Source organism: Phascolarctos cinereus, unplaced genomic scaffold, assembly GCF_003287225.1.
Source record: "Phascolarctos cinereus isolate Bilbo 61053 unplaced genomic scaffold, phaCin_HiC Scaffold_4;HRSCAF=312, whole genome shotgun sequence".
Taxonomy (NCBI): domain Eukaryota; kingdom Metazoa; phylum Chordata; class Mammalia; order Diprotodontia; family Phascolarctidae; genus Phascolarctos; species Phascolarctos cinereus.
Genome location: NW_027555847.1, coordinates 590,669,073 through 590,957,430, shown reverse-complemented (window position 1 = coordinate 590,957,430; position 288,358 = coordinate 590,669,073). Strand labels below are relative to the sequence as shown.

Genomic DNA, 288,358 nt, shown 5'->3' with positions numbered 1-288,358 from the left:
ATACATTAGATGATAGAATTAGAGGCAGATAGATGGTGCAGTGGATAGAACACTGGGCCTAGAGTCAGGAAGACCTGAGTTCAAATTCACCCTCAGACACTTAACTAGCTGTGTGACCCTAGGCAAATCACTTAACCCTGTTGCCTCAGTTTCTCATCTGTAAAATGAGGAAATGGCAAATCACTCTAGTATTTCTACCATGAAAACCCCAAATGGGGTCATGGAAAGTGGGGCATTTGAACAACCACAATAGCCAGGTGGTACAGTGGATAGAGTTTTGGGCCTGGAGGCAGGAAGACCTGATTTTAAATTCAGCTTCAGACACTTACCAGCTATGCGACCCTGGGCACACTTCAGTTCCATCTGCTTTAGGTTTTTCAACTATAAAATGGGGATAATAATAGCATTTACCTCCCAGGGCTGTCATGAGGATCCAATGAGGTGATATTTGTAATAACATTTAACACAGTGCCTGGCACAGAGTAGCCACTACATAAAAGCTAGCTATTATTGTTGGTTTTTTATTATTAGAAATAGTATTGAAAAAGATGAGACTAAATCAAATAGGCACAAATACAAAGTCCTATATTTGGTTTCAAAAGCAAATGACAAGAAAGAGAAAATGTGTCTGAAAAGCATTTTATGTGAAAAAGATCTTGAGGTCCTAGTAGACTATACATTCCTTTCCCCTAGAAAACAGGACTCTTGTTTTCTCACACCCTCTTAGCCTCTTCACATCCTCTCTTGGAGCTCTCATAGGTTTTTAAATATGATTTTTATGCACATTTTCTCCCTGGTGGTCTTCATGCAGAGGCTGGATGATTTAAAGAACCAGATGAAGAATTAGATTTAGGGCTAGAAGGGTCCTATAAAGTCATCATAGTCAACCCACTCATTTTACAGAATCTGAGATACAGAGAGGTTATTACTTGCCTAAAGTCCTACCCACCGAAAATAACAGAGCCACACCATGTCCTCTCACTAGAACTCCAGGGTTATTTCCACCATAGTACCATGCCTCTGACTGGTCAGGAAAATTATAGATGAGGTTCATGCTTTTGGTGATGATCTGTGTGTAAGTTATTCTGAAATCTAAGATTCTATGATTCAGTTTTTCATATCCTAACTGTATGACTCATAGCTCTCAGAACCTCTCTGGACCAAAGTTTTCTCGTTTATTAAATGATAATAATAGCTGTCCTACCTGAGAGGTAATGTGATGGAGCTCAGAGCTGGGAGAAACACGAGTTCAAATGCTACATCTGACACTTGCTAACCATGCGATTAAGAGCAGGTCACTTCTCAGAACTTTTATCTATAAGGTGGGGATAATAACACCAGGGCAGCTAGGTGGCGCAGTGGCTGGAAATCAGGAAGACCATCTTTGTGAGTTCAAATCTGGTCTAGACACCCACTAGCTGTGTAACCCTGGGCAAGTCACTTAAACCCTGTTTGCCTCAGTTTCCTCATCTGTAAAATGGGCTGGAGAAGGAAATGGCCAACCACTCCAGAATCTTTTCCAAGAAAACCTCAAATGGTTTCATGAAGACTTGGACAAAACTGAAATGACTGAATGACAACAAAAATAATACCTGCTATACTGAGTTCAGAGAGCTGTTGTGAGGTCCAAATGAGATATTATACGTAAACCACGGCAGACAGGTGGCACAGTGAATAGAGCGCTAGGCCTGAAGTCAGGAAGACTCATCTTCATGAGTTCAAATCCGGCCTGAGACACTTAGTAGTCATGTGACCCGGACAAGTCATTTAACCCTATTTGCCAGAATTCATCGTCTGCCAAAATGAGCTGGAGAAGGAAATGGCAAACCACTCCAGTATCTTTGCCAAGAAAACCCCAAATGGGGTCAGGAAGCTTTGGACACAACTGGAATGACTGAACAACAAGAAAAAACATGCAAACCACTTTGCAAACCTTAAAGTGCTATATAAATGTCAGATATCATTACATATTTCACAGTCCTATTTTCAGATTAAATAAGATCATGTGGATGAAAATCCTTTGTAAACTGTAAATACAAATGTAAGGAATTGCCATTATTATAGTCATTAAAGTCAAACACAGCAGACATACAGTCAAATGCGAGCATTAGCTATTGTCCTGAGGGTAGAAGGAGCATTGGTATCAGTATCAAAAAAGAAGGAGAGGCTGGGAAGAAGAAGGATCAGAACCATAACTCTTGGTGAACTCAGGACCCCATTCTCACTTCAGAGGAGAAAAGCTGAGGTTATCAGAGAGTCTGACCTGATCTGACTCAAAAAGTTGGCTATAGGTACACAGGATAAAGATATTGCTAAGTGCCTCAATTCAGAAAGGACACTGAGTAGCTGCAACATGTCCATAGGAGCATAGCCAGTATGGCAAGGAGACCAGAGAACACTGCCATCCAGGAATCACTTGAAAGAAATGAGAACTTTTAGGGATTGGTTAGGTGGTGTAGTGGATAGAGCACTGGCCCTGGAGTCAGAAGGATCTGAGTTCAAATCTAGCCTCAGACACATAATATTTACTAGCTGTGTGACTTGGGGCTAGTCACTTAACCCCAATTGCCTCACCAAAAAAAAAAAATTGAAAAAAAAAAAGAAATGAGAACTTCTGATTCTAGAGAAGAAAAGATTTAGAGGGAATATAATAAAGGCCTTCAAGTTGTCCTTAAGCTACTAAAGCTTTACAACTGCACCAAGACTTTGGTGATATCAAAGGTAGGTATTTGAAAGGCTATCATATGGAAGAAGGATTATATTTATCCTGCTTGGCCCCAGGGGGCATAACTGGAAGCAATGGGTGAAAGTTAGACTATTGGGGAGATAAAAGCTTCCTAATAATTATAGCTGTCACCAAGTGGAATGAGCTGCCTCATAAGATAATGACTTTCTTGTCACCAGAGGTCTTCATACAGAGCATAGAAGACCATTTGTTGGGAATGTTGAAGGGGGGGATTCCTGTTCAGGAATGGGCTGAGGTCTCTCCCAACTCTGAGATGTAATGATCCAGTGATCTTCCTTTCATCAGATGAGTTATAGATCATATCCTTTTTCAGAGATTTACCAGTACCAGGCCCCAGCAGTAATATTAGCCCCTTGCTGGCTTCAAAGTAGAATCAACCCTTGACACTGGTCAGGTCTCAGATTTTTTTACTGTCTTTGTATTCCATAAGCCATGATTTTTTTCCTATGGCAATCTTCCATTGGTATTGTAATTGACACAGAATGCTAAAGTCCTGGAGCTGAGAGGAGCCGTGACCTCTCTTAGACCAGCTATTAAGCTTCAGACACGAATAGGTTTAAACCTTTCAAGATCAATGATTATCTATCCTTTTCCCCAGGATCTGAAAAGTTAGAAATTCCATGGCTGGTTCCAGTGGCCTGACACTCTCACCATTGTTGATTGTCTAGGAGTTCCAGACTACATAAAATACTATACCCCCAACTATGGCCAGGAACTTTTATCTGAGCTTACACATTTATTGGATTAATATTTTATGAGTATGGCCCAGACCCCACTTTGCAGGGTCAGAGCTTCTCCAAACCAAAGAATGCCACCACCTGCTACTTGATCCTCCTTGGATATAGTTGAAGATTCCGAATGGCAGTTGGGGGTGGGATAGATAAAAGACAGACACATAGATAGATTGATTGACAGGTAGGGAGAGAAAGAGAGACAGAGATGGAGGCAGACACATAGACAAGTAGATAGATGGACAGATAGATATATAGGTAGATAGGTAGGTAGAAAAAGAAAGAGATCAGAGAGAAAGAGAGAGAGAGAAATAGATATAGATGATAGATAGATGGATGGATGAATGGATAGATAGATAGATAGATAGATAGATAGATAGATAGATAGATAGATAGATAGATAGATGGATGGATGGATGGATGAATGGATGGATGGATGGATGGATGGATGGATAGATGGATAGATAGATGGATAGACATATAGGTAGATAGGTAGGTAGGTAGAGAGAGAGATAAATAGAGAGATGGATAGATAGGTAAACAAACAGGTAGGTAGATAAACAGATAGGTAGGTAGAGAGAGATAGAGAAAGAGGGAAGGAGATAGATAGATAGATAGATAGATAGATAGATAGATAGATAGGTAGATAGATAGATAGATAGAGTAAGCATTTATTAAGGGCTTACTGTGTTCTAGGCACTGTGCTAAATGCTACAGATACAAATAACAAGAAAGCAAGAGAGTTACTACTCTCAAGGAACTCAATATTCTAACAAGAGAAGATAGCCTACAAATGGGAGCAGAACATGTGGAGTAGAACAGTCCTGTTGAAAAAGGTGGAGACGTTCTTGGGAGGAAGTCAGGCCAGGAGCACAGTCAGCATGGCCAGGGCCCTTCCTGAAATAGCAGTCACGAGCAGGGTGTGCTGAAAAGTATTTAACAATTGGTTCTCCAGGTGAAAAAAAAATGTGCATATGACACATTTTTAAGTTTGCTCTGTGTTATTAGCACTTTCTCCATTACTCCCTTAAGTCTAAATAATCAAACAAAACAATAAATCAAGCCCTGATTTGTAGCATTTGCCAGATTCCTGAGGTGTAAATGATCACACTGAAAATTGAACTGAACAATCAGCTCTTGCTAGCTGATTTAAGCTAACTTCAGCATGCCCCTGAAAACACAGTAGAATTAAAGGGGTATGATTCTAGTCTAAGGCCTGGTAGGCTTCAAATAGGTAAGAAAAAAAGCAAAGTAAACAAATACAGCAAAGCATTGTCCAAGGCTTACATGAACAATTATCTATGCTGTATCTTCCCATTTGTCTGCATACCCCAACTTCCTTTCTTTTGGGGGGCGGGGAAGGTATGTTTTAAATTTTTATTGATATTTTTTGTTTTCTTAGCAACTTCGTTCTAAATACACCTGTTTCTCTGCTTTTCCCAAAGACTTCAATCCAATCCAATAAACATTTATTAAGCACCTACTTCGGTGCCAGGCACTGTGCTAAGCACTGTGAATACAATTAATAAAAAGATAGATAAAAGACAGACAGTTCTTGCCCTCAAGGAGCTCACAATCTACTGTAGAGGGTGGGGAGACAATACACAAAAGGAGTCAGGAGAGTGGGGGAAAGGTGAGGTAATCAGGGGGCGCCCAGCATCGGGGCATCTTGTTCAGCAGAGCTGAACCCAGGCAGAGCAGCAGATGCAGCAGTGTGGAGTGAGCAAAAGTGCATTTTCTACCCTCTCTAAAGAGCACATTGGGAGGAGTTTAGTATTCCAGGCTTCCAATCAAAGAAGAGAGGAGGCAGTGTCTGTCAGTCAAGGCTTGAGTTAGCAGCATGGTGGTGAGATTAGAGGTGCATCTTGTTTGGTGGAGTTGAAATGAGGCACAGCTACAGGTGCAGAGTGGAGTGAAGACTTTAAAAGAAAGAGGGAAAAAGCAGGTTAGCAAAACTAACATAGAGGCAGTGTGATTCAGTGGCTCTGAAATGAAAGACCTGGGATCAAATCTCCCCTCTGATGCCTACTATCTGTGTGACCTCAGGCAAATCACAGCCTCCCTGGGTCTCAACTTTCTCATCTGTAAAATGAGAAAGTTTGACCAGATAGTCTCCGAAGTCCCTTCTCTATCAAACAAGTCTGAGAGAATATGCACGATTCCAGAGTCTCCCACCTACGCAAAGAAGGAAGGGAGGTATATTTCCACCTTCCTTCCTTTTAACAACCTTTCCCCTTTTAGCCACACGATAGATTGTTATGCTTTGAAGTGCCTACTTTTCCCAGCTCATGGAACCCAAGATGAGCAGAAGACTGATGGAAACAGAGCATTGACCTCTAGGTACCATCAGCAAAGACTAGAAATCTAGGTCTACTGGCTTCTGGTTGTCAGTATTTCTGGCCGCAATTCTGAACCATTTTTTCTCATTCTGGCTTCTCAGAGCATCACGATCTCAGAAGAATCAAAATTGCAGATGACTCAAAGAACAATGTGACAATGCCTGCTGGGGGTGAGTAAGCTGAAGCTATGCCTTGGGAATGAGAAAATATAAAAATTTCAACAAGGAGGTGGGCTGGTCATGGAGCAAAAGGGAGAGTATCTGTCAGATAGTGAGGACCTCAGGGGCAAGAAAATTAAGTGACTTAACCAAGGTCATACAGATATTAATGACGACAACTGAAACTGATACAGTATTTTACAGTTTGCAAAGTCATTTTTTCCTACCTTCTCTCATCTGAGCCTCAACAATACTATGAGGTAGGGGTGGAGTGGAGTGGGGGAGGTCCTAGAAGTGTGTTTTCTTTAGTAGGAAATTCTCAGTGAAGAAAACCCTCAAGTCAGTTGCTATCAACAAATGTTCTGAAAGTTAGAGAACTGTCTGAGAAGTTAAATGGCTTGTCCAGGGACCTATTACTAGTAAGCACCAAGAGGTGAATATAAATTCATGTTTTTCCTTACTCCAAATTCAGCAATGATTCATTCTGATAACAGATGGACAGATGTGCTAATAACCAGAGCAATGAATTTGTAGACAGGAAGGCTTGATTTCAAATCCTACCTCAGACACTTCCTCATTGTGTGACCCTGAGCAAGTCACAAATCTCTATCAGCCTCAATTTCCTCATCTGTAAAAAAAGGAATAATACCTTCAAGGATTGTGAAGATTAGATGAGATAATAAATGTAAAGCACTTTTCAACCTTTAAAACTTTATATAAATGTTGGTTATTATTGATGATAATATTATATAACTAATCATTATAATACATAATTATTTAAAAATATGAATAGTCATTATGCTATATGTGTTTACTAACTGATTGATTATAAATACCTAATAATAGATAACTATTAATGATAGCTAGCATTTAGATAGCATTTTAAGATTTGTGAAGTGCTTTTGTATATTACTTTATTTGATCCTCACAACAACTATTGGGGGTAGGTGCTATTGCTATCCCCATTTGACAAATGGGAAGGGGTTATGTGACTTGCCCAGGGTCACACAGCTATTAAATGTCTGTGGTAGGATTTGAACTCAGAATTTCCTAACTTTAGGTCTGATGATCTACATACTGTACTGCCTAGCTGCCTATTATTAGTTCTTAGCAGAATTTTGTAGATCCTTTATAAAGTTTATGGGAGGAGATTGAAGTAAGCACATAGAGTGAGAAAGTATGGATATGTTGCTATCTATATTGGTAAAGAGAGTAACAATCAATGAAATCATAGGTCTATGAAAGGATTGACTTGCCAAAAGCATTTCTCCTTTATGAAGATAGAGAATGAGCACCTTCCTGGGTTTGAAATCTTCCTCAAATACTTTCCATCTCTGTAACCTTGGGCAAATCATTTAGCCTCCCTGGCCTCAGTTTCCTCATTTTTTGTAGCTAGACCCTGGACTCACTCTTCCAGAATGAAGCTGGCTATATTCTCACTCTCAGGGTTCTAGGGATATCCCAGAGGGCTTTAGGGCATCTTTCTCCAAAGCTATTGGCTTAAGTCCCCCTTTCTGGTGCATTTTTCCCAGCCAAGTGCCATTGATTGGTACTCCAGTTCCATTTAACCAATTAACATTGATTAGCATTTACAAAGGAATATTTGCCGTGAAAGCACAGCAAGAAGAGAAGAGGTCTATATTCAAGGGCCATATGTTGGACTTAGATGCAGAAGGGCTAAGTCTTCTCCTGCTTTAGCATGATTTCTCTGCAAGTGCAGCCATGCAGGAAAAAGCCAGGACAAAAGGGTGAACCAAGAATCTCAGTTTTACTGGTGCAGGGCAGAACCAGCTGAGTTATAGGGTGCATATGCATGCTCCAAATTCTGAAGCAGAATCCTTCCTGCACTCGTCATCAAGACTTTCTGCAAGCAGGCTCCCCAGCCTCTTCCATGTAGGGATTACGCTGAACCTGCTTTTCACCTTTACGTGTAAAATGGCGGAGTGGAATGAGATAGCCTCTGAGGCCCTTTCTAACATTAGTTCTATTATCCTTTTGATAGTTTTTCATGGAAAGTTGGAAAGATCCTTGATTTAAAGGGGGTGTGTATGTGTGTGTGTGAATAAGCATTAATTAAGCTCCTACTATGTGTCAGGCCCTGTACTTTACCAAAGACCTGTGTCCAAACTTTGTCTCTACTACATACGAGCTGTGGGACCTTAGACAAGCCTCTTCCTCTCCTGGGCCCTCAGCTTCCTCCTCTGTAAAATGCAAAGGCTGACTAAATGAGCCCTAAGATTCCTTCTAGCCCTCTATTCCTATGACCCTAAACCTCTTCCCATAACCTTCTTTTTCTTCTTGAGCCCTGTTTCCTATCCCTTTAATCATTTTAGGTGGCTGATCTCTGGACATCTTCCAACGACCAATATGAAGCTTGAAGCCAGACTCTGAGAAGGGCCCTGACCAAGGGCCGGAGTTTCCAGCTCCCTGAAGGACCTTGACTTGTTCCCGCTCAGTGGCAGAGCCAGGCCAGGGACAGTGCCAAAGGGTGTCAAGGGAGAAAAAAAAACCTAATGTCTCTCATGAAATACAGCGTGCACAAGTGGGCAGGTCCCTGAAGACCCCAGCAATGTGGCTTGTTCTGAGCCCAGTGAACAGTAACCCAGAAACATATGTGGTAAGCAGTAACAGTCATAAATTTTATGAGATTATGTGTTCCTAATGTGAGATTTCAGGCTGATCTGTTTGTTGAGACTTGCCAAGCTTCAGCATGATCCAATCAAGTTTTGCTTAATCTTCATTTATTTACTCTGGGTGCTGGTGATTCATCGAGCATGTCTCTGGTCCAGCCTGCTGAACTAATTTACCAAGTATTTTGATGGACTGGTGATTTGTTTTCTCTGAGTGCTTGGGGTTTATTTACTTATATCATCAGATGGAGTCTGGATTATATAGAACAAGAGCCTGTGACTCTGCTAAGGATTAAGCCCTCCTCGGTGATTCCATCAGTGACAGTAAACACCTTGGAGGAGGAGGCGTGTTCTCTTTTGGGACTACACTGGGCCAAGCCGGGCAAGTGTCAGGTTACCAATGAATCAGATTAGAGTCATTTCACAGGATTCAATAGCATCAGCTTACTCATCCCCAGATCACAGGAGAGGGCATTCTGGCCCTAATCATCTATATTTCTGATAGGCAGATCTGGAGGGAAAAGATAAAACAGTACTTATTGCACAAGGATGTAAAAGGCACGTGACAGTGTTGGAAGGTTGCCTCAGGCTGGAAATATCTCTGGCCACCAAGCATTGACTTTCCTGGGGATTCAGTTTTTCACAGGCCATGAGAGAGTTAGGAGCAGCTGATTTGCAGGCTGGGTCTTCTCTTTCAACTTCCAGGACCCATAGGTGAATGCACCCTGAAACTCTTAGCCGAGAGAGAGAGACAAAGACACACACACACACACACACACAGGCACAAGAGAAAGAGAGAGAGAGAGAGAGAGGCCAGTTAAGCCCTTGGCTCCTCTGAAGCCAGGGCCTTGCCTTTGAGCTAAGCTGGGAGCCTGTTTTGGTCCCTTATCCCTAAAGCTCTGGCCCAGGATCTCTTTCAGGAGATTTTGTCAAGTTGTGCTTCAAAATGAAATATTGCAGGGTTGGGGTAGGAGATCAAGAAGAGAGTGGGGTTGGGAAAGAAGATGCCTAGAGGTGTGGTAATCTGTCAGGCAGCCTAGGCAGTGCCTAGAGGAGACAAAGGGCCCTCGTCTCAAGCTATTGGATAGGATTTGTACCTGATACTGGTATTTTCTAGCTGTGTGATCCTCCAAAAATCACTTAACCTCTCTGAGTTCAAGTCATTCTTTTGTAAAATAGAGATGTAAAATAATACTTCTATGACCAAACAATAATGAGTGAAATGGCAGTAAATAGGGAATTCCCTACTCCCCCTCATCTGCTGGACCCTGGGCCACTTCCAGAGAGACATGCTCTCTGACTCTCACTGATGGATTTACACAGGAACCTCTGATTGATCACTGCGGACTTGAGCTCTAGATGGTGACAAAATCCCCATAGAGACCCCTTCACACTCCACCTCAGGGACCAAGGGACAAATGATGGGGGAAGCTTTCTCGTCAAAGCTTGAGTCAGTCATTGTTTCATCAAAACACAAAAGATTTTAGGAGTATACACTGAGCGCCGTAAGGAACCTTAGAAGCTATCTATCCTAATCCCTTCTATTTGCAGATGAGGAAACTGAGGCAAAGAGAAGTTAAATGACTTACTCAGGGTCACATAGCTAGTAAATATATGAGGCAGGGATATGTTTTTCTGGAATTGGCCGCTCATGAGAGAAAGTGGGGTGTAATGAACTTAAATGACTTGTCTGGGGTCCCATAGCTAGTAAATGTCTGAAAGACATCTCTAAGGAAGTGGTCCAAGATCCAGCAGAACAGGGGGGTTTCCCTGATTACCCTGTAACAGGGACATGATTTGTAAAACTCTAACGGTGTTCTACAAATGTAATGTTGCTATTGGTTAGTCATTTTTCAGTTGTGTCTGACTCTTTCATGACCCTGTTTGGGGTTTTCTTGCCAAACATGCTGGAGTAGTTTGCCATTTCCTTCTCTAGCTCATTTTACAGATGAGGAAACTAAGGCAAACGGGGTTAAGTGACTTGCCCAGGGCCACATAGCTAGTAAGTATCTGAGGCCCGATTTGAACTTAGGAAGAGGAGTCTTCTGACTCTAGGCCCAACACTCCATCTGTTGGGTCACCCATCTGCCCTAAATGTAATGCAGCTCTCTGTATGGAGTTTCAACTACTAAACAGAGCTATTGCTGGGGGCAATATGTTAAAGGGGGTGCACCTTAACAGAATTCTCCCCCAGGATTCAGATTTTGGTTATGCCACTAGAAGGAAGGTTTCATTTCCTTCTTTATCTGCCTAGTGGATGTAAGCATTATGGCACCAGGAACCTCATTAGAAGCTGCTTTTGGGGCAGCTAGGTGGCCAAGCTAACAAAGCTCTGGCCTTGAAGTCAGGAGGACCTGAGTTCAAATCCAGCCTCAGACACTTAACACTGAACTAGCTATGTGACCCTGGGCAAGTCACTTAACCCAGATTGCCTCACCAAAAAGAAAAAAAAAAAAGAAGCTGCTTTCAAAGTCAGACAATGTTATTGCCTCCATAAAGCCTTCCATCTTTGCCCATCAGTCACGTTCTTCCTCCTCTAAATTAAGATAGCACTTGGTCTCTAGTATTCCTGTCACATATTAATGTCAATTATAATAAATGAGCAGCTAGGAGGCACAGTGGATGGAGTATGGGGCCTGGAGTCTGGAAGACTCATCTTCCTAAATTCAAATCTGGCCTCAAACACTTACTGACTGTGTGACCCTGGTCAAGCCACTTAATTCTGTTTGTCTCAGTTTCCTCAATTGTAAAATGAGCTGGAGAAGGAAATGGCAAACCACTCCAGTGTCTCTGCCAAGAAAACCCCAAATGGGGTCATGAAGAATCAGACAAGACTGAACAACAGCTACCACAAGTTATAAGTAGTATGGTGTAGAGGATAGACAGCTATCCTTGAAGCCAGCAAGACCTAGGTTCAAGTCCCACCTGTGACATGTACTGGCTATGGGATCATTGTTGTACTTAAGCTCTCAATACCCTAGACCAGTGGTTCTCAAACTTTTTGGCCTTGGGACCTATTTACATTCTTATCTATTATTGAAGACTGCCTTTTGTTTATGTGGGTTTTATCTATAGACATTTATTATATTAAAATTAAAACATCTTACGAAAAAGGTCTCAGGGACCCCAGGGGTCTCCAGACTGCTCTTTGAGAAATGCTGCTCTAGATAATTTTCTAAGACTATGAATTGTAGAGAAGGTACCAAATTGCATGAGTAGAGGGAGTTTCCTAATCTAGGAGGTCCCCGTAATAAGGAAGTCCCAGGCCCAGTCCCCAGCCTTCCAATGTATATCACAGTTATCTGTGCATGTGTCATACAGATCTGCTCACTATGATGTAAACACCATGAGGACTGGGACTTTGTCTTATTTAAGCTTAACTCCCCGCAAAAGGTTTTCACTTAGTGCTCAAACACTCAGATCCCACAATGATCTCATCCCCATGGATGGTGGATCCAGCTTAGTACAGTACTTACAAAAGTGGTATATCTATAGTAGGAGCAACTAGAAGAAAGCATATCCCCACCTAAAAGCCTAGGGCACTCTATATGGGGAATCTAGGGGAAGAGTAAAGATAAACTGAAGCATAATGGCCATGATGCAACTCTATAGGAAAAATGTGTGGTCAAAGAGTTAAACTGGTTATTGAAAGATCTCTCTTGAGTCCATAGCTGGCATTTTTTTCTGGTTTAAGGTGCCCCATGACTTGAAACTGCTTCCTCCCTCAGGAGACTATCCTACTGTGTTCATCTGTGTCTGTGTTTATGTCCTTGGCATAACTCTCTCTGCTCCAGGCTGGATTGTGTCATCTTTTACTGATCCCTTCTTTCTAATGACACAGTTAGTGGAAGAGGGGATAAGAAAGAGTGGGAAAAGCTCTCCTCTCAAGGACTTGACTCAAATTGGAATATTCGTTTCCAAAACTGATATCTTCTACGTCTGATTTGGACTGCTCTGTGTGACTTTATACATAGGCTCAACAAACATAACTGATCCTCTCAGATAATCACATTCCTTTCTTTTTTTTAACCGTCCATTTTCTTTTTTTTAATAGGACCAAAGAGATTTGTACCTCATAAAGAGATCACATTTAAAATTTTTATCACACCTATTGATTGATTATAGTGGTGGTTAACCCTACCCTTACATACATATGAGAGAAACTGAGTAAATTGCCCAAGATCACATAGGTAGAAAGTATCAGAGATGGTATTTGAACCCAGGTCCTTCCCCAGAAGGGGAAAAGGGGAAAGGAAAGGGGAAGTGTAGAAGTGAATTAATAAAAGTGTGTGTGTGTGCTACCCTTGAGTAATTTTCAAATTCTGAGGGGGGGGGAAATGAAGGCATCTCTGGCCTCCTCAATTGCATTTAAAAGTATGTTAAGATCGGACAGGACATCTCTGTCATGGTGCTTCAGCATGTGGGTGGGCAGGACTCTTTGGGGATCTTAACCAACCTCGAGGCTGCCATCCCTTGAACCAACCTCCCAGACAAGAAGCAAAGCAACTGTAGCCTGTATCTAACCAGCTGTCTCTTTTTCCATTTCTATCTTTTTCTTCCTCTCTCCTCTTCTTCCTCCTTATGTCCCTGTCTCTCTTCCTTTCCTTCTCTCCCTCTCCCTCCCTCCCCTCTCTCTTCCTATTCTTTCATTTCCTCTCTCCCTCTCTCTTCTCTTCTATCTTTTCCTCTTTCCCTCACTCTTTCTCTTTCTTCCTCTTTTCCTTTCTTCCTTTCTTCCCTCTTCTCTCTCTTCCCAGTCTTTCCTAATGGTTCCCTCCACCACTCTCTCTGATCCAGATTTAAATACTGAAAAGGGCCAGATCATCTTCTAAATGTGCCAGCTGGGGGGTGCATTTCCCTGCCCTATATCTTGATGCCAACCAATGAGAGGCCTGCAAGGCACCTCTCAGTATGATTCTGCCTACACATCTCTATTCTTAGTTCCGTAACTACTTTCCAGGCTACCCTGGGGGCCTATCCTGAAAATGACCTCTCTGGCAACAGCTAGCTCTCCCTAAAGCTCCTCCTCAGGTGCAAACACTGGCATATGCCCAGTTCCCTTATGCTTTCCCATTTGCGAGGACCCTCCTCGGGTTGGAGGGGGGAGGGCAAAGAAGGCTATCTTTCCAGGCTCAAGGGCATCTGGTAGGTGTCCTGTGTCCTCTCACAGAGGAAACCAGCACCCCAAATGAAGCAGAAGCTGCGGCAGCAGCATGGAGAAATTGTTGGTTCCTGATTCATCACCAACAGCCCAGAGCTCGCCTTGTTGATGAGAGTGGTTTCCCTGAGTATGGAGGGAAGAAGGAATTTGTATTGGAAAAGTAATGTTCAAGGCGTCAATCTGCCCTCAAACTCCCCAACTACTACCAGGAGGGTGGCTAAGTCAAATATGAAAAATTAGGAGAAGGCACTGAGGCTGCCTAGAGCTCAGAGATATCCAGGGCATGGGGATCAGAAGTATTGACCCCACATCTTTAATTTCAGTTGATTATTTCCCATTTTAAAGTACATTTTATGATCTAGCAAATAAATTGTATGTGTAGAGATCTTTTTCCCCCTTGTGTTTCTCCAACCTCCCAGTGCTAGACTTACACCATTTCATTATATTTTCCTGACTGCTCAGGAGGTTTTTTTACCCCCCAAGCTATCATTTAATGTTAGCAGTTGGAAAAGAGAACCTGAGACCAAAGCCGAGCATTTGGAATGGAAATCCCTTTGAGGACTACTCTCTCTGTGCATCTCTATCTGTTTGACTTCCTATGTATATTTGTATTCCTTTATTTGTAGGAGAGTTGATCTTTGACCAAGGACCCCTCCCCTCTCCAATGTAATCACCAGGTGTTAATGAGGTGTTAAACTAACTGTAAAGATTCTGCTACACCCAGATCCCTTTGGGATATGTGAATAGCTCTCTGATTGAGTCTAGAAAGGAAAAACCATTGGATGAGCAATCCAGCCAGCTATGCCCCTGAGGGCTTTAAATAGTTAAACCTTGGCTGAATTTCAGAATTTTGAAAGTTTGTTGGTTGAAAGAAGTTCTAAGCCTGGAGCCAGAAGTAGAGGAAAAATCAGACCTCTGCAAGGCAATCACTCTTTCTCAGGAGGAGTGAGTTTCTCTCTCCTCTCCCCTCCTCCATGGGCCATGTTGCTTTGAAGTGGAGCCACTCACTAAATCCATCAGGACACAGAAACAGAGAAGACAGGAAGGCAGTCATTAGAGAGAGGAAGCAACTTTGAGAAATAGGACCCTTGACAGCAAAAACTGAGAAATCCATTCAAGAGAGGCACTATAGCAAAGGGAGGCTGCCTGAGACTCCACAAAGAAAGAAAGTGCTTTCAGGTCATGAAGTACCAGGAATTGTGGGTTGCCTTTACCGTGTACTTACTATCACTGAGCTCTAAATTTGAACCCACACTTCCTGTGGCCACTGTACATGTTAGTGGGAGAACATGCTCTGTGTTTATGGGTGATGTGTTTTTAACTAACATTTTTACTTTGCCATTTTAATAAATGTCTTTGCTAAGAACTAATTGTGGGCAGCTAAGTGGCACAGTGAATAGAATGTCAGGCCTGGAGTCAAGAAGACCTGATTTCAAATCCAGCCTTAGACACTTACTAGCTGTATGACCCTGGGCAAGTCATTTAACCCTGTTTGCCTCAGTTTCCTCATCTGTAAAATGAGCTGGAGAAGGAAATAGCAAACCACTCCAGTATCTTTGCCAAGAAAACCCCCACGGGGTCACAAAGAGGCAGACACGACTAAACAACAGGAACTAATGGAGTCTATTGGCTGATTGTTAATAAAAAGCATGTAAGTGGGGGCTCGTGAATTTGCAGCATTAGGAGGGCTGAGTTGCCCCTGGAGCCTGAAAGAGTAATAGCCACCTTTTGCTTAACCAATCCCACAGTTCAAATGTAAGTTGGGGAGTCATCTCACAGAGAATGCTTCACACTAGTTTATAAACATTTATTAAATGTCAACTCTGTATTCCAGGCACTGTGTGAGGTGTTGAGGGTAAAGAAACAAACAAAACGGTCCCTTTCTTCACAGAGCTTTCATTCTATTTGAGGTAAACAATGTGAATACATGTAAGTAATTATGAACCACATACACAATAAATACAAATGAAGTAGAGGAAATTGAACTAACAACTGGGAGTCTCAGGAGAGGATCCTTCCATAGGAAGAGGCACTTGAAAAGAATTCTGAAAGACGCTAAAGATTCCAAGAGGCAGAGGAGAGAAAAGTCTAGGCCAGCGTAGGGTTCAGGCTGTTCAAAGGCACACATGAAAATTATCACCACTTTCATTTAAAATGTGATTCAGTTAAGAAAGATTCCATCTGCTTACAGCTTTTCAGCAGCACTTTGAATATCCACTGTGTAAAGCATAGCATCATTGTATATCAGAAAGAACATTCAGTCTGGCATCAGAGGCCTGGGTTCAAATCCCACTTCTGGCATTTGCTAGCTATGTAATATTAGACAAGTAACATTACCTCTTTGCATCCCAGTTTTCTCTAAAATCAGGGTGTTGGACTCACTGATGTCTAAGTTCCTTCCAATTCTAAATCCTATGATCAAGGAGCATCTGTACATGGAGAATCAACTGTAGGTTTCCTGAGGACAAGGACTGTGCGTCTGAAATTCTTATTGGAAATGAAGTTTATTACTCCTTGGACAGCATAAGCCACAGGGTCATGACGAGTCAGACAAGACTGAACGACTGAACAACAAAATTCCTTGCTAAAGAGAGAGACTTGAGCAATATCTGGAATAATATACAGTGTTTCTTTTCCAGGGTCTCGAGTTGTACTGACCAGATCTCACCAAAAGCCTGAGAATGCAAATGGAGCCAGTTTTGACACACATATGTTTCTAGGACAATCATAGAAGCATGAATCAAACAAATCCCCATGGAAGACAGGCACAGAGGTGCCATATTTCAAACTCGTAAATTTTTTTTTAAATGAGGTTAGCATTTATATAGCTCTTTAATGTTCTCAAATTACTTCACAAATATTCTCTCGTTGGACCTCACAAAAACCCTTTTATTATTCCTATTTTACAGATGAGGAAACTGAGGCAGACAAGTGAAGGGTTTTGCCCAGGGTTGCACAGCTTGTAAGTTTTTGAGGACTGATTCGAACTCAGGTGTTCCTGATTCCAGGGCCAGAGCTCCATCCACTTAGATTCTCTCTAGAGTATCCTATAGGATCATAGGCTCAGGAGCTAGATGGTATTTTAGAGATCATGTAATCCCAGCCTCTTCATTTTATTGATGTAGAAACTGAAGCCTAGGACATTAAGGAATTAGAATGTTAGCTTCCTTGAGGGAAGGAGATTTCATTTTTGTCTTTGTATTCCTGGTACAAATCCTAGTACTGTCTGTGGCACATACTAGTTTCTTAATAAGTTTTTGTTGATTGATTTCCCAAGGTCACACAGTAAACACAACTATATTGTTTTCTATATTTAAAAAAGTGACAAGATTGGACTAGGTGGTCTCTAGCTGTATATAATCCTCACACTTGTATGGTGAGAGAGATTTCACAAAAAGTTGGAAAGGGATTAGACTGTTGAGGGCCTAGAGTGCCAAGCTAAATAGTTTCATTGTTATCTGTAGCAATGAAGGTTTTTAAGTAGGGAAGGTGATGAGTAAAGTGGAAGTTCACCAAGATTATTCTGACAACCATGTAGAGGATGGAATGGATGAAAAAAATGAATAAATGAATGAATGAAGAAACATTGTCACTATGTACCAAGCACTTTGCTAAGCATTGGGATATTATTACAAAAGCAGAGACAGTGCCTGAACTTTAAGAGCTTTCATTCTAATAAGAGGAGTCAATCCATATAGGGGGTGGTAGCTAGAGAGAAATATTTTTTTTGAAAGTTCCTGGAGTTGTTAGTGGAGACATTTGGGGAGTAGACTGACAGACCTTCCCCCCCCAAAAAAATAGTGGTATTGATTTGATTAAGGTTCCAGAAATTGGGGGGGGGAGAGAAGGTGGGAGTAGGAGGCTGAAAGGACAGGGCATGAGCACAGTACGAAGGTGGCCACTGGCAAGATAGTGAAAGAATAGTAAAACATGACTGGACCCTGCTTAGAAATAGCAGGCTGAAATTCCCACTGAGAAGGGTTTCCAGGAAGATGGCTGAATAAGACAGCAAATGTCAAGCTCTCTAAAATTCTCCCACAAACAAGGTAAAATATCATCTCAAAGTGAATTTTTAAAAAACTTTTATTAATTTATTTTGATTTATCAACAATCACTTCCCTATGCTTTTGAGTTTAAAATTTTTCTCCCCCTTCCTCCCCACCACCCTCCCCAAGACAGCACACAATCTCATATAGGCTATACATTTACATACCCATTAAACATACTTTCACATTAGTGAAGTTGTAAGTAAAAATTAAAACCAATAGGAGGAACCATTAGAAAGAGGAAACAAAACTCAACAGAAGAGAAAAAAAATGATAGTGATTCAACTTCCATAGTTCCTTCTTTGGATGTGGATAGCATTTTCCATCATGAGGCCTCTGGGGATGTCTTAGATACTCATATTGCTGAGAACGGTTAAGTTTATCAATATTAGTCATCGCACAACATGGCTGTTATTGTGTACAAAGTCCTCTTGGTTCTGCTCACTTCACTCAGCATCAGACCATATAAGTCTTTCCAGGTTTTTCTGAAGTCAGCCTGTTCATCATTTCTTATAGCACAATAGTATTCCATTACATTCATATACCAGAACTTGCTCAGCCATTCCCCAATTGATGGGCATCCTCTCAATTTCCAATTCTTTGCCACCAGAAAAAGAGCTGCTATGAATATTTTTGTACATGTGGGTCCTTTTCCCATTTGTTTGATCTCTTTGGGATATAGCCCTAGAAGTGCTATTGCTGGGTCAAAGGGTATGCACATTTTTGTAGCCCTTTGGGCATAGTTCCAAATTGTTCTCCAAAATGGTTGGATCAGTTCACAACTCCACCAACAATGCATTAGTGTTCCAATTTTCCCACATCTTCTCCAGAATTTATCATTTTCCTGTTTTGTCATGTTGGCCAGTCTGATAGGTGTGATGTGGCACCTCAGAGTTATTTCGATTTGCATTTCTCTAATCAATAACGATTTAGAGCATTTTTTATATGACTATAGATGGCTTCAATTTCTTCATCTGAGAACTGTCTGTTCATATCCTTTGACCATTTATCAATTGGGGAATGGCTTGTGTTCTGATAAATTTGTCTTAATTCTCTATATATTTTAGAAATGAGGCCTTTATCAGAGAGACTGGTTGTAAAAATTCTTTCCCAATTTTCTACCTTCCTTCTAATCTTAGTTGCATTGGCTTGGTTTGTGCAAAAACTTTTCAATTTAATGTAATCAAAATTATCTATTTTGCTTTTCATAATGTTCTCTATCTCCCGTTTGGTCATGAATTCTTCTGTTCTCCATAGATCTGATAGGTAAACTATTCATTTTTCTCCCAGTTTGCTTGTAGTATCAACCTTTATATCCAAATCATGAACCCATTTTGATTTTATTTTTGTATATGGTGTGAGATTTGGGTCTATGCCTAGTTTCTGCCATACTCTTTTCCAGTTTTCCCAGAAGTTTTTTTCAAAGAGTGAGTTCTTACCCTAGAAGCTGGGGTCTTTGGGTTTATCAAATAATAGACTGCTATAGTCATTGACTACTGTGTCTTGCATATTTAACCTATTCCACTGATCCACCTCCCTATTTCTTAGCCAGCACCAAGCAGTTTTGATGATTGCTGCTTTATAATACAATTTAAAATCTGGAATTGCTAGGCCACCTTCCCCTGCATTTCTTTCCATTAGTTCCTTTTGATATTCTGGACCTTTTGTTTTTCCAAATGAAATCTTGTTATTATTTTTTCTAACTCTATAAAATAATTTCTTGGTAGTTTGATTGGTATGGCACTGAATAAGTAAATTAGCTTAGGTAGGATTGTCATTTTTATTATATTAGCTCGGCCTACCCATGAGCAGCTGATGTTTTTCCAATTATTTTAGATCTGATTTTATTTGTGTGAAAAGTGTTTTGTAATTGTGTTCATAGAGTTCCTGGGTTTGTTTCAGGAGGTAGACTCCTAAATATTTTATAATGTCTACAGTAAGTTTAAATGGGATTTCTCTTTCTATCTCTTGCTGTTGGGCTTTGTTGGTAATATATAGAAATGCTGATGATTTATGTGGGTTTATTTTATAGCCTGCAACTTTGCTAAAGTTGTTGATTATTTCAAGTAGTTTTTTATTTGATTCTCTAGGATTCTCTAAGTATATCATCATGTCATCTGCAAAGAGTGATAGCTTTGTTTCTTCTTTGCCTATTCTAACACCTTCAATTTCTTTGTCTTCTCTTACTGCTAAAGGTGATGTTTCCAGTACAATATTGAATAACAGTGGTGATAATGGACATCTTTGTTTCACCTAGGGGGAGAATTCCTAACCAAATACATAATACATACATACATATATGAGATAATAGAAAACAAAATACATAATTTCAGTTATGTAAAATTAAAAAGCTTTTGCAGGAATAAAATAAATAGTAGACTTACAAGACAAACTTAGGGTATCCTAGATATGTAAGGAATTGACAATAAAATAGCACTGAGAACTATTCCCTAATACATTAGTGGTCAAAGGATATGAACTTTACAAGCAAAGAATTAGAAACTGCAAACTATTATATGAAACCATTCTCCAAATCATTAATAGTGTGAGAAATACAAATTTTACCTCACATACTCCAAATTGGTGAAAATAACAAAAATTATAACAATCAATATTAGAAATACTGTGGAAAGAGAAGAATAATGGTGCAATATGTGTAGAGCTATAAACTGGTCCAACTGGTCTACATATCAGTTTCTAATTGTCTAAGAAAAGTGGTTAAATTGTCCATACTCTTGCATCCAACAATGCCACTACTGGGTATGTACCTCCAAGGAAGATGGACAGAAACAAAAGTCCAATATATAATAAAATATTTATAAAAGCATTCTTTGTGGTAGTAAAGAACTAAAAACAAAGTGAATATCCATTGTTTGGGAATGTATTACAGAAACTGTAATATATGTAATGGAATATTATTCTGCTACAAGAAATGATAAATAAGAAGAATTCAGAATATTTGTATGATCTGATGCGGAACCAAAAGAAAAATGTATTCAATAATCATAACAATGTAAATGAAAAAGTCACTAAAAAGAACACCAAACTCTGAGTAACTGAAAAATCAGTGATGGTCCCAAAGAAGAGATAATAAAATATCTCTCTCTTTTCTTTGCAGAGAAGCCAGAGAACTACTTGGGTGGATGTTGTAAACATTGTCATATGTGTTATTGTATCAGATGTTTTTGTTTAATTGATTTATTTGTTTTAAAGGAGGCTTCAGTCTGCAGGGTAGGGGCAAAGGGGTTTTATGCCCAGAAATTATAATTATTTAAGGCAAAAGGCATTTTTACTGTGTATTTTAAACTATATGTCTGGGACTGTACTTAGAGTAGGATGGATGAGCACTAATTCATATTACTAAACCATTGTGACACTGCATTGTCTTATTTTTCTTGCCTCTCGTGTAATTGCTTTGATCTCCTTACTGGGGCTCTATTGTCTCTATCGTGGCTTGTGTACATAAGATCTAGTACTTTATCCTCTGCTTTGTACATCGATAAACTTTCTATCATCTCCCTCTCAACTATTCTCATTGCTTCAGCCATCACCTCTACATGGATGGCTCTCAGATCTATATACCCAGCCCTGAACTCTTGAGCTCCATATTTTAGTTATTTATTGGACATATACACCTCATTGTCACCTCAAATTCAAAATATGCAAAACAAAACTTGTTACTGATTCCTCTAAGTCAGCACCTCCTCTGAACTACCCTATTTTTTAGCAGGAATCCTGTTATTTCCCCAGACACTCAGTCTTAAAACTTTGCCCTTGTGCTTGACTTATTCCTCTCTCAAAGGGAGAACCTGGAAAGACCTTAGCTCAAAAGGGCCAAGGTCTCCCATTGCATCCTGGGGCATCTCCAGTCATCCTGATCTATATCCAGCCACTGGACCCAGATGGCTATGGAAGAGAAAGTGAGACTGGTGACTTTCCACAGTCCTCCCTCACTCAAATCAAAGTCAATTGCAAGTAATGTCATCATCTCCCTGATGTCATGGTCCTCTTTGAGAACAAAGGACAAACTACACAACCAAATCTTGCCAATTCTTTCATAATTTCTCATATCAATCTTCTCTCAATTTCCATTATCACCCTTCCAGCTCAATTCCTACTTGTCCCAAGGCAACACTATTACAATTATCTCCACATTTGTCTTCCTGTTACCACCAGCCTCTTCCCCTCTCCAATCATATTTCCAGTCATATACTTTATCTCTATCTCCACACCAGCCATGATGCTACCCAGACCCTTCCTTCTAGATATGTAGATACAGATATCTAGATCTAGATAGATATACACGTATGTCTGTCTGTCTGTCTATCTATCTATCTATCTATCTATCTATCTATCTATCTATCTATCTACCTATTATTCCCTCTTTAACCCAGTTCCTATGAGAATCAAGTTCCAGCATTACCAGCTCTCCACCCCCACCAGCTTCTACTAAAACGATTCTTCCATTCATGTCTCATTTGTATGAGATAATTGCTCTCCCAACCCAATTTTATTTTTCAGCATACTTAACTCAACCCCAAGTCTTTTATCTATGTATGCTCTTTCAAACTAACCATGTAATGCTTAAGAGTACAGATAACATTTTCCCATATAAGAAGGAAACAGTTTGACCTTATTGAGTCTCTTATAATTGGTCTTTAATGTTTACCTTATGTTCCTCCTGGATCTTGTATGTCTAAATTTCCATTGAGTCTTAGTCTTTTTGTCACAAATACTTGAAAGCCTTTCAATTCATTAAATATCCATTTTTTAAAAATTCAGGATTAAACTCAGCTTTGCTGGGTAAATTTTTCTTAGCTGCAAATCCAGCTTCTTTGCTCTTTGAAATATAATGTTCCAGGGCACCTAGGTAGTGCAGTGAATAGAGCACTGGCTCTGGAGTCAAGAGGACCTGAGTTCAAATTCAGTATGACACATAATACTTCCTAGCTGTGTGACTCTGGGCAAGTCACTTAACCCCAATTGCCTCATTAAAAAATAGCTAGCTACTAGATCTTTTGTTATCCTGACTGTAGCTCCACAGTATTTAAATTTTTTTTCTTGTTGCTTGTAGGGTTTTCTCCTTGACCTGGGAGCTTTGAAACTTGGCTATGATGTTTCTGTGAGTTTTCACATTGGGATTTCTTTCATGTGGTGATCGGTGGGTTTTTTAAATTTCTATTTTATTCTCTCATTCTAGAACTTTAGAATGATTTTACTTAATAATCTTGCGATATAGTATCTAGATTCTTCTTTTGATCACAACTTTCAGGTAGTGCAACAATTCTTACATTGTCTCTCCTTGATCTGTTCTCCAGACCAGTTGTTTTTCTAATAAGATGTTTCACATTCTTTTCTATTTTTTCATTCTTTAGATTTTGTTTTATTAATTCTTTGTATCTTATATTGTCATTAGCTTTGCCTTGCCCAACTCTAGTTTTTAAAGAGTTATTTTCTTCCTTAAATTTTTGGCTCTCTTTTTCCAATTGGTTGACTTACTTTCATAATTTTCTTGATTTTCTTGGATTGCTCTTATTTTTTTTCTAGTTTTTCCTCAACTCCTTTTATTTGATTTTTAAGCTCTTCTAAGAACTCTTTTTGAGCTTGTGACTCTTTAACATTTTTCTTTGATGCAGAAGTGTTTTTTTTTAAAACTTCACTATCTTCTTTTGAGTGTGAACCCATATCTTCTCTATCTCCACAGTAGCTATCTGTGGTTCTGTTCTTTCTCCTTTGCTTGCTCATATTATTTTTGTTATTTTTTTAACATCTTATTATTATAATCAAGTTCTAGTCCCAAGGTGGAGGGGGAATGATGCCTCAAGCTTCAGGTTTTTCTTACTGTTGTTTTCTGAGCTCTCTCTTGGAGTCTGATGTTGGGCACTTCTCTCCACTCCTGAGCTAGGGGTAGGGCCCCCAGCTATGCTGTCACCACAAATGGTCCTGCTTCTTGTGGTACTTCCTGTGGCTGCAAACTTCAGCTCACCCTCTATCCTGGAACCAAACCCAGGGCCTGTGCTCTCCTGCAAGTGCCCATAGCCAGCAGGGTCCCACCCCTCTGCTACCACACCCACCAGGTGTGTGCCCGACCCTCGTCACCCACAGCCACAGCTCAGGGCCATCTGGTCAGCATGACTAGGCTTGGCATCCTGTGACAACTGAGGGTCCTTCAGTTTTCCCTTGTTCAACTATCCTATCCACACACTGTCCTGAGGTGAAAATTCCTGAAGCAAAGGCTGCCACCTGATCCAGCTACCCCTGGAACTTGCTGCTTATTGATTCAGTGGAATCTGCCTGGAGGTGTTTGCACTTCATTTGGCCCAAACTTCCATCTCTGGATGTCAGGTCTTTCTTAAGGTCCTCCCAAGTTGTCTTAGGAGAACAACTGCATTATCCAGACTTTTAATTATTCTACTCCTAAAAGTCCACTTTGAGGGGAGCCAAGATGGTGGAGTGAAAAGGTAGTTGCTCTCACTCTCCCCAATCAACCTCTGAAAAACCAGAAAATATCACCTCAGAAAAAATACCCTGGAACAGTTGAACTAGAAGAAAGACAGGGAGCAGCAAATGGGTCTCCCAGTACATCAGCAAAAATAAGGGAGCAGAACTAAAGGGCCCAGGGATAAGTACCCTGCAGCATTCATCTGAAAGGAGTGAAGAAAGCAACTTAAAGCCCAGCCTTGCTGATTCCAGCCCAACACCAGGTGAGCTCTCAGAACCTCCATTGTCAACCAGGAAGAAATCCTGAAGCCCAGGTGGTAGAGCAGGCAAACACCAACACCTGGACCTCTGAGTGCCTCAGTGAGGGGGGGAACGGTGGAAACCAGCTCAGAAAACCACCAGGTGCCTCGGCACTCTACCCAAAGGAATCTCCCAGTGCATTAGCAGAACAGGGAGACAACACTGCAGGGGCCCCAGGCAGATAAAACCCTGCAGCACCCATCTAAAAGGAGCTGAAGAAAGCTAAAGGAAAGGAAAAGCAGGCAACCTAGAATTGCCTGAAAGTTCCAGCCTTGCTGATTCCAGCCCAACAGAGGTAAGCTGCCAGAAACCTACAGCCTCCAATTGCCAACATAAGAGGCCCAGCACACAAAGCCAGTGACCAAGACCTAGGCTCCCAACACAAGAAGCTTGGGTCAGTGCCCTCTGTTCCCCAGCAGGAGAGCTCAATCTCTTTAAAGGCCAGGGAATAAAGAAACACCATGAAAAAAAACATACCATAGATTCATATTATGAGAAGAGTGAAGATCAAGACAGAAATTCTGAAGAGGACAACATTGTCAACAAACCCACATCTGCAACAAAAGGGAATATGAACTGGTCTGAAGCCCAAAAAGCCTTCTTAGAAGAGCTCAAGAAGGAGTTTAATAGTCAAATGAGAGAGATAGAAGAGTCCTTCAAAAATACAATTGGCCAATTGGAAAAAAAATACACTGAAGAAAACAAGTCCCTAAAAAACACAATTGGCCAATTGAAGAAGGAAGTACAAAAACTAACAGAAGAAAACAATCTGTTAAAAACTAGAATTGGACAAATGGAAACTAATGTCTCTATGAGAGAGCAAGAATCAGTCAAACAGAAACAAAAAAATGAAAAAATAGATGAAAACATAAAATACCTCATCAGTAAAACAACGACCTGGAAAATCGTCAGGAGAGACAATTTAAAAATTATTGGACTACCTGAAAATCATGAAAAAAAGAGCCTGGACAGTATCTTTCAGGAAATCATAAAGGAAAACTGCCCTGAAGTCCTAGAACCAGAAGGAAAATAACCATAGAAAGAATCCACGCTCACCACCTGAAAGAGATCCCAAATTGACAACCAAGGAATATAATAGCAAAATTCCAAAATTACCAGATGAAAGAGAAGGTGCTGCAAGCAGCCAGAAAGAAACAATTTAAATATCATGGAACCACAGTCAGGATTACACAGGACCTTGCAGCTTCTACATTAAAAGACCACAGGGCATGGAACATGATATTCCATAAGGCAAAGGAGCTTGGAATGCAGCCAAGGATCAATTACCCAGCAAAAATGAGCATCATTTTTCAAGGGAGGAGATGGATATTCAACAAAATAGGAGACTTCCAAACTTTCCTGATAAAAAGACCAGAGCTCAACAAAAAATTTGATCTTCAAGTACAGGACTCAAGAAGGACATAAAAAGGTAAATGGGACAGAAAGATACAATATGTTGTTAATAAGGGGGGCTGTTTAAACCCCTACAAGGGAATATGACACTTGCAACCCTTGAGAACTGTATTGTTATTATACATGTTAAAGGAGTATACATAAAGAGGGTGGATATTAGTTGACTTTGATGTAATGATAAAAAAAAATCTAATCAAGTGGGTTAAATGGATCCAAATAAGTGGATCAATCTGATCTTAGAAAATGTACTGAGAAAGGAGGAGGCAGACAAGGGTAAATTACATTACAGGAAAAGACACAAAATCCTATTACAGCAGAGGGAAAGAAGGGGGGTGAGCATTGTTTGAACCTTACTCTCATCAGATTTGGCTCAAGAAGGGCATAACATAATCAGTTAGGTATAGAAATCTAACTTGCCCTATAGGCAGTAGGAGGGAAAAGGGGAAAGAAAAGGGAGGGGGAAAAGAAAAGGGGAAGAAGGAGGGAAGAAGCAGTAAGAGTAAAGGGGAAGAAAAGGGAAAGGGATAATAAAAGGGAGAGGGACTGAAGGAGGCGGTGGTCAAAAGCAAAACACTAGTGAAGGGGGAAAGGAAAAAGGAGAAAGAAAAGCATAAATGGGGGGAAAAGGATGGAGAAAAAGACACAGATAGTAATCATAACTGTGAATGTGAATGGGATGAACTCTCCCATAAAATGGAAATGGATTGCAGAATGGATTAAAAACCATAATCCTACAATATGTTGTTTACAGGAAACACATTTGAAAAAGAGTGACACATACAGGGTAAAGGTAAAAGGCTGGAGCAGAATATATTATGCTTCAGCTGAAGTAAAAAAAGCAGGGGTAGCAATCCTGATCTCAGACAAAGCAAAAGCAAAAATAGATCTAATCAAAAGAGATAAGGAAGGAAACTACATCCTGCTAAAAGGCACCATAGACAATGAAGTAATATCATTACTAAACATATATGCACCAAATGGTATAGCATCCAAATTCTTAGAGGAGAAGTTCAGGGAGTTACAGGAAGAAATAGACAGCAAAACTATACTAGTGGGGGACCTGAACCTCCCCCTCTCAGCACTAGATAAATCTAACCACAAAATAAACAAGAAAGAAGTTAAGGAGGTGAATAGAACATTAGAAAAGTTAGGTATGATAGACCTCTGGAGAAAACTGAATGGGGATAGAAAGGAATATACTTTTTTCTTGGCAGTACATGGCACATACATAAAAATTGACCATGTACTAGGGCACAAAAACCTCACAATCCAATGCAGAAAGGCAGAAATATTAAATGCATCCTTTTCAGAGCATGATGCAATAAAAATTATATAAAGGGCCATGGAAAGATAGACTAAAAATAATTGGAAACTAAATAATCTAATCCTAAAAAATGATTGGGTCAAACAACAAATCATAGAAACAATCAATTTCATTCAAGAGAATGACAATAATGAGACAACATACCAAAACTTATGGGATGCAGCGAAAGCAGTTCTTAGGGGAAGTTTTATATCTCTAAATGCTTACATAAATAAAATAGAAAAAGAGGAGATTAATGAATTGGGCATACAACTAAAAAAACTAGAAAAAGAACAAATTAAAAATCCTCAACTAAACACCAAATTAGAAATATTGAAAACCAAAGGAAAAATTAATAAAATTGAAATTAAGAAAACTATTGAACTAATAAATAAAACTAAGAGCTGGTTTTATGAAAAAACCAATAAAATAGATAAACCTTTGGTTAATTTAATTTAAAAAAAAGAAAGAAGAAAACCAAATTACTAGTATCAAGAATGAAAAGGGTGAAGCTACCACCAAGGAAGAGGAAATTAAAACAATAATTAGGAATTATTTTGCCCAACTATATGCCAACAAATTTGACAATCTTAGTGAAATGGATACATATTTACAAAAATATAAATTGCCCAGAAGAGGAAGTAAAATACTTAAATAACCCCATCTCAGAAAAAGAAATTGAACAAGCCATTGATGAACTCCCTAGGAAAAAATCTCCAGGGCCAGATGGATTTACATCAAACATTTAAAGAACAATTAATTCCAATACTATATAGACTATTTGGGAAAATAGGTGAAGAAGGAGTCTTACCAAATTCTTTTTATGATACAAATATGGTGTTGATACCTAAACCAGGAAGAGTCAAAATAGAGAAAGAAAATTATAGACCAATTTCTCTAATGAATATAGATGCAAAAATTTTAAACAAAATACTAGCAAATAGATTACAGCAACTTATCACAAGAATAATACACTATGACCAGGTAGGATTTATACCAGGAATGCAGGGTTGGTTCAATATTAGGAAAACTATCAGCATCATTGAGCATATCAACACCAAAACCAACAGAAACCACATGATCATCTCAATAGATGCAGAAAAAGCTTTTGACAAAATACAACACCCATTCCTATTAAAAACACTAGAAAGCATAGGTATAAATGGAGTCTTCCTTAAAATAATAAATAACATATCTAAAATCTTCAGCAAGCATTATATGTAATGGGGACAGGCTAGAAGCATTTCCAATAAGATCGGGGGTGAAACAAGGATGTCCATTATCACCACTGTTATTCAATATTGTACAAAACCTTTAGCATAAGAGAAGAAAAAGAAATTGAAGGCATTAGAATAGGCAAAGAAGAAACAAAGCTATCACTCTTTGCAGATGACATGATGATATACTTAGAGAATCCTAGAGAATCAAGTAAAAAACTACTTGAAATAATAAACAACTTTAGCAAAGTTGCAGGCTATAAAATAAACCCACATAAATCATCAGCATTTCTATATATTACCAACAAAGCCCAACAGCAAGAGATAGAAAGAGAAATCCCATTTAAACTTACTGTAGACATTATAAAATATTTAGGAGTCTACCTCCTGAAACAAACCCAGGAACTCTATGAACACAATTACAAAACACTTTTCACACAAATAAAATCAGATCTAAATAATTGGAAAAACATCAGTTGCTCATGGGTAGGCCGAGCTAATATAATAAAAATGACAATCCTACCTAAGCTAATTTACTTATTCAGTGCCATACCAATCAAACTACCAAAAATTATTTTATAGAGTTAGAAAAAATAATAACAAGATTCATTTGGAAAAACAAAAGGTCCAGAATATCAAAGGAACTAATGAAAAGAAATGCAGGGGAAGGTGGCCTAGCAATTCCAGATCTTAAATTGTATTATAAAGCAGCAATCATCAAAACTGCTTGGTACTGGCTAAGAAATAGGGAGGTGGATCAGTGGAATAGGTTAAATATGCAAGACACAGTAGTCAATGACTATAGTAATCTATTATTTGATAAACCCAAAGACCCCAGCTTCTGGGATAAGAACCCACTCTTTGAAAAAAACTGCTGGGAAAACTGGAAAAGAGTATGGCAGAAACTAAGCATAGACCCAAATCTCACACCATATACCAAAATAAAGTCAAAATGGGTTTGACTTAGATATAAAGGCTGATACATAAGTAAACTGGGAGAACAAGGAATAGTTTACCTATCAGATCTATGGAGAACAGAAGAATTCATGACCAAACAGGAGATAGAGAACATTATGAAAAGCAAAATGGATAATTTTGATTACATTAAATTGAAAAGTTTTTGCACAAACAAAGCCAATGCAACTAAGATTAGAAGGAAGGTAGAAAATTGGGAAAGAATTTTTACAACCAGTCTCTCTGATAAAGGCCTCATTTCTAAAATATATAGAGAATTAAGACAAATTTATAAGAACACAAGCCATTCCCCAATTGATAAATGGTCAAAGGATATGAACAGACAGTTCTCAGATGAAGAAATTAAAGCCATCTATAGTCATATAAAAAATGCTCTAAATCGTTATTGATTAGAGAAATGCAAATCAAAACAACTCTGAGGTACCACATCACACCTATCAGATTGGCCAACATGACAAAACAGGAAAATGATAAATGTTGGAGAAGATGTGGGAAAATTGGAACACTAATACATTGTTGGTGGAGTTGTGAAATGATCCAACCATTTGGAGAACAATTTGGAACTATGCCCAAAGGGCTACAAAAATGTGCATACCCTTTGACCCAGCAATAGCACTTCTAGGGCTATATCCCAAAGAGATCAAACAAATGGGAAAAGGACCCACATGTACAAAAATATTCATAGCAGCTCTTTTTCTGGTGGCAAAGAATTGGAAATTGAGAGGATGCCCATCAATTGGGGAATGGCTGAGCAAGTTCTGGTATATGAATGTAATGGAATACTATTGTGCTATAAGAAATGATGAACAGGCTGACTTCAGAAAAACCTGGAAAGACTTATATGGTCTGATGCTGAGTGAAGTGAGCAGAACCAAGAGGACTTTGTACACAATAACAGCCATGTTGTGCGATGACTAATATTGATAAACTTAACCGTTCTCAGCAATATGAGTATCTAAGACATCCCCAGAGGCCTCATGATGGAAAATGCTATCCACATCCAAAGAAGGAACTATGGAAGTTGAATCACTGTCATTTTTTTTCTCTTCTGTTGAGTTTTGTTTCCTCTTTCTAATGGTTCCTCCTATTGGTTTTAATTTTTACTTACAACTTCACTAATGTGAAAGTATGTTTAATGGGTATGTAAATGTATAGCCTATATGAGATTGTGTGCTGTCTTGGGGAGGGTGGTGGGGAGGAAGGGGGAGAAAAATTTTAAACTCAAAAGCATAGGGAAGTGATTGTTGATAAATCAAAATAAATTAATAAAATTTAAAAAAAAGAAAAGGAATTCTCCCCCTAGCCCTAGTTGTGGAAAAAAAAAATCTTCCCTCCTATTCTAACTTTGGTGTGCCTCTTTTTTTATTAGGTCAAAAACTAATTTGGGGCTTATTGTGACATATAGGATAAGATGTTGGTCTAAACTACTTTCTAATTTCCCCAGAGATTTTTGTCAAAAAGAGAGTTATTACTCTAGTAATTTGTCTTCTTAGGCTTATCAAACATTGGGCTTCTGTTTCTTGCTTATTGAGTCTATTCCATTGATCTATTTTTCTGGGCTTTTTAAACCGGTACCAAATAGTTTCAATAACTACTACTTTATAATCTAATTTGAAGTCTGACATTATCAGACTTACATTCTTCTCACTCTTTTCCTTGACATACCAGACCTTTTGTTCCTCCAAATAGATTTTGTTACTGTTTTGTTTAATTTTATAAAGCATTTCCTTAGCAATTTGATTGGAATAACATATAACTTGTAAATTAATTTAAGGTACTATCATCATTTTTTTTTGCTATATTAGCATAGACCAGCCATGAGCAGTGAATTTCTCTCCAACAGCTTAATTCTTTTTTTGTTTCTGTAAAGAGCGTTTTGCAGTTGCATTTATAGAAATCTTTCATATGACTTGGCAAATTAATTCCTAAATATTTGACACATAGGACTTTCTCTTATTATTTCTAATTGTGACATTTTATTAGTAACATACAGAAATACTGATTATTTTATTTTTTAGGAGTGTAAAGGGGTCTTCAGGCCAAAAGGTTTGAGAACTGCAGCTATAAATGTCATGTCATATCACCTTGGGGCAGAATCATGTAGAAGGACATGGGGGACTGTACCAGTTTGGACATTTCTATTTATCCAAACTAGAAATGGTTTGGCTATGGGTTAATGTTAAATTAAATTTTAAGTTTTTCTGGCAGACTTGAGCCTAAATTAGCAGATTATATTATTTTTTTTCTTCAGTACCAACATGAATAACCCCAAGTTAGAAAAGTTGGTCTCCTGAAATGTACATCCCACTATCACACACAGTTCATTGCAAGAATCATTTATCACACACCCTAAGGTAAATACCTTTGTACACTCACTTCAAAATGCATTCCGTCTCCCACTCATTGAAAGACCCAACACCTACTCTTCTCTCTCTACCTCACAACTGTCTTTACTTCTGACTCAAAGACAAGAGGGGAAATCGGAAATATATTATTTACTTTGCCTCTAGAGCTCTGACCATTCTTTTTTCTTGGCCACATGGCTCAGTCTCCCTTCTCTCTGCCGAAGAGGAATTACTCTCTATCGTATCTCCTGTTTTTATATTAGGGGCCTTCAACATACATCTTGATGTTCTCTCAAACACCCTAATCTCTTAAGAGTTCAGCACAATAGTATTCCATCATATATGTCTACCATAACTTGTTCATCCATTTCTCAACCTATGAACACCTCTTCAGATTGCCATTCTTTGCCACTTCAAAAAGAGCTAGAAATACTTTTGTGCATATTTAGAATTTGTTTTGCTTAGGACTAATCTCTCCCTTAAGCTACTCTCCCTGACTTCCCCCCTTTCACTCCTATTACATTAATGAGTGAGATGTGTATTTCGGTATGCAATTCTCCATGTGTCTGTTCTTTCTTCTTTTGATTGGTTCAAATGAGATTGAGGTTCAAGTGTCAGTCACTCCTCTGATACCCTCCTTCTTATGTGCGTACTGTCTACTGGTATACCCTGATTATGTGAGATAATTTCCCTAACCTTCTTTTCCCTTCCCTCCCAATGTATTCCTCTTCCCTTCTCTTTCCTTTTTTTTCTTAAAATCATCAAGACATAACAGAACAACTCCCAGGCCTTGTCTAATTGGAGTCCCTCTGTGAACTCTGATGATGATAGAGATCAAAGGGCACACGTATCATCTTCCTATGTTAGAAGTAAGCAGTTTGTCCTTATTTAGACCTTTATCATTGGTTATTCGTGTTTACCTTTTTATGTTTCTCTTCACTCCAGTGTTTGTACTTGAAAATGTCTCTGTAGCTTTTCTCTTTTCATCAGAAATATTTGAAAATCATCTATTGCATTAAAAGTTCATTTTCCCCCATGTAGCATTATACTCAATTTTGCTGGCAAGTTATATATGTCCATAATTCTTTGCCCTCTGGAATATAATATTCCAAGTTCTCTGTGAGGGAAATTATTTTTTGATTATATTAACAACCAATTATTGAATTAAGATTAAGGCTTTTTTTCTTTATTTCCTCATTCAGGGACCCCTGTAGGTCAGTCAGCCAGTCTCTGAAGGACATGGATAACAGATGAGATTGCCCTAATCCACAGGGAACATGCTCCTTGAAATTAGGTAGGAGCCTACCCAACTAGCAGACCTTGCTTTTGCTAAAATGTAAACAGAATCTAATCTAGGTGAATTCCTGCCCCAAACCAATGAGGCCATGCCCTTGCACCCCTCCACTGGAGTTTAGGGGGACCCAGCTCATAAAGGAGAAAGCCAACTAGAGTGGTCTGGGTGGAGATCAATTCCTCTGTCCAGATTGCTGGAGGTAGCTGAATCTCATGATCAAGCCATGTTCTGAGCAGGAGGAGCTGAAGACTTTTAGCCCACCTCCTTATTAATTGTCCACCAATTAGGACTGGTTTTACTTGTCAGGGGCACCTCCTTTTCCAAACATGTTTAAAGCATTCGGTGTCTCCACAATTTTGTCTCTGGTTACTGAAAGAAATCACTAAGCACCAGTTTATTGAGTACTAGCTAGCCCAATTAATAAATTCATTATTAATTACCCAGAAACTCTGTCTCTCAGGTTTTTCATTCATCATATCTGCTGCTTTATAGTGATAATTGCTACATTGTGTGTGGTCCTGACTGTGGCTCCTTAGTACTTGAAATCTTTCTGGCTGCTTGCAGCCATTTTTTCCTTTGACCTAAATTTGGCTATGAGGTTCCTGGGAATTTTCATTTTGGGGTATCTTCTAGGAGGTGATCAGTGTATTCTTTCTGTGTCCACTTTGCCCTCTGGTTCAAAGAGATCTGGGCAGTTTTCTTTTAAGATGAAACATAATGTCTACCTAGGCTCTTGTTTTGGTCATGATGTTCAGATAATCCAATGATTCTTAATTTTTTTTTCCTTGACCAATTTTCTATGTCAGTTGTTTTTTCTATGACACCTTATCTTTTCTTCTTTTTTTCAGCCTTTTGATTTTGTTTGAATATTTCTTGTTGCCTCATCGAGTCATTAATTTCTATTTGGTATAGTCTAATTTTTAAGGACTTTGTTGCTTGGACAAGGTTTTGTATCTCTTGTGCCAAGCTTTTAATTCCCTTTCCAATTCTTTCTTCAAGAGCTTTCATTTCTTTTCCAATATTTCTCTCCAGTGCTGTCATTCTATTTATAAAAACCTTTTAGTTTTCTTTTTTTTCAACCTCTTTCCTCATTTTTTCTAGGAATTCTAGTTGAGTTTGTGCCCAAGTGGTATTTTTCTGTGAGTCAATGTTTGTAATGTTTTGGAACCACTATTTTTTACATTTGTGTTTTGAGTGTTCCTGACATTAAAATAGCTCATTTTTGTGGAGATCTTTTTACCCCCATTCTTCTAGCCTTTTTCTTGACTTCATACTTGATATTTTCAAAAGGTCTGGTTTCTGTAGCACTTCTGGAGGGAAGGTCTGAGCTGGTCCTGCTGTTGCTTTCTTGGGATGTTGAGTGTTGTGTTATTCCAGGATCTCAGGAACAGGATAGGGACCTTCAAGCTCTCAGTGCTTCCACAATAGGAGTCCTTCACAATCTAGCTCCAACTTTTCTCATCCTATACATTGCTCCCCTTGATGCATTCTTTGGTTCAGTCAAACTTGCTTTCTTGATCCTTATGCCATACTTTGTATCAATTTTATGCACCATTCCTAGAATGTACTTCCTCTTTTCCTTTGATTCTTAGAAGTCCTAATTTCCTTCAAAGCTTAGCTCAAATACCATCTTTTACATGAAGCCTTTCCTGATCCCCCTTTTTTAGTTCCTTCCCCCCAAAAAATTACAGCATACCTAATTTGTATGTATTTGTGTATACTTACATATATATGTTTTCCTTCATTATAGACTGTAAGTTTTTGAGGTTTTTGACTTTCATTTTTGTCTTTGTATCCCCAAGCCCTTAATCTGGTACATAGTAGGTACTTGTCAAACAACTGATTAACTGAATATCACCTAAATACTGATTTACTAATAAGAGGAAACTAGCTTCCCCCTATAATATTTATTTACTTCCTCCTATTCTCCCAATTTTCCCCATATCATTTACTTTTTGGATTTTTTAACCCATGGATGCTCTCTTTGTTTTCTCAATGTCTCTCAGAAAACATGTGAAACTTTCATTGTTGTTGTTGAAAACATGAAAAAACAAACAGCATCTCCCTACCCCATTCCTCATCTTATCTCTCCATAACCACATGGAAATATTTTTTCTTAGCTTTTCGTTGTTTCAGGAAGTGTTTAATGTGCACTCTCTCTCTCTCTCTCTCTCTCTCTCTCTCTCTCTCTCTCTGTCATCTTGTATATTCAACATCTTACCTCTGGGAAGTTTTGAAAGAATGACTTGAATTCTTTCCTTTTGCTGCAAATCCAATTATTTTCTTTGAGGCATAAGTTCAGCTTTGCACACTGTGTTATTTTGGATGACAATAAATCTTTTTTCACTTTTAAAAAATATCACATTCTACTTTTTAAAAAATTCTTATAAATTATGAATAATTCTAGGCTATTCTGATTGATTCTTTGTATTATGAAAAGTTTTTTCACCCTTGCAGCATAAAAAGCTTCACGGCAAAGAAAACTTAGGATTTCTTTTTGTTGATGTTCTGCAGATTCTTCATATTTGCTATCACTTCCAGTATTTCTGGGAAATCTTCCTATTTATTTCTGAAGGATTGTTTGCCAGTATTTTTTCCACAACTTTTTTCTCTAAAGACTTATAGTCTTAAGGGCCAGCTACATGGTGCAGTGGATACAGCTCTGGCCTTGGATTCAGGAGGACCTGTGCTCAAATCTGGCCTCAGACATTTGACACTTAGTAGCTGTGTGACTTAACCTCGATTGCCTCACCAAAAAAACAAAAACAAAAACAAGACTTGTAGTCTTAAACGATCTCTTCATATCCTATCATTAAGCTCAGTTTTGTTATTTCATATAACTCTCATATGCTTTCCCAATCTTGTCTTTTGATTTTGTTCAATTAGTTTTCCTTCTGCCTCTATATTTTGCGTTACATTTCTATTGTTCTCTTTCCCAGAGAATCTACTGTTTTTATTAATGTCTCCATATTTTTTTTCTAAATTCTTGACTTTTGTCAGACTTGTTTATTTCTTCCTTAACAATTTTGTTTTCTGTCTTTATTCCTTTGATATTTTCACTGAATTCTTCTATTATTCTTCTAAACCAAGGGTTCTTAACCTTTTTTGTGCCATGGGCTACTTTGGTGGTCTGGGAGCCTATAAACCCCTTCCCAGAATAATATTTTAGATATATAAAATGAAATACATAGAATGACAAGGGAAAACAATTATATTGAAGTAGTCATCAAATGTTTTTTAAAAAAAACAAGTTTACAGACCTCAGGTTATGAACTTTTGTTCTTTTAAAAAAATGTTTTCAGTTAACAAAAATTTATTCTCTCTATTTCAGCCACCTTTCCCCCAATGGGGGGGGGAGAGAAAAATAAAACCATTGTAGCAAATACACATTGTCAAGTAGAATAAATTCCCATGTTGACTATATCCAAAAATATGTCTCATTCTATACCATTACAATAATTTCTCTGTCAGTAGAAGGGTAGCATGCTTCATCATCAGTCCTCTTAAATTACAGTTGGTCATTGTATTGATCAGAGAACAACCTCTCTTCTTAAAGCTGTTCCACTGTTATTTCAGGGAAGCCTCACAGAATTTGTTGGAATACTTTTGTCTTCCTCGGGCAATTTTGCCTTTTTCCTTTGTTGTGAAATACTCATTTATTGAGACGGTTCCTTTTTTCAATTATTTGCTGATTTCCTTAATCAGCTTTTATCTGTCTCTGTCAGTCATTCTGATGATTTTCTAATGGTAACTTTGCCATAAACATGATTCTTACCATCAATACTTTCTCTGCAGTAACCCTAGTGGTTTTTATACTCCTACTCTACCCCCAGGTAGCCTATGCCCTATTCTTTCATAGTACCAGAGCCAGATGAGATCTGTGGCCCTCAAAGGATAAGTGCGATCTGTTGGGACACTGCAGGGACAATCTGAGAGGCCACCATAATTGAACATCTTCTATAGCTTTCCTAGTGTTTCTTTCTGAACTCTAACAACTTCAGTGTTTGTGAAGGAATTGAAAGACAATCTTTGGGGACACTGTAGAGCAGAAATGCCAAGAAATCTTTGCAGTTGGGTCTCTTCATCACTTTTCTCTCATTCTTTCTACTGGCTGCCTCTTTCCTCCTGTATAGTATCAGATAGCTATAGCCAGTATTCTACTTTGGGACCACTCCTTCCCCATAATCTAGTCTCCCAGACTCTATACTACTCGATTTCATTACTCTTTAGCCTAATGATTGATCTGATTCACAGACTTCAACCCATCCTGAGAATAGGACTTCTCTAAGACATTGCCAAAGAGTTGACTCCAAGAAATTATAACTAAAATTTCAGCCTAAGTTGTCTGTCCTTCCAGAGTGGTAGTTGTCTGGGGAAGTTGTGGGTGGGAACAATAAGCTTGGAGCTGCTCTTCAGCTATTTTTTCTCTAAGAATTACCTCATGGTGTATTCTTTCAATTTTCCTCTTCTTGCCATCGCTATTTCTGCTCTATTGGGGAACATTTTTCTTGATTATCTGAGGTTATAAGGTGAGAACTATGCTCTAGACTACCTCTCAGTCTGTTATCTTGCCAGTATTTAAACTTATTGGTTTTTTAGATTCTATCTGCACCAGATCTTTCTGACCATCACTTTGTCTATTATCCTGTCTAGCTGTTGTCCCTATGTCACCAGAGTTGTGCTACATCATTTCAAGGTGTATTTCAGGGAGCTTCTAAGGAATTTCTTTGAAGATCTGATAACTGGTCATCTGTTTCTTCAGCAACCCTTGTCCTGAGTGCTTATATCTTTCCTCTTAGTTGTTGTAGCAAAGTTGGTGTCCAGAATGTCCGATCCCATTTGGACCTCGAAACCCAACCCCTTAAGAAGAGTCTGTGCTCCTGAATCTTGGAATATCCCTTTGCAAATTAGATTACTGTCCTAGAAATTCACCCACATCAGTTAGGAATAGCTTCAGTGTGTCAGGTTTCATGGCATCTCTTCCCACCTCACCCCCACCAGACCAACCATGTGGTAGGAGGCAGAAGACAAACAGAAATGGAATTAACTATCAAATTGCCTTTCAAGCTCCTGAGGAGAGAACAGTACTAGAATGTGAGTTGGGAGATATGACTGGATCCCTGATGCTCAGGGAAGAATAGGGTCCGAGGAGAGATTACAGAGGAATATCTTCCTCCATAGGTTACCCTTCTTTCTTCAGTATAGTGTAGGAAGCCACTACAGTGGCTCATACAGTACATTCCTACTGTTACACTTTCTCCATTATGCAGCATGCAAAATTCATCGGCACAGGAAGCTTTATGTTTGGATTAGAGGCTATAAATTGTGAGGCAGAATGGACATCTGAGATAGGGAGAACTGCTACTTGTCTTTCGTTTCATGCTTGAGAGTGTGACCCCTGAGACCAGAAAAGAAATGTGTCTTTTAAAAAAGAGAAGAAAATAGAGGCAGCTAGGTGGTGCAGAGGATAGAGTACCAGCCCTGAAGTCAGGAGGATCTGAGTTCAAATTTGGCCTTAGACACTTGACACTTAATAGCTATGTGACCGTGGGCAAATCACTTAACCCTGATTGCCTCATAATAATAATCATAATCATAATAATAATAATAGACACCAACAATCATAAGTAAAAGTATTGTGACTAACACATGATACTTGCATTCCAATTAGCTCAAAGAGCTTTAACATTAATTGCAGGTAGCTAAGTGCTATAATGGATGGAATGCTGGATTTGGCATTGGGAAGACCTGAGTTCAAATCTGGCCTCAGACACTTACTAGTTGTATGACCCTGAGCAAGTCACTTATCCTCTGCCTTGGTTTCCTCATCTGTAAAATGGGGATAATAACATCATATACCTCATAGGGTTTCTGTGGGGAACAATTGAGATAATTGTATAAAGAGCTTTGTAAACCTTAAAGCATTATATAAATGTCAGCCACATGCAGATGTTATTATTGTTATTACTACAGCAGTTATCTTGACCTCATCCTTTTGGCAACAGGGAAGAGAAGGTATTTTACTGAAATGCAGGAGAAATCAGACTTATTCTATTTGGCCCTAAAGGGCAGTACTAGAACCAGTATATGGAAGCCAAAGAAAGACAGAATTGGCTCAGTATAAGGGAAACTGTCCTAATAATTAGAAGAGTCCAAAAATGGAATTGGCAGTGTAGCAAGTTCACTGTCTCTGAAGGTCTTTAAAAGGAGACTTAATGACCACTTACTTGGATGATGTAGAGGGCATTACTATTCAGGTAGTGACTAGACTAGTTAAATTCTGAGATTTCTTCCAAATCCCATATTTCTATGATAAAGGAACTGCAGAGATACTAAATGAATTATCCAATAACACAGTGAGTCATTGGTGGAACCTGAAATAGAACAACAGATATCCTAACTCCAAGTCTCACGAATAGAAATCAACACTTAGCCTCTTTTCACTGTGGCCCACCCTAGATAGCCAATATGAATTGGATGTTCAACAGACATTTATTGAATGACTACTATGTGAGAGGCAGCCTGGCATAGCGGATGGATATAGTGGATAGGTCATTCTGACTCTAAGTCCAGTGGTCTGTCCACTATGCCACCTAGCTGCTAATCCATAAGAGTCTACTCATCCTTGGAGCTTTCCCTAGACATTCCCCCCACCCTGAGCCCCAGAAATGGCAACTACAGAGAGGCAGTGGCAGAAACCCCGAAGAGTTCCCAGGAGAGGATCACATGCTAGAAAAAGAGTGAGCCATATGGCCAAAGAAAGAATAAAGGGAGGTGTCGAGATTTTCTGGACTCAGGCTTCTAAGAAAAGCAGGAGTTCTCAGGTAGCCCTTCTGGAGAAAAGGGGTAATTCCTGGACATTAACTCCTGCAGAGCCGGAGGAATAACAAAACATAGAGCTATGGTATGAAGGAGCAAACTTGGACCTTGACCTCTCACTTTCATGAGTTACTTGGATGTGCCATTTCAATGGGGAAAGGGTTACCTCTTTGGGAATTCTAGTTATATTTCTGTTCTGGGGGATTCGTAGGCAAAGTGGGTGAGTCTCAGTTCCTTCTGCAGGAAGGCACGAGTCACCAGAGGGAAAAAGAAATATCTTGGCATGTTTATGGGTTTTTGTGAGTCGTGTGTGTATTGTGTGTATGTGTGTGTGTGTGTATGTGTATTTATTTAATTCTTTCTGTGGAGTGAAACGAAAGCTGTCATATATCTGGTACAAATTGTCATTATGAGTGCTTACATGGGAGCTAGGGCCCTTTTACTTACATCTATTGGGACCCAGACATGAATTATATTCTGGCATTCTCAAATGAGCCAAATCCTGAGGTTCCCAAGGGATATCCTTAGTGGAATCATGAGTCAAAGAGAGAAATTTTTGAGAAGGCTCTAAGATTGAACTTCATGTACGTAGATCCAGATCTTGAGGTTTGGGAGCACAGGCTGCATTTGTGGACTTTTCAAGAGGACAGCAATCAGCAATTTCCATCATTAAATAAGTTACCAAGAAGTCTGAACTTTTGTCTGTTCCTTTGGAGGTTCTGCTTGGGGCTGTTGTTATTCAATCACATCTGATTCCTTGTGACCCCATGGACCATACTGTCTGTGAAGTTTTGTTTTCTTTTTTTTGTAAATAGTATTTTATTTTTCCAATTACATGTAAAGATAATTTTCAACATTCATTTTTTATAAGATTTTGAGTTTCAAATTTTTTTTCCCTCTCTTCTGTCCCCTGTCCCCAAGAACAACAAGCAATCTGATATAGGTTATACATGTGCAATCATGTAAACATATTTTCTGTGGGGTTTTCTTGCTAAAGATACTGGAGTGGTTTGCTATTTTCTTCTCCAGTGGATTAAGGCAAACTAAAGTTAAGTGACTTGCTCAGGGTCATAGAGCTCTCACCCCTCTCTACCCACCATTTAATAAATTCTAGTGGCTTCCTATCACCTCCAAGATCAAATATAAAATCCTCTGTTTGGTTTTTAAAGCCCTTCATAACCTATACATTCCTACTTGTCTAGTCTTCTGGTGCCTGACACCCTCCCTCTCCCTCCCCCCATACACTCTGTGATCCAGTGGCACTACCTTCCTTGCTATCCCCTGAAGAGAATTTTCGATCTTCTGATTCCATCTGTTTTCACTAGCTGTCTTCTCCATGCTTGGAATGCCTGGAACACTTCCAGCTCACCTCCACATCCCGGTTTACCTGGCTTCCTTCAAGTCCTAGCTAAAACCCTGCCTTCCACGAGAAGCCTTTCCCAAGGCCCTTAACGCTGGTGCCTTCCTTCTGTTAAGTTTCTCCATTATCCTTGTATGTAGTTTTCATGTTGCCTCCCCCATTAGGCACGGAGCTCCTTGAGAAAAAGAGATAAGATAAATCAGTTCAAAACAATCCAACCCTTCAACCAAGTTTGACAGTAGATTCAGTGTTCCCACAGTGTCCCCACTCCCACCTCTGCAAAGAAGGGAAGGGAGGTGCATGTTTTCATCTTGGTTCCAGAACAAAGCTTAGTAATTTTAACCACACAGGACCCTTTTTGTAATTTGCTTTGTGTAGTTATTACATATATTTGCCTGGTTGTACTTGCTTCACTTTGCATCAGTTGATACAAGTCTTTCTGTGTTTCTCTGAGTTCTTCCTACTCATTTCTTATGTTTTGTTTTGTTTTTTTTTTTTTGGCTAGGCAATGGGGTTAAGTGACTTGCCCAGGGTCACACAGCTAATAAGTGTTATGTTTCTGAGGCCGGATTTGAACTGAGGTCCTCCGGCTCTATCCACTGCGCCACCTAGCTGCCCCCTCATCATTTCTTATGGCACCATAACTGCAGAGGCAGCCAGGTGGCACACTGGATAGAGCACTGGACCTGCAGTCAGGAAGATCTGAGTTCAAATCCAGATTCAGACACTTACTACCTGTGTGGCCCTGGGAAGTCATTTAATGCCTATCTGCCTTAGTTTCCTCAACTGTAAAATAGGGATAATAATAGCACCTACCTCCCAGGATTGTTGTGAGGATCAAACGAGATAAAAGTGCAGTGCCTGGCACATAGTAGGTGCTTAATACATGTGTGTTTTCTTACAAAATTGGTAGGAGGCACAATGTTCACTCCATCAGTGATTGCCTTGATTAGAGGCCAACACTAAGAGGGCTGGCTATTGAGACCTCTTAGGACCCATGAGCTTGTGGTCACTGCCTGTCATGAAAGGCCTAGGGACCGGATAACCTGGCATAACTGAGGAAAAAGAAGGCTTTAAGGTGAGAGCGTCCCCATGTGTCACAAGGCACTTTAAACAAGACCTTACAATGTTTACAGCATTTGAGAAGCTGCCCCATAGGTCACTCTGCTCAAACAGAGAAGGCCACAGAGGTATTCAAGGCATTTCAGGGGCCTGGTGTGTGTTTCTGCAGTATTCGGCTGCCTTGGAATAGGAATAATAACAGAAAGAGAAGGTTAGGGTGAACGTGATTACATTATCTAGGGCCACTGAGCCTGAAAAGAAATCTGCTAGTAATTGTTTTAAGCTAATTACTCCCTGGAGGTCACATAGTGCTTACGCATCTACTGCTGGTGTTTAAGGAAGCTATGAAAACAGATCACTTCTTTGTTCATGGGATGCCAAGTTGATTTTTGAGTTTAGCATACTTTCCTGAGTTTATTTTTCCTTTTAGGAGTTTCTGAAGCTGACAGCCCAAACCTTCCCTATAAGGGTAGGAGGCCCCTTTAGTCATTAACCCCTAAGTTCCATGGCCTACCTGAAAACTACAGCTGATCAACAGATGTTTATTACATGCCTACTGTGTGTTAGGTGCTTGAGCTACAAAGACAAAAACATTATGTCCCCATACTCAAAGAGCTTACATTCTATGGGGGACAGATGTATACACACATAGAAAATATGTGCTAAATAAATCTAAAGTAATTTTGATGTGGGAGGCACTAGTAGCTGGGGGTGGAAAGGAGGGAATGACATTTTAGGCTGAGTTTTAAAGAAAACTAGGGATTCTAAAAGGCAGGGCATGTATCCTAAAAGAGGAGGAAATATGTTCCAAGCATGGAAGATGCCTGTGCAGAGAAGGCAATAGGTGAGGAACAGCCATGAAATGGATTTGTCTAGACCACAGGATGTGTGAGCTCTATTCCCTCAGCATACCATGTACCATTACAGGTAGACCAGGATGCCTCCAGAATTCCCCCACCACCTTCTGGTCCCAGTGGCATGTAGGAGTCAATTGGCTGGGCCTACCTGGGGCTGTACCAATGCTCTTCTCGGACACTCAAATGTGTAGTGTAGGGGCAGCTTCTAAGTCAAGGCCTATGCTCTAATAGGAGTGTGGAAGCCCAGGGCTGGGGCCCAAATTCTTCTGCTTGTCTGTCTGTCCAGTGGCAGTGACTTGCCTTAAAACACAAACTCTCAAAGTTGGAAGGGAACTTGGAGTTCATCTGGCCCAATGACTCTCTGAACATGAATTCACTTAATACGAGGGCACCGGACCTGTGGTCCATCCTCCACCTGAAGGCCACCAGTGATAGGGAACTCACTAACGAAGCCAGAAGCTCAGAGTCCATCTATTTCATCTCATACCTGTATGTAAATCCTCTCTAAAACAGAATCAAGTAGTCACTTAGTCTTTAGTTGAGGACCTCTAGGAAAGAGGAACTCACTTCTTCCTGAGGCAATCTGTTGGACAGCTCTAATTATTAGGAAGTTTTTTTCATACAAAGAGATATCTTCATGCCTAAAACATCCTCCAGAGCCAAGCAGAACAAGCCTAGCCTAATTCCCTTATGATAGCCATTGAAATATTTAAAGACAGTTGCCATATATCTTCCAAGTCTTCTCTTCCCCAAGCTAATCATGCCCCATTCTTTCAATCTGATGGGGCACAGTCTTAGGTTCTATCACCATCCAGTTGGATGTGCCCCAACTTGTATATGCTCTTCAATGTGTCAAAGACTTTGCTAAAATGTGTCCAGAGCAGAATATAATACTCTTGATGTGCTTAATACAGACTTGTTATCCTTTCTCTCATCCTAGACACTGCACTTCTAGTAATACATCCTAAGATCATGTTGAGTTTGGGTTTTTTGGTTTGTTTGTTTTACTGTCATGTCAGACAGTAACAGACTCATGAGGAGCTTGTGGTCCACTAAAATTCCTAGATCTGTTTTTCATATGAACTGTTATCTAACTAAGCTTCCTCCTTGTACTTATGCCGCTAATTTTTAAAATCCAAGTGAAGTACTTTTTTTTTTTCGCAACGCTAGTATACTTTTACTTTTCCCTAATTGACACTATTGACTCCCCACAGTATCTATTTCAAATCTCTTCTCTCCTGTGCCCCCCTCCCACAAGCCACCTATATCATCTCCTATGCGCTCCCTTAACAGCAGAAGACCTTGCCTTGTACTTTACCAGCAATATTGAGACTATTCATCACAAGCTCCCTTTTCTCCCCAATTTTACACTTCATAATTCCACTCAATGTTATCCCCCATTCTCTCTTCCTTTGTTCCATTCTCTGAAGAAGACACGGTCCTTCTCCTGGCCAAGACCAACTCCCATCACTCGTGCCCTTGATTTCAACCTCTCTTGCCTCCTCTGGGAGATTTCTCCTTCAATCACATCCTCTCTCTCCCTAAATTTCAATCTCTCTTTACCCCTGCTAAAATCATGCTTTAAATCATCCTTTGAACTATTTCACTTGACCTACCATTTTCTCAAATTATTGTCTTATATCTCTCCTCTCTTTCATAGCCAAATTCCTAGAAAAAAGTTGTTTTCCTTTGTCACTTCCATTTTCTCACCTCCAATTCACTTCTTAAATCCCTTGTGATCTGTGAAATTGAATACCAACCCCACAACATGACTGAAACTCATCTGTCCAAGGTTGTCAATGATCTCTTTATTGCTAAATACAAAGGTACCTTCTCACTCCTCACTTTTCTTGATTTCTCTGCAATCTCTAATACTGTTGACCATGCCCTCCTCCTGATACTATTTCCTCCCTTGGATTTTGTGACTGTCCTTCTGTGTTTCTTTTCTACTTATTTGGTTTCTTCTTTGTCTTTGCAGGCTCTTCATTTTGCCCCCTATGCATGGATATACCCTAGAGCTCTGAGCTGAGCCCTCTTCTCTGTCCATCTGTCTCTCCCTCTGTTTCTTTCTCTTTGTCTCTATCCTCTCTTCCCCCTACACACACACACACACACACACACACACACACACATACACACACACACGAGTACATACGTATGTGTGTGTATCTCTCTCTCATCTACTGCTATAGGTTCAAGTATCATCTCTATGCAGATAATTCCCCAATCTATACACCCAGCCCTCCTGAGATCCATTCCTGCATCAATACCAACTGGACATCTAAAGCTAGATGTCTGACAGGCATCTCACACAGCATGTCTGAAATAGAACTCTTTATCTTTCCTCCTAAAAGCACCCTTCCTTTCTCCTCTATTTCTGCCAAGGGCACCACCATATTTTCACCCAGGTTTGCAGAATCTATTTTGGACTATTCTCTTTCCCTTGCCTCCCAGATCCAATGAGTTTCTGAGTCTTGTCAGTTCTCTACATCCACAACATTCCTCCAGTCTTCCCTTTCCTGTCCACTTACATGGCCATCACTCTAATACAAACCCTCATTATCTCTCTGCTAAACTCTTTGCATAGTCTCTTAATTGGTCTCTCTGCTTCTAGCCTCTCCTCTCTCCAATCTGTCATCTGCACAGCTGTCACACTTACATTTCCTAAAGCATAGGTCTGATCATGGTCATTCCTGTGCTCAAGAAACTTTGAATTACCTCTATATTTTCTACCATACATAGACCTCTGCCATCCTGTCTCTACAATTCCTCCCTCACATCTGTTTGCTTGTAATTGCTTCCTGCTTTTGCTTCCCACAAGCTCCTTTCGTGCCCAAGGTCAGAGGCATTATGCCAGAGACTTGAAGAGTCTTGGGTAAGAGCCCACCCTGGCCTTCGGATCACATACCATTGTCCCAAGTCCCTTGAGTCATTTCCCCTCTGAGTAGAGCCCAGGATAGGCTACACCAGTGTGTGACATTCTACCTTCCATTGTCCCCATGCCTGGACTTCGTGCCCCCTTACCTATGCCTCTTAGAACCCCTAGCTCCCTTCAAGACTGGGTTGCAAGAGGCACTTCTTGTTTCCTCCAGATGTTAGTGTTCCTCTGCACCTGAATGAAAATTACTTTATATTTATTTTGTATGTATTTTGTATTAATTGTCTGTGCACGTGTTGTTTCTCTCTTAATAGAATGTAAGCTCCTCAGGAGCAAGAACTGTTTCTTTCTCATCATTGCCTACCCAGCACCTAGCACATAGCAGCTTGCATATCCTAGGTGCCTAATCAAGGCTTATTGAATTTAATTGGTCACCCAATGACTAAAAGCTGCAGAACAAGGGGAATCGATTCCTCAAGCACTCTGGTGGCCCCCTAAGAATGCAGCTGCTGTGTACTTAGGAGGAGATCAAAGGATTGAGGAGGGGGTGGTCAGGGTTGTGGTTATGCTCTCTTGCAGGTGGGGAAGCAAAGTCACTGGATCTGCTGACTGAAGTCATGCCAAGGCCTGGGAACATCTGGTAAGTGTTTTGGTTGGGATAGGTTGAAAGACTGGATAAAATGTGGTGGGTCCTCTCAAATTTGCCACATTCACTGATGCCCTCCTACCACCATGCTTGTGGGAACTACCTCCTTACTCAGATAGACCCCAGGATCACATGACCATTGCACTTTCACATTGGTCCACTTTGCCTTCCTTGTGGAAAGACCATTCCTTACTAAGTTTCATTTGGAAAACACCTAAGAACCCAATGTAAAAGAAAATGGAACCTGACAGAGAAGGCTCACCCTGCATCTGACAATTCCCAGAATTCCATGGCCAGATGCCCTGCTAAATGACATCCTCTTGTACCACAGCGGTCAGTCCCCTGCCTCCAGACCATGACAACAATAATCACAGCTCTTTCATAGCGAAGCAGATCCAGGATAACTGCCTCTCCTCTGTACATATCTTTCCATCTTTATTGTCTGAGTTGGATTTTCCTTTCTGGACCCAAGCTCTGACACACCTGCTTCTACTAAATTCAGAAGACAGAGTGGTTTGCATCTATTGGCAGGCAGTTAAAAGGGTGTCACATGCTAAGTGCTCCCTCTAATAGCTTTAGGGCTTCTCTCACACCTAAACTATTTTTCTGACAACTCTGATCCCATCTTACCTTTGATTTTCTATGTTTTCTAAATCCTGCTTATATCTGTTTACTTCAGCTTCTGGCTCAGCTTTAGACATTAAAGACTGACTTCATCTCACCCTCTGATTTTAGTTTTACTGGTTTTGACCATAGCTTAGCAGTCTACAACTTCCCCTTTTTTCGTACCAAGAGTTCTAGTGCCTTGTTAAAAAATCCATAAGAAGAACAGTAGCTCCAATCTCTATCAATCAAGTGTTCCCACAGCAGATCATCTCAGCCCTTTTCTTCATGCTAATGGTGAAGCCCCATATAGGAAAGGGCCCAGAATGTGAGCTATTACCTTGGAGAGGAAGGACTGTTCATCTTGTTTTTGTTTCATATCCCAAGCACTTAGCACAGTGTCTTTCAGGTGTTGAACAATTGCTTGTTAAATTGAATTTGAATTGAACTGAGAATTGAGCCCGGAGACCAAGGAGATATTTTCAGAATGATGATGGTAGGGAGGGGCATTCTCTCTCTCTCTCTCACACACACACACACACACACACACACACACACACTCCTTATTACAATCAAGAAAAAAAGAGGGAATTTTCTACAGACACTGTGATGGATGCATGGGGAACTCATGGGCCAGGTAGATTTTAAACATATAAAAGATGGAAGCAAGATGGAGGATTAACCCAAAGAATGCTTTGGGATTCTAAGAACACTGTTAGGATCCCTAAAGCTTACAATAAAAAGTTTTAAAATGTGTAGGGATAAGAGGGTGATCAAAGAAGGGGTAAGACTGCTGATAAGTGGATGAGAAAATAACAATTGGGGGGGGCAGCTAGGTGGCACAGTGGATAGAGCACTAGCCCGGAAGTCGGGAGGATCTGAGTTCAAATCTGGCCTCAGACCAAACACTTGACACGTACTAGCTGTGTGACCTTGGGCAAGTCACTTAACCCCATTGCCTCACTAAAAAAAAAAATTAAGAAAATAACAATGGAGAACAGAGAGAAGGGAGAATGACTTGATTTTTGTTTAGCTCTTGTTTTTTTCTGCTGACGAGGATGACCTTTGGACTGAGAAAGATAGATACAATTAAAAAAGCCCTAAAATCCAAAATAAATGAAGAGGTGGTAAGGGAGCACCTAATTGCCCTTAATGAGTTCAAGTCACAGGGCTCAGATGAGCTACATCTACTAGAGTCCAATGAGTTGTTGATTCTTTTTTTTTTTTTGGCAAGGCAATCAGGGTTAAGTGACTTCCCCAGGGTCACACAGCTAGTAAGTGTCAAGTGTCTGAAGCTGGATTTGAACTCAGGTCCTCTTGGTTCCAGGGCCAGTGCTCTATCCATTGTGCCACCTAGCTTCTCCAAGCTTATTGGTTCTTGAAAACAATTTACCATATATTAAAAGGGTGGTTTATTTCTGGGCCTTTGGTGATTACTAAAAGTCATGGTTTTGTTAAAAACAGGTTATTCCCAAGATTGGCCTATGGAGAAGAGACAAGAAGATGAGCCTCCATTTTTTCTTTTCAGAGGTGGGAGACCATGGGTTTGAAACACTGCATATCCTGTCAGATTCAGCTGATGTATTGGTTAGTCTTGTTAAAACAGTTTTTTTTTCTTTCTTTTTTATTATTTGGTAAAGGGAAATCTGGTTGGGTAGATGAGTGGAGAAGGACATAGTTGGAAATTAGGGTGACATAAAAACAAAATGTTTCAATAATAATATAATACATTTTTTTAAAAAAATGAATCATGCCAGCCTAACTTCATTTTCTTTTTTGATGGGAGTGCTAGACTAGTCTCTGACACATATTGGTTGTGTGACTCTGGACCAGTTGCTAAACCTTTCAATGTTCTAGGCAGCTCTTCGAGACTATAAGTTGCAGAGAAAGTGCTGAGTTAAATTGAAAGGAGTTTGTCAAGAGACTCTTCCTATGCCAATGAAACCACAAGTTCAATCCCTAACCCTACTAGACTGGCAGGTCAGGAGAATGCTGAAGACCTGGATTTAAGGAAGAAATTTGCAGGGCATTGTGCTATTCTTGTGGATGACATTTCAGAAACATGTGGCCAAATGATTGTACAATTAAGGGGACTCAGAACTGAGCCAAAGTAACCAGTCCCAAAGGTTAGTAATTTATGACTTGATGTCACTTTGAAGGAGAGCCCTAGGGATCTGTCCTTTGTCCTCATCATAGTCAGCAAAGACACGGATGAAGGAATATATGGAATATTTATTAAATTTTCAGATGAAACAAAGCTGGAAGGAATAGATAACACAATGGATGAAAGTTTCAGGACACAAAGGACCTCAAGAGGCCCTAATAATGGGGCAAATATAATAAAAATAAAATTTAACAATACCTACATTTAAGTTTAAGGAATTAATTGCTCAAGTACAAGATGCAGAGACATGGCTAGAAAACAATTGATGTGACAAAGATCTGGAGAGGTGGTCAAGGTTTACTGCCCTGCAAGCTTTGTATGAGTCAACATGATGACATGTTAGCTGAAAAGGCTCATGATAAGTTAGACTGCTTTGAGTGGCATAATGGCCACATGGAAGGAGGTGATGGTTCCTGTGCATTTTGCCCTAGTCAGACTGAATTTAGATTATTGTGTTCCGTTCTGGGTTGCACATTTTAGGAAGCACAGTGACAAAGGCAAGCATGCCCAGAGGAAGGCAGCGAGGGTGGAGAGAAAAGCAAAGATCCGTTTAAGACTGGAGGGACATTTTGAATGGAGAAGAGTTAGGGAACATATGATAATTGTTGTCTTCATTAGAAAAGATAAAATGTGGCAGGGGGATTAGGTCAGAGCTATGAGCAATAAGTAGCAATGACAGAGGTAGATTGAGACTTGATATAAGGAAAACCTTGGGCTTTATATAAAGAAAAAAAGGAGTAACTCAAAGTGGAATAGGCTACCTCAAAAGATGATTGGTTCCTCTTCCCTTGGCTTGAAACAACTCCTCACACTGAACTACCACTGCTAGGCACAGGTCCCCTCCTCAGACTGCCCTGGCTCTGCAGTCTGGAACTAGGTAGTAGGCAACAGAGTTATCAGGTAGTACCTTTACAAGGTCAGACCCCTCTAGGTGGGTCTAGAAACTCCTCTTGCCCTGGGGTATCACACTGATCCCTGCACTCAGTGTTCAGCATTGCACACTACTGGCCAGACCCCACACTCAGTGTCCACAGACTTCTCTGTCTTCCTGTGCAACTTGGACTGGGAAAATGTTTTTTTCTCTTCAGTGAAGTTTTTCTCAGATTTGCTGATCAGGACACCGTCTGGTGCATTTTCTAGATCTTTGTGGAGGAGCTGCTAAAGAGAGCTTGGCAGTACTTCTGCCTACTACTCTGCCATTTGGGCTCCCCAAATGTGTTCTCTGTGTGGACACCCTTCCACATATTTGCCCTGCCCATGTTTGTTTGCTAGTTGTATGTTCTCTGGTCACAGGTGTTTCTCTTCCCATTGATGGTGCATGTATTTATGAAAGATTGTGCCTGAGGTTTACTTTTCTATGTCATTTCACTGCGTGCTTTTGGTTTTGTCTTCTCTCTTACACTGATAATAATCATACTAGTGGTTCCTGAGCTATGTATTTTAAGCGGATGTTGACTCATAGAGTACCTTGAACCTGAAACAATTTTTTAGGGGGGAAGGGGGAATCTCACATAAGACAGTGGTCCAGGTACTACACTAGAAAAAAGAAATTCAGAGCCAAGACTGATGGTCAGCTTATAGTGGAAAAAGAAACTGTCCTTGTAGTCAGGCAGAGTTATAGCTAGCATGAGGTTAATGGGCTTTGCCCCAGATGCCAACATCTTCTCCAGGTGAGCAGACTTCCTGCCTTCAGCAGTCTCTATCTCCACATCTTACCTATTGGTCTACCAGTGACATCCAGTACAACTACCCCATGCCATTCTCCACCCCTTTACCCTCCCTACCCCAGAATCCTATCACTATAGCATCCTCTTCCAGGGCCCACATTCCCCTAATCAAGTGAATTTGCCCCAGGCACAGCTCTTGCAAGTTATAGCTTTAAAGTGAGGTGACCTGAATCTCAATCCCTACCCCAACACTTACTAGCTCTTTGACCTTTGCCTCCTCTGGGGGCTCTTTTTCCTCTTCTGAAAAGTGGAGATGATAAGACTTGCACCACCTACCTCACGAGGTTTTTTGTTTTTCAAGGACAAAGTGATCTAATCCTGACTGGGAGGCCTGCCATCTCAGGGCGCCTGACTTTAGGGGTTCAACTTCACAGACCCAGTGTTAGTGTAAAAGACCATGGCCTGCAGGCTAAGGTTCTTTCTATGGAGACAGGAGAATTTCGAAAGGCTTTTAAACCAAGCAGAGTTGTAAAGAATTCTGAAGCTAATGCAGCCCTGGAGTCTTCATGCATGCTGAGGTCAGTGCTTACTTAAGATATTTGAGTTTCCAGAGAGCTGACGGTGTTTTTTCCAGGGCTGGCTGTGAAAGCCAAACAGGGCCCCTTGACCCTTCTCATGCCCTTTCTAATGCTAATTTGCTTCTTCTCCTGGCTATTTAATAACAAATTCAAAGCAGAGAAAGCCTAAGGCAAAACTATGACACATAATGTCCCCAGCTCTTCATTTCTGTGCCCTTTCCCCTTCTCAGGTTCCCAGAACCCTCGTGATCTGCACCCCTTCTTTCAATTAAAACCTGCTTACAGGAGAGGACCTGGCCCAGCGACTCTGGAGTCAGAATTCTTAGGCTCAAATCCCAAGAGGGAGAATGGCATAGCAATATTGTACTTAGACTCAGGAAGACAAGGGTTCAAATCCTGACACAGATATTTATTAGCTATGTGACTATGGGCAGCCATTTAACCTCCCTTGGCCTCATGCCTCTTCTGTAAAACGAGAGAGAATTAGATTGAATGGCTTCTGAGGTCCCCTCTAATTATAGGACCTGATTGTTGTTCAGTCATTTTTCGGTAATGTCTGACCCTTTCTGACTCCATTTGGGGTTTTCTTGGCAAAGATAAGAGAGTGATTTCCTTGCAATTTCCTTCTCCAGTTCATTTTATAAATGAGGAAACTGAGGCAAACAGGGTTAAGTGACTTGCCCAGGGTCACACAACTAGTAAGTATCTAAGGCCAGATTTGAACTCAGGAAGAAGAATCTTCCTGACTCCAGGTCTGGCGCCACCGATCTGCCCTTTAGGACCTGATAAACTCATTTACACTCAAGTGGAAAAAGGCCACAGAAAGGGCCAAGACCTCTGAAAATTCACAGAATCATAGAACTTCAGAGTAGAAAGGGATCTCAGCCATTATCTGAAAGTCATAATGGGACTGGATTCCACTAGGATGTGGAATTATTCTGAATCCCTCGTGGGTTTAAATTCTGCAATCAAACTATCTGGTTACTTAATGTCTCAGAGTCATACTTTTGTCATCTGTCAAATAATACTTATATTTCTTAATTCACAGGATGATTGTGAGGAAAGCACTTCCTAAGATAAAGTACTATGTAAATGTGCATTTTTATGTAGTCCAATCCTTACCTGAAGAGTAATTCCCTCCACAACATCCCTAGCATTCACTTGGAAGACTTGCAGTAAAAGGAAATTAACCACTAAGGCAGTCCATTCTCTTTTGGAAAGCCCTAATTAGTTGGAAGTTTTTCTTACAGCAAGCCTGAATCTGCCTCTTTGCAGCTTCTTCACTTTGCCTATTGCCCTAGCTCTGTCCTTTGGAGCCAAGCAGAATCCTCTCATACAAGATAGCCCTTTAAATACTCCCCAAAAGCCATGACGTCCTCCATTAAATCTTCTCTTCTATAGCCTATTCTCAGCTCTTTCAATCTATCTTCACATGATTTGGTCTAGGTGGAGCAGTGGATAGAGCACTGAGCTTGGAATCATGAAGATTCATCTTTATGAGTTCAAATCCAGACACTTACTAGCTGTGTGATCCTAGGCAAGTCATTTAACCCTGTTTGCCTCAGTTTCTTCATTTGTAAAATGAGCTGGAGAAGGAAATGGCAACCCATTCTCATATCTTTGCCAAGAAAACCCCAAGATGGGGTCATAAAGAGTCAGACATAATGAAAACAACTGAAAAAAAGCAACAGCAACCAGTTCCTTCACCATCCTGAGCACGCTTCTGGACATGCTCTAGTTTGTCAATCTCCTTCCTAACATGGGATACCTAAACACAAGACTCCAGAACTGGTCTGAATGTGTTTTCTCCCTCATCAAACTGTCTTAGAGTACTTTGTCTGATTCTCCCTTGCTCTCAACACATGGACCCTTATATTATACTTACCTGTATATCTTTCACCAACCTTCTTATTGTTCAATCGTTTCAGTCATGTCCAATTCTTTATGACCCCATTTGGGGTTTTCTTGGCAAAGATACTGGAATGTTTTTGCCATTTCCTTCTCCAGCTCATTTTACAGAAGAGGAAACTGAAGCAAATAGGATTAAGTGACTTTCCAGGGTTACACAGCTAGTCAGTGTCTGAAGCTGGATTTGAACTTGTCTTCTTGATTCCAGGTGCAGTGTTTCTCCACTAAGCCACCAGCTGCCTCCTTCACCAATCTATCCCTAAAGAAAAATGTAATGTCCTTGAGGGCAGGTTTTCTGTCATGTCACACTGTTGACATATTGAGCAAAGTGTCTAGCCATGCCTTCCTCATCTCATTTTTGTGCAGTTGATTTTTTTCTTTTTTTAAAAAATTTTATTAATTTATTTTGATTTATGCTTTTGAGTTTAAAATTTTTCTCTCCCTTCCTCCCCATCACCCTCCCCAAGATGGCGCACAATCTGATACAGGCTATACATTTACATTCCTATTAAACATATTTTCACAGTAGTGATGTTATAAGTAAAAATTAAAACCAATAGGAGGAACCATCAGAAAGAGGAAACAAAACTCAACGGAAGAGAAAAAAAATGATAGTGATTCAACTTCCATAGCTCTTTCTTTTGGATGTGGATAGCATTTTCCATCACGAGGCCTCTGGAGATGTCTCAGATTCTTGTATTGCTGAGAAGGGCTAAGTTTATCAATATTACTCATCACACAACATGGCTGTTATTGTGTACAACATTCTCTTGGATCTGCTCACTTCACTCAGCATCAGATCATACAAGTCTTTCCAGGTTTTTCTGAAGTCAACCTGTTCATCATTTCTTATAGCATAATAGTATTCCATTACATTCATATACCACAACTTGCTCAGCCACTCCCCAATTGATGGGCATCCTCTCAATTTCCAATTCTTTGCCACCAGAAAAATAGCTGCTATGAATATTTTTGTACATGTGGGTCCTTTTCCCATTTGTATGATCTCTTTGGGATATAGCCCTAGAAGTGCTATTGCTGGGTCAAAGGGTATGCACATTTTTATAACCCTTTGGGCACAGTTCCAAATTGTTCTCCAAAATGATTAGATCATTTCACAACTCCACCAACAATGCATTAGTGTTCCAGTTTTCCCACATCTTCTCCAACATTTATCATTTTCCTGTTTTATCATGTTGGCATATCTAATAGGTGTGATGTGGTATCTCAGAGTTGTTTTGATTTGCATTTCTCTAATCAATAATGATTTACAGCATTTTTTCATATGACTATAGATGGCTTTAATTTGTTCTTCTGACAACTGTTCATATCCTTTGACCATTTATCAATTGGGGAATGGCTTGTTTTCTTATAAATTTGTCTTAATTCTCTATATATTTTAGAAATGAGGCCTTTATCAGAGAGACTGGTTGTAAAAATTCTTTCCCAATTTGCTACCTTCCTTCTAATCTTAGTCGCATTGGCTTTGTGCAAAAACTTTTCAATTTAATGTAATCAAAATTATCCATTTTGCTTTTCATAATGTTCTCTATCTCCTGTTTGGTCATGAATTCTTCTGTTCTCTTTAGATCTGATAGGTAAACTATTCCTTGTTCTCCCAGTTTGCTTATAGTATCAGCCTTTATATCTAAATCATGAACCCATTTTGACTTTATTTTGGTATATGGTGTGAGATTTGGGTCTATGCCTAGTTTCTGCCATACTCTTTTCCAGTTTTCCCAGCAGTTTTTTTCAAAGAGTGGGTTCTTATCCCAGAAGCTGGGGTCTTTGGGTTTATCAAATAATAGATTGCTATAGTCATTGACTACTGTGTCTTCAATATTTAACCTATTCCATTGATCCACCACTCTATTTCTTAGCCAGTGCCAAGCAGTTTTGATGATTGCTGCTTTATAATACCATTTAAGATCTGGAATTGCTAGGCCACATTCCTTGTGCAGTTGATTTTTTGAATCATAGAGTAGGATTTACATTTGTTCCTATTAAATTTCATTTTATTAGATCTGGCCCATTTTTTCCCCCAATGTGTTAAAATCTTTTTGGATATTGACTCAATTCTCCAATATGTTATCCATCCATCTCAGTATTGCATCATCTGAAAATCTAACCACCATGTCATCTGTGCCTTCATCCAAGTCCAAATAAGCCTAAATTTTACAACTTTGTCTCCTTAGGCATTCCTGATATCCTATCATAGCTTGCCTTTCACACTTCAGACAAAGACAGTTTCCAAAGCAGCCTGAGAATTAACATGGTGGGAGAGGGGGAAGGACCTTGTCCCCTTGGAATTGACAATATAATCTCAAAGCTATCTGTACTGTTTCCTAATTTTCCCCACTTCCTTCCTCAAAGAGATTAGGGAGGCCAGGAGGCCTGGCCTCTCAGGTATATGGAACAGTCAGTCCCGGTTATTGGAAATGGCCTGCCCGTTCAGAATCGGTAGTATTCAGAGAAATCTCGTTAACAATAAGTGGCTGTAAGGAGTGATATAAGCCAGGCAGCTGGGTCTCTGGGTTGCCAAGTATGGTAGATTGTGGACATATTCATATTTCTCCCTAAGTACCTCAGATTGATTACTCTCTTCCTTTCAGGACCTAACAAATTGTAATGTTGGGCTCAGGGCAACAGAGCTGAATAGGAAGCTTCCAAGTTAAACAAGGGGAGAAAAAAGCACCTTCCCTTCTGCTTTTGCTGTTCTTGGTAATCCTGACCTCTCTTGAGTATACTGTGGCCCAGGCATAGCTGTCAATGACATAACACAGATGTGGGGCCCCAAGTCAAAGGCAGCCAGGGAAGTGATCATGCAGTTATGCTGCTTTTGAAATAAAACCAACATGGAAATATATATAGATGTTTTCTTTTCCTACGGAAATGTCAATTAGCAAGGAAATTTTAAGTGACCATAATCCCCCAGCAAACAGCTAGTCTGCCTCCTGTAACTGGCCTTTCAAGAAAATCAGCTACCATCATCAATGTGGTTTCCATTAACCAGAATGGTTCCTACTATCACTGACAGATTGTGGCAAGAAGGAAGCAGCTGCCATCTTCTCTCAGCCAGAGGATACATGAGGTTGTTTTGCTGTAACAGTGGGAACCACCGTCATTTCCATCACCGAATAGCATTAACCACCAGGTGGCATCACTGGCCACTAACCTGATCCTAGTCACCAAAAAAAAAAAAAAAGTGTTATACTCTGGCAAGTCTTACAATTACTCTGGCAATTAGGTAGGTAATCCATCCTGTTGAGGGGGCATTCTGGGGAAGTGCCAAGCCCAGAGAGTGAATGGCCTCTCTGAGAGGCCATGCTCAATTCAATCAAAGGGGTGTGATTTGTATGGATTTGCCAAACCAGAACAGCTCTGAGTCCCCATCTATTGAAAAACCCCTGAATTTTTATATTTCACAGAATCTTTGTCATGTGACTTTGGCGTAATGAAATCATCCCCTAATGACAAGAATGTTTGGATATTGTTTTAGTATTTTTTCCAGAGAATTGATTAAAAAAAAGAATATATAATACACAATAGAATGTCTTCTGAATGGCAACATGCCAATCACTTCCTCTTTCTCAACCAGCTTGTTGGTATAAACCAAGGAATTCTAAGATAGACATAATTCAGTTATTTTAGCCATACCATGACTGCTTCTACTATGAGAAGGCAAAAGGAATGTGAGAAATACAAATACAAATATTCCCTTCATTTTCCACCAGGCTGCTTTCCTTTATACTTCTCTAAATGCCTCTAGCTATGTGGTTACTTAATGTCTCAGAGTTATCCTTTTGTCATCTGTCAAATAATTACTTATACTTCCTAATTTACAAGATGGTTATGAGGAAAGAGCTTCATATAATAAAATACTATATAAATGTGCATTATTATGTAGTCCAATCCTTACCTGAACAGTAATTAACTCCTCAATCCGCTCAACATTCACTTGAGGGAGGAGGTACCTCTCCCCATCCTCTTTCATATTCTTTTTGAGAGTTGTCTTCAACTATTAGATTGTAAGCTCCTTGAGGGCAGGGACTATCTTTCTTTTTTTTTTTTGTATTTGTATTCTCAGCACTTAGCACAATACCTGCTATATACCTGGCACTTAATAAATGTCTGTTGACTGATTGACTGAAAGATTAAATTAACAGCCCTGGGGTGGGGAGAGGGAGCAAAGTTAATGTCTGAATCAGAAGGAGAAGGACGCAGAGCCAGCTCTGAATGCTGTTGCTTCTGTATTCACAGTTCTGTCATTGTCAGGGAACTCCAATACTGTATCTACCTACTTTCTGTCTTAATGTTCATTGGCTAACCTGGCTCCAGTTGTTCCTCCTGGCTTGTTCATTGCTGGTGGAACTGCAGTGTATAAGAAAGGGCATGCCAGTTGAAGAAGGAGCCTCTTCCCTTCCTGGTCACCATCTCGCCTTGTCTGTCCCCACTATGTCCTGGAACTTCCTCGCCTCTCCTTCTGGCTGATGGAGAAATATGGCACTTCCTTCAGGGTGTCTTGTAATCAGCATCTAAACTTGGCCACTCCCCAAAGAGCAAGAGGGCTAATACACAACTAACAGAGCTGAGCTCCTCTACACCAAGAAGTCCAGAAAGATTCCTTCTCTCCATAAATGGGACTGGTTGTAGGTGACAGATTGAGGCAGTAGTTGCCATTTCAGAATGAGGTTTCTTTTAGTAAACTTTGAGTAACCCTCTGAATCTCTCCCATTTTCCAGCCTGGCATTCTGTATACTGAGAGAGCCATGCGTGGAAATGAGGAGATTACTCAACTGGGTATTAGTTCTAATTCTGCTACTAACTGGCTGTGTGACTTTGGACAAACTGCTTCATATCTCTGGGTCTCAGTTTCCTCATCTGTAAAATGAGGAGGTTGAACTGTTTGCTCACTAAGCTCCCTTCAAACTGTAAGTTTCTGAGGGCAGGGACTGTCTTTTGCCTTTTTTTTTTGTATCCTTAGTGCTTACTTAGCACAGTGCTTGGAACATAGTAGGTGCTTAATAAACGGGTTTATTGACTGAGTGATTCCTTAGATAGAATTCAAGACGAATATATCTTGGGCACAAGGTTATTCCTACATCTGACACTTATTAGCTGTGTCCCCACGAACTCATCACATAGCCTCTCTGAGATTCCATTTCGTCCTCTGTAGATGTAATAATTAAAGGGCTGACCTTGGAGTCAAGCAGACATGGGTTTAAATACCACCTCTGATACTTACTAGACATAAAACCAGAGGCAAGTCTCTTAAAGTCTTTGAGATTCAATTTCCTTATCTTTAAAATGGATCTAATATCCATATTTTGGGCAGCTAGGTGGCACAGTGGATAGAGTGCCAGGCCTGGAATCAAGAAGAATCATCTTCCTGAGTTCAAATCTGGCCTCAGACACTTATTAGCTGTGTGACCCTGGGCAAGCCATTTAGCCCTGTTTGCCTCAGTTTCCTCATCTGTAAAATGAACTAGAGAAGGAAATGGTAAACCATTCCTGTATCTTTGCCAGGAAACCCCACATGGGGTCATGTAGAGTCAGACAGAACTGAAAACAATTGAACAGCAACACTATCCACGTCTATTTCATAGAGTTGGGTTTCTTTTGAGGATCAATTGAGATAATTGTATTTCTATGAGTGTGGCTAACCCTAAGGTGCTATATAAATGCCAAATATTATTGCTGCTACTATAATTACTTCATGTTGAACAGTATTATGGGATGTTCCGTTTATCTGTAAGCTCCTTAAATATCTTTGCAGTCCTTACGCAGTGTGTGCTCAGCAAATTGCGTTGATGGTAGCTGGCTATCTGTTGAACTGAATAGATCCTAATGCCTCCCATAAAAGTCATGATATAACCTGCAGGGTCCCTGGATCATCCTTTGGGAAAGAATTTGCCTTGTCCTTTGATGTAGTACAGTGCCTAGCATATAGTAAGAGTAGGAATAAGGGGTAGACATGGGATTTCGTTGGCATAGGGAACCCCTACACTAGGAAATTCCCTATACTGATGCAAAACAATACCTTCTCTGCTGTTTATATTGGTGCCCAGAGTACCAATTTGGGGATAGAATTTGAACTCAGGCCTTCCTGGCCCCAAGGTGAGCTCTCTATCCAATATCTGGCCTTCCCAGAATATAGTAAATCCTAAATAAATGCTTGTGGATTGATTGCCAAATAAAAAGGTAAGCCCCAAACCCCATGGGAATGGTATGGTTTGATAGAAATGAAAAGAATAACATTGCCTGACAGGTGTGTCTGGCCTAAGGTGTGCCTTGGGGAAGTAGGGAAGCTTCTTGATACTTACCCTAAGTCCCCAAGCCTGATCTTGCCTGAACCTGTAAAGTGCCAAAGGTTTATAGGAAGGAGAACTCACTAGAGTTGGAGGGATCATGGAGTAGATGACCTTGACCTTGAAAGATAAATCAGAGTTGGCTGGGCAGAGAAGAAGAAAGCAATTCTAGGCAGGGAGAACAGTGCAAGCAAAGCCAAAAGGGTAGGGATAAGCACATCATTTTCAGGGAATAAGATATAGATCAGCCAGACCAAAGTGATAAATTCATGAAGCGAAACAGACTTACTGAGTTTTGAAAGATGTGTTGAGACCAGACTGTGAAGGGCATTATATGTCTGACAAAGAGGGTGGAATTGTGTTCTCTTGGCAATTGAGAGCTATTGAGAATTTTGGGGGGGCCAAAGCAGATGTCCATTGCTTGGGGAATGTGGTCCATGAATGTAATGGGATATGACTGTGCTGTAAGAAATGATATGTGTGATAGACACAGAGAAGTTTGGCAAGATCTACATGAACAGATGCAGAGTGAAGTATACAGACCCAAGAAATCAACATACACAGTAACTATAACAATGTAAGTGGAAAGAACAACCATACACCAAGAATTCCAAAAGTAGATGTAAAAAAATTACAAAGATCAAGCAGACTTCAAATGAGGAGATATAAGAGTACACCCCGACCCACCCTTTCGTGGAGGTGGGAAGTCCGCAGATATCACACAATGCACATTTTCAGACTTTTTCCAAGGTATTGATCAGTTATACTGATTTTTTTTCTTCTCTAAAAAATACTTTTTGTCAAATGGAATGACTCTCTGAGACGGGGAAAGAGAGGGATACTTGGGATAACTCTTATGATGTAAGAAACAGAGACATCTGTAAAAACTTATTTAGAAAAAAAATTGGGGGCAGCGGACTGACAATGAAAGGAATAATTTACTAAGATTAATCTGGCCCTTGAGTGCAGGATTGATTGGTTGGGGAAGGTATGTTGGTGTCAGAAATGTCAGTGAGGAAATTGAACGTAGTCCCTAAATATCTCTAAAGACCTAGGAATTATGTGCCACATTGAGAATGGAGTCCATCCTGCCCCGCATTTAGATAGAGCATTTATGAAGTGTTTATTGTATGCCAGGAACTGGGCTATAGGATACAAATGTAAGTGAGGCAGTTCCTGTCTTCAGGATGAGGAAAGCCATCGGATCAAGTAAAACTGAAAAGTGGGGGTGTGGGAATAAGATCATAGACTGAGAGTGGGAAGGGATCTCAGAGGCCATCTAGTCTAAGACTTTCATTTTACAGATGGCAAAAGTGAGGCCCAGGGAAGTTAAGTAACTTGCCCCAACTCACCCAAATAGTAAACATCAGATATCAGGTTTGAACCCAGATCCTCTGACTCCAGGATCAGTGTTCTTTCTCCTTTACTACAGTTTCTCCTATCCTTTTCAGTAAGGAGTTAAAAACTGAGAGCCATAGCCCTAAATCACAGTAACAGTTTTATAGCCATTCATGAATTCTGTCCATTGGAAATGCTAGAGAAATGACATGTCTTTCTGGGTTCAAGGGAGTCTTTTTCCCCGTAGCAGCCTGAGGAAGAAATATCACTTCCCAGAGGTTTTCTAGGCACCATGACATTAAAAGCAAGCAGCCCAGCTGGTTATTGGTAAGAATATCATGGAAATGTACATCTCTTTTTTTTAAAATCCAAACCCACAGTTAGTGAAATAATGAAATTAAAACTAGAGGGAGGCAGTTATAAAATGAATAAGCAATTGCTACACAGCTGGTCCGGGAAGATAAAAGGAGAGCCCATCAATCTAGTCTATAATACTCAAGGGATCTCTGAAGAATGGTTATGAATAGAGCAGGGAAGGGACAAGGAAAGTAAGAGCTCTGAAAACTAGGCTACTGCAGAAGCCCTTGGGAGAGGCAGCTTTCTGGGTCTATCTCCTGATTTGGGTAGCCATGTGAGAGGCGTGAAAGGTGGGGCTGACTCCCAAGAGGAATTCAACATGGTAACAGGTAGGGGCTGGTATGGCCAGAGAGAGCAAACTGCATCTGCTCCTTCAAACCTCTAAATGGGAACTTTGTAGAGAGCAGTGGGAGCTGATCCCACAGATGCCTGAGTGAGCAAGCTGATGATGGAAAACAGGTGGGAGAGAGTGAAGGGCTGGGTGTGGAGAGAAAGAGAAACAGAGACAGCCAGGGAGACAGAGAAATGGAAAGACAGAGTCAGAAGCAGAAAGAGACATAGAAAGAGGAAAAAATTAAAGAGAGGAGAGAATGAGAGAGAGAGAGAGAGAGAGAGAGAGAGAGAGAGAGAGAGAGAGAGAGAGAGAGAGAGAGAGAGAGAAGAGAAAGGAGGGAAGGAGGGAAGAAAAGAGAGAAAGAGAAAAAGAGAAGAGAGAGAAAAACACTTGTATGTCCCACCCCTCTTCTCCCAACTCCCGGGCATTCACAGAGCAGTTGCCCTGGCCTTTGGTTGCCACTTAACCTAAAGCTATAAAAGGGTCAATTGACTTATGATGGTGTCCACTGCAATGCTGAAGTCAGTTGCAGTTGGGCTCTAATATTTCTAGTGGTCAGATGCTGAGTGAGCTAGGAATCAAAGCCTTAGACCTCCAACAGAGACTGGGGTCGTTCTCCAGGGGCCACCTTCCCTGCGCATGGTTGGGTGGGAGCATCAGACTCCTCCGCTCCCAGGATTGTCTTTCTTGGGGTGGGAGTCTTCCCACTTGCCCTGACTGAATCAGAGAGAATAGTCTCAACCCAGATCTGACCAGGCCCAAACCTGGCTCTACCTCTCAGACCACCAGCTGTTCTTATTTCCTTATGAGTCTGCTTCAGAATTTTAAGAGACATAATTATTTATCTACATGGGTAGTAGAAAGAAAGCAGGGGGCTCCCCTGGGGGCTCCACTATTCTCTGGCACTGACAGTCCCTGTTGCTCTTCTCCCCCATCCTCTTGAGGGCCTGAGTCAGGATAGCCAGAATCTCAAAGGTCCCTTTCCCACTCTTGGACTTCGTCTACAATCGTAGAACTTTCTCTTGGGAAGTGACCTCAGATGGATCCCCTTCTTTTATATGTTAACATGCCTGGGCCAGGAGCTCTCTGTTTTACCCAACTAACTGAGCCCCAGAACAGCCAGACTTGCCCAAGGTCACACAACCTGGGCCTAGTAGTGGTAGAGGGGAAAGAGCTCTGACCGGAATCAGAGTTCAAATTCTGCCTCTGATGCCACTATCTCTGTGACCTTGGGCAAATCCCTTAATTTCCCTGGGCCTCAGTTTCTTTACTGTAAGGTTAATGAGTTGGATCCAGTCAGTCTAGAACCCAAGTTTTTAGGACTCTTTCTACAACACCCAGCTGTTTTCTTCTTATTTCTTAATTGGTGTGATTGGGCAAGCATTTCCAGGATGCATTTGGCCCCATAACATCCCCCATCACCTCAACCCTGAAGGGTACAGATGGATTCTTCCCAGCACAGAGCTGGGTGCCATAGGGAGCTCTGAACCCAGCACTTTTTAGAAAAAAACAAAAATGTGTTCTGCAGAGAAAGGCTCCCTGGGGGACATTTTAGCTGCATGACTCACTGGGCCTGCACAGACCCTGCACCACTTACGGGTGATCTATTTACAAGCCTGGGTAGGTTTTAGGATTTTACAATGGTTTGTGAGAAGGGAAGGAAATTGATATAGAAGATGAGAGCCTTTTCCTGGAATGTGCACAAGGCAAGTGTGTGTGAGTGTGTTTGTAAACGACTGGAGGTGTTGCTTTAGAAATGGGGTTTGTCAAAGAACTGTGTCATTCCCCCCTACAATTATTCCTGGACCCTGAGCTTGCCTGCCTTGCCTGCTGCCCTTCCCAGGGCTCCATTTTGGACTGCTGGCATTTCCTGGGCTTGTGGTCCCAGAAGGGGAGCTGTCCATTTTCCCCAGACCATATGGCCAGTGGAGGGGACCAAGCTAGCTTGCCCTGATACTAACTCAGACCAGACAGCCAAGGTTACTGCCTTCCAGCCCCCACTTCTCATACTCATTTCCAGCAAACTCTCCAGGGGCAGGAAGGGTTGACACTCACCCTCCTGTAGGCAGCCTTCATTCTGGGCCTGTGAAATCTGACCAGCTCCATGGAGCTGGGCTGGAAGCCCAGGGCTTTTATTTTAAGCTGTTTTATCCAAATCCAGGTTTAGATGGATGCAGATTTGCCCCCAGGGAGAAATGTGACAAACCCCTCTTCCCTCCAACCCTTCCCTTATTACTTTGGTCCCTCCAAAGCCTGTCAAAAACCTCTGAAGGAGCATTCTTTGAACAGAGGCATAAGAACAGGGATAGGGTGGGAGAAGAGGGTGGGTAGAGGAGGTTGGTTTGCAATCCATCATCTTGGCAATAGCCTGGGACCAGGCACAAAGCTTGTTTCCTAACTTAGATCTAGTACCCAACCTTGAAAGAAGTGACCCAGTTGGGGAAGGAAGCAAGGGGCAGTAGAAAGGCCCATTAAAAACTAGGGTGGCTGGATGGGCTGATAAGGAGGGGGTAAGACTTAGTCTGGAGAGTCACTGTTTGGAGAAAAGTAGCACTGCTTATACATAGAAAAAAATAGCTAGTAATCCTGCTGAACAGACATTTCTATTGTTTCCCAGGTGACCTTGTGACAAGTTCTTATGTTCTCAGACTAAGTTGAAAACATGTCTAGGCGCTGGGTGGTTCATTCTCAGGCCTTCCATTCTTTCATGTCCCATGGGGTTGACTGTCTCCAAACATTAGCCATGGCAAATCAACGACAATTGGCAATGACAGTGACATCAATGACAACTCCTTATATCTATGAAGGAGCAAATATGGCTTGGGACAGAGCCCTAGACTGTGTTTGAATCCCGACTTTGCTGCTTAGCTGTGAAGTCTTGAGAAAATCATTTCAATTTTCAGTGCCTCAGTTGCTCATCTGTAAAATCTAGGGGTTGACCTAAATAAAATAGAAGGTCCTTTTTCAAAGTATTTTCACATGCATTTTCTCCCAAGATCTTTCTAGGGACAGACAAGAAAGACTGTAATCTAAGGTGCAGGATATTGAGGAACAAGGTTGTTATTTGTCCTTCGTTCTTGAAGAGGAGCATGACATCAGGGAGGTGATGCCATGACATGCAAGTGAATTGGATTTAAGTGAGGGAGGGCTGTGCAAAGTCACCATCCTCACTCTTTCCTCCAGAGCCATCTGGGTTCAGTGGCCAGATATAGATCAGGATGACTGGAGGTGGCCCTGGATACAGTGGGAGACCTTGACTTTTTTAAGCTAAAGTCTTTAACAGATCTCAGTTTGACTGAGGCAAGGCCCATTCAGTGACTAAGGTTAGGTAAGAAATGAAGCAGAGAATGGCCTCTTTTACCTAGTCAAAAATAATAATAATAATAATAATAATAATAATAATAATAATAATCTGGGAGGGGAAGACCCTCAGGGTTTCTGGCCAAAACAGAAACAACTGCTATTTATGTTCACTCTGATTGAGCAATCAGGGGCCCAAGCAATGACTGAGTGGGGCTTGGCCTCACCTATTGTTGGCCAATCAATGAGAACCAGAGTGATTTGGGTTTAAGGCACAGTCCTTAAGAAAGAAATCTAGCCTGTAAACTCCAAGATATCTTTCAAGAAATAAGGAATACTTTTTCATATCCCTTTTTTATAAATATACACAGTTTTAAAGCCTGAAAATGTCACTCTGGGGCAATGGACTTAATGTCAGAAGACTTGGATTCAAATCCCAGCTCTACCACTTCAGACACCTGCATGACTTGGTCACTTGATCTCCTAGCAGTTAGGTAATACTGGAGCCCTCAACCTGGAGTCAAGAAAGACAGTTCAAATCCCACCTCAGCCGCTAGCTAGCAAGTTACGTAACCCCTCTCTGCCTCAATTTCCTCAAGTGTAAAATGGAGATAATAATAGCACCTAACTCCCAAGGTTGTTGTGAGAACCAGTTAAGATATCTATAAAATGCTAAGCACATTGCCTGACACATAATAGGCACTAAACAAATCCTTATTCTCTTCCTTCCACGGTCTCAGTTTCCCCATATGCAAAATGAGAGGCTTGGACTAGAAGTCTTCTAAGGTGCCTTCCAGCTCATAATCCAAGACCCTGACATCCTTTGTAACTATTTATTTTGTGCTCTCACATTCTCTCTGCTGAGGACTTGTTCTGATGCCAATTTGTGCTATGGATGTGACTCAGTTCTCTATGGCTATGCCAGCCAAGCACAAGTTCTGACAGCTGGAGAGGCTTTGAGGCTAATCCCAGCAATGGACTGTCTATCTCCTGTCCAGGGACTAGTCTAGCTAAGTTTGGAGACTCATCACCAGGGCAGCTGCAGGGGGGATGAATTTTTCTACCACAACAACTCTCAGAAATCATCTACTGTGGTAAATTACAGACAGATTACGACCTCGGTCAGTTCGAGGAGTGACTTCACAGAAGTGTTGAAATAAATGCCATTAGAGGCAGAGTAGGACAGTGGATAGAATACTGAACTTGTCAAACTCCCTTCCAACACATACTAGATATGCGATCCTGGCCAAGTCACTTAACCTCAGTTTCCCCATCTGTAAAATGAGAGGATTGGACTAGGTAACCTCTGAGAGCCTGCTCTAAATCAATGAACCTCTGATAAAGCTCAAAGTCTCCTAAGGAGACTTTGATAATACACAAAGGGGGCAAATTTTAAGATTTGTTTGGAGCACATAAATGCCTTACCTTGCCTCTAATTCTCTCAACTGGGTCAAGCTAGTTCAACAAGTGTCTAAGCACCTCCTCTGCAGCATACTCTGAGCTGAGGAGAAAAGGGTAAAATGACAGCCTTTGCCTTCAGGAAGCTTACAGTCTATGTTTATGATGAGGCAGCTGATCATTTTCTTCCTTTGATAGATGACAAAACTGTTGGCCCAAGGTCACTTGCCTCTTAGGGAGAAGAGAGAGGATCAGAACCCTGATCTCCTGACTCTTAGTTTCATGCTCTTATCTTCCACACTGCACTGCCCCTCCAGTAGGACACGTAAGTGGGAGGGCCAACTTTATGAACAAGTGAAAGAAAATTTATAATTAATTTCTATAGGACCTTAACGATCACAAAAATAGCACAATGTGTATTTCCATCATTTTAAGAGATAAGGAGACTGAGCTTCAGAGGATTAGACTATTGGATTTGGAGTCAAAGGACCTGGGTTTGAATCCTAACCTGGCCCCCTGCTACCACTGTGACCCTGGGCAAGCTCAGTTTCCTCACCTATAAAATGAAGGATTTAGACTAAGTGGCTTCTGGGTCCCTCCCTTCTGGCTCTGGAACTATAATCCTATGATCCTTTGAAGTGATTTGGTTCAGATCATGAGGCTAGAAGTATTCTCTTTCCACTACATAGTGAGAGAGGCTTTATGGTGTGATTTTAGGGGATACTGGAAAGACTCACCCACAGCAAAAAGATATCCCCTACCCATCCTGGTGATATCAGAAATTCCCCCACTAATGATGCATTTGGGCTATTTAAAGCTTTTCCATAGCCAAAATGAAAACGTACTTAGCTGAAACATCACACACTCTTATCAGTGAGATAGTCTATTCTCCATAACAATGCATTGATCAGGGAGTAGAGTTTTTGGTGATTTAAAAAAAAAAACTATCTTTTTCTTCCTCTAAATTTTTATTATTTAGAACAGGAAAGAGTGGATTGATCTGATGTTTTCCTGAGATTAGGGTTCTCAAACATAAATTTAGAGCTGGAAGAGACTTTAGAGGTCTTCTAGAACATCCTTTTCATTTTACAGATGGGGAAACTGAGCCCCACTTTTCAGGTTTTTGACAGGAGATCAAGAAGACAATGTGTAGGGCGGAGGATGCATTACACTCAAGGAATGGCCCCATGTCCCTCTCCAACTTTCTCTCTACTTGAATATAGGAAAAAGACAGGCAGCTGATGATAAAGCAGTCCTCACTGGACAGAATGGAGCTATTCAATTTGTCAATAGTCAAATGGGCTTCCTCCCTGGCTTCCACTGCTCCTTGCCCATAAATACCCTGAAGACTCACAAGGAACTTTCAAGCATGTGAAGGTGTGAGTGCATACCAGTTCCAATCCCTGACTGTGGGTAGAAAGAAGTGCGAAAATTCCTTTTCTCCATGGTCTTGCCTCTGGCTGTTGACTTCAAAATAAGCCAAAGAAGGCTTGCTCAGAATCTCTCTGAAAACCCCTCCAAGAAGTCTGTTCATTATTCTGAGTTTTCTTTAATCCTCCTCAAACCACCATTATTTGGTTTCTTTTCAGTGAACCAGAAAGGTCCTTCTCTCCTAGAAAGCAGATAGGACTGGCTAGAGCAATAGAAGCTGGCTTCCAATCTAGACTCTCCCATTGACTACCTTTCAGACCTTGTGCAAGAGTCTTTACCTCTATGGAACTCTGTTGTTGTTGTCATCACTCAGTTGTTTCAGTTGTGTCCTTATTTGAGATTTTCTTGGCAAAGATACTGAAGTTGTTTGCCATTTCCTTCTCTAGCTCATTTTCTGGATAAGGAAACTGAGGCACACAGGGTTAACTGACTTGACCAGGGTCACATAGCTAGTAAGTGTCTAAAGCCGGATTTGAACTCAAAAAATGAGTCTTCCTGACTGACTCTATCCACTGCACCACCTTGCTGCCCATAGCCTCTGTTTCCTTATCTGTAAACTGAAGAGGTTAGACCAGATGGCCCCTAAGGTCCCTTCCAGGTCCAAAACTATGATCCTCTTTGAGCCGGCATCAAATAGCACAAGAAAATTCCCTCCAGGCAAAGGAACCTTTTTAGATACACTTGGGAAGAACCTAACTCTAGTTTAAATAGGACCACTGAATACAGAAACAACTTGGAAATGTCTCTACCACTTACCAGCTGGGTAGCTTTAGGCAAATTCTTTAATCTTTTTTTTTTAATTTATTTTTATTTTATTTTCTCAATTACATGTGAACAAAAATTTTTAACAGTTGCTATTTAAAATTTTGAGTTCCAAAACCTCTCCTTCCCTCTCTCCTTCTCCTCCCCATTTCTTAAGAAGGCAAGCAATTTGATATAGACTATACATGTGCAGTAATGCAAAACATTTCCATATTAACCATGTTGCAAAAAAAAAGTGCAGAACCCCCCCCCCCAAATAAAGGAAGTTTTAAAAAGTATGCTTCAATGCGTTCAGATTCCATCAGTTCTTTCTCTGGAAATTGATAGCAGTTTTCATCATGAGTCCCTTGGGAATTGTCTTGGATTTTTGAATCATTCACAGCTGATCATCCTTGCAATATTGCTATTACTCTGTACATTGGTTCTGCTCATTTCACTTTGCATCAGTTTGTATAAGGCTTTCCTGGTTTTTCTGAAAGCATTCTCCTCGTCATTTCTTGTAGTACAATAGTATTCCATCACAACCATATACCACAACTTGTTCAGCCACTCCCCAATTCATGTGTGCCCTTAATTTCCAATTCTTTGTCACCAAAAAAGAACTGCTATAAACATTTTTGCACATATAGGTCCTTTTCCTTTTTCTTTGATCTCTTTGGGATAAGATCTAGTGGTATTGGTGGGTCAAACGGTATATGCAGTTTAAGAGCCCTTTGGGCATAGCACCAAATTGTTCTCCGGAAATAGTTGGATCAGTTCACAACTCCACCCACAGTGCACTAGTGTCCCTATTTTTCCACATTCCCTCCAACATTTGTCATTTTTATTTTCTATCATATTAGCCTATCTCATAGGTGTGAAACAGTACCTCAGAGTTGTTTTAATTTGCATTTCTCTAATCAATAGTTATTTATAGCATTTTTCATATGACTGTAGATAGCTTTGACTTCTTCTGAAAACTTCCTGTTCATATCTTTTGACCATTTATCAATTGGGGAATTCTTAGATATTTGACTCCATTCTCTATATATTTGAGAACTGAGGCCTTTAACAGATAAACTTGCTATAAAATTTTTTCTCAGTTTCCTGCTTTCATTTCTAATATTGGCTACATTGATTTTGTTTGCGCAAAACCTTCCTAATGTGATATTGTTAAAACTATCCATTTTAAGTCTTGTAATGCTCTCTGTCTCTTGTTTGATCATAAATTCTTCCCTTATCCATAGATCTTACAGGTAAAATATTCCACGCTCCCCTAATTTGCTCATGATATCACCCTTTATGTCTAAATGATGTACCCATTTTGATGTTACCTTGGTATATAGTGTGAGATGTTGCTCTATACCTAGTTTCTGCCAAACTGCTTTCCAGTTTTCCCACCAATTTTTGTCAAATGATTTCTTGTCTCCATATCTTGTATCTTTGGGTTTCTCAAACATTAGATTACTACAGTTATTTACTACTATGTACTGTGTACCTAGTCTATTCCACTGATCTACCATTCTATTTCTTAGCCACTACCAGATTATTTTGATGATTATCACTTTGTAATGCAGTTTGAGATCTGATACGGGTAAGCTAACTTCCTTCAAATTGTTTTCATTGATTCCCTTGATATTCTTGACCTTTTGTTCTTCCAGATGAACTTTTTAATTATTTTTTCTAGCTCTAAAAAAAATTTTTTTGTAATTAATTGGTGTGCCATTAAGTAAATTAATTTAAGTAGAATTGTTATTTTTATTATATAAGTTCAGCCTACCCATGAGCAATCAATATTTCTCTAATAGTTTAGATCTCACTTCATTTGTGTGAAAAGTGTTTTATATTGTCTGTAGTTATTTTAAATGGAATCTCTTTTTTTCCCTCTTCCTGCTGGACTTTGTTGGTAATACATACAAAGGCTAATGATTTACGTGGGTTTATTTTATATCCCACAACTTTGCTGAAGTTGTTAATTATTTCAACTAGTTTTTTAGTTGGTTTTCTAGGATTCTCTAAGGATACCATAATACCATTTGCAAAGAGTGATAGTTTTGTTTCCTCGTTGCCTATTCTAATTCCTTCAATTTCTTTTTCTTGTCTTATTGCTAAAGCTAGCACTTCTAGAATAATATTGAATAATAGTGGTGGTAGACATTCTTGCTTTGCCTCTGATCTTATTGGAAAGGCTTCTAGTTTTATCCGCATTGTAAATAATGTTTGCTGATGGTTTTAGATAGATAAAACTATCTTACTTTTCTGAGCCTTATTTTCTTGCCTGAAAAATTATCTGAACATGTGAAATCACAGGTCTTTCCTGTAAAAATGAGAATAATAATACTTGTTTTCATCAGTTGGGGGAAGCTAGGTGGTTCAGCAGATAGACTCCTGGGATTAGAATCAGGAAAACCTGATCTCAAAACTGGCCTCTGACACTTACTGGCTGTGTGACTCAGGTCAAGTCCCTTAACCTAAGTCTAGATAATGTAGATGGTAATCTGAATTATAGGATACAGAAGAGCACAATAAGGAATACTTTTTCATGTCACATTTTATAAATGTACACATTTTTGTGTATGTTGTACAGTTTTCTGATCTGTAAAATGTGGTTAATAATAGCATTTATCTTCCAGGGCAGTTATGAGAATAAAATGAGATTAATGTTTGTAAAGTGCTATCGCACAGTGCCTGGCACATAGTAGGCACTTAATAAATGCTTGCTAAAAGTTTGTTTGGTTTTTTTTAAGCACTGTGATAAGTGCTGGCGATACAAAGAATAGCAAAAAACACTCCCTGCTGTCAAGGAGCTCGTGCTGTAATGGGGGAGACAATATACAAATAATTATAAATGAAATCTATGCAGAGCAAATCGGAGATAATCCACAGAAAGAAGACACTCTACCTATTTCAAATGCCATAAAGTCTATTCTCCCCCTGACCTTTCCTTCACTCTCTCTCCCTCTCCCCTCCCCATATATGTGTGTATATGATGAATATATATATTTTAATTGAATTCATTTTTTTAATTTATAAAAATCTACTTTCTCTTCTTCCTTTCTCCAACATTGAAAAAAGAAAACAAAACCTTCATAACAAATACACATAGTAAAGCAAGATACATCCCCACATTGTCCATGTCCAACAATTATGTGTGTGTGGGGGGGTGTCTAAATATTAATTTATATAATCCATGAACTGAAGCATCAGTGGACTAATCTCATCAATGGCTGGATTGGTGAGTGACCTTCCTGTCTAAATAAACGCCACTCACAAAGGACCCCTCCTGGTTCTGCCTTCTCCTTTGGCCAAATAAAGACGGTGAAGAAAATGCTGCTTCTGGCTGATTTCTAAAACTAAGCTCTTCATTGTCCAAGGTAACTCCATCATATTCCTCCTTGCTATTGATAATTGACCCAGAATTCACAGCCCACAGCCCACTAGTTCCTGTGTAGAAGAATGTGTATTCACAGGCACCTAGCCCTGGAGAGTCCCTCAGGTGAAGGTGTTCATGAATATTCATTGAAACTAGGGAGCAAACTTGGTGTTATCCAGTGTCAGGAGGCTGGTTTATCTAATATTCTGGTTATAGACCAGAATTGGCAGGACATCACTTTTTCAAGAATTGGACTATTAAAAAAAATTCATCTAACATTTATCTTACTATAATCCTTTTTTTTTTTGGATGATTCAAAAGGCACTTCAGCACCAAGAGCCCTTCTCCCTCCAATTTCTCAAGCTGCTCTGTTCATTTAATTGTTTTCTAATTTGTATTCTAGTTATTTGTAGACATCTTTATTAGACTGTAAACTCAATAAGCATAGGAATCTTCATGTCCCTACCACTTCATTTATAGGCAGGTAGGTGTCAGTGGTTGGAGTGCTGGATCTGGGGTCAGGAAGACCCGACTTCAGAATCTTTCCTCAGATCCTTATTGGACTTCCTCATGACCCTGGGCAAATCACTTCTATCTCTGTTTCCTCCTCTGTAAAATGGGGGTATCAGTACACCTACCTCCAAAGGGTTATTGTGAGGAGAGAATGAAATAACAAATACAAAGCTTTTGCAAATCTGAAAACACTCCATAAATGCAGACCATTTTTACCCAGTGGGCACCTAAATAAATGCCTGTTGATTTGAACTTAATCATACCAATGACCTGAGTCTGACCTTATCAATAACTATTATCCTATAGAATGAGAAATAGAAGAGTAGGTTGAACCTTTACTTGTCCTCATGACACATACTTTGAAGTGATTTAAAAACAGAAATACATCCTGGATATCAGTTTACGTGTAATTTCTCAGCTTTGCATAAAAATAGAATTCAGAAGATGTGACAGTATAACCTTTGTCCAAGGTGACAGTTAAGATTTTTAGTTAAAGTAATTCCAGACATGCTGATTCTCACTGACTTGCTGCAAGATGGCTATGTGATTTAGTGTGGCAGCTAAGTGGCCCGGGCTGGGCCTGGAATCAGGAAGTTATTATTGTTCAATTGTTTTAGTTCATCTACTCTTTGGGACCCCTTATGGGATTACCTTGGCAGAGATACTGGAGTGGTTTGCCATTTCCTTCTCCAACTCATTTTACAGATGAGGAAACTGAGATAAAAAGTCACTTGTCCAGATTTGAAATCAGGTGTTTCTGATTCTAGGCCCTGTGTACTATCCACTGTCACCTAGATGGATTCAAATGTAGTCTCAGACACTTACTAGCTATGTGACTCTGGGCTAGTCACTTAACTGCTGTTTACACATCTGTAAAGTGGGGATGATAGTAGCACCTACCTCCCAGGGTTGTTGTGAGGATCAAATGAGATACTATTTGTAAAGTGCTCTACAAACCTTAAAGTGCTATATTGGTCCTCAAGTCAGAAGCCCTGGGTTCAAACTCTGACTTTGCAACTTACTATGGGGTCTCAGTTTTTGCACTTGTAAAATAAGGCAGTTGGGATAGGTGATTTCTGATTCTAAATCCTGTTGCCAAAATCTGTTAGCATTTTGTTTTCACCTCTCTTATGATCAGAAATTTAGATCTAGAAAGATCATTTAATCCAATCAGTTGTAGAAATTAGGCCAATAGTGTTTCATTGACTTGCCCAAGGTTGGACAGGTTAGCTGGGATTCCAGCCTACCTCTTCCAAATCCAAAACCAATTCTCTTTCCACTATGTGTCTCTTAACAGGACTTAGGACCATAGGACCACAGTCAGAAAGAACCTCAGAAATCATCTAATCCAATGTCCTCCATTTTACAGATGAGAAAACTGAGGCTCAGGGAGATTAAGGGACTTGCCAATGACCACATAGCTAGTAAGCATCAGTGGTGGGATTTGAAACCATGTCCTCTGACTCTGAGGCCAGTGATTTATCTAGGTGATGTCTGTATACCACTATGGATTTCATGGAATTGATCATGCTGTATTTTATACTATGGCTATCTGTGACTATGTCCTATCTCTCCTACAAGATTATGAACACTTCAAGATTAAGGACGATATTTTATACATTTTTATCTCCCTCCCACCTATCACAGTGGTCTGCAAAACAAGAAACCAATAAATGTTTAATGAATGAATATGAATGGATTGATTATAGTAATAAGAGCTCATATTTATATAACACTTACTATGTGCCAGGCACTGTGCTAAGCACTTTACGAATATTATCTCATTTGATATTCACAACAACAACAACAACCACAGTCCTAAGAGGTAGGTGCTATTATTATCCATTATTATCCTGATTTTACAGTTGAGGAAACTGAGGCAGACAGGGGTTAGGTGATTTACCCAAAGTGACACAGCTACTAAATGTCAGAGGCTGGATTCAGACTGAGGTCTTCCTGACTCCAGGTCCAGTGATCCATCCACTTCCCCATCTAGCTGCCATTGATTGAACAATGTTCTTCCTCCTTCAAGAGCTCCAAACTGCCTGGGATTAAAAAAAAAAAGAATACAGCTGCCTACTTTCTGTTTGGTAGAAATTAAATGCTTAAGGAAGAGGGTCTACATTCTAGAGACCAGAAATAGCTATCTCCTACCTCTTGCTTAACGTTCTATTTCCTGTCACCTGACAGCCTGTGGTTACCTGAGGCTGCAAAATTAATTCCCGTCTTTTGGGTTCCCTATGCCTTCCAATGAGCTCTGACAAGGAGTTTGATTTTCAGTTTTTCATGTTCACAGGGAAGCATTCATTAAGGCCCTGCTGCTACACGGTTCTGGATAAAGTAAGTTAACTAGACATGGGCCAGCAGAGCTTACGTTACTTCATCAGAATGTCGTGCCTTTAACTGTTCCCACAGCATAAGAGGGAGGGAAGTCCATTTTCCTCAGTTCTTCAGAGGAGACATTTGCTGTTTGTCCTCTGGGTGATGATGGTATCTGGACAGTGTTTGAATCCTGGGAGACGTGTTATAATGCAGCTCAAAGGGAGTTTGCAATTCTGTTTTTCTTTATTCTCTGGGTTCTAGGAGGCTTGAATGTGCTGTCCTAACTGATACTTATCTCCAGATCCTTTCTCAGTATTTCCTGCCCATTAACTTTCTAACAGCACAATTTTCTTTGCCAAGATGCTTGTTTAAAGGGTTGGAGTACCACTGAATCATAAAAATGATACTATCTGAGTCCTTCTCTCCCCCAAATCCGCCCCTCCACATTTCCCCCACCTCCCATTCCTCCTCCCTCCCATTCCACACACACACACACACACACACACACACACACACACACACACACACACACACACACACACACACACACACAGCCTGGAAAATGCCTCAAAGGAGAAGTTCCTGAGCTGAAAACCCTCACTCTGTGTCTGGAAAGTGTTCTGTGGGTGGGTTTTGAAAAGGGAATCTGAAACCACAGGAAACAAAATGGGTCCTCTTATCAATCCTTCTAGAGAGGACTCAGCAAGTGAGATGAGACGGCTCTGTTCAAGGCAACACTGAAAATAAGGGGGCGGACGGGTGGGGCTGTTGAGTGAAGTTCATTGTTCATCGGCAGCATCTTTGTTTCAAAGGGCCACACTTGTTTCCTTTGGAAATGAGCTTGTCAGGTGAATAGGCTACCGGCCAGGTTCAGAGGCAGCGATTCAAACCAAGGGAAGATCTCCCCCCTCTGGTGGGCAGGCCCACTGCTCCTTAGTCCAAATGCCTGATGTATAACTACTTCTCTGAAATAAGTCATAGGAGCTTACATCTAGAGCTGGAAGGAGTCTGGGGTCCATCTTTTGGGGGTTGATGAATAAATTGAGGCTTAAATAGCTTGTCCAAGGTCATTCAGGTAGTAAACATCAGAGCAGGAATTTGAACCTAGGTCTTCCAATTCCAGGTGTTGTTGTTCAGTTGACCTGGTCATGTTCAACTCTCTGTAACCCATTTGGGGTTTTCTTGGCAGAGATACTGGAGTGCTTTGCCATTTCTTTCTCCAGCTCATTTTACAGATGAGGAAACTGAGGCAAACAGGGTTAAGTGACTTGTCCAATGTCATACCGCTAATAAATGTATGAGGCTGGATTTGAACTCAGGTCTTTCGACTCCAGGCTGAGGGCTCTACCCACTGTACAGCCTAGCACAGGATTAGTGCTTTTTTCCCTCACTAGAAATTTAGAAAAAAAATTGAATCACATATTAAAGACTTGTAAGGATGGAAGTCAGGAAGTCAGAAAGTCAGACTCACTTTTAAGAGAAGCATCAAATCTTTGGCCAAAGTTGTTTTTTTTTAATCCTTTTGTAGTGGGAATAATTCCACATACCCATTCTATGATTCAAGGTTTCTTAACTTTTTTGTGTGTCATAGTCTCCTTTCTTACTCTTGTGAAGTCTAAGGACCTCTCTCAGAGTAATATTTTTACATATTTGAAGGAATTTTAATTTTTGAATTAAATATTTGGAGAAATAAATTTCAGTTGGAGGTTAGTGAAAACCAAGATTTTTTTTCCCCATCCAAGTTCACAGATCCATTGAAATCTGGGGTCTTTTAGGGATTTATAGATCCCAGGTTAAGAATCCCTTTTTGTAATTTAGGTAGAGTGAAAAAAGGGTTGGATTTAAAGGTTGAGTTTGAATCATTGCTCTGTCCCTTCCTATCTATGACTTTGGATAAGTTACTTAAGTTTTCTGGGCCTCAGTTTCCCCATCTATAAAATCAGGTGATTGGACTAAATGTCTCTTCCAGTGCTACATGTATGAGCCTACAATATATCTATGTAGATTTTAAGGGATTGACCAGGGCTCAACGATATTGCCTATGAACTCCGCACAAAGGCTAAGTGAGAAGCACAAGTCTGTTTCTGTCATGTGCTTCTATTGAAATTCTATTATTATCCAAAGTGCTACCATTTCTTGGGTTGGGCAAGTCTACCATCAAGTATCCAGTCTCTGGTGCATGGTAAGAAAGCTGTAGGCAGGCATACGCAGTGCTCACATGCTTCTGCTCCAAGGCCACCATTATAGGGTTCTAAGGGAAAGAAGCCTATGCATGCACAGTCCTTCCCCCACTTCTCAATATCTCATAACACAGGTTTACTATGCTGTTCCTAACTTGTCTTCAGCACTGGGAAAAGGCATAAAGGAAAGGCCAAATAGGTCTGTCGGCTCATTTTTATAGGCCAGTGGAGAAGTGTTTCCCTCAACCAGAGTCTATCCTCCTGAGTCAAACCCCCTTGAGGATAGCCTTCGTCACTGAAAATCAGCCTTCTTAATGACAAAGGCATGCCTACAACCTCCATGGGGAGGAGCTTTCCTGACTCTAGACCAAGATCTATGCCCTTATCACACTGATCAGAGGACTCCCCTAAGGAGTACCTCTCTTGTACTAGACAGAAGGCTCCTGGATTTTGATCTCTGACATAGATCGGTAACTGCTCCTCCAGGTTTCAGACAGCAGCTGCTCACAAGGTGATTCCCAAATTATCTGACCATGAGCAACCCAGCAAGAGGCTTCTTGAAGTTCCTTTGAACCTCTTAGTACCTCTTCCCAACCATGAAAACATCTCCAAAAGGGTAGCCTCCTCCAGGAACTTCAAGCCGTCTCCACTGGCAGATTCAACTCAACCAATGCACGTTTTTGGAAACTGATCAGTTCCTTCTGTGGGCCTTGACACACTCAGCAGCCCCAGTGAGGAATGGTACAGGGGTGGGTTTGAGGAGAGAAGGAAAGGAAATATGACCACCACCACTCCTCCAAATTAGAGAAGTAGGTACCAACAATACTACCCAAAGGGATCATGCCTGTCTCTATTAGTTTTATCCTCCCTGCTTCCCAGATGTTGTGTGTTACAGAATCCTTTGTTGGTAAACACACACATGGCAGCCTATACAGAAGACCATGCCAACTGCAAGCCTGGGACAATGGGACCAGGACAGTGATTGCAATTGGGCATGAAGTCCATTGTGCCATGCAGTTAAGTCAGCTTTCTTTCTATAACTGTATTCCCCTTTCCCATGTGGATTCACTAAAATGCAGAGACCGTAAGCTGTTTGTCATTTGACACAAGGATGCCTGCATTAGGGAAGGGAACTTCAGGCTGGGAATAAGAGAGATGGGATTTGGTTTCCATTTTGGACTGTCTGGTGGGATGAATCCATGCAATAAAGCAAGACCCCTAAGGGGCTCCTAACAAATTCTGTATAACCCATTTTCCAAAAGAGAAGACCTGTACCAGTGAGCCCCCAGAAGCCAGACTATCCCTGGTCTTCTGATCCTGTTTGTCATTGTTTGAGGGGAAGGCAGGATGTCTGAGAGAGGCCCTGTTTGTTGTACATTTTTTCAGTACCTACTCCCGGAGGTATGTCTCCTCTCCTTACTGATTCTCATACCGTATAGGTGTGGGGGGCAAGGGCAAGAGATCTCTGCCAATGAACTTGTTCCTCGTTGGTTTTCAGAGGTGGCATTTGCCAAGGCATCCATCCTTCCGTGGAGATCTCCGTTTCAATAAGCAGTCTAGGAATGGCCAAGAATCACTGGACTTAAAAATCTCATGCATTGTGCTCTGAGTGGGGGGTCATGGAGGGAAACGCAAGATGGAAAGCCCAAAGGTGAAAGCAAGTGGCTTCACTTCAGTGGAGGGGGCAGGCAGGCTATGTTCGTTTTCAAGTGCTTATGAATACCAGACCAGCTCACTACAATTTAGGAGGTCTTATGTGTAATCTGCCCAGTCCCAGATATTTTAATTCTATGTTGCAGAAATGTATGTGCCAGCTGGCCTCAAACTAAGTATACGCAGGGTTCAGTTCTAAACAGTAATGTTTGGGGAAAGCACAATCTAAAACAGACAGCTCTGGATGTGTTTAGATTTTGCTTTCTTTCCACTTTTAAATATTAAAAATTGACTCCAGCTGTGGGGTAGAAAGTAACGCCTAACCTATAAAAACATTGACAAATAAATCACAATGCAATTTGCCCCGCATTTTTGTGAGGTCTAAACACCAGTTCTTGAAAGGAATTTTCCATTATTACATCTTGGGAAGATAACTTCTTCATGAAAAATTCATTTGACTTTTATATTTCATAAAATCATCACATACCATTCCCACATTGGGGATCTCATTGTGCTTTGCAGCAATGCCACTGGGCTCAGAGTTTCCAGTGAGGCTTTACAGTTCTCTTACATGGCATTGTGTGTTAAATTGAATGGGGGCCAGGTGGATGGAAGAATAACTCTCTCCAGTTTGACTTTACATTGCCTACCCAGACCTTCGGTTCCAATGTCCTTCTGAGGAAAGAATTGAGTGAGACCAATTCCTCTCATAGCCTCTAGCCTAGGCCCTTTCTGTGAGTTAGAAGGTCATTGTGCCCCCTTCCCCAAACTCTGTCTTTGAGACGCACAGTACTGTGTTCCTGCCTAGCCAAAGCAATGGCTCCCAATTCTTTCTTGATGGGGGGAAAGGATGTTATGGTGGCAGCTAGGTAGGACAGTGCATAAAAAACTGGATTTGGAACCAGAAAGATGCTGGTTATTTAATTCTGATCCACCTAGCTGCCCCTAATATAATTTATATAGCAGCTTAATGTTGACAAAGCACTGTAAATGTTATCTCATTAGATCCTCACAACAACCCTGGGAGATACTGAGGCACAGAGAGCTTGAGTGCAAATTTCTCCACAGATACTTTGCTAACTATGAATAAGTCACAAAACCTTTCAACCTCAGTTTCCTCATCTATAAAATGGAGATAATAATTATGCTTACCTCACAAGGTTGCAGATAGAGAGTCAGACAAACTTAGTTTCAAATCCTACCTCAGACTCTTATGAGCTATGTGACCCTGGGCAAGTCACTTAACCTCTCTGTGCCTCAGTTTCCTCATTTGTAAAATGGATGATAGTCCCTACCTCAACAACATTGTTTAGGGATCAACATCTGATATAACTTACACGGTGCTATCTAGAGATAAACTATCATCACTATTTGGGAAGTGGGCATGCCTTTGAGGGAGTTCACATGCACCCTGACAGCCTAAAGAGTGTGCCAAGAATAAGACCCCTTTTTAGAGAATGTGAGGGCTCTGTGCTAAAGTACACTGCCCACCTACCCAGCATCATTTTTGTCCCTGCAAAATCAGGTGAAAACTAAGTCCCAGGGAGAACCCCGGAAGGTGAAAGAAGTCGCAAAACACACAACCCAGAGGATGTTTTGGAGAAGTGTCAGGGGAAGAATTTTTGGTCTTTTAGTTAAGAGAGTACTGGACTTGGAGTCAGAAAGACCTGAGTTTGAATCCTGCCTCAGATTCTTATTAGCTATGTGACCCTGGGCAAGTACTTAACATTTCTCAATCTCAGTTTCCTCATCTGTAAAATGAGGGGGTTGAACTAGATGACCTCTAAGAACCCTTCTGGCTCCAAATCGGTGATCTGCTTGGCTGACTGCACATGTGTACATGTCCTTCAAGTTATTTATTAAGTATCTCACCCTCTGAAGTCACTACAGCAGACAGGGGACATGAAAAAAGGAAACAAGCACCTACTATGTGCCAGGCACTATTCTGAGTACTTTACAAATATTATCTCATTTGATCTTCACAATAACCCTGGGAGGTAGGTACTATTATTATCCCCATTTTACATTGTTACATTTGAGGAAACTAAGGCAGGCAGAGGTCAAGAGACTTGCCCAGGGTCACACAGCTAGTAAGTGTCTGAGACAGGATTTGAACTCATCTTCCTGACTCCATGCCCAGTGCTGTATCTACTGAGCCACCCAGCTGCCTCTGGTAGAGTCCAAAAGGAAAGGAGCTGCTGCCCCCCAGGGACAGCTCTGTCTCACTCAATAGCACAACAGTACAAACACCAAAGACATTATCTGGTTTCTTTTCTCCAGCTCTGAGAACTCCAGGAAGGGTATATCTTCTAACTACTCAGGAAATGACAGCTGTCTTAATAAAAAAAAAAAAAGATACTGCAGAATTTCAGTCAGAAGCAAAAAGGTTTGTTTGTTTTTAACTGCAAGCTTGAAGCTTTATTCAATTTAGCCCAGCATGCACTGATTAAGTGCCTACTAAGTGCCAGGCTCTGAAAAAGCAAAACTCCAAACCAAACAGGCCCTGCCCTCAAAATATTTCTAGGGGCAGCTAGGTGGTCCAGTGGATAGAGCACTGGCCCTGAAGTCAGGAGGACCTGAGTTCAAATCCAGCCTCAGACACATGATCTTCACTAGCTGTGTGACCTTGGGCAAGTCACAACCCAAATTGCCTATAAATAATAAATGAATGAATAAATGAATAAAGAAAGAAAGAAGGGGAAAAAAGTGGAGGCAGGGGGCCCAAACCAGGAGGCCATCACAAGAGCTCAAGAAAAAGGTGATGGGTGCCTAAACTAGCGTGGTATCCACATGCGTGGAAAGGAGTTGGGTCCAAGAAACATTGTAGAAGTAGAATCAAGGAGCCTGGATTATATACTTTGGATGCTGAGGAAGAAACTGAGGCCCATGGACTTGCCCAAGATCATACAAGCTTATGTGTCAGAGGCAGAATTTGAATCCAGGCCCTCTAGCTCCATACCATCCTGCCTTTGAACTACTATGCCTTTCTCCTGTCCTGCTCTGCCTCCTTATTCAAAAGTGAGTAAGGGAGAGATTGGGTCCTGCCTCATGGATAATCTTCAAGCAGAGAATACTAGATAACTACTTGACAGGTATGTTATCATGGTGATTATTTTTGTCAGATGTGGATTGGTCTAGATCAGGGGTGAGTAACCTGTGGCCTTCTAGGTCCTCGAGTGTGGCCTTTTGACTGAGTCCAGGTTTTACAGAACAGATCCTTTTATTAAGGGGATTTGTTCTGTGAAGTTTGGATTTAGTCCAAGGGCCACACTTGAGGATTTAGAGGGCCACATGTGGCCTTGAGGTTATAGGTTCCTCACCCCTGGTCTAGATGGTATCTGAGGCTCCTTCCATCTCAAAAATTTGGTGATCCTGTGATCTTTTTCATTCTTTTCTCTTGCTTTCCTTGGCTCAGTGATGAAGAAAGACCTGCTAGTGACCTCCCCCAGACGGCCAAGTTGGTGGTGCTGAAGAACATCTGTAGTTCTGGGGTTTTGTCCTTACAGCCCTATGGTGACCATCTGGATGGGAAAAGAGCAGTCTGAGTGGGCAGTAGACCATAGGAATTGTTTTGAGGGAAAACAAAAAAAGCACACTCCTACCACCCACCCCCTAAAAGAATCTTTCCCTTGTACCTAGAACAGTCTCTGAAACTCCTCTTTCCAAATTTATTTCTTAGAATTGGAAGGCAATATGGTGTGGTGACTTGATTGACTTGAAATCAGTAAGACCTGGGTTTGAATCCCACTTCAGACACTTAATGGCTGTGTGACACTGAGTAAGTCATTGACCTCTTTAAAAAATTGTGGAACAAATGAGGTGATATAAGTGTACTCCTTAAAGGACTATATAAATGTGATCCACTACTGAGGATATAAGTTCAAGGGACTATCTTACTTTTTCATTTTTATCCCAAGTTACTCCATTAGTCAACACAAATTTATTAAGTCCTTACATGTGTCAAACTCTGTGCTAAGCACTAGGGATACAAATATAAGCAAAAAGAAATATATTTCCTGACCTCGAGGAGCTTACATTCTAATGGGGAAGATAATACATAAAAGGGAAAATAAAAAGGGATAAGGAAGGCAGGTGGTGACATAGTGGCTAAATCAGAGAATCAGGGATGGCTGGTGACCTTCCCCAAAGGAGGTTTGGGGAAGAATCCACCAATGGGAGAAGGGGCCCACAGTAGAAGAAACAGGAGGCCACTGAAGTAAGTACAGTGCCCAGAACATTGTAGGCACCATTGAGAATCAGAGAATAGAGGGAAACTAAAAGAGGGAGTGCACCTATAGTATTTCTAGGTCCAGCCTACCAAAGACTTGTACTTTGATTTCAGGGCCTGGGGAAGATGTTATTTCCTACAATTCCATCATTCTAAAAACCTTTGTATCCTTTCAGGGTCACTGATCAAAATATCCAAAAAAGGATAAGACCCTTGGAGATTTTTCATTTCATAGCAAGGCCCCCCACGAGAATGGGGCAGGACAAGCACCTGGGAGGGAGCAGGGAAAGGGATGAAGGAAAAGGAGAGGGGGAGAAGAAAAGAAAACTTCTTCCTCTCCAGGACCTTTAAAGTGCGAAGCAGAGAACCTGCTTAGAGCCAGACTTTTTGAAAGTTTACTAAGGCCAATATCAAAAGCAGAAAAAGGGACATGTGAAATTATTCCCCACCACACTCCCTAAAAAATAAAATGAGAATTGAAATTTAGAAGGCAGCGGAGTTGCCTGGGAGGGCATGAGACTGGTTGAGAGGGTCGTTTTCCTTGCTTCATCTCCATGGACTAGGGGGCTCAGCAGGGACTTGGGTGTTGTGCCACACATAAGTTCTATGTGGGCTGAGTGAAAGAATGTTTATCCAAACCACTCATCGTCCCCTCAGGTCTCAGGAGAACAAAAGGACGGCGTCAGCCCTAGGCAAAAGTCTGTCCTTGGCACCATCCCATCTCCTCTTCTGAAGCCTTTCCCATCATTCAGGGTCCCTTCCCCCCCAGATCCTAAGGGGGCCTTCCAGTCATGGAGGAAATATGAAACATAATGGGAATGTTCTCATTAAGATCCCCATTTTAAAAGGCAGAATGACTTTTAGCATTTCTTTGCCTCTTAAAATGGTGACCGCCTTATTGTATTTCCCGAATGTTTTCCTCTAGGGTTCAGAATCCCCATCTGTAAAATGGTGATCCCTACGGTCCCTCCCAGCTTTAAAATTCTATTTTTCTAATGAGCTAAATGAAACATCTTACAGGTCTTTTATTTTATAGAGCACCGGGCATGGAATAAGAAACACCTGAGTTCAAATCTAGCCTCAAACACAGAGCAAGTGACTTAACTTCGGCCTGCAGTAGTTTCCTCTACCATAAAATAGGCATAATAGCACCCATCTCTCAGAGCTGTAGTGAGAATCAAAGGAGATAATATTTATAAAAACACTTAGCACAGTGCTGGCACATAGTAGGCACTATGTAAATGCTAATTCCCTTCCTCCCTCTCCCCTAGAGTGGGAATAACCAAACCACAGAGGGAATGGAAGTTAAGAGCATGGTTGGTGCACATGTGAGGACCCTAGCTGAACTGTTACCTACCTAAAAACTTTTGAAAATGATTTGCAAGACAAGCATATTTTCTTGGGCATTCATGGAATTATAGAATCTTAGAGTTAGTAGGTGCCTTATGCTGGAGCATCTTTGACAATTGGTCATTCAGTTTCAATTCAACATGCATTTATTAAGCACCTTCTATGTGCCAGGTGCCTAGTGCCTGGCACATAGTAGGTGCTTAATAAATGCTTTCTTCCTTCCAACAAAGACAACAATGAAAAATAGTCCTCTTCTGCCTGAATGCTTCCTGTGATGGGAATTTTACTCTGACATTAATAGAGTGGTTTCCTCACAACAACCCTATAAAGTAGGTAGGATAAGGATAGGGATAGGTACTAAATCTGTGAAAGTATTGCTATATGGAACTCCTGGATGAAGAAACTGCTTCTGTCAATGGAGTTCAATACCTTTTATGCAACTTAGAGTCTTGGAAAGTTGACTAATAACACAACTACAAGTAACATCAACCCTACTTTACAGTTAAAAAAGCCAAGACTAAAAGATTAAGTGACTTGCCCATTATCACAGAGAAAGTATTTGATGTTGGATTTGAACTCAAGACTCCTGACTCCTGACCAATACTTGATCAATTATGTCATGCTACCTTCCAAAGCATTCTAAAATCAAATTAGCTGCTTTGGCTGCTGTGTTACATAGTTGAGTGATATTGAACTTTTAGTTCACGAAACACCGGGAGGGGGCCCTCCCCCAGTTTTTTTTCACACAAATTATTGCCTGGCCACATTTTCCCCATCTTGTACTTAGGCCATTTTTTTTAACTTAAGTGTAGCATTTTGTATTTCTCCCTATTAAATTTCATATTCTAAGATTCCACCTATTTTTCCAGCCTATTGGGATTTTTTTCAGATCCCAATTCTGTCATGCAACATATTAGCTCTCTTGGGCGTGGGCATGGACTGAAACACCTCTAAAGCTTCTTCCAACTCTGATTCTATGAGTCATTCCAGCTATTGCTCCAAGCTTTTTGTCATCTGCATAGCTAATGAGCACGCTCTTAGAGATGAGCCTCACTCGAGCTTGTCCTCCTCACTCCATTCAATGTTAGAATCAAATGAAGCACTTGTAAGTCAGGTCGATGAACGAAAAACAAATGAACAAAAAGGCTCACTTAACCCTAACATAGAAAGGATATTCAACAAGGATTCAGTGGCACTTAGCTCAGGTAGATGTTTCCCCTATTCCCAGTCTCCACACGAAAACCATCTGGTTTGCTGTGGTGACTCAGGCAGTCTTAGAACAGCCAGATCCCACTGTGGGTGGGCCTTTTATGCCCTTAGGTGACCAGGAAGCCATCTTTAATACAGCCAGAGTCTACCAGGAGGCTGCATCTAGAGGGGGCAACCTGAGCCTTGGCCCATCAAGTCCTGGGGGTAGTTAGCCTTGTCACCTTTTAGAGAAAAACTACCCTAACTTATGTTTTGGGGGAGGGGAAAACCTTAGTCTATCAAATATGCCATCTATGATATCACTGAAGTCACCAATAAAAATACTGTGCAGAGCAAGGTCAGGCACGTGGTCCCCTTGTCCAGCAAGACAATGTTAAGTAGAACAATGTTCATATGGGATGCTTTATTTTAAATTGATGAAGGAAAATATCTTCAGGTTATCCTCTGTAAGTATCCTAAGTTGGGCTTAGTCTAGCAGGATAGGAGGTGGCACAGTGGTTAAAGTACTAGGACTGGAGGCAGAAGGACTTGAGCTCAAATTCTGCCTCAGATCCTTACTAGTCACTTAACTGCTGTCTGCCTCAGCTTCCTAAGCTGTAAAATGGGGATAATGATAGCACCTACCTCCCAGGGTTGTTGTGAGGATCAAATGATATAAAAATATTGGCTTGACGCATAGTAGGAGTAGGAACTTAAATAAATGCTTATTTCCTTCCATCTTTCTGCTTCTGCCTATAAGAATCCTGTCATCCTTCAGGGCCCAACTTAAATGCTACCCCTTTCCTGAAGCCTCTTCAGACCATCCTGGTGGAACAATCTCTCCCTTCCCTGAACTGTCATAACAATTCATTTGTACCTTTCCTATATACATAGATGTTATGCATTCAGTATAAGCTCCTTATTTAACACATTTGCGGCTTGGAAAGCACTTAATAAATGTGTATCAAATTTGGTTGGATGAGTAGGGATCAATTTATTCAAATAAGCCATTAGCAAGTCACCCAGCAGAGAGCTACACCCTGAGGGAATGGGATCATTTTTAATGAAGGCTGGAAAGGGTGTGATTTGGACTGATGAAGGGTCTAGGGGAGGGCCCCTAGGTTTCCACAAAGCAATGTTATGAGGATTTCGGTCACCTAGAGGAGAGTGATAGAAAGGTAGGTTGTTGTTTGTTGAGTCATTTTTCAGTTGTGTCTGACTCTTCATGACCCCATTTGGAGTTTTCTTGGCAAAGATACTGGAGTGATTTGCCATTTCCTTCTCCAGCTCATTTTGCAGATGAGGAAACTGAAGCAAATGGGATTAAATGACTTGCCCAAGGACACACAGCCAGTAAGTATCTGAGGCTCAAGAAGATGACTCTTCCTGACTCCAGGTCCAGTATCTGTTTCAGTGCAGGGGTCTTGGGAACCCTGCAATGCAAGAGCAAAGGGCTGGGTCTGCCTCCAGAGAATTTAACTGCTCAGGACTTCTTTCAGTCAAAGTTTATTGTGTCACCAATAGAAACAGGCTAGATTTTAAGAATCTGAGCAATTTAATGGTGGCAAGATGGACACTTTTATACTGTGGGAAGATCTGGATGGGATTAAGGAGTGGCTAGTAGCCTGGGGTGGGGCCAGGTGTAGACAATGAGGGCTACAATGAAAGGGCAGTTAAAAGGATTATTGACTGAGATGGGCCAGGTGCCTCTGGCTAGCCAGAGATCTGGGTTCAGGGGTTTTGGAGTCCACATCCCAAAGACATAGTCTTTTCCTTTTAGTGGTCCAGCACAAATCCCATCCCCCATCATATCCACTGTACCTCGCTGCCCAGAAAGGCAGGCAGGGATTGCCAAAGTCAAACTTCAGAACCTGAGTTCAACTCCTCCACTTAGGAGTACGTGACCTTGAACAAGTCCCTTAACTCCTCAGCATCTCCTTTTCTTCATCTGAAAATGAGGGGAGATTGAAGTAGGTGATCTCTAATGTTCTTTTAGCTCCAAACCTCCAAACCCTATAATCTCACCTCATGATTTTGTCTATATCCCTGCTGATAGATTCTGGTATCTATTTGATTGGCCTGGGGAAAAGAGCCAGTTAACTGTGTCTTGATGGCTGCGATTCTAGGGGAAAGAGTGCCAAAAGGCTTTTTCTTTAGACTAGGACTGAGTCATCAGCAAGAAGAGTCCAGTATTCTCTCCATCCTCCACACAACTACCAAAATAATTTTCCTAAAGTACAGGTCAGATCCTTCTGTTTAAAAACTGATTCCCTAATGTCCTTAGGATAAACTACAAACTGCTCAGTTTGACATTGAAAGCCCTCACAATCTGGCTCCAGACTCTATTACCAGACTTATTTCACATTAGTCCCCTTCACACACAATCTCTTTGTTCCAGCAAGGACATTACTTGTTCTTCCTGATACTCAGAATTCCACTTACCACCTCCATGCCTTTGTATTCCCATGCCTGGAATGTATTCCCTCCTCGCCTCCAGCTCTTAGAATACAGATGGCTCGACTAACTCGCAGGAGGTTAAGTGATTTGCCCAAAGCCACAACTAGTGAACACTGGAGCCAAGATCTGAACTTAAGTCTTTTCCAACCCTGAAGTTAAAATCAGTGGGTCTTGGGGGGGAAGGGAATGAACCCCTGTAGGCAGACAGACAACTGAGCCACCATCCACGTTAGGTGGTACAAACCTACCTTCAATGGCTTCATCTTCAGGCTGGCTGCTCCCAGCTCAAATAGCTTGACCCAGCAGGTATTCCTGTCTAAGCTCTAAGTGGCCCTAAACTTCCTGCAACTCTGGTCCTTTAGCCAGCCCCAGTACCCTCCAATCCTTCCCACAGCTGCTCACCACCTAGAGCTGATGAGCTGAGCATCTTGGAGCTTTGCCTCTACCTCCACGCCCCATGACACTTGCCCAATGCCTGGACGTTTCAGAGAAAGGATTCCTGGTTTTTGGAATGAGTGCATACAGGAAGAAGGCAACCCATTATTTTTCTAAAAGTAGATTTTTATTGCTATCTTTTACTTTTATATCACTTAGCTCTGCCTGTATATGCATCCCTCTTTCCCCTCCCAGAGAGTCGTCCCTTATAGCAAACAATTAAAAGAAAAAGGAAGTGGAAAAAAGGGCGAGGGTGGGGGGAATCAGTAAAAACTGACTGACAGCTTTGAAAAACATCCAGTGTTTCGGGCAATGTTCCACAGCCACGGACCTCAACCTCTGCAAAGGAGATGTCTTCTCATATCTCATCTTTCAAGCCAAGCTTGGCTTTTACAATTTCCCAACATTCAGTTTCAATTGTTTCTTAATTGTTGCACTTGCCATTTACATTGTTGCCATCATTACTTGTATCATTTTCCCTAGTTCTGCTTTTACTTCACTTTGTATCAGTTCATGGAAGTCTTCTCAAGTGTCTGTTTCTGTATTCATCATGTTCATTGTTTCTTACAGCTCAGTAATACTCCATTACAATCATGTAGCACACTTTGTTTAACCATCCCCAGTCATTAGGCATCTACCTTGTTTCCAGTTCTTTGCCATCACAAAAAGTGTGGGTTTCAATGAAGGCTTTCTTTTTGCTTATGACCTCCTTATGCTGTGTGCCAAACAGTCTTCCTTTGGCTTTTAAGAAAGGGACAAATTCCTTTCCTTTCACATCCCTTTAACAAGGATCCAGAACCAAGTAAGTAACTGTGTGGAAGAGCATCTGGGGAGAGGGGGTCAGACTCTCATTGGCAGCATTTGCTGCTCCCCAGCTCTGAGCTCAGAAGGCAGCCACCCCACAAAGCAGAATTATCTGTTTGTTCCCTGCTGTCTGCCAGCTGTTGGACAGGAATGAAACAGCCGTCTGAGGCTGTGATGAAACATTTTTAAAGGGGGAATGTGGCTGAAGGATGGAAGAGCAGAACGTGACCCCCACATTTTTCCGGCTTAGGTTAGAGTCTGTCTTCTGTATCTGTGGAGTTCCTTTTACTCTTCTGGTACGTATGTCAAACCGTGAAATTAATGCCTGCCAAGTGAGTAGGTCGTCCCAGTCCATGTCTGAACCTTAGAGGCATTTGTAAAAGAGCCAGACAGGCCACTGATGAGAAAAGCAACAGGCCTTTATTATGGGTATATGTTTTACCTCACTCAAGAGAAGGAAATCTTGGAATTTAGAGGACACCATGGATAAAAACATAAAAAGAAGGTAGGCACAACACAACCACCAAGGAAAGGTATAGTTAATTTTCAGGCTATGGCAGGAGGAAGGTGGTTTGATGAGGGTGCTATACTGAAACTGCTTCTTAATACACCCAGATTCAGCTCTCCAGTCCCTCCTCCCAATCAGTGTGACGTATAGCTGAAGATCCATCTCCTACATCAGAGTAGCAACTGACCTTCCACGTTAGACTTGCAAACCAATGGCACCCCCTATCCCCACAAGGCCATTCCACATACTCTGACTGACAGACCACATACTAAAACACCTCTGGTCAGGTCACTTCTTAAAACTAAGGGAGGCCAAAGCCACATAAAGAAGGGTAGGGTCTTGTTTGTGCTATCATAGGCAGAGAAACGTCCATTAGTAAGACTTCATGGGAGCTGGAAGTTTCTAGCATGGAGGGTACGAGCAGTGCCAGGCAGAAGAGACCATGTCTAGAGCCAAGAGAGTCTGTTACAAGACAGTCTCAGCCCCCCAAGCTTAAGAGGATTTTTTTTCATACTACAACACAAGTGAAAACCAAGGCAGAGATTTCCAGGAAGAAAGAAAGATGGGGGGGGGGGAGAGGAAGTAGATGGACTTATTTAGGTGATGTTCTCAGCTATTTAAACAAGTAAAATTCTTCTACAAATTGCCCTGAAGGGGAGGTGGTGGGAAGTCTTTAAGAGTTATTTTACATTGTTCTTTGTCACTGAGAAATGAAAAATTACAGATGAGACAGGCTTAAAAAATTTTTTTTAACCTTTTTTTCCTGGAAATTTTTCTAAAATACATCACACACTTCCTTGCCTTAGTAAACAGAATATATTAAACATAATTTAAGCTTTTTGATGACTTGGGTTCACCATTATGAACATCAGTTATACCATTGAGCTGTTAAACATGGCCTCAGGCATATAGAATTGTTTGCCCCTATACTGATAGCGAGTATTTTGTCTGGTACTAGCTGTTGGTCTGCACTTCCCAGGAGGCCTTTGAGTAGGATCACTCACTCTCCTCCATTTGTAATCTTCTGTCTCATTTGGAAACAAGGTAAATGCAACCTAGAAAAAAATAGACCAGATAACCAATTCAACATATAGTCAGGAAACAAGTATTAAGCACCTTCTACATGCAAAGCACCATGGTAGGTGCTAGAGGAGATACAGTACGAAGTGTAAATAAGACACAGTCCATGACCTCATGAGGCATGCAGTCTCAGCAGCCTTGATTTTCTGCATATCTTTACTGCCCTCTTACAAGACCAAGGGTTTTATAATAGTTTTTCTCACTAATTCAGAAACTTATGGGGGAGGAGGTGGGGGAGAAGAGAAGTATCTGCTTCCTATCTGTGATCCTATAGGATTAAGGTTTCTGGAAGTTGATTGCCATATCATCAATCAATTGTAACAATAGCTCTCTTTGCCCCCATTACCAAAAGCCAGGCATGTTGTAGTTCACCTTTCTCCTTGGGTTCTCTGGTATCCTTAATAAGAGGCTTTCTCTGCTGATGGCTCCAGCTCCCACCAATGATGTTTGTAATACTTGAGCTCCATGTAACTAGTAACAATCAGAGTAGCTTCTACAAAAGAATAATTACTTCAAAAGCATAATAACAAATATACAGACATACTCCTCCAACACATAGGGCTTAATTCCCTCACCTCCATACCACATCAATCCCTGAGGAGGGTAGAACAGGGGATTAAGTTTACAACTTTGCCCATTCTCTATAGAGCCCAGTCCCATGTTCCAAGTCCAAAACTCCCTTTGGACTTAAGTTCCAGGAACCCTGGCTTTTCTGGGCTTCTCTGACAGCCTGGCAGGCTACAACATCCCAAATACAATCCTGGCTTCAAGGTCACCATGGCTCAAACTCCTACATCCGATGGGAATCACCCCCTGGGACCTGTAACTGGGAAGAACAAATGACACAGAACAGAAAAAGCCACCCCCAGGCCAAGAGAAACTTTGGAGTCACTACCAATGCAGTTCACGGTGCCTGTGATGTACATGAACTGTGATCTTCAACCTCTGATGCAGCAGGAAAGAGAAGGCAGGAAAAATGAGAAGGAAAGGAAGGAAGGAAGGAAGGAAGGAAGGAAGGAAGGAAGGAAGGAAGGAAGGAAGGAAGGAAGGAAGGAAGGAGGGAGGGAAGGAAGGAAGGAAGGAAAGGAGAGAGGGAGGGAGGCAGAGAGAGAGAAAGAGAAAGAGAGAGAGAGAGGAAGGAAGGAAGGAAGGAAGGAAGGAAGGAGGGAGGGAGGGAAGGAGAAAAGGAAGGAGGAAGGAAAGAAAGAAGAAAGAGAGTGAAAGAGAGAAAGAAAGCTAGCAGTCTTGGAATTTATATTCTACTTGAAGCAACTAAGTGGTGCAGTGGATAGAACACTAGACCTGGAGTCTGGAAAATTAATGTTCAAATCCTGCCTCAGATACTAGCTTTGTGACCCTGGTCAAGTCCCTTAACTTTTTTTTTAAACCTGTTTCCTTCTTTGTAATATAGGGATAGTAGTAAGACTTACCTCCAAGGGGTTTTTGCAAGAACCAAATGATACCGTATTTGCAAAGCCCTTTGCAAACCTTGAAGCATTATATAAATGCTATTTTTATTATCATTTGGGGAGACAGTATGCACACAGCTAAGCACATACAAAACAAATGAAAGACATGGAGAGAGGACACTAGCAATTGAGAGGATGAAGAAACATTTCCCATTGAAGGTGGAGCTTTGACTTTTGGAAAGAGAAAAATCCTATGAGGTGAAGGTAAGGAAGGAGTACATTTCAGACCAGAGGCACGGCCTTGTTCAAAGGCACAGGAACAGGAGATTGAATATCATGTATGAGGAAAAGCAAAGTAGTCCAGTTTGGCTAAAGCCCTGAGTGTGTGAGAAGTAATGTGAAATCAGTCTGGATATAACAGGATGTCCTTTGGAAAAAGAGTGCCTTTTGATATCTTGAGTATGGAAATGTTTTGATTATTAACTTGCCTGAGGAGACCAAGTTGTACTTCATGTTTTCTTTGGCAGGCTTTCTCTGCCCTGAAGGGAGGGCCGAGGAAATCAAGTGAAGACAAAGCATTGTAAGGCAAGGTGTATTTTCAGTAGGGAAAAGGAAACTGAGAGAAACAGGGAACTTTAGACCCCAAAACATGGAGGCCTGGAGTCTATCCCTTTCTTTGAAAAAACAGAACGGTTCCTGAGGTATTGAATCCCTGAGAGAAGCTCTGTTGAACACATTGGGATCAGAGGTGGTGAATTCCTTGTCCTTCCTCTTCGGGAAGGATTGAAGCTGGACCAGAACCAAAACAGAACCTCAGCTTCCAAAGGCCAACGTGGTTTTCTGGTGGCCACGAGTTGGCTCCATGGATGGCTGTGACTCAAGCATCAGAGAAGCAGCTTTCTCTGTGATGGAAGCAAGAATGAATGGCTCCTTCCAAGAACAGATGAGCCTGATGATTTTTAATGCTAAAATTAACTTTTAAATATGCTCATCCTCCCCCTCTCCCCCTTTGGAATTTCTTCTTTAAAAAAGAAAAAGAAATAAACAAGGGAACAAAAAAAATACCCTCTCATTTATGTCATTGTTTTTCTATTTTCTTTGCTTTTGAATATAACGGAGAAAGAGACAATATCATGCAAAGGCTGCTACAGATTAGCAGTAAAAACTCCAAGCGTGCAGAGGCACTCCTTACCTCTGCTCACAGGAGCTCTCCCAGTTCCACCCCCTGGAACAGCTGATGGAATGCATTCATCTTAACTCGCTAATTGCCCTCACCCAATTGCAGTTAGCTTTTGGTTATTTTAAACACAGTGAACATAACGTTTGATCTTGCAGTAAGGGTATCCCTGCCCATATTGTTTTGCTTTCCCCTTCGAGGGTCAGGTTGCCTCTGTCAGTAACAAGGGCTCAGGTCTCCATGGGCCCCAAATTACACTTCCTTGTTGAATAGAAAATACCACCATTGCTTTGAGATTTTTATTCCACATGACTCCTCTAATGCCTCAAATGAGGCTGAGAAGCTCTTGGAAAAGAAACGCTTCCCCTTCCATCCGGCTCAGTAAACAAAGAAGAATAAAAACAATTTCAAGGTCTCAAGGTCTCTTTGGCTTGCTGTACAATCAGCAGTGGGGTCTGTGGATCATAGGACTGTTGGTCTAGAGTGGGAAGGGAATTCAGAGGTCATCCAGTATAGCCCCTTACTTCACACATAGGGGAAGTGAGGTCCAAGGCATTTAAGAGACTTGCCCAAGGTCACACAGGTAGTGAGAGGGGGCATCTAGGTGGCACAATGGCTAGAGGGCAGCGCCAGAAATCAGGAAGACCTGAATTCAAATCAGGCTTCAGACTCTTACTAGTGTGTAACACTGGGCAAATCATTTAACCTTATCTGCCTCAGTTTCCTCATCTGGAAAATGAGCTGGAGAAGGAAATGGCAAACCACTCTAATATCTTTGCCAAGAAAACTCCAAATGAGGTCACAAAGAGTTGAACGCAGCTGAAACACTGAACAACAACTAGATGAAAACTGGGGATCTGCCCCTCCTAACAGAAAGGTGAAATAAAGACCCAAAGTGTAGGATAAGACATACCTTTTTAGACAGGGCCAATGTGGAAATTTGTTTTGCTTGACTATGCACATTTTTTCCACAAGAGTTTTCTTTCTCTTTTTTTTTTTCCTGTGGGAATGGGAGACAGAGAAGGAGGGGAGGGGTGTTGGGGTGGGGAGAGATGGGTGGGGATGGGGTTGCCAAAAACAAAAGAAAGAGGGTCACTGAAGCATTTTGAGATGCAGGAAGTAGAAGGAAAGCCAGAAGGAACCACTGATAAGTGGGACAGCTTTGAAAGTTCCATGTTAAAATTATTATATACCTTCAAAGAAAATAAACTATACGTAATAGAAATTCACAATGTCATATACTATCTTTTTTTTTACTACCATGCATAGGGAAATCCTTGTTTCATTTGGTATTTGTTAAGTTCTGAATTTTTAGAAATAAAATAATGACAACAGAACACTGGGGATCTGAAGTGGGGCCTTTCCATTTATTTCACTAACAGGCAGAAAAACTGTCCTGTCATCCTGACAAGCTGTAGCAAAACCCAAAACCCAAAAACCAAAACCCCCCTCCTCCCCCCCAACAATTTGCTACAGCTGGTCTTATCCTCTGTTCTCTTGCTGACAAAGATCTAAATGTAACTGAAGGTTGGGGCTATTCTAATGTTTCTTTTGCTGCGTAAGAATGGATTAAAAGAATTTTTTTTTTTGAGAAAAAACAGCAGAGGGGCAGCTAGGTGGCACAGTGGATAGAGTACCAGGCCTGGAGTCAGGAGGACCTGAGTTCAAATATGACCTCAGACACTTACTAGCTGTGTGATCCTGGGCAAGTCACTCAACACTGCCAAGAAAGAAAGAAAGAAAGAAAGAGAGAGAGAGAGAGAGAGAGAGAGAGAGAGAGAGAGAGAGAGAGAGAGAGAGAGGGAGGGAGGGAGGGAGGGGGGGAGGGAGGGAGGGAGGAAGGAGGAAGGAAGGAAGGAAGGAAGGAAGGAAGGAAGGAAGGAAGGAAGGAAGGAAGGAAGGAAGGAAGGAAGGAAGAAGAAAATTAACCTGGCATAGTGAATAGAGGGCCAGACTTCCAGTCAGGAGCACCTGGGCTCGAATTCTGCCTGTGACAAGTACAGGCTATGCAATCCTACACAAGTCGCTTAACCTTTCCATTGGCCCAAGGAAGACTCCTTACCTTGAAGGCTGAAGAACTGAAGCCACATTTATTGGCAAAGGAAGATTCATCACCAGAGTTCCTTACACCAATGAAATCACAGAAAATAACAGGAAGCTTGAATGTGTGGGCTAAGGCCACAAGATATGGAGTCAGAGCTAAAAAGGAGAGTAGGGGTAATTCCTTCCAACCTTCTTGCTTTACAGATGAGGAAACTGAGGCCCAGAGAGGTTAGGTCACTTGCCCAAGTTCATGCAAATAATAAGTAGTAGAGGCAGGAGCTAAAATACCATCTTCTGCAAGAAGCCTTTGATGGTCCGGTCCCTGTCAATGCTAGCACCTTCCCTCGGGAGGTTACTACTCATTTGACCTGTATGCATCTTATATGTACTTGTTTCCGTGTTATTTCCCTCATTAGGATCTGAGCTCCTTAAGGACTGGGACTGCTCTGATCCATCTTTGTTTCCCCTGGACTTAGCCCAATGCCCCGCTTGCTGACTTGCCCCAACTTGATCATACTTGAACCCATATCCTCTGATTTCAAATCTAACATTCTTTCCATCATATAGTGCTTTCTCTTAAACTTAGCTAATTGGATGGGAAAAGGAAAGTAAAACTAGAAAAAGAGGACAGAGAACCCAGTGAATGAGTTAATGAAAGCTGAAGGCCAATTCAGGGGAACAGCCATTTTAAAGAAGGCTTTAAAGCAGTGACCAGCTACAGAAGAGCATTTGTCCAGACAGACAGAAAGAGAAAGAGGAAATGAGATTCCTTTCATGTATGGGTTGAACTAGACTGGGGTTGGGGGTGGGGGTGGGGAGGAAGGGCAGCATGGTGGGGAGGTGTCCTACAATTCTCAAATTCAGTGATTCTATGGTCCCAACACTTAAGTCTTTCCTTTTGAAGCCCTGAGTCCATTCTTTCTCTCTAGGCTGAAACTGTTCTTCCCTCAGTTATTCCAAACATGATTTGGGTTCTAAGCTCCCCTGGATTCTGCCCAGTCCTTAGAAGTGTAGAGAGGAGAATGTCTCCTCAAGGGCAGCAGCACAGAAAATAACCAGCTTCTCTGCTACAGCATATGGCTCTTGAGAAGGAAGAATATGGAGGAAAATTTGTGTGTTGTAAAACAAAAGATATAAATAACAATTTAGAAAGGGAGGGAGGGAAGAAGGAAGGAAAAGAAGAAGGAAAAAGAGAGGGAAGGAGGAAGGGAGGGAGGAAGGGAGGAAGAAAGGAAGAAAAAAGGAAAGGAAGAAAGAAAGAAAAGGAACAAAGAAAGAAAGAAAGAAAGAAAGGAAGGAAGGAAGGAAGGAAGGAAGGAAGGAAGGAAGGAAGTTAGCAACAAGGAAATCCCAGAAATCTTTGATTGTCTAGAGGCTACCCAGAACCTTTCTGTCACAAAACCATATCTCCCCATATTTTTTTAACACCTTCTTTTCCCCTTTTCTTGCCTTTGGAATCTCATATGCAGCCTTGATGCTAAGGCCCTAGTCTGAGGTGTCAGGGGAATGTCTTCTGATGTCACTATTTTCTAAATGTCCTGCAGAATATCACCTGTAATAATAAAAAAATGTTTCCAAAACAAAATAATCCAATCTTCCCTGTCTCTCCTTGTTGGAGGCACAAGATGTGACTGTTACAACTTCAGATGTGAGGATGTGATTACAAAAAATAATAGAGCTCATATGTTGAGGATGTTTGGCAGATACTAAACCCTTCTGTCTGATGAGGTGAACTATGTTTAATTCAGACAGGGAGCACTAAAGGTGCAAACCTTCACAAAAGAAACTCCATCGAGGTCGCTGGGCTGCCAGGATATGTCATTTTTGTTACATAGTGTGTTCAGGTTTTACTTAGCCTTCCTGAGACCAAGATGTAATAATAGACTCATCTGGAACTTATATACCCCTTTAAAATTTGCAAAGCATTCCACATATATTATCTCATTTGAGCTTCTCACAACCATTCTGGGAGGTAGGTGGTACAATAGATGGAGCGCAGAGACTTGGAGTCAAGAAGCCTGAGTTCCAATCTGACTTCAGATACTTACTAGTTATGGGAAAATAGGATCATGATACGCTTAACCTCTCTGGACCTCAGTTTCCTCACCTGTAAAATGGGAATACTGATAGCACTTGCCTCCCAGGATCATTGTAAAGATCAAATTACTTAATATATATAAAGCTCTCTCCAATCTTTAAAGCACTATGTAGATGAGAATAATGATAACCCCCTACCTTCCTGGGTTGTCCTGAGGATCAGATGAGTTAACATATTAAAGTGCTTTACAAACCTATAAAAGCACTATAAAAATGCTACCTATCATTGTCATTTCATAATGCTCTTATTATCCCCATTTTACAGATAAGGAAATTGAGGCTCTAAAATGATAAATAATTTGCCCAGATTCAGTTGTTGGTTATTATTGTTTCTTTTCTGCATGCAAAAACTTATTTATTTAAAATTGACAGGAAACAGCATGATACAGTGGAAAGACTGCTGCCTGTACAGTCAGAGGACGTAGGTTCAAGTCACATTTCTGGCACTTACTACCTTTGTGACGTTAAGCAAGTCACTTAACCCCAACAAAGTGCAGTTTTCTCCTTTCTTTCTTTCTTTCTTTCTTTCTTTCTTTCTTTCTTTCTTTCTTTCTTTCTTTCTTTCTTTCTTTCTTTCTGTCTGTCTGTCTGTCTTTCTCTCTGTCTTTCAGCAATTGGAGTCTTGCCCAGGGTAACATAGCTAATTAAGTGTCTGAAGCTGTATTTGAAGTCAGGTCCTCCTGCCTCCGAGGCCTATGCTCTATCCACTGTGCCATCTAGCTTATTTTCTTATTTTTAAAATAAAGGGATTGGACTCCATGGTCCTCCATTCTAGCTGTACATTATGATCCTATGATAAAACAAGTCAGCCATTAGCCTTGGACCCTTCTCTTCATTTGTGACTTTCTCTTACAGAACCTTCCTGGAGATCCTTGCGAGCAACTGTGGCCCTGCAGAAATCTAACATACGTTTGATGCAAGGAGAGGGATTCTGGCCCTCATTTGGGGTTATTGGCAGTGGAAGGAGAAGACAGACCAAAGAAAGACTCCCTCCTGCACAGAATATGCTCAGAGTCAAAATGAGAGTCTGTGTTTCCACTCTGTGAGAGCAGCTGGACTTTTTATGAGACCAACTTCAACATTATGGCTGGCCAAAGCACTGAATGTCCCCCACAGGAGAGGCTGGCTGGCAATCACCTTGACCAAGATGGCCTCTTAAATTCAATGAACTTCCCCAGCGGGCAGCATAGAAATCAGTAGAACTTGTACAATTCTATGAATTCACATACCCTAAAAATCCCTCATCTGAACATGAATTCAGGGCACCCAGAATCAAAATGGCATGAGCTGAGTCTGAAGAATTTCCTCTAGAATTGCTAGGCACTTACTTTGAGCCATCTTCAAGAGACTGAGTTCCCTGTGAGCCTCTGAAGACTCAATTACACTGGTTACAGCGAAGAGCATTATTTACCCAAAACATCTGTGATCCATCGGAAAGGAACTTGGGCCACTGATTTTATTGGTACTGGGAACTTCCAGGTAAGGAAACTCCCTCTACCAGTGCAGGTCAACACTTTTCCACAGTTTATAGTCTTAGAGAGTCTAAAGCACTAAGAGGTTCAATGGTGTGTCTTAGATCATGTAACCAGTATATGTCAGAAGGAGGACTTGAACTCACATCTTCTTGACTTCAAGTCAGCTCTTTTTTAACTATGCCATGATGCCTATCAATTTTTTTTTAAAGAGCTGGAAATTACTTTAGGGATCATTTGGTTGACACACACACATTCCATTTTACAGATGAGGAAACCAAGACTCTGTTGGGTTACAGGTTAAATAACTTTGCCCAAAGTCACAGAGCTGGTGTTGGTGATAGGATATAGTTTATAAGTAGTACAGAAACTGTCTCCAACATTCAGGCAAAAACAAAGCTAACTGAATCATAGGGATTATAAAGCTAGAGCTGGGAGGGACTTCTGCGGCCATCAAGTTTAAACCTCTCATTTTAGAGATAAGGAAATGAGACCCAGAGATGCTCAGGGTGACTTGCTCTGGGTTACACAGGTTATGTTAATGGACTCCAGAATCATCAGTGTGGTATTAGTGAAATGAGGCAGTCAAATCTTATCTCTGTGCTGTCATGGGCAAGTGATTTGCCTTATCTGGTCTTCAGTTTCTTCACATAGGAAAAGCAGATTTTAGACAACACAAGTTTTTCCTACAAGTTGTTCCTGAAGAGGACCACAACATCAGGAAGGTAATGCCATAACTTGCAAGTGAATTGGATTTAAGTGAGGGAGGACTGTGCAAAGTTACCGGCTTCACTGTCTCCTCCAGAGCTATCTGGGTCCAGTGGCATGACATAGCTCAGGGCGACTGGAGACGGCCCTAGATATAGTGGGAGACTTTGGCCTTTTTAAGTTAAGGTCTTTTTCAGGTCTCAGTTTGACTGAGGCTACACCCGCTCAGTGATTAAGGCTAGGTAAGTCTTCCTAAAGTAGAACTCTATTGAAAAGTATTACCTGTCCCCACCCTAAGCTGCACAAAACATGACCAAGGTAAGCAGCATGAAATGTGCGCTCAAGTCAACTTTTTAAAACAAATTCAGTTGAGGATGAAAGGGAAGGCAGTAACCTCAGGACACAGCAGGGCTGTTCCACCTGGCAGTGGGTAGGAAGAGTTTCATTTGGGGTAGGGTAGCAAGGATGAAGAAGATGCATCATCTGGTAGCTTCTAATTTTAACTCATCCGGCTTGCTAATGCTACTAAGCTGAAATATTTCTAAACTGCTGAAAAAGCATAAGTGTTGTTAGTATAAATGCCCACTAAATTTCAGTGCCCTGGACCAAAGCTCTGATCATCCTGCCCTGGTTACAGCTCTGCCTTCCAGCTCCAAAACTCAAGGACTCTAAGATGATAAGAGCTTTAGTTCTCATAGCATTTCACTTTAGTGCAATCTGTTTAAGAATCTTGTACATCTCATTGTCTTGTGGCAGTTTTACATAGGCAGATAGCCTCCTGTGGTGGAGACAGCACTGATCTTTCATTCAGAATGCTTTTTCTGGGTTCAGTTCTAGTTCTTACCTTTAAAAGCTGTGAGGCTGGGGCAAGTAATTTAACTTTTCTGGGCTTCACATTCCTAGTCTTCATACTAGGAATAATAATCCCTGCATGCCTACCTCACTGGGTTGTTATGAGGAGTTTACCTCAATATGCTATAGCAATATGAGCTGCTATTATTATTATAAGCAATTATTGCATACAATTCAGTCACAGAATCAGTGTGATACAGGGAAAAGAATATTGGGCTTTGAGTCAGAAGACCAGGATTCAAATCCTGATTCTCCCACTTGGCTGCACGACCTTAAGGCAATTTACCTGAGGAAAGTGAACCTTAGGTTGTCATTGTTTTGTTTTTTTGTAATCTGTAAAATGAATCCCTGAATCAAAGAATCGTAGACTTGGCAGTAACCTCAGAGGTCCCCCAGTATGGGATAATTGAAACATGAGTTAATATCCCAAACAGTCTTCCAGCACTACATTACCTACCTAGGCATCTCCTCGGCTCTTAGGTTTCCAGCATAACATCAATGTCTGTAGTTTTTCTGTTCCTTTTATGTTTGATTCCCAAAGGCTGGAAGCCTTATTTTCTCTGTGCTACCCTTGCCACATTTTTTCTTTTTCTTTTCTTCTTATGCACTTCATATTTGGAGAAGAATGGATAAAAGAAGTTCCATAGACTGACATGCAGCCTGTTTGCTCATTGCACTCAGAGGATTCAGAGTCCTTCACATTATGGAAAGATTTCAGCCAAAAAATACCAAGGATATTTCTGTGGCCAAAATTAGGAGGGACTGGGCATTGACTGGACCTCTGACTTCTCTGTGCATGTTGGTCCCTAAGTTTTCTCAACAGAGTAATAGGAGCATTTCTCTAAATAAGGAGTTCTAAATCTTTTTGGGGTGTCCCGGATACTTTTTGCAATGTGATGAAGTCTGAGGAACCCTACTCAGGACAATGTTTTTAAATATGTTATAAAATACATAGAGTTCTAAAAGAAACCAATTATATTGAAATGTAGTTATCAAAATATAAAAAAAAATCTACAAACCCTGAAATCTATATACAGACTCTATGGGGATCCATGGGCCATAGGTTAGGAACCCTACTCTAAATCTTCATGACTCATGGAAATTCATAGATGTCTTCACAGTAAAGTGACATTTATAATTAAGTTAAGAAGCTGAGCTAATGGCATTAATCAAGAATAATAACAAATGAAAATTCTTTTTAGAATCATAAAATGTTACAGATAAAAGGGACACCTATTAATGCATTGACTTTGTATTGTTGTATATTACCATTATCATCTAAATCCAAATTAGTTGTATTAAACACTAGATTTCCTCCTGATATATGTACTCTTGGATAAATAACTTCTCTCTACTTTATTTTCCCCAATTCTGATATATAGATAATACTTGTCTTCTGTATCAAAGACAGATTTCTTATTTAAGGATTCTTTAGTTAACAAGGTTGAGTGCCTCAAATGAAGATATTACAAAACTACATGAAATTATTTCATTAGCCTTTCAGCAATGAAGATTTCCCAGTGCTTATCTCTAATTTTAGAAATGCATTTTGTGATATGAATAAATAGGACTTGTCAATAACTGACAAGCATTTATTAAGCACTTGCTCTGTGCTAAGCACTGTGCTAAGTAACAAGAGGCAAACAGTCCCTGTTCTCAAGAAGCTTACATTCTAATGGTAGAGACAACATAACCAATGCCATATTGTATTATTCACCTATTAGCTTGAAGCAGGCCACATCTAGTGGTTTTTTTTAAATGACATAATTGCATAGATCCAAATAAAAATGTTCCTTTGGGTTTAGTTTCATTAACAATTAATCAATTACTGAGATTAAAAATCCACTAGCATCATCACCCTCAGCCTCATCATTTAATATCTGCTTGAGCTATCTCGGACTGTTCCTGTAGGAATTATGCGTGTCTGTAATTTGAAGTTGTTGCCAGAGAAAGTCATAAATGTTGTGATCTCAGTTAAGATTCTGTCACAAGAAAAATTCAAAGATGCATTTTCTCAACTAAAGTTAAAAGGGTCTGCATGTTTTTGCATTGAAAGCACAGGTAGTTTGGTGGATTTTTCTTCCTCCTTTATTCTCCTTCAGTTTGACCCCAGAGAGCAGAACTTAAAGTAAATGACAGAAATTACTAAGCAGCAAATTCAGACTTAATGTTACGGAAAACTTCCTAATCATTACAGCTGTCTAAGAGTGCAATAGACAGATTGCCTCTGAAGGGAACAGATTCCCCACCCCTGGAGGTCTTTGAGCAAAGCTTGTGTGAATTGGTTGGGCATTTGTGTTCAGAATTGGCGCCCAGAAGATCTTCCAACTTGAGATTCTGAAAAAATACTAAAGCAATAAAATTGCTCTTCTGTAAAAGAAATACTTTTTTGCAAAGGCAACATGTTGTAGTTTGAGAAGCCGGGTGGCACAATGGATAGAACAACAGGCCTGGAGTCAGGAAGATTCATCTTCTTGAATTCAAATTTAGCCTTAAGCACTTATTAGCTGTGTGACCCTTGACAAGTTACTTAATCCTGTTTGCCTCAGTTTCCTCATCTGTAAAAGGAGCTGGAGGAGAAAATGGTCAACTGCTCCAGTATCTTTGCCAAGAAAACCCCAAACTGGGTCATGAAGAGTTGAACATGATTGAAACAACTCAACAACAACATGTTTTAGTTTAGCAGATTCTTATTCGTGTATATGTGTGTGTGTGTGTGTGTGTGTGTGTGTGTGTGTGTGTGTGTGTGTGTGTATGATGTCAGTCTGGTGAAGCCCATAAACCCTTTCACAGAATCATGTTTTTAAATGCATAAAATAAAATACATAGGACTAAAATGGAAACAAATTATATTGAAATATAGTTGAACGTAGTGATAAAAACCAATGGCTTTGGAATCAGACGACCTGGATTCAGGTTCTGGTTCTGCCATGACCTGTGTGATTTGGTTTGTTGTTCAGATATTTTGGTCATGTCCAACCCTTTGTGACTCCATTTTGGGGTTTTCTTGGCAAAGATACTAGAGTGGTTTGCCATTTCTTTCTCCAGCTCCATTTACAGATGAGGAAACTGAGGCAAAAAGAGTTAAGTGACTTGCCCAGGGTCACACAGCTAGTAAAGTGTCTAAGGCCATATTTGAACTCAGGAAGATGACTCTTCCCGACTCCAGGCCTACTGCTCTATGAATTGTGCCACCTAGCTACCCACAGTTCACACAGGGGCAGAGTCAGGATTTGATTCTAAATCCAATTGGTTTTCCATTTCATGAAAATTGCTTCCATTGTTTGTTTTACATATTTATTCTTTTAGAGCCATAAATAGATTTTTGCCACTAATGGCCAAAATAAATTTTCCCAATTAATCAGAAAAATTGTGCAATTCCTGAAAGGAGCCACAGATTGAAATAAAAAAGATATTTACAATTCTTTCTCATTAAGTTTTCTGTTTTTCAGTACAAACCCTTCCTGATATTAAGTGCCCCTCCTTTGGTTCACCCACTTTCTTGTCTCTGAAAAAGAGAATAGCATTCTGTGGAAGACTGACCTCTCAGAAGTCCTCTCATCAGTCAATGGGCTCAACAGACAAAAGAAAGGGAAACGTGGCACGCCATGGGTCATGGACGATTCAATATAATGCGGGGTAGCATGTTCAGAATAAGCTTCAAGAATACTTCTGCCTATGATCAATGTCGTGACCCCTATGGATAAGGAAGAAATATACTTGCATAGAAACCAAAGGCCATCTACCAGATAAAAATAGCAAAACAGAGGATATATAGTCCCCCAAGGACCCTTCATTATCGGGCCACTGCATCATTTTCTTTAGCTGAAAACTGGTTTTATGACTCTAGAAGGTTCCAAGTACCTCATATGTTAATCATATAGCATATAGTGACATCTGGTGGTATTGAGTAGCCAAGCGCTTACAAATGAATGATGTCCATGAACAACAAAAACAATAATAAATGGAATGATCTTCTGAATCATCAGAACTGTTCCTCAGTTCTTCTAACTTGTGCTTTAAAAAAAGACTTTGATTTTTCTTTCCAGTATCATTCTCCAACTGCATCAGTGAATAAGCATTTCTTTGTTTAAACCTCTCAGAGAAGCTGCATTTCCACTGAAAGTAAGTATTAGGTCCAGGTTTTGTTAGGTTAAGTGAGCTGTTAACTAATTTGGGGGTCTAATTTAATTATCAAGTTTTAGAGATAACAGTTTTTCAGTATTTTAGGTAAGATGTTTTGTTTTGTTGCGAGGTTACTTTTTTTTTAAGTCCAGTCTTTTAGGTCTGTCAGTGTGAGAAACTTCCAGTGTGGAAATTTCCTTTATCAGATAAAGCACACAATCAACTAATAAGCATTTATTAGGCATTGTGCTCAACATTAGTAGGTATACACAGCCAAGAATGAAGCAGTTCTTGTCCTCAAGTAGCTTACATTCTATCAGGGAACCAGCAAAGGGATTCTAGCATCAGACTACAATGGAGATCAGAAGACCTGAGTTCAAATCCCACCTTTACCACTTGTGCGACCTTGGGTACATCATTTAACTTGTTCGACCCTGCTTTCTCAATCATAAATAAGGAGTTGGACTGATGTCCCTTCCAGATGCACATGAATGATTCGATGATCATAAATCAGCATATGCAAAGTAAATACTACATAACTTTGGTGGCAATATGGTGCTTACCACTGGGGAAGATAAAGATGTATCTCATGTAGATGGCAAGATCAGAATAGCAACTCAGCTGCAACTTATCATTCTAGAGACTTAGCAGGGGTCATTGAGAGGTTAAGTGATTTGCCCAACTAACAAGCATGTATTACATACCATGTTCTAGAACTCAGGATAAAAAGACAAAAATTAAATAGTCCCTACCCTCAAGGAGCTTACAATCTATCTTCCAGGGTCATGTAGGACTTGTCAGAGACAAGACCTGAAGCAAAACTTCCTGATTCAATGTCTAGTCTTCTAGCTCCTGAGCCAAGTTATGGTTTTTTGAAAATGAATAAATATGATTCTTCTAATTTCTTTGCGGAGTAGCCAAGACTACATAAATGGAATGTGGTATATTTACATATTCAGTACTATCGTGTTACTAAGTTATTTGACCTCTTAAAATATATTTGGTTTAATATAGCACAGAATTAGTACAAGAAGCCCTGTGATAAGGTGAAAAAACAGGATAAGATAGTAGACAGAGGATTGGATTGGAAATTAGGAATCCTGGGTCAACCACCTATCTAGCTGTATGACATTAGACAGGCCAAGTGCCCTCTCTTATCCTGGTGGTGGTGGTGGTGGTAGTGTTGCTGCTGCTTTTGGTGAATGGAGAGTATGAAAATAGATCATCCCTAAAATCCCCTCTAGCACTAACATTCCGAGGATCTAGGTACAGTCTCCTAATCAGCCTCATTTATCTTCAGAGCATCTGTGCATCAGATAAAGTAAAGGATGAGGCTTTTTTGAGCCTCAGTTTTGTCATTTATAAAGTAATGCGGATGGAATAGGGGACCTCTACACCTCTAACGTTCTACGATGCTAACATTTTAAACCCCATTTTTTGAAGGGAGAAACCAAGGCAGAGAGATTTCATCAAACTTGTCAAAAGTCAGTGTTGAGTCCATGAATGCTGTGGGAATTTCTGGCTTGAGTCTTTGCCACCTCTTTTTTTTTTTTTGTATGTTTCCATTTAAGATGAGTGACATGCAGTCAGTTGTCATGGTTTTCAAAAGATCTCTTATAAGTCTGGTTTTTGCCTCAAATTTTGGAATAAAATCATGTTTAAATTTTGTTTCCTCTCATCTTCTCCTGGTTTTGATTATTTCTAAAAGTAGTTGATGGTCTTATGACATGAGCCCGGCATTTTGTATTTTGTGTACCATGTTTTGAATTTTATGTGAAATTGTGGGTTTGATCTTTGACCTCTGTTTACTAGAATACTGATTTGCCACTAATTTGATAGCAAGCCATAGGGATCTATCATAAACAAGCTGCTCACTTTACATAGCCATGTTTTGCTCTTAAGTGATGGAGTATGTACTGGGTATAATTGAGAATCTCTTGCAGAAGTAATAAAAACCACATAACTCTGTAACTTCCCAGGTAGCATTGAAACTAATCTAATCACCATCAATGACAGAGTGACAAGACTAGCAGATTGAGAGGAAGGAATAGATATAAATGTGGACAACCTGGGATTTTATTTTATCTCTCTTAGGGAAGGGATGTTGTGGTACAGTAGAACAAGAGACAGGTTTGCAGTCAGGAGACTTGGGCTTATAATTCTTCCTCGGTCCCTTCTTGCTTCCTAGACTTTGGACAAATTACTTTAAGCTCTCTGGACCTCAGTTTCCACATCTATAAAATGAGAAGGTTTGACTAGATGACCTCTAAAGTTCCTTCTTGTCCTGAATCCAAGATTCAACAAAGTTGCCCATCCACTGGGAAAATAACAGTATAAACCCCTCTACTATTCATGAAGCCGAGCGAGCACTATGATATTAGTGTATCAAGAAGAAATCATCCTCTAGGCCAGGTTTGTTTCTTTTTCTTTTCTTTTAACATTTTTTTTGTCAACTGTTTGGCTAGCAGGATCAAGAAATAGCACAGAGACCAGTGAATGGTAGTGCATCTTGGGAAGAAATCCAATAGTAGAAATCTTTCCCCACTTCAATCTAGCTTCCACTCAGCTGTCAAACTGATCTTCCTAAAGAGACTATGGCATCCCCCTACTCAGCAGACTCCTAATACCTCCCTATTACCTCTGAAGTCTGATAGAAAATACTGTTTGGCTTTTAAGGACCTCTAAAACTTGGATCTCCCTTGAGAGCAGGGATGGTCTTTTGCCTTTCTTTGTATCCCCAGCATTTAACACAGTGCCGGGAACATAAGACGTGTTTAATTAATGCTTGCTGACTGTCTCTACCTCTCCAACTCTTCTGTAGTCCAGTGACTTTGGAGATTTTCTTGAAGTCTGTCAAACATGATTCTCCTTCTCCCTTTATCCTTGCTATTCTTTATGCTTGGAATGTTCTGCTTCCTGGTCTCTCTCACGTCCTTCAAGTTTCACTTCATGTCTTACCTTCTATGAGAGGCCTTTCTGAAACCCCATCCTCAAGCCCCTCCTGTTGGTGCCTTCCTTCTAAGATTAGAGTCTATCCATTCTATGTGTACCTTGTATGTAGGGCAGCTAGCCAGCTGGTGTGGTGGATAGAGCACCAAACTTACAGTCAGAAACTCATCTTTGTGAGTTCAAATTTGACCTCAGGCACTCACTTGCTGTGTGACCTTGGGCAAGTTATTTAACAGTTTGCCACAGTTTCCTCCTTTGTATGATGAGCTGAAGGAGGGAATGGCAAACCACTGTAGTATCTTTGCCAAGAAAACCCCAGATGGAGTCATGAAGAGTCAGACATGACTGAACAACATCTTGTATGTACACAGTTGTTTGCACGTTGTCTCCCCCATTAGATTGTGAGCTCCTTGAGATCTGGGATTAGTTTTGTTGTTGTTTTACTTTTCTTTGTAGCCTTAGCTCTTAGCACAGTGCCTGGTACATGTAAGTGTTTAATAGAATGGGTGGTGAGGAGGATGAGGATGATGATGATGATGACAATGAAGATGACAAAGGTGAGAAGGCATTCTAGCAAAGTGCAGATGGGGCTGGGAGAAAAAAGATCTAAGTGTCATAATGCATAAGCACAGGACAGGAGGGAAATAAGCACTTAAGTGCCTACTATGTGCTAGGTACTGTGCTAAGTGCTTTGCAAATGTTATGTCATTTAATCCTCACAACAACTCTGGGAGATAGGTGTTATTATCTCTGCTTTAGTTGAGGAAATTGAGGCAGACAGAAGTTAAATGACTTGCCTAGGGTCACATAGCAATTTGAAATCAAGTTTTCCTGACTCCAGTCTCATCACTCTGTCCACTCCACCTCCAACTGCCTCTAGCCCAGAAATGCAGCCCTCTCATTAAGTAGACAAACCCTGTAGAGGGAAGGGTACAGCCACACACACATAGCAGTGTAGCAGAAAAACTATGATGGAAATAGCTGGCTGCATCAATCTTTAAGCCTCCTCAGAGAGGAAAGCTGGGTGGGGGAAGGGACCTGGGGCTGCCCTCCTCCAAAATGAGGCATCTGGCTGCCTTTACTCTGCCCTGCCTGACCCATGGTCCCTGAGAACACTGCCAGAGCGGCAGTTACCAGTCATGGCTTTGTGCTTAGTCAAATTTAGAAAGTTTTTACTGAATAGCCACTATGTACACTGAATTATGCTAAGAGCTGTGAGGATACAAAGCAGAAAAAGGAATAATCCCTTTCCATCAAATAATTCATATATAGTTGGGAGCAGGAGAGAGAGAGAGGCAGAGAGAGAGAGAGAGAGAGAGAGAGAGAGAGAGAGAGAGAGAGAGAGAGAGAGGAGAGATGGATGGAATAGATAGCTATAAAGATGATAGAAAGATAGATGATTGATGGATAGGTGAAAGATAGATAGAGGAATGAGAGACTGGTCCTGTGATTTCACAGTACAGAGAACTCCTGGATAAATAAATTCTCTATACCTATGTCACCTTCTCTGAAAATTATATTTTTAGCAATTCCCCTAAAGCACTAAGAGATTCAGGGACTTACTTAGGATTACAGAGCCAGTGGGTATCTACTTCTTCAAGTAGAACTTGAACCCAGGTCTTCCTGGTTCCAACAGCATCTCTCCATCCACACGTCTATACACAAAAAAATTAAATAACATAAGCAGGTTAAGTAAGAATTCCAGCCCAAGAGTATTGGCTACCAGGGGAAGATGTTGATTAAAGTAAAGACATTGACAGGGAAGGAAACTGAGAGCAACATTGACTCCTCCCAGACAAAATGGAATGGATCAAAGAGCAAATGGGATTTCTCCATGGCAGCAGCTATGACACACCCATGATAAAGGTTAGAAAGACAGCTGCTGATTACAAGACCTTCAATCCTCCCTTTTGCAGTGACTTCTCCTGGGAGAGGTGCCTTTGGGCAGTGATGGACCTCTCTTCTCCTGCTTCATCCCCCCAGACATCACTCATAATATACCCTTCCACTTTATGGGACAACATAGCTGCCATGTCCTCCCCAGGACAGATGCCTATGTGCTTCTGCTGCTGGGAGGTGTCTGGGAAGTGAGGAACAAGCTAGTTATTGGGTTTAATTTGTGGTCTCACCTTCTTCATGGCTGTGCCCTGGTTGATAATAAAGATGTTTGTTTCGTAGCCCAAATAAATACATTAAATAATGCCAGAGGTATCACAAAGCAGTTCATGACCAAATACCAAGTAAGTGGCCTAAAAGGTAAGCCAGATGAGGTCAGTGGAGACAGAGAGGTGTTTCCCCTCTTCCTCCCTCCACTATAATGCATCCTTATCTACAGCATACATTCAGCCTCTGCTCGGACTCTCAAATAATCGGCCACATTGTTCGAATGCCAAGCATACGCTCGCCGAAAAAGACTATTTTATGGAGAATTCAGACAAGGCAAGCACTCATATCATGGTCAGAAGAAGAGATACGAGGACACTCTCAAGGCTTCTCTTAAGAACTTTGGAATTGATTGTGTGACATGGGAGACACTGGCACAGGATGGCCCAGCACGGTGTGCCCACATCAGAGAAGGTGCTGTGCCCTATAAGCAAAGCAGAATTGAAGCAGCTCACAAGAAACTCAAGATGTACAAATTTAGAGAATCCACCCTAAATGTTCACATGGATTATTTGTGCCCAACCTGTGGTAGAACATCCTGAGCTCAATTGGTCTGATCAGCTGCACTAGGACACACTGTAACCTGACTCTAGCATGGTGATATCATAGTGATGTCATAGTTCTCTTTGAGAATGAAGGACAGCAACCATAAACCCATTACCTACCAGAGATGCCAATTCAATTTTTAAATAGTTCTCCTTTTTAGAAGGTTTCTTCTTCTATAGAGCCTATATCTGCAAGTAGAGATCTCTTCATTCTTTATACTTGTATCCCCATCACTAGCACAGTAAAATAAAAGTAGCTAAGATTGTTGAGGGAGAATAGAAAATTGTAAGAGATGAAATTTTTAGAGGGCAGCTAGGTGGCACAGTAAATAGAGCACCGGCCCTGGAGTCCAGAGGCCCTGAGTTCAAATCTGGCCTCAGATACTAGCTGTTGACCCTGGGCAAGTCACTTAACCCTAATTGCCTAAAAACGAAAACATTTTTAAAAAGAGAAATCAAAATTTTACTTGAAACAGATTTTTAAATAATTTTAATTTTGATAAGTAATAAAAATAATAAAACATTTTCATGTCTAATTGCTCAACATTAAAATAATTAAAAATAGACACCTGTTGATGGATTGATTGATTCTCAATTTCCACTGTGCTCCAAGTTCTGCCCAAGATAGTTGAGTAGAACAGATTTAATTCCTTTTCCAGCACAACCCTTACTTGAAGACCACTATCATGTTCCCTAAGTCTTCTCTTTTCCAGGTTAAACAAGCCCCATTCCTTCAACTCATGTTCATACATTTATATAGCATGAACTTGATACCTTCATCATCTTGCTTGCCTTCCTCTGGACACTCTCCAGTTTATAAAGGTCATTCCTATACTGTAGTGCCCAGAACTGAACACAATATTCCACTGTGCCTCTCTTAAGATCCCCCAAAATCACGTTACCTTTTTTTGGCTGCCACTAAACCCCCTAAATCCTTTTTTAGACAAACAGCTATAGAAACATTGAGGTGGTACAGTGGATAGAATGGTGGACCTTGAGCCAGGAATCCTTGAAATCAAATCTGTCCTCAGACACTTACTAGTTGGGTAGCCCTGCGAAAGTCACTGAATATCTGTCTGCCTTAGTTTCTTCATCTATAAAATGAGGATAATAATAACACTACCTCCCAAGGTTGTTGTGAAGATCAAATGAGATAATATCTGTAAAGTACTTTGTGAGCTTTTTAAAGAACTATATAAATGCTATTATTAAAGTTATTTGTTGAACACAGCTATAAGACTTAATTTTTATGCTAATCAATTCAGTCAAATATGCTAACCTATTAAGATCTTTGCTGGATCCCGGCTCTGCCATTCATTGTGTTACTTATCCCTCCCAGGTTTGTGTGATCATGCATGTCATTTAAAGAAAGCTACCATATTCTCCCTAAATCTACTCTTCTCCTGGCTAAACCTCTCTAGTTTCTTTGATCACTGCTCATATGGCATGAAGTCAAGACCTTTTTCCATCCTAGTCTTCTCCTTGGTACTCTTTTCTGTTTCTCTAGTTTTCATGACCTACTCACCCCTGGTTTCTCTACTTACCTGTCTAACCACTATTAGTCATTTTTTAGGATTGTGTAGTTTCTTTTATTTATAATGTATAAGTATTCTAGTTTCCAAAGGGCTTATTACTCAGCTTTTGTCTAGGTCGTGCTAGATGAGGATCCCCTAAGGCTATGCCCTGGGCCCTCTCTACTGTTTTGTTTGGTGATCTTATCAGCTCCTATGAACTCAATTATCATCTCTATGTAGAAGATTCTTATATCTATTTATCTTACTCTAACCTCTCTCCTGACCTCCAATCTTGAATCTCCAACTGCCCATTGGATATCTCAAACTGCATGTCCCATGAACAGCTTAAACTCTGCATTACAAAAATGGAGCTCACGATCTTCCTTCTAAACCCTCCCCTCTTCCTAACTTCCCTATTCCTATGCAAGGTACAAGGATCCTGTTAGTTACCCAGACTTGCAGCCTAAGTGTCCTCCTCAACTTTTCGTTTTCTTGCATCACTCTCATTTCTCTTTCCAGTTTTTCCTCTGCTTCCCTTACTTGCTTCTCAAAATCCCTTTTGAGCTCTTCCAAGGCCTGGGACTGATTCATATTTTTCTTGGAGGCTTTGGATGTAGGGGGCTTTGACTTTGTTGTCTTCTTCTGGTTGTGTATTTTGATCTTCTTTGTCACCAAAGTAAGATAATATAGTCGGACTCTTTTTGCGCTGCTTGCTCATGATTCTGGCCAATTACTTGAGTTTTAAACACTTCATTAAGGTAAGAGTCTGCTTCCAATGTGGAGAATGTACTGTCCCAAGCTTCAGGGGTTTGTACAGCTGTTTTCAGAGATGCTTGTAGGTATCTGTAACTTTTCAGTTCTTCCAAGGTGCGAGGTGTTTACTCCTTTCCTAGCCTGTGACCATAAGTATTCCTTTCTGTCCTGCAACTGTGAGGAGGGGTTCTTCTCCACAGCCACTACAAGCTCCACCATGCCAGTGTTCCTCCTCACCCCAGCACCGCCACCCAGAACTGTGACCCAGATCCAAACACGGGCAAAATGCGGGCAAAGCAAGACATTCCTGCCTCAGCACGGCAAAGAGATCCCTGCAATCCCTCTCTGATCAGCCACTGGATTCCACCTCAGTCTGTGGGCCGGAAGCTCAAGAAGCAGCTCCCCCCGCCCAGGACCACGCTCTTGGGGAATGGAGCTGAGACCCCGCCTTCCTCTCTGAGCACCGACAGAAACAGACTTTTCCCACTGACCTTCTAAGTTGTCTTTGGCATTAGTGGGTTGAGGAGTCTGGAAACCTCCACAGCTGCCCAAATATTCAGCCCTCTGAGGCCTGCTCCAGGTTCACTGCGGCCTGTGCTCCCACACTGCACTGCGCTCCCAGCCTGGCGCAATACACCTTTCTGATCAATCATCCAGGTTGTCCTGGGCTGGAAATTTGTTTCACTCTGTCTTTTTGTGGGTTCTGCTGCTTGAGGATTTGTCTAGAGCCATTTTTTATGAGTATTTGGAGGGGTTTAGGGAACAGCTTAAGCAAGTCACTGCTTTCACTCTGCCATCTTGGCTCCACCCTCAACTTTTCATTTTCTTCCATTACACCCTGCCGCCATATCCAATATGTTGCCACCTTCTGTTGACTCTATGTATGGAACATCTGTTGTATATGGTTCTCTTCTCTCCTCTGATATTGCCACCTCACTGGTGCAGGTGTTCAACACCTCCCATATGAACTATTACAGCAGCCTTCTGGTTGGCCTTCCTGTCTCAGGGCTTGCCCCATTCTGATCTATTCTCCACTTAGTTATCAAAGTGATTTTCCTAAAATGCAGATTTAACCATGTGACTCCCCTCTTTATTGACGGCAGTGGCTCCCTATCACCTCCAGGTTCAAATATAAAATCCTCTGTTTGACTTTTAAAGTCCTCCATAATCTGGCCCCTTCCTACCTTCTCAGTCTTCTTAAACCTTAGTTCCCTCTATGTACTGTGTGATTCATTAACTCTGGTCTACTTACTGTTGTTCTCACAGGATACCCCATCTCCTGATTCCATACATTTTCACTGGCTTCCCTGGAATTCCTTCCTTTTTCACGTCCATCTCCTAGCTTCCCTGGCTTCCTTCAGGTCTTAGCTAAAATCCCATCTTCTGCAAGAAGCATTTCTAGTTCTCTTTAATGTTAGTGCCTTCCCGGTGAGATTATCTCCCCGTTTATGTCTTATACACATAGTTGTTTGTATGCTGTCTAGCGTCATTAGATTGTGAGCTCCTTGTGAACAGGGACTTTTTTTTAAACTTTCTTTTATATCCCCAGTATTTAAAACAGTGCTTGACACATAGTAGGTACTTAATAAATTCTTGTTGACTTGATTTAACTTGAGAGCACATAGGTCTCTTTTTTCTCCTCATTAGAATTTTTTCTCTTTTTGTAGTTAGAATTTGATTTGGGGGGGCTAGGCAATAGGGTTAAGTGACTTGCCCAGGGTCACACAGCTAGTACGCATTATGTGTCTGAGGCTAGATTTGAACTCAGGTCCTCCTGAATTCAGGGCCAGTGCTCTATCCACTGCACCACCTAGCTGCCCCTTAGAATTTGATTCTTGAGAGCTTCCCATCTGTCTTGGGCTGAGTTCTCTACCATACTTTAGTCCATTTTATTGTGTCAATACTTCTTCTGGTCTTCCCATTGCCCATCCACCACGCCCAGCCTGCACTCCCTCCTTACCTTTACCTCTACCTCATAGAGTCTACTCTTCCTTTAAGATGCTACTCGAGCATCATCTTCTGGACAAAGCTTTTCCTGATTCCAGGGGATTCCACCCAATATATCCTATCAGGTCTGAGATACCTAGGAGGTCAAATTGCTTCATGTATTAGGACCTGTAGTTTATCTTGCATATCCACTTTGTGCATTTGCAGGTAGATCTCTGGGGTGGAAGGCTTTATAATTTTTTACTTTCTTGGATTTTTCTTCCCCTACTAGATAGCTGAAGGGCTTTCTATTTCATATCTGTTGTCTATGATAGGTAGCTTGGTGAATATACACAGGAAGTTTTGTCATTCTGCCCTTCCTTTTTCCATGAAAAGCCATTCAGATAAGATATGTAAGGCCTCACACAATTACACTCTTCCTGGCCTTTATTATATGAAGTGTGTCATTGGCCAGTAGCTCATCATTCCTAAATTTTAATCCATCATCCAGAAGTCCAAATCCCACTCTCAGATATCGTGTTCTTACCCTGCTGCTCGCCTCCAAAATCACCTTTTTCTGTATCTCTTGCCTTTCCTGGCCAATGGTGATGAAACAAGAACAACACCCATGCTTATTGTGTCTTCAATTTCTTGTGCGAGACTTTATAACCCTTGGCAATGCCTTCTAGATTCTTTCTGGCAGTCTCATTTGTACCATGTGCATCACCACAAAAGGAAAGTGATTAAGTTATCTGACATGTCTTATGGAGATCTCTGTCATGCTCTGCATTTGTGTCCTGGGAAGACAGCAGACTTCTCTGTTGTTGTTATCACCTCAAAAAACAGCAGCCTCAATATCCTTAAGTGAGAGTCAGTCATCAACCACCATTACTTATCCCTTCTAACTCTCACTCTATGTTAATAAGATTTCATTTCATGTAGCAAATGCAGTTTATAAATCTTGTAAATCTTCATGCCTTAGGAGACTGACAGCTGGTATCTCTTCTGGACATCCAATTCCTTCTTCTTTTGGGGAGGACTTTATAACTGTTCCTCAGTTCCAAGTGCCCAGTGGTCCTTTTTCATCCCTTTCTCTTCTCTGTGACAGTCTTCTACCTTTTAACCTCTTGACACAGGAGGGGATTCTCCTATGTTTCTGCATGTCTTTTTTCTTCTTTTTCATAGTGGGGTGTGTGTGTGTGTGTGTGTGTGTGTGTGTGTGTGTGCGCGTGTGTGTGTGTCTTTTTAAGAAGCATTTCGTTTTTCCTGATAACATGGAGAGTAGAGAGGTATTTCTATCTAACCCTAATGTCTCATCAGAATATCAGTCTCTAATTGTCGATTACCTGCTAGACATTTTGATCTCCTGTTTCTTCTGCATATTAAATTCAACATGTCCTGAATGGAATATATGGTCTCCCTGACAAATCTGTCCCTTGTCCAAACTTTGCTCTTTCTGTTGATGGTGCCACCCTCCTCCCAGTCATCCAGGTTTGAAGCCTCCAACTCATTCCATCTTTCTCATTCTTCCCCATAGTTAATCAGTTGCCGAGCCCTGCTGATTCTTCCTCTCCAATATCTTTCACATTTGTCCATTTACATGGCCATCATCCAAGTTCAGATGTACATCCACTCCCATCTACAATAATTACAATAATCTCCTGAATGGTTTCTCTGCCTTTAGTCTCTACCCTGTCCAATCTTTCATCCACACAGCTTCCAAATTGATACATTCCTAAGACAGAGATCTGGTCACATCCCTCCCCTACTCACAGACTTATTGACTCTATAATTAAACACACCATTTGGCTCTAATCTACCTTTATCACCTTATTTCATATTACTTTCCTCTATGTTCCAGCCCAACTGGACTACTGGCTGTCCCCCAAACTCACCATGACATGGCCCGTGCCTGAAATTACTCTCTCCTCGATTCCACGTCTGTCTCTTTATCTTTCTTGAGAAAGCTACGTGATATGTATAATAGCTTGCTGGCTTGGAGTCAGGAAGAGTTGGGTTTAAAATCCTACCTCTGCCATTTACTACCTATTTGACCATGAGCATGTTTCTAAAGTCCTCTGAGCCTCAGTTTCCTCATCTGTAAAATGAAAGAGTTGGACCAGATGGCCTCTGAGATGATTTCCAACTGAAGAGATATGATGAGGTGCTACTTCCCTCATGAGGCCCTCCTTGATTCCCTCTGAACTATTATCAGTGTTCCCTCTCTCCCCAAATGACCTTGTTTTTACTCATGGGTCCATATTGAACCTCCACCCCTTCAACCCAGCAGGAGAATATAAGCCCTTCAAGGACAGATGCTGCTTTTTTGGTCCTTGTTTCTCCAGTGCCTAGCACAGTGTCTGGCCCGTTGTAAGTCAGGACTCAGTGAATGTTGGTTAAATTGAATCACCATGAGTTGGAATGGTCAGGGGAAGCTTTTTGGAGGAGGTGGGTCAGGCCTTAAAAAAACGGATCCATGTGGAACAATTAAGAGAGAAAGAGGAGTTGAATAAATAAATAGGAAGGCATTCCAGGAAGGGGGAACAGCACAACCAAAGGCACAAAGGTGGGAATGCTTATGATTTGTTTAATGCAATAAATAGTTCAGCCTGGCTGGAATGAAGGGTTTAGGTTAAGGGAAAGTGAGCAGAAAAGTAACAAGAGGGAGATTGTAGAAATTATTGAATGCCAGACTAATGGGCTCTACTTTTTTCCCCCTGTGGTAAATGAAAGATATGAAAGAATAGGGGAATGACATGATAAACAAGGTGTAATGAACCCAATTGTCTTCTGGAACCTCTTCCTTCCCACCCCCACACCCCTTAGTATCCCTTTCCTGCTGACAGTTCCCCTTGATAGCAGTTCAATCTCTTCTGTATGAAACGGAATGAAAATGAGATGAAAATCAGGCTAAGGACTCATGAAAGGTTATGAGATTCCTGAAAAAAAAAATCACAAGTAAATCAAAGTGCTATCATTGCTGCTCAGTCCTCCCCCGCCCTTTGGCATATCTTTTCTTTTGGGAATTTCTTCCCGTTTCTTCCCATTTCAAGATGCTCCATGCTGCGTACAGACCTTACTTGAGGCCGGGTCTCCAGAGTGCTCAAGAGATGATTGCCTCCTTGTTTTATGATGTGTTGGTTTTGGATAAGCAGCTGAAAAGATCAGTAGCATTTTTTTTTCTGCTTTGCAACCTTTCTGAATTGCAAGCACACATCTAATTCCCCTGCAACCTTTGAATTCTGTTCACTTCTTCTTGATGGATAGTTTATTTGCCTTCTTGGTGCTTGTTTCCGAGTCTTTTTCACACTATGTGCTATACTTTCTTCAGCGTGTATGTAATAGTACTGTAACTGTAAAAGTCAGCCTCTAGCCAGGTTAAATGGTAACTTGGTCAATAGTTTCTGCAACAATTTGGATGGTGCTCTAGTCTCCCAGATTTCACCAAACATAGTCAATCCTTTTTAACATGCTGGCTAGTTGAGTGTTTCCTTCCTTTGATGGAAGAGTTTATAATTTAATACGTTTATAATTACCTGCATAACTGAAATTGAAGATCAAAGGGCAGTTAAAAAAAGCGTATGTTGGCCATGAGCAGGCATGTGTTGGTCATGATATAATTTATAACACACGAATTACACAGTAGTATAAGCATAAAGGACGTCAACAAAGAGAAGTACAAGCTGGAAAAGATGGGCTGGTCACAGAGAGTGCAAGAGACAGTTGATGGGTTGTCCATGTGTCCATTGGTATCTTTGAGTGGTCAAGAAATCAAGAAAGTCGGGTAGTACATTAGAGGGACCTTCTGTGGTGAAGTTATGGGAGGACATGGACAAGAGTTCCAAAGGGTGGGACAGGCACAGAGGAGCTGCAATCTGTATATTCGAGAGAATGCCATACGTTGATGCAATCACAGATCTATTTGATTGTTTAATATCAAAACCACTAAATCCAGTAAGCTGCGTTCATTTCATCATTCTTTTAGGTCTGCCAATAACTATGCCCCCAAACTGTTGATTTAAACAGAGAGACTGGGATAAGTCATACCTTGTGGTGAGGAATTTGTTCCAAAGATGAAAACTTTGACCAGCTGAGGCCAGACTATTTTGAAGCTAGAAAACCATCAAAGCCATCATATGTATTTCCAGAAATTTCAGAGCTCCATAGTGTTGCACTGTAATTCTGGCAGGCCTCAATTTTTATAAGCCACCTATCTAGAAGATGGCTCATGAAGCAAATCAGAGAGCATACCAGCTGTGATGCCTACACGTTTTTGCAACTTAAGCTAAGGATATAAACTGAATTTACATAACTCAAATTCATTCAAATAGAACAATCAGCTTTTTGGTCTATAAAAGTATTCTATTGTAACTATTATTATTAAAAAGAAGGTCTTAATAATAAAAGCTTCATCATACATAAAATGTCCCATTGTTTTAGAAAAACATCAGTGAATACTTCATAAACTTTGATCCAAACTTTTTTTTCAAAAGCCTGTTGAAAGCTACTCAGCAAAGCAACTGAGAGGATAGAAAAGAAGATTTTTCCATATAGAAAGTGAGAGAAAGCATGGGCCCCACCCTGAGCAAAGGCATTTCACATACAAAGGAAAGACATCAAAATTATAAACAGATGGGCAATCACATGGCAACCAATTAAAATATATCAGGTGAGGTCTTGTTCCAAATTTAAATTCCATTCTCGTTGGCTAACCGAACAGTTTCCTTAACAGCAGGACAAGCTGCTACGTGGAACTCCAACCTCAAAACCCTGTCTATCCTTCCACCCCTGGATGGTAAGGGTTCAGCTTACCCAATAAGCCAAGAACTTGGCATTGGGAAAGCCATGCAACACTCCATCAAGGAGTGATGGATTACAGAATGAACTACAGCCTTTCTTGGCTAGTGGGGGAGTTTCCATTTAGTGTTCTTTTATTATTTAACTCAACACTAATACTTTTTTTATTTTATTTTATTATCCTTGTTATTTTCCCTGAACAGCATGCTGCTGCCTGGCTTAGCACACGAATGCAGGCCTTCATGAAACACGTACTCACACACACACTCACATACACACACATACAAGCTTGAACTTTCAGATGTTGCCATTGATGCTAGAAAGAGCCCTGGGTTTGCCTTTGGAAGATCTAAGTTTGAATCCTGGCTCTGTTATTTACTATATATATCAACTGGAATAATTTATTTTTCCTCTATGGGCCTCAGTTTCCTCCTCAGTAAAATGAGAGGGGGCAGGCAGACCTCAGGTCTCAAGGTTGCAAAAAGAGAATACAATCTGATAATTCTTAAAATCCTTTTATAATCATTAGTGATACAAAGCAGTTCTAAATGTGTTTCAAATGATGCCAGACTTTAATGTGTGTATAATTAAGAAATGATTTTTATATTTTCATTTGGCCAATATAAACTAACTTGTAAGAGCCTAATAATACAGCACTCCTATGTATGTCCCAATCCTCTCAAAACACTATGAACCCCTTCCCAATGATGACATATTTAGTACTCCCTGGTTTTTGTTTTTAAAATCTGCTAATCTTCAACTTGTCTTCACTATCATTAAGCATGTAATGGAACAGTTATCTCACTGATTTCATTAAAAACAAGGTGGACCAAACCTAAGCCACTTAGGAAGCTTCTCATGACGGCTAACTGGCAACTCTCTGCAAGGGATTAACATTAACCACCACCAGAAGATAGTAAAGAAAAAAAGGGGGGTGAAGTTGTCATTTTTTCCTGATTTTGCATAAGAAATACAGACTGTAGTATTCTGGTATAGATTCTTGGATGATTACATGGCTGCTGGGTTTTCCCCAGGGATAAGAACAAACGAAAGAAAGAGTTGAATAACAACAATCCCTTTGGGATCTTTTTTTTTTCCAAATGAACCAGCCCCCCTTATCAGAGGACTCCTTTTTTTCCTGAGGCAATAGAATATTTATTTATGTTCTTCTACAAAGACAGGAAAGAGCACCCTTTTTCTTGTGCTCCATCAGTTCCACCTAACTGAACCAATTGCATCTGACCCTATGGTGCAATAAAGGCTTTTATATGAACTCCAGTGCCCACTGCTTCCAGACTTCTGTTGTAAGTTTCTCTACTTAGTTTCTCCTTGGTCCCCTGAATTAATGTGATACCTTCTGTTCACTTTGTATTTATCAGTGTACATTCTGATTTATATTGATTGTCTACCCCATTAGAATGTAAGCTCCTTGAGAACAGGGAGTGTTTTTGCTTTTTCTTTGTATTTGTGCCTGGCATATAATAAGTGCTTAATAAGAGCTTGTTGATTCATTTAATCAGTCATTGAATCTTCTACCTTATATGAATGCATTTAAAAATGGACACACAGCTTCCTTGGTATGGTACCAGGCAACCTATTTAGCAACACATGCATGAAAGTAACCCAGCTTAATCTTTGTGACTAGGGATAGCTTGCTTGGGGAGAAGAACAGAAAGGGAAGATGTATTAAAAAGTTAAGGTGACGTGAAAACAAAACATAATAAAATGAGATTTTTAAAAAGTAACCTATTCTCTGTATTAAAAAGTCTAAAATATAAGAAAATAAAATTCACTCAGTCTGAAGAGAGGCTTCTCATTAATAAGAAGCAACCCCCAAATATATTTTTCATGTTTATGTTTTTTTCCTCTTCATCATTTATCAAATCATAGTAGTAAGAACCTTAGTGAACAAGATGTCAAGTGGAGTATTTGACCAAAATGAGGAGGGAAGAGATACAAGACTCTTATACTTAAAGAATAAGTATCTTCAACTTTTTCTTCTTCAGGAGTAGGGCCACTATTTTTTTAGCCATCTATCCTTCTTCCTATTAGTCATTCCAAAGACCCTCCAAGGCCTAACTAGTTCCTTCTCCCCTATTATGCCATTTCTGATTATTCCAACCATTAACAATCTTAACTCCTTGTGCATTTGCCAGGATAAAACATTTAATTATTTTCTAATTAGTTTATGTGCAGACATTTTGTCTTCCCAACTAGATTGTATTACCTCATTCACAGAGTTATTACAAAAAAGGTACTTTGTAAAAAAAAATGGTATGAATATGTGTGTATGTATATATACATATGTGTCTGCATATGCACATACATACATGCATATATATATATATATATATATATATATATATTCATATACACACAGACTATGGCTGAATGTGGAAGAAAGGAAATATAGTCTCCATTTAAGCTCCCATCCAGCACAGACACACAGACAAGGCAGATAAATAGGAATCATATAATAAAACATTTAAATTGAAGTATAGAAGCAAAACCTAGCTAGCTAGAAAACCAAAGCAATAAAATTGTTCTTAATTCTATGTACACCAATGGAAAACAATCTTTCCTCCTTTCTCTTCCCTCCTCTCACCTCTAGATTCCCAGGCAAGTAGGGAAAAGGAACACATTTTTTTTTATGTTGGGGGATGACACCTTCTCCTACTTCAAAAATACTGGAAGGAAAGTGTTTTATAATGCTATTTTGCCCCTAGGGATCCCAGAGAGGAGGCTACCTTGAATAACTACTGGAATAGCCCTCCCAGAGGCAGCTTACCTGGCTGTCACTGAACAAAGCTCTGCCTCCACTACTATTCATCACAGGAAGCTCCACCTCTGCCACTGTCAATCACAAGCCAGATCTGCCTCTATCAAGCTGTCTACCTGCCATCAATTAGCCAAAGTTCCACCTCTGTAATGCTCTCTTTGGCTCAAAACTCTTTCTGCCATCAGCACCTCCTCAGACTCCCTTTCTTTTATCTGGAGAAGTCTCTTGCTACTTCTTTCTGGAACTTCAGATTAAAGTTCTTTTAACTTCAGACATCTCAGTCTACACATCTAGTTGGGATTGTTCATGTTCTTCAAGAAATAGCTCTTTCAGAAGCCACCCATTCACACATGAGAACCTTTCATGACATCCTTTGGTTAGTTTTTTTTCCACCTTATTCTTAGTTCCACTAGTCGATACCCCAAAAAACTCTTTAGGAAGTTGCTGTGAGATCTTTCACCCCTCTAGCTGACTCCTCTCTGGCTTAGGTGGAATCATTTTCCTCTAACTCTTTGCACTTTGGGGGTAGGAAGCATGACTTTCCACAGTCCAAAATTCCCACCTTGTTTTGTTTTGTTTTTTCAAGGCTAGGGGTATACAAACTCCTGTCTGTTGGTCATTAAGCTTCCAGAATACTCTGCCTTGTTAATGTTGTTGAAGTTCTAATAAGCCTCAGAGAAGCAAAAATAAATAAATAAACAAATAAAGGAATAAGTAAATAAATAAATAATAAATAAAAATAAGTACTGATGTGGGGAGGAGGTAGGGGAAGACATAAACAATCTGTCCTTTTCTGGCATTTCAAGGACCATCGTGTGGAAGGGTCAGACTTGTTCTGATTAGCCCCAAAGGGAATCATGGATAGAAGCTGCAAAAAGTCAAATTTAGCCTTGACATAAGGAAAATGTTCCTGATAATGATGTCATAAAGATGACCCCAGACTCAGTTCCAAAAAATGGTGTCTCAAAGACTTTTTATTTAAGAGGTTGAAGTGCATCCTTCTGATTCTCGAAAGAAGCGGGCACACCTCCTTGGAAGGGGAGAATTGCATGCATGAAAGAAGCCAGAGCAAGCTTTATAGTTAGTAATTGCCTAACTCCTCCCTTCTAGATCAGAATTGGTCCTAATCCTTCTGGTTACAGTCTTCCTTATATGCCCCACCCTTAACATACATTACGTGCCTAGAATTGTGTTATCACTCCTCCCTATCCCCCTCCGCAGAGAAGTTAGCCTGTCTGTGCCGATTTCTTATTTATTTATGTGAAAACGTAACTCTTTCATTTCTCACAATTCCTACTTTTTTTTTTAAGTAAAGATTTGGTTTCCACACCTTCCCATTTCCTTATCCTGTAATCTCCTTAACATGATTTCACATTCTCCATCACTAGGGAAAGTCTCATTGCTACTTTTAATCATCATCCTTATATTGCCAGAGCCTGCCCTCTGAACTCCCACTGTGGGTCCTACTGGGATAATCTTTAGTGAGGGATATCTCTATCAATTGTTGTACCAGTCCCCTAGTGTGTGGAACTACACATCTTACAGCAGTTAATACTCCTGAATGGATACAGCCATTTCTTTCCATTTGCCAAACCAGGATTCTAACTATCCCTTTAATCAGTTATCTATCCAAGAATTCTCTGCTAACTCCTCAGCTAAAGTGGTTAAACCTTTCAATGCCTTAGTGATGGTTCTATCTGGTGCTGTACTTCTGGGCAACATTTCATCAAGGGATTTGGGGGGCTTAAAACAATATGGAAGAAGGAAGGGAGGAATTGACCTATGCATAGACAATTTATCCTTACTTTTGGGTCTCTGTATCTGTACCCCTAGCAAATTGAGGTAGTGGAACTATCCAGGAAAAACTTTTCCTACTGAAGGAAAAGGGGAGGAAAAACTTCGGAACCCATTTGAAGGGGACCATGGGACAAAATGAATTTCTTTTGTCCATTTAAAGCTCCAGAAGTCTCTTCTCATACAGCTGTCAGACACTCTGGACATAATCTGGCAAAGTCCTCTGGTCCAAGTGCTGTTCAAACAGTGTCCAGCAGACTCTCTTCTTGTAAAGATCCTCCTTCTTGTGTCCACTCTCCTACAAGATTGATCTCAACACAATTTTTAAATTACCTTGCCAAAAAACCAGGGCAAATAATGAAAGTTAACTCAACCCCCATGTCTCCACTATTACAAGGTCAAAATTGGAAACTTGGCCACTTGTCATATTTTAAGAAACTCAAATTAGAAAAATTAGAATCTAGCCTTACACTCTGCATTACTTCTAGTTTTATATCTTGCATTAATTCAGTATTCATTCCTATTCATATTCTTCCATCAGGAGGATGAGACTCTACTAAGGAATTAATAACAGACTCCAATACATAGTAGTTAGTTTAAAACCAGTACGTATCAAATACTAAAACAATCCCAACTTCTAGTCATGGAAAAATAAATAATCCTTAATTAAAATGGATGCTTCTTTCAAGCCACTTACAATATGTTACAAGCTATTCTTCTTTTAACGTTAATTAATTGTATCAAACTGAGACAACTTACAACTTTAACATTAACTAAGTAACAGAATAATATCCTAGGGGTATCTCCGGAAGGGGTTCCTCCAGTCCCTTCCCCAGCGCCTTTTCCTTTGAATTCTTCCCTCCCATCTCTAAGTCAGGTCTATTTACTAACACTTAGTTAACCCAGACAAAATGACTTCCAGAGATAAGGTTCTCTAAGTCATGTCTATTAACCAAAGCTTAGTTAACCCAGACAAAATGACTCCTCCCTTCTGGATCAGGATTGGTCCTAATCCTTCTGGGTTACAATCTTCCTTATATGCCCCACCTTAACATACATTATGTGCCTAGAATTGTGTTATCATTCCCCTCCCTGGATGGAGAAGTTAGCCTGTCTGTGCTGATTTCTTATCTATTCATGCTGAAATGTAACTCTTTCACTTCTCACAATGAGAAGTATCTGGAGGTGGAATGCGCTCCCTTAGAATTAGAGAGGTAGTATGTTTGTCCTTCCTAGAGTTGTTCAAGCAAAGATTGGATGACCATTTGTTGGTTACTTTATAGAAGAGATTCTTATTCAGGCATGGGTTAGACTAGATGACCTCTGAGAACCATTACAACTCTGAAATTCTATGAGTCTGGCTTTTCCCCCCTTTTTTGTGTTTATGAAATGATTTAACCTCTTAGAAAAAGCATGGTAGATTCACTTTTCTCTATCAATCATGCATGGAGGCAAATGACATAAAGAATATTCTCCATATCAGAGCTAAAAGTATTGTGGCAACCTGAAGCCATCCCAACGGGAATAATTGTGGTGGTTATGAGGTGAAGTGCATGAAAACATGCATGTGTTTAAGAGAGAGAGAGATCCTATTAGTTAGAGCTAAGAGAGCTCTTTTTGTTTGGAGTATTACCAGTGTTTTCCCAAACTGTTAAGAAGTTGGTGGGATTTATAGAGGACAAACTGCCAAAGTAACTGGAATGGTATTGGTAATGTATATCTCTTCCTACTTTGATGGCACAAAAATTTAAGTACTTCCTTCTTTCCCATCCTGTATAAGAGGTTAATACTAGGCCAAATTTTATTTCAGGCTTAAACCAGGTTTTTGATTCACACTGTGGGTACAATTTGGCTCTGGACCCAAAACACATTCATTGGAATTCTAAAGAATTCCATATAATGAGCTTTAAGCATTTACGTTGGATTTTAACTGAGCACTTCCAAGATTCTAAGATCAGCTTCTTTTGTGTGAGTGTGGGTATATGAGAGGGGAGATGAGGGATTGGTAGTTATTGGATGCGGGCAAGGTGGGTCACTGAAAATGAACAAATTTGTTAACAAGAAGAAGGTGTCATATGATCCCTTTTGAGAGCATTCAAGTGCTATGGATCCATGTTTCATTACTATAAATTTATAAGTTCTAATTTCAATTTAAAAAAAGGTCTGTATCAACTTAAAAGTTAAAATGTAAGGGCCAAAGTTCTACTTTCTTCTACTCCATTTTGGCATTTGCAATCAGCTGCACGTAGCATAGTAATGATTTCCCAGGGTCAGCATGATGAAAAAAATCAATGCAGAATTAAATGGGATGCAAACCTGATGGCCAGGAACATACTAAATGACCTTTGTCTTTCCACTGGATTCCGATGACCCTGGAGGAGAAAGTGAGGCTCATGACTTTGTGCTGCTCTGCCTCACTCAAATCCAATTCACACTCAAGTCAAGACACTACTTTTGTGGTATCGTTAGTCCTCTTAGATAACAAAGGATGAACAACAGATATCTAAGATTGTTAACGAGGACCTCAATTACTAGGCCATGATTCTTAGCAAAATCTTCATTATGTAGGGTTTTTTTGTGTGATAGAAAGGGCAATGGTTATAGAATCACAAGACCTGGGTTCAAATTTTGGCTCTGCCACATTTTACCTTAAGCAACTCACTTAATCTCTCTGGGACTCAGTTTTCTCATCTCTAGAAAGAGAAGACTGTACTAATTTTTAATTAATTGGAAGAAATGCTAAATTTAATTTAGAGATTAGTGAAACTCAAGATATATATATATATATATTTTTTTTTTCTATGAAAGTTTACAGATTTCCTGAAATCTATCCAAGCATGCCTTGAAGGGTCTGTGGACCATAGTTCAGGAACTAGCTGGACTAATGAAAAAAGCATTTATAAAGTATTTTCTATGTGCCAAGTACTGAGCTAAATGCTAGGAAAACAAAATACAACAGCAAGCAGTACTTGTTCTCCAGGAGCTCACATTCTAATTGGATTAGATAACACGTACATACTGACAAGATCATAGATTCTTAGGTCCCTTCTACTTCCAAGTCTATGCTCTTCTGGTTTTATTCACCTTAAGCAGAAAGAAAAGGACAATGTGGTTTAAATGTCACTAGCACAGTCCTCTAAGTACTTACAAGAGACTTTAAGCATCTCAGATCCAACCGGTATTTCAAGCCATACTAGAAAGGTTTCATCCTTTAAACAAAGTGTCTCTCATTTGACATTTCTTCTAAATGATCTGGTGGTGAATCAGAGAAAGACTAAATAATCAGCCCTTAAACACGGCAGGGGACAAATAACTTTTTACTGAATCACTCCAGTAACAACAAAACAACTAACATTTATTGTTATTTAAAACCCTTCATATCAGAACCTAGAAGCATTAAAAGGAACTCCCAAAGTATTAAGATCCTCATTTTTACTGATGGAGAAACTGGGCCTTAGTGACTTTTCTGTGAACACACAGGTAGTAAAATGTCTGAGGTAGGAATAGGGGATGGTGAATTTAGAGCCGGAACGGCACTCAGACGCCATCTCATCCAGCTCCCTCATTTTCCACTTGATGAAGCTGAGGCCTAGAGAAGTTAAGCGAATTAATAAAGTCACACAGGTAGTAAGTGGCAAAACCAAGATTTAAGTACAGGTCTTCCCGACTCAAATTCCAGCACTCCATCGGCTATACCACTCTTGTTATAAAATTAAACCATATTTACTTAGGGAGATTATTTTTCCTGATTAAACAATCTAAAAATATACACACAAAATCAAATTGCAACTCTTTGCTTTGCTTTTCCTAGGACTGAATACTTATTTTAAAAGGGTACTTAGCGAGTCTTTCCTCCATGTCACTAATTGACTATTCTACAGTCAGTCCATAAGTCTGATTATTCTCCCACAAAATGGGAAAAGCATTAATGGTCTGTCTCAAATGCTACCTGATCTAACCTCTGTTTCTACCACTTGATTGCCAACCTAGTCCAACCAATGAATCATTATTTGTTAAATTCCTATTGTGTGCTAGGCACTGGGGATATAAGCACAAAGAATGAAACTTTTAAAGAACTTACACTCCAGTAGGAGGGACAAGTGCATACTTAAAATATATATCCATGTGAGTATAAAGTAAATACAAATGTATACAAAGTAGTTCAATAAAAGGTAATTTGAGAGGGAAGGTACTAGCATTTTGGGGTATCACAAAAGGATTCATGCAACAAATCTCACTGGTGGGGATATATTCCAGGCATGGAAATGGCCAGTGTAAAGGCATCGAGAGTGTCACATGTTTGGCGTATCTTTGGAGTCAGAGAATCTGGATTCAAATCTTACCTGTGATGTGTAGAATAGGACATATGACTTGGAGGATGGCTTAGATGACCTCTGAAATCTGTCCTATGGGGCACCTAGGTGGCTAGAACAGAGCGCTGGGCCTGGAGTCAGGAAGACTCATCTTCCTGAGTTCAAATCTGACCTCAGACATTTACCAGCTATGTGACCCTAGGCAAGTCACTTAACCCTGTTTGCCTTAGTCTCCTCCTCTGTAAAAGGACCTGGAAAAGGAAATGTCAAACTAATCCAGTATCTTTGCCAAGAAAACCCCAAATGGGATCACAAAGAGCAGGACACAACGAAAAAACTACTGAACAACAATGATGAAGGAATTCCTTCCAGCTCTAACTCTACGAGCTATGAGAGGCAACATGACACAGTGGGTAGCAAATTGTTGACTTGGTTTCAGGTCTTGCCTCTTATGCATCTTGGCTGTGTAACTCTGGGCAGGTCACTTAATCCCTCAGTGCCCCAGCCAGTTCTCTCAGACTATAAGAGTAGTTGGTGGTTGACATCAGTAGAAGTCATTTCCTTGCTGGGAGTAGCTTGCCCTGATGAAATCACAGGCCTGAACAAGAAAGACAAAATGAATTCCACCTAAAGCAAAGCTCAGTTAATAGGCTTGAGCTATGGGAAATGGTTTTACACCAACAGAAATTCTCCCTGGGTATAAAAACTACTTCTGTAAAGGTATATTGGGGGTGGAATGAGTGAGTGAGTGTTTGGTAAACTCAAACATTTAGCTGACCATTTCACTCTTTTGAAACATGAACTTTATGGTTCAGATAGTGACAAATTTAATCATGAAATATTCACCATTAGTTACTGAACTGACAAACTGGGTATCTTCTGCACTCGTGGAAAACAATTGAAGAGACCTCCCCTTCCAAAAAGACCACCATAATGCTAACCTGATACATGAAACCTCTTATTCAGCACACAGCATATTCTCCTGCATTTACACATCCATCAGAAAGCCCCCATCTCAGGAAGAATCCGTTGCTTGCAATTGAAGTTCGTGTGAGATCAATCTGAATTAATTAGATTCATCACACTTCTAGACCCAATTCTGTGCCAAAGATACACAGTATTTGCAACTTATTTTTTGCAAACATTAACTAATTAATATGTACAACATCCCTAAGAAGCAAGTCATAATGATATATGAGCTGGCAATCTAATTATCCCTAATTATTCACAAGGTTTCCTTTTCCAAGTGTCTTTTATTGCCAGTTCAGACATGTATGCTTGCTTCATCTGATCTCAGGATGCAGGTAGCTAATGAATCCTCTGCTGTTCAAGAGTCTCTTGTTTCAAGACACCCACATTTCCCCCCAGGAACAGTTCAACCTGTACTCTCCTACACTAGGACAGAGAGTATATTCTCTGGGGAGTATGTTCTCTTACCCTCTGCTCCTGACTTGAAGTCTTTCTTCCTGCCTGGCAGTTCTATGGGCAGCTGCTTCTTTGGTCCCTCCCCCATATCCTCCTCAGAGATGTGGAGCTGGAAGGGACCTCAGAGGTTGCTCTAATTGTTTTGACTTTACTTCTTCAGTTTCTCTTCTAATGCATTTCCCTCCTTCGGCTTTAAAATGCTCCTGCAGACAGACTATTCCCTTGGCCTCATTTTTCAAGTTCAATAATTACAGAAGTACAAGGATGTGCATCCCATCAACTGGTTTTTGATAACACTGCCCAGCTTTAATTCTGTGGCTACCTCACCTCTCCAGGGGGCTCTAGATGGGGATGAGAGCTTCCCATCACTATAACGGGCAGAATCAAAATCCATTCTTTTTGACTCTTACATAGGTCCCCTACCCAACTCTCCCTTGTGTTCCCCTATTTTTTGACCTATTCCTCCACTCATTCTAGAAAAAAAAAATGTTTCATCTGATAATCCTACCTCACATTTAAAATTGTTCTAGTTCCTTAACTGGGGGTTCAGGGATAGATTTCAGGGAGTACATGAACTTAGATGGGGGAAAATAATTACATCTTTATTTTTACTAACTTTTGTTTTCCTTTGCAATCAATTTTTTATCTTTTGCATTTAAATGCATAAGTAATTTTATGCATTTAAATGCATAATTTTATCACATATTTTATTTTTATAATTTTAAAATTAGTTTCATTTATTCATAATTTTATATTGTTATAATAAATGCATAATTTCAGTGCTTATTTTATCTTATGCATTTAAAAACATCACTCTGAGAAGGTGTCCATCAGACTGAAGAAAGGGTCCATAACACACAAAAAAAGTTAAAATTCCTGTTCTAGCAGGATGTAACTTGTGCCCAGGAAATGAAGAATCAACAGAGAACTATGCCATGATGAGGACAGCCTATCAAGGGATAACAGATCAGCAATTTTCCTACAAATGCTTATCGAGTGCCCTGTACCAAGGAATGCTTGGTGCCAAGGAAGGCAGAAATGAGAGGCGGCATGAAAGAACGGGTAAGACATTAGCGATGGAGTCAGGAAGACCTGTGTTCAAATCGTACTTCAGACACTTCCATGCTAGCTGTGTAACCCTAATGAAAGTCACTCAACCTCTGTGAGCCTCAGTTTCCTTCTCTGTAAAATGAGAATAATGCCTTTAAACCTCTACCTCATAGGGTTATGAGATAATGTATGTAAAGCATTCTGAAATCTTAAAACACTATGTAAATTTCAATTGTTATTAATGTACTGGGGGGGGCTGTTAAGAATACATAGTAGAAGGGGTAGCTAGGTGGTACAGTGGATAGAGCTCCCCCCTTTGAGTCAGGAGGGCTTGAGTTAAATCTGGCCTCAGACATTTGACACTTACTAGCTGTGTGACCCTGGGAAAGTCACTTAACCACAATTACCTTACCCCCCCCCCAAAAAAAGAATATATAATAGCTTTCACTTATGCAGTCCCCATATGAAAGAGGTGCTGTCTGGGGAGGAGAAGGTGTTTCCAGAAAAGTATGATGGTATGTGATGACAGTGTTCTCCCTAATATGCAGAATACACAGATATTTGGTAACTGGTTCTGGTCTGCTAACCATGTGATGAAGAAGCAGACTGTTGATTGACTACATAGCCAGAACTGGGGTCTCATCGAAGGCAACAACAAACAAACTGAGGTGGCGGATGCCATTTCTTGCCTGGGCGTGGAAAGACAAGAACCGATGAAAATTCCTTGAGGGAGAGAGGGCTGTAGGCCTTTATCCCCTCATTGGGCCACTTTATGTGGCCTCTGAACACGCAGCCCAGTTGTTGTTTCTGTCTCTGTTTTGTCTCTGATTTCCTGTGATAGATAAATTGGAAATGGCTGTGAACCTGTGAGCTTTAAAAGATAAAAAGCCAGGAGAATGAGCCTCCAGAATTCTGGGAGCTGGAACCCATGCTAGGATTTGCTGGAAGCCAGTTGGTGAAGAGCAAAGTATTAACTCACCTACTTGACCCAGCCCAGCAGTAGATGGACTTAGCCAGCAGGTGTTTGCTGGGGAACTAAATGGGAACAACATCACGTACAAACTTGTTGCCTTGACCAACAGGGACCAAGGTAGCTTAAGGGAGAATGTGTATGGGGGAAGGGGGATGTTTGTACTTCTGGTCTGGCTGTGTCTTTATGGTAAATATCCCTTTGGAAAGGCTAACTGATGATGGAGAGATGACTTGCAAAGAGTAGTTCTCAAACTTTGTTTTTTTCAGTCCAGGCAAAATATTCTTTGTCATGAGGAATCAGGACCCACTGAATGTTGAAGTTGGTTATAAATAAGGGCTCCTGAGCAAAGGCTTGCCTCTGGATCCATTACCCAGACCTCTCCTTTCCCTCCCCAATTTCCTCACTGTGTTATTTCCTTATTTCCTCTATACTGGCATCTCAACAAATAGAGTCGCTCTTGTGACCTTTCCCCCAGAACCAAAGCCAGAAGACCAGGAAACATATGGTGGCTGGGCCAAGGAGGGCCAAGGAATGTGCCAAGCTATGGACAGGAGGAAAGTAGGGATGAGGGCTGAGATGACGCTTTGAAACAGACAAAAAGTTGGTGACTTCTTGCTTTTCATGAGGACAAAACTCAGCATACTTTTTGAGAATCACTGCTATCATAAATATTAGACTGAGTGTCCAAGAAAGACAGAAATTCTATTCAGTTAAACAAATGTTTGTTAAATGCCTACTATGTGAGAGGAGCAAGAGGAGAAGATACAAAACTTACGTAAGACAGTGTCCCCAATATTATGCATTTTATAACCTAGAATAGAAATTAATTAGTAGGGAGAGAAGGCAGTCTGGGGTAGTAGCAGGAGGACTGGATTGAGTAAGAGGACCTAGGGTTGAATCTTGGCTCTGTTACTTATTACTGATTTGATCCTTCTCTGGGTCTCAGTTTCCACCTAAAATGGTCAAAAATATTTATGATGTTTCAAGAACTGGAGATACAAAAAGAGGCAAAAGACAATCCCTGTCCTCAAGGAGCTCACAAGATAAGGGGTAAGTCACTTAACCGCTGACTGCCTCAGTTTCCTCATCTTTAAAATGGAGATAATAATACCACCTACCTCCCAGGGTTGTTGTGAAGATCAAATGAGATCACACTTGTAAAGCACTTTGCAAACCTAAAGTGGGCAAATGGGTGGCACAGTGGTACAGTGCCAGGCTTGGAGTCTGGAAGACTCATCTTCCTGAGTTCAAATCTGACACTAGCTGTGTGACTCTGGCCAAGTCACTTCCTCACAGTTTCCACATCTGTAAAATGAGTTGGAGAAGGAAATGACAAACTGCTCTAGTATCTTTGCTAAGAAAACTCCACATAAAGTCACGAAGGACCAGACACAACTGAACAACTATTATTATCATTATTTTAATTATAATAGTAATAATATAAAACCCGATTCTCATGGAAATCAGTGTACTAGGAGCAAAATGATTCCAGACTTTGGAGGAGGTAGAGAATCCTTTTGGTTGATGAAGAGGATCAGGTAGGGTTTCATGGAATAGATGGTACTGAGTCAGGCTTTGAAAGCAAAAGAAGGTAGAAAAACAGAGGACGTGTTTAGGAAACAGAAAAGCACATAGTTTGGCTGAAGTTTAGAAAAGATGAGAAAGAAGCAAAAAGAGTAGATTAGCCACAGATTGTGCAGGGTCTTGGATGTCAGCTAAAGAGTTTGGACTTGATTCTTATGGTAATGGGGAGCCATTGAAAGATTTTGAGGGGTAGCTAGGTGATGCAGTGGATAGAGCTATGGCCTTGGAGTCAGGAGGACCTGAGTTCAAATCCAGTCTCAGACACTTGGCACTTACTAGCTGTATCACTTAACCCTGATTGCCAAACCAAAAAACCAAAAACAAAACAAAAAAAAAAGAATATAAATTTGGGGCAGTTAGGTGGTGCAGTCGATAGAGCACTGGCACTGGAGTCAGCAGGACCTGAGTCCAAATATGGCCTCAGACCAAACACTTGACACGTACTAGCTGTGTGACCCTGGGCAAGTCACTTAACCCCAATTGCCTCGTGCCAAAAAAAAAAAAGAAAAGAAAAGAAAAAGAAAAAGAAAGATTTTGAGCCTTAGAATCTGAAGCCCCATGTTGTGCAAATATAAGTTACCATTCTATTTCTGTAGCCAGGTAATTAAAAAGTAGTTACTAGATAAAAGAGAAGATAGCTAGCTGACATAAATGTTTACCAAGAATGGCCAGCTAGGTTGTATAGTGGATAGGGCTGGGAATTAGGAAGATCTGAGTTCAAATCCAGCCTTAGACACTTAATAGCTGTGTGACCCAGGCCAAGTTATTTGACCTCAGTATCCTCAACTGTAAAATGGACATAATAATAGCACCCACCTCCCAGGGTTGTTGAAAGGATCAACTGAGATAATACTTGTAAAGTGCTTTAGCATAGTGCCTAGCAAAAAGTAAGTGCTATGTAAATGTTAGCTATTATTTCACCACTATGAAAATCCATTACCTTGTATAATTTTTTAAGAATACATTTTACCTGGTTCCTTTATATCCTTATGCATGAAACAAACATCAATGAATGTCTCCCATTTGCAAAGCATTATGCTAGGTACAGCAGAGATAAAACATGAATGAGACAATATCTCTGCCCTCATGCTAAATTCAAGACAGGTGCGAAAGAAGTACGTGGCAAGATCCGAGGGAGTAATGATGGATAATCCTTTCCAAGGGGATCAAAGCGAATGGAAGCTTCACTAACTGAAATAAGGACGTCAGAAGAACTAGCACCAGAGATGTGCTAGAGCCAGAGGGTAAGAGCTGATTGTTAAATTTTCAGTGTGAGCGTTTATTTTTTTATTTATTTATTGGTGAGGCAATTGGAGTTAAGTGACTCACCCACAGTCACACAGCTGGTGAGTGTTATGTGTCTGAGGCCAGATTTGAACTCAGGTCCTCTTGACTCCAGTGCTGGTGCTCTATCCACTTTGCCACCTAGCTGCCCCCATTTATTTTTGTGCCTTGGAAATCAGCAAATCCTACAAATCAGGGCTTATTTTATTGTCTGTACTTTAGAAAATGATGGAGGAAATGTTAACTGTGAACATTTCCCCTATCATTTTGTTGTATTATTAGATGTTAATAATGCACATTAAATTTAAAAGTACGTCATCTTTACATTATTTTTTTTCTGAGAGAGCCAGTTATTAAATATTTACTAGGATACCTCTGGCCAGCGGGTTTTAGGGGAAAGATAGGTTTGATTTTGGACAAGTGGAGTTTGAAGTACTGGTAGAAATGTCCTGTGTGTCACTAGAACTTGGAAGAAAGGTCAAGGCTGGAGAAAAAGATTCAGCAATCAGCATAAAGAAGCCACGAGAGCAATGAGATTGTGAATGGAAAGAATGAAGAGGGAGAAGTGAAATCATGTAAATTGGTTAGCTTCCCCAAGTCCCCCTGCAAGAGGGGAGGGGAAAAAAAGCTATAACAATAGAACCCAACTTTTAAAAAAGAAATACTTATCTCTGAAAAACTGAAGTCCATTGGTTCAGTTGGTTGTTACCAATCATTTATTAAGTACCTACTATGTGCCAGTCATTGTGCTAAGTGCTGGGGATTCAAAGAAAGGCAAAAAATACCTGCCCTTAAGAGAGTCATAGTCTAATGAAGGAGAAAACTGTTTAAGCAAGATAATATGCAGAGCAAATGGAAGGTGGTAATCTCTTGGGTAGGTGGCACAATGGATAGACTTCTGGGTCTGGAATCAGAAGGACCTGAGTTCAAAATCCAGCCTCAGACATTTTATTAGCTGTGTGACCCTGGCTAAGTCATTTAATCCTGTTTGCCTCAGTTTCCACATCTGTAAAATGAGCTGGAGAAGGAAATGGCAAACCACTCTAGTATCTTTGTCAAGAAAACCCCAAATGGGGTCACACAGAGTCTGGAACAACTCAACAACAATAGTCTCAGGGTGACTTGGTTTGCCTAAATATCTTTCTGTCAGGTATAATTTATTTTGTTTGCCAGTATCAAATCGGAATCAACTAATGTTTTTTATACTGCATCAGATTTTGAAATAGGAAAATAATTTCAAGAATCCAAAAGAGCTTCAAGTCTTTTTTATTAAGAAAAATAAATATGTACAATTCTAAAAGTTATGTTTCTGTGTTTGCTTCTGTCATTCTTCTATGCAGTTAGAAGCCTGCTACACAGTATTCCTCCAAAGTCAGCGGGTTTATTACCTGCAGAAGCCTTCAGAATGAGGCTGGTATTTATTTACTTGCATCACTCCCTTTCCATACAAGCCCTGCCCTGGATAAATTACCTGGATATTGACTTACCCTAAAATAAATGCTATACACTGTACACTGCTTAAACCTGCCCTTGGTTAGTTAGCCTGTTTATTACTTCATAATGATTCAGTTATTCATCCTAACCACACCCTGACAAGCCAGACACGGAAAATTTCTCACAGAGAAGAATAATAACCACATTTACATTTAGTCTTACAGAAAGAAAGGGAAAGACTTGTCTTTTCCTTGCCAAAGTCTGTCATGTTTTTAACAAAATATGCTAATATGACAATAATAATTAATAATATGTATATGTAAAAGTAACCGTCTCTGGGCCTAGGCTGAGTCATTTGCCCTTTCTCAATTCACTGAAGGCCCCTTTACTTCTGGACCTACACATGGGGACCAAGTTCAGTTCTGGGGAAGCCTTGTCCCTAAAGACAGGGATCAGACTCTTTCTTGAATATTCTCTGGATCTGGAACTGCAGGGGAGAAATGTCTTAAAGCTTAGGTTTCACTCATATCTAGGGTCTCCCCAAAAGGGGAGAGTAATCCAGTTCAGGTATGGGAAAGTCATTTATTTCCCTTAAACAAAGGAAATTCTAAACACGAAAGACTCAAAGGTTTTCATTGCTTAGACTTAAGCATTAGCTATGACTTACAACTACTATTATCATGGGGTGATGCTGTTTAAAACGTCAAAACTTGAAGCATTTTGTGGGACTGGTGAATTGGCATTTCACCTTTACCTTCACTCTGGACTGTCCAAACAAGTCCCTCCAGGGCCACAGCCATAGGCAAGCCAAGCCAAGGTTTAGGATCCCTTCCTGCCAGTGGTCGTCTCCAAGAACCACTGGAGTAGGAGACCTCTGGAAGCATAGCTGGCACCAACTGAGGAGCCAATCAAATGTAACCTCACAAGATGATCCTCTGACTTTAGTGCTTTCCCTCTGAGATGATCTTTAATTTATTCTGTACATATCCTGTTTTTACATCGTGTTTAAATGTTGTCTCCCTTGTTAGGCTGTGAGTTCCTTAAGAACAGTTCAGTGCCCAGTATATATTAGATGTTTAATAAATGATTGCCTATCTGACCCACTGAGACATCCATCCAATGGATCACTGCTCAGTCACCTATATGGAGGAAAGAAAATGAAAGCAGAAGTGGTAGCTAGAGCTTTGAGAGTCAGTTTCAGGCTTGCCTTAGTCAACACATGTACTTCAGTGGCTCAGTGCTCCTAGACACCATGAGAATCTTCCTCTGTGCCTCCAGGTAGAAACTCAAACAGTTCTGATACACCTGGCAGATGAGAAACAAGAGAAAGCCAGAGCATGAAGTCATCTCTTCAAGGTTCACTGAGAGGGCCATTGCTCCTGGCTTAGTGGCCAATCCTTCTGGTATAGACATCTCTTGCCAACATCATAGGATAAAGGGACTAAATCCTAAAAGGGAATTGCTTAGTCAACCCAAATCACTCAAATCTTTCAGCAATGAGCCACATGTGAACATGGTAGCTCACCAGGTACTGCATGCAACATACTGTAAACTTAGAGCTCTTTAATTATTATAATTATATGTAATATAAATATTATAATATTAATAAGGAGCTCTTAACTCACTATCAATGGACTCCTAATGGTTCCATAGGTTTGATGGAGTCTATGAATTTGGATGGGAAAAGCGACCTCTTTATTTTCACTGACCTTCAACTGAATTTTGTCATTTTCTTCAATTATTTAAAAACATTGTTTTGAAAAGAGGTCCATGGGCTTCACCAAACTGCCAAAAGAATCCAAAACCAAAAAAATGGTAAGAACCCAACCCAGACACAGATACACACACACACACACACACACACACACACACACACACACACACTGAATTTGCTGATATGATGCAACCTACCCTGTTTCTATCAACGAGTATTTGTTCAACCTAGAATTATTTCAAGCATCAATGAGGAGGAGGTGGTATGTGTCACACAAGTTCCAAATCTTAAAGATAGAAGGGAGCTTAGTCCAACCCAATGCTGAATAGCAGCTGACAGGTGTTCACCTGGCTTCTGCAGGAAGGTCTTCAAGGACAGGGAATTCACTACCTTTAGAGACTACCCATTTCCCTTTGCCAGAGTTGTGTTAGGAAGTTTCCTTACATGAAGCTTAAATCTGCTAGATAACCCAGAAACCAAAGAGAGTTAAAAGCAAAAGTAGCACTTACTGGGGGAGCTCCCTCTCCTACTGGTATAATCAAGGGTACTGAAAGTTTGCCTGGGTTCACAAATTCTAGTTTACTGATAAAGCAGACAAGGGATGAAGGGGTGAGGACCTCTACATTCACCAGAGGTCTTGAGTACAGTGCCCATCTGCCATAAAATGATATCTTCCTCAATACTGAAAAGCATTGGGGACAAACTTGGGCAGTGAACTGGCAAGAGCAGAGAAGGTCCTAATTACTGACAACCTACCTTCCTTCCTGTGCAAAGAGTACTTAAAGCTTTACATCCTCACTGAAAAGTGTGGCAGTGTGTGGCATTGCACAAGAGGTTGTCAGGGACTGTATTTGGTTTTCTATTTATTTCCCCAGTGCTTAGCTTAGTGCTTGGCACATAGTAGGCATTTAATAAGTGCTCTCTCATCCTTTCATTCATACACTCATAGTTTGAATTATGATTTGTATATAGATGAATCTCTATTCTATCTTCACTTCAGACCACCTGTCAGCTCCAGTATTTCTTGTTACATATAGGATGTTTTCACTTAAAGATGGAATCTAGAATTTGTCCTGAGGTCATCTAAAACCAAATCTTCCATTTCTAAAACTAGGGTCATTACCTTTACCCACTTTTATCCAATTTCCCCATTACCAAAAATAAAACCACTATCTTCCTTTTTTAGGACCAGCCTTAAAAACATTTGGAATAGGTAGTCACTTAAATGATGTAATTTGAGGGACATTGAAAGGTCCTCAGTCCCTAAACATACCCTCCACAGGCCTTCCCACAGTGTTTGAGTTTCTCATTATCAGAAAAACATTCCTCTAAGTTAAGGCATCAGCTCTCAAAGTGTGATCTGGGAATCTTTGGGAGTCCCTGAGACCCTTTCAGGGAGTCCAAGAAACCAAAACTCTTTTTCCTAATAATACTAAAGCATTTCAGTTTCTAATAGCTATGACCCACATAAACGAAAGCTTTTGGGATGTCCTCAATAATTTTAAAGAACTTTAAAGGGGTCCTGAGACCAGAAAGTTTGAGAAACACAGAGCTAAGGTACTATGTCCCAAGAAATTTTTTGTTAAAATGTAAATACAGAACTCTCGAGATCAATAATCACTACCTTACTAACACAAAGTTAATCCTTTAGCATGGATTAGTTTGCCTTAGAAAGGCTTGTTGTTGTTCAGTTGTGTATGATTCTTCGTGACCCCATTTGGGGTGTTTTTGGCAAAGATACTGAGTGGTTTACCATTTCTTTCTCCAGTTCATTTTTATAGATGAGAGACTGAGGTAAGCAGGGTGAAGTGACTTGCCCAGGGTCACACAGTTAGTAAGTGTCTGAGGCCAGATTCGAGCACATGAAGATGAGTCTTCCTGATTCCAAGCCCAGGACTCTATCCACTGCACCACCTAGCAGGCCCTGTTCTCATGTACAGTTAAACTGGAAATGTTTTCTCTCTTTACTCATTATGGCTACCTATCAAAAGCCAGGAATGTGGCTAGGCAGATAAAAAATAAAAAAGAAAGAAAATGATATTGTAATCTAGGCTTAGCTTTTTCTCTAGTCTTTTCCTTGCCTACTCATCTACATGGAAGCATAGAAGAGATTTGGAACTGAAAAAACTGGGGAACCCTGAACCCCAGAGGTATGTGATAGTTATTGGGCAAATAGCCCCAACTATGGAGGATGACCACTTTAATTAGCCTGTAGAGATTAAAATCTAGAGATCTATGGGATGTACACCATGAGTAAGAGTGAGTGCCCAGAGAGAGACTCTAACAGACCAGGAAATTTAGTCCAAAGCAAAAAGAGTTAAGCCTGAAGATACTGGCTACTTGGCTCTGAGTGTGCCAGCTCTTTACTCTGAAAACTTGATGTCTGGGGCTGTCCATCTTTAAAGAGAAGATAAGAGCCCTCACAGCCTGCTGAGTCCTTCAAAATGGCCTTTCTGATTCAACAAACTGTAATATCAACAACAGTAGAAAATGTCCCAGTCTGATTTCCTACGATGAGGACTAGCATAGCTCCCCTTAATAAAAGTCTAAATGTTTTTTGGGGAATAGTTTTTATCATAGGGTTAGAGCTGGAAGGGACCTTGCAGTCATGCAGTATAAACCTATTTTTACAGCTGACGAAACTGAGGTCTAGAAAGGTTAAGCGACTTGCCCAAGTCACATTGGTAGGTACTAAATAATGGCAAAGCCTAGATTTGAACCAGGTCATCTGACTACAAATCCAGAATTCTTTCCAAACACTATTGTCTTTACCCCACTTGGTACAGCACTGGACACAAAGCAAGCCACTTAATGTTTGCCTTCTTCATATTTGCCTTCTTCTTTATAGGAACTCTGTGGGAAAGAATAATAACCATGAATTTGTCATTTCAGTCATATGCACACACTTGGATAGCAACACAAACAGTAGTGTCATCCTGAAATATGGAAAACATATTACAAAGGATAAAATCAGCTGTCACCTATTAAATATGGGGCTTGCTTCTTCTGAAATAAGTGCAAAAGGCAAAAAGAAAAAAACAACTGTAAAGGGACAGCAAGTCCAAGACTCAAAAGGCAGGAACTGAATATATTCAGCTCTGTATCAGGAATAATAATTTCTGTTCTCTTCCTGGCTTCACTCTTGAATCACTATAATCCAATTAAGCCTCTCTTCTCTCCCATAAAATAAGGACCAGAGATTTGTAAAATGTTAGAGCTGGAAGAGGATACTACCAATGTGGCTGGCAGGATGATTATGAAAAATCATTAATAAAAATAGACTGAACAAGCAATAATTGCCATTTAAAATATCCAGATGTGGAAGTGAACTACACAGTGACTGAGTTGGTGATTACTCCATGCCATATTAAAAGACATTTTTTTTTCAATTCTATCATACTTTGGGACTGAGAAGGTTTCTCGGCAGTAAGCAAAGTCAATATTGCCTTTTGCAATGTCACTGCAAAAAAAAAAATTAGAACCAGTTCCAATCATAAAGTCCCAGTGATCATTTTCTGCTGATGCAATTTTCAAAGAATTTAGAGCCCAAAGGTACCTCAGAGGCCATCTAGTGCAACCCCCTTATTTTACAGAGAGGAAATTAATGCTCAGAGAGGGGATGGGATTTGCCCGGTCACACAAGAAGTAAGTGTGTAGCATGGCTGTCATGTGAACCCTAGTCCTCAGGCTCCAATTGCAGGGGTCTTACCATTCCCCACCTAGTGTTTCAACCAAGAAACTGTAGTATCTCTGAGATCACTTTTCATCCTTAAGGTGGCTGCTGCCTGCTTTCTACACACACACACACACACACACACACACACACACACACATACACACAGAGTTCACAGTTCCCGGAAAAGGAAATACTTGTTCTTCCTCCCTCCTCCCAAACCCTTTACTACTTTGGGGCAGTCCCTGTGGTGGAAGGATGCTAAGTGGAAAAGTATTGGGAACTTGGAGTCAGCACATCTTTTGTCTAGTCCTGACTCTGCCACTAACTACCTGTGTGCCTTGGGGCAAATCACTTGCCCTCCTTTCACCTCAGTTTCCTTATCTATAAAATGAGAGGCTTGGAAATGATGACCTTCTAGAGTCCTTCGGGCTCTTTCTGTAAAAGCTATTCATTAATTCAGAGGCAGCTGGTGATGCAATGGGTCTGGAGTCAGGAAGACCTGAGTTCAAATCCAGCCTCAGACACTTACTGGCTGTGTGACCCTGACCAAGTCACTTAACTGATTTTTGGTTCAGTTTTCTCAACTGTAAAATGGGGGTAATAACAGCACCTACCTCCCAGACTGAGGATAAAATGAGATAGTAGTAAAGAGCTTAGCACAGGGCCTTAGCCTATGAATGCTTATTTCCCTTCCTTTCCCCTTTTACAAGTGTCTGTATTGTATAATCAACCAAAAACAGTGTATGGAAACACAGAATTTTAAAGATGGAATGGAAGGGCCATTGAGATCAGCTGCTATGAAACAGCAAAGCTCTGATACAGATGCAGACAAAATTTGGGCAGATCCCTTTGTCTACTATGCCTGTGCTGGTTTCCTGGCAACAGTTACAGCTCATCCTAAATCCCCTTCTCCAAAAGGTGACGGGAAAGGCATGGACAAAGGAAGGCAGTTTCTTTACCTTCCAGGTCTCTTCCTACTTGGAATCCTCTTCCTCTTCACTTCTGCCTCTAAGAATCCCTGGCCTTTTTCAAGACTAAACTCAAACACAGGTTTTCCCAGTCCCTCTCTCCTCCCCCACTCCCAATCTTAGAGCTTTCTTCTCCAAGATTACCTCTATTCCTAATCTGTCTTCAATGTACCAAATTATTTACATATTGTCTCCCACACTAGAATGGAAGCTCCTTGAGGGCAAGAACTTGTTTGTTTGTTTTTTTGTTTGTTTTGTTTTGTTTTTAGCACAAACCTTTGCAAATAGTGGGCCCTTAATAAATGCTTGTTGATTAAGTGCCCGGTATTTCATTCCAGAAGCACTTACTGAGGGTTCCCAATTCATTCTAGGTGATGTGTTGGGATTAAATAACAACAACAACAACAATAATAATTCCTGCAGTTAAAATGTATACGTCAGTTCTGTTCCTGGAAGTGCAGAAGGGGGAATGAATGCTTTTCACACTTGAAATGCAATTAGAAACCACACCACAGTTTACGTACAAATAAAATTGCAGGGTAATGATTGTTTTGTTTTCCATTGGTATCTTTGTAGAAACAAAGATTTGGAAGCCTTCTTTAGGGCTACTCAAGGGCTGCTATGTGGATGAGATATGTGTTGAAGCACTTTGTAAACTTTAAAATAATTCGGCTATAATCATTATTAAGAATTCAGCAGGGAATCCCGCAGCTCTTCCCCCCATTTCCCCAGCCAAGTTCCTTCAGGCTGCCTACTCGGTACCCACTAGAGACAGCCCTTTCTCCCCTACGGCTCACACTTGGAACTAGAAGGTTCAAGTGCCATCTAATCCAAACCCTTCATTTTAGAGATGAGGAAACTGAGGTCCAAAGTGGAGCTAGGGGGCTTGTGTAAGGCTACACCTCTCATTAATAACAGGTCAGGGACCAGAACCTAGGTCTCCAGAATCTCGGTCCAAAGCTTTATTGGTCCGAGGTCCAGGTGAAAGCCTCCCAGGCCCCTTCCCCACTTCTTGATGGTGGTGCGGGAGGCAAGGGGGTTAGGATGCCGCCTCTCACCCCCAGGACCGTCTCCCACCTCTGCGTGAGGTGACTGCATGATAGTAAGGTGGCTTTCCCGCCCCACCCCAAAGGTGCCAGTGCCAGACCAGGAAGTGTGCGCGCAGCCTCTGCCCTGCTCTCCCCAAGGGCAGCGCCGCCTCCTCCGTGCCGCACCCCACCCCCTCCAGCGGCCCCTGAAGGTGCTGGAGGGCTCGCTCCCGACACGGCGGCCAGGCTGGGTGAAGCGAGAGGATAAAGACTAGCAGACTGAGAGGAGGTGGCGGCGGGGTTTTCGCCCTCGGGGCGCTCCTCGCCTCCCCACGCGGGCAACTAATGGAGTCCTTGCAGTCTGAGGGCTCGGGGGACGTGGGTTTCTCCGAGACCCTGGACGAGCTGGCATGGAACTTCACCTACGGGGCTCAGGGTGCGGGCAACGGCTCCCTCTCCGGCTTTTGGTACAATAGGAATCAGGTAAGGAGCCGAGGCCACGCTGATCCCCACCTGGGCAGTTCCCCACCTGCGCCGCTGTCACCTGGGAATCCCCCCCCTCCACCTGCCCTTTGTCATCTGGGCAGTCCGCTCCTCAACCTGCTCTGCTCTTGCCACTGTATTCCCTCTCCGGTATCTCTCTCACCTGCGCAGCTCCCTCCTACGCCACTCTCACCTGTGTAGTCCCCCAGCAGGGCTGTCACCTGGCCAGTCGTTTCCTAACCCCTGCCGCACACCTGCGCGGCTCTTGCCAGTGTTTTCCTTCCCCTGCATCTCCCTCACCTCCGTCCCTCTCATCTGTGAAGGTCCCACCCGTGGTGCTCTCACCTGGCCAGTTAGTTCCCTCACCTGAGCTGCCTCTGCGCTGCACCCTTCCCACTGGCTAGCCTAAACCTGTGCCCACCCTCACCTGTTCCCCCCCACCCTCAGGAGGGAGCCTTCAGAGAAGCCCCACCCCCAACACTCAACAGTCCACCCTTAAGCATCTAACATCCTATGGAGAATGAGCCAGCTACCTCATTGGTCAATCAATAAGTATTAATTATTATCATTAGTAAGTGCTTATTTTTACCACTTAGTAGGTACTTAATGTTTATTGACCAACTGGAAAAGGGAATAAGCATTTCCCAGTCAGTCAAGGAGTATTTATTAAGCACCTATTATATGCCAGAAAATGTGGTGAGCGCTGAAGATTGGAAGAAAAGCAAAAGACAGTCCCTGCCCACAAGGAGCTCACAATTTAATGTGTGTGGGGGGGGTGGGGATGGAAAGAGAGAGAGAGAGAGAGAGAGAGAGAGAGAGAGAGAGAGAGAGAGAGAGAGAGAGAGAGAGAGAGAGAGAGAATAAGCAGACAAATATATACAAACAAGCTATGTACAGGATAAATAGGAAATAATTAATGGAGGAAAGGCACTAAAAGAAAAATAAAAGTAATCATTTGGAAGACTGAGTGTTGAGAAAGGTCTTTCTCTCTTGCATCTTATGGGGGATGTTTAACCAGTTATTACTTCTGAAATGTAACTGACATGTGGAAGTTCTTCACCCATTTTCCCCATGGTCTTGACTTTCCTTGCAAACCCAAGGGCAATTCCAAACCCAACCAGAACTTGGGTCTAAACAACCAATCAAGCTTCTTTCCACCTTTCAAGCAGGCAGGAGGCAAGTAGGACTGTTTTTGTGAATCATCCCCATTTCTAGAATGTTAGCACTTGAATGGGGTTCTAAGAGATCAACCAGTCCACTTCTTTACATATCAGAAATAAGAACACTGAAGTTCAGAGAAATGAAATAAAGTTACATGTGACCAGGAATATGCTGGAAATGTTGAGGTCCAAGAGATTTCAACCCATCAAGGACCTGAATATAAGATGAGGTCCTTTGGAATGAATTCACAAACTCAAGCAGTCTTTAAGTCAAGTTGGCAAAAGTTTATTGTTACGCCTTTCATCGAGAAAGGATTCTTAAGGAACCTGCAACCTAACAAGAATGATGCTAAAGCTTACATGGGAAAAGTAGTAGATTATGTGCCAAGTATACTAATTAAATGATAACATACAACTACATCATTCACTACTGGAAACTGGGGAGGGAATTCCTAAGGGGTGTATTTTTGGTCTGTTGATGTTGCATGTTGATGTGTTGATAATGCAGATTAAACTTAAAAATTTAGTACCTTTAATGCATTTTTTTCCTAGAGAGATGGTTGTTAAATATTTGCAAATAAAACCCCTGCATGTGAGCAAAGTGGGGAGGGGGGGAGGGAGGGAAGCCTGACTTTTTATAGGATCATATATCTAGAGGTAGAAGGGACCTTAGAGGTTATCCAGTTTAACATCTTCATTTTACAGATGAAAACATTGAAGCCCAGAAAGTTAAGAACTGGGTTTCTGTATCAGGTTCTTGACTCCCGATTCTACCGTTCTTTCACGTTGACAGCCCCATGTGAAAGTGCTGTTACTAATGTGGCATTTTCCTACGTTATCTCCCAGCACATTACTTCCTTCTCTCTAAATGGAAACCTTCTCCTCTAGAATAGCAGTGAGGCACCTCTTTCAGGCTTTGTCCCAGTCTTTCCTTTGGAAAACATCATCAGCTTTAACAACCCTAGTTTAAGCAGGAGCTAAGTACCTTTTTGGAAGAGAAGGGCTTAGAGATTCCCATTTACTCTTGGACTCAGAATGGTGACAAGCCTTGTTTATATGGCAGTTCTTAACTCTGCCAAAAGGAGTCACAGAGAATAGGATCATGGTTTTGGAACTGGAAAGTATCTTAGAGGACTTTTAGTCCAGCATCCTCATTTGACAATTGAGGAAGCTAACCAAGCGAACAAGCATTTATTAGGTGCCTACTATGTGCCAGGCACTGTGACCAAACCAGCAAGCATTTATTAAGTGCTTGCTATGTGTCTATTTGCTATTCACTGTGTTGTTTACATTACTTGCCCATGTTAACACAGCTAGTAAGTGTAAGAGGCAGGATTTGAACCCAAGTCCTCCTGATTCTAAGTCCACTATGGCACACTCAGGTGATCTTGATGCTTTCTTCTGGACTTCTTACTTCACCCAAAGAATAAGAACTGCAAAAGACAATAATGGTTATTAAAGTTTGCAAAGCACTTTACAAATATTATCTCATTTTACTCTCACAACAGTCCTGGGAAGTAGATACTATTTATTATCTCCATTTTACAGATAAGGAAACTGAGGTACAGAGAAGTTAAGTGACTTACCCAGGGTCCCTCAGCTGATTCACTACCTGAGTCAGGATTTGAACTCAAGACTTCCTAACCCCCAAGTTCAACACTATCTACTAGATGTGTTTCCCAGTACATTCTTCCACTGCTCTGTGAAGTTGTAACAAAAGAATATATAATTCTCTCCTTTTTTTAGTTCAGAGTCCTCAACCAGAGAAAGTTCTGCTCTGGCAGAATGCTTTAGCCTTAAATTTCTCTCTTACCCCTCCCCTCATTTGCCTCCTCCCAACAATATTCCCAAGAAGCAGGACAAGCAAATGCCTGTACAAAACAAAGTTAATATCTAAAACAAATAAAAAAGAAAGGCAGACAGACTTTCTCTGTGACCTGAAGGAAAAGGCTTGGAGCTTCTGTAGCTAAGGGGAGAAAAGCAATACATAATGATGTTGAGATCTATAGTCTAGGATGACCACAACAGCACAGTAGCACAGACACTTCATGCCTAATAGGGCCACCCAATCTTGGTCCTTGAGTCTTTGGTCACTGGTCCTTACAGTGGCCGCCCCTGCTAACATTTCTGCTCTTGAAGCTCCATGTGGCTCCGGGCAGTCTTCCCTTCCCCAGCTGAGAGCATTTTCTACACGTCTCATCAAAAGCTGGGTTTGTCCTAACCGCCTACCTCCAGAATTGTCCCATTGTCTTTATGGTTTGCCTATGAGATGACCAATAATTAGCTTCTCGAGTGGTATTGTTCCTTTTTTAATTTTCCTACTTTGTGGAAGGGATTGCTCTGAGAAGGAATTCTTTCCCAAACAGCAATTCTTGGGACCATTTAGCAAGTGGCTGATAATTTCTGTAAGGAATTGGTTTGTATTTCATAAAAAGATCACCATGCCTGGTTGTGTTTTTTTTACAGTTAGTTTAATACTTCATTCTAGGTCCCCTTACATTCTGTGATTAAGTCCTAGTCTTTCCCAGATGTTTTTGTAGGTAAGGCTCACAGAATCACAGAGTTGGAAAGGCCATTAAGAGATTACCTATGACAACTTGTACCTGGAAAAGAATCCTCTCTCCATCCTACCTGACAAATGGCCATCCAACCCTTGCTTGAAGAAAGATGGCCAGTGAGGGAGAACTCACTACCTTGCAAGGCCAGCCCATTCTGCTTCTCATTGATAAAAAGTTTTAGAATAAAGACTAAATTCAATACTTTTCAGCTTTACCCATGGGCCTCCATGTCTGCATGGTATCACCTTCCTGATGCCATAGTCCTCCTTGAAAAAGAAGGACAAACAACAACAACAACATGGGGGCTAATAGGAAAAACTAGAATCCCTCATTAATATATTAACTGTTCAAACACATGAAGATAGAAGGATAGGTTATTGTTCAGTTGTGTCAGACTCTTCATGACCCCATGGACAGGTTGTGTCAGACTCTTCATGACCCCATGGACAGGTTTCTTGGCAAAGATACTTTGGAGTGGCTTGCCATTTCCTTCTCCAGTGGACTGAGGCAAACAGGCTAAGTGACTTGCCCAGGGTTACACAGCTCATAAGTGTCTAAGGCCAGATTTGAACTCAGGTGTTACTGACGCCAGGCTCAGCATTCTATCTACTAAGCCACGTGGTTGTACACCAATCTAATCCTGGAAACTATACCTCTTCTAATGCAACCTGAGGTTGTATTAGCCTTTTTTGGCTGTTATATTGATTCAAGTTAACCATGTAGTCCACTAAAAACCCTAGATCTTCTTGTGCCTCTCCCATACTGTACCTGTGAGGATTTATTTTTAAGTCACTTCTATCCTTACTAAATTTCATGGCAACCAATTCAGCACGATGTTCTTGTGTGATATTTTTGGATCCTTCATCTGTCGTCTGTGAGGCAGCCTGGTATGCTAAGAGAAAGAAAGAGAAAGAGAGAGAGACATACTGGCTGAATGACCTTGGGCAAGTCACTTAACCTCTAAAGTGCCCCAAGTAACTCTCTGAGACTATAAATTGCAGAGAAGCTTCAGATCTTCATTGATAAAGACAATTTCTTGACCAGGAGGTTCCCTAGACCAGTGAAATTACAGGATAAGACCCAAACTCCAAAACTGTCATTATACTGTAATCTGTGTCTTCCAATAACCACAAGCACTTAGGTCATCTGACAATTTGAGAAGCATGCTATCTGTGCTTTTATCCAAGTCACTGACAAAAATATTAAACTATTCAGGACCAAGCATAAATGTCAGGGGAATCCATTACTACCTGTATCTGATTGTCAGTCACTATTCTTTGGGTCCAGCTATTCATTTGCAGAGGATAAAAAATTAGAGATCATAGACCATAGATTTAGGGCTAGGAGGTGTCTTAGAGATCATCTAATCCAACCCTGCAATTCCCATTGTCTACAGGGAACTTGACTGAATGCTCCAAGATAGTTAAATATGTATTCTGATACTTGGTGGTTTCAATTGGATAGAATGGAAGCTTCTTGAGGGCAGGAACTGTTTTTCAGTTCACTTTCATATCCCCAGCACCTAGAACAATATCTTATACATAGTAGGTACTTAATAAACTTTTATTGGCTTGGCTTAGGTTGGACAGCAGGCTCAGAGTGAGCCCATATACAATTGTGGATAGGATGCTGGACTTCACAACAGGAAGACCTGAGTTCCAATCCAGCCTCAAGCAGCCTGTGTGGTCTTAGACAAGTCATTTAGCCTTTGTCTACCTCAGTTTCCTCAACTATACAATTGGGAATGTAATACACCTGCCTCACAGATTTGTTGGTGAGAATAAAATGAGATGATATTTGTAAAGTACTTAGCTAAGTGCCCAGAACAGAGTAGGTGCTTGATAAATGCTTATGTCCTTATTCCTTTATAAGAAAATTTGGATTAAGGAATAAAAAAAGCTTTTAGTCTACACAAACCTGTATATTCTGTGTATCAGAGGATAGAAAAGAACTTAGTAATCAATTACCCAGCCTTATCATCTGGCCAGGGAGAAAACTGGGACCTAAGGAAGAAAATTGACTTGCCCAAGATCACCCATGTAATAAACAACAGAACTGGGGCTGCAACCCAGGTCTCCTGACCCCAAATTCAGTGGTATTTCTAGACTACTGCCTAAAAGACTTTCTTCAAGAAGAGAGAAGGGTCAATTGCAGAAGACTTGTGATGAAAAATGCTATCCACCTCCCAAAAAGAGAGTTGATGAGCTCTGAGCGCAAATTGATGTATCATTTTTTCACTTTCTATATTTTTATTACATTTTTTGCAAACATGGCTGATATAGAAATATGTTTCACATGATTTCGCATGTATAATCGCTGTTACTTGCACTTTCAATGGGTTGGGGAGGGGCTCGAGGAAAGGAGAGAATTTGGAAGTCAAACTTTTAAAAATGAATGTTAATAAATAGTAAATTGAAAAATAAAAAAAGAAGAGAAGAGGGTGATTATTGGCAAGACAGTGGAGTGAGAGGTCATGTCAGTTAATAAACATCTATTAAGTGCCTACTATATACATCAAACTCTGGGTATACAAAGAAAGGTAAAAGATAATCCCTGACTCAAAAACCTCCCTCAGAAATGGCAACTCATATGACAAAATAAAAAAAAAAACTAAAAAAAAGTGTAAGTCACCATCTAGAGAGAGAGAGGAGAACTTTTTTTTTTTTGCATGGAAACATTGGTAGAGTTGGGGTGGGCTGTCATTTGTTTTCCTGACTCTTTCCTGGCATTCTTCATTATCTTTGAGTTTGTTGTTTTGTTTTGTTTTGTTTTTTACATAGACAGAGATACTATGCTATCAATGCCACTCCCACATTCTTTGCCAGTAGGTTATGAATATTGTTCTGAAAAGGGATTGCTTTGCAGACAGCAATTCTTAGCACCTGTTAGCAAGTGGCTGATAGGATGTTGTGTTAAGCCACATCTCATCAGGAAAACAGACTGACTCTCTACCAGTCTGTTAACAAGACAGGGGCATAGTTGAAGGAATGAATTAAAAAGCATTTATTAGATGCCTACAGCATGCCTTGCACTATGCTGTGTTGAGAATATAATACACAAAAGTAAGACAGTTCCTGCCCTCAAGAAACTTACATTCTCATAAGGGAAAACATAACGCATAGAAGAATGGTGGCCAGGGAAGCAAGTTTTTGTGTGGAGGATCATGAGGTTGATGAGTAGAGCCATATGACAGTTAATTGTTAGGATCTTTTTAGAAAAGGAGGATGTATATGGATCAGGGTAGGAAGTGAGGGCAAGGGAGGCTATCTGGGATGAATCGATGTAAAACTCATCTAGGGAAGGCTTAATAAAGTGGATTAAGTGAGCTGATACTCCCTTGCCAGTCAAGACAGGTCAATCCCAGGGCAGAGTTTAAAAAACTGCATAGATGAGTGGATCCCTGTAGTGGTAGGGGGAGGAGATGGCGTGATGTTCAGGGTGGATAGATGTGAAAAATGGTCTAGATCTGGTTAGCAATAGTGGGATAGGTAAATTTGTACTCACCAACTAGGACAGCTCAGCCCTAGGCAGGGCAGAGTTCCAAAGCTGAGTAGATTAACTAAGGGATTAACTATTTAATAAAAACCTGGACTTGGGATAAAATTTCTAGTTCAATTTGAGCATGAAATCTAAGAAGTGACATATGTCATATGTCAATTAAAAATAAAATTTTTAACAGTAACCTCGCTATTGAATTCCAAAGTAGGAGTGAATTACTCTTCATCTGGCAGGAAGATGGAAGAGGAAAAGAAGGATTGGGGTTACATATTGATCAGAATAGAATGATCCCAGGTCAGAATTTCCAGAGTGCAGTGACTTAGTTCTTCCAGGGCATAGTCTCTGGAAGTCATAGGATCATAGATTTAGAGATGGAAAGGATTGTTGAGCACATGGATTCCAACCACCTCATTTTGAAAATAAAGAAACAAAGTAAGAGGATGGTTAAGAGACTTACCCAGTGTCTGCAGTAGGCATTGAACCCAGATCTTCTTGATTCCAAGTCCAAATCCTAAGGGTGTAGCTACTAATGCCTTCCCCTCTTTGATTACCTTCCATCTACTCTGTATTTATCTTTTATGGAGCTAATTATTTGCTTGTAGTCTCCTCCATCAGAGACTACATTTTCATCATTTTTGGTATCCTCAGAGCTTAGCACGATGCCTGGTTTACATAAACACTTAATAAATGCTTGTTGACTGACTGACAGCAGCTAGCCACATGACATGACATGACAAGATTCCTTTTGTGGATTTCTAAAGTATTACTGGTTTGGGAATACCATACATATATCAACTGTACTCAGTATTGTACAAATTTGAACCACACTTAAACATGTTTTCATTTTTCCATTAATATCTCCAGTACCTATGCAAGTTGAAGAGGTTGGTTTTTTGTTTGCTTTTTGATTGTTGTAGCTAATAAAAATTTAGCTTTTCCTAGTTAGAGAATACCTGAACATAGACTTCTATAGATGGGATTGACTCTAGAAAATATCGTGACTTGGTTGAAACTTATTTGTTGCATCTTTCTCCTAAGTGGGCAGCCTGACACCAGCAGGACCTGGTGCTTCAGAAATCCCCCTGGATGCCTTCCCCTCCTCTGCCTCAGCCCCTGTCAGCTGCCAGGATTCCGGCAGGTTTCTGAGTGGCTCCAGGCACAGAATGTTGGGAGCCTTTCTCCTACTGTACCTCAATGCTCATTGCCCCGTTCCTATCAGACACTAATTGTGTCTTGCTAGCCCCACTCTGACCTCCTAATCTCCTTAGTTAAACAGTCTGTTCAGCAGGTATGATGAATCTTTTAGTGTTGGGACACCTGATTCTGAAGGGCCCAGCCTACATGGGGGTAAATCTTTTATGCCCTTAAGGAATTAGGAAGTCATGCCTATGTGGCCAGAAGCTACCAGGAAGCTGTGAGGGTGGCCCCTGGGCTAATCAAGCCCTGGAATCACCTTTCTGGGAAAAAATGGGGGAGGGGGAGGGAAAGGAGAGGAAGAATACCTAACTCTTGGGGGGGGGAGAAGAAAGGAAGAGTACCAGTGGTTGTTTCATAGATTATATTTGGTCTTGTTTTTGTATCTTGGGTACTTTGCAGCCCCATTCCTTGTCTATATGCAGTTGGTACTTAATAACTCTTGTTGGATTGGAATATTGGATTATAATAAAAACCCATGCACAGCAAGGGTGAAGGAAGAGAATTTTCAAAGAGTTTGAATTTTTTAAAACAAACGAAAAATGGTACCAGCCTTTTAGAAGTTAGAGTGCACCAAAATGGAGGCTTGAAATCTATGTCCTACTTAGGTTAAACAAGGTCAGCTTATAAATCCAATATATACTCAGGCTACTTATTATTAGTTAAAATATTTACTTTCTGTGGATTTCTGTCTGCTATAGTCAGGTCTTCTGGAATAACAGAAATGAATAATTTCCCAAAGCAGAAAAAATGACTGTGGTAACATCTTCTTTCACAAGAACATGCAAATAGAGGAATGGAGAGAGGATGATGTCTGGTTCTTCAGCAAAAGCCATTTTTAGAGACCAATTTTTTTTGCATTGATTTTGCATTGTCTATGTCAAGTTTGGCATTTTCCTTTAACCAATTCCCCCACCCCCCAAGATTTCTAAATACGCTCTAGGGCAACGAGGAAAAGAAAATAAAAGATTATGTAGAAGCAACTGAATCCAAGCTTCTGTTGATCATTAGAATCCCACGATACTTGTTACAGGAATACAGCAGGCAGCCTCCAGTGAATTGGCCGGATTCCAGACTAGAATTCTTATTTCTGCCTACCTGTTAGTCTTCTTTGTAGTGTGGTGCAGGTTTCTTTACCTTGCATTCTAACTAGCTTCTCTGTAGCCCTGCTTATGTGCTGAATTCCAATGCTGGATAATAGTGGTATTTTTATATCATTTAGTTTCCTTATGAAATATCAACTCTTAATTGCTTCTTAAAATGCCATGGGCTCTCTTTGTAAGGAGCTTGTCTCCTGAAATCAGAATATGGTTTGTTGGGAGATATAGGTGAAGGAAGAAAGGCCCAAACAAATCATCACAGAATTGTCAAATCTTTGAGCAGAATGGGAACCTCCGGAGCCATGTAGACCAGCCGGTTCTTGGCAGCTGAATCAGAAAAGTCAAAGAATTTCAGAAAACCAGGGGATTTTGGAGATTACCCAGTCTAGTTCTCTTATTATACAAAGAAAATAGCTCCACCAAGGTGAAGTCACTTGCCCAAAGTCTACACAGTTCATTAGCAGCAAAACCAGAAGTGGGCCTCAATGATCACAACACTCAGACCAGTGCTCATTGTTTTACATTATAACAGTCAATCAATCAGCAGACATGTATAATGTACCTACTATGTACCCAACACTGTGCTTGGCACTAGAAGCCCTGTGCTAGGTGCTTTAAAAAGGATACATTAGGAATTAGGAGTTCTCAATGATATTCTTGTCTCTACCATTAATTCTACTCCTACTAAAACTTTGTCATTTTACCTCAATGCTGCAAAATAGGTTTTTGGTAGAATGCCTTTTAGATCCTCCTTCCAGTGCTGCAGAGACCACCATGATGGTAATAAAATATATTCTTATTCAAGACAGTAGAGCAGAATGAGGTAGAAGATGCAAGGCTGGCTTTGGAGTCAGAAAGTCTTGGGTTACGTGGATGAATGGATGAATGAATAGATGGATGGATGGATGGATAAATGAAAAACCATTTATTAAGTGCTAATTGTGTGATACGTACCGTGCTACATGCTGGGAATACAATTACAAAAAACAATGTAGTCCCTGCTCTCAAGCAGCTCATACTCTTATTGAGGGAGACAACACGGTGAGGTCTGATGGTGTTCCATCTCGTCAAAAAGAATGTGAGTAGTCATGAAGCCTAGGCAAAGGGGCAAAGGGAAAAAAGGGGAATGCCCCTGATGGTGGTGGCTCTGCCTAGCTGTTCCCACATGTTTGGGGACAGACTCAAGAGAGGGGAGTAGAAGAGGCGGGGTAGGATGCCCCCATACACACACATACTAGCTTCGTGACCCTGGGCAAGATGTTTAACCTTTCAGTGCCCTAGGCAACACTTTTTAAACTACATATGGCAAAGAAATTGCCTATCTTTATCAGTAAAGAAATTTTCCACACTGGGAGGGAACTCCCTATGCTAATAAAATGGCAAGTATGGGCTAAAATAAAAGAAAAACATTTTTAAAAATTTTCCAAAATCAATATGGAAACTAAAGTAATCTAGCTAGTACTGAAAATGCTTTCTTTAAAGCAGAGCTGCATTTCAACAGAGTTGGATGTAAACGTCTTTCTGTAAAACAAATCTCATCTTCCCAGTGACTTCTATTACAAAATCATAGTTGTGTTTCATGGAGAAAAAAAAAAGGTTTGTCAATATTCTGATTTGGAACTTTTGATGAGGAAGGGGATCACGTTGCTAGCCTGAGGCATTCTGGGCATTATGGTAACCTAACAATGCCATGGCTGCTGAAAATTTTTTGTTACATGTCATTTTTCCCTTTCCTTCTATTTCTTTCTCCACAAAAGTCCTACCTTGATGCCTTATAAAGGTTTAGATGACTTTCCATTTGCACAGTATACATTCTATATGTACAACTAGTTACTTACGTGTTGTGTCTGCACCAGAATGTGAGCTCCTTGGGGGCAGGGACTGCATAGAATAGTGTTTGGCACATGGTGTTTTATTTTGGCTAACTGATAGTGACTAAAGTAATCTAACTAGTCCTGAAAACGCTTTCTCTAGAGTAGAGCTCAGTAAACTGTATTGTGTGGGAGTGGCTTCCTCATCCCTCTTGGATAAAATGTAAGCTTCTCTGTTTGGCTTTCAAAGCCCTCCAGCCTACCTTTCTAGCCTTGCTATGCTGAGTTATTCCACAAACCTGCCTTATCACTGTTCTTCATACATTGCATTTCTGTCTTTGCACTGGTGTCCTCTGTGCCTGGAATATACTCCCTCTTTACATCTGCCTTCAAGATATAACTCAAACACCTTCTGGTACATATTTCCTAATCTTTCCTACATTTAGAACACCCCCTCCCTCCCTAACTCCCTTGTATTTAACTAGAACTTATTTAATATTTTCCTGTATGTATTTACATATGTATATGTGTATATGTGTGTGTTTATATACATATACACATATATGTGTATATATACACATATTTGTGTATGTATGCATGTATACGTATGTGTACACACACACACACACACACACACACACACACACACACACACACCCTTCCTCCCTCCCCCCAACAGAACATAAACTCTTTGAGAACAAGGCTTGTTTTACTTTTTTCTATCTGTATCCCCAGTGGCTTATGTCTACTACCTAACGCATAGTAGGCATTTTAAAAAATGCTTGATGATCAGCTAAAGAGATTCATAACCACATGAAAGAGTTTGATCTAACTATCCACAAAAGAAACAATTTCATGAAAAATGCCTATTGTCCAAATTATAGCGCATAATTGGAAGGATAACTTAGAGAGCTTGTCTATTTGTCTATATATATATTAAAAAACATAGCATATGCATATATTGTTTTATGCATATACACCACGGTATATACAATATCATATGTACATATGATATATAGCATGTATATGACACACATATATGTTGTTTCATATGTATGTGATAGATAGTACAAATGAATGATGAGTTGGGCCCAGAATTAAACAGAAACAACTAGGTTTATTTATTCTGTTTGGCCCCAAAGGACTAAGCTAGGAATAGTAGGCAGAAATTGCAGAGGCAAGGTTGATGTCAGACAAAATTTCTTGCCTCAAGAGGTGGTAAATTCCCCGTTGTTGGAAGTCTTCAAGCAGAGGCTGGTAACCACTGGTTGGGTCAGTTACAATGTGGATGGATTCTTTTGGTATGGGGGTTCAGGACCAGATGGCTGCTGAGGTTCCTCTAAGATTTGATGGTTCTTTGAAGGGAGTGGACTGAACTGTCCTCAGGAAATTGCAGCATGATTTTTTTTCTTTCATTCTTTTTTTTTTTAGTGATCCCAAACTTTTCCTAGAAACATCAGCCCAACTTTGATGCCAATATCCTACCACTGTTGTTATATGGCTACAATACACGGAACACAACAGTCTGTGGAAAATTTAGAATGAGAATCACACAGAGGCCAAGACAGAAGCTCATGGTAGGCATGAGCAGGTTGAAATACACAACAAATTAAATACTTCCAAGAAGAACAGAAGGAAAGAAGGTTATCTTTATGATTGGCTAGTCAAATAGGGAAGGTAAGAGTTAAAAGGGAGATGGTCCAAGTACTCCGCTGGCATTTTTGTGATGTCAAGAGAGAATAAAGAAGGCTTCCAGCACATCAAGTGGACCTCCCCTCCCCTCCCCCATAGCAGACTTTTGATGAGGACACGAACAAGAGTCTTTCAGAGCGGGCAGGCAAGGATGGGTTGTAATTCGCATCATTGGATAGAATATCCACACTATTGAGATCACAGCTCATTTTAATCTTTGCTTGTGGTAGCAGCTCAGCATTATTGTTGAGAGGTACTCATGAATCAGTCATTCAACCAACATTTATAGAGCGCCTACCATGTTCCACCTGCCTTATATCAGGCACTTGCTCAAAGATGATGAGATTCTCCATTGGATTTTTCGATACAACTGGACAAGCATATGTCAGACATATAGTGGGGATTCATTTTGTGTATGGGTTGGAATAGATAGTCTTAGACTAGGTCCTTCTCAGGCTCTTTGATCTTGTAATAACCACACAGTAATTAATAGAGGGAAAGCTAGTAAAGGACATGATATTTCTCTTATAACATAAATACTTTTGACAAAATATAATGGGAAAAATCCATATGAGTAGAAAAGGAACCTAGCCAATTGTACTCTAGATTTCAAATGGGAAAGATAACCTTTCTAAAGACTATCCTTTAAAAATGAAAAAAGACATGGTTAGTGGCTCAATTGCTTATTAACCTATGTTTTAGGCAGTGTATCAGATGTGAGGGATATTAGAAATAGGATCTAAAAAGTCTTCCATTCCTGGATTTCCAGTCTTATCTCACATTACTCTCCTCTACATGGTCATGTCATACTTGACACTGTTCCTTCTGGACAGAGAACCCATTTGAGCTCCAGAGGTGAAGTTTGGGGGTTGGGGGTGTGGTGCTGCATCTGGCATCAGGACCTAGAAGGAGTTTTCCTACAGAAACAGGGGGGTAGAGGCAGAAAAATTGCAATACAGAGACATGAGTCCAAATCACTTGAGCTTAACTGATGCCTCCAGAATGTAAGAACAGCCTGTCCCTTTGGTTCACAGAGAGTCTTTTAGTGAAGAAATACTCATGAGGGTTTAAACTAAGTCTCTATCCAAGCACAAGGTCAATGATATGAAGATGCACAGAAAAGGATCACAAAACCAGGGCTTGCTTGAGGGTGGTGGCCAAGGGTGCTGGAATGTTTTCATGACCTTGGACGTGAGCACCTATCTCCCTAAAGAGCAAGGAATGGTTTTGAAGATGTCAAGAAAAAAGTTGTTTCTAACCTTGTGACAGATTCAACCTGCCAAACCCCCTCTGTGCTCATTGTGCCCAAACTTGATGGACAAAAGCATGGCTTAGCTCACAGGCTCCGCAGTGATCCACAAGGGATCACATAGAGAAGCGTACAGCCACATGAGAAAAACTGCCTGCAGTAGGGATGATAGACCTATCAGACTGCATCACTGTAATGTGAGGAGGTCTACTTGTCTTGGTATCTGTGCCTCCTTCCAAGAGAATCAGCTCTAACCTACAATAGAGCAGATTGGTCTAACAAACACAAGGCAAAGTTCTCTACTTATTCCTTATCTGTTTCCTTCAGACTTTGTATCTTCCCTCCTACCCCACTCACCAAAGCACCCAATATAACTAAAGAAAAGGAGAGCTAGGTCTGTGATATACTGGTTAATAGAATTCACAGTCTTTGACTATTGGGACTCTATGATCTCTTTCAAACATACCCAAGAATGGGTCAGAAGAATATTGTCAGGGACATGGCTGTTTCTGGCCATGTGACCTTATGTTCCATCTTTTCAAGACATCAGGCATTATTGCACAGCCCAGCACAGCACATAAGACCTTTCTAGGGACACACACAAAACACAGGAGAACACAAGCACGTTGGGAAATCACCTAGGAATAACAGGCCCCCCAAAATCATCGTTTTCACCACACAGAGATCTTGCCATCTGGCCCTCCTTTCAAAAGAATCGATGGCAGCTGGGCAGCTATAGAATGGACCAGCCTCACAAATACCAGCTCAGACAGTCTTTGCTTCTCCCTGAAGAGAGTGAATGTCCTCAAGAGATATTGCTCTCAGCTGTTTGCTTTCCCCCTGGCTCTGCTGCCCTGGATTTCTTACTGTAGTAAAAAGTACTATGCTGCACTCATCTTCTGACTGGCCAGTTATCCTTTTGATGAGCCATTGCTATTATTGCAAGTGTTGGTAGATGTGTGCCATGCTCCAGCCAAACTAGACAAATGTGCCAGCCCTTGTAAATGTCTGAGGAATTCCTGGATCCATGCCTTTGCTCAGTCTGTTGTTTATCTCTGGAACATCTCTTCCTCATTCTTTCCCTCCCCTTCGCCCCTCTGCTGACCAATATTGGTCTTTTAAAATTCCGTCCACCTTTTGAAGTCCATATAAAAGTGTTACTTTTCCATTAAGTCTTAAGGGATTTACCCATTCTCTACCATTAGAAATTTTCCTTTCTTTCCTTTAGTCTTACAGAGCACTTTGTCCCTCTCTTATGTTCCATGCTATAGTTATTGAAACTTATTTTATATTTCTTATGTAGTGTTCTACTACACAAAAATTTTTTGCCTGGTGTCTCACTGTGCCTTGGCAATCATCTTGGAATCTTGGAGGCGTTAGCATAACTTCTGATAGATCCTACCAAGATCAAAAGTCTTTAATAGAGACCAGTGATGGACTGTGTCTGCTGTCTAAGGACCAATCTCCCTAAGCTCAGAGAGGCTTATCACAAGATTGGCCACAGCGTCTTTTGGCCTCCGCGGCTCTCAAAGGTCATCTCTTAAGTCATAAAGGAGTTGTGATCTGTCCAGTGGAGGGACAAAATCATAGATATTTGAAGTTTTGAAGTGTGGCATATGTATGTAGAGTTGTGTACTCTCCCTGCTAGATGGTAATCCAAGAGGGCAGGGACTATAGGATCATCATAGAGTAAAGGCTGTGAAGGGACCTAAGAGGTCAAATATAACTCTCTACCCTGGGAGAGATAACTTAAACTCTTCACTGGAGCGAGTTCTGGTGCAAATCTGAATTGACTTGGCTTGGGAAAAGTAACTCATATGCCTCACCCCTCTGTCACTAGGTTGATCTCAGTGATCCCTGCATTGACCACCAAGCAGAGCAAAGGACTAGACATCTGTTTTCCTGCCTCTGTGAATCTTACCCAACCACCACCATTTTCACCCCTCTTACAGGGATCAGTGACCAAATCAACTTTACCGCTCCTTATGTGAAGGGCATAACAATGATGGCTTCACTCAGCAGCCCTGAATGCTTGAAGTGAATAGGGAACATTTTTGCAGAGAGGCTTCAGCAGCATACCTAAACAGCTATCATAGAGTCATACTTTTCTAAAGAATTCCTGGATATACAGGTGATATACAAGGAGACTTTTTGCCTAGAAAAGAACACTAGGCTCTAGTCATATTGTGTTACATTGTAGTTTACATTGATAATGCATTTGTATTTTTGCTTTTTGGTGAGGTCATCGGGGTTAAGTGACTTGCCCAGGGTCACACAGCTAGTAAGTGTCAAGTGTCTGAGACCATAGTTGAACTCAGATCTTCCTGACTCCAGGTCCAGAGCTCTGTCCACTGCACCACCTAGCTGCCCCTGGTAAATGCATTTTTAAAGCTTGTAACAATAACAAATTTTGCTTTGATCTAAATTTAGGCCATCTCCTTAAAATGAGAATTTACATGGGCATTAGTGCATTGTTGGTAGATCTATGAATTGGTACAACCGTTTTGGAAAACAATTTGGAATTATGCAAGAAAATATGATTAAAATGTTTATACCTTTTCACCAGAGACTCCAACACTAGGTTTGTACCCCAAAAGAAGAAAGCTCCATCAACTACAAAATATTTGTAGCAGCACTTTTTGTGATAGAAAAGAATTGGAAACAAGGTAGATGCCCATTAATTGGGAAATGGCTGAACAAACTGTCATACAGTAATGCAGTGGAATAGTGACTGTGCTATAAGAACTGATGAATGTAATGAATATAGAGAAACATAAAAAGACCTATACAAACTGATGCTGAGTGAAGTAAGCAGGGTGCAAGAAAACGATATACACAATGATTACAACAATCCAAACAAATAACAATCAAAAAAATCAAAAGTGAATGTTGCAAAATTATAAAAAAAATTAAGCCTGGCTCAAAAGAAGAGATATGAAAAGACACTCCAACCCCTTTACAGAGATGGAATGTCCATAGGTGTTGTACATTGCACATATTTTTAGGCTATTTTTGTTGTATTCATTGGTTATACTGATTTTCCCCTTCTTTTTTGTTTTCTTCTTTTGTCTTTAAAAGTACTATTTCTTATATGGGATTGCTGTCGGGAGGGAGAAGGAGAAGGATGCTGAGAAAAATTAGAGTAATATAAAAAAAAATTTAGTGTATTTGAACCCAAAAAAATTCAACCAGAATGAATATATGTAAGAATATTAGAAATTTCTAAGTGAACTGAAAATTGCTATCTAGCTGGTACATTGACTAGAGTGCTAGACCCAGAGTCAGAAAGACCTGAATTCAAATCTGATTTCAGACACTTACTAGCTTTGTGACCTTGAGTAAGTCACTTAACCTCTGCCTACCTCCATTTCCTCTTCTGTAGAGTGGGGATAATAATAACACCCACCTCCCAGGGTTTTTATAAGGATAAAATGATTTAATATTTGTAAGATGCTGTGTAAACTTTAAAGCGATGTATAACTGCTAGCTATTGTTACTATTATTGTCTGGATCTGTGATATCTTTGGTTTAGGGAACTTCTGTGCAGATGGGCAGTTCCTTTACAACTGAGAAGTGCCTAGGCGACTGAAAGATTAAATACTTTGCCTAGGGTCACCCAGTCAGTATGTGTCAAAGGCAGGAAGTAAACCCAGGGCTCCCTGAGTCTAAGGTTAGCTCTCTACCCACCACATCACCCTACCTCTCTCTCCCCTGGACATGAAAATTGCTACTTCAATATTTTAACTCTGTGCATGCTCCTCTGCCACCCATGAGGATTGTAAATGCTGATTCCTTTTATGTCTTAAGGTAGTGGGTTTGATGTGGCTGAAAAAAAAATTGTCTGGTAGTCGAGCCTTGGGTGATGAGCGTCTCTGAAAGCTCCTAAGCTGGTCTGTGGACAACTCACACATCATCCACTGCTATGCCATACTCAGAACCTTTCTATCTTGGAAGATGCCTGAGCTTGCATTCTGTGGAACAAACTTTCAAGAACCTTGGGCATTTCAAAATCACACTAAGGCAACAGACAAAATTGCTGTAGTCAAAACGCTGGCTTACTTTGAAGACACTGTTTTTTCCTAAAGTAAATATATAGCTTCTGTGACATAGAAAGGTAAGGCATCATGGCAGATTGGATGGGATGCAGGGAAATGGGCACATTTGTGATCGTTAGCCAATAGAGGAAGTTCTGTCCTTGACCTTCTCATTGTCTTCCCCTCAAAACTTGAACCTCCTCCTAATTTCTCTAATTCTTTTAATGTCACTGCCATGTTCTCAGGCAGACTCAAGGCCTCAAAGACATCTTGGACCCTTTCCTCTTCCTCACCACTCATCTTCAACCAATAACCAATCAGCAGGCATGTATTAAACACTTACCGGGGACTAGGCACCGTGCTAAGAACGCTTGGGGTACAGTGAAGCAGATCCTGCCCTCAAGGGGTTCACATACAAGTACGAACATAAAGCATGCGCAGTGAATATAGGTAAGGAGGAAATTTGGGGAGGGAGTGAACTAGCAGTTGGGAGGAACCAGGAAAAGCTTCATGCAGAAGGTGATTCAGTCAGTTTCCAAGTCTGCCAGTTCTGCCTCCTCTTAATTTATAACAACCTCCCCTTCTCAGCTCCCACTTCGGTCACCTTGCTCAGACCCTCACCTTTTCTCATCGAGATTATTATTAACAATTAACCTGATTGTTCACCTGATCTCCCTGCCTCCAGTCTCTGCCATCTCCGGTTCATCCTTAACTGTTGAGCAGACCATTTTCCTCATGCACTGTTCGGATTGTATCATTATTCAAAAAACTTTTAGTGACTATTTTTTACACACTAAATAAAATTTAAAGTATTGATATTATGATCCAAAAGATGCACTTTGCACCTAATAGATGCTGAATAAATGTTTGTTTGATTGGATTGGATTCAAGTTCCTTCCTGATCTGACTCTAACCTACCATTCCATTTCACATAACAATGTTCCAGCCAAACTGGATTATTCTCTGTCTCCTGTTATCCTCTCTTATTCCCCTCTGAGTTTTTGCTCATATATTTCCCCAACTCTGGAAGAGAAACCACTGTCCAATAAACTCTTCATCCCCATCTGTTTTAATTCATCCTTTAATTAAGCAGCTCTTCCTTCTTTTCTGTCTCTAGTTATCAACTTCTTATCTACCTCAGTAGCAGTTTTAGCCTTTCTTTGAGAGACAGCCAGGTGGTGGAGTGGACAGAACACTTGACCTGGAGTCAGGAAGACCTGAGTTCAAATCCTGCCTCAGACACTTAAGAGCTGTACGACCCTGGGCAAGTCACTTAACCTCTCTCTCAGTTCAGTTTCCTCATTTGTAAATCAGGACTTATAATAGCACCTCTTTCACAGGGTTGTTGTAATTGAGATAACTTATATAAAGTACTTTGCCAAACCTTAAGGCACTAGATAAATTCTAGCTGCTATTATTATTATTTAGTTAAGATCTTAGTTATTTCAAACAAAAAAACCCAACTTATTTCTGGAAACAAAAGCAAGAATCAGACTGTTGCAAAGAATTTACATGGGTACCAGTACAAAGCAATTATGCTCCAAATCCACTGCCATTATTATCAATTGTCCACCATCATTGGAGTAAGGGTATGGAGCCGAATCTGGCCAGGGAATATAGGGGGTCAAAGGACAGGTCTCTGTAGCTGTCAGATAACGTCCTTCTCCTCTTTTGCCACCATGTACTAGGTTGTAAAAGAGTGGACTGAATGAAAGAAGGGGCATCAGGTGCCTTGTAACTGCCCCCTGTGTCCTTTATGTATTACACACACACATACACACACACACACACACACACACACACACACATCCCATAGGTACCTAATGTGCTTGAAATAAACTATTTAAAATTAAAGCTGGTCTTTACATATGCATGAAGTGAATGGGTAACCAGATAAGATGCCTTTGGGTCTAGAACTTAGGGGTCTCTATAAATTACACTATTTTATCCTTCTGTTCCACTGAATGTGAACTATGGTGAGCTATAGACTAGATAAAAATTATGCATGCATTTTATTCTTTCTTTCAACATTTTTGAGCCCCCATTATGATGAAAGCACTGTGGAGGATAGAAAGATACATAGGACACTATTCCTGTTTTCAAGATTCTTATGATAATAAGATGAGAAATAAGATAATAGCAAATGTAAAATATGGCATCTTCCAGGAAAACAGTTTAAGCTTCCTATGGTTCTGCTTAGATTTAAACCTATCATCATCACCCCTTAATGAAAATGACTATTACTTTCAAGTCAAAGAAATTGACGCGCCAAGTTATACGGCTCCACCAAAAAACAGATTAAAAAGCTACCTCATCTTGTGAAAACTTTGGGCATTGATATCAAAATATCATCAGGACTTTGTAAGTATAAAATTCTTATGTGTGTCCAGGAGGAATAGAAACTAAAGATTCTGAGTTTGAATCTGGAAAACAATCTGAACCAATGGATGAAGACCATACTTACAAATACCTTGGTCTTATCTAGGCAGGTCTATCAAGCAGAATGCTGAAGCTATGTACATGGACATTAATCAACTGACTGACTTCCTGAAGCCAAAACTTATTAAGAAGAATACTTTAAGATCAATTAACACCTACAGTACCATTCTTAATGTGAGCTTTTAGTATGGTAAAATGGATGCTAATAGATCTATAGGGCAGCTAGATGGTGAAGTGGATAGAGCCCTGGGCTTGGAATCAGGAAGACTCATCTTCATGAGCTCAAATCTGGCCTCAGACACTTACTAGCTGTGTGACCCTGGGCAAGTCACTTCACCTGGTTTGCCTCAATTTCCTCATCTGTAAAATGAGCTGGAGAAGGAAATGGCAAACTATTCCAGTATCTTTGTCAAGAAAACCCCAAATGGATCATGAAGAGTTGGAAACGATTGAACAACTGAAAGTGATTTATCTCCAGGAGGAGTCTGTGAAACCTTTACGATACAAAAGGAGAATTGTAAGGTTCTCCATGAGTGGCATCCACATGAACTCAACCAACTGCACATTGACAAAGAAGCATTACACAAGGTTGAGTCAAGCAGATTTCTTCATAGAAATGAATAGGTTTACAATAGTGATTCAAACTCAGGTTGTTGTCACTTAAAATGCATAAAGGGTATCCTTAAGGAGCTTGTATTTATTGATTAATATATATTATGCCATGAAATGGGGGAAACTATGCAACACATCACTACAGATTGCAAAAAATTTAGAACCCACTAGTTATTTCTTCTAACATACACTTGGAACTTAGACTAACATCTTATACCATGCTCCACAATAATTCTCAACTTAACATTAAAGATCATACCCATAAAAATCAGAAGATAAACAGCTCATAAACCTCTCGCAGCTATGGGGGGGAGATATATTCTTAACCAAACAAAATGAGGACATTTCAAAAGATAAAATAGATACCTTCGGTTGCTTGAAACTGAAAAGCTTCTGTACAGACAACATTAATGCATTTTGTTGTTGTTGTTGTTGTTGTTTTGTCCTTTGTTTTTGAAAAAGACCAGTGACATCATGGGGTGATGTCTTGACTTTCATGTGAATTGGATTTAAGTAAGGTAGAGCTGTAAAGTCCCCCAGCCTCATTCTCTCCTCTGGAGTCATCGAAGTCCAGTGGCAAGACAAAAGTCATGACAACTGGTGATGTCAATTCTTTATAAACCAACAGACCCCATGTACTACAAATACAAATGTCAAAATATCCTTGAAAATTCAACAAATAAATCAGGGTATTATCTGAGACAAAACTGTTGCCCAGAATTGGCCAAATATGACATTGACCCATAAAAAATTCAAGAACAATGTTTTTAATAGATGTCACTGTACCGAATACTCATGACGTCCAAACTATACAGAACGAAAGGCATTCAAAGTACACTTAACAGAGTCAATTAAAACCATGTGGGAACAGGACAAGGTACATATTATCTCCATTATCTTATCTGCTTCTGGAATTATCCCAAAGGTAATTTCACTGAGTCTTCAAAAGATGAGTTTATATCCCAATGCTCTCATTTAATTACAAAAAGCAGGCATTTTATCTACCTGTGCAACAGTCTACCAACATTAAATATCAAAGAAAAATAGCAGAGCCTTGTCCTCAGACTTCCTGTATGAAATCTTCCCCAAAAGGAGGAAAATAGGATAACAGTGATTTTAAAAAAAAACAAACCAGGATGATTACCATCAGAAGAAATTTACCACCTACAGTATGCCTAGAAAGACACAATTAAGTGGCCAGAATTATGCACTAGAAGCTTGCTATCCTTCACAAACTAATAGGAAACAAACTCCATATTACAAATATAGACTCCCAACTATCCTTAAGAATTCAACAAATAAACTCTCTTGGAACAAGCACATCATCACAGACAAAACTGTTGCTCACAATTGTCTGGACATATCATTGATCCATAACAATTTAAGAATAATGTTTTTAATAAATGCTGCCGTTCCAAATGCTCGTAAAATCCAAACTATGAGGGATGAGAAGCTGTCAGAATATAGAGACCTAGAGGAAGAAATCAAAACCATGTGGGAACAGAATGATATAATTCCTGTCATCACGTCTGCTAATTGCAGTTGTCCCTAGATGCTTTTTCAGGGAGCCTTCAGAAGATGAGTCTACATCCCAACCTTTTTTTTTTATCCAATTAAAAAATCATTTTATTAATGTGCACAATATTTTGACATGATACTATTAAGTGTAAAAAAAAATTGCAGGATAGTGACTTGTCCCAGAACCATTCCTAATTGAATTTTATCAAATATGTGAGAAGAATGAGAAAAAAATTAGAGAATAATAATAGCAATCGTCTATATCGCCCTTTAAAGTTTGTAAAGTCCTTTATATATACATTTTGGTTGTATGATACAACAGAATATGAGCAGTCCAAACAAAATACCATTAAGCAAAGGGAAACATCAAAAATGTTACCATTAATCATTGCTAATTATCCTGTGCCAGTCATTGATAAAATGAATCCTCTATGTGCAGATTAATTGTATTCTCTGGAGATCTCTAGAGTTATTTCTATTCATGGGTTTCCTGATTGGAGCAGTTAGGATCTTAGATTACTTTCCTAGTGTGTCCTGGCTCCCAGCCACTTAACTGAAGTTTGGTAGAGAAACTGGATGGGAGTAATATTGGAGCAGCTAGCAGAAGTAATGGTGTGATTATCTCTCCTACATGTATATACACAGAGAGACAGAGACAGACAGAGGCAGAGAGAGAGAGAGAGAGAGAGAGAGAGACAGAGACAGACAGAGGCAGAGAGAGAGAGAGAGAGAGAGAGAGAGAGAGAGACAGAGACAGACAGAGGCAGAGAGAGAGAGAGACAGAGAGACAGAGACAGACAAAGAGAGCAGAGAGAGAGAGAGGGAGAGAAGGAGGGCGAGAGAGAGAGAGATACTATGCTTGTTCTACAAAGGAAATATACCACCTTGGAGGAAACGCTTTAGGGATCATAAGATCCTACGTTTAGTTCTGACCTTAGAGACCATGTAATTCAACCTCCTCATTTTACCATGGAGAAAGTGAGGCTCAGAGGTGAGCCACTTATACTTACTAGTCACATAACTAGTAAATGTCAGAGGTTCCTCCTTCCTTACCTGGTAGAACCAACATCTGGATTATCAAGGCAAGTCAACAAGGATTTATTTTTTTTAATATATGTTCATTAATTTCATTAAATATTTCCCAGTCACATTTAAAAAATTTAATATCTATTTTTTAAAAATTGAGGTTCAAATTCTCTCCTTCTCCTGCCCCTCCCCCACCCTTTGAGAAGGTAAGCAATATGATATTGATTCTACATGTGAAGTCTTACAAAATATATTTCCATATTAGACTTCAACAAGCACTTATTAAACATTTACTATGTGCCAGGCACTGTGCTAAGTTCTGGGAATACAAATAACAAGCAGAATAACCACCTCTGCACTCAAGGAACTTATATTCTCTTGGGGGAAAGCACGTAGAAGGAAGCTGAAAAGAGGGTGAAAGAGAAGAAAGTGGGAGTACTCGTTTGGGACCATGGTAATAAAAGTCACTGAGAAGTAAAGACTTCACTGGCGGCCTAGAGATTTATTTTGTTTTTATGTCAGATTGATAAAGGGTGTCATGTATCAGTGTGATTACTTAAGCTGGAGTTTGGCCAGGAAATGACTTGAATTGTTATTTACATCTTGCGTTGTTACTTGACTCTTAATGTGTTTATGTTTTGTCTCTCTAAGCTAGACTATATGCACCACAAGGTCAGGGATCCTGTCTCATACTTCTTTACTATTCCATAGCACCTACCGCACAGTGCTTTACACACAGTAGGCTAGTAGACATTCAATTTATATTAATTTGATTAAGGTAATGAGCAGTTTCCTGGCACAAAAAAAAAAAGCTCCTTGACAAAGGAATTGTAAGTGGCACATCTCTCGAGACTTTGATCCTTATGTTTCTAGGTCTCATGAGTTTGGTTTTTAAAAGCTGACTTTCCTTGGTGTGATAAAGATAAAATAGTTGTTGTTTCATTTTTTTTTTAAACATGTCAGCTGATTATTTGGAACTATAACAAGAAGACACCAACCACATTCCATGATGGGGAAAGGGATGAACGGGACTTAAGGACTCTCTATAGCCTTCTCAGGGACTATAAATCAGGGCTATGTTAAAAGATACTAAGAATGCTAAGAGACAGAGGGACTTAGTGGATTGATAGCTAGCCTTGGAGTCAGAAGACCTGAATTCAAGCCCCTCCTCTGACACTTCCTATCTATGTGATCTAGTACAGTATCACAGACAGTTCCCTAACAGGGGTAGGCCTTGTGGCCTTCTAGGTCATTGGGTGTAACCTTTTGACTGAATCGAAGTTTTACAGAACAAACCCTTTTATTAAGGGATTTGTTCTATGACGTTTGGATTCAGTCCAAGAGCTGCACTCGAAGACCTAGAAGTTCTGCCTAAGACACATTGGTAAAGGGAGTTCTTTATGTAGCTTTGAGCAGGAATATGAAGAATCCAGAAGTTAAGTTCATATTCAAGACTAATCTATTTAATAGGGTCATAGCTCTAGAGCTGGAAGGGACCTTAGAGGTCATTGAGTCCATCACCTCTCTTTTTACAGCTCAGGCAACTGAGGCTTAAAGAGGATAGATGACTTGTCCAGGGTCACACGGCCAGTAAGTATGAGAGGTGGGGTTTGAACCTGGGCTTTTCTGACTCTAAGTTATACATACATATCTAAAAAAGTTTTAGGAACACCTGGGAAACAACATTCATGTAAAGGGGCTCAGGTCAGGCTTGCTGATATACATGGTCCACTGAGAATTCACTTACAGAAAACAGATGATTAAAGGTAGACCTGAGTATAGCTGTTTGTTGCATGGTGAGGCATTGAAAAATACTGCAGCCTAACCAGTGGCATAGAGAGACCACCCCAACACATGGCGTTCAAGAGCTGTCATAATTCTTTGTGATCAAAGATACTGTGTAAAGTTTGAATTAAACAGGCAGGAGTTACAGTTGTCACAACCTTAAAACAGAGGACAGTGTTATGCAATACCCGCGAGTCACATATTTGTGCACTCAACTGAGATGATTGTCATTGATCATAATCTGGAAACAAGGGCCAACATCAGACAAAAGAATGGCAGATGTATGTATGTGTATATATGTGTAGGTATATAAATATTATACATAAGGTGACTGTTTCATCCTCACTGTTGTCTCTATGTGTCAATCAACCAACAAGCTTTTATTAAATGCTTGCTATGTTCCAGGCCCTGGGCTTCATACTGAAGATTCAAAGACAAAAACATAATAGTATTTGCCCTCAAGAAGCTTACATTCTTATTAAATAAGTATTTACTTGAGGTAGCTAGATAGCTCAGTGGATGGGGCACTGGGCCTGGAATCAGGAAGACCTGAGTTCAAATCCAACCTCAGATACTTGCTATCTTTGTGATTCTGGGTAAGTCATTTAACCTCTATTTGCCTTGGAGGCAGCTAAAGGGTTCAGTGGATGGAGTGCTGGGCCTGGAGTTAGGAAGACCTGAGTTCAAATCTGGCCTCAGATGCTCACTAGCTATATGACCCTGGGCAAATCACTTCACCTCTTTTTGCCTTAATCCACTGGAGAAGGAAATGGAAAACCACTCCAGTCTCTTTGCCAAGAAAACCCCATGGACAGTATGGTCCACAGGGTCACAAAGAGTCAGACATAACTGAACAACAAAAGTATTGACTTATGGGCTTACAATTACAGATATAAATATTCATAAAATGTACATGTTGCCTTTCTCCTACAAACTCAGTTTATCTGGTCCAAACACCAGTCATTCTGTTGGTCTGTTTATCTATTTAACTTTTATTTTCTTCATATGGGAAACTCCTAGCAGGTAAACTCCTTCCACTGATTGAGAATGGCAATTAGTCATTCTTAGAGAGGGTGCCATCTCCAGTCATCCTGATCTATATCTGGGCACTGGAGCCAGATGGCTCTGGAGGAGAAAGTGAGGCTGGTGACTTTGTACAGCCCTCCCTCACTTAAATCCAATTCACTTGCAAGTCATGGCATCACCTCCCTGATGTCATGGTCCTCTTCTATAAGGAAGGACAAACCACAATAGTCTCAGAGAGCAGTCTGGGCACTGGGAGGTTAAGTATACTATCCGTGGTTACATAGTCAGCATATGGCAAAGGCAGACCTTAGGTTATCTGGACTCTAAGACAAGCCCTTTGTCTACTCTGCCACACTGCCCCTCACTGACCTTCCATAGTAGATGCCTGTTGAATGGGATATGCTTATGCAAAATATAGAATGAAAAAATGTAAAGCAATAATGTAATGCTATATTTAGAGCTCATCTAAGCCAGCTGTCTGATTGTACCACTCATAAAATCAGAGAATTCAGAGGTTGTCTATTCCTGCACCACTTATAGAGGCAGAAATTGAGGCCTCAGAAAGTTAAGGGATTTGGCCAAAGGGACATAGGAATCAGGGTTTGAACCCAAGGCCTTTGACATCAAATCCAGTGCTTTTTATTCCTCACTAGGCTTTTATCAGGTCAGATAATGCCAATGACCCAAAGAATAGCCCTACTTTCTATTGCAACTGGATACCATGCCAGATTTCAAGCCCTTGTAGAGGATCGACTTGCTTCATGACAGAAGAAGGGTTCATAAAGACTTCCTTGACTGGAACCTCTCTATTTTTCTTGGCTGTGGCTCTTCTCCTGTCTTTTAATAATACTTAAGAACAAAATTAAAAGCCACAAAGTGTCTGTTCCATGATTTATCCTTATTTCCCAAATTTAGTGTGCTGAAACATAATGTTTCAAAATCAAATCTGTGGTGGCTGTTTAGTGAAAGCAAATCCTTGATGGATTTCACATTTTTTTGAATAAAAATAGAACATGTATACAAATGTGACCCTTAGGAAAGGACAACATTTGGCAGCCGTTGCTTGTGTGGGTAGGTCATATGTTGGGGGAAAATGAGGTGGTTTTTTTTTCTGCCTAAGCTCTAAGGTTGATTAAAAACTGGCGAGACCTCTTTGTGGAGTAATAATGATGTATTATATAACTGTGACTTTTTGCTTGAAACTACCTGAATTGCATCTATGTCCCAAGACATTAGAATCATGGAATGTAATAGCTGACGGAGACCTTGGAATTCATTTAGTCCAACTCCCCTCAGTTCTTAGTGGTGAACATGTAGTATATAGTAACTCAGATAACAAAACCTTTCTGATTTTTTTTTCCTCTCTTGTTTCTCATATACATGAGACTATAGTTCTTCTAGCGTATAATGCCATCACTGTCAATTCTGTTAGCTAGACAAATGAAGGGGACTATTGGGATGGAGAACTAAGACAGAAAATAGTCGTGTGTGTGTGTGTGTGTGTGTGTGTGTGTGTGTGTGTGTGTGTGTGTGGTGTGAGTGTGACTCTCTTTATCTTGTCCAGGGTAAAAGTCCAGCAGGCACTTAGGGGCATGATCCCACCACCGAACACCCTGGTCACTTTGACTTGCTCTATTTGGGGTCAGTTTACACCTCCTCAGATAGTCCAGTGACCTCACTCCCTGGGGTTCACCATATTAGCACCAAACTTTAGTGCAGGCACCTTACTGGGCTAACAGCTCAGAACTCCCAAGCTCAAACAGTCCACTATCCTCAGCTACCCTCCCTAATACAGATTGTAAGTGTCCCCCACCATGCTCATCCAACAGCAAATAACCTAAACAATTTTAACATTTATTGTTCAGTCATTTTTTTGGTCATGTCTGACTCTTCGTGACTCCTTTGGGGTTTTCTTGACAAAGATTCTGGAGTGGTTTGCTGTTTTCTTTTCCAGCTCATTTTACAGATGAGGAAACTGAGGCAAACAGGGTTAAGTGACTTACCCAGAGTCACACCCTGTTAAGTGTTTGAGGCCAGATTTGAATTTAGGAAGATGAGTCTTCCTGATTCCAAGCCCAGTGTTATATCCACTCTGTCATCTAGCTGCCCCAATTTTAATATAAGAAACCCCAAACTGTTGTGGTTGTTTCATATATCACTCCACCTTGATTAATGGTTACACAGGCTTCGAGTTTGGAAAGAGTTATACATACAGTACATTATCTTTTGGAGCCTTGTATTAATCCTGTGAGGGAGGAACCAGAGGATTATTATCCCCATTTTACAGATGAAGAAACTGAAGCTCAAAGACTTTGAAAGACTTGCTCTTGGTTACACAGGGTCAGGGCTAATGTTAGAACCCAGGTCTTCCTGACTGTAAATCCAGTAGGGTGCTGTGCCACTCTGTCTAAACAACAGTGATCCAGGTAAAATGAGTTCCCCTACTGACAAAGACAAGTCTGTGGGCAGTCAGGATGTTCTGTTAGCAAAATGAAGGGAGGAATATTTTGAAGCTCCTTTTTGAAAGTCCCTGTTAATGAACTGGTAACTGTTTTTATGGTTTTCAGTAAAGTGTGATGTCCAATCGGTAACTCAGACCATCTGCTTTCTCCTACTTCTATCCCCGGGCTATCCAGCCTAGCTGGAGAAAGTCATAAAATTACAGTAATTGGTTCCTCTCTGAATTCTTCTAATCCAGCTGCATGTGGGCCCTCAGAGCTGTATACTGAACAGTCCTTTTGTGATGCCTTGTTGAATCCCTGGGGCATTTCCTCCCTGCAGCTGTTCCGAACCTTTCCCAACATTCTCAATTCCCCACCCCAAGCTGACCCACTCCATCCTCCTCACTTCTGGCAGATGACCTTCCTCCCAGCTGTGCAACAGGCCTTCCAAAAACTTCCCTCTTCTCCACCATAAGAAAATGTCCCTTTCTCTTCACCCATCCTCTAAGAAGGCAAATGAAATTCTTGTTCTTTAAACATTTGAAGTGTACTAAGGGGATATTCATTTTCATTTAAGATTCAATAGAGTTGTAGTTTTATGAGCTTCCTGTACTTATGTTTGAGTCTCCAGCATAATAAATGTGTACAGGATCTTTATGCCTATCTTACAGGTTTTGAAGCATCTTTTATTATTTCAAATTAATTGTGGACTTATAGTTCATTCATGATCTTATGACATTGTCAGTCACATCTGTGTTATATGTGATGTCAAGTCTTTGGTTAGAGGCACAGTCTGTAATTGTGTGTTTTTTTTCTATGGAAAAATATAATCAATTTCATGATGCAGTTTAGTGGAATGAGTTGTGGTTTAAAAAAATATTGGGGACTGCCTGTACGGTAAGAACTCTGCCCTCTTGCACTTTGTTAACAAAACTCCACACCAGCATTTCATGGGGTTGTAGATTTAGAGCTGGGAGGGACCTTACAGGTCACTGAAAATCCCAAAATCTTCTCATATAAATCTTTTTAGTCCCAAATCTTTCTAGGGGTGAACTATTAGACTTCTTGACCTAAATCAAATGTGCTTACATATGTACACACTGGAAGAAGCCTGGGGTGAGCTAGTATAGTAAAAGAGTTGTTATTTACTGTTCCTGGTGGGTTTGGTTTTTGGTGGACTGAGGTGAGAGGGCAGAAAGTAGATGCCTGGCCCTTGGGGCTTTCACTTAACAATGGTCTTCCTATGTGTAATTCACTGCTCTTTGATTATTTAAAAGTTTTAGGGGAGCCAAGAAAGTAATAAAGTGAGAATGGAGAGGGGGAAATAAAATTTACTTTTAATTGAGTGTTATTTCCCCCACCCCCATCCCCTATTGCTTTGGGAGGTATGGGTCTCTGAAATCCTGGAAATTCACAACACTTGAAATAAACAAATCAAACTTCATTTTAAAGATCCATATACTTTCCCCACCTTGCTCTCCTGCTATTTATTCATTCCTTGCCAGGAATATAATATCTATTTATCTTGATCAGGGGTTCTTAACCTGAGGTCAGTGAACTTATTTAAAAATAGATATATGTTGACAACTATACTCCAATATAATTGGTTTTCTTTGTAATCATATGTATTTTATTTTATGCATTTAAAAACATTATTCTGGAAAGGGGTGCTTAGGCTTCTCTGAGGGCCAAAGGGGTCCATGACACACAAAAAAGAAAAGAACTCCTGATCTAGATTTATATCTGCCATAAAAAAATTAAATATGTTACATGTAATGTGTTACCTTAGTATATGTCTATATCTGTATCAAAATAGATATAGATGCACATTGAGGGAATATACATATGTATACGTATATATATATATATATATATATATATATATATATATATACAGTATATATATGTATATATGTATACATTTTTATACACACTTGTATTTCATTTTTATAGCACCTCTCAAATTGACTCAAAGGAACACTGAGTTTGTAGCCCTCCCTGGGATAGGAAAGTAATTAACTCGATGGTTCACACCTTCCCTGGAGCAGGGAGGTAATTATTTGAGTCTTAAAAGCCCTCTCCTTATGCTCCTATGGGGCTGTTTATCCCATTTAAATGGATTCTGTTTATAAAAATTTCAAAGAAGAATTTAAAGTGGAGAATGGCCTCTGATATAGCTGTAAAGTCAATGATTGGCAGATAGGCAATAGAGAAGGGGCTAATTAATTTGTCCTGTTAATTGTAATAGACCAGAACCTTTTAAATTTCATCTGGTACCTTCTGAAAAACTTCTGCAGGGACACATAGGTAAAAAAAAACTTCCCAGTGTGGAAAAAGGCATTTGTAATGTATTAATAATCAAATCCAGGCTGTTGTAGCTTTTGATGGTGAGACATTTCATTGCCCTTTACTGTTCCCTCCTACCTCTGGTTGTTTTGTGCTTCGATCCCAAGCACCCCTCTGTGTTGTCAGCCACAAGCCTTAATAAATGCAGCTCACCCTATGCCTCCTCATTGAGTCCTCTGCTTACTCCTCTAGGCTGACTTCAGGGTAAAGTGAATTAGAATGTTGGAGGGGCCCTGAGAGGTCACCTTGTCTAATATTTATACCATATAAGAATCTTACATCCCTGACAAGTGGCCCGCCATCCTTGTGTTCTCTCCTGCATCCAATTATTTTTCATACTCAGAGTATTTTGTGTCCCTCTGGTCTAATGCAAGCTCCTTGTTTTCAGTTTGGGCTTCTCTGGCAAATGTTGACAGTCCCTTGTACTTAATGAATGTGGGTTGAATTGAATTGAACTTAAAGCATATTGATCACATTTATTCCCAGAGTAGCACTGGACAGTGGAATATTTTTTCTGGAGCTAATAGGAATCTATTCAGACCCTGTGGTAGAGTGAAGTGACTTTGATGCAGAGTAAACACCAACATTGCTTGGAGTGGGGTGGGGAGGGGTGGAGTTGCAGAGAGAAGGGGAGATACATCTCCCCTGGCCTTCCTTAGCAGCCTTTCAATATCCTGTGGTCTTTATTTCCTATGCTGATGAGTCAGTCCAAAGAAGGTCTCTCACCAAATGTCCTGACTCACCCCCTCCACCCATTGCTGCTTGCCCAGCGTGTAATAATTTAAACCAAGTAGGCCAAAGTTGACCTATGCTAAGTGTAATCTATGAAGAAATGGATATTTGCGATAGTAATGTAAGCAATTACAGATTTAGTCACTGATTTAAATAACCAATTTTATTTGTGTTATTGTTGGCTTTTGTTTTTTGAATCATAATCATTTCTCAATATACCCCCTTTTTATTCCACATATAATAAAGAAAAAGCAAAATCAATGAACAAGTCCATCAAGTAGACTTTGCCAGATGGCATAGTGAATAGAGTGCTGGGCCTCGAGGGAGAAAGACCTGAGTTCAAATCCAGTCCCAGACACTTATTAGCTGTGTGACCCTGGGCAAGCAACTTTATTTCCTACAGTTTCTTCATCTTTAAAATGGAGATGAGAATAATAGCACTACCGTTGTAGGTGAGAAAATATTTGTGGATTGTTTAGTGTTTTTTTTTATTTTTTGCAATCATGTAAAACATTTTTATGTTAGTCATTTTGTGCAGGAAAACTAAAACAAGAAAGAAGAAGAAAGGAAGGAAGGAAGGAAGGAAGGAAGGAAGGAAGGAAGGAAGGAAGGAAGGAAGGAAGGAAGGAAGGAAGGAATGGAGGAAGGAAGGAAGGAGAAAGGAAGAAAGAAAGAAAGAAAGAAAAGAAAGAAAGAAAGAAAGAAAAAAGAAAGAAAGAAAGAAAGAAAAAGAAAGAAAGAGAAAGAAAGAAAGAAAGAAAGAAAGAAAGAAAGAAAGAAAGAAAGAAAGAAAGAAAGAAAGAAAGAAAGAAAGAAAGAAAGAAAGAAAGAAAGAAAGAAAGAAAAGAGAAAATAGTATACTTTGGTCTGTATTTTGACATCATCAGTTCTTTCTCTGGATGCAGATAGCATTTTTTCCATCATGAGTCCTTTGGAATTGTCTTAGGTCATGTATTGCTAAGTATAGCTGACATTCACAGTTGTTTATCATACAGTATTGCTGTTACTGTGTACAATGTTCTCCTGGTTCTGCTCACTTCACTCTGTATCAGTTCACATAAGTTTTTGAGATATTTGTTAAGCGTTTTGACAACCGTAAAGCACCATATTATTATGTATGAAACCTCCCCCATGTGGGGTTGAAGACTGAAAGTTCCCCACCTCTCTGTTGAGAGAGGGAAAGTTATTTAACCTTAAGTTGTTTAAATTGTTAAAGAACAAACTAGTTTTAGGTAAATAAAGATAAAGCCCATTCATTGTAATTTAAGATGAAATTGCTAGTTAGAATAATGTTTACCTATTCAATAAAGTAGGATACCTTTATTAAATATTGAACACACACTCAGGGAGGTTAGGAATACCATAATCTAGTTCAGGGAAAGGCAAGAATCTTCCTTATTTGCCATTTTTATTTCCAGAGGAAAAGCCTCCAGGGGCATCAGGTTGGGGACAAAGCCCTTAGTCACAGCCTGAGTGTTGAGGAGGAGAGAAAGGGAGGCCCTGGCCCTGACTTCTATATTCCCTGAGCTAACAATTTGGGGTGTCAGCAGAGCAGCCAAATTACTAGTCACAGTGTTGGGCAATGGCTGATGCCTCTAAGGAATGAAGTGTCCTGTCTGGGAGGCAGAGAACCACCTGACAAAAAGTATCAGAAGACAGCCAGAAAGAGAAAGTAAAATCCAAAGGACAAGGCAGGCAGTTTGTTTGTTTGTTTGTTTGTTTTTAAGAGCTCTTATCTGGATCAAACAGGACCAGGTATTATGGGCAGGGATTAAAGCGCTGGGACCTAGGGTATAGGTCAAGATTCAAGACTGGTGCTGATTCTCACTGGAGGGAATTCAGGGGAAAATTAGCAACTTAATGATATTCCGACTTTGTCCAGAAAAGAGGGCCTCTGCTGTTACTACAAGTCTTACAGAGTGAGTATGGACAGTTTTGAGCTTCTCTGAGGCTTCTTCATTTAGTGGTCATGCAGGCCACTGTCCTTACACTGCCTAGCAGGATCTTTGGGGGAAACTTTTTTGCTGTTAGTTATTTTACTGTATATCCTTAAAAGCAATGAGATTGTATTTCTTTCAAAATTGTCTAGAATTCAGACTTTTCATTGATTCAGGCTGGCTTTCTAAACCATTACTCTGAATTAATTAGGTTTTGCTGTATTTTTTTTAAAGGGATATAAAAGTTAAATGGCGACTCAGATGTGTTAGATTAATTTGATTGGTTCATGAGATCAATTTAGAAGCATTAGATAAAAAATTCCAGAAACAGTGAAGAATAAGATATGCCAGCCTACACTAGATGTCACAAGGAAACTCCTACACCTATCTTATGTACATTTATTTTTCATTGTTCTATTACAAGAAGAATGCATTTCATTTTAAAAGTCAATGTGAATAGTCTACCCTTCAATAGGCGACTGTGAAACTGTTACTTTGAAATCCACATTCCAGTTTTAGCTTTCAGTCTTTTTACCTCATTTTGTTTTGTTGGTTGCTGAGTTTTTTTGTTTTTATTGATACATTTGTTTTTATAGCACCTGCCTTTCTAAATATATCCCTCCTCATTCTTTTGCCCCAGAGATCTATTCCTCATAACAAAGAATAAGAAAGAAAGTTAAAAAAAAATCAATTAGGCAAAACTAACCAACCTATCACCCAGGTCTAACAATATATGCATCATTCCCTCCACTTCTGCAAACAAGGGGGGTTTTAGCTTTCAGTCTTGAAAGTCAGCTTGATCTATTCCAAGTCCCAGTGGCTTGTAATAAAGTATTAATCCCTTTAGGAGTATTCCTGTGACCAAGAATCACAATTTACCATCATGAAGCACTTCTAAAAATCAGGGTGATAACAAATGATGCATATCTATCCATGGTGCCTAGCTAATTGATCAATCATGGATATCTAGATATCACCCCCTTGGTATCCTGCTTTATTGAACGTTTTTGTGCATTCCTCATATAGTTCAGTAGACTGGCAGATGCCTGATGACTGCTAGTTTGATGTTAGAACTAGGACCTGATTTGGGCTTCTCTCTCTTCAGTAACCAACAAACTCTGAGCTCCGTATGGTACTTTAATTAAATTCAATAAGCATTTATTAAGTGATTGCTAGGTGCCAGGTCCTGGGCTATAATGACCAAAATGCCCTTGTCCTCAGGGAGCTTATATTCTACTAAATAGAAGAGTCTCCAGTGAGGTTCATACTTCTTCACGATTCTTCATAGCCCCGAGTATGGGACAGGTATTTATTTCATTCACACAAAGGAAATATTAATACAAAAAAACTTGCAAGCATGAATCAGCAGGAAGGCTTAAAACAGGGTGCAGTAACTTATAACCATTGTTCTATTCTCCCAGGAAATTGAGACTTAAACCTCTTAAGAACAAAATGTTGTGTATTACATTTCCCCTTATATACCCTAAAATTCCATTTCTGCTGGCCTGTCAGGCTGGGACTTGGGTTCCTCTTTTTTTTTTTTAAAGACAATTGGGGTTAAGTGACTTGCCCAGGGTCACACAGCTAGTAAGTATCAAGTGTTTGATCTGAGGCTGTATTTGAACTCGGGTCCTCCTGACTTCAGGTCCAAGGCTCTATGCCACCTAGCTGCCCCTTGGGTGCCTCTTATTGCAAGTAGTCATCTTCTCCAATACATAGACTTCTTTTGCTGCCAATAATCTCCACCCAAATGACCTCTCAAACTTGCAAGCCTGGACAGGTCTATCCTGAAATTAATATTCCCTCATCTGTACTCAGGAAATACAAAACAGACAAGACAGCCAGAGGCCCCAGCCCAATTTCTCCTGGTTGACTGTTCTGTTTTTAACTAACTCAAGAGAGCAGTCCCTATGTATGGCTAACATACAGTTGTTGGAAGGTCGACTCAGACGGTACTCATATGCCCTGCAACTGGGAAGAGACAGAGACAGCTGAGGGTGGGTCATTCCCTTTTAAAGATCCACTGAGTCTTATGTTCTTTTTGCCCCGTGGCCAATAAAGGGTTGTTTTGTTATACCCCAAAGCTGCAGAGGCCTTCAATACTGAGTCATACATGACTAGCTAGAAGCAGCCAGGGGCTTCATCATCCCTATGATATACCCAAGCTCTGAGCTAGCACACATGGTGCTCTGTAAATGATCTGTGCATCCACTAGTTCAGATAAGCACCATGCCATCAACCCGTCAATTGTGATTTAGGGAGAGGTCTAATCTGCCACTGGTTTTCAGAATCTACACCTCTAGAATGGATTTGTTTTCTGCTTTTGTGATATGTATGTCAGCATAGGTCTGCCTTCATCTGCCTCTTGGCCAGCAAAGTAAATTTCAAATTCCCCTGTTACTAACACACACACACACACACACACACACACACACACACACACACACACACACACAAATAGTGAAGAATCTCCCCAGACAGTAATATATTAAAGCTGCGTGGTATTTTAGATAGAGAGGTTGGTAGAACTGAGTTCAAGTGACCCTGGGCAAATTCCTTATTGTCTCAGTGCCCGAGGTAAGTTTCTAAGTCTCTAAGTTTCAGAGAAGGTGCTAACCTGAATTGGCAGAGGGAATTCCTTGGCGTGGGAGTTTCCCCATACCAATGAAATCACAGGTGTAATCACTATGCAAATCATTTTGTGTCCTTATGCAAACAATGACTAAATCTGAAAGCCTTCATTAAGTGCCTGCCAGGTCCCATACAATGTTACAATGCTTAAACTAGATTGGATTTTTAATAATTTTTAATAATATGTAGGCATAGATTTAGAACTAGAAGAGACTTTAGAGATCATCTAATCCAAAGGCCATTTTATAGATGGGGAAACTGAGGCCCTGAGAAGAAAAGTAATTTTCTGGGGTCACACAGGCGGTGTGTAGCAGAGCTGGGATTTGAACTCAGGTCCTTGGACTCCAAAACCATCCATCTCCCATTGTACCAATGCTGCTTACTAAATATAAAATCTCCTCTTGTCTCCTAATTTTAAACATACTTAATTGTACCTGTTTCATTTTAAAATCATACTGGGATAATTATAAGTCTTCAGTTTAGTTGAAACTTGTAGAATTTAACGCAGCCGATCATTTGAAAAACTTAATTGCACTGGATGAAAGTTTAATTCCACACTTTCAAAGTCTAACTGAGCATCACCAAATAGAAGGCCTTTGGGGACTGTAACATTGGAAGGATTGTGGAGCTGTAGGTAGCATCCCAGGAAAAGGAAGATGGGAACAGAGTCCAGAAAACCTTCAAAAGTAGTAATAGGAAGAAGATATAGCAGAAGTGGCCCTCTACATAGAAATATACAAAGAAAAGACGAGGACAGGAGAGCAACATGGGTCAAGAACAAGATGGCACCAGATCAAGGACAGGGCCTTCTCAACCAGCTGAATCAGAGTAAAGACAGAAAGCATAGATAGTCCTAGGGAGAAAAGTTGGTGGAGAGGCAGGATTTCCTAAGGCTAGAACAAGTTATTGTAGAAATACTTTTGTGACTTGATAAAGTTAGTGCAGTTTCAACCAGGAGTAGCTACAAAATTCAAATAGAAAAGAGCTTTTTCTTCTCCAGAGACCACAAGGGCCATTAAGAAGGAAGCTGAATCCAGATTAGCAGGGGGTTAGAAAGAAGAAAACAGATTAATTTAGAGCAGGGTTTCTTAACCTTGTTTTGGATCACAGGTCCCTTTGGGAGTTTGGTGTAACCCTAAGGATTCCCTCCATGGTAAGGTTTTTAAATGAATAAAATAAAATATAAAGGGTTACAACAAAAATCAAAGCTTAGTGAAAATAAATATCTAGTATTTTCCCCCCATCCAAGTTCACAAACTCCCTAAAATCTATTCACAGAGCCCAGGTTAAGAACTCCTGGTTTATTGGAAGTGTTCTCAGGAACTCTCAGCGTTCAGGCTCCCAATGGCTTCTAGCTGTTGGGTTTGGTTGTTTATAAGGGCAGCTTCCAGAGACAGTGTCAAAGGAGTACAGTTCCGTGTGATATCCAGAAGGTTATAAAGACTGGGATATTTATTTTATGGATCTGTGCAGTTTCTGCTATTTATCTTCCTGCTAGAGACAAATATGTGGGTTGTAAATGGAAGATCATCTTCCTTCCTGAGAGGAAAGTGAAAAAGCTTGGGGAATGTGGTTTTTATGTTCTGGATTATTAAAGAATTATTATGTTCTAGATTATTAAAGATTTATTATGTTCTGGATTATTAAAGAATTATTATGTTCTGGATTATAAAAGGAAGAAAAAAGGAGGATCAAAGAAGGCATTGAACTGCTGCTAGGGTAGATGAGAAGATAATAATTGGAGGCAGAAAGATAGGAGAGTGCTTAATTCTTGTTTTGCTTAATGATAATAATAATAATAATAATAATAATAATAATAAATAATAACATGCCTACTTTGTGCCAGGCACTGTGCTAAATATTTTACAAATATTAGCTCATCTGATCCTCACAGAAGTCCTGAGGGTTAGGTGCTATTATTATACCCATTTTACAGATGAGAAAACTGAAAAAGCTGAGGTTAAAAGACTTGCTCAGGGTCACATATTTAGTAAATGCCTGAGATCACATTTGAATTCAGGTCTTCTTACCTCCCAGTACCCTGAGCTGCTACACCACCAAGCTGCCCCTGTTTTTTGCTTCTGTTTGCTCTGCTGAGGGAAAAGATGTCTAGACAGAAGGGACTCTCTGGATGACAGAGAGTTGATACCCAAGATAAATATTAAGAGAGCACCTAATTGCCCAGATTAACTGAACCATTGAACTAAAAGAACTGACTGATGTGATTGCTGTGCCTTTATTGGTGATATTTGATATCTCATGAAGAAATAGGATAGCAACTGCAGGACTGGAGAAGAGCAAATGTCCTAATTTTTTTAAAAGGGAATGGAGGGGCAGCTAGGTGGTGCAGTGGATAGAGCACCAGCCCTAGAGTCAGGAGGCCCTGACTTCAAATCCTGCCTCAGACACTTACTAGCTGTGTGACCTTGGGCAAGTCACTCAACCCAAATTGCTTCCCCTCACACTTCCATTCCCCAAAAAAGAAGAGAATGCAATCTATGAAGTATTAGCTAATGAGCTTAACTTCCATAATGATAGTTGGCAATTCTTTGTTCAGGCATCTTACGTAGCTCTCAAAAGACTACTTGGGAGGTATGTCATTTTCTCAGAGTATTTATCTGTGATGTGACTGAAAACCTGCCAAGACTTATCAAATCACTAACTACTACCCACTTCCACTGATTCATACAGGAACCAATGATGCTGGCTAAAAAAAAATCTAGAATCTATCTTTAGTGACTCGGAAGACCTAGGTGGAAACTAGGTTGACCTGGGAACACAGGTAGCATTTTTATTTCTCCTTGCTGTTGAAGGTCATGAATTTCAAGGATAAAGAAGATGATGGGATATGAAGAGCTAACTGTGTAGATGGTATCAGAGAACAGAGCTATGGAAAGACACGGTGAAGGTGGCATAGGAATGAATGACTGGACTTAGAGTCAGGAAGACCCTATATGACCCTAGACAAGTCCCTTAACCTCTCTGTGTATCAATTTCCTCGTTTATAAGATGAGTCATAACTTCCAAGGCCTCTTTCAACTTTAAATCTATGAACTTATGAGTGAAATCCCAATATGAGTTGTGTCTATGAACAGAGTGCCTTTCATCAGTACTGCAAAGAATGTGTTTGACTAAAAATTTGTTGGGCTGTCCAAGAAGGCATTGAACTGAAAATGATGGGGAATGAAAAAAAAAAAACCAGATACCACAACAGATACATTTTATATGGAAGATATCAGATACAGCAGACTAGGAGTAGAAAACATGTCTATTTCATTGACAGGAGTAGATAACTTGGAAAAAGAATTTAGAACAACAGCTATGGCGAAAAATTCTAATGACAAGAAAAATACGCTGTAGGATAGTGGGAAAAAACGGGATTTGGAGTCAGGCAACATGAGTTCAAATCTCATTTCTGTTGCTTACTACCTGTGTGACTTTGAGCAAGTCATGTAATGTCTCTTGGCCTCCTTCATTCTGTCATGTGGAAAATTAGGGAGCTGAATTCAATGTCCTTTAAGATTCTTCCCACCCTGAGTCTATGGTCTTTCATCCTAAGCTCTGCTAAAGGCAAGAAATGGAACAAGGAAAAGAGAGACTCACTGCTGGGGCATGTTGAGTCACATTAATGGGGAACAGAGAGAAAACAGAGCTATTCAATGGATATTTTGTTCCCAGCTTCTCTATCAAGGAATGATCTTCAGATTGTGAGGATAGAACCATCATGGAATTAGTCAAAAGATGGTAAAGAAACAGGTGCCAGAAGAACTATCATTAGACCCTAGTGATTTTTGATGAGTTGTGAAAGAAGTAGGAACTTCATGGAAATTGGAGATGGGCAGATATCCCCATATTTTTATAAGATGAAAAAAGGTAGATTCTGCAAACTGCACATATGCAAGTCAAGGAGAGAAAGGAAGATGTACACCAATAACTGCAAAAAAAATAGAACATGGTAAATGCATATAGAGGTACAAAAGACATTGTGGTGTAGTAGATAGTTGATGGACTTGAAGTCAGAAAGACCTAGGTTCAAATTCTGCCTTCTACACTTACTAGCTGTGTGCCCCTGAGCAAGCCACTTAACTTCTGGGTGCCTCAGTTTCCTCATCTGAAAAATGAAGGTATTACCCAATGGCCTCTAAGGTCCCTTCCAGATCTAGATCTATGATTCTGTGATCTTAAGACACTTGATCACTCTGAGCCTATTTCTTCATCTGTAATAATAAAAATAATAATAACTAGCATTTACATATAGCACTTTAAGGTATGCAGAGCACTTTGTAAATAGTGCCTCATTTTATCTTCACAACAACTCTGGGAAGTAGGTGCTATTATTATATTCATTTTACAGATGAGGAAACTAAGGCTGTGAGAGGTTAAATGATGGGCCCAGGTTCACACAGCTAATAAGTCTGATGTGAGATTTGAACTCAGGTCTTCTTGATTCTAGGACCAGCACTCCCTTTCAACTGTACCAATATAAATTAAGATAGTAGCATGTTGGTAGGTTGCAAAAAGGCTGTTCTGAAAGTTATCTGGTATAAGTCAGGAAACCTAGTTTGACACTTATTTCATTTGTCCAACAGCAACTGTGCAGTGGAGAGAGAACTGGAGTTGGAATCAGGAAAACCTGAGTTCAAATCCTGTCTCAGAGACTTATTAGCTGTATGACCCTGTGCAAGTCATTTAAGTCACCTGTTTGCCTCAGTTTCCTCAACTATAAGATGAGGATAATAATAGCACCTCCCTCCCAGATGGAGTGGTGAGGATCAAGAGAGATGACACATACAATGTTTTACAAACCTTACAGTGCTACATAAATGCTAGCTATAATACAATCACATTATTATTATTTTTTTTCAGGTTGGCACTTTGATGGGACAGTGGGTAGAAAGTATTTTGCAAAATTTAAAGTGATACGTAAAAGGCAGCAGTTATTGTAATTGTTATTTTTTTACTTTGGCCAATGATACAGTTTCCAGTTCTTCTGTACTTTGTCCTGTGCCATTCTTGTCCCATAAATCCTCCATACAAGATTTACCCCAAAGGGGTTTCTTCTGTGAAGTTTGGAAACAGTCAAAGATCTGCACTTGAAGACTAGAGGGCCACATGTGGCCTTGTGGTTGCAGGTTCCCCACTCCTGATTTAAAAAATACAAACTTCAGAACAGCTACATGGCACAATGGATAGATCATAGGCCCTAAAGTCAGGAGGACCTGAGTTCAAATCTGACCTCAGACCAAACACTTGACATTTACTAGCTGTGTGACCCTGGGCAAGTCACTTAACCCCAATTGCCTTAAGAAAGGGGGGGAGGGCAGCTAGGTGGTGCAGTGGATAGAGCACCAGCCCTGAAGTCAGGAGAACCTGAATTCAAATCCGGCCTCAGACACATAACACTCACTAGCTGTGTGACTCTGGGCAAGTCGCTTAGCCCCAGTTGCCTCACCAAAAACAAAATAAAACAAAAATGTAAACTGTAAGACTGCTACTATATTTTTCCCCACTAGCTCCTGGGATTGAATTGTAATATGATTTCATTAGTTACAATAGAAGATTGAATTAGCTTTTTGTTTGTTTTTAATAAATAAAATAAACAACTCTAGATTATGGTGGTTATTTTCTAACTGGAGAGGTGTCATAGACTGGTATAACTCTTCTTTGCCTGCTCTGGGTCTAGGTTTTCTGGTGGGTCCTCTTTTCTCTTGCTTATGGGCTCTGACTATTTGTACAGTTCTGAGGTGGATGAGGTGACTTACTGTAATTTCTCATTGGATTTCTTGAGCATTAGTTTGTGTTTCTATTTTTGGCTTTTTGCTGGAGTAGGTGTAGTAGCAGCTGATGGCGTAGTGGATAGAGCTCTGGAGCTGGAGTCAGGAAGACCTGAGTTCAAATCCAGCCTCAGACACTTACTAGTTGTGTGACCCTGGGCAAGTCCCTTAACCTCTGTTTGCCTCCGTTCCTTAAACTGCAAAATGAGGATATTAATAGCATCTAATTTGTAGGACTGCTATGAGTTTCCTCATCTATAAAATGAAAGAGTTGGACCTGATGGCATCTAAGGTCCCTTTTAGATCTAAATCTATGATTCTGAGACATTTAACCTTTCTGAACCTGTTTCCTTATCTGTAATAATAATTGCTAGTATTTGTATAGCCTTTTAAGCTTGTAAAGGAAATTTAATTTAAATGCAATGAGATTTGTAAGACAAAACATAACAAAACACCACTTAACATAGTGCCTGGCATATATATGTAGGCATATATATAGTAGGCACTGTATAAATGCTTATTCCCTTCCCTAGGTAAGCAGGAACTGGAATGCCAGCCTCTGTTGGAGTCTGAAGTCTGAATCATGTCCTAGGGTTTTTTTTATTTTTTTTTTTTTTTTTATAAATAGGAGACAGCAAAGTCTACCAACTTACGGCCAGTGAATCTGACCTTAACTCTTAGAAAAAAATATCAAAGGCAAGGTTACTAAAGATTTATAAATGAGATCAATGATTGCAGAGAGAAAGGTTATGCCAGATCAATCTTATTTCTTTTATGACTAGATATGTCACTAGATTGAATAGATCAAGGGAATGCTATATAGTTCATAAAGATTTTAGCAAAGTGTTTGTCAAAGCAGAAGACTGGTGTGGGTGCACAGGGAGTATGCCCACCAAATTAGATTTTTTTAATGTATAGAAAAGATGGAAAGGCCAGGTAACAAAGGATGAATATGGGAGTATGGATGCCATAATCCTATATAAATAGGGTCAAGAATGTTAAAGCTCAGACTGAGCTGGGAATGCCAAGGGGAAACTAAGGACCACAAAAAGAATTTCTTAAACTATATTGAGATAAGGAGGATCAAAGAAGGGACAGGACATATGTTTGGGATAGATGGGACATTGATAACTGACAACACAGAGAAGGTAGAGGTACTTATTCCTCTTCTGTTTCTCCTTTCTCTGCAAAGGAGCATGAACTTGATACTGGAAATGGTAGAATAAAAATGACTAGTGGAATTTATAATGAAGATCAATAAGGAGGTAATATTGACAAATTTGTCGTTCCCCCTTTATTTTCAAAGAGGACCACTGACATTATGGGGGGATGTCTTGACTTGTCCATGAATTGGATTTAAGTGAGGCAGAGCTAGCAAAGTCATCAGCCTCACTCTTTCCAGAGTCATCAAAGTCCAGCGGCAAGACAAAAGTCAAGATGACTGGCAATGACCCAGGATGCAGTGGATGACCTTGGTATCTTTAATGTCTGATTAAGCTGTACGATCTCTACAGCACCTTCTTTAGCCTTCTTCATGGCCATTGGAACAAATTGTTCTCTGCCAGTGCCACTGGGGGAAGTCTTCACATGCTTGGGGTGGACATCCCTCTAACTCACTGATAGGTTTGAGATCTTTTAGTTACCCTCAACCTGGTTTAGCCAGTCTGCCAAGATGGTTTAACCAGGGTGTGGCTTCTGTGCATGCTACAGCTTCTTGGAGCCACAGGTAAGCCAAGGTTACATAGTGCATTAATGGAATTGCCTAGACTAAAATCCAAGTGATTGGTAAAAGAAGAGGTTAAAGTAGGCCCCGAAAAAAACCTGTAAAGTCCTTTTTAAAATAATCACTGATAACAATTTAAGTCTTGAGTTGCTTATTAATCTGTTAGCTAGTAAAATAAATTAAATCAACTCTAGGCTGAATTATTAAGTATATAGTTAAAGGAGCCCTGGGTTTAGAGTCAAAGGATCTGGGTTCAAAAGTAAGTTCTCCTACTTACTACCTAAGTAACTTTGGGCAAGACATTTAATGTCTGTAGGCCTCAGTTTCTTCATCTATAAATGACCTTTATGGTACTTTAGGTCACTGAACTAGGTGGTAATATTGAAAAGATCATGGAAATTGGGAGAGATACCACAGGATTAGAGAAACAAATGGCCTGATTTTCAAAAAAGGAAATAATAACAGAGTCTGCTAACCATAGGGTCAGTGAGATGACTTTGATTCTTGGGAAAATTCTAGAATAGATTATTGAGAGATGGTTGTTAAATATCTAGAAAGGGAAGCAGAGATCACAAAGAGCCATCATGGCTTCACAAGAAAAGATTATGCCAGACAAACCTCATTTCCTTTCTTTGACAGGATTACTAAAGAAGTAGATGAGGAGAATGCTATAGATATAGTTTATCTAGATTTTAGGAGAGTGTTCAATAAATTATCTCATACTATTCCTATAGAAAAGGTAGAGAAGTATTGATTAGACAACAATACAACCAGAGAGATTCAGAATTCAATAGAGAACCAGACTCAAAGACAAGTCTCTAATGTTTCGTGTGTGTGTGTGTGTGTGTGTGTGTGTGTGTGTGTGTGTGTGTGGCAATTGGGGTTAAGTGACTTGCCCAGAGTCACACAGCTAGTGAGTGTTACGTGTCTGAGGTCGAATTTGAACTCAGATCCTCCTGACTCCAGGGCTGGTGTTCTGTCCACTGTGCTACCTAGATGCCCCCTAAGTCTCTAATGTTTCAATGTAAATGGGCAGGGAGTCTCCAGTGGAGCACTCCAGGGTTCTGTGTTTGCTGGCTCTGGGACAGTTAATATTTTTTATCAATTATTTGAAAGAAGACATGTTTGCCTAGTGAATGATAGAGTCAGGATCCAAAAAACTTTTATAGGCTAGAAGATTGGGTTGAATCTAACAAGATGAAATTTTATAGGGATAAAGTTGCATTTAAATACAAAAAAACCCCAAACCAAAACAACAACAAACAACTCTCACAAGCATATGATGAGAGGGGCCTGGTGAAAAAGGAGTTGTTCTGAAAAAAAGCTAAGGTTGTTTTAGGGACTGAGAGCTCAATTTGAGTCATCAGTGTGATGTATCAGCCAAAAAAACAAACCCAATATTTGGCTGCATTTAAAGAGACAGAACTTCTAAGAATAGGGAGGCAAATGTCCTCTTGTGTTCTACCCTCAACAGACTTCACATGGAGTATTATGTCCAATTCTGGGTGCCATGATTTAATAAGGACATTGATAAGTTAAACAGTGTCCAGAGGAGGGCAAGAAGGATCACCAAGGACCTTGAGCCCATGACTTATGAAGTTTAGGTCAAGGAACCTAGCAAGTTTGACCAGCAGACAAGGAGACTCAGGAGGGTATCATGGCTGTCTTCAAGTTTGAAGGCCTGTCATATGGAGGTGGGATAAAATTTGTTCTGTTTGGCTCCTGCAAGCCAAACCTGCAACAGTGGGTAGAAGTTGCAAAGAGGCTAATTTGATGTCAGGAAAGTCTTTTTAAAAATTTGAGCAATTCCAAAAGTGGAATGGCCTGCCTTGAGAGGTTGTGGGCTGATGCTCCTTGAAGGTCCCTAAACAGAGGCTGTAGGGCCACTTGTCAGGTATGTGATAGTGGAGACTTCTTTTGTATGTGGGTTAGACTAGATGGCAGCTTCTGACTCTCTGAAGCCTATCATATGATTCTAGTAGAAATTATGGAGAAATATGAGCTGAGTGACAGCCTAATTAAGTGGTTTTATACAAGGCAGAATGCTGGACACAATGGTAGTCATTAATTATTCAATGTCATCTTGGAAAGAGGTACCTTGTAGAGAACTTCACAGATCTGTGTTTTGAGCTTGTGCTGTTTATTATTATTATTAGTGACTTCCAGAGAAAGATCTGATAAATAGAAATATGTATAGAATAATTTTATATATCTATACCTATTTGTGTCTAATGGTTGCCATCTCTAGGGTAAGGGAGAAGGGAAAAAAAGAAATTTACATGATAACTTTATTACATATTTAAAAGGATAGCAAGTTGTACATAAGAGATTTGCAGTTTCATGTGCAATCACCTCTTTTGTTACACTATGTTATGGAAATGCTTGTTTTACTTATATTATTTATTATTTAACTATTATTAGTTATAACTATAAATAATTATATAATTATGATTAATTACTTCGATTTTTTTAAAATTAAATTTAAAAATGTTCAGGGGGCATGCCCATCAAATTTGCAGATGGTATAAAGCTAGGAGGGGATAATACAGAGGAGAGCAGAACCAGTATCCAAAAAAAACTGAATAGGCTAGAATATTAAACTGAATCTAGTAAGATGACAGGAAACAGCTAGGTGGCTCAGTAGATAGAGTACTAAGCCTGGAGTCAGAAAGACATGAGTTCAAATCCAGCCTCAGAGTTACTAGCTGTCTGACCCTGGGCAAGTCATTTAACCTCTGTTTGCCTTAATATACTGGAGAAGGAAATGGAAAACCACTCCAGTATCTTTGCCAAGACAACCCCATGGCCAATATTGGCATGCTTTGACTCACAGGGTCCCAAAGAGAGACCACAACTGAATGACAACAATTAATAAGATATTTAATAGAGAAAATGCAAATTACATTTGGATCCAAAAAATCAACTTCACAAGTGTAGGATAAGACATGTCTTGGTAATAATTTATCCAAAAGAAATGAGGACTTTTAGTGGATTGCAAACTTAACATAAGTCCACAGAAACAGCAGCCTAAAAAGCTAAAGTCAGAGAAAACTAAGACCTAGGATTAGGGAGGTAGTAGTTCTGCTGGTTAGAAACACAGCCAGAGTATTATTTTCAGTTCTGGGTATATTTCAGGGAGAATATTACTAAACTGGACAGTGTCCAGAGGAGAGAAACTAAGATGGTGAAGGGTCTTGAGACCATGCTATATGAGGACCAATTGAAGATATTGGGAGTGTTTTGCACAGGGAAGAAAAACATGCAGGCAGAGTGGATATGACAGGTGTGTAAAAGTATTTGAAAAGTTGTCTTATGGAAAATGTGTTCTGATTGGCTCTCAAGGGCAACAATATATAGAAATTGCGGTGATATGGATTTAAGTTGGGTATAAGTAAAAAAACTGCTCAATATTTAAAGCTATAAGTAAGTACAATGAATTGGGGAGGGAGTGGATTCCCTCTCATAAGAGGTCAGAGCAAAGATTAAGATATTGTAGTGGTGATTCTTATTCAGATAGGCTTGGACTTGATAGCTACTGAGATCCCTTCCATCTGTGTGGATCTGTGTTCACAAGTATGCTACCTTTGGAATCAAAGCCTTCTTGAGTAGGAGACTGGACACTTAAGGTCCTTTCCTAATCCTAATTATGAGCATGAAGATTTTGATTAGAAGTTAATGACACTTTGAAGTTGAACATGATCAAAGAAGCCATTTCTGTGAAGAACAAATAGAGTCATCATTCCCTAATTAGCCTAGCAAATTGCTTAAGTGTTTATAATTATCTGGTATTATATTAAGCAGAACAGGAACTCAAATGCAACTCAAATACTCAAATGGATCTATGATCTCAGTGACTTGGATGTTTCCTCCAGTGACAGATCACAACCTATCCCAATTTCCCCATTCTCTGCAACTCTTGTGTATGTCGTCTCTTACCCATAAATTTGACACCACCTAAGATCTACCAGTGTGTTGTATATTTTCCATTTTCTCTTAGCATAGCTAAGGATGCCAATGGGGCACTTGACTATCCACTAGAAGAATGTTACTTTTATTCTATTGTGTTAAATCAAGGCTGTCCTATATTCAATGTCATCTTAGCCTGAATGCTTGTATGGGAACTGGAAGTTCTCTTCCTCTTCTGCAGAGATCCAGGCATGTGCCAAATTTTGATGTTTCCAAAGGAAGCCCTGGGTGAAAGCCAAGCAAGCCAGATTCTGATATTCCCAGAAGAAAGCTGGGTGGGAGCAGAAGTCAAACAGATTTGTGAAAGGTGCCTCCAAGATCAAGCAGTATGCATGTGAGTCCAAAGCTTCTGCTTTAGGCCAACTATTATAGCAATTTAAAAATATACCCTCTGATTCAGCGATACAGTTTGTGGCAACACCCACTACTGTTCATTGTTTTAGAGTATTCAGAACCTTTACTACAGGATGGTCTCCCTTTTGCAGTTTCTTATAGATTTAAAATTACACACCCATGTGATTTTGACAACAATGGGCTAATTGTGGGTAAGAATTTGTGTGTAACTTTAAATCTGCATATTTTGGCCTAATGTGGGTACCTAGGAAAAATAAATTATTTATATTTAATTCTGACTTCAGAAAAGACTAATTAAATGACTGGCATAGTAGAAAGAACATTAGGCTTAGAAGACCTATGTTCAGGTCTTGACTCCACCCCCTATCATATGGCCAATATAGCTTGGTACCATGGAAAAAAGCTATGGATTCTGTGGTCCAGGAGACCTGCTTGCAGTCCCAAGTTTGCTACTGACTAGCTGTATGACCACAGGCAAATCTCTTAACCTTTCTGGGTCTCAGTTTCTTTTAAAAATTAGTAAAGATAAAATAATAATAAAATAGGATAATAATGCCTCTACTCCTTGCCTTACAGGATTGTTTTAAGGAAAATGTTTGTAAGCTGTATAATGGTACTATATACACTATGTGACTCTGTGTGTGTGTGTGTGTACACTATATAAGTGTCAGCTGCTGGATATCAGGAAAAGTTTTTTTAGTAATCAGAGTAAATCATGTAGGAGGATAATAGGTAAGCAGAGGCTATGATAAAATTAGGATAGAGATTAGAACTGTGTGCTCATTATAGGGAGCTCCCATGTGAAGAACTTCCTCTACCAATGTAAGTCGGTACCTTCTCTGCAAAGTTGCCTAGACTGAAGTACTTCTTAAACTGTGGGTCTCAATCTCATCTGGGGTTGCAAAAAATTTGGCAACATGCAATGACCAAAAATAAATTAAAAATCAAACACATAATGAATCCGAGGTGTTTTTGGCAGCACTTACCGCTGTTGGATCTCAACTTCACTGCAGCCTTGATTCTGAACACAAAGCAAGCACACTTTGCATGGTGCATGTCCTCAGTCCATGCAGCACCAAGCTGCTGGGGTAGAAAAAGTGTAAGAAGCCCTGGCCTAGAGTACCAAGAGGTTAATCAACTTGCTCAGGATCTGTACACGGCCAGCATATTTTCATAGGTAGGATTTGAACCCGAGACTTCCTGGCCAGCTATCAGCAATGCCACATAGTGACATTAAAAGGAAGTCAACTTTTGACAGTATCCCTTTGATGTTACTGATTTACAAGTCCCAGATAGCCTTCTCTACACTCACACGCACCAATATTGAAGTAGCTCCCTGAGTAAGAAAAGTGATGAAATGGCAAAGAATTACATCTGTCATCCTACAAGAATATTCTTTCCATCTTTTTTTGGTTATAATATGTAAATTCCAAGATTATCACTCTTGGAATCTGAAAAGTATAAAAGGGATTCCCCACCCACCCACCCCAATATATTTTTATGAAGTACAAAACAATCTGGCACCACTTTACCTATGAGGAGGGAAGGGAAGTAATGCTTGCAGCCATATGTCATGGGGTCGAGCATACAGGAGGCCAAGCAGGCATTTCAGTAATTCAGTGGAAAAAAAGACAGTGAGACCAGTTGTTTGATACTGTCCTGTCAACACTAGTTAATAAGAATCCTTAGATATTTGAAACAGTTGCTCTATCATTTCCACCCGGCCAAGGTCTGTTGAAACTCTTTTTCTTTTTCTTTTTCTTTTTTTCAGTTCTTATATATTTAGAGAAAGATTCAGCCCTTGACAACATAGTGAAATTGTGATTATCTTCAGGGACATGCTCTGTGTCTCTTTGTCCCCTTTCATTCTTTCATCCTCTCCCCTAGCCACTGACCCTCTTTGTTGTGTTGTTCATTTGTTTCAGTTGTATTAGACTCTTTGAGACTCCATTTGGGGTTTTCTTGGCAAAGACATTGGAGTGGTTTGCCATTTCCTTCTCCAGCTCATTTTATAGATGAAGAACTGAGGCAAGCAGGGTTAAGTGACTTGCCCAGGATCACATAGCTAGTAAGTGTCTGAGGCTGGATTTGAACTCAGGAAGATGAGTCTTCATGACTCCAGGCCAAGCACTCTATCCACTGCATCACCTAGCTGCCCATATGGGCCCCCCAGGTAGAATCATAATTGGCTGTTTTATACCTCAGAGCAAAAGCAAAAAAATGCACCCTCAAATCCACCTTTTAAGGTAAATTGGGCAGTAGGTGGAGCCAGCTGAGGAGGAGATCCTGCCGGATGTGACTGCTAGGCCTAACTAGCTACTGTGTAGCTGAAATGCTAGGGCTGCTAGCAGGTGCAGTGCATAGAGTACAGGGCCTGAAGTCAGGAAAAGGAAGACTCTTCCTGAGTTCAAATTCAGCCTCAGACACTTACTAGCTGTGTGACCCTGGGCAAGTCACCTAACCCTGTTTGCCTCAGTTTCCTCATCTGTCAAATGAGCTGGAGGAGATGGCAAACCACCCCAGTTTCCTTGCCAAGAAAACCCTGAATGGGGTTACTAAGAGTCAGGCACGACTGAACAACAAAAAAGCTGAAACACTCCAAATGCTATCAGCCCCCTCTAAATTTGGGTGCCATTATATAGGCATTCATCTTGATTTATGGCTTTGCTTCTGGCATCCCAACACACTAATTCACATTAAGGTGACTTTGAATTCAGGGCTGGAGGAGGTCTTTGTGATTATCTGCATAATGTTCTCATTTTGCCCGTGGGAATACTCAGGCCCACAGAATCTAATTGGCTGATTCAAGGTCTCATAGGGAATCATCAGTGGAGCTGACTAGACCCAAGATTTCCTGACTGACTCACAGGGCAGTGCCCTTCCATTACTCAGGACTGCTAATTCAATGTGTCATCCCCCTCCAAGAGTGTCTATCTGTGGTTTCAAAGAAGACCTATGGAGAGGATACTATTCAGCTCAAAAGAATGAATCTCTAATGCTAAAAAACATCATGTCCCACAGCATCTGGGTATGGAGATACTTGGGAGTAAGAAGACATTCTGTTTCATCTTCAAATCACAGAGTTGACTACCCCCTCCATCTATCAAGTAAGGCCAGCCCTGCCTAATACCATTTCAACTGCTTGATGAGTGAGTTAAGGGATTTTTAAAGTAAATTTTTTCCACTCATCATTTTAATTTTATAATTATATAAGATCTCCATAATTATCTATTCAATATTATGTACTTTGTGTTCAATACAAATCCCTTCATCACTGGGGCCTTAATTTAAAAAAAAAATATTTCTGGCAAATGTACTGGGCTGGAAATAGAAAACATGCAAATAGCATATGCAAATTATATTTTAGTCTGCAATGTTGTCTGATATAATAGTACCCAGTGAGAAATAAAATAGTGAAAATTAATGCCAAGAACCTCCATTAGGAGAAGGAATTTTCAGCTGAACAAAGACCGTAGGTATTATATATCTACTAACAAAGGGGTCCTCATTTTTCTACTCTGCCCCATTTTTAATATCTATGTAACAAAGCCCTAAAATCTTCCAAGATGTGCTGCATCGTGGAAAGAATTTGCTGTAGTTATAATCCACCTTTGAAACTCAACGAGCTCTTAAATATTTCAAGGAAATATGTTCTGTAGAAGGGAGAAAACAGAAAGATTATATCCATGGGCATTTATACAAGTAGAATATTGATTCAGTCTCCCAGTGTTTCTATCACAGAGTCATCAGGTACAGCAACAAATATGCCCTTATGAGATACAAAGAATACATAACTCCCTCTGAATGTGTTGTCTGTTATTCAGTCTGTGGGTAATATGTAAGTTATTTTTAAAGACTTTCTCCCTTCAGAGCATCCGAATTGTGCATCTATTTTTTCTCTAGCACCATAGGGGGATACAGATGAGTAAATGACCTTGGCACTGCCTTTAAAGAGCTTCAATCAAGATAAGGAAACACTAATGGTGATCTAATGGTAGCCATCTCTAGGGTGGGGGAGAGGAGGGAGGGGAAAGGAAGAAAAAAAAAAGAAATTTGCATGATAACTTCATTATGTATTTAAAAGGAATAGCAAGTTGTGCAATTATTTTTTTTATTATACTGTGTCATGGACATGCTTGTTTTATTCCATAAGTTAAAAATAAAATAAATAAATTTTTTAAAAAGTTAAAAAAGATAAGGAAACACCAATAAAATGTATCAATAAGAGACAGCGCAAGGCAAGAATGCATTTTGGTACTGGGAGGTGAGGTAGGAATAATAATATTCAATAATAATAGCTAACATTTATATAGCACTTATTATGTCCCAGGCCCTGTGCTAAGAGATTTACAATTATTATCTCGTTTGGTCCTCAACAATCCTGAGAGGTAGATGCTATTATGATCCCCATTTTATAGATGAGGAAATTGAGGCCAACAGAGGTTAAGTACCTTGCCCAGGGTCACACAGCAAGTGTCTGATGCTGGATTTGAATTCAGATATTCCTGACTACAGGCTTATTACTCAGAAATGATAACTGTTGGGACACCTAGGTGGTACAATACATAGAACATCCTGCCCTGGAGTCAGGAGGACCTGAGTTCAAATCCAGCCTCAAATATTTACTAGCTGTGTAACCCTGGGCAAGTAACTTAACCTGGATTGCTGCCAAAAAAAAAAGATAAGAAAATTATAACTGTTTTCATGTGTTTAAAGAGTCATCATACAGAAGAGGAATTAGACTTGTTCTTCTTAGCCCCAAAGGGCAGAATCAGAATCAAAGGGTAGAAGCTGAATAGAGGCAAAATTTGGAGTGAATGGAAGAAAAAACTTCCTAAACAACAACAACCCAACTGCAGGAAGTGGTAGATTTCCCCTTCCTTGGAAGTCTTCAAAGCAGAGTCCAGAAAGCCATTTTTTTGGCATGGTGTAGAAGCAACTGTTCATGGAAAGGTTGGCCTAGGTAGCTGGAGAGGTCCCTTACACATCTGAAATTCTTTGATTCATCAGGAGCAAATGGGAATGGACACTAGTCTTGGAGTCAGGAAGACTGAGTTCAAACCCAGCCTCCAGCACTACTGAATACTCCCAGACACATTGTTTAAACTCTCTAAAAGCATCATGAGCTAAGTCTTGAAGGAAACTAAGGATTCTCAGAGGGAGAGGTGAGGAGAGAAAACTTCTCAGGCATATGAGACAATGGGCATGGAGATGTGAACTTCAGTGCTATATAACATAGGACAGGGGTGGGAACCTGCGGCCCTGAGGTCACATGTGGCCCTCTAGGTCCTCAAGTGCGGTCCTTTGGATTCAGGCTAAGGGCTGCACTTGAGGACCTAAAGGGCCACATGTGGCCTCAAGGCCGAAGGTTCCCCACCCTCGAATAAGATATAGAATGGAGCCTGGAAGCTTGTTTTATGGTTTCAGTAAATGAGACATAAATAGCTAGAAACTTCAATGTAGGATTTGGTTAATCCTATTCTTTTAACTAAATGATGATAGCAGAACTTACATTCATATTTGAAGCCTGAATTGATTAACCTTTTTCGGGAGAACTCTTACAAGGATTATTCTTTTTTTAAACTGTTTTACAGACTCACCTCTTTGGTGTATTGCTGGCAGTTACAGGAAACTTAATCATCAGCATTTCACTCAACATACAGGTATGAAAAATATTCTTGTAATCTAATGGTTTTATTTCCTTAAAGTTTATTGCTTCAGTTTCCTTCCCAGCTCTTCCTTCTGGGAGTTTATGCAGGGTATGAAGATTCTTTGGAAAGCATTCATTTGCAGACCAAATGGGTTTACATTTTCCTTTTTTTTTCTTTAACACTTAAGAAAACTAGGCTAGAACCATATGGATTTCCCTCTTTTTTAAGAGAAACCTATGGAAGGGAAAGCAGGGACTTAAATCAAACCATGAACCGGTTTCTGCTTTGAGATCTTGGGCAAGTGAATTGACCTCCAGGAGGTCAATTTCCTCAGTTTCCTCCTCTGTAAAGAGAGAGGCTTGGACAGGGGGATCTTTAAGGTTCCTTCTGGCTCCAACGTTGTATCCTTCCTGGGACCACAGAATGAACTATTCTCATTTGCTTAATCTTGAACTAAATATAAATAACTTTTTTCTTACAGACCCACGAACCAAACTCTAGCATTATTATGATGTATTCACATAATGTGCCAGGGTGAACTTGAACCATTCAGTCAATCAAGAAACATTTTACGAAGTGCTTACTATGTGCTAGGCATCTGCTATGGGATGCAAGGAGGGGGAGGGAACATGTATTTACAAAGTGCCTACTGTGTGCCAGGAACTGTGCTAAGCACTTTACAAATATTATCTCATTTTGTATCAAAGAGTATACAAAGACCAAAAAAAAGAAAAAGCCCCAAACAATCCCTGCTCACAAGGAATTTACATTCAACTGGGGAGACAACAAGTAATAGAATCATGGCATAGCAAATAGGGCGCCAGACTTGGGCTCAGGAAGATTTAGGTTCGGCTGCTAGCTCAGATATTTACTTGCTGTGTGATGCTGGCCAGGTCATTTAACCTTTCTGTGTCTCAGGTTCCACAGCTATAAAATGAGTGGATCTCTAATGCCCTTTCCAGCTCTAAATCTATGATCCAGTGATCCTTTCTACACATATACATATCTATAGAATAAACACACAATCCATAGGAGACAATTAATTAGAAGATAGTTAGGAATGGGAGGGGAGAGACCTCCTGGAGAAGGTGGAGCTTGGGCTTGAAGGAGATTGCATGAGATGACAGCAGCTGTGGACTGGTAAATGTTTAACAACCAGCTCTCTTGAATATGTTTAAGTTTCATCTGTATTATTAACATTTTCTCCATCACTTTCTTAAGCCTAGACGCTGGACAAAACAACAAACCAAGCCCTGATTTGTAGCACTGGCCAATTTCCAAGGTGGAAATGCTCACACTGAAAATTTAGCTATTGGCTCTCAGACAGTTCGAGCTGGCTCCAGCACACCCTTGGGCATAGATGAGGAGTGTCTGCAATCCAGGCATGGGATATGGACACTACAAAGCTACAGAAACAGTAGCTGAGAGGGCCATATGTGCAGAATACAGAGAAAGCCAATTTGGTCCAACTGTTTCTCCCCTTCCTCACCTCCACTTCTTGGTCTCTGCCTTCCTTCAGGATGGTGCCTTGTGCAGATAGCACTTTATCCTCCCAGTTGTTTCAGTTATGTCTTGCTCTTCATGACCCCATTTGGAGGTATTCTTGGCAAAGATACTGGAGTAGTCTGCCATTTCCTTTTTCAGCTCATTTTACAGATGAGGAGACTGAGGCCAACAGGGTTAAGTGACTTGTCCAGGGTCACACAGTTACTAAGTATCTGAGGCTGGATTTGATTCATGAAGATGAGCCTTCTTGGCTCCAGGTCTGGTGCTCTCATCCACTGCCCCACCTAGCTGACCCATATAGCTGTCAGATACTTCACCTTCCTTCTACACTCTATGTATCATAAAAGTATGTATTTTTTTACATGATGTCCCCACCATTCAAATCTAAGCATCTTGAGGGCAGGGACTATTTTTGTCTCTCTTCATGCCCCTAGTGTTTGGTGACATATAGTAAGCACTTAATATGTGATTGTTAACCGACTGGCCATAGAGTGAAGAAAGGGGAGTAATTTATACTGAGGGTGGAAAGGTGGGTTGCAAAAGGGCTTTAAAAGTCAAGTAAAAGAGTTTAAATTTATTGAGTTTGGTGGTGACATAGATATATTCTTTAGGAAGATCATTTTTGGTAGAAATGTGGAGAATGGATTGGAGTAGGGAGAGACTTGAGGTGGGGATATTAGTTATGAGACCATTGCTAGTTGAGAAGGATTGAGGGTCTAGCAGAATGAGCCCTGGACCTGGAGTCAGGAAAGACCTGGGCTCTAACCCTACTTCTCCTCCTAGCTGAGTGATCATGGGAAAGGAATCCCCTGTCAGAGCCTTGGTTCCTTCATCTGTAAAATGATACCCATCTCATAGGGCTATTGTGAGGTAAGTACTCTGAAATCCCTAAACAGCTTGAGAAATATCATTTGTTGTCTTTCAAGAAGTAGGAAACATATAAAGCCCCTTTTTTTTCATAATCTGCACCTAAGTCACCTTTTAAAAATTAATGTAAGATGCTTTCTCTTTGTGAAAAATGTTTTTATTTATATTCCTAATTCTGTCCAGAAATATTCTCACCTTAAATCGGCACATCAAGGAAGCCAAAAGCCCTACTTCCGAAGTATCTTGTGGTGGTGTGGGAGCCTTCTGATGGCAATTGGGGAGACAGGAAACTTTGCAGCCTATGGACTGGCACCCATTACTCTCATTGCACCTTTGGGTTGCATGTCTGTTGCAGGTAAGACATTTTTCTATATTTTGAAACAAAGATGTTCCCCAGTATACTCAAAACACAAGAGAAATGATCCCTGCACAATAGGATCACAGCCTCTGATTTCTGAGTTCATGACATAGCCACCATTGAATTGACTAATTATATTGAGTTACGGCTTCACGTTGCGTGATCAGTCATAAGTGAATTTATTTCTCATAGAATCCCAGAGTCAACTTAGTAGGGACCTTCAGGGTCATCTAGCTGAAAAGAATTTAATCTAACCCCCTTATTTTCTAGATGAAGAAATGAAACCTAGAAAAGTGAGCAACTTTTTCGTGGTTATCCAGGAAGTGTCAGAGGCAGGATTTGAACCCATGACCTCTGACTCAAAATCTAGCATGAAATTTTCTCCATAGCACTCATGACAACCAGATAGACCTCCAACCTAAACTCAAACACCTCCAGTGTTACAGAGCTGATGCCTTATGAAGTAGCCTGCTCTATTGGAGGTAGCTAGGTGGCTCAGTGGATAGCAATCCTGAGCCTGGAGCCAGGAAGACCTGAGTTCAAATCCAGCCTCAAACACTAGCTACGTGGCTTTGGGTAAGTCAAATAACCTGTTTGCCTCAATTTCCTCAACTATAAAATGAGAATAATATTAGTACCTACTTCCCAGAGTTACTGTGAGGATCGCATAGTTTAATATTTGTAAAGCACAATGCCTGGCACGTAGTAGGTACTATATAAATGTTAGCTATTATTATTGTTATGGCAGCTAGGTGGTGCAGTAGATAAGAGTACCAGGTCTGGAGTCAGAAAGACTCATATTTCCGAGTTCAAATCTGGCCTCAGACACTTAGTAGCTGTGTGACCTGGGCAAGTCACCTAACTCTGTTTGCCTCAGTTCCTCATCTGTAAAGTGAACTGAAGAAGGAAATGGCAAACCGCTCCAGTATCTTTGCCAAGAAAACCCCAGATGAGGTCACAAAGAGCCAGACACAACTGAAACAATTGAACAAAAACAGCAATGGTTATTATTGGAGTCACTCAGGTTTATTAGAACATTCTTCCTTATATTGAGTCTGCTTTCCTGTACCTGGGGGAGTACAGGAGCTAATTAGGATAAATTTAATATCTCTTCCAAATGACAGCCCTTTATTTTTTAAATTAAATGTTTTATTTAAAAATTAACATTGAACATCAATGTAATCAATACTGTTGGAGGAACAGCATGGTGCCATAAAAAGAGTACTGAACACAGAGTCATAGGATGTCGTCTCAAACCTGGCTCTGCCAGGTGATACAGTGGTTAGAATGCCAGGCCTGGAGTTGGGAAGACCTGAGTTCAAATGCAGCCTTAGAAACTTACTAGATATGTGACCTGAGCAAGTCACTTAACTCTCTTTGCCTCAGTTTCCTCATCTGTAAAATGAGCTGGAGAAAGAAATGGCAAACTGCTCTAGTATCTGCCAAGAATCACTTTGGGCAAATCACTTAAGCTTTCTAGGCCTCAGTTTTTTCATCTGTAAATAAGGAGGTTGGACTAGATAATCTCTAACAGTCATTTCAAGGTCCAAATTTATGATAGCTTTTGAACAAAACTTGCTTAATAACTATTTACATTTAGATTAATTTCAACAGGGAAAGGATCATAACAACTTTGCAGTCTCTCCCTCTAAATCCTCATCAGGATTCTTTGATTTCTTTCACTTTTCCTCTCTCAGGGAATAATATCCCTTGACGTATTGAAAGACTGTTGTCAAGGCTACCCTTCTTTCCCCTTGCCCCATCCCAAGTCTTTATAAGATCATAGCCTTAGAGATAGAAGGAATTTCAGAGGTCATCTGATCCAACTCCCTCATTTCACACATAACGAAACTAGCGAAACTAAGGTTATGCAGGTAGAAAGGGGAAGGGCCAGGATTTGAACATCAGACCTCTGACTCAGAAGCCAAAAGATGTCTCTACTGCTCCAGAGATAACCTGGGAAGAAGAAGGTAGAAAAAGGCAGGCTATAAACATCTCTGGTTCCTAAAGCTGCTGAGGTTTCAAGTCTCCTTACCATTGTTCATTTTCATAGTCACCCTTCCTACCTGTCATTATTCATGAAACTTCATAGAATTTTTAATTGGGCTTTCTGGTGTTACTTCTAAAATGCAAATTTAATTTTTTCCATCCTTTATACTCCTGGTTTACTTTTTGTCAGTGAAACTAAATAGGTTGGTTTCATGGTCTGATTTTCAGTTTCTGATTCTTGGAAATTAACATCAGCGTCATTCGTGAAATAGTTACAAAAAATCCCCTGCATTGGAATTAAGCAATTATTTTACTTCACGTTAGGTTTTGTTAAACCAGGTTTAAATTTTAAACATATTGGAACCGTACTGCTTGAACATTCAAAAACTCTTCCTCCCTACGTATATCTTGATGTCGCTTTTTATTAGGTCAAGAAATTTTGAAATTGACCATGTTGTGATGGTTATAGTCTAGTTTCTAAATCCTTTTCTTTCAAAGAGTTTCATCTGTGCTCATTTGAAGTGATTTCCCAAGCACCCTAATAAGGGGAAATGAAATGTCTCTAAATGTCAAAAGGGAAAATTCATTCCCTAAGCCCACTTCAAGTCAACAACTTCTTCTGAGGTTTCTCTGCATCTGCTGCCATGGAAACGTTGTATTTCTAAATCTCTGTAAAATTTAGAGCCTTCTTTGATATGGTAACAAACCAAGAGAGAAGGCTTCTGCCTTCTGTTAACAGAGACAAAAAAAACGTGGCGATGTGTCTGGATTTTAAGGTCTCTGAAATGTTTCTTACATATTTTTGTATTGCTGGCAAAGAGGATTTTATTCGACTCCCTAAAACAAAACACAATCCAGACTTGAGTGACTTGGATAAATACACAGGTTATCTAATAAGTTATTATTTATGAGCATTCCGATTGAATGAATAAATTAGGGCACTTCTCACTTGTTCTATTCTTTAGCTCCTAGGCAACCAAATACCCTTGATATTTTTTTTTCATTCAAAGAACCCTAGAAATGAGAAATGAAAAAATGTTTTATTGTCAACCTTGGTACTTCTCCAAACTCCATCTATTCTTGAAATGCTTTGTGGGGGCTTTCTATGATAGAATTCTGTTTGCTCGTTAAGGCAGCTTATTGTGGTGAAGCGCCAGCCTCAGAACTAAGAAAATATGAGCTCTGGTTCTACATGAGTCATCCTAGCTGGGTTACCCTGGACAACTTATTGGACCTCTCAGGCTTCCAGGAAACTCTCTAAGACTAAATGAGTTGGGGCAGGTAGGTGGGCAGTGGATAGGTAGCCCTGGAGTCAGGAGGACCTGAGTTCAAATTTGACCTGAAACACTTGACACTTACTAGCTGTGTGACCCTGCCCAAGTCATTTAACCCCATTGCCTAGCCAAAAAAAAAAAGACCAAATGAGTGATGGACAAGGTGTGAGACTACGTTGGCAGAAGTTTCCTCAAATATATGTGTGTATATATTACATATATATATATATATATATATATATTACATATATATATATATATATATATATATATATATACACACACACACACACACACACATATATATATATAAAACATATAAAGATATACATACATACATATATGGGCAGCTAGGTGGCACAATGGATAGAGTGCCAGACCTGGAATCAGGAAGACCCATCATCCTGAGTTCAAATCTGACCTCAGATATTTACTCTGTGACCCTGGGTAAGTCATTTCACCCTGTTCACCTCAGTTTCCTCATCTGTAAAATGAGCTAGAGAAGGAAATGGCAAACTACTCCAGTATCTTTGCCAAGAAAACCTCAAATGGGGTCATGGAGAATCAGATAGGAATGAAAATGACTGAACAACAAAACATACATACATACATATGTATGTGTGCGTAAATGTTTATATATACTAGTTTAACTTAATATATGATTTCCCTATACTTAATGTGAAGAGGAAGTATGTTGTGGTGGAGAAAGCATCAGATTTAAAGTTGGAGAATCTAGATTTAAATCTTAGATCTTTACCTACTGTAACCCATATGCCCCTGGACAGGTAATTTAACCTCTCTGAGACTTTCTTAGTTTCCTCTGTCTAAAGAAAAGGGGTTGGATGACTGGAGGAGAGGTGTCAAATGCCTTCAAGGCTTTTTGCCACCTACACCACTCCCTAGGGCTACCTGAACCAGATTAAAATATAATTGGGAAGTATTTCACAAAATAAACAAAAATACAATGAAACTTAAATCACATTAAAAAAAAAGTCACTATGCCCTCTGTGAGGATTGTTAAGTACAGCTTAGTGTCCTCCATTTTTATTTGAGTTTGATACCACTGAACTAGATTATATCATATACTCAGTGTTTTAACTAATTTTGGTTTGCCTCAGTAGGATATTTGTGACCAAGGTCATAGGTTTTGATAAGCCAAGGATAGTACTACAAAAAGAGGTAGAATCAAAGAATGTTACAACTGAAAGGGATGTTAGAGATTATGTAGTTGGACCTCTACATTTTACAGATGAGAAAACTGAGGCCTAGAGAAGGGAAATGACTTGTCCAAAGTCACAATGGCAAAGACAGGACTAGAATAGGTAGCACTAAAACCCAACTGTCTTAACTACTAGTCTACTGGGATTCTTCTACTAGTCCCCAGTTTCTAATATTCACAAAGTATCAATAGACATTGGAATTCTATAGTTGATATTGATTTGTTTTGGGAGGCTATTTGTGGTCCATGGGAATGATTAGAAATTAGAGTTCTCCAAAAGTAGGATCGATTTCCTCGAGAGATAGAGTGTTCCTCATTTTGCAAAGGCTGGATGACAGATTGTCGGGAATATTGCGGAAGGGGGTTTTGGTCAGCCATTGGTCCGAAGAGATGGCCTCTGAGGTCCCTTCTAGGTCTCAGATTCTGTGATTATCACAACATTAAGAGGACTATTTCAGAGTGAAGGGGCAGGTCTTTCCAAAGAGGGATACCTCATTTCTCTGGGAGCTTTGCATTGTTGAGATAGGAGGGTTATGTGGAGAAAAGAAAATTGTAGCTCAACATGAGAAAGCAGAACAAATGGTAGTAGTTGTGTCTGTCTGGTGTGTTGTGTTGGGGGCAAGTAAAAAAGAGGAAATTAAGGACCATGAGGCAGCTAGTTGGCACAGTGGATGGTTGTGGATTGTTTTTTGTCGTTTTGTGGAGGGTTTTTGACACATATCTTTTAATTTGTCATCATATAACCACTTACATTATCAAATTGGATGTTAAGTGTATCTTTAATGAAAAGTATATTTTTTCAAAGTCTAGCCATAATCATTACCCATAGACTTTCTCTTTATTTAATTAATTAAAAAAAACATTTAATTTTCATTTTCAGTTCCTAAATTTTCTCTCTCCCTCCTATCCCTTTTCCACTCATTGAGAAGGAAAGAAATACAATACCTATTATACATATGAAGTTACACAAAACATATTTAGTGGACAGTTCTAGGCCTGGAGTCAGAAAGACCTAAATTCAAATCCCACCTGAGATATTTCCTAGCTGTGTCACCCTAGGCAAGTCAATTAACCTCTATCTGCCTCAGTCTCCTTATATGTAAAATAGATAAAAATAGAACTTACCTCACAGGCTTGTTGTTAAGATCAAACGAGATATATTATATAAAGCACTTAGCACAGTGACTGACACATAGTATGTATTTAGTAAGTGAATGTTTTCTTCCCTTCCCACCCCATGAACCAAGATTCTGGGAACTGGTTTCCTAGGAAAGGGTGTATTTCAAGAAGAATTAGGTTGTTCCAACATTGATAAAGTATTTAAACTACCGTCAAAGAGATGCTGCCCCACAAATGTAAACAGTCCCTAGATATAATGGACAAAGTCCAGTTGGGATTCTAGAGACATATACCTTAAGCTAGAGACATATCATAAGCTAGGTAAAATAAGCATAGAGATAAGACATAAAATTGGAGGGGAGATAACTTTTCTCTTTATAAGCTGTATATGCGTGTAAGAGCATATTATGCCCTTATTCTTCATGGATTTGTTCAGAAAAGACATGACCATCAATGAAAATCTAAGTAATAGGACAGAAAGACTTTGAATAAAGACTTTGGGTATTATATTTCTTGCCTTCTCAATGACTGGAGGAGGAACAGGAGGGAGAGAGAAGTACAGCGTCAAATAATGAAGTTCTTCAGATGGAGAGAGAAAGAAGGGAGAAATATGGAGTACTGATGGTAAAATCCTTAAAAAGAGAAGGCCCTCAGCTTCTTACAGGCTGTACTAAATCCCCTCTAGAGAACCACATTACATCTGTCAAGGCAATTCCAGTCGTCCATGTTGGCCATCTCAGACTCATCCTTTCACTCCCCCCACATGTCCATTCATTTGCTGAGTTTTTGCTATTCCTTCCTCTTCCATCCCAATCAGATCCACCGCCTTCTCTCCTCTCATACCACAACCACCCTCATTCAGGTCCCATCACCTTACCCTTCATTATCTCAGTAGCCCTGCCTCCAGTCTCTTCCCTTTCTGATCCATCCTTTGCACAGATGCCAAATGACATTCCCAAAGCATAGATCTGACCATGTCATTTTTTTTCTTCCTGTAGTCCCAGTGTCCCCAGGATGAAATGCCCTATGCAGCATTTAAAAACCTTCACAATCTGGCTTCAACCTACCTTTCCAAGACTGTTATTCATTATTCCCCTCCACACACTCTATGATCCAGCTTTAGAGGCCTGTTTGCTGTTTTTCACAAACAACATTCTGTCTCTCCCATCTCTTTGCTTTCATATGGACTCCTCCCCCTACCACCTCCCCTCAATCTGAAATAGACTCACTCCTTACTTCACTAATTGGGATCCCTGGCCTTCTTCAAAACTTAGCTTAAGCACCATCTCCTACATCAGGCCTCTCCTGTTCCATCTATTTGTATCTTCTTCTGCCCAAATGAGCTTGAATCAACTTCGTATGTATACATGTATGTATGTGTATATGCACATGTGTATATAGTTTTGTTATTCAGTTGTTTCAATTATGTCCAACCTTTCATGACCCCATTTGGGGTTTTCTTGGCAGAGATACTGGAGTGGTTTGCCATTTCCTTCTCCAGCTCATTTTATAGAGGAGGAAACAAGGTAAAGTGACTTGCCCAGGGTCGCATAGCTAGTAAGTATCTGAGGCCAGATTTGAACTCAAGTCTTCCTGATTCTAGGCTGGGCACTCTATCCACTGTGCCTTCTACCTGCCCATGAATATATATACTTGTATATAAATACACATATGATTTTCTTATACAAGATGTCCCAAAAGTCTGAGTGCGGTGTTAAGTTTTAATAGATTCAGTAGCTTGAAGCTGAACTCAGACTCTTGGGATGCACTGTGTGTGAGTGTGTGAGTGAGTGTGTGTGTGTGTGTGTGTGTGTGTGTGTGTGTGTGTGTTGCTCCTGCTGATAGAATGTATGGGAAGATGCCATTGTACAAACACCCTCCAGAGCTGCAGTTCAGCAACTTGTCTGTACTTCATGTTAGAGAGTTAACCTGAGGTACTGAGTGTTTTAATGCCTTGCTCATGTTCACACAGCTTAATATAGATCAGAGGTCAGACCTGAACTCAGGTCTTCCTGACTCTAAGGTCACCACTCTATCCATTATGCCACACTGACTCCCAGTGGAAATAATAATAATAATAACCAACACTGACATGATGCTTTAAAGTTTGCAAGACACTTAATAAACATTTTCTTACTGAAGCCTTACAACAACCCTACAAGGTCGGTGCTGTTATCCCAATTTTACAGAGGAGGAAACTGAGGCTTAGAGAGGGTCAGTGACCTGCCTGTTGTTACATAGCTAATTAAGTCTCAGAGGAGGCATTTGAACCCAGGTTTTCCTGATTCCTCATCTAACATGCCATTCACTGGGCTACACTACCCCTCTGTTTAAAAAAAAAAACCTTCTACCAATTGCTAGGTCACCTTTTAGAGATAATCTAGACTATACAATTTAATCCTGAGAGATTTTGGTTTAAGACTCATAAAAATTCACTTGAAATGTTTTGTTTGATTAGACTATTTTTCCAGAGGCTGAATTATTTTCTTGAAACAAAACCCTATTCTCATTCATCATAATAGCTCGTAGTCTATTTATTATTAATTATTATTAATACTGAGAATCAAATGTATTTTAGATTCTAAATAGCACCTACCTCCCAGAGCTGTCGTGAGAATCAAACGAGATAACATTTCTAAAGTGTACAGTCTCTGGCACATAGCAGGCACTATTATGAATGCTCACTCCCTTCTCTTTCTTCCCCTATATTGCTATTAAAATAAGAAGGAAGTATAATATAGTAGAGGCAGGCAGTGGCTCAATGGATAGAGCACTGGGCCTGGAGTCTGTAAGACTTGAGTTCAAATTCAGCCTCAAACACTTCCTAGCTATGTGACCCTGGGCAAGTCACTTAACTTCTGATTGCCTGACAAAATGGATCTACTAGAGAAGGAAATGGCAAATCACTCCAGTATCTTTGCCAAGAAAACCCCAATTGGGGACACAAAGGGTTGGTCTCAACTGAAACGACTAAACAACAAAACACTATATAGTGGACAAAGCACCAGTATTGGAGTCAGGAATCCTGGGTTCAAGTTTGGCCATGGCATTTAACAGCTGTGTTATTTACTAAGTGAGTGATTCTACTTATCCCAGTCTTGCTTTCCTCATCTTTAAAATGAAGGTAATAATACTATCTACCTCACAAGGTTTTTGGGCCAAATGAGATTGAATACATGAAAGCACTTTGCAATCCTAAAGCCCTGCTTACATTTAAGCTATTATTAATGAGAAAGCACCTGTGTTATCATGGGAAATCCCATTCTAACCACCTCCCCAGAGGCAGCCACATTCTTTCTTTGTGGCAGAATTCTGTTATAAAGTAACTGGACTGATTTGGAATACGGTCGGATTGAGTTAAACATAAAGGAATGGGCCACTTCGACAAGGAGATGAGAAGGGACAGATGCCTACCAGGTCTTTTCCATCTCTCATTTCTACAGCACCATGGTTTTTGCCCAAATTGGAAATCGCAATGTGGAATATATGTTGTTTTATGTATTTCTCCTAGTTGGTTGTTTCATGATGGAGCCATAAACTAAAATGGGCCTGTAATCCATTAGATGATGGTCACAGGACAGCCAAAAAGCCCTTGTGAAGCCAGTTCAGAATTCCAGAGACGCCATCTCAAGCAGAAACTTTCTTCTCCAAGATTTTTATTAGAAACAAATGAAAACAAAAATAAACAGACCAATGAATGGGTGACCTGTAAAGTTACATGATCCTGGATGCAGGCTAATTATCCACGTCCTTTGAGAATACCATGTTTGGTTCCAGCCTGGATGCCTTCTTTAGAGCCCTAAAAACCTCACCGGATGCTTGTTCCAGAGACACTTGACATGGAAGCTTAATTTAATGTTGGAAATATGCAATTCCCCTCCCTTTCCTCGGTGGTTTGCCATGCTGTCTGGTTTAGCACATTTGTCCCCAAACCAGCTTAAGCTAAATGTCCAGGATAAAATTTTTATTCTGCAGTTAATCACGCACACCCAGCATGAGGCATTCTTTAGTTGTGGAGTTAGTTGCCGAAAATAGCCGTGCAACAGAACTTCTGAAAAGCTTTATCTAGGACTCCATACTTTGGCTATTTTTTAAAAACTCTTGAGAAGTACTTTCTATAAAGTTATGATGAATAAATAGCATCCAGTTAATGTAGTGGAATGGTGAAAGGGACTTGGCTCTTTACTTTTTTTTTTCAAGATAAAAGATGAATTGTTTGCAAAGCAGGTACAGAAAAGTGTCTAAGTATATAGTCCATGTCATAGAGGGAACAGTGAAGGGACTGGAAATGCTTAACCTGGAGGAGAAAAGACTCAGAGGAAATATGAGAGTCATGTGGAAGAGGGATTGGGCTTGTTCCATTGGGTCCCAGAAGGCAGAACTGGGAACAGTGGATAGAACAATAGAGTAGCAAATTTAAGGTTGATCACCCTTTATCCTACTGCCTTCCCGTGTTGATTATTTACAATTTATCCTGTATATGTCATAGTGTATTTAGATTTCTTCATGTTATCTCACTCATCAGACTGGGAGCTCCTCGAGAAGGGACTTTGCATTACTTTTCTGTGTAGCCCCAGCACTTAACCCAGTGCTTGGCACACAGTAGGCATTTAACAAGTGTTTTTTGACTGACTGACTGACTGACTGATACAAGGAAAAACTTTCAAGCAATCAGAGCTGTCCAAAATCAGAACACCTCAAGCCTTAGACAAGATTGTTGTTTGTCCTTTTTTTTTAAGAGGACCAATGACATCACAGGGTGGTGTTTTGACTTGCTCATGAATTGGATTTAAGTGAGGCAGAGTTGCACAAAGTTGTTGACTTCACTCTCTCTTCCAGAGTCATCAGAGTTCAATGGGAAGATAAAAGTCAGGACAACTGGGGTGAAGTGCATGACCATGGTGTCTTTGATGCTTGATCAAGCTCTAAGCATTCCACAGTGCCTGCTTCCGCCACCTTCATGGCCATTGGAAGAAATCGTTCTCATTGTAGTGGGATTTCTTTTTTCGTAGATGGGTTGGAAAAGATGACGATTGAATCCCTTCCAACTCTGAAATTCTGTGATTCGGTATAGGAGGTCATATTTTATTTTGATAGGTAAATTACCAAAGAACATTGGTAAATCTCAGCCCACTTTAGTGAATGATTAGTAGTCCTATTTTTCCATGAATTTTTGCCATGAATTCCATGGCGTTTTCATTTCTGCCCATTTGGGTGGCACAGGCAATCTCTGTGTATGCATGACTACATTTTCTAAAGCTGCATTACGCCCCAAAAACCTTAACTTGATTAAAATGTATTCTCATTTTAGAATGCATTTTAATTGACTTCATTTCTTCCTAAAGGCCTAAATTTGAAACAAGGGAATGAATGATATTTATGGAGCAGTACATAAATAAAATTAAAGTTGATTGGGCCTGTAAGTATGTTCAGTGTGCTAGAGTATTTGAAGTTTGATTGTGGTTGACATGAAAGTGTTTCGTGGTTTACTTCTCAGCAGCACACTGAAGTCCCTATTATAAGTGGTCAGAAACCACAAGTGAGATATTTACATGCAGGAGCTATTTGTAGCATCATTACATAAATATGTTCTTTTCGTTTCGTATTTTTTTAAAAGAAGATTTCTTTGGCTTTCACAATTCAGCTTTGTTTTTTGCTTTCTCAGATTCTAAACAATGAGCTAAAATAGCAGTGAATGAAAATTAATGAGATTTTTATCAAAACTCTAATAAAATGGACTCTAATTTTGAGAGGCTCTCTTGTTTCTGAACATTCTTTAATACGTTTAATATTTGAGTTAAAAATGGATGAATGTGTTTAAAATTTAGGGAAAATTTTCACTTCTAAAGAGACCTGCACCAAATGCATGGAAACAGTTGCTAAAGTCGCATTATAGATGGGATGGTTAGATAGATAATAGTGAATCTCTTGATTCTTAAAAGGGATATCTGGAATTAGAGATGCATGTGTTAACGCCTAGTCACCAGGAAGTAAAGCTACCCCAGATTCAAGTGGACCGTTAAGATAGCAAGGCAGTCCTTTTATATCTCTCCAATCGATTCTCTATTCCACTTGTCACAGTGGCTGTTCCAAAACTTCTTTTCTATCCTCACATTTTCCATGGCAGTCTTAACTCCAACCATTTCAGCTGAGGACTTTGTCTCACCCTTCACCAAAAAAAATTGAGGCTGTTTATTGATGGTAGCTCCTTCTCCCTTTCTCTTTATCTCACATCACTCTAATATCATCCCCCACTATCTCCTCCTTTGTTCCAATCTCTCATTAGGACTAGGTGATCCTTCTGCTTGCCAAAGTTGACCACTCTATATATATCCTTGACCCCATCTTCTCCTGTCTTTCCCAGCAAATTACCCCTATCATCTTCTCTCTGTGTCTCTCTCTTTCTTTGTCTCTCTGTCTCTCTCTGTCTCTGTCTCTCTCTCTCTGCGACCTACAAGTACATCTTTGTCTCTCCCATTGTAAAACAAACAAACAAACAAAACCCTTCACTTCATCTGACCTTCCCCATTGGTCGTCATCCTTTATCTCTCACCCCTCCTCAGCTAAACTTCTTGAAAAAGCCATCTTTACATAGTGCCTCCTCTTCCCCTCCTTTCACTCTCCTCTAAACACTCTTCAGTCTAGCTTATCTACTTATCCAATAGAACTGCTCTCTCCAAAGTTACCTAGGATATCTTAATGAATTGTCTAATCTAATGGCCTCTTCGCAATCCTTATCTTTTTTTTAAAATATTTTTTCTCAATTACCTGTAAAAACAATTTTAACATTAGTTTTAATTTTGAGCTCCAAATTCTCTCTCTCCCTCCCCTCTCCTCCCCTCTTTGAGAAAGCTAGCAATTTGCTATAGATTATACATGTGCAGTCATGCAAAACATATTTCCATATTAGCCATGTTGCAAAAGAAAACAGGAAAAAATAGGGTAAAAAAAGTATGCTTTGATCTGAATTTCAGATTCCATCAGTTCTTTCTCTGGAGGTGGATCACATTTTTTATCATAAATCCTTCAGAATTGTCTTGGATCATCGTGCTGCTGAGAATTGCTAAGAATCCTTATCTTTCTTAACCTCTCTGTAGCATTTGACACTGTAGATCACCTTCAGGTTGGGCTCTATACTTACTATACAAAGCTTACTTTCTGCCGACCTAGGCTTTGGGATCCCAACGTCACCTCCATGCTAGGATGAAATATTGGAGTAGCACTGAAATGGGTAATATTTACATAGAGGAGCAAGCTAATCAAGCAGCTGTTTCCTTCGTGTCCAAGGCCCTTCAGATGTTTCTGATCATGTCCTCAACAGGTGTGTCAGAGGAGAGGTTAGGTATATTCAGTACAAACTTAGGGGAGTAAGCTGGAGATAAACCACTACTACAGGAAAAAACATTATTTCAGAAGACCAAGGATGATGTATGAATTCAAGGATGAGACATTTTTTAGAGTAGGGAATTTATTTTACTTGACTATAGTATTTGTTACAAGTTTTCTTTTCTTTTTTTTTGTTTGTTTAATGGGGAAAGGGAAGGAAAAGGAATAAGCATTTACATAGCACCTGCTCTGTCCATAGTTAATATACATTTATTAAGCACCTGTTATGTGCCAGACAATGTGCTAAGTGCTGGGAATACAAATACAGAAAAAGAAAGACAGTTCCTGGGGGCAGCTCGGTAGTTCAGTGAATAGAGGATAGGCCCTGGAGTCAGGAGGATCTGAGTTCAAATCCAGCCTCAGACACATAACACTCACTAGCTGTGTGACTCTGGGCAAGTCACTTAACCTCAACTGCCTTACTTAAAAAAAGAAAGACAGTTCCTGCCCTCAAGGAGCTTACAGTCTAATGAGGGAAGACAAAACACAAAAGGAAAAGAGGAGAGGAAGTACCCAACAGGAGGGCATGATAGAAAATTCAGTCAGAGAAGTATGGAGGTAGTAGAGGCAGGTGAGAAATAAGGAAATGTCTGAGCTGAGGTCTCTCCTTAAGTGGAGATTTGGAGTTCATGGCTCCACTCTCCAATCAGAGAGGCCAAAGATAGTGATGAGGTAGAATGCCAGAGCAAGACTGATGAGATCTTGGTTATCGCAATAATGAGCCATAGGAAACTTTAGCATTAGGAAGCTAGGACAGGACACACTGAGAAGACTAGAGCCAGCTCCCTTTTATGCATCCGGATTTGGGTTGCTATTGCTTGAAAATCTGACTTCTGATACAAGAGGCTTTTTTTTTTTTTGGCTAGGCAATGGGGTTAAGTGACTTGCCCAGTGTCACACAGCTAGTGAGTGTTAAGTGCCTGAGGCCAAATTTGAACTCAGGTCCCTACAAGAGGCTTTTTAGTGTTAACAGCTGTAGGTCTTGATCTCTGTCCCAGGCTGCTAACAGGAGCTCATTGAGGGAAGAAGCCATACCATTTTTGTCTTTGAATCCTTGGTACTATCCACCCAGCACCAAGTCTTTATGCACTTGGATGAATGAATGAATGATTCAGTGAAGTACCTCCTAAAAGTGAATACTTGACTAAGGGGAAAAGATTCCTTCCTCATAGGATCTAATTACATTACATTAATATACATATATACATATACATACACATATAATAATAATACATGTAATATAATGTAATCTGCCTATGAAATGCACTAACTTGGGGTAGCTGAATCCCATTCAATAAATAACTCCTTGGGAGTCCAGCTTTGCCCTGGAGAAAATAGCAGAGGATTGTTGTTCGTTGATGCTGTTTTGCCTCCTTTCTTTAAGGAGATTAGCAGCACATTCCTTCCCTTTCCTTGTGGTGTGGTACGATGGAACAAGCTGTGGGTCTGTAAAGGATCTCTTGTAATAAATCTCCTTTGGGCACCTAAGTCTTTAGGCATGGTTTTCCTTTTCCATTCCTTGGTGCAGAGGCAGAATTACTATGTAATCCCTCGTTTGGAGATGCATTTGTCACCAAATGAAGGATCGTGGTGGACCAGGAAAACAAACTCAGGCTTTTCCTCATTTTTGAACTCCTTACATTCAAGGACACTCATTCCAGGTGCTACTGCGAATGGCCCTCATTTAGGTGATGAAGTAAAGGGCTGTGTAAATGAAAGCTGTTCCTTCTTAGTATAGGACAGTTATTTCTTAAATTAATTTGCTCACACAACAATTTTAGGCTGAAAATATTTCGGCATACCATAAATAGTGGTCTGAGATGGCAGGGGTGTAAAATTCTCTACGGACAAAGAGAAGTCAGAAAAATGGGAGGGGTGTGCAAAATATAGGTTTTCGTATGGAAAAACCACAATACTTGTCCAAAACTAAATTCATTATCTTTCCTGTTAAATCCTCCCCGCTTCCTACCTTCCTCATTATTGTAGAGGGCAACACCATCCTCCCAGTCTCCCGGGTTCACAATCTAGGACTCATACTGGGCTCCTCACTGTCTCTCAGCCCTCATATCCAAGCTGTTGCCAATGCCTATTGATTTCACCTTTGCAATATCTCTCCAATATGCCGCCCTCTCTCCTTTGACACTGCCAGCACTCTGGTGTAGGCTCTTCTCACCTCACACCTAGATTATTGCAACAGCCCTGCTGATAGTTTGGCCTACCTCAAGTCTCTCTTCACTCCAGTCCATCCTTCTTTCAGCCACTAAAGTGATTTTCCTAAAGAGTAAATCTGACGAGGTCTGACCCCCCATCCCCCTCCTCAATAAACTCCAATGGCTTCCTGTTGCCTCTAGGATGAAATGCAAAATGTTCTGTTTGATATTCAAAGCCCTTCATGCCCCAGCACCATTCTCCATCTCCAGGCTTCTTACACCTTATTACCTGAAATATACTCTTCAATCCAGTGGCACTGGTGTCCTGGCTATTCCATGAACAAGATGCTCTGTCTTTCAGCTCCAGGCATTTTCTCTGGCTGTCCTCCATCCCTCAAGTGTTTCCTGCCCCTCATCTCCCCTCACTGGCTTCCCTGGCATCCTTTGAGTCCCAACTAAAATCCTATCTTCTATGGGGAGATTTTCTCCACAACCACTCCTAATTCCAGCACCTTCCCTCTCTTATTTACTTCCTATCTATCCTATATGTAGATTGTTTGTACATATTTGTTTGCTTGTTGTCTCCACCATTAGACTGTGAGCTCCTCAAGGGGCAAAAACTGTCTTTGGCCTCTTTTGTACCCCCAGTGCTTAGCACAGTGCCTGGCACATACTAGGTGTTTAATAAATGTGTATTAACTGACTGACAATGAGTAATTTTTTATCTAAACAACTTCATTATTAATATTTTAGAGAGGAAAGTATTATCAACATCAACATTTTCTCAGATAATCCCCTGTTCATGTCTCATGAAACATCAGGATTTCGTGGGAGGTGTCAGGTGATCAGTTCAAAAAGACCATCCTTTTTGTAGTGGTTCTATATTACTTTTCATATAAAAGCTTACTTTTCCCCCCATCACTTCAGTACTCTGCATTAATAACCCTACTGAATTTCTTCTAGCACCTAATCTTCTACCTACTTCCTTTTTTTCTCCTAGAAAAATATCTCTCTGCCTCCTTTGTTCAATTCTCCCACCTTAGACTCTAGGGCTACCCAGTATTTAGCACATAGTAGGCACTTAATATTTACTGACTGTAACTGCCTCTAACCTGTTTCAGAGGCTGAAAGAATCATTGACATTACAGGCATAAAGAAAACAAAGCTTGTAGGTTTTTCATTCTGTATCCACTATGTATTATTTTTCTCAAAACCAACCCTATGAAGGCTTGTTCCTTTAGGTGTCATCCCTGGAAAGCTCACAAAAAAGCAATTACATACAAATGATGTGCATATATTATATGGCACACACGTGTGTAAATATATATGTTTGTGCAGCAGAAGGATTGATCAGTTGATTTCTATCACCACCATCCCACTAACCCAGCCTAGTTGAAATCACAGAAGGGACAGGTTAGAGAAACACAGGGTGTTAATGTGTTAAATAAAATGCAAAGAAGGGATAATACTTTGTTGCCTCTTTATGAGGTTGTGAAGAAGTTGTTTTTTTTTTTGGTGGAACTGAGGGGAAGGCAGCTTTCCGTTAGCCGATTGAAGAGCAATCAAAGCTCTGGTGGCCCATAAAAAGGCAGAAAGCAGCTATAAGGGAAGTGTGACTCCTGACAGTCTAGAAGAGAGCCAGCATGTAAAGAAGAACACAGCTCTTGAGAAGCAATTGGTCATTACCTTTTTCCTTGTGCATCTACCAGAGATTATGGAGATTTCTCCCTACCCAGTCTCCCTTTCCTTCTCCCATCCCCACCGAGGGTCAGACATAGTGTATTACAGAGAAGCTCCACTTCCATTAGCAGAGATTTCACCCAGGGGAACAGCAGTAATTTTGTGGCAGAGCTAGGCCTAAGTCTCAAGTCTCCTGATTCCCAGACCTACCATCTGTGTATTGCATAAAGCCACCTAATTAAGGGGTGCACTTACTTACGATACAAAAGTATTCTTTGTAATAGCATGCCTTAGTGACTAGAGAACTAACCTCAGAGCCTGCTTTAAGTCCTGCCTCTGACACATACTGAATACTGACCTTCAGTAAGTCACTTAACCTCTTAGTATCCCAGCCATCTCTCTAAGACTAGGTTTCAAAGCAGGTGCTGGTCTGCATTAGTAGAGAAAGTTTCTCATAAAGAACTGCCTACACTAATAAAATAAATCACAGATTTGGCCTCCCCCCCCAAAAAAGAGGGATTCTTTTCTTTTAAAGATTTATTCAACCCTTCACTTAAATGATATGTAGCAATCTCCATAAGCCAATTTAAAAAGAATTTGGATTTTTAGTTGTTTGGCTTATCAGAAAATTTAAAATTAATTATGGATTTTAAGATTAACACTGTATAAATGTACCCTGCTTTTAGGAGCCAGATGATTAAAGGTACTGAATTATAATTCTAGAGTTTATGAGATTGTTTCAAAAAATTCATTAAATGACTTTTAAACCCATCAAAACACTTGAATGCACTTGACTAGGTAGATTAAGTGGTAGCTGTATATTTGTGCAGGTGTGGACAAAACAACCAAAATGTTAAGTGTTAAAGCTCCATGTGAAAATTTTTTAATTAGCTTTTTTTCCCCTCTAAAAGGTTGTGTATCTTGTTAAATAAAGTTGAAGAGGAAAGAGAGTCAAAGGTAGAGAGAGACAAAGACAGAGAGACAGAGGAAAGGCCATATGAATTCTCAAGCATTTCGTTTTTTGGCATTTATGCCCCACATTTTGAGAAGAGAATAAAGGAAAATATTTTCCCTGAGTAATTTCTCCATGTACACACATGGCTTCCTCCCTCCCCTTCCCCTTCCCTCCCCCCCCCCCAAAAAAAGCTCTTCTTTGAAAACTATCTTTCAGTTTCCTCCAACTGGACTGGTTTTTGTCTCTTCTGAGCAGATCAGTTTAAATTGAAGGGGAAGCCAGATGGCTGGGTTGCAAGGCCCAGAGCATGTCTTAGGCTTCATTCCTTTTGTCCAGCCTTGTCCAGCCCCTTCCCACAACCTTTCGTTTTGATCTGTTTTCCCTTCTGCTTCTCCTGGGTTAGAAATGCAGGCTGTGGATTCCTCTGAGAACCTTCAGATAACCTATCAAGGAGAGAGAGATGAGCACTTATAGATGGGGCTGTAACAGTACGCTTTCCTCCAAAGCCAAACTTTCCATTTACATCTCTTGCATAAAAAACAGGAAACATAAATCTAAAACTGGAAGGAATCCTTGGACGCCAATCAGTCCAACCTTTGCATTTTATGTATGAATAAACTGATGCCCAGAGAGGTGACTTATCTAAGGTCAAACAAGTAGAAAGTGAGAGGCAAGGTTTGAACCCAGATCTTTTCACTCCAAAGCCAGTGCCCTTCCCACTCTAACGTTCAGCTTGAATTAAGCCTTGATTAAAGTCATTAATGAAGGAAGGAGAGTAAAATTTTAAGGAAATTAGAATCCAATTACATTCACAAAGGGTGCTACTTTAAAAGTCTGACATCTACAAAACCTTCCCTGACTACCCATCCTTCACACACACACACACACACACACACACACACACACACACACACACATACAAACACACCCCTGAAAACTAGATGCTACCAAGCTTTGGGTACTTAGCCAGGGTTTCCTCCCTGGTATTGTTACACTTTTATGTGTTTAGTTCAGTCTCCTGTAGGTTTCCCTTGGCTAGCACACCTAAGATAATGACTTATTCCTAGTAGGTATTTATACAGGGCGTCCCAAAAGTCTTAGTGTGGTTTCAAGTTTTTAATAGCTTAATACTGCGCTGAGACTTTTGGGACACCCTATATATGTTTGTTGAATTTACTTAACCAGGTCTTTTACCTCATTGTGTAACTAACACCTATAGAGACCTAGCAGCCGTTTGGTAATGATGATTGCTAGGTCACTCAGGATGTTCATCATTGTTCTTTAGTACAATAGTAACGATTGATATTTATGAAGTGTTTTAAATTTGTCAAAGTTCTTTATGTTCATTATCTCATTGGAGCCTGCTAACAACTCACAAGAAAGGCAATATGGAGTCATACATAGAGAGCTGGTCTTAAAGCCTTAGTAGTCAATGAGTCAGTTGGTGAACATTTATTAAGTGCCTGCTGTGAGCTAAGCACTATGCTAAGCATAGGAAAACTAGGCATGAAGACTTGGGCTTAAGTCCTGACCCTGACACATGCTGGCTGACACCCTGGACAAGTCACAACTTTTCAGTGCTCTAAATAACTCTCTTAGGCTCTTGAGTTGCAGAAAAGGTGCCTGTCTACATTGGTGGGAGAGAGTTTCCTATGCTAATGAGATCCTTATCCTTGACAGGTAGTTACTAAAGTGCTAATGTCTCCATTTTACAAATGAGGAAACTGAGGCAGAGCAGTTAAGTGACTTGGCCAGCATCACATAACTAATTAAGTATCAGAGGCAGATCTGAACCCAGACTTTCTCAACCCCAAGTATACTGTCTCTCATTAATATGAAGGAATAAGAATTTCAAGGTAAAGGCTCTTCTTGGTAAGGGTTCTTAACTTGCAGTCTGTGAACTTGTTTTATTCAATAGAAGGTGTCCTAATATAAGTCTTAAGTGTAGTTTTCCACTGTTAAAGCCTGAATACTGTGCATAAGGTCACATACCTTGGTAGTATACTTTCCACATAGATGATGAGGTAGATGCACACATTGCCAGAGCCTAGCTTAGTGTTTGGGAGGTTTTGAAGGAAACCATGGGAGAGAAGAGGTATTAAGCTGCTACCAGACTGAAGGTCTACAAACTATTGTGCTGACCTCATTGTTTCATGCCTGTGACACCTGGACAGTATACCGGCACCGATGCCAGGAGACTGAATTGCTTCCATTTGAATTGTCTTAGGAAGAATCTGAAGATCACCTGCAAGATAAGATACCAGACACTGAGGTCCTTTTTCAAGCTGAACTGCCAAGCATCCAAACTGTATTGCAGACAGCACAATTCCAATGGACTGGCAATGTTGTTCAAATGCCAAACATATGTTTGCCTAAAATGCTGTGTTATGGAGAACTCATACAAGGCAAGTCCTCATGAAGGTCAGAAGAAGCAATACAAGGACACTTTCAAGGTATCTCTAAAGAACTTTGGACTCAATTGTGAGACATAGAAGACACTGGCATAGGACCATCTGGCATGGTGTACCCTCGTCAAAGAAGTCTCTGTGCTCTACGAGCAAAGCAGAATCACAGGAGCTCAAAAGAAACACGAGATGCACCAGTTTAGAGCCATCTCCATTCCAGATGTTCATGTGGACTTTTTGTGCTTGATCTTGTGATAGAGCCTTCCAAGCCCATATTGGTCTGATCAGCCACACTGGGACACACTGCAGCTTCACTCCAACACAGTGATATCATTTTGGTCCTCTTCCAAACTAAGGGCAACAGCCAACCAACCAGCTTTGAACTGCACTAAGACTTTTGGCATATCCTATGTTTTGATCATTCAATTTCAATAGAATCGGTTTCTTTGCATTCCTATGTATTTTAGTTTATTTTATACATTTAAAAACAGTATTCTGAGGAGTCCATGGGCTTCACCAGACTGCCAAAGGGAACCACCACACACACACACACACACACACACACACACACACACTAGGACCCCGTAGACTAAAAGCTTACCTAGTCTCTCTGATTCCTGCCATGCTTAAACATGAAAATAACAAGAAAGAAATAGAAATATATCACTAAAGTAAATATGGTAATCTCTCTTTATCATACCTTTAACTAAACAAAGAGGGTGGGGACAGAAAAAAAAAACCCAGAGAGAAGTTGCTAGTGAGTCACTGCCAATGAGCAATTAATCACAAATGAAGATAGTATATCTGAGAAATCATGAGGTCAGAGAATGGGGCCAATGGGATTTGATTGACAAGAACTGGCTCGCCAGGCTGCTTTTCAGAAGGGGCCATGTTCAGGAAGTAGTCACTTTGATTTGGCTTGTCCACAGGACAAGGAAGCTAGTTCTCTGGTTGTTCTTGTTGTTGATGATGATGATGATGATGATATTTTGCTGCATTTCACAGTTAGAATACTTCACGTGCAGTATTTCCCCCACTGCCCTGTGAGGAGGCATTTTCATAGGAAATAAAATGCTTGATAAGAAAAATTCAGCTCCTGTGATTTCCAGGGTTCAGAACATATTACCTCCTAGATGGCCAGAGTCTCTGGGCATAACCTAAGTACAATTACAGAGCCAAAATATTATGGCTGTGTTATTGGGATGGGAGGGGAGAAATGACATTTACTTATTTATAAATTGACATCTATTATTTATAACAAGATAAGATGTTTAAGGAAGCTGAGTTTTTGCCAAACTGCTTAAGGTTTCCCATATAAGCAAGAACAAGAAAGGCTTCTTCTTATGAGGCAGGGGAACTACTTTCCATCCACCAGGAGAAAAAAAAAGGTGGAGGGGAGGAGATAAGAAATGGCTTGATTTGCTCTGTACACAAAGAAGCAGTGCTTCCTTTCTGGCGGCTTTTTAAGAGGAGGCAACATGGTGGAAAGAGCACTAAATTTGGAGCTAGAGAACCTGGATTCAAATTCTGGTTCTGCTATCTTTTACTTCCTGTGAAATCCTGGGCAGGTCACTTAACTTTTCTGGGCCTCTGTAAAATGAGACGCCTGGATTAGATGATTTCTAAGCTTCTTTCCAACCCTAGGTACTGTACTAGGAAGAGGACTCTGGAATGAGATAAGAAGCTCTTCTGGAGTTACTAGGGCAGCTAGATGGTGCAGTAGATAGAGTGCTGGGCCTGGAGTCAGGAAGACCTGAATTCCAGTCTGATCTCAGACACTTAATAGTTGTGTGACCCTTACACTTAACACTTAACCCTGTTTGCCTCAATTCCTTATATGTAAAATAAGCTAGAGATGGAAATGGCAAACCACTCCAGTATCTCTGCCAAGAAAACCGCAAATGGAGTCACAGATAGTTGGACATGACTGAAACAATTTAACAACAACAACAACCTGAAGTTACTTGCGGGCAGAGGTTTTTAACCTTTTGGGAATTAAGACCCCTTTGGCAATCTGATGAAATCTATGGACCCCTTCTCAAAAAATTTTTTTAAATGTAATAAAATAAAATAAAATATATAGAATTACCAAAGAAACATCTTTTGAAATAAAGATGTAATTTCTCCCCATCCAAGTTCATAGATCTGGCCACACTTATATTCTATATAGGATGTAAGCAGTTGTTTCAGAATATAAAACATAGATTTAGATTATTCAATACATACTTTTATTATTATAGACTTCAATTGCAAAATGTCAAGCAGAAACTATATCATGAATTTGAAGACCATCTGTCAATCATTTATTTTTTGGTTGAAATAATAAGTAGTATATGAAACAAGATTTCCACAGTCCATGAAATCCCAGGATGTAATAACAAGATGATGAAATGTTTTCGCTTAAGAATAATGAGGTATTAATATGTTAACAATGTGCTGTTGTGTTAGCTGTTTAGAAAGTGTGATTGGATTAGAAAAACAGCTCCCATTGGCTGATAGAAGATGGTCACACTCATAAATAACTCTTAAAAGACACTATCATTTCCAAAGAGTTCTGGTAGGAACCTGAATTCAAGAAAGAATCTAGCTCTTCATCTGTTGGGTAGGGGGGAGAGGATATTCACTCCTTCCTACCCCCACTACTAATAAGTCATGGCTAACAAGAACTATTCACCTAGAAGAAGACAATCCCATTCTGCAGTTAGAAAGTTAATTGGAGATAGTTCAAAATACAATTGATGGAGCAGAAACATACAATGCATAAATAAATGTAAATACAGAGAGGTAGTCACCTGAGGTTGAAAGCACCATCAAGGAATATGATCCCTGGAAGCAGAGAAAAAAGACATCTATGGACTTGAGAAACAGCTGGTCTTGGCCATTTGGAATTGAACTTTCGAGAGGAGAGGACCCTGGAAGCCCAGTTGAATAACCTATTGAGCAGATATCTTATACCCACTGGAGAGCTTTAAAAGGGCTCCACTGGAAAAAAAAAAAAAAGGACATTGAGGACATGCAGTGATGTAGTTGTGAGTTCCTTGGCCACATGTATTTCCTACATATATGCCTCATCACCATTGTACTCTATGCCCACTCTTCCCATTGAGATGTGTTTTAGATGGATAATATATCCCAGGCTTATAGGGAGAATGTTTTGTAGCTGCTTTTATTTCTATGTTTTCTTAGTAAATGCCTTTACCAAGAGTTAATTGTATGGGGGCTCATTTGCCATACAGTAATCAGAGTGGTTATCCATGAGATTACCCACTTGATCCTGAGCTCAGTCATCTTTCGGAAGACTCCCCCTTGCAAACCTCAAAGTACAATTTGAGAAAATAGGCCAGAGAGGATACTACAGTAAGTTTGTTTCATTCAGCAAGTGCAGTAGTATTTAGCAGTAGTAGTAATGAGCATTGCGCTTGTTCAATAGAATAAACAAAATGGGCTAAGTATTTCTGTCCCTTTACCTTCTTACTGCCATCACACCAATTCAGGCTGGGACCAGATTGAGTAGAATCACTGCAACAGCCTCCTGTCTAGTGTTCCGATGTCTAGTTTCTTGCCCACTTTAATATTTAATCCATTCTATACATTGTGGTTAGATGTCTTCTTAAAATGCTTCTCTTATCTTATCCCCCGATACTCAAGACCTCTTAGTAGTTCCCGATTGCCCACATCAATGCAGAATGGAAGCTCATCCATAAACTCTTTAAGGAAAGGAACTGTTTCACTGTTCTATCTGTTTTCAGGGCTGTGCTGGAGCCAGCTCACCCAGGCTCTTGAGAAACAATTATTAACAATTATTAAATTTTCAGTATGAGCATTTACGCTTCAGAAAAGGATGCTACAAATCAGGGCTTGATTTATCGCTTTGAGAACTTTGAGCAACTCTGCCTCACTTAAACTCAATTCGTGCTCAAGTCAGGACATATCCGCAATGCCATCAGTCCTCTTCAATTGTCTAGATTTCAGAAAGTGATAGAGAAAATGGTAATAATGCAAATTAAATTTAAAAGTGTATTGTGTATATGTCTTTTTTTTTCCAGGAAAGGCATAGTTAAACATTTATGAGCACATTTCTGTTTGCATCCCTAGTGCCTGGCATATAGTGGGCACTTAACAAATGCTGCTGCTGAACTGATAATAGCAATGTTTCCCAACCCAAGGACCACAGACAGCTAGAGCTGGGGAGGGCACAAGCCTGTTGTAAAGGATCCATAAATGGTCACAGAATCCCAGATTTAGACTCATAAAGCACTTGGAGTTTATCTAGTATTGCTGTTCAGATTTCTGGTTGTGTTTTTTTTGTTGTTGTTTAGTCATTTCAGTTGTATACAACTCTTCCTGATCCCATTTGGGGTTTTCTTGGTAGACACTAGAGCAGTTTGCCATTTCCTTCCCCAGCTCATTTTGCAGATGAGGAAACTGAGGCAAACAGGGTTGAGGGCCTTGCACAGGATCACACAGCTAATAAATATCTGAGGCCAGATTTGAACTTAGGAACATGAATCCTCCCAACTCCAGGGCCTAGCACTCTATTCACTGCACCACCTAGCTGCTCTTTCATCTAGCACAACCTCTTTATTTTAGAGATGAGGAAACTGAGGCCTAGAGAAATTAAACATCTTGTCCAAGGTTATGCAAGTAAAAAGCAGAAGTACTGAGATTTAAGCCCATGTCTCTATACAGATAATTATACCCTTTGCTTTTCTGCTTGTCCAAATCCCTCTCACTCTTTTTAAAACCCAACTCTTCCATGAAGCCTTCTCAGACTGGTAGTGACAGCAGTGAAATCTCCTGCCAATTTTCTTTGTCAATTAACTAAATACTGCAGTTAGTCAGAAATCGTTGCCGACTTCTGTTTTTTAGCACTGCATTTAGGTCTCAAACTAAATTACAAACTGCTTGGAGCCTAGACAGTATCTTATGCTTTCTCCCCCACAGTACTTAAACATAGAGGGTCTCAAGAGATACTTGTGGGTTGATTACTTAAAGCATTTGTTAACCTGATAGGCAGTATGGAGAAACCAAGAAAAGTGTGGATCACAGTCATTATTTACAAAAGGTTTACAATCTAGTTAGAAAGATAAGGCATTATATGCTGAAGATAGATAGATAGATAGATAGATAGATAGATAGATAGATAGATAGATAGATAGATAGATAGAGAAAAGAGAGAGAGAGATGGATAAATAGATGGATAGCTAGATGGATAAATGGATAGAAAGATAGATAAATGGATGGATGGATAGATATATAGACAGACAGATAGATGGGTAAATGGATAGATAGATAAGTAGATGAATAAATGGATAGGTAGATAGATAGATAGATAGATAGATAGATAGATAGATAGATAGATAGATAGATAGAAGATAGATAATCAGATCATTTACTAAGTCCTTACTATGCCAGGCACCATGCTAAACTCTGGATATGCAAATATGAACAATAAAAACCTCCCTGTCCTTCTAGCAATGAGCTCTGTCTCACTGCATACCCAATTATATTTGTCTTTAAAGGTTAATTTGAGGCCATGGGAGCTTGTTTTGCAGAGTTTGCCCTGGGTGTCAAGATTGCTAGCTATAGCAATGGCTAAAAGGGACCTCTCAGGCTAACCCCTTCATTTTACAGATGAACAAAGTGATTTAACATTCCTCAAATAAGAGAGGCGAGGGCTCCCCATCTAAATGGAAAAACATAGGTGGCATTCCATTCTTCTAGAAATTTAACAGCCAAGGAAAAATATTTTGGACTGTTGTATGGATTTTACATGCAAGTTCCTTGAGGGTGCCTGTCTTGGGCTCTTAGCAGACCTTAAAAATTGCAAATGTCTAAGTAATGTTGAATAGCTATAATTGTCCTGTAATAATAATAGCCAGTATAAATTCCTTTCAGTTTTAACACTATTTTTAATACTAAACTCTTGATATTTAACACCATTTCCCAGCTACTTTTTTAAAAGAATTAAGTTGTATTATAGAATTCTAGAGGCACAATGATCATTTTCCCCTTCTAGCTGTTTATTAGTCAGTAGTTATTCGTTGTTATAGCAACTGCCTAGCTAGGTGGCCTAGTGAAATTTAATAGATCTTTGATTGCAGACATTCAAGGTAAGACATTATCTTATGAATCTCTTCCTCGTTGTTTTCAAATTTACTACTCAGCTCTGATATTTGATTTCATTAGATGTTGGTCAGAATACCCCCCCCTTTTTTTTTTTTGCTCAGCAGACCTGTCATCTTAACCTTCTTACATGAGCTAAACAACCACCTTACACAAGATAAACTTAATTAGAAGTAACTTTCAGAAACATTTCCTTAAAAAAAAATCTCTTGTCTAGCTAGATTAAACTTTAGTAACTTACTCTTATTCCAAGAATTTTGAGAAAAAGTATTATATTCTCCTAACAAAACTGAATCAGTTCCTCAACGTATACAGTAGCAACATTGTGAAGAAAAAACTCTTAGACTTTAAAACTCTCATCAAAGCAATGACCCATCATGATTACAGAAAATAGTAAGGAATCATGCTACTCACCTCTAACGCAGAGGTGACAGATTCAAGGCAAAGATGAGACATCCATTTTCAGACACTGCCAATGTGGGAATTTGTTTTGCTTAGCTATGCAATAGTTGTTATAAATGTTTAATGTTTCCTTTTCCTTTCGTGTGTGTGTGTGCATGTGCATGTACGTGTGTGTGTGTGTGTGTGTGTGTGTGTGTGTGTGTGTGTTTAACTAGCAATGGAAGGGGGAGGGGAGAAAACAAGAGAATTCTTAAAGCATTTTTTAAATGCATAAATGAGATCACAAAGAGAGCCAAAAGGAAGCATAGTCATGAAGCACAGCTTTGAAAGTTCCATGTTGAAATTGTTAAATACTTAAAAGGAAAAGCAAGCTATCTTCAAGAAAGATTCAAGATTTCTTGAACATTCCTAAACTTCTTTTTCTCTCTTTTCTATTTTGTATGTGCAAATATTTATTTTATTTAATATTTGTTAAATTCAGAATAAAAAATACAGTTTTTAACAAACAAGATATTGGTTTCTTCCTTCTATTTGAAACAGCCAATGTTAGATGACCTTCCCTCACCTTCCCCCAGCTCATCTACTGCTCGGATCCTGCTGGGTGAGAGAAGACCCAGCAAAGGCAGTCTCTATGGGGGAACACTTCCCTCCCAACCTTCTTGCCAGTGATCCTTTCCTCTTTCTTCCTTCTGACTGGATGCTGACCCTTGCCTCATTCCAACCTTGCTCTAACCCTCAGGCCCACTTCCCCCTTCCCAAATGTTAGTGACATGGCTTTTAACCCACTTCACCATTTTAAGGGAGACATGGCCATCTGACACCACTGAAGGGGTCACAAACTACAATCCTTTTGGTAAGATGGAAGCCACTAGGCTTTCCCATCCAATCTAAGGACCATTAATTCTTGTCATCCATCCTTGCCATCTGTCCTGGATCTATGCCCTTAGTACCACAAGGCCTTAATACATAGCATGCAATTATACCCTCAAGACGCCTGGGCGTTTCCATCCGCCCTGTTGCTGTATCCGATAGTTCACTAGAATTTTTCCATTTGCCCCACTCCTAAACCCTAATGACCACCAGGCCTTTGCCTACTCTTCAGCTAGATCCTCCTATGTATTGTCTATGTGAGCACCTTGAGAGTACAGACTGTATTCCTAGCACTTAGCACAGGGTTTTATACACAGTTAGGGTTTCATAAATGCTTTTTAAAAATTCATTTATATATTCTGTCAGTTTCTTTTCACAGCCTGGCCCTAATGCCTAAAGTATGCTTTCTCCTTATCTCTACCCTTTAGAATTCCTATTTTCCATCAAGGCTCAGCTCAAAACCATGCCCATCACAAAGCTTTTCCTGATTTCTCAGTTGTTAGTGCATTCTCTATGCCAATTACCTTGTATTTACTTTGTAAATATGCATATATATATATATGTATATATATATATATAATACATACATATATATTTGTACACACACACACACATACACACACACTCATATGTATACACACTCTCCCTCATAAAATATAAACTTCTTGAAGGGAAAGGCTATTTCATTTTTGTTTTTGTATCCCCAACACTTTGCATAGAGCCTGATACATAGTGAGTGCTTAATAAATACTAGTTGGTTGATTAATTGATTGATTCAATTAGTGGAAACTTTAGATGGGGTGCTAATTTTTTTCCCTAAGCTCTGATAGTTTGTATCTTAGTCAGTAATGTGCTGGTGAATGTTTAACAACTGGCTTTCAGGGGCAGGAGGGAGGGAGAAGTACAGCAAGATGCCATAATTTTTAATTTAATCTGCATTATTAACATTTTCTCCATCACTTTCTTACTTCTAGATTATTAAAAAATATTAAATTAGTCCTTGATTTCTAGCATTTGCCCATTTCTGAGGTATAAATGCTCATACTGAAATTTTATTTTTAAATAACATTTTATTTTTCTCAATTGCATGTAAAAACAATTTTAACATTCATTTTAAATTTTTTTTAGTTCCAGATTCTCTTCCTCCCTCACCTGCCGCCTCTGTAAGACAGTAAGCAATTTGATATAGGTTATATATCACACTGAAAATTTAACAATCAGTTCTCACCTGGCTCCCACATACTCTTGAATCCTTAAGTAAATGTTAGTTGATATTAAACTGTCATATTTTATGCTTGTGACACTGTTTGATTATGTCCTTTTTACTTTGTCTCTACTTTTAAAACATTCTCTCTTCTTTCTGCAATTAAATTTTTATTTCTTCTACTCAAAAGAGCACTGGACTAGGAAACCTAGAACCATGGATTCTAGTCCTGGCCTTGCTATTAATGTGACCTTTAGGAAATCAGTTAACCCATTTGAGACTCAGTTTCCTCATATGTAAAATAAAAGGAACAAATGTGGTGATTTCCAATGTCCCTTCTGATTCTAAAATTATGTGAATACAACGTCGTCCTTCTTGTTGGGATTTGTTATTTTGTACATGTTAACAGAGGGGAGGACATACTGGGACTCTAAGTTTCTTCCAAATCTATGACTCTGATGCTATTGTTTCTTTCAAATTGGGGAATGTTTATGAACCCGAGTCCATAAGCATCTTGTCTCTTGAATGAGAAGACTCTGTGCCCTCCATCCTCCAGGGATAGGCATGAGCTATCCACAGAAGAGGGGTAAGGCTTGTTCTTCCTGGGACCAATGGGTAGATGTTGGAAAGTGGCAAATTCAGGTTCAGTCTTGGAGAACAGATCATAGAACCCTAACTTTAGAGCCACAAGAGCTCTCAGAGTTGGTCAGTCTGACCCCTTCATTCTACCAATGAAAAAAAAACTTGCTAGTGATGAACACTATCCAGAAGCAAAATGGCCACCTTTAGAAGAAGAGAGACTTAATTCCTTCACCATTTGCTGATTCTGTTGTAGAGTATCACTTGGAAGATGACTCTGAAAGTCTATAATTTTGGATAGTGAGTAGTAAAGGAGATCTTTACTAGAGGTTTTTACTTCTAACCATTGGAAATAGTAGCATTAAATTAGATCTTAAGTTCTGTTTGGAGCATATGGGGAAGAGGGAGGAGAAATAGATAGAGATACAGAGAAGGAAGAGATACAGAAAAAGAGAGAGAGAAGGGAGAGAGAGACAGGAGAAAGAGAGAGACAGAGTAAGGGAAGAGATGGAGAAGAAAAAGACAGAAGAAAGGCACAGGAGGAAGAGAGAGACAGAAGAGGAAGAGAGGCACAAGAGGAAGAGAGAGACAGAGAAGGGAGGAGAGATAGAGAAGGAAGAGAGAAACAGAAAAGGAAGAGAAAGAAGGACAGAAGGAAGAAAGAGTCAGAGGAAGAAGAGAGAGAGATAGAGGAGTGACAGAGAAAGAAGAGAGAAACAACAGGAAGAAAGAGACATAAGGGAGACACAGAGAAGAGGAAGAGACAGAGAGAGGGGAGAGAGACAGAGAAGAGAAGAGAGACAAAGAAGGGAAGAAAGACAGAGGAAGGGGAGGAGAGAAGAGAGAGAAGGAAGAGAGAGACAGAGAATCAAGAGAGAACCTTAGTGTTTTAATTTATACCTGATCCAAGCTGGCCGAGAGGATTTCTAAATTCCCTTCCAACTCTAACAATCTATGAACTATGAGGTTCTTAATTTAACAAGAAAGTTTGCCACAAGTCAGCTTGTCCATAGCCAATCTCATTTTCAAGTTTGACAGTTAACACCTCCTCCAATTAAAACCTGCCTTTGTTGACATCTCTCACTCCCCATGTTTATTTTACTTTGTTAGAGACCTATTTCTAAGGGAGCCTGTTGTAGGGAAGGTTTATAAGAGGACAGCTCTGCTTATCTCAATGTTTAAAATGGAGTTGAAACGTGGGCAAAATAAAAGAAAACTGGACAGGTTCCCAGCTTCTTTTGAATCAGAGCTTTGCAAAGTTCATTATTCTGCTCAAATGGAATTCCCAGCACACCTGATGTATCCATATTCAAATGAATGGTTGTTTAGTCATTTTCAGCCCTGTCTGACTTTTCATGACCCCATTTGGGGTTTTCTTGGCACAGATACTGGAATAGTTTGCCATTGCTTTCTCCAGCTCATTTTACAAATGAGGAACTGAGGCAAACAGGGTAAAATGACTTGCCCAGGGACACACAGTTAGTAAGAGTATGAGACCAGATTTGAACTCAGAAAGATGAGTCTTCCTGACTCCAGACCTGGCACTCTATCCACTATATCACCTAGCTGCCCATTCAAATGGAAACACAAAAACAAATTCCAAAATTAAGTACAATTTTTAAAAATTACCTACCATTTTAGGTTGTCCATATCTCTGCTTCTCTCTTGTAGGAAAAATCACTGGATTTGTTGGGCATGTATTAGTATAGGTAGTATCCAAATAATAACAAAAGTTACAGTAATTCAGTAGTTAGGAATTTGGAGCACATTTTCCTATAAAAATAGTGTCCTAGATGGTATTTGAGTCCCTGACCAATCCACAAAGCCCCACTGAACCCACAATATAGCTGAAATGTAGTACCTATGGTACTATGGAACATAACCCCATTTGGAATACTGATTTTATGGGGAAACTCATTCCAAGTTTTGGCTTGGGACACCAGGAATATGTCTTCCCCTATTCTTTTTTATACTTGGTCATATGATCAGAAATGAGATGGCCGAGTGTGGCATGAAAGTAGGAAAAGGAATAGGTTCTGTGCATTACTAGCATCAGCAGGGTAAGTAGAGGTAGGGATCTTAGGCTTCCCCAGCGTCATAAGGCAAAGAACAGGATTCCAGGGTATTCCTATTAGGGGCAGGAAGAGAAAGAAAGTTCTAGAAGTCTCAGAGGTGAGTCCCTAGCTAAACATAGCAGTTATAACTAGGAATTTTTGCACGTGGGGAAAGAGAAGGAGGAGAAGGGAGTAGGGGGAATCGATGGGAAACTTGCAGCTGTTTAGCGTGAAAGGAAGTATGCCCTACACACCAAAGTTTCTACATTGTTGAAGGACTATGTCCTTTGGGAGTGGGAAGGTAGGGGTCCCAGATGGAAGGGATGCCCACCAGAAAGAGGAGAATTGTCCCAGGATGGGACTAAATTTAACCAATCTAGGGAAAGCTCAGATCACCCTACCCTAGTTATAGCTAATTTTATCTATAAGGAAATTTCATAAATTGGGCCTTTCTAAGTTGGAAACTGCCTGTACTTCTTTTGGCAAATGATTTTGGTAGAATAAATGTCATAAGGTTTGCCATTAACGATCATTTTCTTTTTTAGGTAGTTCTGTTATGTCTGTTACATTTCTGAAAGAAAATGTAAGATCCTCAGACTTACTTGGTGAGTATTTATTTAGCGCCCATAGTATGCGTATCACTTAATCCAAGGTTATTGAGACTGTGAAGTAAAAAGAAAATTTGTAAGGAAGCAGCTTTAGAAATTGAGAACAAATGACAAAAATTGGCATTATCTCATTTAGGGATGAAAAATGAGTAGTGGTGTGAAGTTATTTAATCTTGGAGCTGTCAAGGGGCATTTCACATTTAATGGTGAATCTGTCATTTTTGACCACTGCCCGTGCTTCTGGCTGTGGAAAAATACTCTTTTACAATATTACTTTTATGAATGTTATGAAAGTTTTATGAGCATAATAAAATTCAATGAAAACAGCTGTGTAACCTAATAGACCACTCCACATAAAAGCATGTATTTGTGTTAGATTGCCACACAAAAATGAGAACCACAAAGCAATTAGACACACCAACTAACTACCTAATTTGTAATACTTTAGGCCTTTCAAAAGAGTAACAGAGAGAGTGCATCTTCAAGGTTTTATTTGGAAAGATGGCAGCTCATGGAATGTTTAACGGTAGCTTTTCTGGCTTCTTGAGAGACCTCTGCTGTGCATCAAAGCCATCTTTCTCCCAGTGGATTGTTGATGTTCTTAATATAAGGGTCTTTGCCCTTGTTAGAGGTAAAGCAGGGCAAGAGGGCAAATTTTCTTCCTTTTGAGAATTATCTCTGCTTCTTTTCTGAAGCAGGAGGACAAAATATGATTATCTGTTCAGTTTAAATAAAGCAGGGCTCCTAAGAATGAGCGTGTGATCCGAGGGCCAGAGTCAGAAAACCTGCTGGTCCACATCTCACCTCTGATTCTTAATCCCTATGGGACACTGAGTCACCTTATCTCCCTGGGCCTCAGTTTCCTCATCTGTAAAATGAGAGGGTTGTATTGGGTAGCCTTTGAGCAGTTCTATGTCTATGTTCCATTCTCTAGAGAACTCAATTCTTTAAAAATTGAGTTTTACAGTCAATGGGCTTCAGAGTTCATTTTTGTTCAGTCATTTTTCAGTCCTGTCTGACACTGTGACTCCATTTGGGATTTTCTTGGCAAAGATACTGAAGTGGTTTTCCATTTCCTTCTCCGGCTCATTTTACAGGTGAGGAAACTGAGGAAAACAGGGTTAAGTGTTAAGTGAAGCCCAGGATCACACAGCTACTAAGTATCTGAAACCAGATTTGAACTCAAGAAAATGAGTCTTCCTAACTCCAGGCTCAGTGCTCTATCCACTGTACCACCTACCTGCCCCAGAGTTAGTTTACTTTCCTTAATAACTGTTTTCTTAAGTGTGGTATTTTGGAAAGTATTTTCCCCTTTCCCCCCAAATTATTTTTATTTATGTATTTTATATATATTTATATACATGCATGTCTCCCCTTATAGAATATAAGCCACTTGAGGTTACAAATGTTGGAAATTTTTTTTTGTCTTTTGTCCCCCTTAGTTTGATTCTCCTCATAGGGCTGTTTTTAAAAATAGTCTGGCTAAATTCTACATTGGTATCTATGGTGTTTTTCTAAATAGGTAGGATCATAGAATTTATAGATTAAATGGACCTTAAAGTTCATCTAGTCCAATTTCCGTCATTTGACTAATGAAGAAACTGAGACCTTCAGGGGAAGTAATTTGTCCAGGGCCACAATATAGTAAATAAGTAGATAGACATGGATCTTAGCCTAGGTACTCTGCCTACAAGTACAGTTTACGTTCCACTGTGTCATTTCTGCCTCTTATAAATGTGTGGACTCTTTTTTTCTGAATAAGCTCAATTTTTCTTTATCCTTTCATGTATTATGGTCCATAAACCTGTGTGATACAATTGTGCTATGTCATAGCAACATTGGGAATGGCCTCTGCATTCAATTGTTTTTTTTATATTTAAAGTTCAAGTCTTCCACTCGGTTTTTTTTTCCAATTTGGCAGATGTTACCAAGGCAACTCAAAAATGGATTGATTGATGAATAGGTTTTTCCCAGTATCTTTCTTCTTATGGAATTAACAGCTGGTTTCTATTATATCTAAATAAATTTACAGTACAAACAAATAGATTGAGGGAGGAGGGGTGTGGTGACTATCCAGAATGCAGTAATTCCCAAGTCAGTAAGGGATGAGAGGTTCAGAGAGAGAAAGAGAGAGAGAGAGAACTAATTGGATAGATGGAGAGAGATGGCTATAGATGGACAGATAGATGGATAGAAATAGATAGATAGAGATGGATGGATGGATGGATAGATAGATAGATAGATAGATAGATAGATAGATAGATAGATAGATAGATGGATGGATGGATGGATAGATAGAGAGATTCTATACTCAAGTAGTGGTAGCTAATAAAACTAGGATATCATTTACAATGTTCTATCCTTGTTCTGGGGAAATTGCAATGACCAGAAAACTGAACTCTTATCTTCTAGAAATTACTGACTTTAGTTACTAAAATTGGAAAACACTAGATTTGCAGGTACTAGCTATAGCTGCAAAAATAAAGCCTTCAACAAAGGCTAGAATGACACTTAGGCAATATAAAATGCTTGCCTAGATTATGCATTTTTTAGTAGAAAGAAATGAACTCGAGCTAAATTTGCCATTAGCAGGGACTTAGGGAAGGATAACCAAAGCTCATGTCAAAATAACTTTATAAAATCCATCAGGAGTCACAAAATAAAAAGAAGAACTCACATTTATCCAGGGCTTTAAAGTTTGCAGAGTATTTTCCATATATTATCTCACTGCATGCTCACAACAACCCTGTAAGGTAAACACTACAGGTATGATTATTCCCATTTTACAGATCAGGAAACCAAAGATCCAAGAAGCTGAAAGTGATTGGCCAGTTTATGGTCCCCACGCTAGTGTACTGAGTTGCCTTGGCAATATCTGCCAAAAAAAAAAATTCAGCCAATCAACAAGTATTTATTCAGGGTCTACCATATGTCTGGCAAAAGAGACTGCCAGAGCTGACCTTAGAGCCGAGAACTGGGTTCAAGTTCTACCTTTGACCCATATTGGTTGTGTGATTCAGGGCAAGTCCTTTAACCTCTCCATGGATTAGGCAACTCTTTTAAGTCTATAAGTTGCAGAGTAGGTGCTGACCTGTGTTGGTAGAAGGTATCCACTCGTCTGATCATTCCTTTCACCAGTGAAATGAGAGGTCCCTATACCTGTCTTCTGATGGTTAGAGTATAATGTCTCTGAAGGTTGCCTTCCTGTCCTATTTGGTCTACCATTGGAGATTTCAGGACTTTTTCTTTTCCCTAATAACACCAAATAGGATTAGACAGTAACTTCCAGAGACAGGATACAACTTCTGGAGCTGACAGAGAGTAGGGACTGCTAGTCTGTCTCATCTACCAGGCACTGTGCTACGTGCAGAAATAATCCCTGCTCACAAGAAGCTTACATTCTAATGGGGGAGACAATTCCATATAAATATGTACAGAATAAATCTAAAGAGAGTACAAAGGAGTTAAATACAAAATAGTTCAGGGGGTACTCTTTGGCCACAGAGGAAAGATTAGGAAAGGCTTCATTTAGAAGGTGGTGTTTAGGCTGCCTCCTGAAGGAAAAGAGGGATTTTCTGAGTCCAAGGTGAGAAGGGAGTGCATTCCAGGCATGAGAGTCAGAGGGAAGGCATGGAGATGGAGAGTCTTCTGTGAGCAATAGAGAGAAGTCTGGATCACTTCATATGAGAAGAAGAGTAATATACAATGAAGCTGGAAAGATAAATTGGGGACAGGTTTTGAAGGGCTTTAAAGACTAAACAGGAGAGTTTGTGTTTGATTTTAAATGGAATAGGGAGCCTCTGGAAGCTATTGAGTAGGGGCTGACATAATCAGATCTGTGCTTAAGGAAAATCATTTTGGCTGCAGGGTATAGGATTGGCAAGAGTGGGGAGACTAGGTGAAGGGAAATTTGAGCTTTAATCAAATAAAACAATTGAATGTAGAGGCCAGTTCCTAAGCTGCTATTCCACAGCATAATCAGAAGCAGGATTTGAACCCAAATCTTTCCAATTCCATGTCCAGCACTTGAACCACTACACACACACACACACACACACACACACACACACACACACACACACACACACACACACACACACACCCCTCAGGTGCTATGACAATCGGGTATCCATTCTGCATTAACTAGAAAATTGAGAAGAATGATCTGTCACTATAGTGCTAGGTCTGACTGACAGAGAAGAGGCACAGGTCACATTGTATCTTCCCTATCCAGACTTTGAGACAGTATATATGGTATACAGAGTGTAACTTCTACAAGGGCATGAAAGTTGGCATCAATCAACAAACATTTATTGAGCACCCCCCTCCATGTGCCAGACACTGTGCTAAGTGCTGAGGGCACAAAAGAGGCAACCTCAGGGCAGCCCAAGGAGCCCAGGAGCTTTCAGATATAGCTGCCATGGCTCTTCCCAAATGATGGCTCCATAGTACAAAAGTCAGGGCAGGAGTGAGAATGTATTATAATGTTCCTCTTTGCAAACCAGGGAACCCCATCATAAACAAAGAGAACAAGAAAAAAATGATTTATTGGGGGAAACGGTATAAGCATCTAGATAGCACCTTCTATCTCATTGATCCTTGTAGCAACCCTGTGTTATTATCCCCCTTTTACAGTAGAGGAAACTGAGGCAGATGGTGGTTAAGTGACTTGCCCAGAGTCACACAGCTAGTAAGTACTCGAGGCAGTACTTGAATTCAATTCTTTCTGACTCCAGGTCTGACTCCACTGCCCCACGTAGCTGCCCCAATCTATTCTTGGAGATTTCACAAAAAGAGATTTTCACAGCCTTTTCTTTGCCCTCATAAAACCAACCAGAACTAAAAGGTAACTTTCAGTGACACAATATTCCAGCCTCCAGAATGATAGCTATGGCTATAAATTCATTTTTATTAATAACCACTCTTTTGCTGGATCTGTGATTTCCTCAATGTAGGGAGCTCCTGTTGAGAGGCTTCCTTTGCCAATGTTTATTGGAACCCTCTGTGCAACTTCCAGTCTTAGGACACTGAGAGGTTAAGGAATTTACCTAAGGTCCAACATCCAGGAGGTTTGAGGCAGGATCTGAAGCTAGATTTTTCTGACTGATCCAGATCTTTCTGACTACAAGGCCAGCTCTCTATCATCATTCTGCTTCCCCACTAACATTTATGTTCCACCTTAAAATTTGTAAAATATTTTACATGTATTTGAGCCTCATCCCAACCTGGGAGGTAGGTAGTCCAGGTATTAACATACCCATTTTGCATATGAGGAAAATGAGTATCAAATAGGTTAAGTTGATCACCCAAAGCTAGGCAAGATTTGAACCTAGGTCTTCCTGATTATGTGGGGCAGATAGGTGGCACAGTGGATACAAATCTGGGCCTGGAGTCAAGAAGACTTGTCTTCCTGAGTTCAAATCTGGTCTCAGATACTTACTAGCTATATGACCCTGGGCAAGTCATTTAACCCTGTTTGCCTCAGTTTCCTCACCTGTGAAATGAACTGGAAAAGGAAATGGCAAATTACTCCAGTATCCCTGCCAAGAAAGCCCAAAAGAGTCACAAAGAGTCTGAAACAACTGAACAACTTCCTGATTATATTTCCACCACTCTTATACTCTATGCCATACCATTTATCTGAGTAATTATTTAGGCTCTCCATCTATTTCCCAATAAGCCAAAGGAAAATTAGATGCTCAAGCAAGCATTTATTAAATCGCACAATTGAGTGCCAGGCACTGACCTTGGTGCTGAAGATACAAAACCAAAATGATATAGTCTCTGCCCTCAAGGAGATTACATTCTATCAGAGGAGACAAGATGAACACATAGAAGTAGATGCAAGATACATTCAAATGAAAGCAGAACAATGAGGGAAAGGAATACTAACAGCTGGGAGATACAGAAAGGCTTCATGAAGAAAGTGCTGTAGCGGAAAAAGAACTGGGAGACAGGTGCTACTATTATCTCCGTTTTTCAGTTGAGGAAACTGAGGCAGAAAGAGGTGAAGCGACTTGCCCAGAATCACATAGCTGGTAAGTATCTGAGGCTAGATTTTAACTCAGGTCTTCCTGACTTCAGGTCCATTCTAGGTTTAGATGGAGTCAGAGGACCAGAATTCAAATCCTACCACTAATGCCTATTTGCATGCATGAACTCGGGCAAGACACTTAACTTGTCCATCTGTAAAAGTACTAGAGTTAAGAGGCCTAAATTCAGATCCTGGGTTAGACTCTAACTAGCTCTGTGACTCTGGGCAAGTCAGTTCACAGCTTAGAGTCTCAGTTTTCTCATTTGTAAAATTGGAATAATAAAACATGTTTGACCTATATTAAATAATGATGATTTTTTTGTACTTGCAGTTTACAGGTCTTTGTAAAGATCGTTCTTCTTCTCCCCTTAGGATCCAACCCATAGGAATCGATAGCAGATGAATCATATTTATTTATTTTATGATATCTAATTAAAAGCCACATATTTAGCCTTATTCATAGGATCATACATCTAAGATTGGAAGGAACCTCAGAGGTGCCATCCTTTTATATGTAGGCCAGGTATGTGTCTTGGCCAAGGTCACACAGTGGTAGAATTTGAACTCCAATCTTCTGGCTATATTCAGACCCAGTATTCATTCCACTGTACCATGCTCTGCCTCTAGAGTTATAAGAATAGATTTTATCAAGTATTCCATTTAGGTGGCACGGTGAATGGGTCTGGAGTCAAGATCCGAGTTCAAATCTGGACTCTGGTACTTCCTAGCTGTGTATTCCCAAGCAATCATTTAACCTCTGTTTACCTCAGCTTCCTCAAGGAAGGGGGAAGGAAAGAAAGTTAAGAAAGAAGGAGGGAAGAAAGGGAGGGAGGAAGGAAGGAAGGAAAGAAGGAAGGAAGGAAGGAAGGAAGGAAGGAAGGAAGGAAGGAAGGAAGGAAGGAAGGAAGGAAGGAAGGAAGGAAGGAAGGAAAGAAGGAAGGAAGGAAGGAAGGAAAGAAAGAAGATAACAATAGGGGCTAATAATAGCACCTACCTTCCATATTGTAAGAATCAAAGGAGATATTTTTAAAGTTCTTAGCACAGTGCTTGGCACATAGTAGGCACTTAATAAATGCTTGTTTCCTTCCATCTTACTTCTAACCAGCAGTATTATATGTCAATTGAATTCAATTCAACAAATGTTTACTAGACCCCTTCTACAAGAGACTTTCCTCTCCACCCTCAGCCCTATGTCCTTGAGGAAATGTAGTTTTTTTCTTCCTCGAAGCACCTCTTTTTCCCAGAAGCTGAAATGAAAAAATGAATTATATTTGTACATGTGGGTACATGAACAATTAAATTGGCAAAATGTACAAGGGAATAGTGTGGTTTTTCCTTTGTCATGCAAGCAGAGAGGTTTCTTTTCTTTTTCACAATGAAGAAAATGAAAGTTTCTCCACCTTGTTGAAACAAGCTGGATTCACTTACAGCCCAGTGTTGCTTTGCGGCTATTGAGCTTTTTCTTGCAAATCTCAAAAATGACCCCACAGAAGTTGACTAAAAAGTGTATCCAGCTGTTATTAGCTCAGTGGCAGTTTGGAGGCCTTACTTTGATTTTCAATGAATTGATGGTTAAAATGATTTCTCTTTCTTTAAAAAAAAAACAAACAACCTAAAATATCAAAGCTCCCCACCTCCTTCTCTCATGTCAGCCACCAGCACATCATTTTTTCTCCCTTCTCCCCATTTCACCAAAAGTACTAGTTGTGAGATTCTCAGAGATCTTATTTGATTTAAGCCCACATGTTTCCATCAGGGGAATCACAATTACCGTCAGTTCGTTGACACTTTCCAGGGGCTGGTAACGTAATTATACTGAGGTCTTGATAAATAATTGGCTAGATGAGAACCATGAGCTAACTTTGGCTTGAAGGCCAAGAGGAAAATGGGGAGGTGAAGAACATCTTCTGCCTTTGTGGCTGTGCCCAGGGGCCATTTTGATTCGGGGCCAAATGTCAGCAATGCAAATCAAGACCAGCTGCAAATGATTCCTGGTTGAGAGAATTGATGGGACAGTTTGAGTCTGGAGCTGCCCGGAGAATTTGAGACCTTTCTAAGGCTCTGACTCATTTCAGTCCTGAAACTGTCCAACCTAGGCCTCCCTCAAGGGCTTGGATTGTCATCAGTGACCTGAAAGTATCTGTACTCTGAAGGATCCTAGGGAAATTCAGCTGATTCTAGGGCTCCTCCAAGAGTTCGAATTAGAGGATCGAGTTCATTTCAGAGCTCCCTGTATCATCCCAAGACAGGCCATACTGAGCAAGAACATGGATTTATAAACTAGAAGATCATCCAGTCCAACCTCCTCCTTTGAAGAGGTGGAAACAGGTCCAGAAAGCTCAAGAATAGTCACTCAATCAAATAATCAACAAACATTTACTGAGTATATACTATGTACCAGGCAGTTGGGCACGGTACTGGTGCTGGACCCTGTGCTGAATGCTACGGGAACATAAACAAAGACAAAAGGTAGTCCTTCCTCTCAAGGAGCTCAAAGTCTCATGGACGTGGGGTGGGGGGAGTCACCAGGCACAAAACTATGTACAAACTTAATATATATAGGACAAATACATACAAACATATGCACATGTATGTATACACACACAGAGAAACAGAGAGATGGAAAGAAAGAGAGAAACAGAGAGCAAGAGAGACAGAGAAAGAGACAGAGGGAGAGAGAGGAAGAGAGACAGAGAGAGAGAAAAACAGAGAAATTCATCTGGAACAGTGAAGGAAAACCAATTCTGCCCCCTTTAAAGGGAGACCAAAGGATGCCAGGCCAGCATGGGAGGGGTAGTTTGGGGAAACCTATACAGCTGCTACTCAAATATTTTATATTCTACTACTTAAAGGATCTATCATTAAGAGGCAGTGTGATATGGTATAGAATAGTGACTGTTTGAGGGCAGGAACTGCTTGATTTGTGTCTTTTTATGCACAGTACCTGGTACATAATAGGTGTTTCATAAATGCTTGTTAATTGATTGATAATGGAAAAATACTGGAAACAGTCAGCAGAGAGCAGGGTTCCAATTCCTCCTCTTGACTCTTGTTAGTTGAATCACCAAGGGAAAATCACTCTCTCTCTCCCAAGGTCTCATCTTATCTGAAAAAGGAGCAGGATCATAACTATGGTACTTAGCTCCCAGGGTTGTTGTGAGGACCCAGTGAGATAATGTATATAAAGTGCTCTATAAGGGTCAGGTATTATTTGATGCTGATGTGAGTACTCCCTCCACCAATGCAGATTGCCATTCATAGATACTACAGATGTGTTAGACCAGTCAGTCAGTGAGTCAACTAGCATTTGTTAAGCACCTACTATATACCAAGCACTGTTCTAAGTGCTTGGGATACAAAGAAAGGCGAAAAAAAAAACAGTCTGCTTTCAAGAAGCTCATAGTCCAACAGGCAAACATCTATATACAAACAAGATATACACAGGATCACTTGGGGGCAATCTCAGAGGAAAGGAATTAAAATAAGGAAGACTAGGAAAGGCTTCATGAAGAAAATGGTCTTTGAAAGTTGCTGTGGCCTAAAAATTCATCCCTCTGTGGCCAAGGTGGTAGTGAACTTCTCTGAATTCAACTAGACTAGTTCTTAGACGGTGGACATTATGATCTGGCCCCTAGGCCAGATTAGATTATATTTAGAATATTATCTCAAATGAGATTATATTTGTAAAATACTTAGCACAGTGCCCAGCTGGCATATAGTAGGTGTTTAATAAATGCTTGTTCTCCATTCCCACCCCACCCCCACCCCAGCCCATCCTCACCTTTCTAGCTTGGTAGAGCCTGCCTAAGGCTGTGCCTTCCAGGCCTAGCTTTTGAGAACCTTGGGTGTCTTCCATGTCATGAGGAGATATTGGAGTTGGGCCTTTAGTGAAGGACATAGGGTCATAGTTTTACAGCTGGAGGGGACCTTGCAGGTTATGTGGTCTAACCCCTCTATTTCACAGAAAAGGAAACTGAGACCTACAAAGATGAAGTGACTTGCCCAAGGTCATGCAGGTGGTGAGTGGCAGAGCCAGGATTTGAACTCAGTTCCTCTAACTTCAAACCTAGTATTCTTTCCACTGCACCTCACTGACTTGCTGCTAGAGTGAAAATAATGACAGCTTACATTTATATAGCACTTTGCAGTTAAAAAGTATATCTCCTTTAATTGCGAATAAGAATAACTATATATGTATAATGTATGTGTCTATATGTACATATATGTATGACACATATATACACATACACATGCACATATCTCTAACATCTGAAAAGAGTTTTACATATGTTGTCTCACTTGGCCCTTACAATAACCTGGTGGGGTAGGTAGTATTATCCCCATTTTAAAGATGAAGAAAATGAGTCAAAAAAAAAGAGAGAGGTTAAGTGACCTGCCTATGGTCACACTAAGGAAGAATTTGAACTCACGCCTTCCTGATTCCAAGTCTAGTGTTCCATCCACTGTTCCACCTAACATCCTTGATCCCACATTTTACAAACATGGACAAAGGCCAAGACTCGCTGAATAAATGGCTTATCTATAATCATACTGCTGGTAAATAGTGGCCCAGACCTCAAGCTTCAGCTCTTTTGATCTCACATCCGATGTTTTTTGCATTCGTACTGCTCTGTTTGTCACTTAGAAAAGTCCCGTTATTCAGATGCTCTATTTGGAAGAATTAATTGAGCAGTGGCATTTGTACTGATGAATGGACCTCAGTATGCATCTCTTTTATTTTATTTTAAAACTTGTCTTCCTTTTTTTGTTGTTCTTTTTACATAAAGGTGTGACATTGGCATTTTCAGGAACATATTTATTGGTGGCTTTTGCTCCAAACATAACTCAGGATATCACAGCAAGAAAAGTACAGTATTACTTTGTCGGCTGGCAGTTCCTGGCCTATGTGGTAAGAGATCTGTGTTTGCTATTTCTGACTAGATATAATAATAACCACTACAGTACATAGACATTAAAAACTTAGTAGCTCTGTCCATCTCACTTGCCACTCATTTCTGATCAGGCTTGCTTTTCGGTTTCTATCCCCAGTGCTTAGCACAGTGTTTTGTTTTGTTTTTTAATTTATGGAATAAAACAAGCATTTTCATAACAGTACAATAAAAAAAGGTGATTGCACATGAAACTACAAATCTGCTATGCACAACTTGCTATTCCTTTGAAATATACAATAAAATCATGTAAATTTCTTTTTTTTTCTTCTTTACCCCCTCCCACCCTAGAGATGGCTGCCATTAGACACAAATAGGTATATATATGTAAAAATTATTCTATACATACTTCTATTTGTCAGTGTTAAAACATAGCTCATGCTTAATAAATGCTTTTTGATTCATTCATCAAAATGTAGATGAACTTATTTGACTAATGTCAAAAGTGGGTTCACCTTCTAAAGCAGCACAGTGCCCAGCTGGCACACAGTAGGTGTTTAGCAAATATTTGTTCCCCATCCTGCCCCACCTCACCCCCACCCTCTCCTTATTTTTTAAGCTTGGTAGGTCCATTCTAGTCTTCCAAGAGAGAAAGAATATCTTGGAATTGAGGTAGTTCCCCCAACTTTAGGCCCACTGAAGTCTACATCATATGGTCCAAATCAAATTAGAACAAATCCTAATCTTCAGGGGCAGGAATTGACTCCTTGGCATTATTTCCTTCCCTTACCTCCCAGGATGGATACTCTCAAATAGGTAGGCCCAGTGAGAAGCCTATCCAAAGGACAACAAGCAAAGTGACTCCAATGGAGCAGAGCAAGGAGGCAGTTGGTTGATCATGAAGAAACCGGGACATGTACATTGTTAGTGAAGCTGACAGAACTATATAGGAAGACCTGTAAAATTGTTCATACCCTTTGACCTAGTGATTTCAAATAATATCCAGGACCACACACCTGGTTAAGTATCTGAGGGAGTGTTTTGAACTCAGGTCTTCACAGCACCACAGTACCATCTGATAACTGTGATCTTGAGAGCAGGCATATTGACTCTGAAGAACGAGGAGGAGAAGGAGGAGGAGGAGGATGATGATGATGATGATGATGATGATGATGATACGTATATGATCTCATTGGATACTCACAGTAACCTCCTTAGGTAGGCACTATAGCCATTATTATACCCATTTTAGAGATGAGAAAATCGAGGCTGAGAGAGATTATGTAACTTGTTCCATGATCACACAACTAGTAAGTATCAGAGGCAGAATATGAACCCAAATTTGATTCCACGTTCAATGCTCTGTCCACTGTGCCATGGTCCAGAACATATGACACAATTGAGATCCCGGAGCTGAGATGGACCTCAAAGGCCACCCAGTCCAAACTTCTCACTTTACAGGAAGTTATTTCCCTTGCCAAAAGTTACTTAGTAGTAAGTATCAATGGCAGGATTTGAACACAACTCCTTTGATTCCAGACCTTTCCATGGCATCACAAGATCTCCATAAAGTTCGATAAGGTTACAGAACCAGAAATGGAAAAAGATTAAAAACTGAAAGAGACCTCAGAGGCCATCTGCACCACCCTTTTCATTTTACAGACAGGGAAACTGAGTCTCAGAAATGTTAAGTATCTTTCCCAAGGTCGCACTTGTAGTAAGCACCAGAAACAGGATCTGAACCCAGAGTCAGGAAGGCCTGAGTTTAAAAACATCCTCAGACACTTCCTAGCTGTGAGCAAGCCACTTAAGCTGTTTGCCTCAGTTTCCTTAACTGTAAAATGGGTATAATAATGGAACCTACCTGGCAAAGTTGTTGTAAGGATCAAATAAGATTTTATTTGCAAAGCACTTAGCACAGTGGCTGGCACATACTAAGTGCTGTATAAAGGCTTATTCTCTCCTTTTCCCCTGCCAATTCAGAGCCCACTGTACTACAGGACCTTCATGGCACCAGACAGAATTATAGAACCAGAGAGAGAGAGAGAGAGCTCACCTATTCACAGTGGTCTTTAGGGTTCTATTTCTGCTTATCCCTATACATGGTCTACTTTAACTCCATCCATGTTCTTCTGTCCCCAAGGAATTAGTTCTGTCTGTCTGTGCCCTGAGAGAATGAATATCCCCTGTTTGGGGCCTTATTTCACATTGTCTGTCAATTGACAGTGAAGGCCAAGGCCCCAACCTTGGAAGGGTTACTCTGAAGCTTTCCTTCTCCTTCATATAGAGCAGCAGTTCTCAAACTCTTCAATATCAGGACCTGTTACAAATCTTAAAATTATTGAGCTTTTGAAATCCATGTGGGCTGTATCTAGTGATATTTACCACATTAAAATAAAAAAAAGCCTAATTTTATCATGAAAATAGCCTTGGTCTAGCAGGCTCTCAGAAGGGGTCTTAGAGGTGTTCAGGGATCTCCAGACCACACTTTGAGTACCAAGAATAATCAGGAGGTGAGTCCTTGACACCTTAAGAGAAAATTATTCATTTGAGCATTGAAACCACAAAAGAAACCTGTTCCTCAACCCCCCCCCCAAAATATTTAAGACTAGTGTCTGGCATTTCATCCCAGTGACCTATTGATTTAATGAACTTGTAAGGCCTTCTGAGAGGCAATGTGATAGAGTATATAGAAGAACAGCCTTGGAGCCAGAGACGCCTAAGTTCTACCTCTGACAGTATTATTAGTTATGTGACCATGGGCAAGTCACTTAACCTTGAAATGTCCCCAAAAACTTTCTAATACTATGATAGAGACAAAGATTTTGTCTGGGCCTTAGGATCCCAAAACAAGATTTTGCATTTCCTATCACGCTAAAACATGTTTCCATGTTCCTGTTACCTTATTGGCATGAAGTTGAGTTGTGTGTGTATGTTTTTAAGTTAAGTTTGTGTGTTTAAAAAACAAAGAGTGCCTTGCTTAGGTTTACTAGAAGAATGCTTATATTTATTCATTCCTTAATAAATATTTATAAATGCCATTTGCTAAGGATCCTGAAAGGGCAACTAGGTGGCACAGTGGATAGAGTGCCAGCCCTGGAGTGAGGAGGACCTGAGTTCAAATTCAGCCTCAAACATATATTAACTGTGTGACCCTGGACAAGTCATTTGACCTTAGTTGCCTCAGTTTCCTCACCTGTGAAATGAGCTGGAGAAGGAAATGGCAAACCACACCAGCATCTTTGTCAAGAAAGCCCCAAACAGGGTCACGACTGAAAATGACTAAACAAAAACAACCATAGAAGAAGAATCCAGTATAAATGGAAAGTAATCTCAGAGGAAAGGTAGGATTTGAGCTGAGTCTTGAAGTCAGAGAAACTTAAGAGGCAGAGGTGAAGGAAGCTAAGGCAGAAGTGAGGAGGAAGGGCATTCCAGGTATAAGGAGACCTTTGCAGAAAACAGAATGTCAAGTTTGGGGAATAGAGAATAGGCCAATTTATCTGAAAAGCAGAATGTATGAAAGGGACCTATGCACAACAAGCCTGGAAAGATAGATTACAGCCAGACCAGGAAGGGCTTTCCTTACCAAGCCTGTCATCTGAAAAGAACTGGATTCTGACCATTATTCAGAGTCAACTCTATTACAAGGTCCATCTGTGCCAATAAGGCATGGCAAATGCCTATGAAGACAATGAGAGCAAATGGAATTGAGTTCAATTCAGTTCTACAAGGCTTTATTGAATGGAAGGACATACTGTGCCATAATATCAAAAGTAATTAGATCTCAGACACAGGTAAGAGGGAATGAGCTAGAGCTGAGACGTGATAGATCACTTTAGAAAAGGTGATTGATGGTAGATTACTATCAATCTATGATAGTCACTGGAATAACTGACATTTCTACGGTACTTTATGGTTTACGAAAGAGTTTTAGATTGCAGTTAATCTTCACAACAGCACTGTGAAGGCAGCTGTATATTTACCCCCATTTTACAGACAAGAAACAGAGGCCCTGAGAGACAAGTGTCACCCAGGTAGTACCTAAAGCAGGATTTGAACCCGAGGGTTCCTTCTCAGGTCCAGCACCCTCTCCACTTTACCCTACTGGCTCTCTGACACTGGGCATAAACTTATCTCAGTGATCTTCATTTGGTGCTTTAATGCCTGTTCTAAAATGAAATTCCCAACTTCAGAACATATAAATTATAGATTAAGCTCCTGGACCGAAATTTAGATTCAGCCTTCACATGAATCTATTAATGATGTGAATAATTAATATTTAATCCCTGGTCATGGCAGAAGCCTCACTTTTTTCCATGCAGTCTGAATGCAAAGAGCATAATTACTGTCACTGAGATTGTTCATTGAAGTGAGCAGGCAGTATGTGTGTTCTTTGAACCACATGCATGGAAAGTGCTGAGTTAAATACAGTATAGCAGCTTTCTTACCTCTGGAGCCTTTTCCAGCAATAAAGCAGAAGAAAAGACTTAGAAGTCTGGGGTTACTTCTAAGTTTAAATTTTAAAGTGATATTTTAAATATGTCCTTTAGTGTGGCTGCTCTCGTTTGGGGATCATCTGGACTTTTAATGGCCTGATGATTTTGAAGCAGAGAGGTTCTTAACCTTTGTTGTATCATGCATCCCCTTGGCAGTCTGATGAAGCCTACAGACCTCTTTTCAGAATGTTTTTAAATCTATAAAAATAAGAGTCAGTTAGGTAGCACAGTGGGTAAAGCCCTGGGTGTGGAGTCAAGAAGACCTGAGTTCAAATTCAGCCTCTGACACAATGTGACTCTGGGAAACTCACTTGCCCTCAGTTTCCTCATGTGTAAAATGGGACTAATAATAGTGTTGAGGTTTAGAGGTGCTGAGACCCTTAAATAGCTGCATGCGTGTACTGCTCAAATATATTCGACCTGGGGCAGCTAGGTGGCACAGTGGATAGAGCACCGGCCCTGAAGTCAGGAGGACCTGAGTTCAAATTTGGCCTCAGACCAAACACTTGACACTAGCTATGTGACCCTGGACAAGTCACTTAGCCCCAATTGCCTTAAAAAAAAATTAATTCCATCCAAGCCTTCTTTCAGCCAAAGACATGAGCTTTATTAAAACACTGATAGAGAGTGGGCATGATTCTAACAATCCACCATATTGGCCAAACTCTTAAGGAATCTAAGCATTGGCTAGACTCTTAAGGAATCTGTGCACTTTAATGGAGGCAAGATGGGTCTTATATTCAGAAAGTGGACAAGTAGTCTGGGGTGACTGGAGGAGAGGTCTAGGGAAGATCTTGATGGGAGGGGCCAGTAGGCCTGAGTGATTGGGAGGTAGAATGGGGTCTAGATAGGATCAAGGATGGGAAGTACTGAGAATTGGGAGATTAGGCACAGGCAACAATAAAAGGGCAGTTGAGAGGATTATAGCCTCAGGTGAATTCCAGAGACTTGACCATGTGGGAAAGTCCAGGGCTTTTCCTTTTTGGGGTCCAGAGCCCAAAGACATGGTCTTTTCCTTTTAGGGGTTCAGATCCCATCCCCATCAATAGCATCTATTTCCCAGGGTTATTGTGAGGGTCAAACGAGATAATAATTGTAAAGCGCTTAGTACGATGCTGGGCACATAGTAGGTGCTATATAAATGTTGGCTATTATCACTAGCCATGTGAACTTGGGCAAATCTCTTAGCCTCAGTTTTCTCATCTGTAAAATGAGGGTTATAAAAGCACTACCTCCCAGGGTTTTTGTGAGGATCAAATGAGATAATTGTAAAGTACTTAGTACAGTGCATAGCACACAGTAGGTACTATATAAATATTGGTTATTATTATTATTATTATTATTATTATTACTAGTTGTGTGCCCCTGGGCAACTCTCTTAGCCTCGATTTCCTCATCAGTGAAATAGAGATATGACACCTTCCTCTCAGGGCTGTTGTGAGATAATATATATATATATATATAAAGTGCTTGGAAAAAGTTAAAGTGCCATACAAATGCTAGCTATTACTATTATTATTATAAAATAAATAAGATTACAAAGGAAACCAATTATGTTGAAATACATTTATCAAAATACATTTTTTTAAAAGTTCGTGGGTCCTTAGTTAAGAACCTGTTTTTAGAGGTAACCCAGAGAATTTAAATGCGTGGGCTACGTACCATACACAAGTATGTAAAGGGCCATTTGTCATTTTAGGGAAACTCCCTCCACCAAAGAAATCTCCACAACCATTTATATTTTTTGGTCTTAGAAAATTGCCTGCAGCTCAGAGAGGCTATGATTTGTTCATGGTCACACAGGTATAAATAGTAGAGACAGAATTTGAATTTGGATCTTCCTGATATCAACTGGCTCTATCACCATATCTACTATACCAAACTGTTGTTGTTTAATTGTTCTCATTTGTGCCTGACTCTTCATGACCCCTTTTGGGGTTTTCTTGGCAAAGATACTGGAGTAGTTTGCCATTTCCTTCTCCAGTTCATTTTATAGATGAGGAAACTGAGGCAAACAGGGTTAAGTGATTTGCCCAGGGTCACACAGTTAGTAAGGCCTGAGTTGAACTCAGGTCTTCCTTACTCCAAGCTTTCACTCTATCCACTGCACCATCTAGCTGCCCACTATACTAAACTACTGTCTACCTATTTATGCTATATTATATTGTTATACTATACTATATACTCCATGTTATGCTATATGTAGTATGCTATATACTATATGTGTGAGATATATAGATAGATAGATAGATAGATAGATAGATAGATAGATAGATAGATAGATGAAAATGATTTTGTAATTACATCTGATTTTTCCATCACTAGGATTTAAGTTGAGTTAGAATTGAGTATCAACATGTTTTTGCTCCAACTTTTTAGGGATCTTGGTAACAGTTACTGCTGACATAGGAGAAAGAAAATGTCTTTTTTTCTTATTCAGTAAAATCTCAAGTCTTCTTTCATGTTCTGTTACAAGCCTGTTGAAGGTTAGATTAAATTTACCTCAGATTTTTCAAAATCAGTAGAAATCATCCTGGACCAGCTCTACTGACAGGTGAAGCATTGTGTCCGGGGTCACATGGCTAGTATGGGTAGGACACAGTACCTGAGCCCGGGTCTGTTTGCCACCAAAGCCTGCTCTCTCTTCAGTAGGCACACTGCTACTCATCAGAACCACTCAAGTGAAATCTCTGTTACTGCAGTGCAGCCAGGAAACCCACAAGAAGCCCTTCTCCAGCATCTTGTAGTGAATGACACAGAGAGACACTCTAGGTTCTTGGAAGGCAGGAGTGCAAATTCTGCTGGGAAAAGCTTCCAGTACAGCCAAAAACAGACTACTCAACTGACTGCCTCTATGGACTGGCCAGCAAAGTTGGAGAAGCTCACCTCTATGTTGGCTAAGGGATGAGCTCTTTTCAAAATGAGACAATATTTCCAAGTGCTTTGTAAACTTTAAAGCACTCTTAAGTATTATTATTAAAAAATTTTTTTTTCCAGTGGTGCTAACTCACTTATAAAAGTGTTTCTCAGAGCACCTATTAAAGTTCCACTCTCCAATATATAAATAATGGCTAGGGGCTAAGGACATACTAAATTGTCAGAGAAGAACTTGGAACTGGGAGCTGTAATGAGCTCCATTTATTAAGTCTGTAAGATACTGAAATGGTTTATCAAGAAAGGATTAAGGAACATCTTCTCTGGACATCTTAAAGACTAGAGGGAGAATGCTTCTCTCTCAAGTAGTTTAGGCTACCTGGGCACCCCTCAATATCTCATAGGATCATAGATTTAGAGCCGGAAGGGACCTCAGACACCGGCAAGCACAACCCCTCTCATTTAACAGCTGACAGAAACTTCTGTTTTAACACAAAGAGATTAAATATTGCAGGGTTGCATAGCTAGTAAGTATCTGAGGCAGAATTTGAATGCAGGTCTTCCTGACTACAAGTCTAGCACTCTATGCCTCTACAACACCTAGATGCCTATGATTCTGCTTATTTAGGGAGGGGGAGGGGGAAAAGGTGGAGTAGAAAAGAAATGGAATGCTACAAATAGAAGCATGGTAGCAAAAACTTCATTCTTTCACTAAACATTTATTAAGGACCATTTAATAAATTGGGGCAGCTAGGCGGCACAGTAGATAGAACATTGGGCCCTGGAGTCAGGAAAACCTGAGTTCAATTCCAGCTTCAGATACTTACTAGCTGTGTGACCCTGGGCAAGTCATTTAACCTTATTTGCCTCAAATTCCTCATCTGTAAAATGAGTTAGAGAAAGAAATGGCAAACCACTCCAGTATCTTTGCCAAGAAAACCCCAAACGAGGTCACAAAGAGTAGGACATTACTGAAACAACTAAACAACAACAATTTAACAAATTAAACATTTATTGATGTACTTATAGCATCAGTCTTAGGTGCTGGTAGAGATATAGAGATTTATCTTACGTGTGAGTAGTAGAATGGAGGGTAATTAAGGGAATCCCTGACTTGTTGAAAGGGGGCAGAGTGTATGTCCAGCGCTATGGGAGGTGCCAGGCCAGCAAATCAGAACTTTCCCTGATTATCTCCCACTAAATGAGGATTCTGACCTCAGGGACCTTACAGTTGAGTAAAGGATATGATACATACATAGACAACTATGATAAAAAATTAAATTGGTGAGTGTAAGCAAACCTGAGCAGGCAAAGGCCATTAGTGACTGGTTGCATTAGAAAAGGCTCTTCAGCTGGGCTTTAAAGGATGGATAGGATTTCAACTGACAAAAATGGGAGAGGAAGTCATTCCAAGGAGTCATCTTAGCAGAGGTACATAAGAAAAGGAAAGCATCGTATTTGTGTAGGCAATAGCAAATAGTCCTGTTGACCCTTGGCATGGAGTAGTAATTTGACAAAGCTAGGAAGGTGAATATGTAAATATGCTTGACTTATAGGCTAAGACTTTGAACTCTATTCAGTGTCTAAGTAATAGGGAGCCATTGAAGATTCTTTAGCAGAGAATAGTTCTATGCATAAAGGAGTCAAATTGGCCAATGGGGAAGGAGAGAAAAATTTCTTAGGAGGCTATTTCAATTGTTCTAGCTATTTATATAGTAAAGGCCTCAAAATAGAAAGGGAAGAATATGAGACTTATCACAGAGGTAGAAATTATTGGATCTGATAACTGGTGCAGTGCATACAACGCTGGTTTTTGAGGCAGAGGACCTGGGAGGCTCTGATATTTCCTGTCTCTGTGACATTGGGAAAGTCACTTAACCCTCTGGGGCTCAGTTACCCCAACTGTAAAATGAAGAGCTGGACTAAAAGACTTGTAAGGTCCCTTCCAACTCTAAATCTGCATTCAGACTCTTAAATAAAAGTGATGGGGGAGAGGGAAGAGTCATAGATAATTCCAGGGTTTTGAACTCAGAACATTGAGTCAATAGTAATGCCCTTGTTAGGAATGGGAAACTCAGGGGAAGGAGCCAATGAGTCCAGCTTGGGACATGTAAAGTAAATGGCTATTTTTGTTGTTTTTCAATTGACTACTGGCATCTGAATCTAACAAACTGCTAGTTTTAAAGTTCACTAAAAATTGCTTTTCTTTTTTCTTTCTGCAAAAGAATGTTATGGGTCCCTGCTTTATTATCAGACTGAATCCATATTCAGTCAACAAATAATAAGCACCTACTAAGCACGAGGCACTGTGCCAGATGCTAAGTATGTAAGGCCAAAATAAGGGAAACAGAGAAAGAGGGCAGACAGGAGAGGAGAGGAGAGGAGAGGAGAGGAGAGGAGAGAGAGGAGAGGGAGGAGAGGAGAGGAGAGAGAGGAAGGAGAGGAGAGGAGAGGAGAGGAGAGGAGAGAAGAAGAGGAGGAGAGGAGAAGGAAGAAGAAGAAGAAGAAGAAGAAGAAGAAGAAGAAGAAGAAGAAGAAGAAGAAGAAGAAGAAGAAGAAAAAAGAAGAAGAAGAAGAAAAAGAAGAAGAAGGAAGAAAGAGGAGAAGAAGGAGAAGAAGGAAGAAGGAGGAGAAGAAGGAGAAGGAGGAGGAGGAGAAGAAGAAGAAGAAGAAGAAGAGAAGAAGAGAAGAAGAAGAAGAAGAAGAAGAAGAAGAAGAAGAAGAAGAAGAAGAAGAAGAAGAGGAAGAAGAAGAAGAAGAAGGAGGAGGAGGAGGAAGGGGAGGAGGGAGAGGAGGAGGAGGAGGAAGAAAAAAGGAGGGGGAGGAAGAGGAAAAGAGAAAGAGGAGGAGAGGAGAGACACAGAGAGAGAGAGGAGAGAAGAGAAGAGAGGAAAAGGAGACATAGAAACGAGAGAGAGAGTTCAGTAGGCAGTAGGAGCAGAGGGAGAATGTTCCAAGGAATAATGTGAGCAAAGACAAAGGGGAAGGGGAAAGTACAATGTTTGTACAAGAAGTGGTGACTAGTCCAACTTGGATGCAACATAGAATATGTGAACGGTGGTAGAAAGACTAGAAGTCTCACTTTAGAGTAGGAACTGCTAATTGGTGGACTATGGTCCAGACTTGGACCTTAGGAAGAAACTATGCATTCTCTTTTCTTTCTATTCTCTATTCATTCTCTATTCTGGCCATTAGACTGGGAAGCTACATCAAAACATAGCATCATCAAAGACTTTGGGAGGAAAGAGCATCTATGAATGTAGGCTTACCGAAGAGCAGGGTCTGCAATATCCAACCTTACCTCCCTAGCACTTTGCTCAATTCCTTAGAATAGACACTTAGTAAATGTTGGTTGTGGTTGATATAATTACTGGTTTTCCTTTTAAATTTCCAAGATGGAGCACAGAAATCCATCACGTAATATTTTAAAAAAAAATTCTGTCCTTAGAAACTACAAAATCCAGTGCCTCTTTGATATTGACATTTTTAAAGAAAAAAAAATCTTATCCTTAGCAGTGGGGATTGTGGGGGAGACCCATTGGCATTATTAGTCATGCTTAGAGTCAGCTGCTTCCAGAAGCCTTTTTGCCGAGAGCTATATGACCTCATGTCTTATAAGGCAGTGTCTAACCAAGTTCCAGTGCTCACAGGCAACTTGAATAATTCTTCAAATTATAGGAATTCGTGTTTTATTTATATGAAACCACAGTGGGGACACAGCAGGACAAGTTGATGAATGGAGAGTTGATAACAACTACCCTCCAGAAAAAAAAGGAAAAAAAAATTCCATCACAGGAAGTACTTACTAATCTGCATGCCAGATTCACTCATCTGTCACCCCCTCAGTGAAGATGTAAAGGGAGTTGGTCTCAGAACTGTATGCAACGGTGCATGACTGATGCCTGTGGCTGTCCTGTGGGGCCGGTGCCTGAGTGACGCTTGTTTGCAGCTTCAGTGCTAGAGAAGTGGAAAGCCAGCATATTATGGAAAATGAGGACACAAGTTAAAAGGAGTTTTATATTAATGATTGATGAGCTATAGGGAGATGGGGACACCTAATGTTTTCATGACAGCATGAGCTGAAAGGCAAAGAGGTTGGAGGTTAACTAATGGTTTCCTGTTGCTCTGTTCTATTACATTAAATTAAAGGATTACAAAGTAAGCCTTATAAGGAAAAGTTAAAAGAGTTGGGGTCATTTAGTTGGGAGAAAGGAAGATTCAAACATAATCTGATAGCTGTCTTCAACATCCCATACTCACATAAAAGGTTTTGAATGAGAGAGATTGACCTATTGTTTTCCATGCCCATGAATAACCAAGCAAAAGGAAAGAAACAAATTAAACCAGAATGATTTAGGATGAATCTAAAAAGAGCAAGACCAGGGTGAAAAAACATTGCAGGTCGATGTACTTTTTTAAGCTAGAAGAGTGTGATCATTTCTACTAGGTGGTTTAGACATCTTGTATAAAGAGAGCTAGATTTGGAGTCAAAAGACCTAGGCTCAAATACTGGCACTGCCATTTGGGCAAGTGACTTGTGGGCCCTTGCTGGGCCTCCATTTCTCATTTGTAAAATGATCAGATCAGAAAGTCTTAATCTGAGATTTCAGGGATAGGAAAAAATTTACACCTTTATTTTCATTAACCTCTAAGTGAAATTTAGCATTTCCTTCAATTATTTAAAAATGGTATTCTGAGAAAAGACCCATAGGCTTCACTAGACTGCCAAAAGGAGTCCATGACTCAAAAAATGTTAAGGATCCACAGATTAAGTGATCTGTAAGGTTGCTTCCTGCTGGAAACTCTATAATCCTAGGATGGAGATCCCCTAAAGTTCTATTTTTCTAAGCATCTAAACCCTGATCACTCTATCCAATGGGCCTTACAGTTGATAATTTTCCCCCCAAGGTTAGCAGCATCTCTTTCCTCCCCCCTTCCCCCAAAGAATGAAATAAGTTGTTTTCATTTTTAAAGGCCTATAATTGGGGGGGAGGAGGTTAAAGTAAAAAAAAAATACAAATGAAGAGAGAAACATTTCACAAAGGTGAGAAAATGTATGGTAATAGTTATTGAACAGTTTGATTTATTAGGGAATGAGTTAATTTTTCTTTTCACTCAAAAGATCCTCAATAAATCAATCACTTCCACTTTGGACTGAAGTAGCGGGAGATGACAAGTGTTACATAACCCAAAAAGAGAGATGTGACATTTCAAAGACTTCGAGTGAAACACACATTCTACTCTTGAATGGCATAACCTTTCCCTTTCATTTCCAGATCTTAGAAATATTAATATTCTGCATCCTGCTGTATTTCTATAAAAGAAAGGATATGAAACACATTGTCATTTTGTTGACACTTGTGGCGCTTCTGGGTAAGAACTTTTCATTCATTTTCTTATTCTGTCTTCCAATCCTTCTGTGAAGTCACATACTTGGTTTTATTGCTGTTTTTGTAGAATATGCCTTAAGGGAAATTCTCAGTCATGCTACAGTGTTTCAAATCATTCCATTTTTTACTGTTTTAAGATAATTCCAAAGTTTATCTATTACTGTAACTGATTAATTTTTTAAAAAAGATTCTTGTACGTTATTTCTGATTGTATTTGGGTAATTCGTGGTCTTTTGCTTTTTTGGAATATTAAATCCTTTTTTTAAGATACTATATCTTCTTAATAGCAAGTGGTATAATTGAAACTTTACATGGCAAGAAAAGTTATTTACAACAAGAAAGGAGCTATGAATTGGTCCAACCATTCTGGATAATGGTTTGGAATTGTAGAAAGAACCAGACAATCCCACCAGTGGGCAACAAGAAAGTCAAAGAGAAATAAAGGCCCCATATGCTGAAATATTCATAGCAGCACTTTTTGTGCTAGGAATTTTTTTCTTAAGTATCCATCAAAATAAAAGGTATCAGGGCAAGGTGGCACAGTGGATAGAGCACCGGCCCTGAAGTCAGGAGGACCTGAGTTCAAATCCAGCCTCAGAGCAAACACTTGACACTTACTAGCTGTGTGACCCTGGGCAAATCACTTAACCCCAACTGCCTAAAAGCAAAAAAAAAAAAAAGTATCCATCAACTGGAAGCTCTTTTAAATTAGGGTTTGCTTCATTCTTTGTATTTGTATCACTGGTGCCTACCACAGCATCTGTCACTTAGTAGACACTTAATAAATGTTTATAATTGAATGAAAAAATAACAGAACAAACAGTGGCATATGAATGTAATGCAATAGTATTGTGAGAGTAAGAAATAATGAATATAAAGAATTTAGAGAAACATGGGGAGATTGACAAGAACTGATACAGAATGAAACAAGCAGAACCAGAACATGTACATAAGGATTTCATCCCTATGCATAAAATGCTTAGCACGGTGCCTGGCACAGAGCAGGTATTTAATAAATGCTTGATAAATTCCTTTCCCTTCCTTCCCCCTGACCACCTTTTCCCTTCATGTGTTATATCCCCTTGTTAAAATGTAGGCTCCTCAAAGGCAGGAAATGTTTTACTTTCTGTATTTGAATTCCAAGCATTTAGCATGTCTGCCACATAAGGGGGCAGTCGAGAGGACCAAAGTTCAAATCTGGCCTCAGACACTTACTAGCCATATGACCCTGGGCAAGTCACATAACCCTGTTTGCCTCAGTTTCCTCATCTGTGAAATGAGCTAGAGAAGGATGTGGCAAACCACTCCAGTATTTTTGCCATGAAAACCCCAAATGGGGAGAATGGAACATGACTGGAAAATGACTCAACAACAACAAGCCTTCTGTTGGGACCTTGAACAAATAGCAGCCCTTCAGATAAAGAGCCCAGTTATTGTCTCCTATTTGTGTTGGTTGCTATGGAAACAATTGAGTGGAATTGTTTTCAGCACTACACCCAGCTAAGCTAGTAATCAGGAGGGAGAGGAAGAAATTTAGAACAATTTCCTTCCCAAAAGAAAAAAAAAATGCAAAGATGAGAAAACTGATTGGTGGCCAAATGGTTAGATTGTTGGACCTTGAATCAAGATAGACCTGAGTTCAAACCCAGCCTCAGCCACATAATAACTGTGTAGCCTTGGACAAGTCACTTAACCTCTGTCTGCCTCAGTTTCTTCAACTGTAAAATGAGGATAATAATAGCACCTGCTGGGGGCAGAGCCAAGATGGCAGAATGAAAGTAGCGACTTGCTTGAGCTCTCCCCCAAACCACTCCAAATACTCATAAAAAATGGCTCTAAACAAATTCTGAAGCAGCAGAACCCACAAAAAGACAGAGTGAAACAAATTTTTAGCCCAAGACAACCTGGATGATTGATCAGAAAGGTATATCGTGCAGGGCTGTGAGTGGAGCGCAGCACAGCATGGGCACGCAGGCCGCAGCAAATCTGGAGCAGGCCTCAGAGGACTGAATCGCGGGCAGCTGTGGTGGTTTCCAGACTCCTCAATCCACTAATGCCAAAGACAACTTAGAAGGTCAATGGGAAAAGTCTTTTCTGTTGTGCTGAGAGAGGAAGGGGGTTCAGCTCCATTCCCCAAGAGCGTGGCCCTGGGGGGGGGCAGCTGCTTCCGAGCTTCCCACAGACTGAGGGGGAATCCAGTGGCTGATCAGAGAGGGATTGCAGGGATCTCTTTGCCAGTGCTGAGGCAGGAATCTCTTGCTTTGCCTGTGTGGATCTGGGTCACAGTTCTGGGCGTGCTGGGGTGAGGAGGATGCTATGGGTGGAGCTTGTAGTGGCTGTGGAGAGAACCCTCCTCACAGTTACAGGACAGAAAGGAATACTTGTGGTCACAGGCCAGGAAAGGAGTAAACACCTCGCCCTTATCATACCTTGGAAGAACTGAAAATTTACAGGTCCCTACAAGTATCTCTGAAAACAGCTGTACAAACCCCTGAAGCTTGGACAGTACATTCTCCACATTGGAAGCAGACTCTTACCTTAAAAAGAGTTTAAAACTCAAGTAATTGGCGGATCATGAGCAAGCAGCACAAAAAGAGTCAGACTATATTATCTTACTTTGGTGAAAAAGAAGATCAAAATACAACAGAAGAAAACAAAGTCAAAGCTCCTATCAGTCCAGGCCTTGGAAGAGCTCAAAAGGGATTTTGAGAAGCAAGTAAGGGAAGTAGAGGAAAAACTGGGAAGAGAAATGAGAGTGATGCAAGAAAATCATGAAAACAAGTCAACAGCTTGCTAAAGGAGACCCAAAAAAATACTGAAGAAACACCTTAAAAAATAGCCTAACCCAAATGGCAAAAGAGGTCCAAAAAGCCAATGAGGAGAAAAATAAAAAGAAAATTGGCCAAATGGAAAAGGAAGTCCAAAAGATTACTGAAGAAAATACTTCCTTAAAAATTAGAATAGAGCAATTGGAAGACAGTGACTTTATGAGAAATCAAGACACTGTAAACAAATCCAAAAGAATGAAAAATTAGAAAACAATGTGAAATATCTCATTGGAAAAAAACTGACCTGGAAAATAGATCCAGGAGAGAGAATTTAAAAATTATTGGACTATCTGAAAGCCATGATCAAAAAAGAGCCTAGACATCATCTTTCAAGAAATTATCAAGGAAAACTGCCCTGATATATTAGAACAGAGGGCAAAATAGAAATTGAAAGAATCCACAGATCTCCTCCTGAAAGAGATCCCAAAGGAAAACTCCTAGGAATATTGTAGCCAAATTCCAGAGTTCCCAGGTCAAGGAGAAAATATTACAAGCTGCCAGAAGAAACAATTCAAGTACTGTGGAAACACAATCAGGATAACACAAGATTTAGCAGCTTCTATTAAAGGACAGGGCATGGAATATAATATTCCAGAGGGCAAAGGAGATAGGATTACAACCAAGAATCACCTACCCAGCAAAACTGAGTATAATCCTTCAGGGGAAAAAATGGTCATTCAGTGAAATAGAGGACTTTCAAGCATTCTGATGAAAAGACCAGAGCTGAATAGAAAATTTGACTTTCAAATACAGGACTCAAGTGGAACATGAAGAGGTAAACAGGAAAGAGAAATCATAAGAGACTTATTAAGATTGAACTGTTTACATTCCTGCATGGAAAGATGATATTTATAACTCATGAGATTTGTCAGTATTAGGGTAGTTGGAGGAAAAAATTATATGTATGTATATATATAGATAGATAGATAGAGGGCACAGGGTGAGTTGAAGATTAAGGGGTCATATCTGGAGAATAAAATTAAGGGATGAGAGAGGATTATACTCGAGAAGAAGAAAGGGAGAGGTAGAATGGGGTAAATTATCTCACAAAAAAACAGAAAAGAAAATCTCTTACAGTGGAGGGGAAATGGGGGAAGGTGAGAGGGAATGAGTGAATCTTATTCTCATAGGATTTGGCTTAAGGAGGGAATAATACACATTCAATTGGGTATGGAAATCTGTCTTACCCTACAGGAAAATAGGGGGAAGGGGACAAGAGAGCAGGGGGATAGAGAGGAGGGCAGATTGGGAAAGGGTAATCAGAAGTAAATACTTCTGAGGAGGGACAGGGTCAAAAGAAAGAATAGAATAAATGGGAGGGAGGATAGGATTAAGGGAATAGAGTTAGTTTTTCACAACATGTCTACTATGGATGTGTTTTGCCTAACTGCACATGTACAACCTATATTGAGTTGCTTGCCTTTTCAGTGAGGGAGGGAGGAAGAAAGAAAATCTGAAACCTAAAGTTTTAAAAACATATGTTTAAAAAAATGTTTTCACACGCCACTGGGAAGTAAGAAATACAGGAAATGGGGTACAGAAGTCTATGATGCCCTACAGGAAAATAGAAGGGGAAGGGGATAAGAGAAGGGGGGGAAGAGATAGAAGAGAGGACAGACTAGGGGAAGGGATATTCAGAATGCATGCATAGGGGTGGGGGAGGGGTGAGATGGGGTGAAAATTTGGAACTCAAAAACTTGTGGAAGTGAATGTTGAAAACTAAAAATAAATAAATTTATATTAAAAAAAAATAACACCTGCTTCCCAGGATTGTTGTGAGGATCAAAAGAGATAACATTTATAAAGTGCTTTCCAAGCACTATATAAATACTGGAAATCATTGTTATTGTTATTACTAGTAGGGTGAAAGAACTAAGTATAACCATTATTCTGCTTTAAGATGAGGTGAGGGTGGGTACAGAGAATGAGAAACGGGGGCTTTATGTCTAATCAAAATTCTAGAAAGACCCACAAAATAGCCTTCTCATTAACTCAAATACTCTAAATCTAATGAGATGGAGTAAAGTCACTGGCAAGTGAGAATAGTATCTGAAACAGCTTTTTTACGCCAAATTGTTTCAAAGCCCTAAAGAGAGAGACAAATACAGAGGGCCTAATGCCAAGAACAGTTATGAGTTAATTGGGGGGGGGAGATCGGAGCATGGGGGGAATGTGTTCTACTGCAGCTGAGGGGAAAATGAGGCTACATAAAACTGTGATTGCTACTGTCAAGGATCAGTGAGAAAAATTCAACCAATATTTATTAAAACTTGCCACACACAGGGTACTATGTCAGATGCTGGGATTACAAAGACAAAAATGAAACTATCATTGCCACAAGGAGTTTACATTCTCCTGAGGATGGGGAGAAATTGGTTCTCCTCTCGACCAGTTCAGTTGTTATACTTACAGAAAGTAAGAGGGGGATAATGGTTAATGACTGGAGGAACAAAAGACCTAGCATATCAAGAGAAATAATAAAAAAAGGTAGGAATGTAGGAGGGATTGCACTTCCAGACCTCAAATATATTATAAGGCAGCAATCATCAAAACCATTTGGTTCTAGTTTAAAAGAAAGAAAAGTAGATCAGCAGTGCAGACAAGACATGGAAGAATCTGAAATAATTGAACTCAGTAACTCCAGCGTTCGATAAACCTAAAAACATAAATTACCTAGGAAAGAACTTCTTATTTGATAAAAACTACTGGGAAAACTGGAAAGCATTCTGGCAGAATATAGGCCTAGACAAACATCTTACAACATATTCTACAATAAATTCAAATGGAAACGTGACCTGAATATTAAAGACCATACCAGAAAAGAGAGAAAGAGAAGCATATCGTATCTCTTTCACAGCTCTGGAGAGAGGATGAATTTTTAGCCAAACAAAGAATGGGGACAATTACAGAAGAGAAAATAGATAATTTTGATTACATGAGATTGTCCTGCCTTGGACACTTATTAGCTATGTGACCCTGGGCAAATCAACACAGTTCTGGGCTTCAGTTTCCTCATCTGTAAAATGAGGGGGTTGGACTGAGTAACCATTAACACTAGAAAGTTCCTTCCAACTCTACACCTTTGACCCTAATAAAGAAGAGAAAAAGCCCAATCTGGAAGTCACTAGAACAAAATGCTGCAATTTTTCCCTTACACAAAAGGATTTCTCTTTTGGAGAACTGACCTAATTCATATATGAATCACTGTGCCCATCTAAGTAGAACGTGTTGGAAAACTAACTTGGGAAAGGAAATGTATGGGCTCTTCTGAATGGGCAGTGCAAAGTTCTTTTCCCCATGCTCCCTTTTCATGTAAAGTGAGAAATAATTATCTTTTCTGAACCATAAAAGAAGTAAAACTGGTACACTGTGGAATGGATGCAAGCCTGGTTTCTATCTCAGCCAAGAACTACTATGAAGGCAGTATTTCTTCTCCCAGTCTCTTTGATTTATAATTAAAAGTTCAAATCCCAATAAAAAAAATGATTATTTTTTTAACTTGCTGTGGGTGAGGGCCAAATTGTCATCGGGTACTGTTATTTCCCACAGGAACTTCCCAGAGCCTAAGATCAAAAAGAAAAAAACATCTTCTGACTTCCTTCAGTGACATGCTGTAGCAGGAAGAGCTCCCTCACTTTAATATTAAATATTGATGTAAGATTTGTCATGCTTGACGAGTCATTTCTTTCTCATTTCCATTAATGTTTGGAACTTATGAAATATTTGTTCCCAGGGAGAGAGGCCCTTCTTTTGTTAGCACAGAAGACAGAGGGCTATCATTGAGCTAGCACAGGGATTTACTTATTTGGATGCCTGGAATGGGCCAGTTTCATTTATCCATGGTTATCTAGTGATATTTTCACAGTAACAACCTGGCATTTACCAACAGAACAGATGACAATCTGTTGCAGCTGCTTTTGAGGAACTTAGTCAATAAGCACTTATTAAGCACCTACTATGTGCCGGGCACTGTGCTAAGTGCTGGTTTAAATCACAGTTCAGTAATTTTGAATGGCTCTAAGGTCTGGGAATACAAGCAAAGGTAAAAGACTCAAGGAGCTCATGGTCTATTGGAAAGGTAATGTGTAAACAACTATATACAAATAAAGTGTGAATGTGTCTGGCCTTTTATGTATGGGCTGTATGAATAAAACAAGAGACATAAAATATGTATTTACATACGAAGTGAGAAATATATACGAGAAATATATGTATGTAGATATGGGATAGGGTTTACATTCATACACACATATATACATATGTGTATAGATATAGGTGTGTGGATGTGTGTGGATGTAAACCTTATTCTATATATATGATATATATATGTGTGTGTATATATGCATGTATGTGTATGTGAATGTAAACACTATCTCAAAGCCCACTGGTATTAAACCTTGTCTCAAAACCCATTGGTATAGGACTCTCTCCTCATTGATGGAGATGAATGATGAAATATATAAATATATATATATATATATATATATATATGTAGATGATGAATTTTATAAAGAGAGAGAGAGACTTTACATACACACATATATACATATATGTGAATGTTAACCCTATCCCAAAGGCCATTGGTATGAGATTTTCTCCTCATTGGTGGAGATAAATGTCCTGTCCTGTGTGAGGGGAAGGGAGGAGCTGTCAAGAGCAGGAGAACTCCAGCCTTCTTCAGTCTTCTTAAGGAGGTCATAGGGAGCCATTTTCCCCCAGAAGAACAAACCAGCCAATAATGTTAAAAAACACATCTTTTAAAAAAATTATCATAGGCACATTTTACTTCATACAAGAAAAGATGATTAGTTTGAGACATCAAAGGGAGCATGAAGAAAGCCAGGTCAGGGAAGAGGGGAAAGGGAAGACAGCTAGGTGTTGCATGGATAGAGTGCTGGACTTGAAGTCAGGAAGAGCTTAGTTTAGATCCTGCCTCAGACATTTACCATGAACAAGTCACTTCGTGTCTCATTTTCAATGTCCTCCTCTATAAAAATGGGAATAATGATAGCATCTACCTCATAGAGTTGTTGTAAGGATCAGATGAAATAACATGATTAAAGTACATTGAAAACTTTAAAGTTCTATATAATGCAATTATTATTATTATTAGTATTAATTATTATTCTATTATTAGTGATTAGGTACAAAATAAGGATACTTTCAATAGATCATATCTGGATACATAAGGGCCTAGCCTTTGGTGCCTTGATCTTTTAGTTTGGGCAAGAGGAAGAAGAAGAGCAATAATCCAAGAGAGAGGTGCCATCTTGCCCTGGCATTCAGCTTAGGCCATGCTCTTGGCCACTCTTAGCTCACCTGAGCTGTCCCACATAGAAGGGCAATTACTGGATATCAAAGAGGACCAGGAGATTTATGGGGAGGATGGGCAAAGTCTCAGTCACCTCTGATTGGTTCCCTACTTCTGCTGTAGTAAGCAGATTGGCACCAATGAGCTGAGGCTAGAAGTGTCTAAGAAAGAAAATGACTTATTTGAGGGCTCTTGCGAAGAAGGGCCAGGACAAGAGTACCAGGCAGGAGGAGGCATCCCTAGAATGGAGGCAGCCGGTTGCAAGAATGACTAGCTTTCTCCCTGATCCCCTCTTCCCATTCCTTTAAGCCAGAGGTTTCTAGCCTACCATCAGATATGAACTTACTGTGATGGTTGGCAGATTCAGAAGCATATAGGTGACTCTCAGTCTTCTCCACTCGTCTTTATTTGTTGCACTGTTTAGTTTTTCAGTGTAGGCTGATGGCTATTTGCTCATTAATTTCACTTGGACTACCCTACTTTTCTTATCCCCTTCTTTCATTGTTTTTCTCCTTCCCCATCTTCTTGTAATTATAGTCTCAGTGTTGGTCTTTCATCATTAAGGCTGGTAAATTAGCATGTTGCCCATGGGTTTTTTAAAATCATGCAGATCGCACCGCCCTGTCTGTATTCCTGATTGGTTACATCAACATCCCCCCAACTCAGCCCTAGGACAAAGGTCACCAACCATTTTATCTGATTAATGCCCTAAAACAAATTATTTTAAAATAACTTTGGCATAATAATGTAGGCATCTTGAACTCAACATGCCTGAAACAGAACTCATCATCTTCTTCCCCAACTCCCATTCACCCCAAACCCTCCTCTCTTCCTTACTTTCCCATTTCTATGCAGGACATCACCATTCTTCTATTCATCCAGGTTTGCAACTTAGGAGTCATATTCACTGTTCTACCTCCTTCACATCCTGTGCTCAACTCAAATACTATCTACTACAAGAGGCCTTGCCCTGTCCCTACATCCTCTTGGCCTTCCCTTCTAAAGATACCTTCCTTTCTACTCTCTCCATGTCTTGTATCTACCTATTCATTTACATGTCATTGCCCCTATTTGTATGTAAGCTTTTTGAGGACAGGGACTGGTTTTGTGCTTTGCCTTTCTTTGTATCTCTAGTGCTTAGTGAAGTGCCAGGAACATAGGAAGTCCTTAAAAAATGCTTGTTGGTTGATTATTGATTCTTTTTCTACAAAATCTCTCTATCTGTTCCCTTCTCTCCTTTCACACAACCACCACCCTAGATCAAGCCCTCACCGTCTCTGGCCTAGACTATTGCAATAGCCTCCTAATTGGTCAATCAGTCACTAAGCACTGCCCACTGTGCTCTGTGCCAAGCATTCAGGATACAAAGAAAGGCAAGACGGGTCTCCCCACTTATATTCTCTTCTCTCTCCCATCCATCTTCCACATAGCAGCCAAAAGCACATGCCTCTGTTTGGTATTCAAAGTCCTTCAGAACCTGACTTCAGCCACCTCTCCAGGATTATTGCACTTTGCTCACCGTCATGTACTCCTTCTTCTAGTCTAGCCAAGTCATGTAACTGCCATCTGCCTCAGTTTCCTCTAATGTAGAATGGGGGTAATAATAACACCTACCTCTAGGGCTCGTTGTGAGGATCAAAATGTGATGTTGTTGTTGTTATTTGTCCTTCATTCTCAAACAGGGCCATGACATCAGGAAGATGATGCCATGACTTGCAAGTGAATATTCATAAAGTGCCTGGCACACAACAATTTATAATAATAGCATGTGTTTACATTGTTTGACATTTATTTATATTGCATATTTACTTACATAATGCTTACTATGTGTCAGGTATCATGGTAAGCCCAAGGTATAGTCTCAGAGGGAAAACACCATGATCAAGGAACACTGGGGAGAGGCTTCTTACAAAGTGAAACTTTAGCTGAGACTTGAATGAAGGAAAGCAGGGAAGCCAGGAGGAGAAATGAGAAATGAAAGCCAGTAAAAATACTCAGAATTGAGAAATAAAGTGTCAGGTGTGAGGAATAGCAAGGAGGCCAAAGTCAATTGATTGCATGTGGAGGGTAGTCGAGTATAAGCATGCTGGAAAGTTAAGAAGGAGCCAGGTTATGAAGAGCTTTAAAAGCCAAATAGAGGATTTTTATATTTGATCCTGGAGGTGATAGGGAGCCACTGGAGGTTTTTGAATGGAGGAAGGGACAATACACTTGTGCCTGTGCTTTAAGAAGACCAATCTGACAACTGAGAGGAGAATGGATTGGAGTGGGGAGAAATTTGAGATAGGGTGACGACCTTTACCAAGATGGCGGCCATTTCAGGGTCTGAAGAGAAAAGGGGATGTATACAAGAGATGTTACAGAGATAGAAACAGGACTTGAAAATTGATTGGCAATGGGAGATTTGAGAGAGTGGGGAGTTAATGATGACACCTGGGTTGTAAGCCTGATTGGGAGGGTGGTGGTACCCTAGACACTAATAGGGAAGTTAGAGAGAGTTTTGGGAAAATACAATAAGTTCAATTTGGGACAGGTTGAGTGGATGAACAAATGAATGAACTAAATGTGAATGGATCTGACCAGTTTATCATCCTAAAATACCAATAGTTTGAGAGGATTGTTTATAATGATAATAACTAATAAATAATAAAATGCTTGTTTTTCTTTTCTTTTCTTTTAGCCTCCTTGACTGTTATTTCAGTGAAGGCAGTCTCAAGTATGATCATTCTCTCTGTAAAGGGGAAAATGCAGCTAACCTACCCTATCTTTTATATCATGTTCATCATCATGATGGCATCTTGTATTTTTCAGGTCAAGTAAGTCAGCTCCTACATCTCTACTAATTTTTCAGTATTCCTCGCTGTTGCTCTGCATTTTGATGTGTGTTGACTACACGTAAAGACTAAAGTGAGGTATAGCCAGCCTCTTTCCATGTTTGTCAAACTCATACAGCCTGCCATTCTCTCTTGCTTTGTCATTCTCCTCTAGTCATAAGGGGCTTTTTCTCTCTCTTTCTAAACAGAACCTTAATGTCTTGTGATTTTTAAAGTGCTACATAATCCAGTTAAGTGCACTTTGATGCTTTCCTGATGCTCTTTTACTTGTAATTAATATCCATGTTACATATATTGTCATTAGCAATAAATCACAGGAGTAAGTCTACATCCAGGGATTTCATTCTAAATATAGGAAATCCATGAACCTTTCACCTTCGTCTCTTAGCTCATGTTCATTAATTGCTCAGAGATGGAAGAAACCAGACATTTGGCTGGGAAGGAAATCCTTTCATGAGAACTTTTGTCTTCCACTGGAACTAACCTTGTGCTTGTCAGCCACTAAGTGATTATTGCATGGTGTCTAGTAGTGGTGGCATTATACATTTAAAACCTCTTCCTTCTTTCCTCTCTCTCTCTCTTTCTCTCTCTCCTCCATATCTTCCTCCCTTCTCTTTCCCTTCCCTCAATTGCTTTGATCCATTCCCCCCCCTTCAAAGCGTGATTACTCCTCTGCCTGCTATGTTCCCATGAATCAGCCATATGGTCTTTAAAAGAAGTTTTATGTTCCCCCAAAAATGTCACACAAAAATAACTTCTCAGTGATCTAGCGTCAGCAAATTCCTATGCCAGCTGGGGAATATCAGGCCATGTTCAGAGAGAAAGAGAGAATTTCCTTGCTCCACTCTATACATTGGCCCAGCTGCTCATTCAGTACATATTCCTTCTAAACAAGGGATATTCTCCTAAGATGACTATTGAGCATCCGTAGGAGGAATTTGGAGAAACCCAGCCATTTGTCACTGTTGTTTTACTTTTCATTTTCTTACCAAAAAAACTGTAAGTAGAATTTCTAATGAGCACAGACATCTAGAAAACCTGTCCCTGTATTTTGCTATTCTCTGTCCTGTTCACCTTTTCTTCTCAGTAAAGCAGACAGACAAACTGGTGTATTGGGTAGAAAGCTACCCCATCCAGTGCCAGCCCTATACCCCCGACCCTGCTCACCATTCTTGATCCTTTGGAAACCTTACAGGAGGGCATCTTCATTCCCAGAGTGCCACAGAAACCGAGCAAGAACTAAAACTTGTGTTAATGGCTGGAGGCAGTGGGAGGCTGCGCTATTCACATATGCTCTACAGCTGGAGCACCGATCATTGTTTTTGAAACCCTAGACAAGTCTTTGACTTCTCCATCTTCTTCTTGGCATGAGGCATGTCAATGGGCAGTCCGGTTATTCCCAAAATCTGATGTCTAACAGATCCCATTGCCTATCCTGATGTGATACTAGTTTGAAATACTTCCAACTGAAACTTCTCGTGGCCTCTGAACATGATTAATTACTTTTCGTTATTACTGTTGTTGGTTTAAACAGACCATAAAAACTGACATCTGATCTCATACATCAAATGCATATAGGCTGTGACCGCTGGTTTGGAATGCTCTGTTGGTATATTTCTCTTTGTAGTTATGGCTGAACTCCATGGACTCCTTAAAGTTCTTGCTAATAGCAAATGTATCTTCTCTCAGAGTCAGTAACTGTTTTCTGTTCTAGGTTTCTGAACCAAGCCACACAGCTCTACAGTACAACCACAGTTGTACCATTGAATTACATATTCTTCACTACCAGTGCCATTATTGCAGGTAGGCATCTGGGTTATGGACATTGTATATAAACAAGCATTTATTTCATTTATTCAGTTTCACAGGGCAGGCATCTGGGTTATGGACATTGTATATAAACAAGCATTTATTTCATTTATTCAGTTTCACAGGGCATTGTGTTAGGCATTAAGGAAGATACAGTGACCAAAGAGGAGCACTTCCTGCCCTCAGAGAACTTACATTCTCCTGGAGGTCATATACCATGTTCAAAGTCACTACAAAGTACATAGAAAGGCATGCTAAGTAATTCCAAGAGTTAAATGATGCTGACACCTGGAGTGGGGGAAGAGGGGACTCTGAGTTGTTAGGATAATTAATAGTCTGAGTCTGAGAGTTGAACTTTGCACTGAGATTCTGATGCTCCAAGGTCAGTTTGGGCCCTTTCTCCATTGTTGCTAATGACAATCACACCATAACTTAATGGATGGTCTTCAAGAATCTAATAACTCTTCAAGGCAGAGTTGAGGAAGAGGCACCTTCCATTGAAGGTTTGAAGGACAACAAAGGTAAGAGGTAGAATGTGACAGCTAGCAGTCCAGTTTGACTAGAAGAGAAAGTACATGAAAGGGACTAGCAAAGACCAAATAAGCCTGGAAAGGTAGGTGGGAGCCAGATTGTGAGGGCTTTTAATGCCAGGCTAAGGATTTTGATTAAACATGATTAAATAATTTCTCCAAATACAAGTTTCTTTTGCTCTTGACTGAAAAGTGTTGGGTATTTGTTTGTTTTTCATGACTAAAATAATAATATAAGAAAAAATAATATAAAGTTAAGAAACTTGGTCTAAACCAAAATACTATATATTCATTCAGCTGTAGTTTTTCTAAGTTTGACAGTAGTGGCTTGTCCTATTTTTTTTGGCCAGAGGTGTACCTGCCACATCTGTGTTTCAGGAGGATTCATCTCCCAATGCAAAGTTCATGCATTTTCTTTGTGTATCGTGATTTCTCTATTTTTGAATAGGTACAATCATTTTTGCAGTGTGACAGACTAGGGTGGCTTGCCCACAAACTGTGCTCAGGAATAATTAATTGTCTGCTTCTGCGGGTTGAACTTTGCACTTCGATTCCAATCCTTCAAGGGTCTGTGATTAGTTTGGGTCTTCTCTGCATTGGTACTGATCACAGTCCCTCTAAAACTTAATGGATGGTCTTCAAGAATTGCTATAGCCAGAACATTAACCCCTCAAGGTCAACCAGATGGTAAACCTTGCCAAATTTATTAAGGCTAGTCTTCAGCCAACAGACATCCATACAGCCTTTCAACCAGGTCCATGCTCAAAACCAGTCCAGTTTTGTTAGATTTGCCCGGAGCTTACATTATTGCTGTTAGCATTCAAAAACACAAGGCCACCTCCACAGCAATAAGAGGCATGCTAGTAGAATTTTTGTGAAGAATCTGTACACTAAATGAAGGAAATAAAATACAGGTCTAGGATGCTTCTAACGTTAGCGTGACGTAGTGGCCTTAAACTGAGGTAGGCCTGAGTTTAGGTCTCAGCTCTGAGACCGTACTGATGGTGGGAGCTGGGAAAGACATTTAAGTCCTCAGTACTCTGAGTAGCCCTCTAAACTACAGAAAAGGTATTGACCCACATTGGTAGATAGAGTTTCCTTATCTGGGACTTCCTTATGCCAATGAAATCACAGATCCAGTCCTTCTCCTTCTCCCCTAATATTTTGTTCTTGTTGGGAATTTAAAACTCAAAGAATATAACCAAAAAGACATTCTCTCTCTCTCTCTCCTCTCTCTCTCTCTCTCTCTCTATATATATATATATATATATATATATATATGTAAGTATATATATATATATATATATACATATATATACACATACATACATGAGTATAAATACATAGCTCTCTAAGTTTTATATCCCTGAGGGAAAGAAAGAAAGAAGGCCATCATCGTTTATGTGTATCTTACGAAATGTAATATTAATGTGCACAAGAAACTTTACTTTTTTGTTGGAGAGAAAGTACAAATAGAAAGCTTAGTTTACATTAATGGGAAAGAGCCTTCTATATGTTCATGTCAGACTGGACCATCTCTGCTCAGCAAATCAGTCAGTCAGCCAGCAAGCATCCATTAAGTGCTTACTATGCTGAGCCCTGTGCTAAATTCTGGGAATACAAAGAAAAGTAAAAGACACAATTCCTGCCCTCAAGGAGCTCACATTCTAATAGAGGAGACATTCAAACAACTCTGTAAGTACAAGATAGATGCAGATTAGGTGCAAAGTCATCTCTGAGGAAAAGCACTAGCAGGGATAGGGAGAGAAGGGAGGGGAACACTGACAAAGGTCTCCTGTAGGAGATGGGATTTGAGCTGAGTCTTAAAAGAAGCCTGGGAAGCCAGGAGGCACAGGTCAGGAGAGAGTGTTCCAGGCCTGGAGAATGGCCAGTGAAAAGGCAAGAAGGCCAATATTTTTTAATCCTAGAGTACATGGAAGAGTAAAGTATATAATATAGGAAGGGGCCAACTTATAAAGGACTTTAAATACCAAATAGAGGCTTTTAAATTTGACCTTGGAGTTTACTGAGGAGGAAGCTGATATGGGATGACATCCTGCACTTTAGGAATCATTTTGGCAGCTTTTATGATACCAATCAATTGGAAGATGTTATTAACAGCTAGAAATTCCTAGGATTAGTGGCAATTAGCATGATTTCACTGGAATGGAGTATAGGGTACTGTTGGCCAATTTCCCATTCCAAAAGAATCAGTTTCACCAGAAGCAATAAATCGCATGCCTTCTGAAATATATCAGCCCTCTGGTATATTTTATTTAATTTCTATTTAGCTGCTACCTTATTATGCTTAGCACTGGGTTTGGTACTGTGAAAGGTACATGTACCTGCCTGCAAAAAAAGCTTATCATCTAATTTAGGCAATGACTAACTCCATGAGATTAACAAATAGCATAACACACAATTAATACACAATACAAAAAATATGTTATTCAATGTTAAATTGTATGGTATAACTAAAAAGTTTGGTAGACATTCAAAAAAGAGTAAGATAATCAATAAACACTTATGAAGCTTCTAAAAGAGTCAAAAGCCTATCTCTGCCCCAAAGGAACAAAAACGTCCAGCAGGGGAGACATTTTGTTGTTATGTGGTCATTTCAGTTGTGCCTGACTCTCTGTTGGCAAAGATACTGGAGTAGTTTGCCATTTCCTTCTCCAGCCTATTTTACAGATGAGGAAACTGAGGCAAACAGGGTTAAGTGGCTTGCCCAGGGTCACACAGCTAATAAGTGTCGGAGGCCAGATTTAAGCTCAGGAATATGAGTCTTCCTGACTCTAGGCCTAGCATTCTATCCACTGCACCACCTAGTCACCCTTAATGGGGGAAACAACAAATGAACAGATATGTACAAACAAGCTATATGGGACAAATAAGAAGTAATTAAAAGAGAATTTAAGGGGTTGGGAGAGGCTTCCTATAAAAGATATGATTTTAATTGGGACTTGAAGGAAGCCAGAGATGATTAAGGACTGGATAAGTCAGAGGATTCATAAAGGAGATGGTACTTAAGATGGGCCTGAAAGAATGGGTAGCATTTGAATACACAGAAGGGAAGGGGGACATGCCAGGTTAGGGGAGCAACATAAGAGAGGAGGTGATCCTGAGCAGTGAGGAGACTGGCTTGATTAGATCAAAGGGTGCATATTGAAGAGTATTGGAAAATAATGTTGGGTGGGGACCAGATTCCGTTTTAATTCAATTCAATTTAATTCAGTTCAGTTGAAAGCATTAAGTGTCTGTTTTGTACACTGTACTTCCTAGGGAATACATAGAAGGAAAAAAGCCACCAAAATCCCTATCCTCAAGGAGCTTACATTCAGTTGAAAACCATGCAACAGAATTTTAGACATGAATGCAACAAGATACAGAGGCACATTCATTGAAAGGTTTTGAATGGGGAAGTCAATTGATGAAAGTAACATTTAAGGAAGATTAGTCTGGTAGCAATATTCAGGGTGTAGAACAAGTAGGCTTGGCCTAGGATTTGGGCAGTGAGAATGGAGAGAAAGGGATGGTTTTTAAAGGCAAAAATAAGCAGATTTTGATGATTAATTGAAGGAGAAGTGTAAACTAGAGAGAGATTCTGAACTATTTGAAGATAAAACCTTCAGCCAGATCAAGACATTCCTATTCGTATGCATTCACATGAGTTATGCATAATGAATAACAATTGTAATGTGATACAATGTGTATGTACAGCTGAAAACACTTCAATGTGTTATCTTCCCCAATTCAACAGTGAACTCCTTTGGAAACTGGAACACTTTAGTTTTCAGTTTGCATCCAAGGGGTTTAAGCAAGTGCTTGGCACATAGCACACACCTAATAAATGCTTTTTCATTCGTTCATGTGTGTGTATATATACATATACATGGTGAGATTTTCTCTTCCACTTTTAGAATAGGGACAGGAGGAAAGAGAAGAGTGACTCAAGAGTCATGCAGAGGTTCAGGGTATCCGTGCCTTCTATCAATATAAACAGCTAGTGAGTGGTGCAGTGGGTAGAGTACTGGAATTGAGATTACTTCAGATCTGGCCTCAGAAGCTAGTTGGATAACCCTGGGCAGGTCTCTTAAAGGTTGTTGTGAAGTGAAAATGAGATAATATTTATAAAGCACTTTTGTAAACTTTGAAGTGCTCTATAAATGCTAGCTAGTATCATTATTATTATAGTCACAATACCAAAACTATATGACAGTGAAGCATTAAAATTATAGAGTTAGTGATCAACAGGCAGTTAGGTGGCACAGTAGATAGAGTGCAGGACCTGGAGTCAGGAAGACATGAGTTCAAAACTGGCTTGATACTTTCTAATTGTATGACCCTGGGCAAGTCACTTAACACTGTTTGCTTCAGTTTCCTCACCTGTCAAATGAGCTAGAAAAGGAAATGGCAAACCACTCCAATATCTCTGCCAAGAAAATCCCAAATGAGGTCATGAAAAGTCAGACCCAACTGAACAACAACATTTACTTAAAGCCAATGGCATGATATTGTTTTTTAGAAATGAATCCTGTGCAGCTGTAGCTGAAATACGTAATTCTTTTTCTTTTTGATCTCATTCTAGGAATCATATTTTATCAGGAATTCCTTGGGGCAGCCTTGCTTACTTCATTCATGTACCTTTTTGGGTGAGTATTCCAAAAGCTTACTAAAAGCTAGCAAATTGAAAGGAAAAAATTCCTTTTTGAAATACTTGAATATGGAATCATATTTCTTTCATTTATATTCTTGAGTACCATGTATGTGGTATAGGTGCTATACATATAATGTGGGACACAAGCAAATACAGCCAGAATCTTAACTCTGAACAGAAAGATTTTTTTAAGTCAGCATCCCAGGCATTACTTTGGTTACGTGACACGTCATTAAGGTGTGTGTCTCTCTGAGGGCTTCAAGATGGTCGGGTATTTTCTGTTCTACCATAAGCTACAAAATCACTTTGGCCCTGTCCATGGCCCACCATCACAGCCTGTATCAGACCCACACAAACGCACAAGACACTCCCTAGTAAACACTCCAGGCATCTTATAGGACCACTCATGCCCTCAGGGCCACCCAGACCGACAGACGCAATTATATTGGGGCAGGCTGAGGGCTGGGGCTTGATAATATTCTGTATTGGTATAGTTCTCCTGTTTTCAAAGTCCTTTGATATGGGACCCCACTATGTGGGTTTAGTGACTATGATCCCTAATACTCATCCTCACCTAAGAAGATTGGAAGCCCTAAAAAGGCCCTACATTGTCATTGAGCTCTTGAAAACAATTAGCTAACTAGTAAGCATTTATTAGGCACTTACTCTATGCCAGACACCACGTCAGGCACTGAGGATATAGACATGAATCACAGTGAACAACGTATGGAGCTCGTTCTCGTGTCCATGGCAATGACAGCTTTCTGACAGTGTACTCACTTGATCTTAATTACACCATAAAGTTCCAACTTGAGTTTTGTTTTTACTCTACTCTGAACAAGAAAAAAAGTCTGCTTGAAAATGTAATTTCATAAAATATTGTGTAAGGCTGAATTTCTGGATCTGGACCCTATGACTAATCTTGAGGCCAAGGATAATGAAATGTCCTAGAAAATTAAAGAATCATTTTCTTTAAATCATATGTTGAGTACCAGTAATAGGGATAGGCTAAGAGGCTAGGGCTTGATTTAGCCAACCAGATGGTGAAAACATGGGGCAAGGATTTATGAGAAGCTACCCAGGCCTCAGATTTGGGTGTAAGCATCTTCAACCACAACAAGGACTATGATGGCCAGCTCACTACGAATGAGAAACAGGAGGAGCAAAGCTGTTGGAATCTGTGTTGCTACTGGGAGTAGGAAGTTCCAGTTACTTATTTGTTTAAATGATGGGTAGTTCCATTATTTTTTTTTTTACAATCACTATTCTTACAGGTGTTTTCTGTCTTTCTTTGGAGTGGTTTTGGTCACAAGAAATAGAGAAAATGAACATTTACAACAATCATATATTGATTTTGGACAGATTCCTGGTAAGATTTCAGACTCAATTCACAAAAATCCCTGTTTTCACAAATCAATCTACCCACAGGTATTTTTAATGTGTCAGGCTTTGGGGATACAAAAGTGAAACAGTCCCTGTCCTAAAAGAGTTTGCATCCTAGTGGAAGAAGTAGTGTTTTTACAGATAAATATAGGATATTTTTTTTAAAAGAAAGAAAGGGCACAGTAATAGAAAGAGATGAAGAGGGAGAGGGAGACATTGCTATTTCTGTATGGCAAGTACACTGTAACCAGCTGTACTGTCTCAGGGAGCTGATTGTTAAATTTTTAGTGTGAGCATTTACACCTAGAAAATCAGTAAACACTATAAATCAGGGCTTGGATTATTGCTTCATTGATTATCTAGACTTAAAAAAGTGATAAAGAAAATGTTAATAACGCAAATTAAATTTGAAATTGTGTCATGAGTACATTTTTCCGGGAGAGCCAATGGTTAAACGTTTACTAGTACATCCCTGGCCTTGTGACACCGTGTATGACTTTCCTAGAATTTCTGCATCAGTAGGCCTAGTTCTTCCCTTTGAGGCCAAGTAGAACAAGCTTAAGTCAGAAAGCTGCCAAAAGATACATTCCTAGGGGCAACTAAGTGGTTCAGTGGATACAGCGCCAGCCCTGAAGTCAGGAGAACCTGAGTTCAAATCCGGCCTCAGACCAAGCACTTGACAATTACTAGCTGTGTGACCCTGGGCAAGTTACTTAACCCCAATTGCCTAATAAAAAAAAAAAAGATACATTCCCTTCATTCTCCTGATCACCGCCTCTGCCAACTTTTCACCATCCTCCACAAAGTGTGTTCCCCAGAAAGAAATTATCTATGTCTGGCCGTTCTCCCCTCACTGTTCTCTTAGGGCTGTGATCTCAAGGGAAAAAGAAGACCATCCAGGAGATATTCATAGACTTACATACTGAAAATATGGCCAATATTTTAAAAATAGTATACCATTGGGCAACAGACCTGAGCTATATAAAGGCACAGTGTTCATAGCAAATACTGGCCTCCATGGCAAGAGCTCTTTAACTATTAACTTGTAGTAAATATTTTTAGGGGAATATCTCATGTGACATAACCACAAGCCTGGGGAAAGTAATAAATTTAGTAGGCCACTAACAAGAAATGCCTTAATTTATTACATGTGTACTGTGGGCTATGTGATCGGCATAGTGAAAAGAGAAACAGTAAGCTAGAAGAAATTTATGTGGGCTAGTAAATGCTTTCTCAGTAAGTGGAGCACTAGCAAAACTGTGGTTAAAGGAAAAAAAACAGGACTTTGAGTTCTTTCATCTGAATTTGATTTTTTAAAAAATAAACAGGCATTTATTAAGCACTTATTAGGTGCCAGGAACTGTGCTAAATGTTTTACAAATATTATTAATATTTGTAATAAAATATTACAAATATTATCTCATTTGATTCTCACAGCAACCCTGGCAGCTATTATTATCCCCATTGTACAGCTGAAGAAACTGAGGCAAACAGAGGTTAAGTGATCTATCCAGGGTCACACAGCTATTTCATCTCTGAAGCCAGCTTTGAACTCAAGTCTTCTTGGCTGACTCTGACACTTGATATATAAAGTCCTGTCTGGCATTTAACTTCCTACGTAACCTCTTCCCTTTCTGCCTTCCCCTCTGCACCCTCTATACTCCAGTGACACAGACCTCCTTGGCTGTTCCTTGAAGGAGCTGCTCCATCTCCAGACTCCAGACATTCTCCCTAGCCATCCGCCTTGCCTGGGATATTCCCCCTCTTCACCTCTACCTCCTGACTTCCCTGGCTTTTTTCAAGAGGCTATGTAAATCTCACCTGCTACTGGAGGTTCTCCGTCCATCAGCTGCTAGTGCCTTCCACTTTCAGATTACCTGCCTCCTACTCTGACTATATCTTGTATGCTGTGCTATTCAGTCATTTAGTTGTGTCCTACTCCTCCTGAGTCCGTTGACCATGGCACATCAATGCTGGGTGTGAGGGTTTCTTGGCAAAGACACTGGAATGATTTGCTATTTCCTTCTCCAGTGGATTAAGAAAAACAGAAGTTAACTAACTCACCCAGGGTCACACAGCAGTAACTACATGTGGCCAGATTTGAACTCAGGTCTTCCTTACTCCAGGCCCAGCACTCTATTCCACTGAGCTAACTAGCTCCCTCTAATCTTGTATGTACCCAGTTATTTATATATGGTCTCCCCCATTGGAATGTGAGCTCCTTGAGAGGAGGGGGCTGTTTTTGTTTTTCCTTGTATCCTCAACACTTTGCACAATGCCTGAGTGTTTAATAAATGCTTGTTGACTTAACTAGCTATATGACCTTAGGTAGGTCAAAGGGACATGCCTCTAGAACTAGAAGGAACCTCATGAGCCATGTAGTCCAGACCTCCTATTTAATAGATGAGGAGACTGAGACCCACGGAAGCTAAGTGATTTGCCCAAAGTCACACAGGTATTATCAGAAGTAGCATTCGAATCCAGCTCCAGCTTTTGAGTCCAGAAACAGTATTATTTCCACTGCATCACACTGCTTCCCCTGCCTTTTTGAGCTTCAGTTACCTCACCTACGAAATGAGGATATTTCTACTTTTGAACCATTAAAATGCTACATGCATTTACTTAATATGGACATATGCAAAGACAGTGTCACAAGGTGGATTAGAGAGTTGAATTTAATCTAGAAGACTTGGATTCAAGACCCACCTGTTACAGATACTGGCTCTGTGACCCCCTTCCTTAAACTCTAATTTCCTCCAGCAACTCTAAGACTATAAGCCACTAACTATTTCTAATCAGCTTTGCTAGAGGGAAGGTTTCTTTACCCAAGAAACACAAGCTTCTTCCGAAACTGATGAAATCACTAATCTGGCCCAAAAGCGGGGGAAAAAAGACTTGAAGGATTTTTGAAAAATTCTTCTCATCCCCACAGGGAAACAAATGTTGGACAAAATCCAGCCAGAGGCCAATGGCCAAACCTATGGAACCTTGCCTGATGAAAGCAACTCCACAAAGAGCCCAGGCGGAGAAAAGAAAGACATCTGAATGCCAAGAGGAATGTTTGTTGGCCTGTTATTCAATACCACCTTTAAAGCAAACTGCACATGTCCTGTTTGTGGCAAAAGTTATTTTATGGTGACATTTGTTCACATTGTGTCAGTGTTTCCTGCCTCCTCTCCTTTTGGGACAATCATGTGCCTGCTCAGCTTTGAGAAACTAATGCTTTCTGAAAACCGAAAAGTCTAGAAATGTAATCCGAAATTATTTTAATGTTCCAGACCTCTGACTAGTCATCATTTATTTGTCCTTGTAAAGTTTAAATATATCATAGATGAGTGTTTGTGTTTGGATGTGTGTGTACACATATGCAGGTGCATCATATTTCATATTCAAGCCAAACGTGTTTTGGAAGAATCAGTCTCCCTACTTTATATTCACTTCTTCTTACCTACTCCTGACACACTTCAAAGAAAGAGAGGCTTTATACCATTCCTTTTTTTTATGAGGGAGAATTATTTAAAGCATACTAATAAAGAACTAATCCTTGTAGTCCTAGATTAGTTGGGTGAATCATCTTTTCTAAAAATCAAAGCTTTTGCAGTCATCCTTTGAAAATTAAGGGCCTTTTGTAGACTGGATTTTTTTCAGCAGTACATCTAATTATGGACCTCAAAGCTTAATGTCCTTGGCTGGTGTATTAAAAAAAAAATACCCTATTTAAGATAGAAAAATTTTACTGGGAAAGAATACTTTGTAGTGTTAAATATGATAACTGATATTTATATAATGCTTTCAAAGTTTGCAAATCACTTTCTATAAGTTATCTCATTTCGACCTCATAAGAACCTTGTGAGGTAGGTAGATACCTATTTTATAAGTACATAGGTATCCCATTTTATAGATGAGGAAACTGAAGCTCAGAGAGGTTAAATGTTGGAGGCAGGATCTGAACCCTGGTATTCTGACTCCCAAGTCCAGTCCTCCATTATGCCATACTGCTGAATTTTCTTACAGAAGAATAAAAGGTTCAGATCCTTTTTAGTTCTGACGCTCAATATAATAATTGAGTTTGAAGAAAATCATCATATGCTATATCATACATTTTCCTTTCATTATGATGTCTTTGACAAATAGATTGTGCAATTTGATTTTTTTTATCAGCACAGATGTCAGAATTCCTATTAAAATTATTAGTGATATTCTCAGCTGCCATGTGCTGTTTTTATTGCAGGTAATTAGCTCAGAGATTTAAAAAGCCATTCTAGGTAAAAAGAGACAGTGCTAAAGAGCTGAATTTCAACTGAATTTTAACCTGTACTTACTTGTGGGAAGAGCCTATACATAAGTTATAACTTTCCAGAGTTCAAAAGCACAAAATATATTGAGATGGGCATTCTGTGACAGAAGATCACCTTTGATCTAATTTGTTTCCATGCAAAATTGATTCATAGTTTGTCATACCTGAATTGAGTTGAACAAATATGTATTAAATATTTCTGTTTCTTACTATGCAAAAAACATCATGCCTGGTTCTGCAGAGAGGATACAATGATTAGTATGACCATCTGGACCCTCAAGTAACTCGAAATCTTGTAGATAAGGAATAAGTTTTTGTTGTCATTTCATTTCAGTTGTGTCCACCTCTTCATAACCCTATTTGGGGTTTTCTTGGCAAAGATGCTGGAGTGGTTTGTCATTTCCTTCTCTAGTCATTTTTATAGATGAGGAAACTGAGGTAAACAGGGTTAAGTGGTTGCCCAGGGCCACACAGCTAATAAGTGGCCGAGACCAGATTTGAACTCACGAAGATGATTCCAAGCCCAGTGTTCTATCCAATGAGCCACCTAGCTACGAGGAATAAGTATTCAAATTACTATAGTATGAGGTGGCATGTTGATTGAGTTCAATTCAACAAATATTATTAAGCGCCTACCACGTGCAAGGCACCATGTTAAATGCCAAGGATTCAAAAACTAGTGGTCTTTGAACCCAGTCCCTGCCCATACCGTCCTCCAAGTCCCATTTGTTTGGTTTCTTTCTTGCTACCTCTCTTGAAGCAATTCCTCCTCATCTCTGCCTCTTGGAAGCCCTGGGCTCAGGCACCATCTCCTAACCCTACTTCAGCTTTAGGAGTTTGTTTTAGGTGAAAATAAATCTCCAAAGAGAAGAAAACAGCCCAGGCTGACCTAGACCATCCTGCTGTTAATGTTCTCTGGACTTCAGCTTACTGACCATCAAACCGAAGTCTTTGTTTTGATACTTCAGCTAGTGCTTTACAGAACGTCTCATCATTCGCTGAAGGTGACTTCGATCAATCAACAGGCATTTATACTAAGTTCTGGGTGCTGTGATCTAGGGTCATGGACAAAAGTGTCCCTGACCTCAAGGAGGTCATTCCATTCCAAGCAGGAGGGGGAGGAAGAGGTAATGTGTACAGATATAAATGAAATAGGAATCTAGTGCATGTGTATACCCATTGGCTTGCTAAGATGTCCCTATACCTGGAGGACAGTGAGATAACTTTCCAGGAGAATTGTTATGATGAGTAAGAGAAGTGCCTTGGGGAGACAAACTGAAGTGCATGTGTAGACATTCTTAACTTATTCTTGTTGGCAAACCACATGTGAGAAGAAGATGCCAAAGCTTTCAAAAAAGCCTGTCAACTTCAACTTTGGTCTTTTTGTCTCGTTTGCTTCTATAAGCTCTCAGTAACTCCTTTCCTCATAGCATCCAGTGAAGTAAGTATAGTCTCCAATCTTGGGAATTTCAAAAGTCAGGAAAGCAGGTAGGTAGCTTAATGGAACTGGGATGCTAGTCATTGGCCCCTAATAAATGAGGAGAATGCAGCCAATGGCTGTATAGAAAATACCACCCACAATCCCCTCAGGGTAGCCCAGAACCCTGAAGGGCAGTTATAGCCTGCTTTGGACTCAAGAGAATAGAGCCAGAGCAACATTTGATATCAATCAGCTTTTTCAAAGATATATCAAGAACCAACATACAAACATTTCCCCCCCACCCCAATACCTGTGAGCCATACTGTACCTTGGAGAGACATTTTTGCTAGATGATGAGCCATGACCTATGTGCTAGAATCTCATTGCATAATATATGATATACACATAATAATGTAGGCATAATATTAGATAGCTAGGTGGCTATCTCAGTGGCTAGAATACTGGGCCTGGAGTCAGGAAGACTGAAGTTCAAATCCAGCCTCAGACACTTATCTGTGTGACCCTAGGCAAGTCACTTCATCTTTGTTTGCCTTGATTCACTGGAGAAGGCAATGGCAAATCCGTATCTTTGCCAAGAAAACCCCATGGACAGTATGATCCACAGGATTATGAAGAGTTGGACACACCTGAACAAGTAAACAACAAGAAGTATGCAAAACAAATACAGGGTAGCCTGGGGAGGGACAGAACTGGTGGCTAGATTAGCAGAAAACCTACGTTAGGGGAAGAACTAAATTTTTCAGAATATCACATATTTGTTGTTGTTCAGTTGTGTCCAACTCTTCTTGGGCTCATGGATAGTCCATAGAGTTTTATTGGCAAGGATACTGCCATTTCTTTCTCCAGGTAAGTTAAGTGACTTGCCCAGAGTCACACAGCTAGTAAGTATCTGAGGCTGGATTTGAACTCAGGTCTTCCTGACTCCAGGCCCAGTGCTCTATCCACTGAGCCACCTAACTGCCCATACTAATATGGAAATATATTTTGCATGACTTCACATGTGTACTTGATACCATATTGCTTGCCTTCTCAAGGGGTAAGGGAAGGGTAGAAGGGAAGAACAGAATTTAGAACTCAAAATTTTAAAAAACGGATGTTAAAATTTTTCTGTGTGATTTGGAAATATTTAGCAAATAATACTATTTTTTAAAAAAAGAATATAGGTCCATATTCTGAATCCTTAAATCCCCAAATATCTAATATCTTTTATATAAAGGAAACAAAAACAGAAAATATGGTATCTTTATCACTACATAAATTCCTCATTCCTTTTGGTAGTTCCCATTTAGATTACCACCTAGCTAGATTAAAAAGGTCTTTATTGAACGCACACTCCAGGTTGATAATAATGTTGGGGATGAGTAATAAGGCACCTCCCATCTAACAGATTAAAATAGAGGCCTTTACCTTCTGCTTATGAATCAGTTTACATGTCTGTTAACCCTATAATTTGTAATACTTATGTGAACAGGATCACTCGAAAAAGAAAATACAGGAAAATTTTCCTAAAGTGGTGACTCAGAACGTGGGCTCCAACTTTTTACCCCCTCTGGGTACTGGGGAGTCTGTTCTCCAGGTGAGAAAGCAGAAAAAGCCAGACAGATTTAATGAATTATCTTTATCTCTGGGCCTTTGAAGAGAAATATCAATCAATAGAATGTGAGACCGAGTCCGGCGAATGCAGTAAGACGGGCACACAGTGACATGTAGCTGAAATGTTCAGATGGCTCTAAGGAAGCCCAAGTCCTGAAGGCAGATTCACCTCTGATTGACAAGCTGTCACTTCCAGAGTCGGCACCCTGCCCCTGTCACACTGAGCTGTCTCCTAGAAATGTGTATGACAGTTACCAAGATCAGCCCTTTCCGTAGTCACTGAGGATGAGTTTATTGACATTGTGAAATTGGCTGTCAGGAACAGGCCTTTTACCTGACAGTGGCAGGAGAACTTGTGTGTGTGTGTGTGTGTGTGTGTGTGTGTGTGTGTGTGTGTGAATACGAGGAAATTCAAGTACCTTCATGGCAGTGGTGGGAGTGTGCTAAGCCAGCAAGATTCTGAAGCATTCTGAATTGGTCAGTGACCCAATCCTCAAGTCAAATCCAACATTATTATTTGGAGAATTGTGACCGGGCTTCAAATTGTCTGGCTCATCAATGTACAGATTTTCATTACCTTCACGCCCCTTTGAAAGAAAAAAAAAAGAAAATCTACATGTACAGAATTTCCATTAAAAATACATATATAGACCAGTCTGAGAATATTAAATTTAGGTTGAAATGTTTTAGTCCTTGCTGTCTCTTATTACCTAGCGCTTGGAACTGGTGAGACCCACGGGACAAAGTTCCCACCCAAGAATTCTTGGGTCCATCACCTTTCTTTCTCATCAGCCTTGGGGTGTAGGACAGCTTGCTTCCTATCATGCCAAGAGAGTCATTCGCTTTCTGGAGACACTGCTGAGCCCAAAGAATACTGTTTTTTTCCCCTAATAAGGGATAAAATCCATCCACCCCTGTCAGGGCTTGTTGAGCAGTAAGGAACACCGATTCCGACATAAAGGACAAGTGGCAGTCCTGAAATCTAATAAAGGTAATGATTCTGGGGTGGAACCTGCTAAGTCTGGCCCCTGCCAGAAATTTCACTGAGCTCTAGGCAAGATGGTCTCCATGTTCCAAGAAAGAATCTCCTAAACAGAGAGTTGGCAAGTGGACATAGGTTTGGTGGCTTAACTAAGTCAATCAGTTCCTAATGGGGCCTAGCACTAATGGACCAAAGCCACTTTGCACATCTGAGATGTTAATATACAGACACATGGGATAATCCCTTCAGTATGCATGAGTCCTACCTTCTGATCCTTTCTCCATGGCTCTAATTTGAAAAACAACCCCAGCAATTTTGTGGTGCCTTGGGCTATAGTCCTTGGTCCAAAGTACCTCTCCTAAGCCTTCCAAATACTAACCCTGGCAAGGAGACTAATCCACTCAAGAGCTTTTAGCCAGGGAACTCAGGGTTTGAGGCCTTTTTCTCCTGCATATTTTCTCAATAATTATCAATAGTATAAGAAATATCGACAATTTCCCTCCAGGGGAGAAGTACACCTAAGAGGGCAGTGTCCTTTTGAAGACATATCTACCACCCTTGATGACATTTTTAACAGAAAAAAAAATCATAGTCTCCCTTTATCCCCACTCACTTCCCTTATAAATGCTAAGACAGCAACTCACACTTTGCCAATTGTGTGTGATCCTCTGCACACCCCACCAAAAAAATATCCACAACCCTGTTATTTGTCTTTGAAGGATTTGTCAGTGCTAAATAGACGCTTGATCATATGATCCTGGTCTTCCTCTTGGAATGATAGCAGATTTTAATGATACAGAAGGGCAGAAGTGGGAGGAGTAGATAGCAGCAGAGAAAAATGTTTAGGCTTGATTCAAGGAGAATTTCTAACAATTGGACCAAGAGTTCTGGATTTTTTGATGTGTCATGGACCCAGAGGCATGCTGGAGCCAGCTCAGACTGGTTTGTGAGAGCTGATTATTAAATATTTCATGTGAGAATTTACACCTCCAATATCAGCAAATGCTCTAAAGAAGGGCTTGATTTTATTGTTTTGTTGATTGTTAATCATGAAGATTAAACTTAAAAGTGTGTCTTATGTACTTTTTTTTTTGGACAGCCAATTGTTAAACATTTTTCTGTATACCCCTCCTTGAACCTCTTTAGCATTCTGGTGAGGCCTGTAGATGGTCTCTTCAGAATAATGTCTTTAAATGCATAAAGTAAAACATTTACTACATAAGATTATCGTGGAAACCAATTATGTTGAAATATAGGTATTAAAACATTTTTTAATAAACAAATTCCTGGACCCCAGGCTAAGAAGCCCTGAATAAACACTATCTCAAAATGGATTGGGCTGCCTTGGGAAGTAGCGGTTTCCCAATTCCTAGAGTTCGTCAGGCAAAGATTGGATGTTGTAACCCAGTGGTGTCAAACTCAAATAGAAATGGGGACCACTAACCTATATAAAAGGATCTCTGTTGGCAGTATGTTGAGTTAGAAAACCACACATTAACATTACCTGTGTTCTATTGTATTTTTATTTTGTTAAACATTTCCCAATTACATTTTAATCTGGTTTGGGCCTCACTTGGGAGTGCTACAGCTGCAATGAGGCCAGCAGGCCAGGGTTTGACATCTCCATTGCAAAGGGCTCTTGGTCAAGTGTGTGTTGGACTATACTAATCTGTGGGGTCTCTTCCAGTTCCAAGATACTGTGTTGGAGATGGAGAAGGTGGCCCCTCCTCTGTCGGTTACACGCGGTTTATTGCTGTTATGATCAAACAGCAATTCTGTGATCAGTCCCTTTTTTCTCCAAGATTCCCTCAGTTCTCTCTTAATCTCTCTTAATCAATCAACAATACTGATTTCCAGTTTGAGAAACACTGATATGGTACATGTGAGTGAGAAAGAAAGGCCAACAGCATTGAGTTCAAAGAAGCATCTCATAGGATCATAGATTTATAGCTGGAAGGAACCTTAGTAGTCCAACCTCCTTATTTTACATATGAGGAAACTGAGACATGGAGAATTTAAGTGACTTGTCCAATATCACACAGCTTATAAGTAGCAGAGCCAGGTTTCGAATCCAAGTTCTTAGACTCCAAATTCCATACACTTCTCACTGTGCCATGTTGTCTCACTTGTCAATCACGATACACTGATCCTTCAGAACCACTCCTGCTTCATCATTCCAGAATTCTTGACTTTGTCCATATGGGTACTCCCTTCATGGATAATAATAATAGCTGGCATTTATATAAAACTTTAATGCTGGCAAAGCACTTACGCACATTATCTCACGTGACCCTCACAACAACCTACTGAGGTGCCTATCATTATCTCTGTTTTTTCTTTCTTTGTCTGAGACCTGTGAATACACTGGTATAGTGAGAAAGCCCTCTGCTAGTGCTGCAGAGAGATGGTTATAACCTTGGAGAGTTCCCCTAGGGCAGTGAGAAGTTAAAAGGACCTAGGACCTAGCCAAGGACAACAGACTTAGAATCATTCAATCAAGGTATTAAAAGTGGAACTTGAAGCCAAGTCCCTACTCAAAGGCTGGTTCTAGAATCACTGCTTTACAGATAAGGAAACTGAGACCCAGAGTGGTTATGTGATTGGCTCAGGGTCACACAGCTAACAAATGTCTGAGAGGGGATTTCGAACCCTGCTCTCTCCAAGTCCATCATTCTAATTTTATGCTTTTATAGATGGTCCCTTGAGCTTTTGCTGCCAAAAAGAAAATCCAGCAGCATCCAGTGGCTGTCTAGTGATGAGCCTTTTAGAAGAGAGCTAGGCTGGTTTCTCAGACCAGTGTCCTTCTCTACCCCACACACACACACCCCCTATTTTAATCCTTTCCATGTAATATTCATTTTAGAGCGTGTGCTCTCTGGCATACCTTCAAGAACAAAAGTTAAACTCCATGACGTGCTAAGGTCTTCAAGTCTTCAAGCCTACAAGTTTTAGAAAATACCCATCTAGGTCATGTTAGTATCCGGTATATAACTAACCACTATACACCACAGTGATCATCAGGAATCTCAGCCACTACCCAAAGATCTTCAACAAGCCATGGAGTCTCAGAAGTGGAAGGGTCCCTATGAGTTTTAGCCAGAATTCTTAGTATCTAATAATCATGTTCATCCTCTATCTTTATTTATATTCTGCTTATTTACCAGGGGTATTTTACAAAGCATTACCAGAGGTCCCAAGACTCCATGAAACTTTGCTCATCATAAAAGTTCTCACTTTCTCTAACCTCTCGATTTTCTTTTTTTAAAATTTATTTTCTTTTTAATTTATGGAATAAAACAAGCATTTCCATAACATAGCATAATTTTTTTTTAAAAAAAGGTGATTGTGCATGAAACTGCAAATCTATTATGTACAACTTGCTATTCTTTTAAAATCTATCATAAAGTTATCATGTAAATTTTTTTCTTTCTTTTTTTTTCTTTTTTCTTCCCTCCCTCCCTTCCCCCCTGCCCTAGATATGGCTACTATTAGATACAAATAGGTATGTGTGTGTATGTGTGTGTGTGTGTGTGTGTGTGTGTGTGTGTGTGTGTGTAAAATTATTCTGTACATACTTCTATTTATCAGTTATTTTTCTGGGTGCAGATAGTGTCTTTCTTTATATATCCTTTATAGTTAATTTGGGTATTTGTAATAGTCGAAATGATTTATTCACTGCAAGTTGTTCTAAAAACAATATTGCTATTACTGTATACATTTTTTTCCACTTGCTAAATATCATTTGGGGTGAACCCCAGTGGCAGACTTTTGGAAGGACACAGACATGAGCTGCCCAGGATGGATAGGCATGAATGGGTCATGATTGGCACCATTGATAGGAACTTCTGAATCAATGAGATCTCAGGTCAATTTCAGTTAAGTATCATTTACTGATCATCTTGAGAATTCTTAGAATTATAGAATATTAGAGCTAGAAGGACCATTAGAGATAAACTACAGTGACTCCCTTATCGCCTCTAGTATCAAATATAAGATTCTGTGTTTGTTTTTCAAAGCCCTTTGTGACC

The 288,358-nt window shown here is 40.1% G+C and overlaps 1 protein-coding gene across 1 annotated transcript; it reads left to right on the top strand.

Moving 5' to 3' along the window:
- The first annotated feature begins 143,652 nt into the window (after nucleotides 1-143,652).
- On the top strand, nucleotides 143,653-279,365 carry NIPAL2 (NIPA like domain containing 2). Its single transcript, XM_020969064.1, has 11 exons — nucleotides 143,653-143,974; nucleotides 198,175-198,243; nucleotides 200,788-200,959; nucleotides 232,920-232,979; nucleotides 243,804-243,925; nucleotides 256,552-256,648; nucleotides 267,485-267,620; nucleotides 269,353-269,441; nucleotides 274,566-274,629; nucleotides 275,909-276,003; nucleotides 278,950-279,365. The coding sequence occupies exons 1-11, from the start codon at nucleotides 143,837-143,839 to the stop codon at nucleotides 279,060-279,062; spliced, it is 1,155 nt and encodes a 384-aa protein (XP_020824723.1). The 5' UTR covers nucleotides 143,653-143,836; the 3' UTR covers nucleotides 279,063-279,365.
- The last annotated feature ends 8,993 nt before the right edge of the window (nucleotides 279,366-288,358 follow it).

Bases quoted from the DNA above. Each gene is read 5' to 3' on its own strand.
- NIPAL2 (XM_020969064.1), top strand. From the start codon at position 143,837: ATGGAGTCCTTGCAGTCTGAGGGCTCGGGGGACGTGGGTTTCTCCGAG. The intron at 243,926-256,551 runs GTAAGAGATCTG...TTTCATTTCCAG, and splicing joins GGCAGTTCCTGGCCTATGTG to ATCTTAGAAATATTAATATT. The intron at 276,004-278,949 runs GTAAGATTTCAG...TCATCCCCACAG, and splicing joins TGATTTTGGACAGATTCCTG to GGAAACAAATGTTGGACAAA.